The sequence below is a fragment of the Astatotilapia calliptera genome, chromosome 20 (assembly GCF_964374335.1).
Source record: "Astatotilapia calliptera chromosome 20, fAstCal68.1, whole genome shotgun sequence".
NCBI lineage: Eukaryota > Metazoa > Chordata > Actinopteri > Cichliformes > Cichlidae > Astatotilapia > Astatotilapia calliptera.
The window spans coordinates 5383074-5615877 of NC_137441.1; the positions used below are offsets into that span (position 1 = coordinate 5383074).

At 41.4% G+C, this 232804-nt stretch overlaps 7 protein-coding genes and 1 long non-coding RNA gene across 18 annotated transcripts; 5 read left to right on the forward strand and 3 right to left on the reverse strand.

Moving 5' to 3' along the window:
* Positions 1-5518: 5518 nt before the first annotated feature.
* fam120c (family with sequence similarity 120 member C) lies at positions 5519-41395 on the reverse strand. Its single transcript, XM_026153309.2, has 17 exons — positions 39823-41395; positions 32107-32353; positions 31861-31943; positions 28631-28759; positions 24705-24807; positions 24476-24549; positions 23849-24123; positions 20940-21102; positions 20770-20853; positions 18414-18585; positions 16426-16675; positions 13122-13236; positions 11573-11782; positions 9379-9616; positions 8729-8864; positions 6891-6954; positions 5519-6779 (listed from the first exon to the last, which is right to left on the reverse strand). Exons 1-17 carry the CDS (start codon positions 40336-40338, stop codon positions 6525-6527), a joined length of 3114 nt encoding a protein of 1037 aa, XP_026009094.1. The 5' UTR covers positions 40339-41395; the 3' UTR covers positions 5519-6524.
* A 2486-nt stretch (positions 41396-43881) lies between these two features.
* On the forward strand, positions 43882-50127 carry LOC113013747 (isocitrate dehydrogenase [NAD] subunit gamma, mitochondrial-like). 3 transcript variants are annotated; one of them, XM_080294752.1, is made up of 12 exons: positions 43882-44040; positions 45155-45202; positions 45312-45413; positions 45529-45626; positions 46625-46740; positions 47733-47793; positions 47891-48023; positions 48110-48243; positions 48319-48421; positions 48656-48802; positions 49533-49688; positions 49802-50127. In XM_080294752.1, the coding sequence occupies exons 1-12, from the start codon at positions 43972-43974 to the stop codon at positions 49901-49903; spliced, it is 1269 nt and encodes a 422-aa protein (XP_080150878.1). In that variant the 5' UTR covers positions 43882-43971; the 3' UTR covers positions 49904-50127. The 3 variants fall into 3 exon arrangements, with proteins under 3 accessions (XP_080150878.1, XP_026010677.2, XP_080150879.1); XM_080294753.1 differs by having other exon boundaries at positions 43993-44205; XM_026154892.2 differs by lacking the exon at positions 45312-45413 and having other exon boundaries at positions 43883-44040.
* Positions 50128-53642: 3515 nt separating this feature from the next.
* On the forward strand, positions 53643-65941 carry LOC113013253 (vasopressin V2 receptor-like). Of its 2 annotated transcripts, none has more exons than XM_026153993.2 (7): positions 53643-53772; positions 57866-58140; positions 59073-59318; positions 59699-59845; positions 59921-60143; positions 63006-63227; positions 63660-65941. In XM_026153993.2, the coding sequence occupies exons 2-7, from the start codon at positions 57871-57873 to the stop codon at positions 63839-63841; spliced, it is 1290 nt and encodes a 429-aa protein (XP_026009778.1). In that variant the 5' UTR covers positions 53643-53772; positions 57866-57870; the 3' UTR covers positions 63842-65941. The 2 variants fall into 2 exon arrangements, with proteins under 2 accessions (XP_026009778.1, XP_026009779.1); XM_026153994.2 differs by having other exon boundaries at positions 63011-63227; positions 63660-63800.
* On the reverse strand, positions 65358-95491 carry LOC113012855 (monocarboxylate transporter 1-like). Its single transcript, XM_026153249.2, has 5 exons — positions 95322-95491; positions 79063-79394; positions 69697-69840; positions 67875-68669; positions 65358-67736 (listed from the first exon to the last, which is right to left on the reverse strand). Exons 2-5 carry the CDS (start codon positions 79277-79279, stop codon positions 67459-67461), a joined length of 1434 nt encoding a protein of 477 aa, XP_026009034.1. The 5' UTR covers positions 79280-79394; positions 95322-95491; the 3' UTR covers positions 65358-67458.
* Positions 95492-110229: 14738 nt separating this feature from the next.
* lima1a (LIM domain and actin binding 1a) lies at positions 110230-138482 on the forward strand. 3 transcript variants are annotated; one of them, XM_026154178.2, is made up of 11 exons: positions 110230-110386; positions 117228-117414; positions 119593-119638; positions 123916-124335; positions 132124-132181; positions 134103-134197; positions 135190-135255; positions 135394-135445; positions 135654-135718; positions 135905-136038; positions 136400-138482. In XM_026154178.2, exons 2-11 carry the CDS (start codon positions 117290-117292, stop codon positions 137442-137444), a joined length of 2106 nt encoding a protein of 701 aa, XP_026009963.2. In that variant the 5' UTR covers positions 110230-110386; positions 117228-117289; the 3' UTR covers positions 137445-138482. The 3 variants fall into 3 exon arrangements, with proteins under 3 accessions (XP_026009963.2, XP_080150880.1, XP_026009964.2); XM_026154179.2 differs by lacking the exon at positions 110230-110386 and adding an exon at positions 114588-114838; XM_080294754.1 differs by lacking the exon at positions 117228-117414 and having other exon boundaries at positions 110367-110386.
* spryd3 (SPRY domain containing 3) lies at positions 134073-222169 on the reverse strand. Of its 6 annotated transcripts, none has more exons than XM_080294757.1 (11): positions 222046-222169; positions 216369-216496; positions 214908-214983; positions 210351-210475; positions 209490-209625; positions 209210-209398; positions 187880-188029; positions 174811-174868; positions 152201-152320; positions 150854-151002; positions 134073-139727 (listed from the first exon to the last, which is right to left on the reverse strand). In XM_080294757.1, the coding sequence occupies exons 2-11, from the start codon at positions 216494-216496 to the stop codon at positions 139602-139604; spliced, it is 1257 nt and encodes a 418-aa protein (XP_080150883.1). In that variant the 5' UTR covers positions 222046-222169; the 3' UTR covers positions 134073-139601. The 6 variants fall into 6 exon arrangements, with proteins under 6 accessions (XP_080150883.1, XP_026009150.2, XP_080150881.1 ...); XM_026153365.2 differs by lacking the exon at positions 134073-139727 and adding an exon at positions 140120-143366; XM_080294755.1 differs by lacking the exons at positions 134073-139727; positions 222046-222169 and adding exons at positions 140120-143366; positions 221817-221978.
* Positions 177112-177458, forward strand: LOC145422868 (uncharacterized). Its single transcript, XR_013904075.1, has 2 exons — positions 177112-177204; positions 177408-177458. It is a non-coding gene; the product is annotated as an uncharacterized LOC145422868 (long non-coding RNA).
* A 2402-nt stretch (positions 222170-224571) lies between the features above and the next one.
* On the forward strand, positions 224572-228830 carry igfbp6b (insulin-like growth factor binding protein 6b). The gene is made up of 4 exons (XM_026155195.2): positions 224572-225162; positions 226015-226049; positions 226797-226916; positions 227269-228830. The coding sequence occupies exons 1-4, from the start codon at positions 224826-224828 to the stop codon at positions 227380-227382; spliced, it is 606 nt and encodes a 201-aa protein (XP_026010980.1). The 5' UTR covers positions 224572-224825; the 3' UTR covers positions 227383-228830.
* The last annotated feature ends 3974 nt before the right edge of the window (positions 228831-232804 follow it).

The window sequence follows — 232804 nt, forward strand, 5'->3', positions numbered from 1 at the left end:
AGGAATTACATCTAGAAGTTTGTTTTCTTAAATATAAATATGGATAAAAAGGATAAGGTTGAACTTTTTTCTTTGACCAACCAAAACAATATGACAGGACCCTTTAAAGCAGGGGTGGGGAACTCCAGGCCTCAAAGGCTGGTGTCCTGCAGGTTTTAGATGTGTCAGTGATTCAACACAGCTGATTCAGATGGCTACATTACCCTACTCACCATATCTTGAAGTACTCCAGATGGCTGGTAATGAACTAATCATTTGATTCTGGTATGTTGACCCTGGATGATATCTAAAACTGCAGAACACCGGACCTTGAGGCCTGGAGTTCCCCACCCCTGCTTTACAGGTTATCCAAAGTGGACTTTTTGAAGTTTCCTCCAGTGAATCATCAGTGTTTTTTTTTTCTTTTTAAAATCCCTCTACATCACAGACATTACATTGGTGCAAATTTTGCTATTAAAATCCCTCAAAAATTCAATGAATGAAGACACAGGACACAGGAAATACTTTTTTTTACTAAAAGAATAAATTTTATTTCAGCACTGTAAGTCATTTCCCAACCAGTACAAACATGACTGCCATCTTTGTCTCTTTCTGAACCATTCCTCCCCTGCCTCTGTGAGATCAGACCACCAACAGCCAGACAAATTAAAAACAAAAGAACAAAAAAAACTTTCTCTCACCTTTCCACAAACCGTCTGGTGCTTCCATAATGCTAACAATGATGACAAATTATACCAACCATAATTATAACAGCAATAATGATGATGATAATATTTCTATAACAATAATATTATGGATAAATTTTAACCCTTTTTTCGCTGCACAGGTAGTTTTTGGGTGGTTCCGGGTACTGATGCGTTGACCGATGTGATGTGAAACGGCCCCCAACTTGACGGGGACTTGGCCACGAAGGGAGGGAGGTGGAAGGGGGGGACAGGTTATTCTGAACCTTCTGGGGGGCTGTTGAGGGGGGGAGAGTGGCAGTGTAGAGAGAGACAGAAATTAGGGACCCTTATTCAAACCGGACAAGAATGCTGTGAGATTTCCTGGACAGATACAACCCAACCGATGACTCCTTTCTGTATGACAGAAGATAATACTGTTTCATTTCTACAATAATACATGCACACACTCCTGTTCCGGGGCTTTTGCTTCTCTTCAGAGGATGCTCCCGTTTTCGTGGGCAGAGAGGTGGGGGTTACTTTTAACCAGCTTTATGACACAAATACTATCATTTCAGTCAGAGAGCAAGAATTTTCCTCACAGCGCTTCAGCTGAGACGGTTTAAACCTCCTGATTTAAATCAGAAACTGGAAATAAAATTTTATGATGATCAAAGCGAGATGTAAGCCATGGATTGGAATTTGTTAACTAGGACTGCAGCTAAGGCTTGCTTTATTGATTCCTTCAAAATAAAACCGCTTTTAGCAGAGAAAATGTCTTAAAATTGCTTCTTTTTATTTGAACAAAAGCCTCTAAACCAATAAATGCCCTAACTAAGATGGAAAATAATTTTTATTCACTATAAAAACAGGATGTTGACTATGGACTGGGATTAACTAACAAGTTCTGCAACTTGCAATGATTTTCACTACTGATGTCAAAAGTAACAGACAGCATCTTAAAATCTCTTATTTTTGTCAGACCAACTGTCTAAAATTTATATATTTAGCCTAAATCATATCCGATCATGAAGTCAATGATGCAGCTAACAATTCCTTTAAATATAACTTAATGATTGCACTAAAATGTGCCAGGAAGTAGCTGTATTTTCTGCAGCTCGATGAGACTAACGTCAATTAGCTTGTTATGGTTTAAACGTACAAATGTCAGAATAAAACACTAATTTCCACCAAGAGATCGGCCCTACATCTACCAAATATGCATTCTGATTTTTAGTAAGTGACAGAAAATTGCTCATCTTGCAGCAGCAAAACGGCATAATTAAAATCGCAAGTTCAAGTCCACAAAACTATGAGATTCTATCAAATTATTTTGTATGAGAAGCCCGAAAGCTCTGAAAGCAGATCCTCATGGCTAAAATGTTTATTTCCTTGATGTGAATAAATCTCCTGGATGGTCGATCAATCTCAGATTCGCACTGTGAGGAAAACTGTCTCTCTTTCCTCCGCCTCAGTGCCCACGTACAGCATGAAAAGACCCGCTCAGCTCAAGTCCTGGGAGCTAAAAGACAATGTTTTGAAGAAGAAGAAGAAGAAGAAAAAAAAAAGCAATAGAGGGTGCCAAGAAGCTCGGCGTGACAGAGAACATATTTGTCAGGTGTCGTTCCTTCTTCCCGTGTGTGTGGTTACTTGTAATAATTTGATGTGATAGGAGCAAGTGGAGCAGTTCACACCGCCTAAAACTTCACCATGAGGAGCGAGCGGGAGATTTTGATGAGACGCTCACTCGCCGCCCGGTCCGTCTGCATCTCCACGAAAACCACAGTATGAAAAACAACAAAAATAAAAATGAAACACCACACCGTTACCTCACAGATCTGTCGGATAAATCACACGTGCTGTAATGTCATTATACATATAATCATCAGAAACTTATTACTCAGGGTGGAGGGGCGGGGAGCTGTCAATGTTGGGCAGGGGGAGGGGCTATAGAGGAGCTTGTTTTTGGGGGGGCGGTGGGATAGACGGGGATACTAGGTGTACTTTGGTTCTCAGGTGTTCACAAGAGATATTTCGCTGCTTTGTGCAAGGGCGCAGAGTTGAGCTTTGATTAACGACGAAGAGCGAAAACTCGTTATCGGGGATAATATGAGAATCGAACATAGTGCAGACGACGATTTTCAATCCGAAAAAACGGGCAATATTTACTTACGTACAATAATAAAACGGTGAAGTGGTCTACAGATGCCATATAAAATACAGGTAAGGAAAATGGCGATCGTTACAGTTCAAATCTCTAGGTTGGCTAAGCGTATTTCAGTACTAACTGAAGCGATGGTAGAAGGATTAGATTAGAAGATGTAATAACATTAAAAATAGTAAGAAAAAACACATTTTGCACAATTGAATAAAACAGTTTTGATTTTTTTTTCAGATTTTTTTTAAATCCACTCTGGCTAGATACATACAGAAACTGATTATCAACGTTAATATAACCTTTACTGTTAGTTGGGTTGATTAAGGGGGCGGGGCAGCCCGAAGAGAAAAAGAGAAAAAATAAAAACGGCCAATAGAAACGGTCCTAAAGGGGCTAACGGAGCGGCAGAGAAGGAGGTGAAAGGAAACTGAGATACAGTGGGAGGAGGACAGGGGTGGGATTAACCTGTGTGGAGGATATCTGTGTGCGTGTCTGCAGTGGGCTTGATTTATGTGTGTATGTGTCTGTGTGTGTTTTCGTGGATGTAAGTACTCTACAAGGAGGCCGAGGAAAAATTTGAGGGTGGGAGAAAAGAATAAATGGATGAACAGCGAGAAGAAGTGTCATAGCAGGGGCGGGTTAGAGGATAACAAGCATAAAAATCACTGATCAAATACCTATCAAACTAAAACAGACGAGGACAAAAGAGGGACACTACATCATGTGTTGTGTTGACTTTTTTTTTCTTTTTTTTTTCCAAACTACCTACTGTGTAACTCAGGATTTAACATCTATATATCCGTGTGTTTATTATGTGCGTGTATTCTAAAAATGTGTCAGTGTGCGCGTGTTTCTCCAATCTGTGTCCATGCAGCAAAAACTTGAACGTGAATGTGGGATTTATTTATTTTTTCTTCCTCCTCGCGGTCAGTAGAAAGTGTTACCAAAAAAGATCTCCGATGAACTGACGACCACTCCACTGGGAACTGAAACTGCACGAAAAGAAATCACTTCAGCACGAAAGCAGAGAGAATGCCGCTGGTAACAAATCAACTGATTCCTCTGTGTGTGTGTTTATGTATTGTGAACGTGTGTGTGTGTGTGTGTGTGTGTGTAACTGTTATCTGGCGAGCGAATCGAGAGAGGGCATCAAATACCAGGTCACACTCTGGATCGCCGCAGAAAAGCCATCTTCTAACAATGTACTGCTGTAATACACGTATTTGTAGTAATGTCAAAAGTTGAAAGCAGTTAAGTATATGACTCCTAGTAATTCTAGACTTAGTATTTCGGCCAGTGGAGCTATATTCTCTAGCCTAGTCTTGATGTCTGTTTTACAGTCCTGTGTTAAGCCCCGACACTGTTTACCTACTCTCAACCTAAGAACACCTAAAGTGCTCGTAGATCCCTACCCATTAACGGCTAACTAGTCCGAACCTTTTTTTGATTTCATTTGGTGTTGGTGTAAGAGGCGGCGGCGTGGCCTCGGCGGGCCTACGCTCACGGCTGGGTCGACTGTCAGCGTGTCACTGTAAATGGCTGAGTTCATAACAGAGGGGATGTCTGACGCGACTACATTAACACTTATATATATTTATATATATAGTCAGGGTCTTCTGTTTCCTTCAAAAAACAAAAAAGAAACGAAAAAAGAAAGAAAAAAAAAGCATTTCATAGGAGCTTTTTTCTTCCGTGTTAAATTTTGTGGCACACGATGAAGCGCAAGTCATCAATGTAGTAAGAAAATAAGGTGCTTCTTTGCTGACTTGCCCTTTTTTCCATGTGACGAGTTTATTTCAGCCTCTCTACGTACGTTTTAGAGAGATTACAACGACCATGGCCAGCATCTCTCAGGCAGTATCTGTCGCTCTACTGCTTTGACGTTTGCAGTTGTGCTACAGCTAATCGTTAAGAAGGTACATGCTTGTATTTCCTTTGTCAGATGAGACGTTACTGTGTGTGTGTGGAGGTGGGGGACACATTTCATTCTCTACAAACATAAATGCTCTAATAAAACATTTCCTAGAAGTCTCAGATTGTGAGCGGCACGCTCGGGGGTCCGCCACGAGGCCTCCCTCTCCCCTGTCAAGTGACGATGCGGTCCAGCCCGTGAAGGCTCGCGCCACGCTCGGCTGAGGCGCTTCAGGGGCAGGGAAGTGCTTCCTGCTGGTCTAAAGTGACACACCGGAGCTTCGCCGAGCAGCGGCTCTCAGTGTCGGGCATTCGTAATGACAACAGCTGCTCAATCTTTTGAGGCTTTGCTGCCACGCCCCTTTTATATCACATGTGTCTTATGAAAATACACTTTGGAAATAGTTTTTAAGAAATCTGAAATGATTCCCAGGATCTCCTCGACGTGGACGATCAAGACTCCTTTTAGCTTCATAGCAAAGTGAATGTATGAGGGCAGTCTGAGGGGAACTCTGCCTGGCAGCAGTCGCCCAAAAACCTCACCGCTCATTTCCATCTTTTACTGGACAGTTTCCATTCCTACGTTTTTGGCCTTTAACTGAAGAAGGTGCCTCAGAGAGGTTGTCATTTCTATATCAACTGTTAGAGGACTGTCCAGTGTGGTTTAACATTTTTTAAAACAAAGTGCTTCTTTGTCTGAAACCACTCTGTTCACATTCTGACGTCTCTCAAATAGATCTCTACCTTTAAATGTAGATCTATGTGTCATAATGATTTAATCGGGCGCGGGGAACGCCCCTCACCGACTGTCAATTCAACTGTCTAGGGGCTTGTTGAAATCCATTATATTTAAATAGAACATTAAGTGCTTCTGCTGGGGTAGTACAATCAAAGCTTTGGGAGGAGGGGGCCGGGGTGAGGGGTGGGACAATAACATAATAATGCAATTTTTTTTCTTTTTTTGGAGGGTCGGGGGGAAATCTTGCATACTGTAGGGCTTAAGGTGCATAAATTCATAGGATCTCTTAGCACAGCTAAGTACTAGGCTATGCTACACTGGGCAAAGTAAGATATCACACTAATGCCGTGGTGGTGCAGAAGTGCTTCAGTGACTGATTAACCAATCAAATCAATCAATCAAAGAATAAAACGAAACAAAAAATAACGGGGTTTGATGCGAGTGCTACCGCTGCATGTTTAGCAGCGCTGCCCGCCGACCTGGTTGCAGAATGGAGTTTGGCAAGGGTCGCTGCACAGAAGAGTCAGACTCTGAACATCTCTGACCTCTCGTGAGTTGGCTATGGCAACAAACCACATCAACATACTACGACTGCCTGTCACCGTTGCTGCATGCTTAACGTTTGTGTGCAGAGTCGAACAACGGGACGACTGAAAAAACTAAATAATCAAACTGTACAAACAGCCCTAATAAACGGGGGCGGGATTGATTAAAGATGTGGCGGTGATGGGGCGGGGTTTTAAGCTTATTTCACTCTGAGTGCGGATAGGGGAGGATTTTTTTCTTTTGACAGGTGGGGCGCTTACGGACTCATGGAAAAACGTCTCTTTAGAAACAATGTAAAACCATATGAGAAAACTTATAGGGGGGAGGGGGGAACGGCTAACTGGTTTAGCTAATCACACGTCGCAGCAGAGGAGGCGAGGACGGGCCTCCCGTCGCCTCCTGCGCCGTGTGATGATGTGCACAGCTAGCAGACAGGGCTACAAAAACAGGGAAAGGCAGTCGAACACAGATAACTCTCTTAGAGCAGCACATCCTGATAAGGATGCCATCACTCCTCCTTCTGTAGTGCTCCGTCTGACGGGCAGTCGTCAAGGCAACAGGGGGCCTCCACTTCCACCCCCTCTGATTGGTTGTCTCTGCTGGCTAAGGCACACGGGGTTGGCTGGGCCAGGGGAGTCAGCTCCAAGGGCTGGCCGATGGCGGAGGCTGCTGAGCTGCCATTCAGCTGCTGAGAGGCAACCTCTGGCGTGGAGCCCACCTCCTCGGAGGGCTTTGGGGGACTGCTGGATGGGGGGGACGACGTCTGGGGAAGGAGAGACAGAAATGTTGGAGTGCAACAAAGTTGACGTCCACGCCTGATTTCAGTGTTCACCTGAGAGTACAGAGGCTTGTCTGGGTTTGTCTGCTGTCACACCTGTGTTCTGTTGGCAGTTGTCTTCTTCCCTCCCCTTAGTTTTGCTGGAGTCTCTTTACCCCTCCTGTGGTGCACAAAGAGAAAGGCTTTTTAAAAAAAGTCTCCACTGGGTTAACATTACAGTTCTTTTAGGTCGGCTCCAATGCATGAAGTGGCTAGTATAACCTTTAGGCCTTTGACTAGAGATGAACTAACTGGCTGGTGACCAGAGCAGCTGATCAGCCTCAAATATATCCAGTTCTGTAGCTTTATATTCAGTCTTTTTAGAATGATTTTACATAATGTAAACAGGAGGGAGGGAAAAATACTACACACTAGTTTAAAAGCAGGAAAACACAGGAAACGGTCAAAACACAACTCAATATTCAGGATTAAACTAAATTAGGGCTGCCACAAACGATTATTTTGATAGTCGACTAGTCACCGATTATTTTTGCGATTAGCCGACTAATCAGATCATCATCCATTGGACGTACAACTTATTGCACCAGCAGCATCTGCTCTTATATAACTATCATTAGCTTACAGCTTTAAGTGTTTAAGGTGCTAACTAAAAATAAAGACAAGATGATAGTTTATTACATTTTAATGAAATCTGCAGATTGTTTCGGTGAGGTTTAATAAACTCCTTGCTATCTAAAATATAACAGGACACCGGAGTAAATTCTCGAGCATCTCACACTTCTGATAATCAGCCGTCTGCTTGACGTTTATTCAGCTGTGTAAAAACTTTAATCTCAGCCAAACCGATTTACTCAGGAATAAATAAAATACAAAAAAAAAGCCAAACAATAACATTTTTAATTTATCTAAGTGACTCATATATTTAACATGAGCAGCGAAAGACAGTGGTGGGTTTGAAAACGATTTGCCGGGAGTCCGGTGTTCTCACGGCGCTAGTGACCTAGCCCCCGGCTAGCTATCGAGCTAGTGGGTAACAGACGCCTCCGAAAACGTCGGAGCGCTTTTGAAAATATGTGGTGTCCTGATAAACTGAGCAGATATTTGAGGTTTACACAGCTACATTCTCGCCTGAAAATATGCTAAACATTTATTTTGTGACCCAGAAAGAATAGTAAGAGTAATATTAAAACTAACTAGCTGCCGCCATTGTTGGAAACTGAGCAGGGCTGCGCTATGAATTCTGGGATACAGCTTCTTCTTCTTCGGGGTTTAACGGCAGCTGGCATCCTTGTACATGCAGTGCTGCCATCTTCTGTTTCAGTCCGTTATTACACTCTTAAATCCTACTACTCATTCCTGCGTCTTTTGGGATCTTACAAAGCTTCAAACGAGGCGTCGACTATTAAATCAGTCGTCGACGATTTTGATAGTCGACGTAATCGTGACTAGTCGACTAATCGTGGTAGCCCTAAACTAAATGCTGTTCTACTTATCATGTAGTTGAAAGAATAACCAACTCATATTGCGCATTTGGGATGGTGACTTCACGGCGGTCATCTTTTGTACAGGCTATGATCGACACAGGATTTGTTTCATTAAGTAGTGATCTCTTTTTTACAACTGTCTGTCCTTGAAGTCCGAACAGTAAGAGCTGACTTTACAAACTTGATCCAAGAAAGAGGCGGTCGATGGTTTTCAGAGGCTGAAGAAGACTCGTCACTATAAGAAAGATGAATTTTGAGAAGAATTTGTTTCCCTGTCAATGTAGATTTTTACTACTTTGATATATTAATTAGATACCAGAGCTGTTAATAAACGGAAAGAAGCCCAGAGACTATGGCTCAAACGACATCATGACTTTTTAAACTCAAGCCGCTTATTCAAACCCTGCAATGTGTTTATTTTACTTGAAAAAAAATTATAGCAGAACTCACCCTTTCCCGGCTCCCACTGACACCACCTGCATGTTCAAGCCCCCTCTCCCACGGACTGGTTTGTTGCCAGCCCACTGACCAACCACCATGCCAGCGATCTCCAGTTTCCCTCCCTGAGGGGGGATGGACTGAATGCCTGAAAGAAAAGATTGCAAAGTCACTACACACCAACTCCCTGTGTTCCTGTTTATATTCCATATTATCTTAATAGGACATAAACTGCGTATTTATCTATATTCTACCATGTTTTGTCACCTAGTAGATAACCAAGCACACAGTTTTATACCAACAAGAAACTGTACAACATTAGTCTGGAGTCAGAAACATTTTCTTGTATCAATTAAATGTAACTGCATTACATACAAGACAACTTTCTGTTCAATCTGTAAAAGGAAATCTATTCTGCTTCATACTGAGGTCAGTGTATATTCAACGACTACTTGAGTCGTACAAATCTCAGTTTTCAGACTGCTCCAAATGCTCAAGAAGTATTTTCCTGCTTTGTAACTCACAGAGTGGATATTTATAATATGGTCATCTCAGAGCTCAAATGTTTTGTTTGCAACAAACAATCAGAAAAAAGTTGCTTAAAAGAAGTTGGAAAGGAGCTCAAACTACTTGTTTCAAACAGTGGATGAACTGTGGCATACCTGGGAAGCCTCGGGGTCTGTGCTGGGCTGGGTGGTGTGGATGATGTGGGTGATGCGGGGGCATGCCGCCCATGGGACGGGGTGGGTAGAGAGGAGGCATGGGGTAGAAAGGGGGCATCATGGCAGGGGGAAGGAAGGCAGGAGGTGGAAGAGGTGGTGGTGGAGGAGGAGGGCGAGACAGGTTAATGCCCTCGAGGATCGCCTGGCGCATCTTCTCGACCTTGGACACCAGCTCTTCCTGCAGAGAAGAAAGAATTACGGCTGTTAATACGCGACAGATACAGAGTAGATCCCACTTTCTCTTTAACTGTCACTTTTATTATCCATAAAACTGGAGTGGGCATATTGATGTATGGAAAAATAATAATAAAAATAAGTGTTTCTCTCTGATGGCGACTCAGTGCTACGTTTTTCCTCCCACGCCAATAGTGTAACTCCATACATATAGATATCTATTAACTTATCTTCCTCCAATCTCTTATGTATGCACCTATGTGGGTCAGGACGTAGTTAGTTGTACTCTCACAGTTCTGGATGTAGCATGCACCACACTCATTAACCCCCCCAAATCTATCCTGCTTATTTTAACTTGTCCTGTTTCTGAGGCTGCATGTCTGCATTCTGTCTTATTGAAGTTCTATTTTTGCAAAAAGTTAAATATAAATATATTCTTGCCATACGGTAAGTCACTTTATTACAAAGGTTTAATAACATATGAAACACAGCACAAGCCCATTTTAGTCCATGTGACACCGTCACAATGATTTCAAACACAATTTTTATTCATTTTCAATCTGCTGTCATTTCAGCTGTGAGGATGAATAAAGCTTTTTTCTGAAGCTCTTTATCACAGGTCTGTGTGCTTCCTCCTGTACTCATTTTTCATTCTGTTCTTTTAATGTCTACTTTAAAATTTGGCCATGGGATAACAGCTGGAAACTTTGTTAACACACACATTCAGAGACATGGTGACTCATTTGCACTTCTCCTGATAAAGTGAACTGAGCAGCCAGCCTCCACCACGGTCACTGATTAGGGCTTCAACCAAAAAACACAAAACAAGTCTTTAATTCCTTCAATAATTCAGTTTTGTATTTGTGTTAATTCTTATAGTACTTTCTATTTTTTTTATTAATTTAGCTGTTTAGCATGATGAAACATCGCTGCCCTAGCAAGCTAGCAACAGAAATATAAAGTTAAACTGATCAGTGATATTCTATTAATGTAAATTTACAGTACCCTACAGGAACTAATGCGTTAATAAGGCAAGTTTTGTATCACGGCTGGGTAAGCTGATACTGTGTGTTTATTTTGGGGGTTTTAAAGGCTTCGTTTGACTGGAACAGCACAGGAACACTGGAATGGACCTGAGCTCAGAGCGCTGCGGTAAGCATCAGGCCCATGGGCTGCCAGATGAGCTCCTATATGAAGTACACCAAGGCTCTTAAATAAAGCCGATATTTGCACGACCACAGTCATTAAAATGGTCTCAATTTTGACTTGTCTCAATGTCTTATTTGTTTCTATCCCAATGAAGGTCGCCAAGAAAATTTGTGGTTTATATTTTTTTGAATGTTTTTTTGGTGCTTTTAGGTCAAAGGCAGTGTAGAGCAGATGGCCTGAGGGTGGAGTTGATCGACCATCCCAGTACATGCAGCGTGCTCCAATCATTTACAATTGTTACGTTTTTGTGTTATTGTTGGGGGGGGGAAAAGGACAATTACAATATGTAACAAATTTAAAAAAATATATTTAGAAGGCAGCTGACTTAATCTTTTTTTGACTCCTAGTTTTTCTTGTCCAACATCCCATTTTATTCACCTCTGCGCACTCCCATTTTCTATAGTTATTGGTTTGTGCCATGTATTTATTTCAAACAGCTGTTAGCTTGTGTTTTTATAAGCTGTATTGGTGTGTCCAACTTAAATGGGCAGAGTAACCGTAAATCATTTTGAATCAATATTACACTTCAAGTCTTAAAACAAAAGAAGATATGAACTTCCCCATCCTGCGCTTTAAAATAACCTTTACAAATTTCTTAAATTGTGGGGGAAGGTGGAAAAAGTCCATTTTAAAAGCCATTTACACACAGAGCTGTATGATGACTGGACTATAATTCACCCTCCGACAGGGATTTTGGGACATGAAAGACAAACGATGGTCACACTCAGCCCTGCGATGCTCTGCTTCGTACCTGCCCCTCACACATGTCCAGCAGGGCGGCTCGGTCGCGGGCGGCTCGGGCCAGTTTGCTCTGGAACAGTTTGCCGTCGAAGAAGCCCCAGGGGCAGCAGTGTTCCCACGGCAACGGCTGACCGCAGACATCATTGATAAACAGCGCCGTATCGACGCCGGCCATAAAGAGAGCAGCCAGCTGCACGCCGCGAGCATCCACCTTCTCCACCTGACAGCCAACACACAGATGAAAAATGACAGCATTTAAGAGGTGGGAACAGAAACGAGAGCAGAGAGGTGACGGCGCTGAAGAGCTGCGAGGTCTCTGCGACACGTGAGCGTGCACTCTTCTCAGAGACTTTAGCTTATCGGGGATTTTACTGACTCTACAGAGTTTCATAAAGGCGCCTACACACTGCGCTCTCTGGAGGTTCACTGCCACCCACATCACAGCTGATGCATGTATCATGATAATCAATACCTACTCAGGGCCAAGAAGCACATCGCCACTATTCATTTTCACGCTACTTCCTCCTTGGCTCGGTCGATGATACATCATTCAAACAAAGCTTCTGTTAAAACTGAACTAAATTTTCCTTCCACAGTTGAATCTTAACTTTTTTCGAGGTTTTTTTACCGCCACCTTTTCTGTTTGGGTTTATTTTGCTGTTTTCACATTTAATGGTGCATGATTGTGCATTTTGGCTTCTTGTGGATCTCCTGTTTTTTTATAACCTGCTTCACATAGTACAGCCAGGATTTCAAAAGAAAATTTGAAAAACGTGGAAATGACTTCACTGAGTGAGTTCTGATTTTTTTTGTAGTTTTCTGGAATTAACTTCTGGAGTTGTGACACATATCCTTAAGGAGAAACACGGAGCATGTCGAGGATGCATCAACCATGACCGTGGCATGAAAACCTACGCAAAAGCGGGAGTGTTTGCAGTCAGCTGGCAGTTTGGGTACGTCGCGTCCACCTGCAATGAGCTCCTTCGCCGATGGAAGCGGAGTATAAAGTATGTGATACAACCAGTCTGTGGGATACTCTTGATTCGTTGGTCTGAGCCAGCCGTGGAGAAAGGCGAAGTTATAACAAAAAGAGCGGAAGTGAAAACGAGTGTCCATTAGAGCCGCAGCCTGTTCTTTTCATGCTGTATTTTTCATTTTTGGTGGGATTTTTTTTTTTTTTTGCAGTTCACCTATTTCTAGTGAACTCTGCCGTCACTCCCTCCCTTATTTCAGTCCACTTGTCAACCGGTAAGCATTCAGCAAACGCATTCCCCATCCAATTCCAGCGACATGGAGTCGGCATCTGAGGTGTGTGAAAACCCATCTCCACTCACCATTCAAATGGAAACATATGAGAAGACAATAAATTACACTTTAACATGCCATTACATTCTTCCCTTATTAACCAAACTGCCTCAGAGGGAAAGGATGTTTTATTTTTCAGCACTTCAGTTTTCTCAAACAGCACCAAGACATATAATTTACACCACAAAGCAAGAAAAATAAGTGCAGGAACAACTCTTATTAATGATTATTCCCTGAAAGGAGGGGACTCTCACCTTCAGCTCCTGTAGCTGGTCAGGCTCATAGAGCTGGCTGGAAACAGCTTGGGCCAGGAAGGCATCGAGCTCATGTCTCTGGAGGATCCTTCCTCCAGGCCACTGCATCATATACCTGAAAGAACAATAATTAATTCAAACAGTGCCCTGGAAGTTTTCAGTTTTAATAAGCAACAACAGAAGCAGAAACTGTAGTTTTCTTTCATTCTTCAGGGAATATGACATAACAGTTCTCAGAGACACACACTTATATTTAAATCAAAAGGATGACTCGAGTGCAGATTTCGATGAAAAAAAGAACAATAAAAAAAGATTAACTTCAGCATCACTCTTACACTCTTCTTACATGACTGGAGTGGAAAATCTTTAAATCAGTTTTTATTGCTTATTGTATGAACGAAAATTATTTCTTGCAACACAAATTGTGACAAACAAAAGCAATTATATTTATTTTAGGGGATATCGAACAGTCGAACGCTGATGTGCTTTTTCAACATGTACGCAATGAGGAAGTGAAACTGGGAGTCTTGGGCTAACACACGCAGCATTAACCTGCATGTTTCTGAGGAAACCGGAGCTCCCAGGCAAAAGCCAGAACAAGCCCAGAGACATCCTGCACCATTACATAAATCAATCCTAGGCAAGGCATACATTCAGTGCCAGTAAGCTGTTCCAGTTCATGTCTGAAATGCAAAAGTGAATTTTCATCTCGTTATTTGTTAATTTCTCAAGTGTGCCTGTTGTAAATGTTCCTTCCTGCTGTCACTTTGTCTGCATCAACAAGGCTGAAGCTTCCCTTCATGTTTCACTCGTGAAAAACAAAGCAGCAACTATTACCTCTCTGATGAATTAAAACGTAGTTACATTTAACTGTAAAGCATATAAATACCCACACAAATCAAAAATAATCAGCACGTTGTTTAGTTTGTCTCCAGAAAAAGAAAGCAGGGCAATCTTGTGTAGGATTTATGCTGCAAAGGCTGAGTTACTGGCTCCATTGTATGAACAGACATGTCATTTTCTGTCAACCTACTGATGAGCCTTTTTCACAGAAGACATCCTGACATGTCACAGTAAGAAAAGCACTGCTATAAATAATAACGCGACTGTTGAACTGCAATTAGAGTCCTGGTGTTGGGAGTGCTGGCTCACTACAGCGCTGATGGGGTTTAATGGGAGAGCAGACAAAGTTTTTGTTAATGGTATTACACGTGTCTTTCCTGCTGTAGTTAGTGGAAATGTCGGTCTTTTTAATTTGTAACTATTTGTTATAATCTACTTTAATAACAAGCAGACAGGAGGATACTTCTAAGGCTGTAATCCATGTCTCCAGCTGGTTTATCAACAAGTGAAACCAGATTCAAGCAGTGTGTATTTATTTTATTCTTGTAACGCGTGACCCTGAGCAAAGGTTGCTCTGACCTGAGTTTTTGGGCAGAATTGCTCCGTAAATACAGCCACGAATGAGGACTGAGAGGAGACAGGAGATCGGCAATAAGAGAACATGACAAGAACAAGACACGTGCTGGAGCGCCACAGTTCACGGCCTTGTTTGCAGAAGACATTCTGGCTTTAACAGGTATAATTATGACATCGAACTGAGTGACATTTATCGTTGTGAGCTTCCTGTTCTGTGGTAGCCTGTATGCTGACTCACTGTTTGACAGGAGCAGAGCCATCGTTATCATAACGGACATCACGTGTGACAAAACTACTACAAACAGTAAGGTGTCAGTTTAAACTGAGTAAATTTAGCATTTGATGAACTGGATAAACATAAATACTACAAACAAATATAAATGGCATATACCTGCTACTGCTCAAGTCTAGGATATTACTGTTATTACTGAACAATGGCCAAAAAGAGTAAATCTTAAGGAAACCAGTAGGGGTTTTTAAGCTTCAAGAGAAAGGTTTTCTTAAGACAGGGCTCTAGACTAACTTTTTGCCATGGGCGCACCGGTGAGAATGAAACAGAAAAACATGAAGGAGATTTTTCTGGCCTGGCTTTTTATAGCAGATAACCTTAAAAATATTCTGCAATATTCTGCAGTTTTGCATAATTTTAAAAAGTTTAAATTTCTTCAGTATTGAACAGCAGAAATTTGGCTTTCTTGTCCGAGGTCATTTAAGTGAAAAAAAAAAAAAGAAAAGAAAAAGACAGCAGCCGACAGCGCTGTAAACAACGGTAGACTGGTGGGTAATAAGCGAATGAATAATGCAGAAAACAGATTTGAGACGGGAAACTGTTCTTGAAGTACAGAGAGAGAGAGAGAGAGAGAGAGCTAGCTGTGCATGAAGTGTGATTTTTATCGTGGTGGAAGCAAAACAGCAAAAGTCAGAGGGAATTCATGACGACATTTATCAAATGTGAAGCGCAGTTTGCTGCTTCTTTTGCTACTGGCTCGGTGAATTTTGGTTGGAGAGAGACAAAACCTGCAGCTCAGAATCAGCGCAAAAAGACGTAAACACAGAGCGGACCCGACGCATCAGATTCGCTGAGCTCCGACAGCGTTTCCATGTACGGACCATCGGGTGAGAAAGCCGAGAAAGACAAAGCTGATTCTGATGAGTCGGGTACGCTCTGTGTTTACGTCTTCGTGTGGAATCCGTGTACCTGCTCTCATTTGCTGTTTGGTGATTGTTAAATAGTTTTGTGAGCTTTAATCTGAGAATCAGTCCACACCTGGACTTTCAACTGGACCACAGCCAATCAGAGAGGTCCCGCCCCTGACCATCTCCGATTGGTTTAGTCCACAATTTTATTTTTATTTTTTTTAGTCGCACCACTGAAAAATTTGGTTCGCAAGAGTTAAGTCTTGCAAAATGTGTTTTATGTATCACCATTATCACTAAACAATAGTGCCTCTGGGAAAATTCAGGAGAAAAATGTAAATACTTTGAATTACCTATGACATCAGCCTAAAAAACTGTTTCATTGTAACAAAGGCAGAAGTAACATTGGATCAATTCTCAAGCAGGGAGAGGAAAAAATAAAAAATAAAGACACAAGGTCTGTTTTTCTTTTCTTTTTTTTAACTATTTGACCAGATTCCTTGACATGTTTTAAAGTAACTACCTACAGGAATTGTCAAGATGCCTGCTGAGTGCCAAAACTTGCTTCTGAAAGGATTGGCTGTTTGGTTATACCCAATTATGCACATATTTTGCTCTGTCACCTTTATACAGGGCAGTATTTGCAACAGAAAACATATTTGGATATCCCACCCTCCAAAAAACCCTATTTGCCAAATTTAGATTTGCACCCAGCAAAGCGTTTTAAAATCCCTATAACTGATGATACCTGAGCACGCAGCACATGAGCAGCAGATGCTGTGGGACCTGTGCTGGGTTGAGGAGGGCTGGGCAGTCAGAGCGTAGGCAGGCCAGGAAGGCCCTGGTTCTCCTGGAGCGGTCCTCGCTGGCACGACCTAACCAGAGCCGCCGGAGGTTGGGGCAGGTCCACTCACGGAAACACAAGGCGGGAACCAGCTCTGGTGTTAGGGCCGACTTGGCCTTACCGCTGCTCCACTCTTTGATAATCACTGGAGGAACTGCAACACAGAAACAAATGTTGGAATAATAAGATACATACGGTGGCGTTGCTTATGATGCAGATGCCTCAGTTTTGGAGATTTCCGAAGCTGCTAAAGATGAGAGCATGTAGAGGTTTGAGCTGTTTCACACATAGAGATTCTGCCAGTGCTGTGAAATTGGAATATTTAGTGAAGAGACCTTGAGCTGTAACGACCAGCTGGGTACACAACTTCTGCCTTTGTTTGCCACACATGACAGTCGAGTGAATCTTTTGTAAAACAAAAATTCGAGGATGTCCAACATGTCACTGCAGTCATCATTATTTAATGTTTACAAGCCTGAAGGCTCGTCTGACCTATAATGACAATAAACAACAACTTTAAGTCAGTTAATGTATCTCGAACATCTATGGCTGCCTGAGCCATACCGACTCAAATCAGGTAATGGCAGCATACGTACAAGCCTGATTGGCATACTGACCCAGGTAACAGCAATGTATGAGGAACAGGAGGTTTTAAGCCTGTATATTCCTTGACTTTAACAGTACATCTCCCTACAACACAGGTGTCGAACTCCAGGCCTCGAGGGCCGGTGTTCTGCAGGTTTTAGATGTGTCCTTGATCCAACACAGCTGATTTAAACGGCTAAATTTCCTCCTCAACATGTCTTGAAGTTCTCCAGAAGCCTGGTAATGAACAAATCATTTCATTCAGGTGTGTTGACCCACGGTGATATCTAAAACCTGCAGGACACCGGCCCTCGAGGCCTGGAGTTCGACACCCCTGCCCTACAATGTAATATTAAGTAGTTTCTCAATATGAAATCAAAATGACTTCTGGATGAAAAAGCCCAGGAGCAGATGAAAAACTTCAAATAAGCATCTAGCCAGCTTTCTGACAATTCAGCAAATATACAGCAAATATACCTTTTAGTCAAGAGAACAGAGAAAGGAGAGAAAGGGAAACAAGCACAACTATAGCTAGCAAGATTTTAAACGACAGGTGGCCTAGTAAGAGGCCAACATGAAAAATGTACCAAGTAAGAGTAAGGTTTGGGAGGCTACATGATACTGACTGAAAGTGTAATAAAAATTGAGTATCTGTAGTCTGTAAAGTCTGTAATCTGTCTCAGCTGATGCAAGCTTTAGATGAGAGGCCTATTTAAAGTGAACCAATGTGGCTTCAACACACTTTTTATTCTTGAACTCTAGTAGAGCAGCATGACTTTGTTCTAGCAGTATCCAGTTCACAGCATGCTTGAGCCTTGGTGGTTCACGGGTTCTTCCTGAGCATCCTAACCAACTTCCTCTCATCTGAGGGTGACTGTTCGAGACTTCCTCCAAACATTAGAAAAGTGGAAATACATTCAAGTAACTTCTACTTGCATAGAATTGTTTGAACTAATGATCTTGGAATCTGTAGTTATTTAGAAATGGCTCCAAGAGGCCGTCCCAGCTTGTATAAATCAATATGCACTTCTCCTCCTTAGACCTGCTTTTTAAAGTCATTAAAGATGCATGCCGTACAATCGTTCCAGCTTTGATAAAGAACAGTTCGAAGAAATCATTAAAAGCCCCAACTATGATGACATTCATGCCATAATTCATTCATTCAACTGTAGTTACACTGAGGTTAACTGGTCTCTCAAATGAAAATATTTCAAAGAAAATTGCAGTGTAAAGTGTTTATCCAATCACAATGCCTGTTATTCCATATTGCACTCAGGTATCTAAGTCCATCCCAGACCAAGACCTACCTTCCAGGGGAGCCCTCTTGCGGAGAGCGAGCCTCTCCAGGCGGCGGTGTGTTTCAGCCAGGCTGAAGAGGACGCCGTAGGCATACTGTCTGGCAGCACGGAACAGCAGCGAGGCAGGAGGCAGCTCAGAGTTACACTCATCCTCTATACACACTGGCATCTTCATCTCTCCCTGAGGGATGCAGGGGCATAAGGAATAGTTGAGGACAAAATGAATAAGAGAGCAGGATCGAGAGCTCTAAAGAGTCTCATACGCTCTCTCTTAACAAGACAATATCATTTAGACATGGACAAATGCATAGATACGGCTTTTGAATGAAAACAATAACTATTTAACAGTCTTCTGCAGAGTGGTGCCAGCCTAAGAAGGTGTTTTCAAATTTGTTTATGTTGAGTCTTTCAGTCAGCCTTGAATGTATTTCGTTAGTCCAGTTTAACCTGCAGGAGTATCTGAACACTTCCGTAATGCATTTTTCTATGATCAGCAACAGTTTAATAACCTGAAAAACATGTATGATAGATTAAAACTACACGCTTAGGTTTCATTGTTGCGGTACACCACATTTTACTACAAAACAATTCATTTAAAATTTCAGAAAACCCTTCTTGCTTTTTGGGGTTTTTTTTAAGGAAAATGACATGGGATCGTAGAATATAAATGGCTGGGATGAGGATTAGCACCTACAACATCGAGGCCATACTTCTCAGCCACAAAAGTGTAGCATGCCAGCTGGAAGTTGGAAATTAATTTCTTCGTCAAGTTGTAGCATTGCAGTAACACGGGGATACCGCGGATCGGGGGATAGACAGACGGATTGGTGCAGCATCTGCAGTGTTGCGGATGTTGTACCGGACTGTTGTGGTAAAAAGACAGAGTATAAAACTAAGGCTGTCGTTTCACTGCTCAACATACGTTTCTGCCCTCACCTGTGGACACAAAGTTTAGGTACTAACTGAAAGAATGAGCTCATGGATACAAGGGGCATAAATGAGACTCCTCCAAAGGGTTGTCTGTGCTGTCTGTGGGCTGAAGCTCCTTTTATCTGACAGGAATGCCTCCTGGCCGCCCTCTTGGTGAGGTGACCCTGGAGCAGACCTAAGACTTGGTGGAGAGATAACGTCTCTTGGCTGGCTTGGGAAAAACGCAGTGTTCTCTCAGAGAAGCTGATGGAGGTGGTTGGAAAGACGGCGGTCTCGGCATCTCTGCTGAGCCTACTTTCCTGCATGTATCCAGGGTTGGTACACATGGCTGAACTTTGATGGATAGATAGGTAGGTGTATGTAAGCATACGATGGCCATTTTTCAGCAACCATAACTTCAGTGTTCAAAAGACACACTGCGCACCTAAGACATACCTATGAGGTTAAAAGAACTTTTTTCCCTCATAACATTTTTCAAACTTATATTAGTACAAAAAAACTTTTCTGCTGATTAAAAATTTCGTTAGTTGAGTGTGTGGCTCATGAGTCTCTGTGGGTTTGATTACAATCTCTAAACTTCAAACTTTCAGAAACCTGAAAGTGTTTTTGTTCCAGGAAATGAAGGGTATTCATGTGACACAGTGTTTCATACAGGGGTGTGCACTACTCTCTTCACAAAATAACACCAAAAGGCTCCAACCAGAGAAAGAAGTCAGAAATCCCAGCACAAATCTGAGCAAAACACCAGTACACAAAGGGGGTTTTCCTGCATAGAAGCACTTTTTGACAACCCGCAGAGACTTTTTAAAGAATTGTAATAAAGTGCCAGAAATATAATGTTTATAAATAGATTTCTGCAACATAACACAGCAAAGGTATGGCGTTGTCTTTACTGTACATGGCTTGTTCATGTTTAGTAAATGGCCTGTATTTGTATAGCGCTTTACTAGTCCCTAAGGACCCCAAAGCGCTTTACACATCCAGTCATCCACCCATTCACGCACTGGTGATGGCAGCTACATTGTAGCCACAGCCACCCTGAGGCCCACTGACATATGCATAATCAACCAACAAAGGCTCATTGTAAGCCAGGAAAAACCTTAAGAAACAGGTGCCCTCACAGGTCCATTAATGGTAGTTTGTGTCAGGTTGTGAAGGCAGTAGTACACACAGCTGTAAAGTTTTTGGGCATTTGAAGACTAAAATCAAAACTACAAAGGACAGTCCTTCAGAAATCTAACCAACCCAATGATCTTCTCCAATGAGCAGATTTTCTGCTTTCTAGTTGTGCTGTTAACATTAAAACTCGTATTACATAACACAATGTCTGTGCTGGAGCAAAGGATTGATGGTCTCAGGTTCAAGTTTCCTCTCAAAAACAGATTTCGAAAAGGAAATTAAAACCTTAACGAACTGTTACTAAGAACTGTTTCACCTTGGTCAATATGTGGTAAATCTGGGGGTACATCAGCCCTCTTCTGTGTCTGTGTTCAGCTACACGAAGAACCTCAGCGCTGACCTAAAATTAAAAACAGAAACACGGTGACAGACTTTCCCCAGAAACACCCCACAACTGTGCTGTGAACTCTGGAGTTTGTGTCTGACCTGAGGCAGAGGGGGTGTGGTTATGTCCATGTGACTCCGCGTCGCCATAGATAACAGTGACGGAATGTTTGACCCGCTCCCGTTGCCTTGGGAACCGTCTCCAGAGCCGGAGCCCCCTCTTCCAGTGGGATCCTCCCACCGAGAGGACTTGTCTGTCAAATGGCTGAGGAGAGAGGGATTATGAGAATTTTAAAGTTATCCAGAAACTGGCATTCAGGGTCAACATGTGTGTATTGTGGCTAGTTGAGGTGTAACGATTAGATTGACAAGGACAAACCAATAGTTTAAAAGTTTAAAATAATGTTTAGAGTAATTTGACTAATAGCCACTTCTGACTATTGTCTCTGCATTTATCAGCACTGGATGTTACACCTGTCATCATTATGACATAGATGTTAAAATACAGAACAAACGGATGCTGTCTGCGACTTTTCAGTAGGTTTGCATGAACATTATTGGCCACCAAGAAAGCAGTGGAGGGTGAACCTGTATTAACAAGGTGTTAATAAGGTTTAAAAATATAACAGCACAACCATTAATATTCTAAAACTAATTATGGCTGTGTGGTTTTATTAAATAATTTCATTAATTTTTGTTATTTATTATATGACATTTTATATTCTACCTGCAACGGGTGTGTTAATGGTCGCTCATATCAAGGATCACCCCTGGTCACCGATCATTTTCACCAAGAAATCTCCCCACAGATGCATTAAATTATTAACAGACTCATAGTAAACTAAATCAGCCTCAATATAATATCATGTTGCATCTCCACATGTGAAAGAGACATTTCTGGATGTGCACTTTAACATTCATTGCTATGTGTGATCAATCAACCATCTTTAAAAGAGAAAACAGGAGGCCAATTCTGGCTGCTGGTTGAATTAATTTCACAGTGCACCTGATGAGACACTCATCTATCACGTTCTTCACTTAATTTTTCTCCCACCCCTTCCCGTGGCATGTGTGATTTTTGGTTTAAAAAACAAAACAAAAAACTCCACAGTGTGTGGAGGGCACAGGTGAGACACGCACACACAAGAACAAACTTCAGTTGTGTGTTTATTCATAAACTAACTAAATAAAAACAACAAAAACACACAGTTTTAGCAGTTCAAATATGTGTCCTCTCATGTTAACCGGCTACTTTAAAATTAGATCATTTGTAGTTGTGTGTCGACGTCTCCTCTAGAAGTGAGATATGGGCCCCACATTGCACATCATAGAGAAAGGGTGGATAGCACAACCATAATGTTTGCACATTCACCTCCTGTGCCAGCCTGCCATGGCTGCACTGGTATGAGTCATAGGTGATGTCACAGGGGAACAACCGGATGATGGAGCAAATCACCCAGCCCTACTACCTATTCCTAGTAGGAGTATGAATCACTGAAATCCTATATAAAAGCCTACTTATGAAAAAAAGGATTAGTAATTAAACATTAAATACTCCGACATCGTGTGAAACTGTAATTATTTTATATGTGGTGTCAGTGTCCACTACACGTCAGATTTATGAGCCATGGCTGCCTGGGCTTGCTCAGTCTTGTCTTGATGAACAAGTGCCCTAACAGGTTGGTATGACATGCATATGTCTTCATCCAGAAATGCAAAGCTCTTTGACTTTACTTTTCAGACACATGGTACCAGGGTTGTTTTATACTCCCGAGTAGGGCTGCCACAAACGATTATTTTGATAGTCGACTAGTCACCGATTAATTTTGCGATTAGTCGACTAATCAGATAATGCATCCATTGGACGTAAAACTTACAGCTTATTGCACCAGCATGCATCTGCTCTTATAGAACTATTATTAGCTTACAGCTTTAAGCATTTAAGGTATGTGCTAACTAAAAATAAAGACAAGATGATAGTTTATTAAATTTTAATGAAATTTGCAGATCCTTTCGGTGAAGTGTGATAAACTCAGCCATCTGATCCTTGCTATCTAAAATACAACAGGAGTAAATTCTCGAGCATCTCACACTTCTGATAATCAGTTGTGTCCTTGATGTTTATTCAGCTGTGTAAAAACTTTAATCTCAGCCAAACCGATTTACTCAGGAACAAATCAAACACTGAAAAAAGCCAAACAATAACATTTTTAAGTTATCTAAGTGACTTATATATCATGTTTAACCTGAGTAGCGAAAGACGGCGGTGGGTTTGAAAACGATTTGCCGGGAGTCCGGTGTTCTCACGGCTCTAGTGAGCCTAGCCCCCGGCTCGCTATCGAGCTGGTGGGTAACAGACGTCTCCGAAAACGTCGGAGCGCTTTTGAAAATATGTGGTGTCCTGATAAACTGAGCAGATATTTGAGGTTTACACAGCTACATTCTCGCCTGAAAATATGTTAAACGTTTATTTTGTGACCCAGAAAGAATAATATTAAAACTAACTAGCTGCCGCCATTGTTGGAAACTGAGCAGGGCTGCGCTATGAATTCTGGGATAGGTTGGACCACGAAGTATGCACCAGACCCATCCTTCAAATCTGAGGAAATGAAGGCCGCATTTGTCGGAGCCTTCGAATTTGGACAGTCTTTGTCGTGTCGCTGTAAACAGGAGGATGCGGTTCCTGAATTTGGACACAGCTACGATAGCGGACACTACGTCGTCTTCTTCGGGGTTTAACGGCAGCTGGCATCCTTGTACATGCAGTGCTGCCAACTTCTGTTTCAGTCCGTTATTACACTCTTAAATCCTACTACTTATTCTTGCATCTTTTTGGAACTTACAAAGCTTGAAACGGCGTGTCGACTATTAAATCAGTCGTCGACGATTTTGATAGTCGACGTAATCGTGACTAGTCGACTAATCGTGGCAGCTCTAGTCCCGTGTTAGGAACCCACAGAACCACTTCAAACTGTGCAAAAGGAACCTGACATGCTCGAAAAGTGTCTTACTTGGCGTTGCTGTCATTGGGTTCATCTCCATCCGACGATGAGGAAGGAGACGGAGAGGGGCCAGACAGAGGGCCGGTGTGATGATTGGGTAGTCGACTTCCCCCCTGAGTGGAATCATATGGAGCTGACCAGTCAGTGAAGCCCATCTTGCCCGTCAGTGAGTCATTGCAGTCTTGGGATGGTGGCTGTGGGGTCTGGAACAGAGGGGCGGAGCCAGGTCCATATGGAGCATTTTGATAGTGTGGCTTTAACCCCGGGACCTGGGGGGGAGGGAACTGGGAAAGGGGGGATAAAGAAGGAAAATTGGGTTGGTGGAGGAAGAAGCATGGGAAATTGAGTACAAAAGAGGAAGAGTAGGGAAGAGAAGACATCTCAGGGGTGGGAACTGATACTGTCCTATTTTATATCAGATCAAACTGGAAGCATATCATCAAGGCTGGTGGGAGGATACAAGACGGGAAGAAGTGCACCCTCCTCCATCAGTCACTAAACGAGCACATGCCTCAAAGGGATTTCAAAGAGCAAAGGGAAATAAAGCCTAATCCACTATTCTACATGTAGACTCATGTAGACAGAACACAATTACACATCAAAGAGACTTAAGGATTAGCGAGAAAAGGAATCTACCTGATTCTTTCCAGGCTGCATCGGTCCCATGTGACCAGGTGGTCCCCCAAATGGAGCAGGTCCAAACCCAGGTACTGTGCACAGCGAGAGAGAAAAAAAACAGGGATTAAAAACAAATAGACAAATGTGTTTTATTCACAGTGAATAAAAGTACATCGAGCAAGCCAAAAAGATTACATAACAGCAATCCTGTTTTCTGAACCTGCGTCCTGAGCAGCTTGCTACTCACAGATGAAAGAGGAGGGCCCCATGTTAGGTGAGCGGGGTTTGGAGGCAGCTGAGAAATACTCCACAGCTTTCTTGAATCGCTCCACCTTGTCCTCCATACGAGACTGCAAAGGGGGGGCAAAAGCATTATGAAGACTACTGAACCTGCTGGTATTACAGATGGCAGTGAGGATGTTCTAACTGAGGGATCTGCTGGAGAGATCTCCTGCATTACGCACCCAAGAAGGAAAAAACAAGAACAAAAAAACCTTTGGCCTGTTCTCTGTCCGTGGACCAGTGTTTGATGTTTTGGTTTTACAAAGGGGAGGTTGTCACAGCAACATAGCCATAAAGTCAAACCTACTTGGTCACTGGTTTATCCAGTGTAAACAAGATTAAATAACATGCCTAAGGCCTGATTTAGACCTCTGCGGGGACTCTTTGTAGAGCCTACAACCTATAACCTACAACCTATAACCTTTGCAAGTGGCCGATATCTTTGCCTGCATTCATGCTCATGTGTGGCACATATGCATTAATTACCGTTTTCCACTACTATGTCCCTGCTCTTTGTTTTGGTCAGTTCATTTTCCAGGGGCACATGGCTGTGTCCCTCATTTTTTTCGACTTTTTTGTACATCTCCCCACGTCCACTCTAACAGTTTCAAAAATCTTCCAGCAGGAATTTGACAACATTTGCCAGTTCTTATATTGATGCTATGATTATCATTCGTTATAGTGACACGATATCTCACTGAAAAATTTAAAAAATGTTCAAAAAAGTCATAACTACATGGGAGGAACTGACTGTGCTAAACATGCCTATCACAATGGTGGCGGGCTGTGTAGGTCTTTCTAAGGACCTGCACATCACGTTACGGCATATAGTTCCAAAAACCAGTTGCACCTCAGAGAAAGAAGTGGTTGCTTTAAGTATGACTGGTGCTGCAGAAAATTAGCTTTAAATAGAGTAATAAATTACATTTCACCTTTACTGTGAATTAACACAGCCCTCAAACAAAAACTTGTTAAGATTAATACTTCATCTTTTTTTCAGTATAAATGCATACTGTATTGCTTCTAGTTAAAGACCACAAGAGTATGTGATCATCTCATTAGATTGGATTAGCCAAGCTGGATTCAATTATCTTGTGGCTTTGAAAACAGAAGAAACTGGCTCAGGTTACCAGATTTATTTAAACTAGGATCTCTGAGCTAGGGCTGTGCGATATGACCAAAATCTTATATCGTCATCTGATATATATCGTTATATCGAACAGCCCTACTCTGAGCTGAACTTCCAACTTCCAGAAAAAAAAAAGCCCCTGGTCTCCCGACTCTCTTACTTCAACGAAGCATGGGTTAGAGGCAACTCAGCGTCAGAGCCGTAAAGGTTCACTGATTCTCAAATTCTGGATCAATTCCAAAGTTTAAAATAATGTGGCTGACAATACTTCACTGCATAGGTTTTGAGATACAATACTGACACAATACTCACTTGTGTCAGTATTGTGCCTCAAATGCCTAGACAGTTTCAAAGTCCTTCAGTCCTGCATTACACAAAAGGTTGGAATATTAATGACACAACAGATGAATGTGCCTAAACCTCCTAAGACCCGAACTCTTCCACAGCATGCATTTTTAATTTCTCTTTGATATTTGGGCTGATTGGGACCCGATGAATGTAAAAACAAAGAATCACCTTTTTTTTTTTTTTTAACCCGATTTTTGTTCCTAAGAAAAATGAGAGCCACGTATGAGGATATTCATTTTAAATTTTGATGAAACTTAGGCAGTAAAATGTCCTCGTGAGGGGATATCAGGCCCTTGTAGAGCAAAATTTAGTATTTTGGTCTAGACAACCCAAAATGTGATGTGCACATATGTGGACACCAGGTCCTAGGAGGTTAACATTTACTGATATGTTGACACGAGTCTATATGGCTGAAGTATTGGTCCTTTTCTGTGTCATTCATTACTACAGGAACAACTGGTTTGGTTTCTGACACCTGGTTAGATGTTTGCTGCTCTGGTTCCAGATCACTAAGTCCTTGTAGCTGGAAGAGAGTCGCCATGTTTACTATAAACTGACCCCATGCAAAGGTTTATCTTTCAATCTCCCCGTCCTCTCTGTGACACTTTGGTTATAACTGAAGACACAAATCTGCTTTTGAAGAAGAAGAAAAAAAGCCCCACATGTACTGTTTAATATCAAACAGGAGAATATACTGCATTTAGAAACCTATACTTTGGTGTGGATTAAACCACGTTAATGCTAGAGTGAGCACATGTATAGACTCAGAGTTTAATGTGAGATTCGTTCAAATTAAAGAGTGAGCAATAAGTTATACGTACATCGTTATCAGAATCTAGTTTGCTGCTGGATTCAGGAAAAAATACAAATAAAGTCGCTTCTTACTGAACTCTGTGATTATTCCAGCTCAAGAAAAATGTTCAGCTTTACATACTTTAACTGCAAAGATAAACTGAACATGTTATAACAAGGATGGCAAACTCTGTTTTACGAAAGGCTATGTGGTTTATTGATAAGTTGCTTAATATGAGATGGGATGGACGCGGTTTTTCCAATAACCCAGTTTGGGCCATGGTGTAATGGCAAGAATTTAGACATAAGCCACACAGTAAGTAACAGCAGCACACTGCTGTGGTCATGGCAGGTCAAAGTAACTTTTTTCTAAAGGTTTATAACATTTTTTTTTAACCTTTATTAATGGCTGAATCCAGCGTGTCGCTTTCCATCAAATGGCTGAATAATTACCATTTAACTTTGTATTATGGACACAGGAGAAGATAAGAACAATTACCTATACTTTTACATCTTCCTCCAGAAAATTACATGTAGTGTAACCCTCTGTTTACTTAAAGGAAATTTATACTTCCATGTTCCACTCTACAGTAAAATGGCTGTTGATTGGTTCCTAGTTACAGGGGGGACAACTGTCATCTCTACTCTACATAATTATCCCATAGATGCCATTTTATTTTTTTGGTCCCTCATCCTATATCCTTGTAGGTACTTTCCTGTCCCATTTAGTAATTACAACTGTAATAACAACTTTACTCAATCACAACATGTTTTTTCCAACGTATCAGTTTATTTGGCAGCCCTAAACCATTTTGACGTCACATTTCATCAAAGTCAGAAGCCTTAAGTACTTGAGTTTAGCATGCATCTTTGCTTCACAGATGGACAAAAACAACAAAGATGCACTGGTTTATTTTGGGTATTTTAGGTTTGCCTCAACTTTGTGCGAGTCGCTCACCCTCACAAAACCTGGAAGGCCTGTTTTGGGCCATGAAAACAAAGTACAGAATGGCTTCTTGTATGTGTTGTCAAGTAAATGCACCATCTTCACCGTTCAGCTTTTTTTTGCTGTGTGAAACAGTGGAAAAACACATGCACTCTAGCAGCGCAGCTCAACTGATCATCTAAACTAACCACAGTGGAAAAACCCTATTAGTCAAAGAGCCATATAGTTTATAAACATGTTCAGTAAACTACGACTTAACTCCTACCATAACTTTCCTTTTACAGAAGACATCAAACTCAACACGCCACCCAATTATAGATTTAAATGTTTATGTCCTTTAGACATGAACAACACAGCAGAAACCACTTCCCGAGGCGACACCGGGGACTAGCTAACCCCGTGCAGCACAGATTTATATCGGATAAGCAGAAGGCTACAGTTTAGCACTGATGTGTGAGGAAGTACAGTTGCTGACTCAGGCCTTGTGTCAACAGTAATAACCTATTTAACTGTCAGCAAAAATCTGATATGTAAAGTCAAACCTCGGCTAAAAGCATGTTCACATTGTTCTTTTCTTTTCATGTAAATCTTATTTAAAGACATTTTAATTCACCCGGCAGGATGTCGGTCTCCGAGCAGTCGGTAAAAAAACCCATCAGTGACACACATGACCTACCTGTGACTGTTTGAAGACATCTCTGGCAATGGCGTCGAGGTTTCCCAGGTCTTTGATGGAGGCGACGTACTCTGAGACGGCTTTGATCACCACCTCACAGGGCGGCAGCACCAACTGATGGGCTCGCACCTGACAGCAAGAGAACAAAGGCTCTCATGTACTTATATCGAGCTACGAGGACAGCGGCACTGTGAAACAGCCGCATGACAGACAGGTAGATTTTTTAAGAAGCATTGCACAGAAGCGGCATTCATATTGCTCACTTTTTTTTTATTAGATATTTATTATACACTTTTTTCTAAGCAACTTTGGTGATGGTTATATATATATATATATATATATATAGATATATAAAAAACACCAAATACTGCAATGCTCACCAATAAAAAAATGACACTTTTGACAAAAGAATGATTCCAATAACAGAACGATCGCGTTACAGATATGTGGCTTTTGGCATGTGCCCATAGGAGCGTTAAATTAATAACGCCTGTTCCTCGCTCTGAGGGAGAGGCTGGTTAGGTTTATCAGTTTGTTTGCAGGGTAACTAAAACTTTATGGAGAGCTTTGCATGAAATTTGTGCCACTGGTGGGGCTTGGCCACACTTGAAGAAGAAAGAAATGATTAACCAATAGCATTTCGTGGCAGGTAGTGAATATCAGAAACTCTAAACTATTGATCGACTCCTGGATAGGAATTTTCCACTTTAACTATCATCTGACCCATTTCAAAAGTAGTCATTTGTGTCCATGTACACGAAAGTGTATTTTCCTTTTTTTTTTTTAAAGAGTGAAAATGTCAACGTTCGAGTCTCATAGGTCACAGATTATTATCTACATTTTTTTTAACATGCTATTAATTTTATGATTAATTTGCATGGAAAACCACTTTGTTAGAGCCAGGCATTCAAAATGACTGAGATTTAGGTATAGAAAAACAACTTATGTTTAGTCATAAAGACTCACTGTCAAGTTTAGAAACTAAACTATGTGATTAGGGTCAGACATCATAAACAGGTTAGGTCTAGTCTTTAAAAGATCATGGATAGTGGGAAACAACGCAGTTGCCACTTTTTTCAAAGCTTCATTTCTTTGGTTAGCATACTGACAGATTCCACACGCAAGCCTTTGGACTGTGGGAAGAAGCCAGATTATCTGGATTGAAAGATCCAAAAACCTTCTTGCCACAGTGCTAATAACAGTCCCACCTGCTGAAACACTTTACTTACAAAGTCATGTTGACTGTCACAAAAAACCAAAAGAAAACAACAAAAAAAACATGACATTTCATGATCATGAGCACGATCTATGTTCACAAGTATTTCACAAGTTATTTACCTTGTGAAATACTTGTGAACACAGATATGTAGATTAACCTCTGAAGTCAATCTACATATGTGTACAAGAATTACCATTCCTGCCAAGGAATGTTAAGATAAGTAATCACTAATGGAAATCAATAAATGTTAAAAATGAAAAAACAAATTAAACTGGGAGATCTGCTTTCCAGTTCCAATATGATACCAGTGGTGTTGCTTCAGGTATTTGCTGATAACAAGTACTCATCCAATACCAGCGCTAAATTAATAAGCCTTATCCCTCAATGCTAGGAAAGGACTTGTAATCATCATTTTATGTGTCAGGAAACATACAATATGCAAAAGTAATGGACTGATATTTGCTGATAAATTAATGCATATCAAAGGAAAAAGCGTAAAAGAAAGATAACTGTATTTATGTAAGGGAACTAATTCATTAAAATTTGTTGTTTACCGGTCACACCGGCTTCTTCTTTCCCTGCTCTCAGTTTCAATGTGGGTACACCTCTTCATATACGAGAAACAAAACAGATGAGAGGAAGATGAAGTGAAGATAAGAAGCGAGTAGAAAACAACTTACGTCACCCTTAAAAAAGAAAATCTTCTGAACAAGTGTTAAACTTATTGGAACTATAGAAAGAGGGTGAAAAGTCAACAAGGATAGCATAGTCATCTGAGCCTTTCAATTATCGTCAGCAAAACTTGTTAGTGCAGGTATTCCATACCTGCTGCAAACTGCTAACCCTTTTGTTAGCACTATTTCTAGCAACTGGTGCACTGCTGCTGAGGCATGGCAAAGTAAACACAGACCAATGTAGAATTAAAATATTGACTGCTTGCCACCAGTACACAACTTCTTGAGTCACTGTCAGAATAACGTTTTTTAAGGTTCATCTGCCTCTGCATTTGTCTGGCTAGCAAAGATAAACACTACCTGTATTTTGGGGGTTTTCAGCCATAGCTGACTGTGTGCTTTAAAGGGATGGATGGAATTCACAGTATTCACATAATCATATCAAAAGAAGAAGAACATTTCATTTGGATGTTAACCTTTGACAATATCACTGAGGGGCAAGGCCTCTCTCGTTTAACGTTATCTGATCCCTGATCACTTATATCCACTGAAGCAGAACTGACTGTAAAATATTTATAAGAATCCAGGTTGTCTGCTTTTTACAGGATAATGGGAACTAGGCTATACTGTTATATCTTGGCACAAAGAGTCACTTTTGAAAGTAAAATTAAATTTTAATGCAGCCACCAGGAGCCCCGACCTTTGACAACACTTACCACACACTGTGTGATGGGAAATTATAAGCAAGCTAGATGGAAAGTAAGACAAGACTGGCAAGTGAACCAGCAGCGTACTGCATTACTTCAAGCTTGAAAACACAATATAAATGCCGTGTCAGCGTAAACCACATCAACCACATTGTGCAGAGTGTGGACGAAGGCTGCAAATGCTAGCAGTGCTACACACCACACTCGGCACTCTGTAAGCCATTAATTGTAATACAACGTCGGTCTGCCACTGTTGCGGGCACAACATCAAAGTTCAAAACAGCCAGTGGAGGAAACGTTGAAGGCATGTGACTTAAGCACTGCACCCGGACCACGGGACCAAAGGCCTTTCTTGGAAACAGGTTCCATCCGGTGATACACTTCAGGTGTATTTTAACAGTCAGCTTGTTGGAACACGTCAATACATTTATTTATTATCATTTGCTACAAACATTTCACAATAAAAGCCTTCTAAAGATCAACAGATGGATCTTGTTGTAAAAGGGGGAAAAACGTAGTGAGAAAAATAAGACACAAAAATGAGGTAAGGGTTCATGTGACATTACATACTGTTACAGCTAATATTTTCTTTTATTCGCAGAGAACTATGGACAAAGAAGCAATCGTTACCTTGAGGGAGGCTAGTGGGTGTTCTGGTCCCAGCAGACTCCAGTGGAAGGCAGCCAGGTCTTCATCAGGCAAAATATGATTTCCTGAAAGAAAGAAGTTCTTAACTTTTTGTTGCATCAGTGAACAAAAACAACAGACAAAGGCAGCTGTCAATTATAACCCACGTACAGGGGTGTGTCCTTCAAAAGTAAGAAGTGTAGTATATAGTTTGGATTTTGAGGTGTGTGCCATTGTATCGCTCCTCACCCAGCAGAGCAGCAAAGCAGGGCAGGTGCTGTGTCTTGAGCCCGAGCTGCCTGGCGGCCTCGGACAGCAGATACTGGTGTGTGGTCAGGTTCTTTCCGTTCCAGCTCAGTTTGAGCGCATGCGAGGAAAAGTAGGCGGGGACGTTGCAGAGGGCAAACTCTGAATCCTGAGCGATCAGGCCTGCAAATCCATAGTCCCTGTAGAGAGAGAGCACTTCCTGGTGGTGGTCCTCCAAAGTCTGTACAACCTGTAGATACAGAGAAGACAAATTTGTTAGCTCTATGAAATTTCGCACCACCTCTTTCATATTTAAAGTATAAATGGATTAAGAAAAAGTTATTTATTGCTTATCTGATCACTGTTTAAGTTGCTTTTTTTAAGAATAAGAGACAAGTTTTACTCAAACTTAGCTTCTCTAATTTGTGGCTTTTTGATATCAGCGTTTCCCCACACAGAGCCTGGAGGTTTATTTTATTAGCTTTCTATACAAGTTTACAAGTGGAGAGCCTGCACACTCTTATTTTGAAAGCTGAGCTGCTGCTAAAGTCTGTATACAAGTGACGGAGCTAGCCATTGGGATGTTCCGCCTCAACCTGAGACTTTTTGTTTGAATAGCTATCTGTCTGAGAAAACATGGAACGCTGCTCAACCATAGGCTAGCACAGCTGTCAATCACACAGCACACCTTACCCTGCTTTACCCCAAATGGTTTTTGTTGTTTTACACCAATGGGGACCATAATTTACAAAATAAACTTTCTGCTGCATTCATTAAAACTTGAAGCCAGTGGTTGAGACTATAAATGGTCTAATGAGATCACAGAGTAAGAGAGCTGAAGACTGTAGAATTTGGTCACCCACACCACTGTAGTACAAGACAGCTGGTTGGTGAATCACGATGGGCATTTTTCAGTACTCCCCAATGTTTTATAGACCAGATGACATTTCAGAGGAATTGAAATTATTATTTTTTTTTGAAGTGGACTGCCAATGGAGAAAATGACAGTCTCTCGTGCAAGCTGTCACTACAACATACTTCGTTTATGATGAATGTAGATGACAGACTAAAACTGGCAGTGACACATTTTATGCCAACACAATACTTCTGCTCCACGGTCCATGACAAGGTTTCATAAAACACTGTTTGCTCGCAAAATTACATCTGAGGCAAAACTGTGCTGTACAGGTTACTTTCAGTGTCCTGGTGATGCATCTTTCTCAACATATGGCCGCGTAATATTCTTCATAGTTTGTGGATGAGGGGCCATATTTTTGTCAGATAGAGGGAGAGCACTACGGCCTCGGGATTATGTGGAATCTTTTTAATCGATGTCAGCGTTGATCAATGTGAAAACTAAATAATTAGACAAAGCTTTGTTATTAAAATTCCATTTAATGAGCTTGTAATCAAATATCTTTTTTTCAAATGAATGCAATATGGGACAAAGATGGCAAGGATGATTGAGACTTGTTTAAACTAGAGATGGACCGATCCGATATTACGTATCGGTATCGGTCCGATACTGACCTAAATTACTGGATCGGATATCGGAGAAAAATAAAAAATGTAATCCGATCCATTAAATATCACGAAAGCACCTCACAAAACTTGCAACACGCCGTAACTCACCTCAGAACGTCGGAGCAGTATGCATCACGTGATAGAGCGGCTGTGGCATGCGGGACCTGTCGGTGGTCTGGATAGCATTTGGAGCTTCGCTAGCAACCTGGCATTTCATCTCCGACAAAGTTATCCCCGAGAGAAGTAAAGCAAGTGTGTAAGTCCATCTCTGAATGTTTGTAAAGCATTCCTGCGTTAAGCTTAACGAGCGACTGCCTCTCGCTCTCCGGCTGCTACTTCAATCGTGAAACTGCTAATGATCAGCTGATCGGCTTTTCTGTCGTGAGTCTCTCTTGTTTGTTTTTGGTCCACTTTGCGCCAGAAAGAGGAAACCAGCGGCTGAACAACAGCAGCACGTTTAAGCTTGATAAGCTGTTGTTACAATTTATTTAATATTACTTTCTACACCAGGATCTTTTTCTAAGTAGCTGACGCTGGTAACTGTGCAGGGGCGGATCTAGCAAAGTTTAGCCAGGGGGGCCGATAGGGCATTAACTGGGAAAAGGGGGCACAAAGACATACTTTTCTTTCTTATTCTCATTTAAAATGTCTAGCTTTTAATAAATAATTATCTGACACCCAAAGTTTTAATTTGATGTAAAATGAATAGAAGTCAATTACTGTATATAGTGACTATTAAGTCTAATATATATACCCTAGTAAGCTATAGTACTTTTTACTTTGGGAAGGTACCATCTGTGCAGTCTGCAATTTTGTTGAAGAAAGATGTTGAATCTATTTAATATTTCTTGAAAAATAATTGATTTCTGTGCATTTTTTTTCACACTGCATCAAATTAAGGTTGATTACGTTGATTAAGCATCATGAGGTGGCGCGTGAGGGGTGGTTCCCTATTTTTTATTTATTTATTTTTGTTGTTGCTGGGAGTTGGAACCCTATTAGTTAGGTTGCTTAATATTTACGCTAAGTACTCTTTAAAATACCAGAATAGGGAGGATGGTGTAGGTCTAAGTTTATTAGATTGATCAGTATTGCTGAACTATGAAATACTTTTTTTGTATACAGGTATAACAGAATAGCTTTAGTGTAGTTGTTGTTTTAAACTTGAGTATGAACTTGCAGACTTGCAAAATGCAGCAAGATATTTTAAAAAACAGTTTTGTTGATTAAAAAACACTATATCGGATTCATATCGGTATCGGCAGATATCCAAATTTATGATATCGGTATCGGTATCGGACATAAAACGTGGTATCGTGCCATCTCTAGTTTAAACTATTTCATCTCTCTGTATCACTAAAACCAAGCAAACATTAAGAATCAATCCATTTTAAGATCTTAAATAAAACTGAAGAATGAACAATGTCAAAACGATGCAAGACATTTATTATCATTGGGAAATACTAATTAGTTACTATTCAACAGTGCTAGAACCACTACAACACGATGATGCTTTTAAATCAACTAACAGTGAAGCAGACTTTAAAAGCCTAGCAGCGATATAACAATGACATTCAGCGACTGGTAGCAACAACAGTTAGCGACAGGGAGAGTGGGCGTGTACGAAGTGAAAATTCAAAATTTTGAGGTGGATAATTGAAGTGACTACCAATGGGAGCAAAGAAAACCACTGATTGATGTATAAAAAAAACTTTAGGGTGACAACTACCGTGTTAAAAAAAATGCTGTAAGCTCAATTATATAACGCAGTTTACTCAACATTAGTTTACTGAACTTAAAAAAAAATCTTTAAGTCTTTTTTTCCCCCCATCAACTACATATACTGTATACCTAATTCAACGCACAAATCAGTAGGTTAAAAACGTGAAAGTGGTGGAGCATGCAGATGCAAATATATTTGACTATAAAGCCCAGCGATTCTGAGAAAAAGGCTGCGCTAACTGTGATGATCCTTCCACCTTCGTTTGTTGGATCCTTTTATGACTTTTACTGTTTTGAGATAGCTTGTAAACCAAGGACACTCTTTAAGCCCACTCAAATCGAGCTGAACAAAATGATGATTGCGTTTGTGCTTCAAAGGAGAGGATGAATGCACGATGCTATGAATAAAAGGTCTGCAACCCAAGACAAAATGAGTGACATATTTATAAAGGCCTGTGGCTAAATCCAAAGTAAAATGTTAATTAAAATTTCAATAATCAAGCCACAACATGCAGTAAACACTAGAGACGTGCATAACTAGTTGGCCAGATATTTAAACGTTGCCACCCTCACTAGTCAGCATTAGAAACTAGTTGGTTACACATTGATGTGTAGCAGTTGGTTGTCAGATGTTATTATAGCCATGGCAATAGGCTGTATTTAGTCCCAAATATTTTTGTTTTTGGGGGGGGATTAGTCAGTCTTATTTTTTCCCCCTGCATATTTAAACATTCAATAAATTAGTTGCCAGGGACATCCTCAGTAAATACCTGACTATTACAAATATTCAAATTTATTTAATTTTATTAAGACTAAGAGTAGGTTATTAATTGTTTTGGTTGTATGGTCTTTGTTTTATTTAAGTTAACGTTTATAACAATGTTAAAACGTTAAACGATCGTGGCTCAAGAGTTGGGAGTTCGCCTTGTAATCGGAAGGTTCGAGCCCCGGCTCGGACAGTCTCGGTCGTTGTGTCCTTGGGCAAGACACGCAAGACACTTCACCCGTTGCCTACTGGTGGTGGTCAGAGGGCCCGGTGGCTCCAGTGTCCGGCAGCCTCGCCGGACACTGTCAGTCCGCCCCAGGGTGGCTGTGGCTACAATGTAGCTTGCCATCACCAGTGTGTGAATGTGTGTGTGAATGGGTGGATGACTGGATGTAGCGTAAAGCGCTTTGGGGTCCTTAGGGACTAAGTAAAGCGCTATACAAATGCAGGCCATTTACCATTTACCAATTTGTTTCTGACAGAAGAATGAATGCCCACTTAAATAGAAATTATACATCAATAATGGCATAATATACAATAAAACAGCTAGAATCTTAAAAAATATTGTGATGTGAATTTTTAGCCACACAGTCCAGTGCTAAAAGTAAACAATTAGTTTCAGCTTTAAGTCTGTATATCTAGAATTAATACCAGAGTTTAATGACCAGAAAAAGGCATGTGTAGCAACTCCAAAAACACTAAACTGGCATCCAGTACACATAGAAGTAAGCAGAGACCCAAAGCTGCACAGATAAGAACAACAGTAACTAAAGTGAAGGTGCAATGCAAGCAGAGGTGAAATACTTGGAGCTGCAGAAGCAACACAGTTTCTCAGAATACAGGTAGGGCAAAACAAGCGTGCACACATGGGAACTGTGAGTAACGATGCTGTACGAGCACATGAAGCATCAGAGTGTGTTGTGTTGTAATGTAGGTGGGATTTTTCTATTCTAACAAGTATCCTCTCAGGAAACAATATGGCACTGTGTTTTTGTTATACTAGCTATGGGAATGTAGATCAAAGGCAAAACATGACAGCAGGCTACATAAAGCTGACAAGAGGGGACTGCTAGAGGCACATTTATGGCTCTCTAGGATGCATTATATATTTCACATTACTGTATGATAACAGCAGAGTGGTTCAGTGCATTTATAAAGCACATTACTGATGTTTCAAAGGTCAGATGCACAAAAATATTTTATTTCTAGTATTCTGTATAGGGCTGTGCAATATGACCAAAATCTCATATCCCGATATAATAATTCTATCGTCTGACGACGATATAAATCACAAAAATGTAACATTTTCTGTAAATTCTGTGAATCTCGGGCATCTCGACTTGCGGGAAGCGTTTCCTGCATGAAACTATACATTTTTAGACATAAGTTGTAACGGCCGCCGTTTTCTTTGAGTATTTATTACACGGCGTGCTGCGGGGAAAAGCCTGTTCTAACGTTTGAGTCTAAGGTTTATTTTTTAGCACCTGGAGGCTCTTTTTTACTTCTCATCTGTAAATAATCTGCTCTTTCACGTGATTCAGTTTATTTTGAAAAGTCTCAACAGGGTCTTGAGCTTTATTGTGAAAGGCTTATGTGGAACATAAACAAGCGGACACGCGATGGTGTTACCGTCGTTGTTGCTAACCACAACGCATAAAAACAGGCGCTTGTCCGTCTGTAGTGTGGTTATATTAAATATAAGAGAAAGAGAGAACTTTAAGAAATTAATATAGCCACTACAGTGACCATCAAAACGATGACAAAATATTGCCTCAAACAGTTTATTTTGCGACACCACGAAACAAACAATAGCGTAAAATGAAAGATAGACGTTTTTATATCGTCATCCGATTTATATATCGTTATATCAAACAGCCCTATTCTGAAACACCAACTAACTCAAATATACAAATTAATTCAAAGTATACCACTGTAAGTCACCTGGGAACTATAAATAGTGCTCCCAACTCAGCAGCTGCTCAACAATGTATAAAAAAGTTCACCGAGTTCATGTTATGTAATATATAGGCTAGACAGGTCATGCCTTAAAGTACATGTTTCCAATCTCCACTTTGGAATGACAAATTCTTTTAGACCAAGCATTTATCACTATATCTGAATTTATCTTGGACAGACTTCACCTCCTTCCAGACCGTTACAAACACGGGGCACCAGCTGCAAGGACCAGCTAGAGATACCAATTGCTAAATTCTTTAAAATCATGACAGTTGTGTGAGACATATCAAATCTACAGAAATCTTGCTGAAACACATCTAAGCTATTAAAATCCAGGCATTTAGAAATCCCTTTTTGGACAGGTATTTTAGGCACCTCTGAGCAGGTGACTTCTTCAAACAAAAGACAATAAAGTAGCCTGTTATCAGGCAGAATTATCAGCCGTTTACACTGACTTTCATGTTTAAACACGAGGAAAAACAAAAAAGGACTGACAAGAACTGAATCACATCTATGGGAAGGGAAAATAAATGAGAATAATTATTTGAAAGTAATGCAGAATTCCCCAAGAGATTTGCTGAATTATACCCCAGATATTAATAGCATAAAGTGAAAGGTGAAAATTGGCCTAAAAATTCACCATGAATAAGTGCAACTAAATGCCCTGTGCTTAAGCCTGCATCCATGATTGACAAGTACTAGGGGCTCAAGGAACAACTGGAGCAGATGCGGAAGGTGAGGACGGTCCCAGCAGATTCCAAACGCATGTGAGTGCAAAGAAGAGCAGCTACACACAACAGCTAGAAGCAAATATGTAGCTCAACCGGGTAGAAAAAGCCTGTGCAAATTTTCATAAATATCATCACTGGTGTATATGGAAAGTGTAGAATTTCTTTTCTTAAATAGGCAGAAATCCTACATTAAAATTCAGGGACTTATAAATATATTTTTGGACAAGTAATGCAAAAGCAGGCTATATCACCCCCCCCCCCTCCAAAAAACAAAACAAAAAAAAATCAAAAAAAAAAAAAAAATCACAGAAGTAGCTCACTAGCTCACTTTCAGACAGAATTATCAAGTATTCACACTCTGATTCTCATGTTTGGTCCACAAGCACAAAAGAGACCAGAAATGAAATCATGAAAGCAATACAGAATGCATGAGTGAGACTATACACTACATCCCAGATATATGCAGCATAAAATGATGCAGAAAAGATGGGAGGGGGGAAAAAAATCACAAAGAGTGCACTAGAATAAGTGTCTGGCGCTCCAGATCTAGTGGGTTGGAAAAAAAAAACCTATGCTCAGGATTTTGGGACTACCAGTGGCCAAAAGAACAGGCGTGTCTGAAGCATTGGAGGCTGTAACCCCACAAAGCAAAGAGCAGCAGCCACATGCAACAGCTAGAAACTGACATCTGGCTTTGCTGGGTGGAAAGAGCTAGTCCAAAAAACACTGCTTTAACAGAAAGTGATTGCATTTGTGCAAAAAAAAAACAAAAAACAAAACAACGGAAAAAAAAAAACAACGAAAAAATAAGCATAATAATAAGACTCAGGTGTTCACTCGTTTCTGTGGTTAGAGCTGCTTCTTGCACTTGCCACAAACCAGGGAAGGCGTTAAAACGGTTGTGAATGATGCAAACAGCTAAATGGGCCTGCTGCACCTAACAAGTGTAAAATGAGCGGCACGCCGTATGACACGACCACAATAAAACAACTTTCACACAGCCATGATTGATCTGCTTACCCGCACTCGGAAGCGGAACATGGCGAGGCGGACACAGTGGCTGAGGCAGGCCGGGGGCAGGAACCATGCCCGGGGAGGCGGGGTGGCCTTGCTGCCGACGTGGTTGACTATCAGCTGCGCCGTCTGTCGCTGGCTCTGAGCTCGCCGCGCCCACTCGGGCCAGCGCTCCTTCCCCAGGGTGCCGTTGAAAACCACGACCAGCTCCAGGCCACCCTGGTACAAGCAGGCCTGCGACAGGGCGGCCAGGTATCCCAGCATGGCGTTCCACTCGCCTCCGCACACCCAGTCCGTCTGGTAGCCGCCGTACAGGCGCTGCAGGCCGGAATCAGCGTCGATTAGGATCCTGGCAGGCGGGGGCGGGGGAGGCATGGGCCCGGGGTGATGTGGGTGGTGGTGTGGGTGATGATGGTGAGGGGGCTGGCGGGCCGCGGTCCGGGCAAGCTTGAGGAGGTCCACGGGGACCGTGGCCCCGGGACACCGCTTCTCTAAATACTCCTGAAAGCCCTGCACTCCCATGACGGTGTTATTGAGCCGGTGCGTCTGACCGGGAGCGGGCTCTGAATACGTTCTGTACGCCGTGTTTGTAACGTGTTGTGGGGAGAGACTTGCAGCTAGCTGTGCACTCCGGGGCAAAGCTAACTGGTCTCCGATGTAGTGACAAAACTGTAGTTTAGTTAACCCAGCAAACCAACTTGGCTGTCACGCTGCCTAGCAAAACGAGTCACCATGCACCGCCGCACGACTGTTTCTGGTAGTTATCCCAAGATATCGAAATGCCAATTTGTTTGTTTTATTTCTTTACTTTAGTTTTGGTCGAGGGTGCTCAGTTTAGTGTCCATCCCTGTGGATTTTTGGTGAGATGCCAGAAAAGGCCAGTGTAGCTACCTACCTACCAGAAAAAGTTTAACACGTTTCCTGCTCCCATAATTTGGCTTTAACAAGACCAGCTTCCAAAATGCAGTCGGTAGCGAGTAACAAAAATGCAGCGAGATGGTGGACCGAGAAATGTCTGCAAAATAAAAAAAAATCCCGCTGTTTTGTGCACATGAAACAGATGCAATACTGCGCTTTTTTTAGTTAGCAAACCCACAGGCTGGATGGCCAGTTCGCGGACATGATGGTGAACCGAGCAGCTTGAAAACCGTTGTTTTTTTTTTAAACCTGACAGATGAAAATGTTCACATTTATTCGCCACTGGCTCTGGGAAATTTCAGCACGTGTGCTACACCAGCGTGCAGGATAACAGGTGTCAGAATATTAATTTAACACAAACTAATGAGCAGCGTGCCTGGCTGCACTAATATTTGCTAACTGTGGCTAAGCTGCTAGCTGCTGCTGGCAGGGTCCCCGGCGTGATTTGACGCGTCAACTCCCGAAGACAAGTCCGGGGCGGACACGACGCGGAATGAGATGGATGTTTGACGAAAGAAAAGAAAAGTAACTAAAAGAAAATAAAAATAAAAGCCCGATGGTGCCTCCCTCGCTTTCTTCCACGCTCACGGCTTCATGTTGCAGAGGGGAACGTTACTTCCAAGCGACGTCAGCCATCTTGCGACTTCCTCGCGGCCCAGTGGAGTGGGAGGGAAGGCGGAGGGAGGCGAGGAAGGAGGCGCGGCAGAGCGCGGGGAGCGACGGGAACAGTAGTCTGACTATGGCATAGCGTCCGTCCAGAACACGAGCGTCGGCAACGAGAAAAAACTACAACTGCCAGCGACGGTTTGTACGAGGATAAAAAAGCTGGAGAGCAGCAGTTCTCCAAGTGAACCCAGTAAATACGTGATTATTTGACAGTTCAACGTGCAGACCGTTATTTTTTCTTTAAAATAAAAGCATACAAGCAAGCAAAATGTATCGAAATATAGCTGGTGTTTTATATTTCTGATATTGACGCACCAATCTCTATCGTGTTGAGATGTTTTAAGCATTTTATTCAAGGAATCAAAGTAGTATAAAGTGGTCAACTACAAAATAGATATAAATTGGTGGTAGTTTAAAATGAATCAGTTACTTAAGCAGTGTAACAGGTAGAATGGCGCTGTCCCACCTGTGCCGAAAGTCTTTGAGTTTGTCGCCTCCTTGTGGCAGCATATATCAAATGTGCTGTTGAGAAAAATCAACGTACTGTATTAAAAAAATCATCTTAATAAGTCTTTATACAAGTTATATGAAAAGAAAGAGGAAATGAAGAATGAAATGAAACCAGGTGGCGTGGTCTGAGGGGAAATCAGAATAGCTCTGGACTCCACCTGTGGGAAGACTGTGCAAGGTTTTCAAGCTGATTTCTGGATATGACTAGAAGAGTAACTGAGCCTGTGGTGACTCAGGAGGGATGTATTAAATGAGAAATTCTGAAAGCCTAACATTGCTAACGTCTGCCCAGCAGAGACTCACCTGCTCTCTCACATTAATGGTTTATTTCACTTTAGACTCTGTACATTGAGCCACAGTAATTCTGTGAAAAAGGATATTTGAGACACTGTTATTTACTTCTACCATTCAGTAACATTAAGCATGTTTAGTATTGTATCCAGACTACTGAAGTTTTGCAAACATGTGACTGCTGGATGGAGGATTGTGTGAATAAGGCCCTGGTCAAGCTTAGAGACTGCTCTGGTCATCTGGCAACCACCATTTATGAAAGAAAAATGATTATTCCCTGACTGGTTGGAAGGTTGCTGGGAGAATGACTACCAAGGCCAGGAAGATCATGAAGGACCTCAGCCATCCCAACAACAGACTGTTCTCTCTGTTGAGGTCAGGAAAGCGATTCCGCTCCCTGAAGACCAACACAGAGAGACTGAGGAGGAGCTTCTTCCCGCAGGCGATACGGTCTCTCAATCACACCACCACACAGTACTGACCCACACATACAGTTCTTACACACACTGGACATTCTGGACATTGTTTTCAGTTCATCACTTAAATCACTTTAAGCATATTTGCACTGCACAAGACATAATGTGGATTGCACAACACTGGACATTATATTCTTCATTTCCAGTTAATACTTGTACAGCTGCTGTTATTGTGTATTTATTTATTTATATTTCTTCATACATTCTTATATAGTTCTATATTGTGTATTTTGTTGTACAGTTATTTTATTTTCAACTTTAATTTATATATTTTATCTTATTCTTTCCCAGTTAAATTTACCCTTCATTCTAATTTGTGTTGTACAGTTATTTCATTTTTAGCCTTAATTTATATTTTATTCCTTCCTAGTTAAATTTACCCTTTTTAATTTTTCATATTTATTTCCTATCTTATTCATAGCCTTTTCCTTTTTTGTTTTCTTTAGGTCACGAGCAGTTGTCCAAGCATTTCACTACATATCGTACTGTGTATGACTGTGTACGTGACAAATAAAATTTGAATTTGAATTTGAATTTACCAAAGCCCCAGTCATGTTGGCTAGAGATCAATCAGTAGGCCATATTTTTCCTTAGAGATCCACCTGTTGCCAAGGAAAAACCTTGTTGCATGTAATTTGCATGGAAGTGATTTTTCTCCTAACATTGCAGTTACGCACTTGAAATTGTGAAAAGTGTGATAGAAACCAGAAACAGGGACCATTCCCCTTTGAACTCAGTGTTACACCTTTTGAAACATGTTGGCGGCTCCGAGGCACAGCTTTTGCTTCAAAGGCGAACATTAAAGGCCCATCTATTCACATTTTACTACCATTGGAGTAGTTAGCGAGTGTTTGCAGAAAAAATAACAAACTAAAGGCGACTGTGTAAATCAAAGCAGTCACTGGCATGTTTTTGGTGCTACACTTTATTTACTGCTGATTTTAATACCAAGAAGTTATACGTGCGTTTCCGTAGCAACCGGTGATCATATTATTTCCAGCGTTACTGAGGAGGACTTCACGTTAAATTGTTACAACAAATTTTCGATATGTTTCAGGTGCTTTTGGTTGGTTTTTAATTCTCATTTCTGAGGTTGTTTGTTTTGTTTTTTTATTTCCCATGAGCCTCCGCCCTCCACACCCTGATTCTTGTAATCCCCGTGGCACCCCATTTAAAACTCCTGGAACCGCCCCTGGCTGTAGGGCTCAAATAAAACCTACGCCCATTACAGACAGATTAACGTGATCGCGCAGCTCGTCCCCGTGTCTTCCTGTCTTCAGAGGGAAGAGTAGACATGACGACCCGCTCTATGCGCGCTCTGTCCGGAACCCTGAAACCGCTCTTCAGCCCCCGGTCACCGCAGGTAGGAGCCGCCCGGTGCGGTTACCTGTTGAACACACCGCGTTTTGGATGGTGCAGCAGGTGGTTAGTTAGCTGCCGCTGTCCGTTCAGCACCACGGGTCAGCGTCCGGTTCGCGTCAGCGTTTTACGTAATTCTGCAGTTTGAGGATGTTTCCTGCTGCCATCTGTAAGCCTACACTCTTCCCTGCAAAGTCATGCATTATTCAGAGACTACACCTCTGCGCCGAGTAAAGACAGACAGGTTCACTTCTCCGGCGGAAAAGCTGTCTGTTGTCCACGAGTCCGTGTTTTGCTTGTGTTGTTACTCAGACGCAGTTTTAAGAAGTTTCGAGAAGGTATAACTACACAAATATGCGCCTCGCTGTTGTGTAGACATGCCAGTCTGCACAAAACAAACGCAACTAGCCTCATCAGGCTCGCTCTTATGTTTAAGCTGCCAATCCGGAAGGCATTTCCTGTTTTGTTTTTCATTGTATTTGAGCTCAAAGAAAAACCTCAGTTTTCCACGCTCGTCGACTCTGCTATGCTTACATGTTCATTAAAGTCTGCAGGTCACGGTGGAAATGCATGTTTTTATTTATTTATGATTCAAACAGCCTGTCGAGACCCATAATTACGTTTGTTTTCACTCCTGTGTGGTAATACTAGCATCACAACATAGAAAACATCGACTAATTATTACTTTATTGCACTTGTAATACTTCCACCAACCCTCCTAAAAATATCCAAACAACAGAAATGTTTCTTTTGTTTCATCTGCATGTGGATGAGTAGTGTCAAACATATGGGCCGGGTTCCAGAACAGGTCCATCAAACACGTCCAGATCAGCCGTCTTTATCTAAATAACAGCGTAACAGTGAAGCTGCTAGGAGTAGAGGCAGCCAGCCTCCAACGTGTCTGTGACCTGGTTTTATAGCTAAAAACAAATAAATAAAATGAAATAAATAATTTTTATAAAAGTCAAAAACTATATATATGTAGATATAGTTTTTTGGGGTTGTTTTTTTTTTTTTAGAACATTTTAAAATTAGAATACTATTTATTATGAAGGTAATTTGGTCATTTTAAGAGGACTTGTCTGCGTGTAACCTCTGTTTTTTCTCTGCATCTTTAGGGTTTTGTTGTGGCAGCCTGTCATCAGACTCACAAGTCAACTTACACTGTAAGTTGTGTTATATATGAGGATTTATTTTATAGCTTCTATAATTTCTGTAAGCTCGGTCTTTAGGAGACCTTCTGACTCCCCACCCCTCACCATGATTCACATTTAGAGTCGATTCTCCAAGAAAATGTGGTCTCAGCCTCTCCTTTGTCCTATTTTCTCTCCCCTGTTTGCTCTGAATCCTTCCTCCCTCCACCCACCCAAGACCATAGTGAGTATGGATGCTTATAAGTGCTTATAAGATTTAGTGTAACAGCTAAAAGAGTGACAGGTCTCTGTAGTTTGTTTAGGGTTGTATCTAAAATGTGTGTGTTTGTGCATTACAGGCTCCACCTGCTCGTTACGGAGGCAGACACACCGTGACTCTTATTCCTGGAGATGGCATCGGACCGGAGCTGGCCAAACACGTGTGTGAGCTATTCCGGTGAGAATTCCCTCATGCAGTCACGATTACTCTCTGCAGAATTTCACTGAAACATTCACCACCAGCGTGTTGAAAATTCAAAACTTTTTACAATTTTTAGCACTTCATAAATTTCGTCCAGAGGCTTTTTGCCTGGCTGCCATTGTAAAGGATGTCTGGATAAATAAAGGTTACCCTGACTTCTTGAACCATCCTCGGCTAATGTTTCCTTCTCACAGTGTGTGCACATTTTAGACAGAAAGCTGTTCATAGTAACAGCTTTTAAAGTATTTTTTAAAACACAGAAATGTATAAGCAATGAATTTAAGACTTCAGTAGAGTTTAGAGGATTAGATTTGCACCTCATGTCAACTGGGATACGCTCAAGCCTACATCCATCCATCCATGCATTCCCATGTCAGATGAGATGTATAACATCTCTGGTTGATTCTGTGTCTTCAAAGAGAGGAGCTCAGACAATTGAACCATGTCAACTAGCTCCTTTTGACGAGTAATACCAGCAACTCAACTCTGAGCTTCATCTGGATGTCTGACTTCCTCACTATATCTCTAAGGTTGACTCCAGCCAGCACACAGAGGAAACTGATGATGCCACACAAATCCAGTCGTCCTCACGCTCCCTCTTTCTTTCACTTCTCAGTAAGATTGTGAGGTCCTGCTCGGAGCAGCCACTCTCCCCAGTCCAGAGGGAGCAGTTTTAGAAAAAGAAGAAGCTTAAGTTGGATAAGCGGTTAAAAACAAATGGGTGACTGATTAGTTCCTTTTGGCTCTTGCTAAAAACATAAACTGATGCAGAAAGGGCACATACTGGTGCATTAACATTCAACAGAATGCCAGGATTTAAGTCGCTGATGCTCAGAATTTCCCGTGGGATGCCCTGAGACACACTCCATAATGTTGACTACACACACACACACAGATGCAGTGCTAATATTAGGCCACTAAATGGTTCAGCTCTCTCATTCATAAGTGCTCTCTTTGCCTGTGTTCACTATCAGATTCTGCTGTGTGCCTGTAGACTTCGAAGTCGTCAATGTGGACTCGACTAAGACCTCAGAAGATGATATCAATAACGCCATAATGGCTATCAGACGCAATGGAGTTGCACTGAAAGGTAACTGTGGAAAATATACCTTAAATGAAGTTATAAGGCAGGTAATATGCAAAAGAAACACAAAAATTGTAAAGTTTTTTATTTTTTGTGTCTCATAAACAGTAAACATCATGTTCCTAAAAAAGAAAAAAAAACACAAAAGAAGCAACTTTCATGACTAAATCATTTTTAGAGATGTAAGTGAGACAAACGGACATAAATCATTCCCAGAGGCGATAACACTGAACCAATCATATACAATAAACACAATTGAACTTCTTTTTCCTCTTCTGTTCCGATTTATTTTACTGAGTTTGATTCTTGTGCTCTACTTATAATCACTTCCCAACAAGTACAAGATGAATTTCAGATCAAAAGAGGCAGACAAATGAAGATCAACATGTGAATTACCTCTGATTAGTCTTTATACTTTTTTCATGGTAAGTATTTGAATGTAAATTTTTAAGTGGCCCAACAGTGAGGTGTGACTGGTACAAGAGATTTTTAATGTTCTTAGGAAGCTTTATTGATTCCTTTTTCGTATACATGTAAACATTTTATTTATGTTTACAATTCATAATAAAAATAAATAAACGGAAACTCTGAAATGAAATATTTGGATGTGCATGTTGAGAAAATCACATAGTCAGTGTTGTGCCTAATGATGTAGAGAGCACAGAGGAGGAGGAGAATCCAATCACAGGACATGAGAGGAAGAAATAAGAAGCTCAAAGCTGAAGTATTTTACTATCCAGGGTGAGGTCATACAGGAGTAGACAGTCAGTGAGGCAGACACCAAAGGTAACAGGTGTGCAAACATGTCATATCCACAAATAAAGAACCAATAATAAGAGAAACAAACTGAACTTTACACAGGAAAAACGTATGCAAGGAAATTAGTAGAAAACTTAACTAGTGCAGAAAAAATCTGTTGGAAAGATGGATTTTTTAATTTTGGATTGCAACAGTTCATTTTTTTTCTCTTTTAAACATAAATATGTTTGTTTATTTAGGAAATATTGAGACCAACCACAACCTGCCACCTTCCCATAAGTCCCGAAATAGCCTCCTCCGGTGAGTCGACAACTCTTTGGTTTTCAGCTCGGATTTTTTGCTGATGTAAAGTCACAGAATTTGAGCTCTCTGTTTGTGCTCATCTTCCTCGCTGCAGTACCACTCTGGATCTGTACGCCAGTGTGATGCACAGCCAGTCCCTGCCAGGAGTGAGGACGCACCACAGAAACATCGACATCATAACAATCAGGGAAAACACGGAGGGCGAGTACAGCAGCCTGGAGCATGAGGTGTGTCTCTGTGTGTGTGGATCCCATCTCTTTGAGTGCATCTCTAACTAATCAGTCTCTGTTTTATCTCCACTGCACCTCTGCAGAGTGTACCAGGCGTCGTCGAATGTCTGAAGATCATCACCAGGACCAAATCTTTACGCATCGCCGACTACGCCTTCAGGACAGCTCGAGAGAAAGGACGCAGACGAGTCACCGCCATCCACAAAGCTAACATCATGTCCGTTTCTGTTCCTGTGTTTTATCTCGTTTCTTAAATGTGTTCCACTCATTTTTCGTCTGTTTCTCGGAGCAGGAAGTTGGGCGACGGCCTCTTCCTGGAGTGCTGTAAAGAGGTGGCCAGTGGTTACCCTGAAATCACCTTCAACAGCATGATTGTGGATAACACAACCATGCAGGCATGTCCATGTGAGACCATTTCATTGTGTGGTGTCTGTGTCAGCATGTCCCTCACATTCTTACTGGGGTATTTAATCAGAAAATGTGAGCGTTTTCAAGCCAAGACTCTTGAGAGTCACAACAGAAGGCGGTTAGTCATTGAAACCTCCTTCTGTATTCAAAAAAACGTGTGTGTGCTGGCTTCTCCAGCTTGTAAACATGTCCTAAAATGAGCTTTTCTGTGTGTGTTTTAGCTGGTTTCCAGGCCTCAGCAGTTTGATGTGATGGTCATGCCTAACCTTTATGGCAACGTTGTGAGCAACGTGTGTGCCGGCCTGGTGGGTGGACCCGGCCTGGTGCCTGGAGCCAACTACGGAGAAAACTACGCTGTGTTTGAGACGGTGAGACAGGGTTAATGAGATCTCTACATGTCTTGTGGGTTCTTTGTTTTTCTCTCTGGGGTTAGCTGCAGTTTTTCTAGGGTCCACTTGAGGCTCTCTCCAAAAGCGAGTCATCTTTGTGGACTGCCCTGTTAAAATCCCACCGTTAAAGCATCAATAATCATGTTAACAGCCTCGTACAACAAAGGTTTTGGTCTCTATCAATATTTATAACTCACCAGCTAAAAGAAGAAGTTGGAGTTGGGTGTGTGTGGCCACTTTGACTGGCTAAGCTTCCTGTATCGTCAGTGATTTGTCTGCTAGCCTCGCCTCCACTAACTGGAATCACTGAACTGGTCCGGTTTTCAGACAAGTTTTTTTGTGGGTGTGTATGATGTTCATCATCTCCTAATGAACACATGTCCATGGCTGGGTGGTCTGAGTGCTCCTCACCTCACCCTCGGCAGCTGAATCCCAGTCCTGCTTCTGGTCGTCTGGTTCTTTCCTTCTTTTCTATTTCACCTCTTTCATGTGAACGTGCAGCGTTAACTTCCCTCTTTTGAATTTTTCCCTATTGTGTAATCTAAGCACTTTAATTTTTAACGAAACCATAATTGTTGTTTTTCCAATCAAGCTCTATACGCACATATGAGTGTACACTCACTCAAGCCTCCCCTGATGTAACATCTCATTTTTGTAAGGACGTATAAATGGATGTATCACTTTTCTAAATGTGCTCTTCTCTGTACAGGGCACCAGGAATACTGGGAAGAGCATCGCTAACAAGAACACGGCAAACCCCACGGCCATGCTGCTGGCCTCCTGCCTCCTGCTGGATCACCTTAAGCTCCACGGCTACGCCAGCATGATCCGCAAAGCCATCCTCTCTACAATCACCGATTCCCAGGTACGATTTGACCAATGCTACATGCAATTTGTTGGTGGTATTCAACTTTTATTGTTATGTCCTGCTTTGTATTTCGACATTACTCTAAATATGTTATCTCCTTTGTGTTCCAGCTGCACACTGCTGATCTGGGAGGTAAGGGCTCCACATCTGAAATGGTCCAGTCCATCATGGATGCAATCCAGAGCAGTGGACCTCGCACACAGAGACACTAGAAACCAGATGACTGTACGATTGCACCTTTCATTGTAAGACTGGACTGAAGCTGTAATGTATGGACAGCTTTTATTTCCTATGTGGGTTCAGTGGTTTAAAAAGCCCTCTGTGTAAAGCAGAAATATATAATAGTACTATGATAGATATTATATTCAAGATTTCCTAATTATTGTATGAATAATTTGTGAAACTGCAAAAAATAAAGCACCTGTTAGAGATCCAACTAATGCTTTCTATGTATCTTATTCTGGATCGATTTCTTATTATTATGGAAAACTGTTATAAACCGTGCACTAAAAATCAAAACATTAACCAAACTGTTGTCACCTACTGAAATATAGCTGTTCCAGCTTTGCATTTCACATCATATTGTGCAACCACAACATTTTGATGCATGGGTGGATGGATAGCTGAATGGATAAATTACTGTGCCTATTTGCACCCCCCATATTTGCATTCTTGGACACCTACAGAGCAGCTTTGCACAATTCAAAGATAGAAAAAGTAATCACGTAAAATAAGCTGGAGCCCTTCAGTTCCTCCACTGTCTCTTTAATCAGTGTTTAGAGCCTGAGCTTTGGGCTTACAGGGATTACTTGCACTTACACCTCAGTATTTGAAACTCTGGTCATTTTTATATGAACCACTGTGATAATAATTATATGGAAAATGTATCGCAGCCCTGCTTCAAATAACTAAATATAAATAAAGTAACTCAGATCACAGATCAAGTTGGTCAAGGGCAGTCTTTCCTTAGACTTCTAATGGAAGTATTTTTGCAACCAGAAGTCGCCCCCCGCTGGCCAGTAGAAAGAATGGAGGTTTAAGGCATCAGAGATACGGTTAACTAAAAACCTGTGGAGCATCCATCCATTTTTTACCTGCATGAATTTATTTTGGCTTGTTTTAAATGGGAGGGGCCAAGGCTACAGGTGTTGTAACATGGTGTTAATAACAGTAATTATGTAATGTGGCAGCCCTCTGGTCACATTTCCTTCCGTCTCGTCTGTGTTGTTGTGCAGTTTTCAGAGTGGGCGGGGTTAATTAGCGCTAATGGGCGCACCTGTTCAGTCTCCGCAGAGCATTTAAGAGCTGGCTGCGTCGTTCTCTCCCCGTCCACCCAGCATCACAGTGTTTGTTTGGGTCCCTTCAGCCTCATTATTTTGTGTTTTGCACTACACAACACCAGACGTTTCAATACTCCTCCAGCTGCTGATGCGCCGATAACACTAACAAACCCCATCAATTTAATTATCGTTTTGCTTCTTATAAATACAATTAAAGATCAATCCTATTCACAGAATTACACACCCACCATGGTGGTATTTCCATTGCCCTCCATTTAAAGGTAAAAATACAGCATCAAATGTAACACAATAAACATTCAAGTGATTGTGAAATATCCCTTTATAATCAGTGAAAATCAGTTAATTGAAGGCTTAACCAGAGTGTTTTTAACTTAGAGGTTTCTGTTTGTTCACAGTCTGATGGTTAGAAGGTAAAAGGCCCACCGTTTTAAAAGGGTGGAGTTACATAGACTCACACATGTGTCCTACAGATTGACATATGCTGGGTGTGTGCGGTAATTTATTAAGTTACTGTGAATTCTTTCGGCCTTGAGACAGTTTCTCCATCAACCATCACAACCAGCTACATGAAAGTATCTGTTGCAGTTTAACTACACTTCTGATGACTAGTTATGGAGAGTAAACAGGCAGAGAGTCTCACCCTGACGTAAATCCAGATTCAATTTAATTTGGTTCAACTTTATTTATATAGCACCAAATCACACCAACAGTCTTCTCGAAGCACTTTATATTTTAAGGTAAACACTCCACATTAATAGAGAGAAAACCTCAACAATCAGCACTTGGCAAGAGTAGGAAGGAAAAGTCCCTTTTAACAGGAAGAAACCTCCGGCAGATCCAGGATCAGAGAGGGGCACCTATCTTGCGACTGGATGGGGTGAGGGGAGGAAGAGAAGAAAAGGACATGCTGTGGAAGAGAGCCAGAGATTAATAAGAACTAATAATTACATGCAGAGAGGTGTATGAACACATAGTGAGTCATACATCATGAGCATCATGGGAATCCCCCAGCATAACGTATTGCAGCATAACTAAGGGAGGATTAAGGACCTCCTGATCCAGCTCCAACTATATGCTTTAGCAAAAAGGAAAGTTTTAAGCCTAACCTTAAAAGTAGAGACATCTTTTAAGTTCAAACTAGAAGCTGGTTCCACATAAAAGGGGCCAAAAGGCTGAAGGCTCTGCCTCCCATTCTACTTTTAAATCCTCTAGGAACAAAAAGTAAGCCTGCGGTCTGAGAGCGAAGTGCTCTAATGGGATAATATGGTACTATAAGGTAATGAAGATAAGATGGGGCCTGATTATTCAAGACCTTGTATGTGAGGAGCAGGGTTTTGAATTTGATTCTGGACTGAAGAGAAGCCAATAGTGAGAAATATGTTCTCTCTTTCTAGTCCCTGTCAGTACTCTCACGGCAGCATTTTGGATCGACGGAAGGCTTTCAGGGAGTTTTCAGGACAATTAAAATGGATCAGTAGCCATTTTTGGATAAAATCAACATTCAACTACCTGTGTGGCTTTTTTTTTTCTAGAACCAGGCCTCAATAATGGTTTCCAGTTAACTGGAAATAAAAGACAGGAAGCAAAATATCTCTCACCCGTAGCTGGAAGTTGCAGATCTATGAAAGGTTAGACTTTACAAACAAGTAAAAGGACTTTACAGTCTTTTCTAAAAGGCGCAGGAAGCCAGTACACTGACACAAGCTGCGAGACATCAGTATGCATGACCTGCCTTAAAAGGACAAGTTTCTTCAGTAGGAACAGAGCACAGCGGGTAATGAAGGGATTTGCTGACCAAAACAAAAGTCTTTTTTTTGACTGCCGTGCAGCTAAAAAAACCAACAATTCACACGTAAACTAAAACTAATTGAAGCCTGGTGTTCATGCTTAATACTTAACAGACATAAGAAAGTTGTTTATACACAAATGGCGGAGCAGCAATGAGCCTCGCGCTCGACTGTTTCTGTGTGTATGTTTAAGGTTGCTCTGCGGGCCCCTCGATAATTAGAGGCCTCTCCAAATGAGGGAGCAATCGAGGGGAAGCAAGCAGATTACCGCCCCGTCAGAGGGAGAAGGAATGAGAGCGGGAGAGGAAACTGGAATGCAGGACAGCGAGATGCAGAAGAAGGGAAAACAGTGGAGCAGGGGTGAGAGGGAAAAAGGTTGCTGAGAAAGACAAGTCTCCTTCTGTTGCTGCTGCCTTCTCATTTCTCTCCAAAAACCTGAGCTCCCATCTGTCACAACATCTGACACTCTCTCTGCCCGCCTGTTCACACCCCTCTCGACCACCCGCTGATGCAAACTCACACGTACGCATATTAGTTTGCGCGTATGAAGGGTCTTTGATCATTTCTGGAAGCCTAATAGAGAAAATCTCATTTCATCTGCTGGTGTATGTTCCCCATGATCTGCTCTGAAGGGTGGATCAAAAGCAGGGCCAACAGCCACATGTTTAATATCAATAATCAACAGGAAATCACATTAATTCGCAAACACTGCCCGGGCACTGCGTCCTTTCATCACCCTCTCTCTCACTCCTCCTCTTCTTCTTCCACGTTCATAAAATCCAGAAAGGCGAGAGAGAGAGAGAGAGGGATGTGCTAAAGAGGAGAGAGAGGAGAAACAGCAGAGCGAGTTGGCAGAGGTCACCATCAGTGTAATAAGCACACAAACGCACACAGACACATGCAGCAGACACAGCATGGATGCAGCTAGTGTGTGCAACAGCAGATCAGGTTGTCCTGGCTCCTACAGATGCTTCACGGGACGCTGAGGAGGAGGTGAGTCGGCTCCGTCTCCTCGTATTTCTCTATGATTTTCCTGTTTTTCATGAAAATGGGAAATTAAAATCTGTACAGATAGATGTTAATTTTAGTCACGCACTTTAAACCTCCTGTTTCATGCTCTTTAGGGTTGTTTTTTTTTTAATCAAAAGCGGTAGAGGATTGCAAAAAACGAGTAAACTGAATTGATTTTTAGCTTTACGGCTTCTGCAAAGCAAATTATGTGTAAAGCAGCAGGTGTCCAGCTTTCTAATAGGATTAAAGGAGCTGAAAGGTGTCAACAAACTCAGCTCCGTGGGCTGGAGGGAATTCTCTGTTCATCTCTAGTGCTTCCAACCTGACACCTCCGGCTGACTGGAAAATATTTTCTCCTCTTCCGACTGAAATTCATGATGTTCAAACTGAAGCTTAAAAAGAAAACAGAAAAGACTAAAGAAAACTGATGATTTTAGCTTTAGCTTTGCCATTTTTGCAAAGCAATAGGCAAATAACCTTCAATATAAAGCAGGCGTCTAGCCTTCGTCATCAGTCTCGGCTGTTCAGTTTATTTAAACAGATACTGGAGTGACTCCTGTATTTAGCTCGTGCGCAGACACCTCTGGCTGAATGAAAAATACTTTCTCACCTGCAGACTCTAACATTTACATCCTAAAGTGTTTCTTTCTGTCAGACTTGGCAATAATTTCAACAAAAACATAGAAAAAGAGGAAACACAAAAGAGATCTGATGACTTTTCTTTAGTTTTGACATTTAATTAGCATTTCGTGAATGAGTTTTAACTGCTGCAGTTTTTTATTATATAACTACTGGAGGATGAAGTTAAAAAATCTGTTAAAGTATATATCATATAATAAATTATTAATATTACTGTATCCATGCAAGGTTTTACTGTTGGAGTTCATTTAAATCATTTTCTGTCTGCTAATGATTGTTTTTTTTTTAAATCAATAATTTATCTGCTGATTCTTTTATTGTAAAAATTGGGATTAAATCAGAAACTCGGCCATGATTACCTCAAATGATTTTTAAAGCAGCTGCCAGTTCAGATGATTCACTGGCAAATCCCTTTAGCTGTTTTTGTACAAACTGAATTTAAAAAAGATGATGTTTAAAATGTAAACAAAACGGACTGCAATGATGTGCTAATGTCACAAACCCGCATTTTATTCACAATAGAGCACAGAAAACATATCAAATGTTTAATCTGAGAAATCTGACAGCATTTAAAAAAAAATCCTTTTTAAATTTGGTGACATTAACACATCTCAAAAATGTTGAGGCAGGTGTTTAAAAGGCTGGAAAAGTGGTACTTTTAACAACTGGAGAATCACTTTTCAAGTAATTAGATAAAATGGCAACAACTAACATTGACTGTTTGATGTGAAAATAGCATCTTGGAGAGACAGAGTGGATCTATTTCTGAATAATGTTCATCAATGTAATATTGTGAAAACTCTGAATACTCATCATCTACAGTATGTGATATCATCAAAAAAATCGGAGAATCTCGAGAAATCTCTGTGCACAAAGGACGAGGTTGGCAGGTATGCCTGTGATGGACGGGTCCTCCGACAGCACTGCATTAAAAACAGACGTTATCACTGCATGGACTCTTCCAGGAATCATTGTGAACAGTTCACGGTGCCATCGACAAACGCAGTTATAAGCTCTAGCATGCAAATGACAATGAAGGTTTGACTGGATTTATATTTGATGACAGCTTGATTAAAGGCATTTAAAACGTGTGACATCCTCCTGCGACGAGCTGCTTTTTAGTAAGCAATCAGAAGCATGTTGCATTGTTATCCGCATACCAAAGTGTTTGACTCCAAACGTGGATGAACTTAGAACAACCTCATTAGGAGCTCAGATCATCAAAGTATGCGAGCAGTTTGCTGCGTTTAATCCAAATCCTGACCTAATTCAGTTTTGCCAACACAAGCAAACGCATCAGTTGACGAGCTCTGTGTAGACCAGGGGTTTCAAACTCCGGTCCTCGAGGGCCAGTGTCCTGCAACTTTTCCATGTGTCCCTGTTGCAACATACCTGAATACAATTAGTAGGCCATTAGCAAGACTATAGAACCTGACTGCATGCTGAGGTGAACATTCAGCCATTTGATTCATGTTACAGCAGCTCATGTGTGAATGAACATGATGCAATAGAAATACTTTGAGAAGTATATCTTTCCAAACACATTTACTTAAATTTACTTGAGTAGGGTTAGGGGTTGCCACTTCAGCATGCAGTCAAGTTCTATACTCTTGCTAATGACCTACTAATTTTATTCAGATGACACATGGAAAAGTTGCAGGACACTGGCCCTCGAGGACTGGAGTTTGAGCCCCTGGTGTACGGTGCGAACGTCCTTGGATGTTCCAGCATCAGTGTGCACTTCACGGGCAGTTTGGTGCCTCCTCAAACTTGGACTTGGATCTGATTTCATGACCAAGCAGGACATCTGTCTGATTTTGAATGCCATGTGTGGAGTTGCACCGGGAACTGAATTAGGACCTATAGACTTTCAAAAATGGATTAACAGTTCAAGATAAAACAGAACACTGGAGGCATATGGATGACATGACTCATGACCCAGGTGTGAGGTCATCATTATCCATGATGATCTACCCACTTCCAGCGAGTCAGTGGGTAGACCATGCTATAACCTCAACCAAGACGAAGCTTTCTTTTTCTACTGCCCAAAGAAATTTGTTGTCTGAGACTAAGAAGTGTTTTTATGTCTGCAAATGCTGCATGCATCTACTGATGTCTGTCACACTCACCTGACTACAGAAGCACTTAAAACAATGAAAACTATGCAGAAATGGGCCTGTAAAATCAGACTTGGCCAGAGGTTCTTAGGACACTTGAACAGCTCTTTGCACACTTGGATTTTGTAGGTCCAACTTTGCTTTGGGTTTGCTGGGAAGCTGCTTAGGTCTACCTTTACCAGCCACTTCCATGTAGGGTTTAGCAATAGTTCAGGAGAGGGGATTTATTCACATACAGAATAAATTAGACTGCCCCGGTGCTCAGAATCTACATGATATGTGCTGGTGGTGATGAAGATGGCAAAGGAGGATTGGATAAGGAGGAAGCAAGTCAGAAAGGCAAATAACAGAAGAGCCCGGAGCTTTAAACCGCAAAGAAGAGAGGCTGATTGGGTAAAAGGAGGAAAAGAGAATGATTGGCCTACAGTAATGATGTTGATACTGAGTTTGATGGGAAAGAGGAAGTGATGTAAAGAATAGAGTAGCAGCCTGAACGCCAAGGAAAATCAAACAGATTAGCTCTTTATTGAATAAATGCATAAACTTCATAAATGATTAAAAAAAAAACCTGTTTTGGACGTTATTTAGATTAGTGATTATTTCAAATAAATACTCAAAGAATTTGGGGAAAATGGGTGTAATGAGTACAATAACTGAAAGAATGGAAAAGAAGAAAAAAGAAAAAAGAAACAGTGCATCTGACAGAAAAAGAAAGGGAACATTTTCAAATGTTTTTATAGGATCTTATACAACAGTGCCATTTGTCTGGCCCATTTGGGATCAAATTGGTCTTTTTGTGTCCCGTGAACTAAAAAGAGATCAACACTTCTTCCCTAAACAAACAAATAAAGGGGTGGAGGGCTTCAAGAATCACAAACAAAGACACTCGGCAGTTTTTACAGTTCAGTGCACGCACGCAGACACAATCATAGAGCCCACAGGGCTCATCAGACCAAATGTGAAGGCAGTAATGAAGTCCTGTTGTTTGGCCAGTCTCCAGTGAACATCATTACAAACTTACGGGCAGTTAGGGATTTCCCCAAAACTGCACCTGATTCTAAGAATTTAACAATAAACTTTTTATAGTGACTGAAAATACATCAAATTAAGAAAAAATTGAATAAATAAATAGATTTTAAATTAACTTGAGTGCTGTACTTCAACCCCCTTTTGAGGTGCTTGTATTAAACTTTCTAAAACGTAATAATAATCACCTGTATACAAAAGATGGACCAGGAAAGATTAACGTTTGTTTCACAGTTTTCCTTCATAACGATGTCATCGTCTTGTCTTTCTGTGGTGTTCCTCTCCTGTCCCAGCCAGCATGTCCGTTTCTGTGATAACAGACACGTATACGTCCATCGACCGGCCGGCGGTCTCTGAGACCCCCACCGGTGCTAATGCTACAGAGCGGGAACGAGACGCCCTGCTGGCCGTGGCCGAGGTGGTGGTGCTGGCGGTCATCTTAGTGATGGCGTTACTTGGCAACGGGCTGGTCCTGGTGGTGTTGCTAAGACGAAGGCGACACCACAACCCCCTGCACCAGTTCATGCTGAACCTTTGTGTGGCTGACCTGGTGGTGGCGCTGTTCCAGGTAGCAAACACTCATTCACGTTGTGGGTTATATGTGTGTTATACAGGTGTGTAATTGTAGTATTATCTGAAAATATGTGCAGATACAATAATCTGGAAATGTGATCTTTTTTTTACAGTTTGTAAACAAATACATAAATCTGGAAAAAGACAAACACACTGAAGTCAGCAAATGTCTTCACAGGTTTCCAAATATGCACACCTACATGTAAATGTGAACTAAACTGGGGTAAAAGTGCACATGAATCTATTATGTGGGGCGACCGTGGCTCAGGGGGTTGGGAAGCGTATCTGTAACTGGAAGGTCGCCGGTTTGATCCCCGGGCTCTCTGTCCTGGTGGTTGTGTCCTTGGGCAAGACACTTTACCCTACCGCCTACTGGTGTTGGCCAGAGGGGCCGATGGCGCGATATGGCAGCCTCGCCTCTGTCAGTCTACCCCAGGGCAGCTGTGGCTACAACCGTAGCTTGCCTCCACCAGTGTGTGAATGCGAGAGTGAATGAATAGTGTAAAGCGCTTTGGGTGCCTTGAAAAGCGCTATATAAATCCAATCCATTATCATTATTATGTGCACAAATACTTGTAATTTTTCATTGATTTTTTTTTTTTTTTTGGTGTTTTTTGTATTTTGTACACAAATTTGAGATTTTAAATGTACATGCAAATTCAGAAAAGTGCACAGAAGTCTTTCAGTTTTTGCATTAATCTGTAAATTTGAAGTGGAATATGTAAATGTGCTCTGGGATTTATGAATGAGCACACTAATCTGTACCTCGAGATTTTTAATATGCACAAATGTCTGTGTGTGTTTGTGTGCATGTGTGTGTGCATAAAATTTGTGCATCATATACCACAACTCTCCACAGAGAAAATATATTGCGACATGTTACTTCAAAAGCATATATCCTTCCTCCCTCTCCTCTTCCTCTCTGAGGTGTTGCCCCAGCTCGTGTGGGACGCTAAGGGACGCTTTCCTGGTCCTGACTTCTTATGTCGCCTGGTGAAGTACCTTCAGGTTCTTGGAATGTTTGCCTCCTCCTACATCATCGTGGCCATGACAGTGGATCGCCACTATGCTATCTGCTGCCCCCTGCAGGCACATCGCAGCGGGGCCACGAAGCGCTGGAACAGCTTCATCGTGCTGGCCTGGGTACTGTCGCTGCTGCTCAGCCTGCCACAGGTATGCCAAAGAGGCTGGCCACAGATCTGCTCCTGAGATGCATAACTTAGGTTCTGATTACCGTTAGGCTCTTAAAATTAACATTAAAAAGAGAAGAAAACAAGGTGATAGTCAAAGAAAGGACAGGGGCATCATTCTGGTCTTAAGCTGTTACTTTAAAGGCCTATCATCAAATTCACATATGTTTGCCTTTAACTTTGAAGATAAACAGAGGTAGTGTCCCATTTTGTCACATTTCCAACCAACACTTTTATCACGTTAAAACACGAAGTCGTAAATAAGCACCGTGCCAATTAAAATCTTATAGAAGAGAGCACAAACACAAAATCAGACTGTTTGCTGTTTCCATCATCTCCACTCATCTCTTTGCTGGTTTGCAGGTCTTTATCTTTTCCCGTTCTGAGTTGGCTCCAGGTGTGTATGAATGTTGGGGCAATTTTGCCGAGTCCTGGGGCCTCAAAGCCTACGTGACGTGGATGACGCTAGCCATCTTCATCCTCCCCGTTCTGATCATCACCATCTGCCAGGTAGAACAGAGAGAACCAGAAGACAAGATGCTTCTGGAAACAAAAATTTACCCTCTCTCGTCTTTCTTCCTTTAGGTGCGAATCTTCAAGGAGATTCATAACAATCTGTACCTGAAATCAGACTGCCGCCTGTCCCCCGCTGCTCTCCCTCAATTAAGAAAAGAAACCCAGAGAGGAAAAAGAGGAGGAGGAGAAGGAAAGTCTAATGTCCCCTTCTATGTTTCCCCCCTCGTGTACAACAACCCTGGAAATGACTGCAGTTTGGACCCTGTGTCCACCTATCAGCACCTCCCGATGGGTGATCATTCTTGGACTCTACAGTAGCTTTGCATGATTCAATAATGATAATAATGCTTATTTATCCTACACTGAGCCTTGAGATGGACGTATCTATAAGCCTTAAACCTGCAATAGTTTATAATGGCCAGCAGGGGTCGACTGCTGTAGTTGGTAAAGGACAACAGTCTGTAAAGAAGCTTATGGAGAAACAACCCTCATGCTAACTCATGTTTCCTGATTAGTTTAGGCGCTCAGTCACAGCTCTGCAGTCCTGTTGAAATCAACATGATGTTCATTTGGTAAATTATGGTCCTCACTGGTCTGCAGACAGTTAATTATGTATATGAATTACGGAGTGTTTTACCACATGACTGGCACGTCACCACCTAAGAATGTGCACTGTTCTTCAGTTTCTCAGTCAGCAGTTATGAATAGAATAGAATAGAATAGCCTTTATTGTCATTGTACAGAGTACAACGAAATTGGAGTGCCACTCCCTTGGTGCAAGTTTCAATAATAAATATAAATGTAAAATATAAAAAGTACAAAAAAAACAATCGTAAGTACTCAAACAATAGTATGTACAATATATACAGGATAGCAGCATTAATATAATGACAGTATGAATAGCAGCATAATATAATGACAGTGACGGTATGGAATAGGTTCAATTGTTTTAGTGCTTATTTACTACGGTGATAGCTCTGGGAAAGAAGCTATCCCTGAATCTTTTTGTCCTGGTTTTATGTGACCTGTACCGTCGGCCTGACGGTAATAGTTCAAACAGTTGGTTGCTGGGGTGAGAGTGGTCCTTGATGATATTGCCAGCTCTGCTGAGGTACCGAGAGTTTGCAGTGACCTCCAGGCTGGGCAGAGAGCAGCCAGTGATCTTCTGGGCTGTGTTGATGACCCTCTGCAGTACTTTCCTGTCTGCAGCTGAGCACCCTGCATACCATGTTGTTATGCCGTACGTTAGGATGCTCTCTATGGTGGCTCTGTAAAATGTCACCAGCAGCCTCTCCTCCAGGTTGTTCCTCCTGAGCACTCTCAGAAAGTGGAGACGCTGCTGGGCCTTTTTAACCACCGCCGTAGTATTTGCAGTCCAGGAGAGGTCATCAGATATCTGCACGCCCAGAAACCTCATGGAGCGTACCCTCTCCACACAGCTCCCGTGAATGTAAAGTGGGGCCGGGTCTGCTCTGCCCTTCCTGAAGTCCAAGATAAGTTCTTTAGTTTTCGTGGTGTTCAGTTGGAGGTTGTTAACTGAACACCACTCAGTCAGTCTGTTGACCTCATCTCTGTAGTCCGACTCATCCCCCCTTGAGATGAGTCCAACCACTGTGGTGTCATCTGCGAACTTTATGATGGTGTTTGAGAGATGGGTAGGGGAGCAGTCGGATGTGTAGAGCGTAAACAGGAGGGGACTCAAAACACATCCTTGTGGAGACCCGGTGCTGAGTGTGATGGTGCTGGACCGGTGGGGGCCGAGTCTGACAGACTGTGGTCTATTTGTCAGGAAGTCCTTGATCCAGAGGCAGATGGGGGTGGAGAGTCCCAGGTGAGACAGTTTCTGGACCAGGATCTCCGGGATGATATGATTGAATGCTGAGCTGAAGTCCAGAAAGAGCATTCTCACATAGCTTCCTCGGTGCTCCAGGTGACTCAGCGCAGTGTGGAGTGCTATGGTGATAGCGTCCTCGGTGGAACGATTTGTCCTGTAGGCAAATTGGTGGGGGTCCAGAGTGGGAGGCAGATCGGCCCTGATGTGCTGACAGACCAGTCTCTCAAAGCATTTCATCACTACAGGCGTAAGTGCAACAGGCCTGTAGTCATTTGGGCTGGCCACAGCTGTCTTCTTGGCGATGGGGATGATGGTGGAGGTTTTGAGGCAGGGCGGGACGGTGTTTGATGACAAGGAAAGGTTGAAGATTTTAGTGAAGACTCCGGTCAGTTCGTCAGCACATGCTCTGAGAACCTTTCCATGTATTCCATCAGGACCTGCCGCCTTCCTGGGATTCACTGACCTTAGAACACACCTCACTTGATGCTCCCTAAGTGTTAGTGTGCCAGTGCTGGGGGCGGGTGGAAGTGGTGTGGCAGCTGAGGGCCTGGTCGTCTCAAATCGGGCGAAGAAACGGTTTAGATCCTCAGCCAGTGAGGCATCAGTCCTAGATGTTGCCTGGTTATTGCTTCTGTAGTTGGTAATGTGATTGATCCCCTGCCACATTTTTCTGGGGTCGTTGTCAGCAAAGTGATCTTCAATCCTCCTCCTATAGGCGGCCTTAGCTTTCCTGATGCCTCTACTCAGGTCTGCCCTGGCCGCCCTATACGCAGCCCTGTCCCCTGACTTGAAGGCAGTGTTGCGGCTTTTTAGGAGGGATTGCACTTCGCTATTCATCCAGGGTTTTTGATTTGGAAACACCCTGACCTTTTTGTTGACGGTGACATTGTCAACACAGTTCCTGATGTACGAGAGTACAGTGTCCGTGTACTCCTGGAGGTTGTGGCTGGAGAATAAATCCCATACAGTTGTTGAGAAGCAGTCCTGCAGTTGAGAAAGGGCATGGTTGACATGTTGGTGCTGCTCAGGTAAACTAAACTTTCCATAAAAACTCTTCACCCATTTCTGATCATGCTTCAGGCACTTGACTTATTGCAGTCTTACTCCTAAAGCAATGTGGTGGTAGAAGGTGACTAAGATCTGGAGTATGCTCCTCATCTCATGCCTGAAATTAGCTAATATGTGCTTTTACTACAATCAAAAAGTTATATATAAAAAATTAATAAATAAAAATGTAACCATATTTATGGTCTTAACTCATGAAATGAGGAAATTCAGGGAGAGTGAGCGTCACAGGAATGTTTTTGTCCTCCTCGTCAGCTCAGCTGCAAGCCGGCGTCCCACCAGATCCAACAACGCCCTCTGCTGCCTGCTCACCACACCCCACCAAACTGCCTCCTGTCAGAGGTGGAGAGGTAACAGCAGCCATGTCAAAAACGGTGAGGATGACGCTGGTCATTGTGCTTGTGTACTCGCTCTGCTGGGCCCCGTTCTTCAGCGTCCAGCTCTGGGCCGCCTGGGACCCTGACCCACCTCAGAACGGTACACACACACACACACACACACACACACACACACACACACACACACACACACACACACAGTCCTGCCAGACCAACTTGATGTAATTTTAAGGATTTTTTTGTTCTCTACATCCCTAAAAAAAAATTAAATAACTTTACATAAATACCTTTAACCCAATTTAAATGGAGCAGTAATCTGTCAGGGTGTTTCTCCGCCTCTCATCCTGTGACAGCTGGTGCAGGGTCCAAACTGTACAACACAAAGATGCCTTAGACATGAAGTCATTGTGTTAACTTTAAAACTCTCTAATAAACTTTTATATACAAGACTACAATAAGTACCTCTGGGCTACCAAAGATACCACCCTGAAGCAGAGTTTGACTTGATGGCCTGATCTGCAGTCCCCTGTGCCATTTACGGACCTCCTCCTCCTCCTGTGTGTGTACACAGGTGTAGCGTTTACCCTGCTGATGCTGTTGGCCAGTCTAAACTCCTGCACCAACCCCTGGATCTACTCCGCCTTCTCCAGCAGCGTCTCCCCGGAGCTTCGTCTGCTGCTTCACTGTCGGCCGCACACTCGGCGCCGAGCTTCCGAAACAAACGACTCCACCATCACGCACACCTCCAACTGAACACTGGACACGATGAAGGGCAACTCCCTCTCAGTGGCACAGCTGAGTCGGCTGATGTTTAAGGAAATATTAGTTGAACTTTTAAAATGAGACCCGAGTGAACCTATGTGAAGGGGCGCTGAAAATGAACAGGGGTGAGTGGAGCGAGGATTTTTATTACAATAGAAATATGTGGAAAAAAATTCTAAAACAAAAATGTAACTGTGTGTATTGCCTTAGCCATGAAAAACACAATAACTACATTATTGGGCTTCGGCACTGCAGAGCTCCATCACTCACACACCCTCCATGACACCATGGAAACCACGAGTCTCTCCAAAGACTACAAAAATCCATCTTCCAGCACCTGTGAGGCTCATTTCTGGGTCGTGTTTGTTAAATCTGAATGTTAGAGCTATGCACTCATTCCATTTCATTAGGTACACCAGTGCAAATTCTTAAATCAGCCAATCAAATAACTTTGTCTGCACGACTGAAAGCACCATGTTGAGACAACCAGCTGAAGTTCAAACCGAGAATCACAACAAGTAATTTAAGTGATTTTGGAAAAGGTGTGATTGTTGGTGCCAGACAGGCTGGTCTTTCAGAAACTGTTGATCTGCTGGGATTTCCACACACACACAACCATCTCTGGAGTTTACAGAGCTGTTAAGAAAGAGAACATATCCAGTGAGCAGTGATTCTCTGGGTGGAAAAAAGCAAAACTATACAATAACTCATAACGCCTGGCTATAACCAAAGTATGTAAAAGTAAAAGAGGCAAAAGAGCATCTTTAAATGCACAACATGTTAAGCCTTACAGCAGATGGGCTGCAGCAGCAGATAAGCACGCTGGGTGCCCCTCCTCTCAGCTAAGAACAGGAAACTGAGACTCTAATTTACACATGCTCTCCAAAATTGGATAATGGAAAATTAGAAAAACATTCACATGGTAGGGGTCAGAATTTGGAGTGAACGAGCACGAATCCATCCCACCTTACACCAGCAGGCCGAGCTGCTGGTGTGGAGGATATATTCTGGCATGCCTTTTGCCACGTGGCACCAAATGAGCGTGGTTTAAACACCGCAGCATACACACAGATTGGTGCTGTCCGACCCTTCTATGTCTGATGGTTGCATCCAGCAGGATAACACATCATAGAACTCAAATCATCTGAAACTGGTTTCTTGGATTTGTATGTCCCCCTTGATCTCAAGCCAACAGATAACAGATGTGCCATGAAGAATCAAGGAAGTCTAACCCTGTACTAGCAAGGTGTACCTAATGAAATGTCCAGCGAGTGTGAATTTGTCATCGAGTTTCACGTTTCTCTCTCGTCAAGCTTCTGTAAGTATTTGCTTGCTGTGGTAGCTTCAGGTATATAGAGATGCCTCCTTTTCAGGATTTGAGTGCAAGAATTTAAGTTTTATATAAAAATGTTAGACATGTGTAATGACTGTAAATGTACAGTTTTTCTGCTAATTTTGAAAAAAAAAAAAAAGCTTTATTTTTAAGTTACAGAATCAATACAACAGGTTTCATTTTAAAAACTGTTTATTCTCAACACTCAAAATAATAAGAACACACATAAAAAAATTCACAGCAACTAAAAGAAAAAATATTACAGAAACTAAAGTTTTGTCCGCTTTATAAAAACACTAAAAAAGGCGACTATTATAATACCGTTTTAAAACCCAGTTTAAATGAAACAGTATCGCCTCCTTTCAGTGTGTCACTTCACAAAACGCTCATCCTGAAAGTAGAACTTTAAATTTGAAATGACCATAATTCAGAAAATAAAACCTAGAATAACAGTTTATCGATTACCAACAAGTTCATGAAGGTCAGTTTTTTGTTTTTATTTATTTTTTAACGGAGAAAAATAATCAGGGTTTGGAGCAGTCGAATGTGGCCGTACCGATGCAGCAGATGCTCTTTCCCCTGAAATATGAACCTGTTGAACAGGTGGATACTTCAGCGAGGAGAGAGACCAGTTTCCCCATTGGTACCAGTAGTACCTTTACAAAAATACACATGAAGAAACAAATTCACACTTTGTAATTAATCACTTTGAATACTAACATTTGGTCATATTTAGTCACCAAAATACATAATAACATAATAAGTATCCATTCCTACTGAAAGGGAAACGTAAAATCTGTCGCCCAATCGGAAGCTTTCCTCTGTGAGGAAGGAAATGCTCGGGCGACCGTGGAAACGTCTCATGTGGGCAGGGACTTTATCCGATTCTAAAGCTGGTCATGTGCAATATTTCTGTTACTCTCAACGTGATGAAAACAAAGATGATAACCGTGTTAGTCCCTCTCCCAACAGGGTTCTTTAAACGTTCTCAGCTTTCAGCCCCGTTAATTCACCCGGTTAAATCTGTCCTCCTGATATGAGTAATTCTGTACACTTCACAAACTGACTGAACTTACAATGAATGAAATGACAAAATCCCCCCAAACTTTAAACCTACCTGCTGGAACACAAACACACCTCACTCACTCACGTCGCCACTGATCCAAATACATTAAACTCTATAAAAAGGACCTCGTTAGATTGTCGTTTCCTGAAAGCTAAAATATTTTACTTTTTTTGTAGGGATTTGTAGAAACTGAACTAAACCGTTTTCACTATTCAAATACCACAAATGTGCTGTTCTGCGCCCCAAAAATTACATTAAAAAAAAACATTTTTGTAACAATGTTCAGAGCACACAGAAGCCACCCAACCATCCATCTACTCCGCACAGCTTCACCCCCTCACACGCACCAACGTGTGGTGCCGTTTATTACCCAACCCAGCCTGCAGCTCACGTGGTGGATGCATCAGCAGGGTTGGAGCCCGTCTGTGTGACCTGTTCCGATGATGTTCATAATCTTCATCAGTTCAATAAAAGATCAGAGCTGCTCTGAAATTCCACATTTCTGCCTCCATACCTGCATCCTGACCTAGTTTCATACCGCTCAGAAGATTCCTACATTACACCTTCCTGATTTTCCACAAACAGGAAAACTGATATTTGTTATTCTACATTCCTAAAATGTTAAAAAGAAGAACCTTAACTTTTCCCTGTGTTGTAGTGAACTACTTTTTACCCCATATTTTTTTAATTAATTAAAAAAAAATCCTAACTAATATTATGATTAACAATGTGGATGCGAGCGCTTACATCCAGCCCTTGAGCAGTGAAGTGATTGTGCAGAACACGAGGGAGAAATTTCTGTATTGTAACATGTATGGTGACTTATTAAAAAAAAAAAACGTTAAAAAGTGTGCGCACGAGGCCCTGAACCTTTGTGACAGCTTGAGACCCTGAGACAAAGTCCTCGTTACTTTCCGGGATGGTTACAGTCACTCCGTCTGCTGTGCGTCTATCTGGTGTTTATGCAAGCAGCACCACCTGGAACGCTCTCAGTTCACCAAAAAGGCACGTCAAAGACCAAAAACCGGAGGTCTGAATGAGGCCGAGCGCAGATTCACATCAGCGTCACCGCAGCAGGCCTCTGGTTTTAATCATGGAGCGGTTTCTATGGCTTCAGGGTGGTGTAAAAAGGGATTATTCTCTATAAAGATGCTGTGTGGTTGTAACTGCAGCTCTCGTGCGTGTTCATTTCTTCCCAAGTTTGTCCGTTTACACTGTGTCCTCATCCATCCTGGAGACTTCGTCCATTGTGACAGCTGCTGGTACGCCATCCTCGCTCGATTTTGCCGGAGAAGAAGGCGGCAGCATGGCAGCACGCTCCTCTTTGGGCCCCTCCCTCTCTTTTTGCTCCTCCGCTTTCTTTTCTCGGTCTAACATGTGGTAGTTGATGCCCATTCCCACAAAGAGGAAGATGCTTCCTATAATGAGGACGATGCCGCAGGTGATGTAGGTGAAGTCATAGTGTTGGTAGTAGTTATAGAAGCTGCCTGGAGGTGGGCAAAAGAAAGGAGATTCAGATTTTATGATCTGCGTCAACATTTTAACAATTATTACACCGATAATCTTTGACATCAAGTTTTATAACAGCCCAAATCTCCACCCTCCCTCTCCCTGGGATGTCTTACCTGTCAGTGGTGGGCCCAACAGCACCGGCCCACACTCCACGATGGTGACCAAACCCACAGCTGAAGAAAACCTCTGAGCCCCCACCAGGTCCATCAGCGTCTCAAACAGCACAGAACTCAGCCAGCCAAAACCAAAGCCAAAGAAGATAGCGTAGATCACAAATCCCGAGTAGTCTTTTGAAATCGGCGCCAGCACGTGACACACACCGTTGTACAGGACGGATGCAGCAAAGTAGTACTGGATCCTGGGCCGGACCCATTTGGTGTTCGCCAGAAAGCCCATTGAGGGCCGAGCAAACATGTCGATGAACGCCAGCACTGACAGAAGGAAGGCCGCCTTTTCTTTGCTGATGTCCTTACTCTTGGCGTAATTGGAGAGGAAGACGAGCGGAGAAAAGAGACCAAAGAACATGACGAAGTTGCCCAGCAGGTAGAGCAGGAAGCCGCGGTGCTTGAAGAGCGTCAAGTCGATGAAGGAGTTGATTTTCTGCAGCACCGTCCTCTTGGGCTGAGGCTGCCCTGCTTCCACCGCCTCCACTTTGGGCGGCTGAGGTTTGGGGCCGATGGGACGCATTAGCGAGCCGGCCACGCAGCAATTGAGCAGGAGTCCACCGAGGATGAGGAAGCTGCCTCTCCACCCAAACTCATCGTACAGCCAGGAGTTGAAGGGAGCCAAGGTTGACAGAAACACGGGGCTGCCCGCCATGGCGAGGCCGTTGGCGATGGGCCGGCGCTTGTAGAAGTATTTACCGATCATAGTGAGCGCCGGATTCAAGTTGAAGGCCAGACCCAAACCTGGAAACGAGGGCACAGAAACAACATTAACCCTTTAAGACCTACCATAGAACCAAGTTCGCCAGAGCTTATATTATATTTTTACATGCTGTGGAGCCATTTTTGGGAGCATTTCAAGTTGCTATACATCAATACAACCATTATAGCCCAAACTTTAATAATATGTCTGCATTAGGTGCATAGTAATTACATAAATTGCAAAAAAGTGCAATAAACTACAAAAAAATTGAAAATCGTTTTTGTTTTTTTAACATATATTTCTAGTTAGAGAAATTTAAGAGGCTTATCCCTCAAAACTGTAAATACAAAAAAGTTACACAAACTAGTTTCCCACCACAGGAAATTTATTTTGAGTGTCTTCATAGTTTTATTTTTGAAATACACCAATTTTTATATACTGCAGGAAAAACGAAAATAAATATTATAGTGCAAATTTGCAAAATAACAGCATATGCATCAAAATAAACTATTTCCAGCAGTGCAATATGAGTCTTAAGCATCCCAGAAACGACACAGAAAGTCATAAACTCAAACATAACTTTTTAAAACACATAACAAGTAAAACACAAGCTCATAAGGCCCCGATCGTAAAAAACTACATTTCCGCAAAATGACGTCACTTCCGGTTTCGGGCAGGTCATGCGGTCATGTGATAGTTCGCGCTGATGGACGTAGGAAGTGTTACAAACAGCTGATGGATCGGCGAAGCGTGTTTCTGGAATATCATGTTTTTGTTGCTGCAAGTGATTTTTATGCAGTTTTTGCAAAGCTATATGTGGAAGGAAACTGTGACCTAGGACAAGCTGATGGCATAAGATGTAAGTACAACTCCTCCAGTTTCATATGCAAAAAAAATTATTGTGCTAGCTTAAGTGGTTGCAGAGCTACCGGGATTTAAAAATAGTTATGCAAAACAGAGCGTGCCCGCTCCGATCGGCTGTAAAGGGTTAACAAGAAAACAAAACTCAGCCATCAAAAGAAAGTGTCATTTTGAGGATTTACTCAAGAAAACCGATGAAAAACAAACCTCCAATTACTCCAATGAAGAAGTACAGCTGCTGCACCGTGTTGCAAAAAGAAGCTGCAACCAGACCAGACCCTGACAGACAACCGCCGAGGATGATGATCGGTCGGCTGCCGAATTTATTCACGAGGATGCTGCTGATTGGACCTGGAGAGGAACAAGAGAACGGTAAGAAAGAGAACCATCACCAAGTAGAGTGATAGAAGAACAGAGTTAAATATTTAAAGTACATCTGTGGCCAATATTTTGCAGCCAGCACAGCAGGTAGGACTAACAAGCTGGTTCAGCAATTTCCCATTTTTCACCAAAGAAGAAGAATATACACTTTTTGATCCGTGCCAGTTTAATTCCACCCAGTTTTTGAGCTTAAGTACAAATTTTCTTTTCTTCTACCATGTCAGAACTAACTACGGTATTTTCCTTCTTTTATTTATTTATACATACATGAGATTTAATCTTTGGTTTAAATAAAATGAGGTACTTAAGATGTCTCCTTGAGTTGCTATTAGGAATTCCACCTTTTTATGCCGCACTGAAAACAACTTGAAACCATTTCATGATAAAAACCAGCAGGAAACTGAAAATCTGTTTACTGATATTTTAACTCGTGTTTAATACGATTAAATCCCCTTTAAATCAATTAGAATGACCAGAAGCCAGATAATTGGCAGAAGTTAATCTAATTTATATTTGTTGAGCTCCTGACATGAAATACTACTTTTAATAACTGCGTGACGGACTGCCTCTGGTAACACCACCCACTCAAACATGTGTCTCAAGTTTATGCCACATCTACACCATCAAAGAGTAAATACTCAAAAAAAATGTGTAAATTAAATTTAGGGCATCTTACAGACATGGATTCAATGCTTTTAAGACCTTAAGAATTACAGACAGACTGGAGAGCAGATTCACCAACAGGTGGTGCTATGACAGCACAAATGAAAAACTGGGACAATACTTGCATAACAGCAAGAGTTATAAGATGTTCACTAGAGAAAGAGGGGAGGAAGGAGTGAGACGAGAAAGAAATGGGTGAGGAGGAGGAGAAGGGAGCCAGGCAGAGGAGGCCCACGTGTCTCCGCCTGCCTGCCAGGCTCGCTATGAATGGGCCTTCACATGGATCCAGGCTGACAGTGAACACTGGCTCTGCTGGATACGAATACAAACTGAAGGCCTGCACATGAGCCTACAGTTACTGCTCGTACAGCATTTTGTTTTCTATAATGTAAACCAAATATCTTTGGGGTTTACACCAGTCAGGAGAAAGATAAGATTAATGGTGACCAATTACAAATTAGAAACATTTCCAAGTTTCCACTCACATCTGGTCTGACTCCCAGTGAAGACTAAAGTGCAGTTTCGCCACTTGTGCGTTTTCCCTTGGGTTCATTTCATTATTAAAGGTGTGAGAGGTGCATTTAAGTCGACCCTTATGTACCAACCATGACTCAGTCGTTTCCCCTCACACTTCAGGTACAGCATTAGTTAACTTAATTCTGGTATTAGCTCCCTGAAGTTAAGATAAGACATTTCTGAAAGCTGCACGGTCAAAGTGGTGCATCTTGGTTTCAAAACCAGCACATCCTTTACATCTGTGAGGCTGACTAACACAAGGACAGTGAGCTTTTTCAACCCCAAAGGAGCTGGTTGGCTCCTCCTTCCTAAGGAGGGACGGACACTGAAAGACAGCTGTCACGGCTGATTAGGGATAAACATCAGGATAGTCATTGCTCATCAATAGGGAACCTAAGGTGACTCCACAGCTTCCCAACCAGACATTTATCACAACGTGTTCCACAGCAATATTTTTGAAATCCTGCAGTCATCAATAAATAATTTGTAATCATGTCCAACAATAAGCTCCAAGAGGACAGAGAGAGGAGGACAAAAATAGAGTCTTTAAATATTCATGATTTTAGAAGACTCAAAGACTCAAGTGCACTTAGCCAGCAGCCATTTCCATTTCACTCGGCCTGGGTCCTTCACGTAGACCACGGTGGCTTTGCCCTTCAAACTGGGCAGAAGGCCACAAAGACCGAGGGCGCTCTGGCTGCACGAGCACTTACTCATGCACCGTCTAAATACCTCTGTCTCGGACAGCTCGCTTCTGTGTTGTGTCTGTCCCCGACTGAGGGTCTGACCGGCTGGCACAAAGCCCAAGCTGGGCAGGCTGCCATGTTCAGGGTGGTGGGTTTCCACGTTCGAGTCAAACGGGTAAAGTCGTGCTGTGCTTAAAACAAAGACTTGTGCCTGCTGTCAGAGCTTGTTGGAGCTTCACGGTAAACTGAAGTGAAACTGCACAAAGACAGGAATAAGTACAAACCCTCAGCACACAGGCTGCACATAAACAACTCCTGACAGTGTTTGCTGGCAAAGCACAGAGAGCAGTGTTCTCAGATATTATATAAATGATCCCTTCTCCCCCTCCTTCATTTGCTCCCTTTCTCCCTGTGACACCACAAAGACTTGTCCTCATCTCCACTCTGACACAGCATCCACAAGCAGAGAGCAGTCAGGTGTGCAAGCATCTAATTTTAGCACCGACCCTTCTGCTTCAGTCCAGGACTAGATTTATTTAAATAAAAGCATCCCAATAACAGAGCGCTAGCATGTCTTAATTTCATTTGTTTCATTAAACAACGACTGATCAGACTCCGTGGCAAAAAGAAAACTGCAGAAGAAACAGCTGATTGGATTTGCCAGTTCTACTGCATCACATTTCTCCACCAGCCACATTACTCACAGATCAACGTCCCTCCATCTGGCCTGCATTAAATGAATCCTTTTTTTTTAAAAATAAATAAATTGTTTTAAAGCTCAGTATGACCATCACATTCAAAACATCTACAACAACTTGATTCAGGCAGAAGAAGAACTGAGGAGTTGCTCCAAAGCTCACTATAAGCTAAATCGGTTTTATTTATGACACTGACTCATGCAAAACTACTCTAGGCCAAAGCTAAAAATATACAGACAATCTGGCAATGAAACTGCAGTTTCAGTGCATATTTTATCACTCTTTGTTCAATGCTCATCCGAAGCCACAGCACAGCAGGGTTTGTAACAGAAAAACACTCATTTTCTAACACTGGAAGCCAATATGAATGAATGCAAGAGAAAAACAAAACAAATTGCCAGCAGTGTCAACAGGAATAAAAATGGACAATAAAACATTGTTTGTGTTTGGTGACCAAAAGTGAACTTCAAACTCTTTTTGCTCTAAAACATCAAGACACTAAAGAGCCTCTGCTCTTAGTGCAGCACAATAAGCACCAATTCCCACTCATCCCTTCTTCAGACACAGGCTCTTTTTCCTCCTACTGACTCAGAAAAGTCCTTAGATCACAAGATAAGTCAGAAAGAGACGTCCTGTATCCGTGCGCCTACTCATCATGAGGTTTGTGACCGGAATTACACACGGGCCACATAAAAAGCCCCCTTTCCCCACTCCGCAACGTAAAATCCTGGAATTCCTGACGACAAAGTTAGCGAACGTGTTTTTGTTTGCAGCTCCGCTACACGTCTAAAGCTGTAAGGATTACAAAAATCAGGATCAATAATCCTCTTGCCTGGGTTTCCCAAACTGCTTCTGCCAAACAATTGTATGCAAACTTTTCCTGTATTAATATATGCATTTGTTGTTTTTATAAAAATCAGATGGCTTTCTTTAAAGGGACCCAATTCTACAGCTCTACAAAGAGCACTTCTTCATAGAAACAGATGCTTCTGCGTGAACCTCACGGTATTCTTTTATGAGAGAATACTGATACACAGAATGAGAACACAAAAACTAAGGCTCTGTAAGCATCGTGTTTGATTTCCCTTCATCCTCTCAAATTTTCATTTTGTGCAGAGTTTTATCTGAAGCCTTTCATATCGTTTAATACATGAGGTCTGTAACCTCAGTAACAGTTCCAGTTGAAAAACAACTTTACAACAAGAACTCATCGTGCACATCGCCACTTATAACAGTTCCTCCCAGAAAGACAACTTTTCTGCTTTCTTAACTAGCCTTTAATTCCATGCTCTACTTTCTTTAAAGCAGCAGGCAAAAGAAATCATGTATGAGAAAGTACAAACCTTGGGAAAGATGTGGGTTGAACTTTTAAGCATTTAACAAAAGAACAGGATCCCATTTAGACTGAGTCAATCAGATATAAAGAGCTGGTGTACACAGGGCTATTGACATTGCTCAAACAGCCAAATCTCCCAAAGCTACTGCTAAATCAATGCAAATCTGTTTACTGCATTTACAAAGAGGGTATTTCGTGTGGTTTCTGGGAAGAAAAAACCCCAAAACAAACCCCACACACACATTAGTGGGGTTCAATGTCAGGAAAGATTATTTCACAGCTATGATTAAAGATGTTTTGACTAAGTCTATCTGACCTTCACACTAAAAATGCCCTCAAAGCATCACATAGCGAGTGTGAACACCAGGAAGAGCGGGGGTTATTAGCAATGTTTTCATGAGTAAAACTAATCATGGCTCTCTGAAATCTTTATTCCTGACAAGGGAAATATGGAAAGTTTTACAAAAGATTTAAAAACAAAAAACAAAAAAAAAAAAACCTCTTCACTCACGACCGCGAAAGTCACATTCATCTCGTCTGGGACCTTCGATCACGTTTTCCTTTCAGCTGAAGGAACAAAACTGAGTTTGGGTAAAAACTGACCCTTTTAAAACAAACCGAGATGGACCAGATTTCAGTGTGAGCAGGGTGCCAAGTTCAACCCACTTATTTTACATGCTCTTATTTATATAACTGCTAGAGACAAGTTTCAATAAAAATTATATCCCAATAAGAGGTTTAATGAAAAACCTATAGCGTCATTCACTGAGAGAGGACAGTCCAGCTCAAGCTTCCAGCTCAGTGACCACATGACCTCTCCTAACCTAAGTACACTACAGTGTTTGGGTGTGGTCTATGGCCAAAAACAGCTCTACTGGTGTAACATACAAACTAGTGAGGAGTCAGTGGTTAAATGGCAGTTTCTGGGTCAAATAATGATCTTTGTGAGAAGATTCTCAAAGATATGAAGTCATTTGTACTACTTTGTTGTTGGTATGTTTAAAATGCACCAATAGTACATCAAGTAAACCCAAAGATGTTTAACCAGAGCTGAAGAATGACCTGTAATTGCATTCAGAGTTTCCCGTCTCTGGATTAATTGCCCCTTGTTGTACATGGACTGACTGTTTTTTGCATGTGTAAATCTAAGCCTGGAAAAAAAAAAACATTACATCAGACAGTTTAATACAAAACAAACCCGTTTTAACCAATGCCTGGCCTTTTGCCATCATTCTGTCAGCAGCTGTGACCTTTTTATGCACCACATGGTGTGACTTTGAAAGCAGTAGGGCAGAATGCAAGTGAAACTCACCTGCATTTTGCCTAATGCTTTAATACAGCTGCTCCTTTTACACCATGTTAAACCGATCTGCTGCTGGAACACAGCAAAAAATGACTATTCTTTTGTTTTAATGCATCTGATCCTGAGTTATACACTTGCTGGTACACAACATTACATTACATACACTAATTCTTCATTTTTCGTAAACACTAAGTCTTGGATCCTGTTCCCTGTTAAACACAAATATTCCAACAATTTTGGCTAAACTTGCGGCCGGCTGCTGAAATATTACTTTCTACTGCCAAATGACAACTTTGAGGGAATCACTTAGAATATGTTGGTGGTTTTAATTTCAGTACGTGATGCTTGACTCGTCTTTGGTTTCTGGTTAAAAGGGAAGTTTGCGGGTGTTAAATAGTCTCCCTTTATGATTGTCTCACTCTTACCTACGTACAAAACATCCTGCGCATTTATTTGTTCACACTGTTACTCAGCTTTCAGTGACGTTGTGCATGACTCGTGTGTGGTGTGTTTTTTTTCCCCCTCCTTTTGTGGAAGCCGGTGTGTGTACGTGCCTTGCCTCATGTGTAAACCAGTCGGTGAGTAAAATGGTTGCGGTAACCTAAACCTACAGTCTTTCAGCTCCTCTCATTTAGTACAACGACTCCAGGAACTGGTGATCTGTGAATTGTGAAGCAAGAAAGGAGGAACATTTCAATATTTGGGGGAATACATTTCACCAGCTGGCTCCTGTTGTGCAATTTCACTCCTCCCATCATTTCCTCCCTCGGTAGTTTTATAAAAGTCTTAACCTGCAGAAAGAGAGTGCAGACTGGCACACAGCTCAGCAATATGAAGTACTAACGAACACAGACTGTGTGTGTGTGTGTGTGTGTGTGTGTGTGTGTGTGTGTGTGTGTGTGTGTGTGTGTGTGTGTGTGTGTGTGTGTGTGTGTGTGTGTGTGTGTGTGAGTGAATACACTTAGGTCCTTCTTTATCTGTCTCTCCGACTTTGTCTTTAGAAGAAAAGCAAAGAAATTCGATCTGAAAATCCCGCCCAACCTGAAAATCCACTTCTGTCTTTTTGTAAATATGTCTCAACAATCTCATGTATATGTAATTAAGCCCAAGGGGAGGCTGCTTTCCAGTGAGCAGACTCATAGTTTAGTCGTGTTTGTACAAGGACTTTTTTCACAGGATAGCAGGAAACAGCCCATTAAAGATGCATTTACTGGAAATACTCTGAGTGCTTTAAATGATGAAGATGCCTGGACAGAACATGCAGCAGGACTTGCTAGTAGTAAACCTGGACCTAGTATGTTAAAGATCAGACAATCTGATCACATCTGACAATCGTGTTCTTACATGCGTGACAGTCGAGGAAGTCCTAGAAAGCAGCTCTGCAGATTTCCCTTTCTGCCAGGCCCGATGGGACATTGTTCTTACCCTACCCTCTAGTCCTGACAACTTCAGGATACCTAAATTTAAAGCTCTATTCCCAGCAGTGACAGAGGTGCCTAACTAGAAGAGACAGAAGACACTACCAGAAATAACACTGCTGTAACGTCCATCTTTTCAGATTTACAAAGACTTGTGAAGTTCAAGGTGATTCCTCTGCAGCCAAAAACAAATCTCGAACTGCTCAGCAGTATGGGTGGCACATTCATTTCAAACACACATGTATCTAAACATGCAATTAGCAAAATCTCTCCAAGCAGCACTGAGCTATAAGAATACACAGCTTAGAGGCAGCTTGAGATGACTATTCTGATGACCAGATTTGTTCCCTGATTATTCAACAAGCACAAACTTGATTTTTGTACAAAGTGTTGAGTTTAGCAAGCAACGAGCCACCAAGACATCTAGCCAGTGTCGATACTCAGTGCATGTTCATGTTAACGTCAAGTAAAGCTGCGTTTCTGGGTTTATTTTAGAAATTAGTTCTTTTCAACTAAAGTAGTGAGTTTGTGCAGATGAGCCTCATACATGCCAACTGAACCTTTGTCAGCTTTAGGAAATGCAGCTGAAGAGTTAAACGTACTTTTCATATCACTAGTTAGCGTCACTGATGGCCTTAAGACATCTCAGCCAGAATTAGACCCCAAATAAGATAAACAAACACCACATTAACATCTGGGCAATCCAGTGGAGAGCGCCAACTCCAGCCATTGTCATCAACACATACTTATAACCCAAATGAGGTCACGTGATGCATGGGGTACTTCCGTGTGCATGTTACTGCTTTTTCCAGCTTAAGTGGAAGTTTCACCAATACACAGCCCACAGAAGATTTTTATAAGCCAGAATTTGGAAAATCCTGGCTTTATGTTGGAGTCAAGTGTTAAAATCGATGGTATTATCCTGATTTTTAAAAAGCTATACGAGTGTCACCTTTGAAACTCCCATTTCAAAAGTGCACTTTCACAGCCTCATGAAAGAGTCAGTTAAAACTTTGCAATGAAAAATTTCAGATATGTTGAAATACACGTAGATTTCTTTTGTATTATGAGCTGTTCAGTTCATTTTATTTACACTAAGCTTATGTATCGCCCATTGTAATCCCTACGTTTACCCAGTAAACCACAGCATGAACCCTTATGAGAGAGGTGAATTCAGTCATTAATACAATGTGTTCTTTTTCCATTAGGTTTTGAATGGGTTACAGTAGAACAAACATCTGCTTGATTTCCTTTTTCTTTTAAATGCAAAGGCACCCATTGAGTGCTCAGTGAGGGCTATTCAAGCTGTGAATGACTCAGAGTTTGAGTGGTAACGGATGGAGAGCATGTTTACTTTGGGCGAAAGACAGAGGCAGAACCAAGAAAGCGCCAATAAATGTTTAAACCAACAATGACAGATTAAATAAAAATAAAGTGCTCCAATAATTCTGTTTCACTGCCAGCATCCCTTGCTCTGCCTCAAAGCCAGGACACTACAGGGTCATCCAGATGAAGCCCCATTAGAGCCAAGTTATATAGGTCTATCTTAATAAACTATGTAATTAAATGTTGACTGCAAATTGTAGTCAACTTGACATATTGGTTTGACTATCTCAGTCTGCCTGCCATCAGATATGAAGTCTTTCAGGAAACTAAAACCTCAGCTGCAGTTTTGTTCTTCTGTCAGGTAGTGACAGACTTTTCCTGGTAGCTGAAATGAGTGACTTGTTCCAACGGTGGAATGGCATAAAAAGGGGGAAAGGGGAAGCCCCGTTTTTGAGGCCGTGCTGCATGCATATTAGGTTAATGGCTCATAATTAAAGGATAATAGGAAGTACATCAAATGTTTAAAATGATAAACTCTAAACTAGAATGAAAGATTTAACTGAGCTCCAGGACATGAGTTCAAATCATATCTGATTAGCACCATTTCTGCTGTTTACACAAAAACATAACATTTGCACCTGATACAAGGACGTGTTTCTATAAACACAAAGCAATCCAGTCTTTGCAACACCAGGTGTGGAGGTGTGTTGTATATTAGTGTAGCATCCTCGAGTAACACTTCAGGAAGCTACAGCTGAACATAACTAAAGCATACAGGAAGACTTTTTCTTGCAGCAGGTTATTAAAAGTAAGCTCTCAGTGTTTCGGAAGCTGTGCAGTAAGTTTGGCTGACTGGGTTTATCACAGAAGTCATTCCTCTAACGTCTTTGACCATGACCATTATATTATGAGTGGTTCTGTAAGGAAGAATGGAAGGAATGTCCAAAATGTGGATTTAATGCTCATGACTATCAATTAAGGTGATAATTGATTGAACAAAAATCAATTTAGTAGTTTTTGATTCTAAAATTAAAATTACAACCTTAGTTTCAGCTTCTTATCTTAAAGCGTTAACAACACTTTTCTGCTTAATTCTGGTTTAGTGGCCACAATAAAAAGGTCTAAAAACAAACATCTTTGTGCATTTGTATAACACCTGACAACAAACCAATTTAAAAATAAATAAATAAAATTCTTAAGGACACGTCAAGGTTTTAGTTGTTGATGTTGACGGCTGGTCACTCACCTCCTGCATACATGACAGCCAGCATGATGGAGGAGATCCAGGACACTTGACTTGGTGTGGCATCAAAGATGACCTCAATGTCTTTGAAGAACACAGTGATGGATTTGGGGAAGGCGTAGGAGAAGCCAATGGAGATGAAGGCCCCCAACACCACCACCCAACCCCAGCCACCCTCAGGAGGGGTGTACCCTACTGGCCCGCCCACTGCTGCAGGCATATCTGCTCACGACAACTGGGATGACGATGGAAATTGTGTTTAAGGCTGTTCCTGGAGGACGGCGGAGCGTCACAGGATTAGAGGATGCAGCACAAACTGGAAGTAGAAGCTGTACCTGTGAAGGAAGCGAAGAGCAGGGAGTGTGTTAAAATCCAGAAAGATTGTGCAACAAGGTGATTGCGATACAGAAAATTCCTCAGAATTTATCTAAATTACTCCCACTTACAAGGCACCAAATCAAAGTACAGTCTTCATAATACTAGACCTGTCATACTAATACAAAGACATTTACTATTTTTAAAACTTTTAATATTCTGACAAATCTCAGGTGATCTGGTCTTCCTCAAAAGGAATTAAAAGTCACCAAGGATACTGCAACCACACGTGTATGCAGGGTCGTCCCCCAAAGGTGGATTTCTCAGCCAGGAAAAACCCTGTTCGTCATAGCAGGAAGAGTGCTGGTGTGACTAACAACACATCTTAGCTGAGTTGTGCCAGTAAGACACAAAAGTGCCGCAGGGGTGTATAATGCTAGAAACCTGCAACTGAAGCTTCAGAATGAAAATTAATACTCTAAGGCCAAGGGACTCGCAAGCCAGTCGACTGACAGCCTAATGGACAGATGGATAGATCAGGGGACATCATGCCAAAGCCACCACCCTTTTGAAGCCCCAATATATGACATTCTCAATTCCCAAAGAACACCTGCCAACGTTTTATTCTTTCTCAGCCATCGTTTTAATTGGGTACAAAGGTAAACGCCAAATGTCTTCATACATGTTGCCATTTGGTGACCTGGTGAATTACTTTATCGATATAAAATTCCACAGCATTATAAACGTTGGCACCATTGGGTCTGATGAAACGCCAACAGCTCAGCTGGCAATCATTAGTCATGTCGAAATTCAAGACCTGAAGGACCATTGATCAACTGGTGAAAACCAAGTTTTAAAAAAACAATGAACAAGGCCAGGGTGTGGCGTACTCCGTTTTATTGTTATCTAAGATAAGATGGCGTAAGTAGTTAGCTTTGGCCTGTTCTTTGTTGGTCTCCCTACAGTCAGAGTTTATGTTTTGCACAGAAATTAAGAAGAGAGGTTCAATCTACTCCCTGCTCCATGATGTAAATTAGCCTTTCTAGGTGAAGTGCTTAATGTCCACTTGCACAGACAGCAAGCAGGAATCATGAAGCTCTTATCTTATTTCTCTTCTGATGAAACTCAATTGCCCGGTAACTGTGCCATTTAAAACATTCCTGTTCGTGTTCAGTTCTTGAGAAACACTCCTCCCTTTGAAATGGAAGAAATCGGAAACGTAACAACCTTTATTTAAAAATTTTTTAAAAAAAAAAGTTGTTGCATCAGACTCATTTCATGGCAGAGAAAGCCAAACACAGAAGCTATTTAGTGAACTGAGTGTAAAAAATAAATAAAAAAAATAACCAGCAGCCCCAAAAGAATTACTGTTCGCTTCAATCACATCTCAAAACCTGCTCGTCCAAAGCAGCTTGCAACCCAGATAGCTGTCATGTTTCCTGTTAAACTCACTGTAAGGTTTTCATTAAGTGTTTGGCACATTTACAGCTGGAAATTCCTGATCTGCTTCTATGAATGCAACCATCTAAATGTCCCCTTTCCAATTTAGGTCACACACAGACAACTGAGCTATTTATAGCTGGCTCTGACATCATCTCTGCTACTGTTTGGTTTTGCTTTACCTTAAATGGACTTTAGAACACACCTTTATTAACCAAAAATAGACTGAAGGGACACTATAGCTCTATACTGATGCTATTTAAAGCAGAGTCATAGAGAAGCTCCCACTCAAATCACTTAAACCAATTTTTAGTGCACTGAATAAGAGGACTGTGTTCTGGGAAACTTCAAGAGCATCCAGCCAGTCTTTCAGTAAGAAATGAACAGCCAGGAGTGAAGTTCTCCAACACAGCATTTAGCCTTGATCATGTTGTAAACAACCATGCTCCACCAATCATTACAGATGTAGAGTGACTGGTTAACCCAGCCCCATGCTCACAGCACATCCCCACAGCTCTCACTGTTCACTCTTCTCTCAAATGCTGAAACTTGTGCAGCCATTACCTCTGCCTGTGTTGGACAGAAGGGAACTAAGTTACTAGGCTAAAGACTGCATCAGCCAAATTTAAAGCGCAGACTCGTGTCATTTGAACTTTGAACACATGTTCACCACAACACATACATACACACGAACATGACTGCTTGCAGCTCTGATTGTTAATCAAATCTAAGACCACAGACTGAAGTATTAAAGCCCTGAATCTGGTTGTTTTGCATTTTTTTTTTGCTTATTTGGCTTTTATAATGAGCTTTCAGTTTCTCCAAGGTCCATCAGTCAAACAATGCTGTTTGGTCTGGGTCTAAACAGAGCGCGTTGTGTGTGACGTCTTCTTTTGCGCATGCGGCCGCTTTGAGGGTTCACACTAGAGCGCGTTTGCTGTTGCATTTTATTTGTAGAGTGAACAAGCAGACAAAAAAAAGAAAAAAAAAAAAGAACGAATCAGATTTGATCAAAAAATTGGAATTGAGCATTAAGACCTGCAGTATGAACGTAGCCTAAATCTTGTCCTAAAGTTCATGCCTCTTGTATTGGTAGTCTAAGGCTCCATAAGCTCAGAGTTCAGACCCTATGAAGGACTGATTAAGGCATATTGAATCACTCCTAACTGTTACTTTCACTGCAATTTATTCCTAGATTTTAACTTGTATTTTTTATAAAAGTCGGGTTTTGTCATTTTGGAGCTTATGAGCCAGATCATTTCCATAAAATCGGGCTGGGATTCACAAAAGGCCCTGGGTACAGATTACCAATTTATGGGTAAACCTACTCACTTCAGTGTTCATGTTGCCATTACTTTCCTCTAACCCAGGGGTAGGCAACTCCAGGCCTCGAGTGCCAGTGTCCTGGAGGTTTTAGATTTGTCCATGATCCATCACAGCTGATTTAAAGGGCTAAGTGACGCCTCAGCATTTCTTGAAGCTCTCCAGAGGCCTGGTAATGAACTAATCATTTGATTCAGGTGTGTTAACCCAGGGTGCAATCTAAAACCTGCAGGACACCGGCACTCGAGGCCTGGAGTTGCCTACCCCTGCTCTAACCTAATTACAATGTACCAAGAGCTGCTGCTGTCATATGGGAAAGTGGCAGCTAGTGGCAATTCACCCTCACTACTCCAACTAGTACAACCTGTGGTTGAGGGAGTTGATAAAATTGAAAGGAGCAGACGTACGACAATTCCCATCAAGAGAGAAAGCCGGTGAGAACCTTGTTCACATTCAGCACACAGAGTGAATAAAAGCCAATTATCAGCCTGCATCATAGTAATGTGACTCAGTCTTTGTTCTTCAAAATTCAACTGCTTTAGAGCCACTTTAACGACTGACAACATTTAACAGCAATAGGCTAGTAATTAGCCAACTACGCAAATGTAACAGAGCTCTGCAGTAGGGCTGCCACAAACGATTATTTTGATAGTCGACTAGTCACCGATTATTTTTGCGATTAGTTGACTACCGTAATTGTCGGGCTATAAGCCGCTACTTTTTGCACAAGCTTTGAACCCTGCGGCTTTTAGTCAGGTGCGGCTTTTCTATAGATTGTCCATGATTTTTGTCATATCGTAAGACGATTTGTTTTGTTTGTTCCGCTGTTGTACGGCACTACGTTGCCTGGCGGAAGGATCGGGGTTCAAGAGTGGTATGTTGGTCACATGTCCATCCGCCAGGCAACATAGTGCCGTACAAGTAGCGCGAAAAACAAACTTCAAAGTAGCGCTACGCGTTCAGCGGGAGTCGTGGATGACGAGCGGCGATAAACTTGCGAAAAGCAAGTTGTGCTCAACTCCACCGGTGGAACCTGACAGCGTGGAAAAGTGTGAAAACATCCACGATCACCAACGGATTTCGAAGGGCTGGACTGCTGCATGATGAAGAGGAGGACACCGCCACGGCCCTTCAGAGGGTGTTCGACTCCGACACTGACAATGACAATGAGGATTTCTTTGGTTTTGAAAGTGACAACGAAGGAAAGAAGCTGAGAGTGGATGACGAAGCCATCCTGATCCTGTTCGTATCCGACACTGGAGAAGAGGACTTTGGTGGTTTTAGAGCGCAGGAAGATGGTGGTGAATGACTGACTTTTCTTCTTGTTGAAGCCGTGTCACTGCACCTGAGCCTAAAAGGTAGTCCGAATCTATTTTTCTGGTGTGCTGTAGGTTATTGTTATGTAATACATTTGTTACTCATTTATGAAGCACAGCACATGTGCAAATATGTACCCATAACTTGTTTTTCAAAATATTAATAAAAGGGGTGTGTCTCCAAACAGCCATCTCTTTCCTGACAATTCCCTTTGTGCATATTCTCTTACATATGATGAGTCAACATTGAAACACCTGCGGCTTTTGGTCAGGTGCGGCTAATGTATGTACAAAACAGGATTTTCCCCTGATTTTAGCTTGTGCGGCTAATATTCAGGTGCGCTTTGTAGTCCGGGAAATACGGTAATCAGATCATGCATCCATTGGACGTACAACTTATTGCACCAGCAGCATCTGCTCTTATATAACTATCATTAGCTTACAGCTTTAAGTGTTTAAGGTGCTAACTAAAAATAAAGACAAGATGATAGTTTATTACATTTTAATGAAATCTGCAGATTGTTTCGGTGAGGTTTAATAAACTCCTTGCTATCTAAAATATAACAGGACACCGGAGTAAACTCTCGAGCATCTCACACTTCTGATAATCAGCCGTCTGCTTGACATTTATTCAGCTGTGTAAAAACTTTAATCTCAGCCAAACCGATTTACTCAGGAACAAATAAAATACTAAAAAAAAGCCGAACAATAACATTTTTAAGTTCTCTAAGTGACTCATATATCATGTTTAACCTGAGTAGCGAAAGACGGCGGTGGGTTTGAAAACAATTTGCCGGGAGTCCGGTGTTCTCACGGCTCTAGTGAGCCTTGCCCCCGGCTAGCCATCGAGCTAGTGGGTAACAGACGTCTCCGAAAACGTCGGAGCGCTTTTGAAAATATGTGGTGTCTTGATAAACTGAGCAGATATTTGAGGTTTACACAGCTACATTCTCGCCTGAAAATATGTTAAACGTTTATTTTGTGACCCAGAAAGAGTAATAAGAGTAATATTAAAACTAACTAGCTGCCGCCATTGTTGGAAACTGAGCTGGGCTGCGCTATGAATTCTGGGACACTGCTTCTTCTTCTTCGGGGTTTAACGGCAGCTGGCATCCTTGTACATGCAGTGCTGCCATCTTCAGTTTCAGTCCGTTATTACACTCTTAAATCCTACTACTCATTCCTGCGTCTTTTGGGATCTTACAAAGCTTCAAACGAGGCGTCGACTATTAAATCAGTCGTCGACGATTTTGATAGTCGACGTAATCGTGACTAGTCGACTAATCGTGGCAGCCCTACTCTGCAGTACAAGATTTCTTCCTGTTTTAAAAAAAAAAAAAGTTTTTCCTTCCCACTGTCACCAAGTGCTGGCTCAAAACACGTTTAATTGTTTGGCTTTTCTCTGTATTATTGTAAGGTCCATCTTACAATATAAATCACCTTGAATCAGAATACTTCATTAATTCCTAAGGAAATTAGGAAGAGACTGCTATTGTGTAAATAAAGTTGAATTTTGTTTTGCTACCTATGAAGTGCACTTATGACAGATAATTGGGCCCACTGCCTTTGAAATACAGCAGGCCTTCTATGCAAAGTCATTGCTTATAGGAAAAGATTTTGCTGCAGGTATTCAAGTTCCAGCTGGGCTTCAAGTCCACTGGCGAGAACCCTGCGCTTATGAATAAACACGCGAGCTGGTTGCCGATACACGTGTATAGCAAGTATGCTTCAGCACCATTTCAAGTATTCAAGCACCCAGGAGGAAGACCAGCAGGTAGGTTGAGAGAGCTTACCACATCCCAGTTGGTCTGCACTTTGCAGAGTGCCAACACGCGGTGTATTTCATCATATGGGTTTAACAGACCTATTATGTTACTACTCATACTAAAAGTGGTCTGTGCAATGAGCATGTGTCACCATTCCTGAAAAGGAAGGGATGACACTGAGGTCATCTCCATCCAGTTTTACCTGCATAAAAATAATGTGACCTTTTGAGATATTATATGGCTAGACATGACCTCCACGTGCGCCATTATGCAGACACATGGGAGTTTCTGAAACTCAGCGGGACTCTAGACTGAGTCATGATGTACCAAGACAGTTCAGTTCTCTCAATATTTAGGCCACAAGGGTTGAAGCAATGTTGCAAAAACATCAGTGGATTTACAGCTAATTATGGGAAGTTTCTGACAATTTTAAAAGCAATTACTGAGACAGGCTTGTTAAACGGTGAAGAGCAAACAAGGCAGTTCTACTTCCTCTTTACATGCCTGTTCTGACGGTTTCAGACTCCTCACATTAACAACTACAGAGCTGCCAAACACACACAGCTGAGACCTCAACATGAACCCTAATGGCCATTAAATAACATTTACTCCAAGCTGGCTGGTCTACACTGCATGCCTGGTCGGATCTTCTGTCGTAGACTTTGGTTCACTCACACACACACACACACACACACACACACACACACACACACACACACACACACACACACACACACACACATACACACACACACACACACACGAATAATTTCAGAGTATCTCCGTGTACTTGTATTTATTCATTAGAAAACATTCCTCTCCGTCGTCACGTCACCACGTCACTCACTCAGCACTCAGCCCAGTGGCTTAATGTTACCTAACAAACGATCTTACCACTGGTGCAATTTTGAAGGAGGTCCAGATTAGGCCAACTAAATGTCAGTAGCTCAGATACTTTGGCTCTGGCCTTTAATGTATCATGACCTTCAAGAAAGCCAACTGTAAGTCATCCAGGGGCCACAAAGTAAGCCTGGCAACAGCAGTCAGGTCTTCATGTTGCTCAAGGAGTTGTTACCCAAGTCCACTTTCAGTGACCTCACCATGCAGAGTTCTCACATGCTTGTGCAAACACTTGCACTGTACCTCAAGTCAAAGTCAACCTTTGATGTGCTGCACTTAAGTGCAATTTCATAAGGGAAAAAAGCCTAAATGTAATGTTCCAATCACCATAACAAAAAACAAAAAGACAAAAAGAAAAAAAGAAAAAAAGGGGGGCATAAAAGTCCCATCAATTGTTACTGAGTCAGCGATAAGCTAAGCAGTGGGGTCCTGACATGAGTTGCACCACTGCCTTCCTGTGCTGAGGAGGAATGTGATGACACTGCACCCAATCTTCCTTTATTACTGACAAATCAAACTGCACTGTGTGCATTTTAAGTGTCCCCCACCACCCAGAGTTTCCTCTTCACTCCAACTTGTGGATGTTTCTATTTGAGGCTGATGAAATAGTCCCATCAGGCTCATTTATGATCCTCATCATTTACAGGAAAATGTGACACTAACTGCTAGACCGAGAGCAAACATCGCAAAGAAAGCTAGTTTGATGGATGTTTGAAATGGACTTAACCACCAACTGTGGTCAAGATGACATCTGATGAAAAGCTCCACAGACGCCGCGCTTCCTTTCTGCCGCTCACTCACCATGTTCCTTTTCACTTGTTGGGAAGGTTTTACTACACTTAAACATAATGAGTTCTTGGAAGACTAGCCTCTTTTTAAGTACATATTTCCTTCCCTCTCGCTTATGAATTAAAATCCAGTAGAGTTCATTTAACGCTGAAATGTCATTAAAACACTGACAGATGCCAAAAGTCAGGGTCTTAAAACTGATCGGGATCTGTGAATCTTTATTATACCTATGAGTAAATCAATACTTACACAATGTGTTGATTTTTCTATTCATGGAAACAAAGTGAAATAGTTGCACAGCTGCAATTTGATAACTGGAAAAACAGATCAAAACACAGGATGTTACAATAAGCCATGTTCCCTTTTTTAATGCCTTCAAGCATGAATGAAAGATGTCGCAGATCAGGAGAGCAATATCTGCAATTCAGTCTTTGGTAACTGAAGCTAATAAAAAGAAGCTTTTTAAAGCAAGTTAATCTGTATTTTGTTCTTTGTACTGTACATAGCCTTGCGTGACCGTGGGTTACCTTATGTACTTGGGACAGAAAGGTCATCAGAGGCCAGATCTGGCTTGAACACGCCAGCTTCTCAATTACACTTGGAAAGGGAACAGCTTATAACAACATATAATGTTTCTTTCTGCATACTGGATCCCATTTTAGCACCATACTAACCATACCAAGACTAAGACACATTACTTTCAATTTCTCCAGGAAATGTGACATTTTCTGAACAGTGATGCTCTGTAGACCAACAGCAAGCTAAGCAAACTTTGAATAATTTGGTCCATGCAAAACAGTTGCCCCATTACAAACTTTGTTCGTATCATATACAAATAGCCTTGACTGTTACTAGCCTTAATTGTAGTAATCAACCTCATTACTGCTCTGTGTCTTCAGAGTGTTTGATATGGGTGTAAACTTCCTGACAGGAAACTAAAAAGAACGTGTTTTTTAAACTACCCCTTTTTCATTAGTAGTATAGTATAGTAGGGCTGCGCGGTTTGCATAAAATGAGAATCACGATTTTTTGGCTTAGAATTGAGATCACGATTCTCTCACGATTTTCCTTTCCAGTATAAATATTTATTGCACTTATTAACTGCACATCAACTTCGTAACAGTTGAGACTGAACATAAAAACAATAAATAAACATAAAAACAACAAATGTCTCACGTTTTGTTGTTGCCGTAAAATGTTGTACTGCTTGAAATTCCGTCTCCACCGTTGCTCGACACTGCGTGTATAGAGCAGGTAGTGCAACAATAGTTGCGGGGCGGCACTGTGTAGCGTTTGTCTAGGGTGTTGATCATTCTCCTAAATCCCTCGTTTTGCACAGTGTTGATGGGAGCCATATCTTTGGTCAGGTGATAAGTGATAGCCTCCGTAATTTCTTTGTGCCTGCGGGAGTTCGACGTGTATAGGGAAGCGCTGTATAAGGTTCCCGTTATTGATGTTTGGGTGGTTGACCGGGACGGATTTTCTCCTGTCACTTTCTCGTCATCCCTGACGTGCTCTCCGTTGTTTTTTCCCTGCTAATTTTAGCATCACACGGCACAGCTTCTGTATCACGTGGTATAAGGCTCCGCCCTTGTCATTTGTTGAGCAGGAAGAGTGAGCGCTTGATTTCATGCAGATTACGTCCCGGATCAAAATGCGGTACAATCGCCGTCGTCTTTTTTTTTCTTTTTTTATAATCGTTGTCATTTGGAAATGAGATCGCACATAAGTATGAATCGAGATCGCGATTTTCTAACGATTAATCGTGCAGCCCTATAGTATAATAATAATAACAACAGATTGGATTTATATAGCGCTTTTCAAGGCACCCAAAGCGCTTTACAATGCCACTATTCATTCACTCTCGCATTCACACACTGGTGGAGGCAAGCTACGGTTGTAGCCACAGCTGCCCTGGGGCAGACTGATAGAAGCGAGGCTGCCATATCGGCCCCCAGTAGGCAGTAGGGTAAAGTGTCTTGCCCAAGGACACAACAACCAGGACAGAGAGCCCGGGGATCGAACCGGCGACCTTCCAGTTACAGATGCGCTTCCCATACATGAATCAAAAAAAGCTGCTCGAGGTGAATCTTGCATGCTCTTACCGAAAGATTCCCAGAAAACAAGTACACTGTACCGTGGGATGTTCTGTCAACCAAAAAGGACTACACACAAAAATCAGTTAGAAAAAAGAAAAAGCTACTACTACTGAGTAAAAAATAAAGACCTAAAGCTGCCTGGAGAAGTTACTGTGAGAGCTACCCATCTTATGATGGCTCCAAGTTTGTTTAAGGGTACCTGGAAACCAAAAATCCCTTCAGAAAGAAGAGATTTCTCTTTTTTTCCAGTTTTATCCACTTCAAAAGATTCCTGGACCTGAATTGGAGGACACAAGATTGTTTGTTGGATTGTGTAGAATTATCTGACAATGACATGGATGAAGGTTATGCCAGTGGATCTTATTCCTAAGCAAAACTGGGTTTTTTTTGTTTATTTGTTTTTGTAGGCATTCCAGACGTGTTTCTGCAGATATGAATACAGGTGGGCATTGAAACGTTTGGTTTGCACTTCTGTGTACCTCTGCTGCCCTACAGCACAAGTGCAAATGTGCAGTGTGCGAATAAGAGGCTTGCTACAAAAACAAATTCTCACTTCATGTATTGCAAAAACCCAACTACATGTGCATCACTGGTTAGAAACGTTCGTTTTATACGTCACAGACCAAACCAGCATCAGATATCATGTCACCCAGACAGAAAGAAGTGAGATGTGAAGTTTACGGACTGCTGTTAATGTGAAACAGGCTTCACCAGTGGGAACGGAATAATGCTACCTTTTCCCCTGAGGTCCTACTGAGCTGTGCTGAAGCCCAGTTAGGTGTTTGTGTGCGCCAGTAAAGCAGGACAGGTCCTGAAGGAACCATCAATGAGGCCATTCATCCCCACTAACAACGCTTCTCTCAGAGTGTAGAGGGGATGGGGTTACCTGAAATCCAACAGACTGAGAATAAATAAGTGGGTACAGCAAGTGAAAGGTTACAAAAGTCTGACAATAAATCAAACTGAGGCTGGATTTATACAATGTGCCCTTGTACTGAGATTAATGACCAACCTTTAGAGGGTTCGACTGCAGGACAAACACTATCAGCACTGAGATTAAAAATACCAGGCCTACTTAATTTCCCAAATGAAAGACAAGATACTGCAGCCACTCACTGAAAACTGGTGACAGGAAGCAAGGGAAGGAAGAGAGAGAAGAGGGTTAACCAGGGAGGAGTGAGTGTGCAATTTTACAGCATCATGATGACTCAGGACTTCCTTAACCCCATGACTGAACATAAGACAACGTAAGTTTTGAACTCTCACTTTCGATTGGATTTTAATATCTTGGAACAGCAGAAAAATTACTTTAGATGACACAAGATGATCTTTTCAGTTAAGACTTGTTTTTATATAAACCAACTGAACCCATTTTTCTGATCATTACACCAAACAATATTACTAGTCAAAATAACTGCAGTGTGATGTTTACCAGCTTGCAGTGATTAGCACTTAAACCCCACTGCTGTTAATGTGGCCCCATTGTGCATTTCAGAAACTCACGTACACATAAATCCTTATACTCTTGCATGCACGTAGGCCTGATCGAGGACAATCAGCTGCCACACGCAAATGTTCTAGCCTGGAGTCCAGCGATGCTCACGTAAAGCTCGTGCAGGTGTAAATGCACGTACTCAAACCATGACCAGTGTCAAATACTACTATAGCATTCAGATACTCGCATTACAGGATTCCTCTTTGTTGTGGAGTATCTGCTTAACTGACCCGTTTATTGGAGAAAATAAAATATGGATTTTTTCTAAGGCCAAGTTTTAAATATTTAAACAGGACTTTTTATTTATTCAAACAAGCTGAAAGGCCAAAATTACAGATTTGGATTATTAGATGGAGGGAAAATGTTTTCCCTCCCATCTGATCACTTAATCGCTTATCATTAATTGGGGTGAATTAATAATTCATCCATTTGGATAAGGGAATTACAGGTGTGGCTGCTGTGACTGACAGGTTACCTGACACACCTGACCTGCAGTCACTAAACTGGACCTTTCCACTGCATTTATGTAGTCACTGTGACACCTTTTTAAAATATTATCCCACTTGCTTTACATAAGTCATTTGCACGCATGAACTATGTCCATGTCAGGAGAATCACTTGAGGACATTGTCAAACTTGTGGTTTCTAACATGTGGAGAACTTGTCACGTGCAGGCAGGCAGACTTGCCTTTCACCACATGAAAACAGTTTGTCCCCTCCATCATGTGGTGCTGCTTGGGTTAAGGGAACAGGAAGACGATCCGGTGTGAATTCCCTATACAATTACCTGCTCAACTTTCATATGGACTAATTACACAGACTCTGTATCTCATTGTACAACTGTATAGTGACAATAAAGGCATTCTATTCTATTCTATGGGGGAGATGACATGGTCAAGACTATTTAAAGTCCAACCTGACAAATTAAGAGATTTCTGTTCTCACGTCCTGCTGCTCTGGTTAATGTCTATAAGGTTGAGAGCTGTGGTGCCAGTGTAAAATAGCTCAAAGCTATAAATGAGAGTACCACACTACATTTACTATCTATTGCTCCAAAAGATCCGCCTAAACCAACCCAGGTTGATTCAGGTGATAGATACTGGGTGTCTTCTCCAACCAAAACAATGCAGTCTGTAACCAACGACTTCTGGTATTAACACACTGGATACCTGCCAACAATCACAAAGACAAAGATGCACTTGAGTGTTGCAGTTTTTGAAATTTGGCTGTCATATCCTCAGAATTGATCAGTCCTAACAATAAAGATTACCTGCAACAAAGATTTAATAATGAAGTACTGCTGACTACGTGCTCACCTTACCGGCAATACCTGAGTGCTAGAACATGTCTGTAACACAAAAACCACACTGGGAAGACCTGGAAATCTTCCAATAAATGCTATGTGTGTTTTTAAACAGGAATACAACCAAGAAAGAAAGTGAACAAGTGAACTTGTTTTAATAAGGTGTTCAGTGGGAAGATATATTTGAGCTCCGGGTCCACAAAGTCAAATTTAGTATCATTTTTGGCCCCCCACAGATAAGAGAACTCACAGCTGGAGCAAAGTGTTAGTTTAATATTTAGTGCAAATGATTAACTTTGGGCTTATGAAATGTCCGGTTAAAGCTGTGGGCTTGCGTACATAGTTGAAGAGGGGAATCTGTGACACCCATGGTGCATTTTGGCAACGAACTTTTAACCACATTAATTTGATTTCAAATGTACCTACTGGGCTCATTTCCAGTTGCACAAGGAGAACAGTATGTCACTATTATTAAGTCTAATCAGGAAACAAGTTTAAGCAGGACCTGTTCTGCTGGTTTCAAGCTCCATATTTTATTCTTGTGCCTCTATTAAAAATAACTGCACAATTCAAAGTAATCCTTATTTATCTTAAACTGTGCCTTGGTGCAGCCACTCAGTCTGAAACTAGCCATTTTAGCTCGTAGGCTTTGTATAAATGGTAATATGGTTAGTGAACTCCTGTTGTGAAACCTCAAGCTGAGGCCCTTCACAATGGGATGTTAACACCTTGGTGTTTTGAAACTGGAAGTAACAAAAGTGCACAATTGTAGAGTAACAACTTTGCTAGCCCCGCCCTAAAGCGTACCCATGTTCTTGATTTCCATTGAAATAGGGACTGTTGTTTACAAAATAAACCTGGAATGTACATCCATTTACAGACCTTCTTAAGGCCACTCTCCCTGTCAGCTGAAACAAAACATACGAACAGCAGGTAGGTACCTGGTAAATGTGCTTAAAAAAAAATAAAATAAAATAAAAAAATAAAAAATAAAAAAGCTGAAAAGTCTATGTAGTATCTACACTTTCTCCTCCAATGGTGGATATATTTCTGTGAGAAATTTTAATCTAGTACTGTGACAATTATTCACAGTAAATAATCATTCTGACTAGTGTGGATAGTACTTACAGGAAGTTTAAATGTTAAATATGAGCAGACACTCAGATTTCAACTTTAAGACATCTTCCTTTCAAAATATAGAAGGGACTTAAAAAAACCAAAAAAAAAAAACCTGTTTCAATAACTTCTGTCAGCTACAAATTGTGTTTTCCTGAAACCCAGGGGGAGATGTTCAGCTGTTTAACTGTCAGTCCACTAGGGAGGCCAGAGTTCAGAGGACAGCCACCAGCACTCAGTAGCTACAAAGAAACATAAATCCAGTGCAGTGTTTATCCTTGTAGGGGTCACCTTGTCACCGCAAGTGGAAAATGACACAGCAATCACTCATTTTATGCACCACAGCTTGAGAACATGCCCTGGTTACACACCTATTAATAAACAGTTCTGGCTGTTTGGGGACAATAAGGGTTGCATGGGATCCCTTTGCGTGTGGCTGTCATGCGATCTTTCCATTCACCCGTGACCCTGAGAGGGTCAGCATGTGAAACTCATTGAGTGAGATAACACGTTCGCCTGCAGTCAGATGCAACATACTGGAAATCACACCTAAGATGCAATTTCTATGTTGCCATTAGAGCTTTTTAAACAACAGGGATGATTTGATTCTTTTTCTCCCCTCTGCTCACATATTTTCAAGCTGTTGCATCATTGCTTTCTGTGTAATCTGAGAACTGGACTGAGCTTTTTGAAATGCAGAAACAAACTAACACGACACCAAAAACAGAGACTTTATCATATTTGGATGCTTGGAAATAGTGTTATCAGCCAGTAATATCAAATCTAGTAACTAATAATCCAATTCTTATTACACTGGGCCAGATGAAGCCATTGACCACAAAAGCTCGACGTAGCTTTCGGTTGAAAATGTGAAGAAAATAGGGCAATTTCTCAAACCTGACTTCTGTTTAATTGCTAGCATGGAGCAACACTTGTGACTGCTAAAAGACTATTGTTATGCATAAGAACTTTTATGAGCCCTTTTAATCTGACTTCTGAACTCTTTACTGGTCATTTTATGGACTCAGTCGCAAGTTTCAGGTCATACAGAATAAAACATTAAGACATTAAGAGTTAGAAACTAGGATTATCCAGACTATGTTCACTGGTTTAGATTTGTCCATCACTGGCTGTTAGCCAACAAATGTACTGTTCCCAGACAGACTCTCTTGCTCATCACATCCAGTTTCAAAACACTAAGATGTGGATGGCGGAAAAAAAAAGCAAAAAAAAAAAAAAGCTTGGGTCCATGCTATATAACATGACTTCAGAAACCATTTTTGTGATGGCACATCATCTGTATCCAGGTTTTACACCACCTACGAGCACTACACAGAAAATTTAAGAGTAGTTTTCCATGGGGAAACGACCACAGTGGTCAGGATATGCAGGCTGAATCTGGGAATCACTTCTGAATTTCTTGCAGCGGTGACTTTTAATAGTCACTGACATGGGTGGGACAATGGTGCTGATATTTTCGAATAAGAGGCAGTGGAAGAAGTTTCAGCCTTGGCACTGGCATGGCGTCTCTGGAAATTGTGGCATCTCCCCCCCAAACAGACAATAGTCAAGAGATTTTGTTCACTTTCTGAGCTCTTCACTCACTTTCCAAAGTAATAAAATACATTTTGCTTATCAAATGACTGGCATGATAACAAAAACTCATTTCCTTAAAACAATACAGACTAATCATGCCTAGTCAAGCTTTCAAGAGCTCCATTTTAAGCCAGGAAAAACACTTTGTGGGGACGTGCCAACCGAATTAAGTGAACTGGACCTGTGGGTGGATGGGGGCACGCTAGGGACCCAAAGGTCCCAGGGGGAAGGGGTGAAATCACTAGAAGAGTGAAACGTCCGTGGAAAACCACAATAGGAAACGAGGGAGAGGACTCTCAGTCAACACAATGAGATGGAAAATGACAAAATTGACATCACACTGACTTTCTGTTTGACTGTTCTAGTAAAGTCACAGAAACCACTAAAATTCCTTTTTTATGCGGCTTCGACAAACCTCTCCAGCAGATGAGATGTGAGGCCCTTCACGTGTTTGTGCCACAAAACTTTTTTTTTTTTAAACATCCACATTGCCTTCACATGTGGATGTAAAAATAGCGGCAAGTCAGCATCACGCCACGGTAAATGAAACCACGTCGCTTCAGAGCGTCCTATAAGGCCACTTAGCTTCAATCATGTGCGCCTTGTCGTAGTAAACGGACTAAACAACGACAGCGGAACTAGGTGGGATGAAAGTGGCTCACACATGAGGCGGCTAACCGAGAAGCAGAGCAAGCTAATTTAATGCAGCTTTAGCCGTTGAGCCCAAATTGTGATTTAAAACTATAAAAAGCGGATCTTTTGCCTCAACGCGCCACGTTGGGATTCTCGGTCCCGCTCACTCACCGCGGAAGGTTCTTCGGCTGCGTCCGCTGGAAGCTCGGTTGAGCTCGAGTGGCCCCCGGTGTCCCTTTTGTTGTGGAGTACAGCGACACGTTGCTACGGTACCACCTCCGGGTACCACAGACCTCAGACTGAGAGGAGTTACGGGATGGTGATGGCGTTATAACCGTAGCGCATGCGCATGTGAAAGAATCTCATAGTCGCAGTAAGGGGAAGCTGAAAACGTGCACGTGCGACTATGAGGCGGGGCCTAGCGGGAACCATATGTGACTTCAACGGAGAACGGACGTTGCTTTGTAAAGATGAAGTCTAACACGTCACACTACGTGCTTTATGCGCCTAATTTTACAGAAGAAATGAATGGAAACCAAATGGAGTCACTCTACTGAGCCTCTATTTACTTACAGTTTTATTTGGTTTAGGTTTGAAATATTGAGAGATGCTTGAGATCTTTGTCTCGAGTAGCAGCCTAAATACTTTTTATATCCATCACCTCATATCCTAAAACCATATTGATTAGCAGAAACACTGCAATATCCAGCAGGCTGTCTCTAACAGTACAATTTATATTACTCAGACATGCCAGTATCTACCTATGCTTCAACCCCAAGTCAAAATTAAATCTAGCTTAAATTCAATAGAGCATGAATGTCAAACTGACTTTACGTAATGGGCCACACTTTGATCTTAACTGGACTGGACTGGTGAAACTTGTCGTTTGTGTCAGTGTAAAGAAGTGTAACTGCGCATTTAACCCTCATAATTAGAAAAAGTGGTGCAATTAAATGATAAAAAGTAAAATTACTGAAAAGCTTCTAGCAGCTCATTGCCCAGACTGTCCTGTAATCATACAGCAGAATTCACAGAAAATGTGTTTAATTTACTGTTTACATTGTAAATAAATAAATACATTTCTGTTCTAGACAGTAAAAAACTGAAAAAAACTGAGACTTTTCTCCAGTTTAATTGTTTTTCAGTTACTACATTGCTTTAGTGTAGTGTGAATGTCTGTGGTGAAAGTCTATCAGTAGGACAAGCTGTAAAATTTATGAAAATCCAGTTAAAAGCCCTAAATGTAAGTACTCCTCATTTATCGAGAAGGGCTGGATTGGAGTCTTTGCTAGGCTGGTTCTTGTACTTATTTTTGCAATAGAGAGTCTTTAGGGACTTTAATCCAGTAAAAGACAGTAAATTATCATTTTTCAGGAAACATAAACCAAAGACAAAGGAAGAGAGGAAAGGGGGAAGACATGTTAGGAGGTCTGAGAGAGAAGGGAAAAGAAAGGACCACAGAAAAGATTAGTGGATGTATTAATGGAGGACATACAAAGGGTTGGTGTGACAGAAGAGGATGCTAGTAATAGGATGAGATGGAGGCAGATGAGCGGCTACTGTGAATCTTAAAGCAAGAAGCCAAAAAAAGAAGATATGTAATGAGACTCTTTGGTATGTTCTGTAGTGGTCTCAAATAACTGAGTTTAGATTTCACTCAAAGTCCTTCTAGAAGCCAATCCAATCTGATTGTAAAAATTCAAGGAGCGTTTGCTGACTCTTTGCTCATACATGACTGTATTTACTTAATAGATGCTATTAATCTTAGGCTCTCTTCCACAGTGTGTTTTTGTCCTGTCTTCCTCCCCTCACTCCAACTGGTCTCGGCAGATGTCTGTGCCGAAGGTTTCTTCTTATTAAAAGGGAGTTTTTCCTTCTTACTGTTGCCAAAGCGGTTGCTCATAGAGGGTCATATGTGTTTTTGGGTTTTCTCTGTGTTATTCTATTCTATTCTATTCTATTCTATTCTATTCTATTCTATTCTATTCTATTCTATTCTATTCTATTCTATTCTATTCTATTCCACAGCATGTGTTTATCAGCAAGTCAGTAGCATGAAGCATGTATGAATGAACAGGTGGCACCAAAGAGCATGCTGTTCACTCCAGGCTCAGGTAGCTCGCACGGCCTCTGATCAGGTCAAAACAGGCCACAATACAACAGAGGCACGTAGGACACCCTGAATTACTGATCTGAAATACATACTCAGCACTTAGTGTTAAAAGCTTGCCATATATGCTTCAGCTGCTACACACACAGATGCACACACAGTCATTAGCTGTTTATCATTAATATATATTTGAACATTTTTATGATTTAGAATAAAATAAATGAGAGGTAAAGCCACAGGTAAAAATGACAGAATTACATAATATTATAATGCATGTATTGCATTACCTTATTATATTACAGATGCTGAAATAAAATATCTATTTCTCTTTGCTGAAAAAAAGAAGAGTTTGCGTAAACCTGTTGGTATGAGCCGTCTCTCTAGAACCAAATAGTAGAGGCGCATTTTAGCGTTTCAGGAGGTACTAACAAATATACAGTATATACATATTCATAGTACTTCTCTGTGTTTGGATAAAATGTCATTATATACAATGACACACATGCAGCCTCAAAAAATGCTGACTGAGCACTCCTCTGGCACTGACCGCTTCTTGGAAAATTTCATATTTCAAAAGACGTGTGTGTGTGTGTGTGTGTGTGTGTGTGTGTGTGTGTGTGTGTGTGTGTGTGTGTGTGTGTGTGTGTGTGTGCGCGTGCGGGTGCGTGTGTTTCATTTGACATTTTATTCTAATGCATTATACAATATCATATTTTTACTGCATACACACAATTAAAATATCATGTGTTGCAATCATGCTCCCTCCCATTCTTCTCCACTCAGACGATTGTTGCCCAAACTGAGAACCCCTGAAATGACCTGAGGACATGACGGGTGTGTTGTTCAAAGACACAGCGCTTAGTAATCAAATCAGATTTGAAGGTATTACAGCTGCAGTAAGATAAGCAGGAGGCAAACTCCTTTGCAATATGTACTCTGTTCCTTTTCTGTATTATTACTGATAGATATTAATGTAATCACAAGAAGATCAAAGGCACAAAGGATGTAATGTTTGATAGTGATACGCTCAGTACTGCAATCCAGGAATTTCTAAATAGGAAGTTTCTGTCGCATTTCTTTAAGTGCTCATTTATTTATCGAACCTGTACCTTTCCTCTGCAGCTCCTGCTTTACATTCCCACAGTGAAGCTAATGTACAGTTCATCGGATTAACATTCCTTCCTCATCCTCCACTGAAAAAAGAGATCACATGCCCACTGACCCTGCAACAGTGAATGCAACTGTATGTACCCCTACTACACTCTGTTCTCCAGCGCTCTCATGAAAGCACTGCGCTGGGGAAGAGATGAGATTGTCACTCATGTACAATGGGCATTTGTTTAGTTACCGCGGCCATCACCGTCCTCTGTCAAATGCTTCCAGCTGACTGCATGTGAGGATGCTTTTGGCACCGTAATATGACAGCCCTTAATTGGAATATTCATCATATTCATTCAGCTTCTGCTAATGAGGAAGAGAAAGAGTCCGACTGTGGCAAAGCTGAGTTTGGAAGCGTGAGAGATGGAGAAGAGGAAGGAGTTTAAAGTAAAGTATTTATCAGGTCCAGTCCAGTACAATGAATATGGCTATGACTGCTTGCCTAGCTGCCTGTGATCCAAATCCTTAATCCGAAGCTTAAGTCATAAACGTGGAGGCAGTCGTATAGGTGAACAAACCAGTGAGGAGGAGCCTGGTCCAGCAAAGGATCACACAAGGTTAGAACTAAACTAAAAACAAGCAACACAAATGAACTGAGAGAAAAAATCATGAACTAAGAAAATACACAATGAAAACGTTAAATAAAAGAAAAAAGAAAAATACACTGCAAGCAAATAAACATAAATATGTACTTGGGGAAAGACTTGTGTTAAATAACAAGCTCATACTGCAAGTGGGAGGTGGACTGATTGGCTGATTGAACCCACTTATGATACAAAAAAAGGAAAAGAAAAAAAGGCATTGGCAATAACGAATAGCTACAAAAGCTTACAAAAATAATCATCCTTCCAAAAAAAAAAAATCCAATTCAGGGTCACCAGCAGGGCGTTGGAACCAGCTGACACGTGAGAAGCAAGGTACATGTAAACTACACGTCCTAGCACAGTGGGAGGATACCAGAATATCTCCAGGCATGGATAGAACATGTAAATGCCACACAAATGCCTTCTTGCTGTGAGGCACCAGTGCTAACCACTCCACCACTGTGTCAGTCCAAAGGAAACAACTTCAGCAATGAACACAACACAAATGCCCAAATACTAAAAGATCTTACTAAGGTCATGTCTATCCACTCATTCGTCGTCTAAAAAGCCCAATACTCTGATGTTTTTCAATCCATAAAATCAAAAATCAGTTTTAGATTGAAAACTCCGGGAGCGTTTTTAGTTTGGACAGATAGAAACGTCTGCAAATTATGACACAGGCTCAGACTGAGAACTGCAGAATGACTCCTGTCCAAACTCATAAACAAATGTTTTTGGGTTACATACCTCCAGCATCTCCCCATTAAGAGCAAGGTGTCCTTTGGTGCCAGTTTTCCGACTGATGGCCACAACCAGCAGAGAGGTAAGAGGCTTACAAAAACCACATTAGAAGTTTAGAGGACAGATTTCTCTAAACTTCAGTTTCAAGTTTGCCAAACTGGTTTGCATCCCATGGGATCTTTGTGTTTCTGAACTTTGGCTGTTTTTGGTAACTCGATGTTTAGGTTTAGGTAAAGATTGTGGTAAAATGGGTTACTACACAATAGCCCCGAACTTGCAGCCTGAATCAACATGGTATCACAAAACAGTGATTTTCTAATAAGCAGGACACTGTATCTGTAGCTACAGGATAAACACCAGATTTCTAATGAGGTGAAAAAGCTGGTGATGTGCATTCATTCACTACCCTGCTAATTTCTAGTTTCTGTTTCTTTGCAGCAGCTTAGTTAAATACCATTTACTTCTTATTCATTCCATCAGCATTCATGGAGTGGTTATGATGGTAATTCAAATTGTTGTGGAAATCTTTCTTGGTAAAGGAATATCTGAAATAAGAACCTGTAATGTACCATGTTGAATCAGGGGTTAACTAAACAACAGGAAAGCGGCAAAGCTTGTGACAAAAGTCCACAATAACAGTTTAAATTAACTGTGTGGGGTCACAGAGATAAAGAGCCCCATAGCTAACAAGGTGACAAAGGGGGGCAGACGAGAGTCCAAACAGTCCAAAATCCACAGGGATTTGATAAAAAGCAGTAGGACACGGGCAGTAGGTCAGCCAAAAAAGATTCAAAGTATCAGCAGGAAACTGTTGGTACAAAAAGGATCACGGCTGTTTACTAGGTGAGTAATAATGTTCTGTTCCAGAAGTCAGAATTTCCCAGTCAAAATTTTCAACTTCCTTAAGTTCAACTTCTGCTCTGTAAAGTGAAGTCAGCTCCACCAACCCTAACTTTGCAATCCAAGATGGAGGTGGCAGATGTTTGACCAGGTTCTATCCATGAACGTGCTGCAGCAATGTTTCAAAGAGCAGAAAAACAAGCATCGTGCTGTATTTCTGGCAATGCATGAATTGGTCTAGCTTGTCAAGGAGAGAAACATAACCTGTTTTTCCTTTCTTTTCCAACTTTACCACTGAAATGTGCCCAAGTGTTGTCACCTCCAGCTCTGATGTCATGTGAGGTAAATGTAATTGATGTGACAAAGTTGTTGGTGGGAAACAGCAACAAAGGCAGGAAGAACAACCAAGAATAAAGCGACTCATTTAAAATGTAAGAGAAGAGGAAATAATTATTTGGAGACAGTCTGGGTCTGTCCCACCGCTAACATAGACTCGACTGATTCATCATTCCCGAACTCTTGACTGTTTTCTGGAACAAAGCAAAGGCCTTCATCCTTGTGCAAGCATGGATAATGAAGGACAGGTACTGCAGGACATCTAAGGCTAAAATGTGCAGGAGTTAAACAACCGATTGCACAGGAGTGGTAAGCAGTGACAAAGCCTTCTGAATGTGTGCTAAACTGCTCATCTGAAGAACTCATTCGTACAGATGCAGCCAAACACAATAGCCAGTTCAAGGAAGACACATGCTACTGTGTAAACACTAACCGAGATGAGGGGGAAGAGAGTAAAACAAAGACATGGGGGCAGGCAGTAAAAACAAAAACCGTAACAGTGAGGGGGATGGTATCTGTGAAAAAAAAATAGACTGAAGGAGAAATAGTTTTTGTCCTTTGAACAGTTCAGTTTCGGATGTTAGGAATTCATGCTGCAATAACAGTTTGTGCGCACGAGGATTTCCTTCTGTTTACATAAGTATTTCTGCTCATGTGAGCCAACAATTTCTTCATAATTCATCATTCTCCAGCAGACAAACCTTGAATCTGTGAAAGCGGTCAAAGTACAGAGCTCACTACTTCTGTTAAAGTAAGCCGCTGATAAAATTCTTCTGTTGAGCATGTCTTTATCTGTGCCCAGATCTTCGTCTGAGTTCTGATGTCTTCATACTTTTATTGTATCCATTATCTAATTTACAACCTTTACAGGTACAGTGTAATTATTTACTTAGGTGAGATCATTTTTTGTCTCATGCTTTTGCATCAAATCACAATAACAGTGGGTTCAAGGGGGTAAATCCCCTGCCATAATACAGAGGAACCCCCAACAATCAGAGAACCCCCTATGAGCAAAAATTCCCTTTTAATGGAAAGAAACTTCCAGCAGAATCAAGCTCAGCTAGTCAGCTATCCTCTGTGACTGGTTGGGGGTGAGGGGAAGAAACACTATGCATCATGGGAACCCTCCAGCAACTTATGCCTCTTGCACCGTCACTCATGTGTGAATTATGTTTCTGCTGGAAATCTACTTTATAAGAAATGTAACTACAAGTTAGGTTGACCCACTGCACAATGAGAAAATGAGTTTCTGGTTATGATGTAAGTTAGGATTAAGATGTCCCGCAGTAATCTAAATCAAGCTTCAGAGAGGATTCACGGTCGCCTGATCCAGCCTTAGCTATATGCTTTATCAAAAAGTGAAGTTTTGAACATGCTCTTAAAAGCAGAGAGGGTGTCTGTCACCTGAACCCAAACTTGAAGTTTATTCCATAACAGAGGGGCCTGAAAGGGGCCTGAAAGCTACCGATAGTGAAGTACTCTATTCAGGTGATATGGTACTGTAACATCTTTAAGATAAGATGGGGCCTGATTATTCAGGACGTTGTTGTCATGGTCCTGGGTCGTGTGACCCAGTGTGTTATGCTTAACCTATTTTGATGTTTATTGTTTGCTTAGGTTCTTTAAGGTAGTCCAGCCCTTTTTGTAATTATGTTACCCTTGCATTACGTCTCCCTTGCCCTTCGTGTGTTTATGTCTGTGTGTCTTGTACTGTCAAGTTCATGCTGTCAGTTATGTCACCTCCCCCTGTACTACGTCTCCCCGGTTCATGTCTCATGTTTCCTGTTTTACTTTGAAGGCTTGCATTCACTGTCTGTGTATTCAGCTCACTCCTCCTGTCCTGTCGTTAAGTTCATGTGTGTCAGCTGCGTTCCCATGTGTGGCCACTTCCCCTGATCATCCCTCATGTGTATTTAGTCTCTGTGTTTCTTACAGTCTGTGTCGCGTCGTCTGTGTTATCTCCCCTACCCCTTGTCATAGTTTCCCAGCCTTAACTAGTCCTAGTTTGTACTTTGTTTAGCCATAGTTTTCCCAGTCTATGTTCAGGTTTTCCCTCAGTTGCTTTGCTGCCTTGTTCCTTAAGTTTTCGGCCCTAAATAAAGGCTCGCCTTCTGTTAAGTCCGGTTTTTGTGTCCTCACCTCTGTTTGCTCTTGGGTCCTCCACTCACTCCACATGGTCTGCCCCGGTGGCCCGTGACAGTTGTAAAATTCTGGATATAAGAGGAGAGTTCGCCAGTTTGCGAAAAATACACACTTTCTCTTAGTCCCTGTCAGTGATGTTGCTGCAGCATTTAGGATCAACTGAAGGCTTTTCAAGGAGTTTTTAGGACAGCTTGAATTCTTCTAGTCCAGCCTAGAAGTAATAAATGAATGAACTAGTTTTTCAGCATCACTCTGAGGCAGGATGTTTCTAATTTAGAGATATTGCACAAATGCAAGAAAGCAGTCCTACATATGTGTTTAATATGCAAAACTCCAACATTCCAACATTCGTGTTACTGGAGAACAAGGTGATGCCAGCCATCTGGTTAGATATCCTGTTTTATGGATCCTAACATTTGTGAGTATGGCACATTTAACCCGAGCAGCACAACCTGTTGTCAAGGGCAACAAGACAGCATATAAAAGGTATTAAAACAAACAAACAAAAGTTACATTTCACTTCAAGCTACGGTATAAGCTAAATCTGCCACCATGTTTTCACTCACAGCTCGTCACATACTGACACGTGGTCAGGAGCCCCATTTTAAGACAAAGTGTAGCCACTTAAGCATCAGCTTTCCCCCACTTATTTGTTAATCCACCCCTTCTGTTGCTGGTTGTTTAGATCAGCCATTAAATTAGGTGTTGAATGCTGAGAGTTGTTGATGGGATAGGAGGTGAGGAGCTGAGAGTGAGAATGGGTTGGATCTGTGTGACATTTGGACAGACATCACCTTGAAACTTTAAACCGACCTCAAAACGTGGACATCTTAGCCTGAGCATACACAAAATGTGATCGATCGGGTGTTTATGCTTGATTTGATTTCATCATTTCTCTTACAAACAGTACACCAAGTGCGTCATTGTCAATAAAAACTATGTGTTCTGTTCTGTTTGTGTCTGTGTCTCAAATCAAGCATGCGTTGAACCAACAAGTAGTGACGTTTCTGTGTTTTTAGATTATTTAACCCCTTCTGCCCCAGAGGCCTCTGTCCTGGGTTCAGGCTATGTGCCATGACGACAGACTTAAATGGATAAATCATGTTGTGTTTCACTTATGTTTCATTAAAGATCTTGCAGGTGCAGTAACATCAACGTCCATTCACTCAGAGTTGTAAAGAGGATAGATGTAAAACTGTCAATATCTGCTTTTCAGATTCTACCCTGGACTGGTGAACAGGATTACACGTCTCTGCTCCAGATGTGAGAAAGTTTCTTTGGTGGGAACGTCAAAACAATAGCCTTGGACTTTAAGAGTTAAACTGGAGTTTGGGTCTGTCATCTCACCCACGCTAGTGCTGGACTCCCTCACCTTTGTCCCATAGATAGTGTTAATTTTTAAAGACCCTCTTACCTTTGTCCCATTAACCTTCATCCCACTTTTGCCTCCCACAGTTTTATCTTCTTTTTTTTGGCTATAGGGAAAAAAAACCCTGTGATGGATTGGTGACCTGTTCAGGGTGCACTTCACCTCTCACCCAGTGGGATGGGCTCCAGCTCTGTTTAACAATTATTGGTAAGGGCACAGGCAGAGCAGCTGATTTTACAAAGAAATAAAAAACTATACTGAAGGAGAATATGAAGATGTTAGGTGAACAATACAGAGTAAAAAGCGACACTGGAAGCAACACAGCTGCACAGGTGAAACTAATGAACATGAGAAAACCATCAGGAAATCACAGTAGTGAGAAGACAAAGGCAGAAACTCAAAAAAAGGAAGATGGACAAAGAGAAGCAAAACCCAAAATAAAACTGTCAGAATTAATACTTCATTTGGACACATTGCAAAAGAAGATATACAGTAAAACAAGAGATTCTGCTGAGGCAGGTAAACCAAAGCTAAACTCTTTAATCAATAACTGGAGATTAGAGTGTCATTGTGCAAATGTTGGGTCATCTGCAGAGATTTCTGGGGAAGACTTCAAGGAGTGGATATCTGCATCCAATAGCAACTACAATATTTGTTTTATCTTTACCATGATTTAAATCTTAAATTCCAAGGACATTTATTAGAAAACATCATTTTAAGATTTCATTCTAGCTAGCTTGCAGGCTATGAAGTTCACAAGAGAAACAGAGTGTGGAAAAAAACACAACTAAAGAAAACAGTGGATGTGATCCTGTCTGCTTTTATCACAGAAGTTTAGTTGATTATCTGGCGAGGACTGAATGGCCAGGCGTGGTGTGGTGCAGATGGTGTACTAAATGATGACCCAGAGGTTTGCAAGTGTGCTGAAACTGGAGAGGGTCATGTCTTTGGGGATCTACACACAAACAAAGGCAAGTAAACACAGAGAGGGAGCTGGGTAAAAAGACTCACAAAGCACAGCTGGGCCACAGTGTAGGCATGCATGAGGCAGATAAGGAAACAATAAGAAGCGTCATTATCTCAAAAACTATCCCAGCTCTTTATAAATACCTTAAAAGCTGCTGTTATCAGTATGGATCCCCAATAAACCTTAGCCCTGTGTACTCATAATGCCTCCAATATTAAGCGTAACTCCTTGTGATAGAATTCTAAAGCGTTCCCAGAAATATGATGTTTTCTAGGAATTTCCCCATAATGTTACGACTAGATCTTGGCAAAGATGTTATTTACGAAAGTCCTTTAGCCTTAAAAGATATCCTAAGGAAAAAAACAATGTTGGGAGCACAGAGGACTTTTATGAGGTACTGAAACTCACCAGTATGATGCTCTGCCACATTTTCTCTCCAAATGAGGAAATAGAAAATACATATTCTGCATAATTCAGTTAATTCTTCTTGTTTAATGAGACAATGAAAGTGCATCACCATGAAAAAAGTCTGTCAGTTGCCTTTATATAGCACAGTGAGTCTGTTTAACTATTTTCTTCTAAAGTCTGTGGCTGATAAACTCGTGTAAAGTGGACTTACTGACCTATTATTTGATCGTGTGGTTTAGAGGCGGCCGATTGATACAAATATTGAACAGCATTGGTATTCGTATCGGACCAATACTAGTGCGATATGATAGATACTTTATTTCTATCCTCTAACTTCAGTGCACAGCCCGCTGAATTGTGTTGAATAAATTACTATTTTTAGAAATGAGAAAATAAAACGGTTAAGGTTCAAAATTTTGCTTTGGTGACTATTACTACCATCTTTTTATCCAAATTAATTGTGCACAGGAAACCGTCTGGTAATAATCATTTAAAGACATTTAACGATATGGAGCAATTTGATATAATTTTCTAGAAGCCTCAAATTGCGGAAGCTTTTACCAAACCACAAAGAACAACTAACAAAGGCAAAACGAAAATTAGGAGGAAATGGTAAATATTTAAAAACAGAGGAGGGTTGTGAAGTTGGAGAGTCTCTGTGCGCTCTGCTGGACCTCAGCCCTGAAATCAAAGGCTGTTTGACAAACTAGCAAAATGACATTTCTCCGGAATGGCGCTGCATCCATCCTTGGATGAGGCGCTCAGAGATTTACTTCCATAACGTGTTTAATCTTAATCAGGACGACCGTCGCTTTTCTGTTCAAGGTCACTGCTAAGCTCCTTTTTACAGCGCCCCCTGCTGTGTGGATGCCAGTGTCAACAATTCATTTACATCAGCTGTATTTACGTCACGGATAGCGCGCGCGCGCGCACACACACACACACACACACACACACACACACACACACACACACACACACACACACACACACACCGCCAAATGTCAAGCAGCAGGTCCAAATGTAACTTTCTTATTCGCTTCAGAAATGTTTTCACCAAAATGACGTTTTTGTGTTTGTTTTTATTACTTTGAGTGAAATCCTGCTGAACAGAGCTTCATCCACAGATGATATTCCTTCATGTTTTGTTTTGTTTAATTTGTGTGCCTCATTATTGTTATTATTATTATTGCCTGCATGCTATAACACTACCCTATACGTGTAAGAATGGTACATTTGACGCTCTCACATCCGCGTCCTTCCACATTCCCAAACATTTTTCCTCTTGTCTATTTGCAGCTATATCCCAGCTGCAACTAGAACATAGCTTTGTCTGTTAGATTCGCTGCTCAGAGAACCTCAGTTATTTTAAATTAGAGACAAGATTCAAGAGATGAAGAAGAGATTTGAGAACATGAGGACTTTTGTCCTTACTGGACCATGCAGACAGGAAGAGATGATGTGGAGCAAACTCAGACTGAGGCTACTGCAATCTTCAGTATGCGGCCTAACAACAGCAGTTCAGAGGCTACAGTGAATTTGAAGGCGAGGATAAGACTTGCCATTAGTCAGCTTCAAAGACACATCAGCAGCCAGCAATGGGACAAATATGGATGTCAACAAATGGTGAAACTGAACAGTCATCTGGAAAATCCCTGGAGATGTTCCTGGATCTAAATTCTACCTTAAATCCAGTCAGAAGAAGAAAAGAAAGAGATGAACTATACACTAAGGATGAAGAAGTAAGGATCAGTAGTGATCAGAAACTTAGCTTCCTTGTTTTAGTGTTTTTATGACTTTTTTTCTTCTTTTTTTCTTATTTTATGAGAAAAAAAACGAAACAAAAAATGCTTTTGTTCATAAATAGGCTGTAATACCAGTAAATGTCAAATATGAACCATATATGGCGTCAGTAGTTCTTGGAATTGGGATAAACATCTGCTAAAGATTTCCAAATACATTTTTTGGCTTCATTGATTAAAAAAAACAAAAAACACCAGACACTCGACACTGGCTGACACCCAAATATGAACACCACATGGGTGTTACACATTCACATGCAACAGCTGGTAACTCTAAGTGCTCTGCAGCTAAAGAGGTAGCTGAAGCAACAGAGGCTTTTAAACCTTATCTTACAATATCTGATGTTTACAAGAGGAGTTGTGATTCATTAAATAAATAATAAGATATAAAACTAAGCTAAACAACTAAAAATGGGTTCAGAAAGAGGTCAAAACACACAAGGTGAGCCACGTGTCTGCCACATACAGTGTCCAGACTAATGGGGAGGCTAAAGGTAAACGTTTAACAAGAAGAAAGTATCTAACAAGGGCAAGTGTGTGGTCATTTCATCTCAACAAATGAGCGAAAAACAAATAAAACCTAATCCAAACCCAATGTCGAGACGCTGCCAAGGACACTTTGTGCAGCACAGCCCACAGTCAGGAATCCATCGCAGGCTGCTGTGAATCAAATCATGCAACACACTGACTTTCTGTACATGCTAGCCACAGCCTCTGCACCCTGGAACAAAGGCGAACACCAAAACTTTAAATTAAAGCCATATGTAGATTCCACCCATGATTCCCTCCAATCACAGCCAAGGTGGAGCTACAACCCAACCCCCGCCGACGAGGTCATCAGCGACAAATGACTCAGCTTTCTTTTCTTCCTCATTCACATGTTGATGGGGGCTGGATGTCTGTCCTTCGTTTCTTGTGATGGAAACACTGTTCTGTACTTGAATGTTTAATAAAATGAGACATCCTTGTTTCAGAGATGTCATTTTAAAGCGATATCAGCTAAAGATGAAGTGTGACACAGCAACATCACCTATCCATTGTTTGCTGCTCATTTTCTGTGGACCTCTGCCTCTCCTCCTTCACTACATCCATAAATCTTCTCTGTGGTTTTCCTCTTTTCCTCCTGCCTGGCAGCTCCATATTAAACATCCTTTGTCTAATATGTCCACTCTGAAGGGGTTTGTTTACCCGTACTCATTAACATTGTGACTGGGATGTATTTACCCAGTGTTTTTGTCACATCATAGATTCATCATCCTGCTGTCCTCATTCCTACCAGGGTGCCAGACAGGGAAAGGTGAGCCACACCGTACTGACTATGGCATTTAAACGGGTAGGGAGGAAGGGAGGGGGATGATGAAAATAAAGGGATGATGGGATCAAAGGATCAGGCACAACAGGTGGTAGGACACCGCCTCTAGAAATTACTTCGTTAGCAAAAGCACACATTGATTCAAGCCTTCTGAGAAACGGCTCCAGGAGTTGTACTCAGGCTTCAGATGTGGTTTAAGTGCCAAAGTAGCTACAGGAAGTCTATTCTTTATCAAAGAATAGCAAGTCTACATTAGCATTCCTGATCAGTTTTTCACATGAAGAAAGGCCAAGGTGTTGCTGACACCATTCAAAGTGGCCAAGTGAGAGCCATGAGCTGAAGTAGGGCTCTTCAGGCACAAACTCAACCTCTTTAGCGTTAGAGAGAAAGATCCTTATATCCAACTTAGTTTATTTTAAGTTTTTTTGACATAGTGTTGTTTGTTTGTTGACATCCTCTCACAGTTCACTGAGAACCCCACACGTCTCCTTCCAACACAAATAGAACACAAAGAGTCCCTAAAAGACCCATTTGATCTGGTTCTTAACTTATTTGCAGCTAATTGTGCTGATTGTTTTTATTGCATCGTGTGGAGATTAGTAGTAAAACTTTCTGATTAAAAATAGTTGGCTTTCCATTTATAATTGGCCAGAAACTGTTGGACGGTCTGCTTGTCTGTTCATTTGAAAGTGTTCCTGCATACCTGTGTCACTGTGAATGCTCAATGTGTGAATGTACCAGAACAAACAGACTAAAAATAGCCGCGGACAGTAGAGCTTCTGAAGTCACACTTATATAAGTATGTAGGTAGGTTGCCAGGTATGTGGAATGACACAGCCATGCAGGCCATTCATGGTCTAAGGTGGAAATAGCTCGAAGTGTGTAATAGTGGTTTTCGTGTGCCATCTAGTGGCGAAGTAGGAACATTGCATAAATAATTAACATTACTGCCACCTGCTGGGCTAAACTATAAGTTTCGTGTTGTGATGATTAAAAAGAGAACTTTATTTTGAAAAGAATCACACAAACGACACTTCAGGTAGTGAACAAGGTAAACAAAGAAAGAAAAAGAAAAAGAAGAAGGCGCCTTTGTTCAAGTCTGCTGCTCATTTGAGGTATTAACAAGTTATGTTAATATTGTCTTTACATTAAGAGAGGTGTTGTGACTTAATTTAATCTTCTAAAAGTATTACAGCTACTGACTGTGTTCTTATTTTTCTTGCTATATTGTATATTTATTTATTTATCTTTCTGGTAATAACTTGTATTATTATTATTATTATTATAACCTCAGAACAGTTTGATCCAGATATCAGTCCGCTGTCTGGCGGAACGATACTATTCAGCCAATTAGCGCGGATGAAAACTGGGTTAATTGAAGCTTTGTTGCGCCTTTTGTGAAATGTGAGCGGTCCCTGAGGCTCAGGTGAGAGTGAGTTCCTGAAAAGAGTTCCCGTAGAATCTCAGGTGAGTGTGAGAAATTACAAAGAGAAAAAAAAAATAGTGCAGACGAAGCAAATGAGTCAGCAGGAAACGTGCGTAAACAGGACTGAAACACCGAGCTGCTTCATGTCCAGACAGACCTGTGAGTCAGTTTTCACCTGAGCTGTACCTGTTTCAAGGTCCTGGGAAGACAACCTGTCTTACCTAAGCTAACCAGCTGGTGTTGTGGGAAATGTTAGGTCGGGTCGACCAGGAGATTGGCTTATGTGGTTCTGCTGGATGTGAACCATATCCATAGCTCCTCGTGACACCAGGACACGTGACAGTGGAATTTAAAAATATTCTAGCTTCTGTATTCTTAATGATAACTATCAGTTAATGATGATAATGAGATAAAAACACACATTCAGGATTTTTAAAATTGTGTGTCCTCCTTTTCATGTCAAATTGTCTTAAATCAGCTTCACCTGTCCAGTTAAAAATTAATAAACTCAAAAGAGCGATAGCAACACAAAACATTATTTCAGAGGTGATAAAATAAACTCAGAATAAACAAATCTATGGAAACAGATTTGTATCATATGAAATTGATATTAACATAAGATTTTGTGACAATCTGATTGCACCCAAACAGGGTTTTGTAAAGATGTTTCCTAATGTTTGGACTATAAAACAATGATCAATGTGATAAAGAACACAGTTTTTTTTTTTGGAATAATAAACTGAAGCGAACATGTGGAAAATATTTCAGTTAGCTCGAATGTGGCGCAATTACAAAGCGCTGTCAGTTTGGTTTGATTTCTCGGCATAAATTGCATAAAAGGATATTTTCAGTCTCTACAAAGTTCCTCCAGAGCCAGTGAAACATCAGGCTGCTGTTTATGGTTTTTCTCATGTCATGAAAAAGGTTGTTTTAATGTGTAACATCTACTCGACTGTGGGGAGGGCTGCACCAGCAACCTTTTGTAAAGAAATAAAATCAACACTGAGCAGAATTGAGTTCAGGGTACTGGTGCAGACTTCACAGCAGTCCCAGTTTCTCATGTGACCCTGTGGGGAAAAATTGCCCTGCTAAGTCCTATTGAGGCTGTAGATATTATAACATGATGGGAAGGGGAGGTTTCTTCCTCCCTGAATGCAGCAATCTGAATAAAGCAGTAGTGACAGGAGGCTCATCGATGATCAGATCATCAGGATAAATGACAAACTGAAGCTGGATCAGACAGGATCCTCATCTGGGAGGACGTCTGTGTCTTGTGACGCGTTTAAACTGGTTTCTGATTAATAAAAGACGGCAGTCATCTTTTCTCTTTCCTAATGACACGCTGAGTCACAACACAGACGCTGATCTGTGCGATGGTTTCATATCTGAAGAGGAGTGTGTGTCTGCTGACACTGTGACATTTCTGTGATTGCGTCTGTGCTCAGTGAGGTAAAGGTATCGAGCGTTACTGAGCACAGACAGACTTAAATCTGCTCTGTGGGTCTGCTGTTGATAATTAGAGAGGCATTTTATCAGAAATGGCAATACGGTCCATGATGTTGTCTTTGGATCTCTTGTCTTGTCTGGCAAATGATTCAGAGTTTTAAGAACAATGTCTTTACGTAATTTTGTGTCGCATTAGTCTTACAAAATCTTTTATTGTGGAAAAACTTGTCAAAATTTTCTGGTATTAGCCAGGAGAAACAGTGCAGTTTCACTACAACGATTTGTGTTTGGGCATGAATTTTTCACTTTTTTTTTTTTCCTCACCTGGACGAGATATTTCTTCTGTCTGCTCCCATATGTACTGCATCATACCCATGTACACAAAGTTCATAATTTTCACTGTTAAATGATGAAAAAGTCTACATTTAGAGGTTGGAGAGATATGTTGTGATGCAAAAAGTGCAATGTTTTTTCATGACTCTTCAATGTTTTGCATTGACGCTGGGATGGAAGAAAACATCAGTTTACGATGAGGTGTGTGGTTTTTGTGGTAAGATCCCAAAGACTGTCACTCTTTGTTTGCATGACCCTTCCAAGTTTACAACATCGAGTGGGAGTGACTTAACAAAGTCTGCAATGATTCAGGCTTAGTAACCTCACTGCAGGTGAGCCACGTGTTCTTTCCCGTATGGACGTTTTGGAAGTTTTTAAAAAGTGCTTTGATGTAATTTTATTTTTGTTGTTTAAATTATTACACCTTTCTTCTTAGCTCAGCTTCAGCTACTTCTGTCTAAAGCTTTCATCTCCCGGCCTTTCCCACATTTTCTTTGCTGACCTCTTTCTTTGAATAAGTACCTGCGCTTCCTCATTCTACCGCCAGGTCTTCTAGTCCTTTCGTCTTTCCAGTTTCTTGTCCGTATAATGTGATGTAAAGAAGTATCTAGGCAACTTGATAACCGAATACAGCATTGCAGGGAAGCCATAAAAATGGGTTAATTTTTAATTACCAGTTTGCCAGCAGCACAAACACCAGTTGCATGGGCATGTGTTAGTAATAATAAAGACTAAATGCTTTTCTTTTTAGCCCACATTTACCAAGAGCAGGGCTCCTCAACGTTTTGAGGACAGAGTAGCAATTTAAATACCCAACTTATGCATCATTTCTGTGTTGTGGTTGCTTTGCAGTTGTGATTTTGTGTGTGTGTGTGTGTGTGTGCATGTTTACAGTCTTATACCATTAGTGAGGTTTCATTTCTTCACAGCAGCTGTGTTTGTCAGTGTTGGGAAAGTTTAGTGAGTTACTGTAAGTAGAACAAGCTGGAGAGAAATGGATCTGTGGCTCTGCTCTGAGCTTCCTGGTGACGAAAATTAAAAGTGGTAAATGATTGAATACACTCGAGGGCCTTCATTCGCCTGCAGGCTGGAGTTTATTTAGAGGTAAAATAGGAAAACTGACAGCGATCAATTGTTCTAAACGGATTTTGTTGAAGTGAGACTTCCCTGAAATAACTTCCTTATCTTCTTGTTTCATTGTTAGTGCTGTGAATTGAAAATGAAAGTTTGCGTGCATGTTAAAGTCATTATTATTCTATTGTTTTCTGTCTCAGCAGGTGAAAATCAAAGTAGCTTTGTAACCTTTTGAATTTCTCTAGAATCGTACATGCAGGAGTTGTTGGGAATTTCTAAGGTAAGACAAAGTCAGACCCACATCCGTCATGTGTTTGGGATTAGCCCCACTGTTAGGAAGTGACACTGATGGAGCTGGAAGTCTTTAGGGACACCACGAGGATGAAGTTTAATCATCCCAGAGGGCCTCTGTGTAATGTTCTACTCCCTAATAGGTCTCCTAATCACGTTTTTCAAACAAAGCTGGAAAACATTAGTTTAAAGGATGTCATGAATTCAGTGGAAATGTAAAGTAACGTGACAATCTTTGTTTATTGATCAATGCTCAGACAAAAATAAGTCTCGATGAACTTTTTGTTGTAAACTTTAGAGAAGAAACAGATTATAAATTGGTTTACAATTGCAGATTAATCCATAATGAAAATGGTCGTCCAGTAATGGTTCCAATATACACCAAGTGTGTCAAAAAATTAACCCCTGCTGCAAAAAAAGCAGTTGCAATCACCAATGGCAACAGTCTCCCTTAGTATTACCAAAACCCTAAAATATTAAAAAAACCATGTAGAGGAAGATGAAGAGCCCAAAGTCTTCACTCATTCAGGCTCCCTGAATCTAAAGTTCTTTAAACCATCCTCTAGACCCGAAATTGCAGTTCCTCAAACGGCCACCAGAGGCTGGCTGCAGAAGTGAGTCAGCTTCCACAGACTGCTGTGTTAAAACCTCCAGATCTACAGAAGGAAGATTAAAGGCGTCTTCTGCCTTTTCCAGCCTCACTGCTGCTCTGTGCACAGCTCCTGTTTGTGTTCAAGCTTTAGTTATTTGTTATTGGTGTTGCTGCTTGGACTGACAGCTGGATGCAGACGCAGATCGTTTTCTTCCCAAACAACATTTCTACTCATGTTAGTTTGTTTTTCTTTCTCCTTTTCGTTTTATTATTTTGATGCATCTCTTCCTTTTTTTCATTCCATACTCCTTTTCCTCCTCGGTGAAGTCAGCGAGTAATGTGAATGAGTCACATCCTCTAATGTCTTGACCTTGTGAGAAAGTGGGCAGCCAGGAGTCACTCAGATTCCAGGAATCCAGTGTGGGAATCCCCCCCCTCCTCCTCCCCCTCCTCCCTCTAGCTTGTCTGCCTTGTCGTTCGACCCACAGCCTTGCTGGTTTCACATACCTTCAGTTTGCTTTATACTGCCATTGACACAGTGCTGTTGATCAGCAGGGGAGGGGAAGCTCATACCTGCCAGGTGGAAGTGAATCTTGCTTCTTATTGGCTGAGAGGAGTTAAATAGGAGTGGTTAGTCTCCTCCTACTTCCCTTTCTTTTCAAAAGCACGAATGAAAGCAGCTGGGAAGTGAAAAGAGAAGGAAATTTTCAAGCAGTGGGCTTCTGAAACAGCTGAGTCAAAACGCAGACAGTCACAGGTTGGTGGTTTTATTTTAAAACTTTTTTTGTTCTGAAGTTTTCTACAATTTCAGTGATTAGGAAGGAAAATGGCAGATTAAACTGCGTCAACTTTCTGTATCAAATTTAAAGGCGAGCATCACTGTGGTCTTTGTACTTGTGAAGTTTAAGGTCAGACATCTGGCCCCCCTCTTATTTTCACCTCAGTTTAACTCTGTTCTTTTTTTTGTTCTCAACTGTTTTTATTGCTAAAGTTCAGCTTTGCATGGGCCGCCTCTGTTTTACAAGCTGCTTTGTTTGTCATCTGGCAGCAGCAGTGGTGACCTGAAACGCTCTGGAGTCGCTATCGCCCCTCATTTGTATTTTAGCAGGGAGCGCCGTGATCACATGACGTGACTGCAGCATCAGGCTAGACTAAATCCAGTGGTTTAACATTTGACTGTTATCACCTCAGTAGGGTGACGGGATGCTGCTTTTGGACTGTTTTGTTGGGTGTCTTTGAGTTTTCGAGTCACTGCTGGGCGAAACATGACATTTAAAGACATCATAATAAGGTCGACCCTGTTATTGTTGGGTCTACATTACAGTATAAAGCACCTTGAGGTGACTGTTGTTGTGATTTAGTGCTGTATAAATAAAATTGAATTAAATCAGGTTGATAGTCGCCCTCACTTTTCTGACTTTTTAATGTAGTGCTGTGGAATTGTTTCAGTGTATTCATTCAGAAGTCTAAATCGCCTCACACCAGACTGTGTCAAGGTTAGATCAGAGAATTATAATCAAAGTTACTGGAAATTCACTTAATCATCAATATTTTTTTTTCTTTTGTCAGTTTAATAAAGCTCTTTTTTTTTTTTTTTTTTTTTTTTTTTTTCATTACTGTTATTTTAATATTGACCAAAATCAATGTGATTGGTGGGTTTTTGCCATATTTAAGCTGCCCTACATTTATTCATTTCATTTCTGTGACATTTTTTTTTTATTTTGGTTTAATTATTAATCTAATTATTTGTTAATATTAGCATAAGATCTGAATCATTGAATCATTAAATGTAGGAAAGTTCTTAGTTTATAATGACTGGGGAAATGAAACAAGTGATTCTAAATAAGAAGCAACAGGTGACTCATGTTTTGGTAATGATGTCACAAGTTTGATGGTTTGAACCTGAATGGGTTTTTGGATGATTGGAAACGATGCACGCTGTATCAGTATTATGGGATGGGCCAGGCATGACCCAAGCAGTCACTGCTGAATTCCGACAGGTTTTTAAGTCTAAGCTGATTTGGGAATGAAAATAATAATTACCCACATCCCATTGTTGCATCTTGGAGCACCTGCACCAGTTGTAGCAGCAGGAGGACAGTGATGGAGTCGCACTAACTCCTGTCTTCACTTATATAAATGCGTCTACAACTGAAAAGGGCCTTCAGTTTTCTTTCACTTGGAACTTGTAAAACAAATTTGGTATGAACATCTCGTGAATTTATGTATTTATACTGGTTCATAATGTGGTTTCAGGCAGGTTGTTTGTGTCTGTCTGTAAAGGTGGTACCATTTACCTCTAATTTCTTTTATAGTGAGTTGAGCCTAGTGTCCCTTAGTGTTTATATACAAATCCCAGGTTTCTTTGGGTGTTGCTTAACAGTTCCAGTTACACTCAACAGTGTTGCAGTAATGCACAAACCTTTCCTAATGTGGCAACATCCCACTATAGTCCACCTGTTGAGTGATGTAGAGACCCCCAAGGGGGCTGCGTCACCAGTCTCATTCTTTCATTCATCCAGAGCATGGATAGCTCTCTCGGATGACTGTTATTAGCGGTGAGGTGCTGTTACGGCTGCATGCAGTCACATGCCCACGGCCTTCAGGCTGTGATGTTGCAGAAGAGGCAAGCAGGTATAGACGTGTGTGTCTGTGTTTCCTGTGAAAGGGAGAGTGTGTACAAGAGGGTTTTTTTTTTTTTTTTTTTTTTTTTTTTTTTTTTTTTTTTGTCTGCTGGTAGTCGCCCCTGGCGTTCAGTCAGAGCAGGGAACAGATGGTCAATGGCTGTGTGACGCGGTCTATTGACTTTCTGACTCAGATGCAGAGGCCGCTCCGTGCTGCAGTGGTAACATGGACCAGCTGTGCAGTGTGACAAAATGTATTGATTCTGTGTGAAGTTTTACACATGAACAAACTGCTTCCCTTGATATAAAAGCCTGTATTTAAATGCTCAGACCCAGACTGTTTTTAGCACCATGAGATGAGTGTCATACCTGTCATTTGAATGCACAGGAAGGGTGTTCCTCTGAGCTTGATTTAGAGTGGCGAAAGGAAGCAAAGCTGGCACCAGACGACGCGCTCGTTTGCCTTAGCTCAGTGTTTAATTGGCTGAAGGTGCTCCTTCTATTTGTGTCCCCTCCTCTCAGAGGTACGACTTGTGTTCCTGGAAAGCTGACAGGCAGACCGATCACTCAGACCTACAGCAAACATGGCCTCCGTTGCACCGTTCAGCCGCAGGCAGTGGGCATCCCAGTCGCTCAGGGTCACCGCCAAAGAGCTGTCAATCGTCTCTGCCCGGGGTAAAAACACCGCCATCGCAGAGCGCTTCTCCAAGTAAGTCCAACCTTAAGTTTAATAATTTACCAGCAGCCACTCAGCAGATCTGTCTTGACTTTTTACACTTCAGAGTTTTCTGCTCTCGTCATGAGCACAAATTAGGTCATAGGTTTCCTCTCAACGTTTTCTTGCCATTCAGCTTTTCTCAGTTTCCCGTTTTCTTGAAAGATGTGACTATCACATTGTCGACCTTTTACGAATTGCTCCAGTTTCACTCATCCTGTCTGGTTTTCAGACTTTACAGAGTAAAACAGGATCAGATCCTTTATGGAGGCCCCTCACCATTCGGGGCATCCCCCTTTACCGCATATCAAGTGACTAACTTGGAAAATGAGACAATGCACGGTAGTTGATCAACTTGACCACTAGGTGATAGTAGTAGTCTGTCAGTTGGTGGGGAATATGCAGGTTTTTGTGTTTTTCTTCCTGATTAACATTAATTGTGTATTTAACACTTATCCTTACTATGCACAAAAACAAACTTTTAAGCCATTGAACTCTGCAGCCCTCTCACATCTAAAGACAGGAGACCTTGCAGGGTCACTCTTTACGACAACCTCCTGAGATGGTTTTCCATCATGCTGCTGGTGTAAATTTACATGAAGAAAACTGCTGATCAGCTGAAATGGGAGAAGCTTTTGGTTAGAGCTGCCCTTTGTGTGTGCAGTGGGTCAAAAGAAAAAGAAGACACTGTAGACACAGATCAGATAAGGAAGTGAGTGCATTTACCAGTTGTTGACAATCTTCATGCGAATGAACTTCACTATTTGCAAGAGCCATGACGACAAAAATGAACATAATCAGGGGTTGGCAGGTAAATGAAACCTGAAATCTGCTCTGCAGCAGGCGGAGGAGACCCACTTGGGAATAAGTCCGACCACCTGCCTCGATTTGAAAGCAAAAGTTCATATTACATGAGCTATCATATTATCTTGGCAGCTGGAAATGAAGAATGTCATCCAAATTAAGTCTATGGTGGCATTATCATTTCTCCATAAATGTTTGCAGTGTCTCATTTTTTTTTCCTTACCAAGTAGGAGTGGAAAAAACAAACAAACCCACATAACCAGCAATGTAAAATCTAGTATTTAGGTTCTGTTAGCAAAACTTAAATATTCAGTGCAAGACTCAAGAGTCGGTCTTTAAAGCTGGCTGTTGTCCTCATTGATTAGATACAATGTCTCTTTTTGCTGTTGGCTCTGTGCAGAAACAGCCACATCTGGCTTATTAGTGTTAATGTTTCCTCAGCACAGCTGAGAGGCTTTGAGCCAAACTTAATTTGGACTCACTGTCCCAAACATGATTTTTGTCTCCGGGTAGAAACACCTGTGAAGGACAGCAGTGGTTCAGCTACGAACTGGCCGTGTTTGTTGTCAGTTTGGGGCTAAAATGTGTGGTGCAGCCAGTCTGAGGCTGAAGATCTGAAGCGTTGAACAATAAAAAGTGTCGACTGTGGAGAATTTTGTATTTTTCATACCACAGTTATTCATATTTGATGTTTTATTTGAACTTCAGCGAAATCCGCTGCCACTGTTTTCCCTGTTCTTGCCTGCTTGTCAACAAATCAACTTTCTCCTGACACACACAAGAAATGAGAAATTAAGCAGAACGAGTCACTTGTTAAAACTTGTAAACCTCTCAGCAGCAGACACATTAATATAAGACAGATTAAGGACCATAATTCCCTTTGTTTAACAGGGCAAATGATGAGAAGATGAAAATGATTAGTTTCACTAATTGTGTGATGATGTTTGCTCTGTTGAAAGGATTAGTTGTGGGTTATTAATTGATGGCTTATATTAATGTATACAAGTCACATACTTTTTGCTGCCATCCAGACTTGTAAATTCCTGCTGGTTATCTCAGAAACAAAACAGGAAATGAATCTTCAATCAATTAAAATACTTTATCTTAAATAAAACCTGGCCAATAAAATCTGTTTCACTCTGAAACAATGAATCCACTCCCTCTGTGTACTTTTTGCAAGACGACACGTGATGATGTTTTTCCAAACAGTTTTACTTTAACACATTAACTAATTTATTGTTTTTGGAGAGAAGCGGGAACATTTATTTATTTTTCTAACGAATTTCCTGGGAAGCGGTTCTGCTTCTTCCTCACTGGGCCTCATCGTCTCAGTTATTGTTTATCTGAAGCAGTTTTTGTCCTCCACAGGTACCAGATGGCAGCAGAAGAGGGCAGCATAGAGAAGAAGAAAACGGTGCGTACATTCAAATTCACTCCTGTATGTCTGTGACGATTCGTTGCTTCCCAGCGGTGGAAGAAGTGTTTTCTATCATGGCCTCAATACTTGGCCTCAAGTTAAATTTCAGAATTAAAAACAAAGTGCTTCACCCTCTCCACCCTAGTAGTCCCTGCACCAGAACCACCAGTATCTATCATTAAAACACAGCCTGCTGCCATGTTTAGACCTGCTAATTAATGCTGCTGCTGCCGTTAACACAGACGCACAGAAGTCGAACTCCATTCAGTGAGTCCTGTATCCCAAACGTGCCACATTTTTTAATCTGAAAAGCTTCAACACTTTCTATTTTTAATTCACAGAGGGGAAAACTTCACCCATCAGCAGCATCTCATTCCCTATATTCATACGAGTATAAACTACTGCGTAGACCCACATGCTCTGCTGCATCATTTCTTAACATTTTCCCAAAAACTATGTGGACATGCACAGACCAAACTCTCGTTCTCTCTCAGAATTTGGAGTTCAGTGACCTCACTTGCTCTTTGTTTACTCCGTTTCTGTGTGGAAATCTCGACTGTAGTAATGTGACTCATTCTGAAAGCTGATTAAAAGCCTTATTAAGGGAACTCCAGCTGTCAGCTAATAACAGAGCAGTTGAAAGGATAATATTTGGCCTTTCAAATGCAGTGTTAAAATATAAACCCTAAACTGCTCTCAGTCTGGCGGAGACTCAAATAACTGCTTGGAGACGATAATCTTGGAAACATCTCCAGCATGCAGCAAGCTCCAGCAGTGAAATTATTCTGTTATCGCTTTGGGCATCAGCTGTTCTGCTGCACTGATAACAAGGAGCCTCCGTCACACCTGGTCAGCGTGGTGACTCGGGCCCTTTCCACACACGGGAAGCCTTTTCTACACTTTTGACCCCTTTGTTTCTTTTAAGTCATTGAAAATGAAGTAAAAAGTAAAAACCTTCTAAGTAACTCTGACATTTTTTGTTCTTGCAGCATCAGAGGTGTATGTCTCTTTAGTGTAAGGGCATTTTCTGTAGTGGTGGATGTGAACCAAATATTGTTTCTGTTAATCTTATTATCTGCAGTTTGTACATGCTTTCTCACAAACGCACACGTGTTGTTGTTGTTGTAGTAGTAGCACCACACTGCCTGTCCAAACATCACTCACTTCTTCCCCTCTCAGCTGTCTTAGTTGGCCTGATAATATTTTCTTGCTCAGCTTTGATGCTGCTGTCGTCATGATTTGTCACTATGTAAAGAAAATAGAATTAAACTAGGCTTCTGATTGGCCAACATTTCTGTAGAGTTGGTTAAATCATCACCTGTTGCTTTGTAATTTTTGTTTAGATGTGGATGGAGCTATTTTTCACAATGTATCCTTGTAGGTGGGATGTTTTTTTAGAAAGTAAAGTGGAAAACACAGATGTAACTGTGGACGTAGCTTCAGGTTAAACGGGCGGCTTTATACGCCGGTCACTCTTTGCTTTGAGTTTACTTCTTAACCAAATTAAAGGCTCATTAAATATCAAATCAGAGCCACTTTTTACAGCAGGTCTCAGTTACTGTGTATATCATGTGGGTTAGTTCTGCAAGACTTTGGTTTGAGCTACCTGGTCTTTTTTTTTTTCTGTTTTTGTTTTAAAGTTCTTGTAAACAGTATCAGAAAAGTGGATCCAACTACATGGTCACTATGTTAGGGCCACGACTGTGAAACTGCTTTATAACTACGTGCAACCAGAGGATTTATATAAGCAAAGTTTTCTTGTTGATCCTCATCAATACAAAGAAAACTCTGCTGCCTCTAAAACCTTAGACCCTCCTGTGCGATGAGGTCCAGAGAAGTGATCAGTCCGTAGGTGGTGGGTTTTGCTGATCTCCTCTCTCACACCTTCCTAACCCTGAAAACTTGAGCTTAAACCTGAAGTTGCCTTGTAAAGCCCAAACCCCGCCCCCTCTCCCTGGTATTTTCTACCAGGTTGCAAAACATCTCATCATTAAAGACAATCTTGCATTCCTTCCCCACGTCAAACTTCTCAGGGTGTCAAATCTGTTGTTGTTGTTCGTGTAAATGCTGAATGGCAGTTCTGTCGAATTTCTCTGGCAATCCCTCATTTCCTGAGAGGAAGACTGGAGCTAAAGGTGTTCCTATCAAATCCAATCTCTAAACTAAACATCAGATGTAGATACCAGCCCGGGAGGCTTATCAGGAGATTGGTATTTATCCAGGTTCAGGCTCTGTGCAGTTCTTTGTGAGAGTTTTTATTTTTTAAGGTTTCCACCTCCCTCCCCTTTACCTTTTTCACATTTCCTGTCTTTATTTTCCCTCCTTTCCCTCATCGACTGTCTGTTTCTGATTTTCTCTCCCTCCTTCCTTACCTCCCCGCCCCCTCACCCTTCGCCCCCTTCACTCCCTCTCCTTCCTTCCCTCCTTCCTTTCCTCTGTGTCATAGAAAGGGGGGGGTGGGCTAGTTGCTTCATTCTGCTTCATTCTGATCACTTCTCAAGCCTCTCACATCTGGGACAGCCTGTAGCACTTCCAGCCGGTCAGCAGACACCAGCACACACACACTTTCACAGCATTTTCAACCGGACAGCCAGGTCGTCTGCCTCACACTCAGGTTTTTGACACACACACACACACAAAAGGAAAAAAGTTTTTCTAGCTTTCTTTTCAGCTCCAGGTTTATAGATGCGCATGCAGAGCAACTCACGGCTCTTTTGTCTTTCATACAGGACTTCCTGTTTCCTTTTCATGTCTTTTCCTTTTGTTACCTAGCTCAGACTGTGCACACTCTGCTTGCAAGAACGCGAACATGTAGTTTAATGTCAGTGCAGATGCTGTTTGATTTAGTTTAAATGTTTTTAGCGTCATTCAGAAATCGGAGAGTCAAAGTGGCGTGTGTCCAGCATTGATGGAATTTATTGACTAAACTAAAAACAGACTGAGAGCAGCTAGCATCCCTCAGTGGGAGTCTCCTCTGCCAGAGCCTCAGAAATTGTGAGTCATCATAGTTTGTTGTGTGATTGTTTGTGTGGTTGGCAGTAAAAATGAGGGTTATCTTCTCTGTGGTCTCTGCTGTGTTTGAATTCTTCACCCAGCAACCTTTTCATCTCATTGCATCTGCACGATACACAAAACTAGAGCTGGTTAACTCTCAAAGTTAACCAGCAAGGCATGGATGGGAGGTTTTGTGAAATGTATGCATGCAGACTTTAATTAGATTGCATTGTAATGTTTTGCAGTGAACCATGGAGTATTAAGATTTCCTGCTGCAGAAGCCTGAAGGCAGATACTTGGTGCCCAAAGTGACGATAAAAACATCTGAAATGACAGATAAGAGCTGGACTAACTCGTGTTTAGAACAACCGTCATAGATAAACGAGGCATCTGAGTCATAAATGACCAAAACAACAGAAAGTCCAGCAGAGTGTGTGCAGGACATGTTTTACAGTTCTCCGGGTCAGTCCCAGGTTCTTGTAGTTCTTGTATCTCTTCATTCTCGTGCATTAAAGTCCAGCTCATTGGGTGATTTATTTACTGAGTGGAAACATTTTTACTGCTAATTCATTTTTAAGCAGACACTCAACAGGTTTTCTGATTCAAGATTCTTAACATATAGAGTCTATATTTGTTTTTGTGACATTTTTCAGTAAATAATATAAATTAATAGACTTTTTATGCTTAAATCAGTTTTTTAGGCTCTTGTGACCTGGAGGCTTAAAGCCAAACTCGTCAGGTGATTTAACAGTTGATTAATTTGCACAAACATCAGACGTATTCTAGCGTGTACTCCCTCTAAAAATGTGATGCTACACTTGTTTTGAATGGTTATCTGGACAAAAATTACACTTGAAGCTTACCATCAGATGACTTTTTTTTCCCCAGGACTTTCTTACAATAACAGAAAACTGCACTTGCACTGCAGCGCATTACAGACTTGTGCATCTGACCCACATCGAGTTGTCTTTTCAGATATGAATCTTTTCTTGTTTCCTGACACACAAACAAAATATGACAGCAGAAAGGTTTTGGATGTATAATCAGAAATGCTCTGTATTGTTTGGAAATATGTTTCAGTCTTTGCATATCCAATATTTTTATGTCCATATCTTGTTTTGTTTTTTGAGGATGGGAGGAAAATGAACCTAGATGGTGTTAATTAAATTGACATTGCGATAAAGAGTCTTAAGATTTATTGAAACTAACAGTTATAAAACTGTTTCACCTTTGATGCTACAGAGGTAAAAAATTTAACCGAGTGACTGTTTCCTGTTCAGGTTGTGGAAGCTCTACCCTCGACACTGTGTGGCGGGAACCTGAGTGCTTTAAAGAAACGCTGGGAGCAGCAGCAACAGCAGGAACCGCCGTCCATCCAGAGATCCCAATCTCAGGCCCCTCTGACTCCAGTCAGCACGTTACCAGGCTCCAGATCGGCACCTTCATCCCAAATCAAGCTTCAGCAAGACTCCCTAAAAACTACAGTACTCTCACAGGACCAGGATACAGAGATCCAGGTTCACAGAGTAACCAGAGAGACCAGCCAGGACATGACGGACATGGAGGCGAAGCCCAGCAGAGATTCAGAGGAGCAGGAGGGAGCGGCGGCATCGGCAGCTGAAGTGCCCGAGTGCGAGAAGCCCAGCATCCCCCTCAACAGCCTCAAGATGATGTTCGAGAAAGGAGAAAGCCCAGAAAAGGCAAGTACTGCTTCTCTGTGAGTTTGTCCTCATTTCAACTTTTAGGCGTTTCTGTTTCAGTGAAATATATTTTTATTTTCAGTCTTAATATAGAAACTTTGTAAGTAGAGTAAGCTGTGGAATAAAATCTTCATGAGTACCTAGTTCAGCTTCGTGTGCCTTCCTCTGATGAAGCATCATACATTAAAATGAATCAGAAATTGAGAAGATAAGTTAGTAGTCTGGGCTTCCTAAAACTGTCCACTTGTTCTCAAAGAAGTCAGATCCCCCCCAGTGCCGTCATGCTGATAGTCACATGGTGTAGCCCCACTTCACATCCTCCTCCTTTAAAAGAAACACACACTCTCAGCTGACTCGCACATTTCTCTCTGCAAAGATCCCTGAGAGATCTCTGCTTCGTGCTCCCCGAGGCAGCTAATTGTTGTTTGTGGAGCATAAAAGTCGAGGAATTTGACGTCCAGTCATGCATCAGCTCAAGGCGTGTAAAATGAAAAGTGCTCGTACTCCAAAGTGTGGCACATTAACAAGATCCACGCTGTTTCCTCAATAGAGAGCGACCATTTTATGACGAGCCACTGTGAGGCTTTCAGAGGTGGACTGATGAGTCCGAACTCGATGTGCTTTACAAATTTAAATTTGGGGTTTAGCCTTTAACTACCGTGACCTCCCAGTTATGTAAATGTAAAAATACTGAAATAAACATGACCACTTATAAATACACCAGCAATAATAAAAGTAATAGTTAGAAATTCTAAAATACAAATACTAAAAAAGACAAAAAACGGTTAAAATAATAAAAATACTAATATAACAAAAACACTTCTAGTTAAAGGGCTCATTACAAACTGGAACAGTAATTAAAAATGTGGTGATTAGACACTAAATATGGAAAAAAAACTTCATATGTGTGAGCTAATGAGTGCTTTAATAGTGGTGAGTTAAATATTTAAGACATGACCACATAATATTTATTAATAAAGATGTGGAAATGAAAGCATGTATGACCTTCTCAAGAACGCCACTAGAAAGGGAGGAAAAAATTCATTTAGACACTGTATGATTAAACGGCTTACTTGGAAATAAAAGCTGTGTCCAGCTCCCGGGGGGGCAAATACACCAGGACATAGGAAATTTTGAGACATCTGGCTCTAAATATCAGAGAGATGAGATAAGATTTGATTTAGATTACTGGGAAAATAAGTGAGTCATCAGCATAACAATAAAATGGGTGTTAATAATGGGACCCAGTGAAAGACGTGTGCTCTGCAGTTCTTCTCAGTCCTACAAAATCAACAACTCCACTTACTGTTGATTCACTTTCACTCAGTTTTGACAGAGGTTCAATTTTTCTATTATTAAATTTGATTGTTTGATGTTTGTGGTGCTCAGTGGGAAGAAGACCTCAGTATTTAAAAATGTTACAAATGTATAAATTGTCATTAGGCCAGAAAGGATAAACTGTTGACAAAAAGGTGAAAATGGTGAATTTGTTGGCTTTCTTTGGTTTATTTCTTGTCATCTTGGTTACCCCAAGAGGCTTGGTTCTTCCCGAGGTTTCTTCCAGTTTTTCCTTCCCTTTATCTCCATGTGTTTGCTCTTTTTTTTTTTTTTTTTCTCTCAAGTTTCAGCTTTCGTGTTCATGCTGCTCCCAATGTTTGGAGGAGCGGGTGGACGGCTCAGTTTTCAGCTGATGCTAACATGCTTTAAAGCAGCGGTCCCCAAACTGCTTATGTCCGACAATATTTTCACAGACTGGTCTTTAAGGTGTCGCGGATAAATACAACAAATTAAAACCAGTACCGGTACCAAAAAAACGAAGATTTATTTCAAACACACGGGAAAAGATCCAGGGAAACAGAGTTGACGATAAAAACGATAAAAAAAAAAAGATTAAAAACCATAAATTTCATACCCGAGCCTCAACTCTCGCGGCCTGGTACCTAACGATTCATGCACTGGTACCAGTCCGAGGCCCGGTGTTAGGGACCGCTGCTTTAAGGTGCTTCCATATACTGATTCTAATTCTGTTGTGAAATTGGACATTTTATAATGTAGGTCAGTGGGGATGAACTCCACCTTCAAGTGGCAATTTGAGGAAGTGCAGCTTTGGTTTTCAGTCCAGGAAGAGACTGAAAATACATTAATACAAATTAATGGCACCTGGATATTAAGGTCTTAATGTGGCACAGAGGAGGAAGATGCACAGATAATGCTGAGCAGGATTGACTCTCTCAGTTTTGGCTTAAGAGTCTGATTCTTCATGGAAACTTTTTTTTTTTTTTTTTTTTTTGTTAACAAAGGACAAAGAAGGGGTTGTAAGGAAACATGGGATGAAGAAACGTGCAGTAAAACGTGGCGTTTAAACAAAGACATCCGCCACTCTCCTCTCCACACCCGCCTCCTATGTGGGCTTTTAAAAAGTGAGATGAAGGAGCACTCTGGGGAGCTGGAGGGAAGGAGTCTTTTTATTGCTCGCTGCATAGTTGTCCTTCCAAAGGAGGGCTTGTTTGGGGAAATCCTCGAGCTGAAATACAGGATCTATACAGTTCTGTAGACACAGTGTCCGGGGCTTGTACAATAGGCTCCACTGTAGGGCCGAGGCGGGCTCTCTGCTTCTTTGTTGAGCTCCCCTTCACGGGGCAGATGATGTCATGGTGCAGCAGGCTGGCAGACTCATGACTGCAGACAGCTGATCTGCACTCTGAGCCTCGTCAGACAGTCTCCCCCCAAGGCCGTCAAAGCTCTCCGCCTCCCCTCTCCACCTCATCAATCACCCTTGTGCTCCACTCTCTGCTCCTCAGCTCCACCTCGCCCCTGTTTTCTCTCTTAACCCTCACTGCCACCCATCAAAGACCTCCACCCTTCTTTTCTTTGAAGTCATGTTATCTCGGATGGCAATTCCTTTGAGGTGAATGGTCTAATACCCCTAATGTCCCCTGGCTTTTTCTCGCACTGTCATGAGCATTTTCATAACAACTACTGAATATATTTGGTATGAAATCATGGACTGATATCAGCAATCACTAAAGCTTTGACCAAAATGTGTTCTCCGGACACCAAAATGTCAGTTTTGCACTTAAGCATTCAAGTCCAGGTCAAAATCATCATAATCTCTCCTTTTACAGTCTTAAAAGTGTTACTTTTATTTTTATTTTTTTAAGTACATATATTATAAATTTCCACTGTGTGCTGACTGGCGCTGACATAGGAAAAGTGTAAAAGCAACAAAAACTTGGCTGTTCAGCCAAGCATGACGTGTGGTGTATTTTCCACAGAAAGTGTTTCAAACAAGCAGCAAAATGAGTAATCCCAATGCTCCTGGACTCGGAAAGTCCCCAAGTGATAAGACGGCTTATATTGGCAAGTTTGGATTCATACCGGATAAATCTCAGATCATTATGGAGATGCTAAGCGCTCTTTATCTTGGACCTAACTTTCCTTTGGTTTGTTTTTAGTACTGCTATACTATTAGCTGAAATTTGATGTTGTGATGTTTGCACATGAGGTGGTCCTCAGCGAAAATTAGTATTTAGTACTTTTTCTGCGTAAATTGATGCACGATAAGTTTGTTTTTGCAAATATGGTATTGTCTGCCAATCAATCGACTCCTTCATTCTGCATGCTGAAGTTTTCTTGGAGTTGCCCCTTATGAATCGGTGTGAGTGGATGTTTGAACACATGGGCGTAGATAAAACCGTGTGCTTTAAGTGCTTAACTCTATAAGTACCACTCCATTTACCAGTAAATGAGTCTGAATTTAATTAAAACCTGATGCATGTCCTAGCATTCTGCTAATGCAGGCTGATTTTTGTAGAAATTGTCTGCTGCTGCTTGCTTTATGCCTCATATCAAAGGGGTGGGGATGCCTAATAATAAAATGGAAAAAACCTCTGCATTTGTCCAACTGTGGACACACATTAGCAAAAAATATCACCATCGTGTGAATTACTGGGAGTCCTAGATGGTGTGACAGACAGACGTAGCTTTGGGATCTGACAAATGAAGCCAGTGTGGAATTGCTTTCATTATTTTTATTTAACCCCCGTAAATATTTTCCTGATGATTTTATGGGCTCGGTCACTAGTTTTGAGTCTGAGATTTAATTAGCCAATATGTGACATCACGGTGTTTCCGCCTATTTTTTTTTATACCATCTTTAGTAACAGAATCGATATTCACTACCTATAATTTGGGGGATATTTAGGAAGATTTACTCAAACAAAATCTACTTTCTCCAGCCTCATCGTCGTCTGTGTGACGCACGTTAGCATCATCACTGTGAGCATGCTCACATTGGCCTCTCTGAGCTAAAAGCTAAACGCACTAACAGATCGGTAAAGAGTTTGTCTGCGTTTATTCCTCCAGCTCTTATCTAAACACCCCCCTCTACATCCACTCCCCTCTCTGGGCCGACTCGATGCACTCTGAAATTAATTGACCCTCACCCCTCCTCCCTCCCACACAGCCCAGCTCAGCCCCAGCCTCCCTATCCTCCCTGAGTCACCTCCCTGAGTCACCCCCCCTTGCTGCACCAGCTGCTGCTTCTCCGCCTCCCTCCTGCCCCACATTGCTCCTCTCTGTAGGCCCAAAGCTTTATTCTGATGCTGGGGGGCCGTGAAACACTTAAACAAGAAAAAAAAGAAAAGAAAGAAAGACCATCTGTAAAACCACGGCACACTCCCGTCATCATCCCCACCTTCATCCGACCACACCCCTCTTTGAGCAGCACCCCCTAGGAACACCTGCTCCTTGTCGCCTCGAATATTCCCACCCACCCTGCCCTTCATCCTCCTCCCCCTCCCCTAAAGCCATCTCCAGAGGGTCCTACCCCACATCTCCCCTGTGATAAGCCACAGTCTGTGCCTCCCCGCTCTGGAGCTGCAGGTCTTGCCGGTGCTGGATTCAAACACACGATCAAACTCCGTGAGAACCGCCTTCCCCTCGGTCTCGCCGCCGACTCCTCATCCTCTGTGGCTTTTTTTGTCCTCCCTCTTCATTTGTCTTCGCGAGAGGTAGCTATGACATATGGTGTTTGTGGCTTTCTTTGTTTGGCTCTGAGACAGTCTCCACTTTTACTTTCCCTGCTTGTTATTTTATTGACTTCTGTGTTGGACGAGGATGTTTGCGCAGCAGCTGAAAGGGGCCTTTTAAGGCTTCTCAGAGTCCACTTTATGGACTTTATCAGTAGCTCCTTTCAACTGTGTCAGCTCACTTTAAAAACAGTGTTATTGTGTGGCTTGAACTGGGTATATTAACACCTTTTAAAGGGTGTTAACTGATGCCGCAGGTGCCTTCCTGCTCTTTGTTTGGGTAAGTCTTAGTGTAAGAAGAAGTCGTTGTCTCTGGTAGACTCTGGTGTGTGTGAGGTGGGGTCATGAGGGGAACTGAAGCTCGCTCGGTCTGTCTGTTTAGGAGCTTTAATAGTATCAGGATTAGCATCAGATTCTTTGTCTGGCCCACTGATCCAGCCTTTCGAGACACAACCTGGCCTCGTATGCTTGTTTACATGCCACTCAACCCCTCATGCACACACATGCATGCAAACCAGTCTCGGACCCCCCTCCTCCTCATCCTCCCCTTCATCCACAAAGCTGCACCTCCGGTCTGTGGAAGCTAATCCACCCGGGGGAATAGATCCATTCTTATGAAGATGACTGTTTCCTTTGTTGTGATTCGTTTCTGTTCTTAACGCCCCGCTTAGGGCCTGAGTGTTGGTGTGTTTTCCTGTTCACAGCAGATGATTCAGTTCTTTCTTAACCATAATGTGCATTATTAATTATTGAACTCACTCCTGACTCAGACTCTCAGATTTGCCCCTTACCCGCCCTCAGATTACATCATCTGTGATGATCTGGTTGTCACTGCTCAGTTTTTAAAGGGGTAGAGGTTAAGCCTAGAGGTGCGAGCTTTGGAAATCCTGCTTCTTTAAGCTGTTATAATCTTTTTTTTTTTTTTTATTAGAGTCATGTGAGTTATTCAATGTGAAGAGAATTATCTGATTTTGCAGTTTCTCTCATTTTGCTGGAGGATTTAACACCTTTCCTATCACCTTTTGCTGAACTCTCACCACTTTTTTGTAATTGTGACATTCTCTGGCACCATTTAGTGAGCAGCAGTTGAACATTGTGAAGGTTTTCCCACAAAGAGGGAACACGAAAGTTTAAAGGATGAGGCTGGACTTTCCCAGTGCAACACTTTTTTTTTTTTTTTTTTTTTCCTCTCTCTCAAAAGTAGTGAGTTTGTGGACGCTGTCTCCACTTTCATTTACTTTAGACAGGGTGGACATTTGCACTGAGTTGACCTCAAAAATGAAATTTTCTTATGTGTTTAATGTAAACATCCATCTGGGTCCACGTCACAGGGCCGTAGTCTGAGCAGAGATGCTCAGGCTTCCCGCAGGTAGCACAGTAAGGTATTCCCAAGCCAACTAAAAGACTAAGTTTCTCAAGCATGTTATGTGTGCGCTCCGGGGTTTCATCCAAGGTGTGCATGCCAGAGATGCCTCACCTGGAAGTTGTCCAGGAGACATCCTAATGAGAATGAGAATCACCTGAGCCTCATTTCAGTGTGGAGGAGTAGCAGCGTTACTAAGCCTTCCTGAACGACTGAGCTCTTCACCTTATCTCTAAGACTGAACCCAGACGACCTTCAAAGAAAGATCATTTCCACCACTTGTCAGCGATCTTTCCTTCTACACCCAGTTCGAGGCCATAGATGGTGGGAAAGAAATCGACTGGTAACTCGAAGCGTCACTTCCACGTTCAGCTCTCTTCACCAAAACGGATCACTGCAGACGCTGCACCAACATATAAAAAGTCTTTGAAGACCAAAAACTCTCCAGTGTGTAGTTTAAGGAACGCATCTGTCATATCAGGCGTTTAGCACTTTGTTCTAAAACATCTTTACACAAACACAGGTTCACGGTCAGTCTAACTGAAAACTTGTTCTTGTCTTTTCAAAATACGTACAGTTCCCACTCACTGACTCTGTGGCACATAACAGATAAGATGTACAGATAATGCTCGTTGGAGGTTTGAACGCTTGTTAAATAAATTCTTCTTTCACCTTCATGCATTTATTTTTTTAGAGAAGATAAAGTGGAAATGCATAATGTGTTACACAAATGAGGTTTAACTTGTCTCAAACATACTTTCATCCAGTTTTTTCCATGATGTAAGGCCACTCTGCCTCAGCTTTATGTTGTGAAATGTTCCTGAGCTCGACTTGCCGAAGCCTGCAGAGCTCCGAGCCTGTCAGGACTCGGGCCGAAGCCAAAATCCTCCCCGTGGCCCCTGCAGCCTAAAGGCTAAATGTGCTGTGCCGCTGTTTGTCCCGTTGCGTAAGCCGTACCTTAAATGGCATGAGACGGATGATTTTGTGCCCTGAAGTTTGGGGGAGATGTCCGACTGGGGAATTCCCCACGTTCTGGGCAGATGCTCCTTTGTTATAAAGCAGCAGGTGTTCTTTTCTGCCCTGCAGCAGAGAGGTGATCGGTTTGTTTTCTGGCTGGTGGCTGAGGACAGACGGGGTGTCTTGTCTCAGACACTGAGCTCATAAGGGGATTAAAGTGGTTTGGACTGCACAAACACTGTGCCGCTCTTGACCTCTGTGATTCTCTTACCTTTGCATTTCCTCGGTCTCTCTTTGATCTTTCTGATGGCCGGGCTTTAGCTTGCAGCCTGTTGGCTCTACCAGGTGAAACATGTGAGCATCAAAGGACTGCATGTGTTTTCATCTCTTTGCCTTATGTCGGTTTGTTTTCTTCATCTGTCTGTTTTTGCGTTGCAGGCATCCAGAGAGCAGACAGGCCGAGGAAACACTGGCAGCATGGACCAACTACTAGGAGGTACATGCTTCTCTTTAATGTGCTTTCAGGGTTTTTAGGGGGCAGTTTGTTTGAGAGGTGATCGACAACACACACCAAATGACCTAGACGGCAACGGCTGATGTGAAATTAGTGTTGCATGTTTCTTATTATGTGCTTTATTCTATCTATGAGCGAGCCTCGCATTTCTTTTTAGATGTGGACAAAATTTTAATGTCATCAAATACCAAAAAAGTAAGCGACAGTTTTATTATTGGCAGAATGGAAACCTTCTGTAATACACATCTCAGCTGAATGTAAGTCGGTGAATGGCTTCATCTTCAAAAACTGCTGTCGGTGGATAAAAAGACAGCTGTGCGCTACTTCGCACCTCTGCCGAATCTTAAAATATCCTCCACACCACATGCGACTCAGTCATTTCATTGGCTAATGGTTCATGGTGGTTTTAATTTAAAGAGGAAGTGAAACTCTTTGACATGTAAGAGGCAGGTCATCCTTTTTTCTTTTCTTTTTTTTTCTTTTTTAAATGACTGAGGAGAAACCTGAGAAAACGAGCCCCTGCATGTGACCTTAAAGGGCTCATTTTTAGTAAACCCAGAATCCGTGACATAACCTCCTCAGTAGAGCGAAAGCTGCTGACTCTGCGGTCCACTTCAGCTTTATAGAAGCGTGTTGTTGCTGCTCTTCTCATTGTTTAGGTTCATGATTAGCTGTCTTATCAATCTTGTATACGGCTACGGTAGAAATAAATAAATAAATAAATAAATAAATAAATGCACAGATGATTAATTTCCCAGAATTCAGGTATAAACCAGAAGTGTGGCTCTCTGCTAACAAATTGGTCAACTCTGAGACGATCGTGATAGTTTTGATATTTACTTGTAGCTGAGTAACATAAGCACCAAATAAAGTAGATGCTTAAGTGACCTGATGAAGCAACAGCCAATACTTGGATATTTGCTCCCAGGCTTTTTGTTTTGCACATTGTTTTGCTGAGCTTAAAGCTTTATTATTGTCAATAGCTGTTAGGTATCTGGCGCATTTTGGCAAATGCCCTCCCTCTATTTTAATCTCTTTACCTGCATATAATGCAAGCCTGCTCAAATGTACTTTCTAGGCAGAGCAGTTTTGACCAAACAGAATCAAGTAGATCCCTTTGAGTTCTGTTTACAGAGATTATTTTTATTCTTGAGCATCATGCTGTCTGGCTTAAAAAGAGGCTGACTTTAAACAGCTTGTATCAGGAAAATGATGAAGTGAAGGTCTGCAGTAAGAGCAGTCAGTTGGTGAATAATACTTCGGTTTTAATGTTTGGAGTCACATTTGAGTCCCCTGATGTGATATAAATGCAGAGTTCGGCCTCTTTTAGCTCAGTTTTGGTCTCAGCAGCTGTCTGACTTTTGTGATGACAGCCAAAAAAGGCACCTCGTGTGCGTATGCAGTCATTTTAACCACATACAGTAAAAACATGAGCGATGGAAAAACAAACGGAAAGACATCTGCTATGTCAAAGGTAAACTGGAGCTCTTCGTTAACGGTGTCAGATTTACAAAGTCTTTGGGATTTTTCTTTACAAAGAGTCTCTTCCTGCTATCTTCCTGGATGGATTACATCCTTCCCCGAAATGAAAAAGCTCAGAAGTGACGACACGGGCTGCTGTGTAAGCGCTGTGATCAGCCCACTGCCTAAGAGAGCACAGGAAGAGACAAACCCACAGTTTCCCTCCACGCTGCACGCAGCTCCTGACCCCGTGTTCCCGTCATCAGCCTGCATTCACAGCAATTAATGAACTGTAACAAAAAAAGTGGCGTCTGCAGGTTACAGCAAGCACAGAAAACACTGTTCAGACATGATGTGCCCACAAAGATGAGTTAAAATAGCTGAAGTGTTTGTTAGGCAATAACTTCTAGTGTTGTGTGTTTTTTTTTTTTTTTTTTTGCAGATGGAAGCCTCGCCGAGTCCACGCCTCTCCGTGATCGGATGGCCCTCTATCAAGCAGCCATCTCCAAACAGGAAGTCCCTCCCGCTTCAGTCAATGTGAGCTTTTTGTGCCTTACTGGAAACTTTCATTTCTGGTTTATAAATTTCTAATAAAAGTGAGATTGGTGGAGTATTCATGGTTAGTGAATTTGAAATAATCCTATTTAATTGTCTTGGAGCTGAATATGAAATAACACAAATCAACCAGAGAATTTAAAAAATGTGCCCTTAAAAGATCTGCATACCTTCACATTATAAAATAATTGGGTTAAGTTACAGAGGATGGACATTCAGTGGCCTGAGCGAGCCCTGCTGTGAAAAACATGCTTCAGCTGTTATCTTTTCCTCGACGTGAAACAGGAAATGAATCATGCATGACCTTTGGGTGCATGACGCTTGTAACACGAGCCTATTTATTATTTAGACAGCGCAGTTAAGATTGCAGAATCACACTGCCCGCTGACAAAAAGCTAAAGTATTTCCAAACAAACAGTGTAAATCGGTCTCTGTGGAGCCGAGCTGGGTTGTGAACTCTGTGCCATCACCACCACACCGATGTTCCTGAATTATTCCAGGCCTGAATGGACACCCGTGGGGCAGAGCACTGGGGAATTTTGTATTTTCTAGGATGATTTTTGGAGACAAACTAGCTAATGGAAGCAAGTTGAAACAAAATGACTCCTTACATGTGATCCCAGCAAAGATATTTGCATGATTAAGATGCACATGTAGTAATTGTGTTTTTGTGGACCTACTTTTTCCTGGAGTTGTTGTTGCTGTTGACCAGCTGCATTATTGGTCAACAGGCAGTGACTGCTCTCTCTGATATAGGTTTAAACATCTGTTTTGTATACTTAAAAAATTACTTGGAGCCAAATGGCACATATACCTAAGACACTGCAGTCCCACACAGTGTGCAGCATTGTGGATGCTCTGTTAACAATAACCCTACAGGTGATACCCAGTAGGTTTATCTCCTATGAAGCAGGTGATGCCGATGGCTTATATTCCGTTGTTAACTTTCCACTCGTCCTTCTTGTTTTGCTCAGGATGATCAGCTGGATGGTTTCAGTGGGAAGCAGAAGGAGAACGTCCCCCCGTGCACTCTGGACATGGTGAGAGTTTATAGCCTGAAGGTGTTTTTGTTCCAGTGCATCAGTTTCGGCTCATCTCGACACGCATTTATCTAAACGTGTGTCAGTGTGTGATGTTTTTTTTGTTTTGTTTCTTTCACATCTCTTCTCCCGTTTCAGAGTCCAGAGTCTGAACCGAACACCAGGAGAATTTTCACCTCAGAGACCAACGGTAAGTTCTGCAGATAATTCGTGATGAAAAGTTGAAGTGAGGTTCTCACGTCTCGGTATGAACTGTCCGTCCTTGGCTTTAGTTTGTAATCCTGTAAGTGGAAGGGCTTTATCAAATATGCAGATGGCTCCCTCTAGTGTTGGTTCTGCATTACTGCCTTTCTTTCTTTTTTTTTTTTTTAATTTTTTTTCTTATTTTGCTCTCTCAGGCTCAGGACCCGGCACTCCTGCGTCCTCCAATCAGAAAGAATCGTCCCAGTCAAAGACTCCCAGGGTGAGCCCTCACAACAAACATTTACACCTCACACACACCTGTGCACCCTACACTAATCTCCACCTCCTTATTTTTATTCTTAGACTTTAACAGAGTAGCTTTGGGGAGGGTTGATGGGCTCAGCAGTCATTGTTGGTGCCCATATGTGACAAAAAATGGGGGGAAATCATGTTTATGCGTGTGCAGAACTTCCGTCTGCCGGTGAGGGAGACCTGTGCATCGTGCCTGAAGACTGTCTATCCTCTGGAGAGGCTCGTGGCCAACCAGAACGTTTACCACAGCTCCTGCTTCCGCTGTTCACACTGCAACACCAAACTCAGGTGAGGCCACAGCAGATCGGGTCAGACAATACACCCAGGCAAACATTTACAAAGGATTTTACTGCATTTAAAGCTTTTCTGCAGGGTTACTTGGAGAAAAAAACCCCTCTAAATTAAACTTTATCTCGAGGTCCTGTGTTCCCAGTAATCTAAAGAATTTAAAGATATGTTCTGCTGTTTATTTTGATTCCATTTATTCCATCAAAAATATCCAATAACCTTCTCAAAACTACTCAAAAGTACCATTTTAACCTGTTATGAACCCACGTTAACAATCTCTTTCAAACCATTCCTGATCAAGACTTTGACTTCTTTTTAGAAGAGGTCTGTTTTCTCTAAACTGTCCTCTGTTTTGGTCTAGTTTGGCAAATTATGCCTCCCTGCACAACAGCGTCTACTGCAAGCCGCACTTCTCCCAGCTCTTCAAGGCCAAAGGAAACTACGACGAGGGCTTCGGCCACCGGCCGCACAAGGAACTTTGGGAGGGCAAAAACGAGAGCGCTGAGGCCTCGCCGACATCTGTAACCAAGCCAACAGCCCAGAGCCCGGCCACACCCTCAGACCAGGAAAGCCCCAGTGTGGAGGACTCACCCTTGGCTAAAGTCAACGTCCTGACGGCCACCATGGAGGCTCTGGGACAAGGTTCCTCAGAGAAGGCTGACAAACCCACAGAGACCCGCAGGCTGAAGATCTCCTGGCCACCAAAGACTGAGCCTGAGGACACGCCCAGCCGCGGTGGAGCTGCCGCCAACACGGAGGTAGTCTCCACGGGTAAACCAATCAGAGCCAAGTGGCCTCCAGAGGAAGACTCCCCATCCACACCACCAGAGGAAGCCAGGGGCTCGCCTGTTCTGCGTCGAAACACCCCCCTGAAGGAGCGCAGCATGCCCTTCACCGCGGCAGCTCAACCTGACAGCCCTCCTGCTCCTGAGCCCAAAAAGCAGAGCGCACCGGTAGAGCGGCAGCCGAGTCCTGAACCCGCCAGCATGGACCTCCAGCACGGCGGCCAGTCGTCAGACAGCCAAACCCCCACCGAGGACAGCTGTGTAGATGTGCACACCAGCTCCGGAGAGGAAGAACAGGAAGAGGAGATGAAGAGCGAAGACGCTACAGACCATCATCTCCCCACAGAGGAGGATCTCGATGACGCTGCAGGAGGACAAGGTGAAGAGGAGGAGCAGATGGAGGAGGAAGACGGAGGCGTGCTGGAGGAAGACATGCCAGATGCTAAACTTCAGGAGACTGCAGTCTCCTCTCCGGAGGCAGAGGTGGAGGCCAGCCGGTCGTCTCAGGACGTGGGCTTCTGGGACAGCGAGGAAGAGCATGAGGAGCTGACGGTGGAGGAGCTGATTAAACGTAACCGACACTACGAGGAGGAAGAAGAGGAGGAAGAAGGGGACGTATAAAGCGAATTTTCTGCTCTCGGCCAAAACGACGACATCCACGGACGCTTAACTGATCTTCTGCCATTCCTCCTTTTTCAGACAGTTTCTTCTTCTCTTCGTGATATAAAGTTGCAGCCGTGTCCAGAGTGAATTTTATTCGTGCCTCTTTCACGACATTTAGAATAATCAAATTTTTTTTAAAAGATATTTAAAATGATTCCCCTTTAAATAAATATTTTTAACCCAAATGTTATGAGTCACAGAATAGATGTTTTTTTTTTGTGTACGCGACTTTTGTAATTTTGTATTTTCATCGGATGCTTCATTATCAAACTGCTGTCATGAGAAACCGACTGCACGGTCTTATTAGACTGCAGCTCAGCTGTGACTGAAAAGTTTCTGAATTAAGACAAAGTAGAAAATAATAAGTTTGGTTTCTTTTCTCAGAAGAAACCAGCTGTGACTTTTGAGTTCTTGATCCCACAGATGGATGACAGTTAAAGGAAAAACCTACAGCTTTAATGCACCTTGGCATTGACTCAGGTAGCTTAATGGTGAGCGAGTTGAGAGCACGGTCTAAAACGCTTGTTCAGAATCTCCCATAGGCGTTCATTTGGCTTGAGATGTGTTGATTGTGAAAGCCGCAGCCTATGAGTAACTTTATTTTCACCCTCAAACCACTGTGAGCCCTCGTGTCCAGGTGGAGGCACTGTCACCCAGAAGAAGACTTCCACCAGGATGGAAATGTTACAGGTGGACCCAGACTAGCACACAGCCACCTCTCACTGCGTGGGTTAGGTTTTTGTTTTTTCCTTTTAATTTGTCACATATGTAACCATGAACGCATTGAACTGTAAGAGACTAATGATCATTTGTTTCCACTTCTGACAAGTTAAAACTGGACAAAATTATTGTAACATTTTAAGCCAGGGGACCAAACAGCCTGACCCGCTACTGTATAAATAAACTCTGAGTATCTTTTGACATACTGCTTAAGATTGTTTTCAAAAACTGTGATGTACTTTTGTAATTTCGCATTAAAGTTTGGCTGATGTTTTATTTGGTTTCATATTATTCAGACATATCACAGAAATCCTAGTTAGCCTTGTAATGGCATCTATAAGCGGGAAAGACAAAGCAGTGTCAGAGGCAGATGGGAATGGCTAGAGAAACTCCCCTCCTACAGTCTTCTGCATCGGTACCCCAGACCAAAAGCTAAGATCCTAATCATGCAAGAATGACTTCACTAGCCTGAATTAGGAGTTCATTGTCCAGGAAAACTATCACTGAAACACAATAAAAGAAATATATACATACACAAATAAAAAGGGACCACTGTTTAAAAACTGTGGTATTATTTTCATGTTTATGTGCACCTCACACACATTAAGTTCTCATGGGGTCTTTTATTTTGAAATCTGACCAGACTCTCCTTGGACCCTCCTCATCTGTTCTTTGCAGCTTGACCTGGCGTCAGTTGGGGGGGAAAATAAACAAGACCTGGCACCGTTTAAAGTGGTGCAGTGTGAATTGCCACTTCTGGGAAGTGTCTGAAACTCACTGCGGTGGGTCTGGTGGGACTACAAGCGATCTGCTTTAGAGCCATAACGCAGTGCAGCTGCTCCAGGTGCATCCCTGAGGTTATGTGAAAAAGCAGCACGCTACAAGAACTTTTGACAAGTGGTCAAACAAGGAATTTAGACTCTTAAATGAAAGTTTTAATCTAAACTAAAGCAGCAGCCTTATTGCACAAAGGTTCTCATTATACAGGATCATATGCAGTTATGAGGAAAGTACATCTTACTGCTCCCATTAAGAGTGTAAGTAGCAGTCAGATACTAATCAGTCACTTGACCAAACAATCTGAAGTGCATCATCTTATGCTGAGAAACAAGTGAAAAACATTCAAGACTGCTGTCAATCTTCCCAGGAGCAGAAAACTGAAAAAGCAAAAGCTACAAGTGTGGCTGCCAGGAGGAAAAAAAGAACACGGCAGCACGGCTTAGTGGAGACTTCTGGAACAATGCCTCTTTAGAGACCAAAGTGGAGATGTTTGGCCATAATGCTCAGTGCCCATTTGGCAAAAACCAAACATGGCATATCAGCACAAACTCATACCAGCTGTCAGCGTGGCGGTTTGGGCTTGGTTTGCAGCCACGGGACCTGGGCACCTCGCAGTCATCGAGTCGACCATGAACTCCTCTGTGTACCAAAACATTCTAGAGTCGAATGTGAGGAGATCAGTCCAACAGCTAAAGCTGGGCCAAAACGGGGCCGACAGAGATCCCGAGCACAGCAGCAGGTCTGCAAACGAACGATAAAAAGAAAACGTCCTCCACAAGATTCACGTGAGAGATTCTTTAACAGGACTAAACATTATATTACTGGAGTAATAATTACTGATTCATGTATATAACGTGTATATCACTGTAATAATGGAGCTGCAGCTAAAATACTACAACATAATGTTTTAGATTTATATTTCAAATAAGTAATTAAAGCTTTGCAATACAAAACATTTGCAGGAAGCATGATATAAAACTACTTAAAAATAAAGTAAAATTACTTGCAGGACAGGACATTTCCCTTCATTGTAACACTAACATTTTAACCCTTGTTCATTAAACACTGACTTACCTGAGAGTGACACCAAATCCACTTACGGACCACCACCACGGAGAAATCAAAACAATCACTTTGTTACATTACTGAAACTTTTATTGACGTTTAAACATGTTTGAACAAGGCCATTATAGTGCAATTCAACAAGGCAAAGAATTTTTTATTTTTTAAACTGGTACATAAATTCGTGGTGAACACGTTTGGAGACGCTACAAAAACTCTCACTGCATTTAGCTCTAATTTGGTTGAACCGCATAACTTTTTTTGTAAACTGATGAACTGAGTAAACGTCAGTATAAGCGACTTCAAAACCCTGGACAGAGATGTGGCTAACATCGCCCACATCGGTGTCTCATTTGTATCTTTGCGCTGTCTAGCTTTACAGTTTTTAGTTATAAGTTTCTATCCAGCCCTGCATGTGAAGGAAAAAACAAATATCTGATTACATTTTTATATCATTGGCTCTAAAACAAACAAACACGTGACGACTAAATACAAACACGCACTCTCCAGCAGATGTGATTTAATAGGTAACCCTGTGTATTAGTTTTACATCACATTAGATTTCTAGCATCACCGTCTGCAGTGACCTGTGGATGATTTTGTGTACATGCTAAAGAAACCTGCTGCTTGCACCTTTTATGAAGGCGCAGAGGAATGTCTATTTTACAGGGATGCAGATGTTGTAATAGGAAGATGCAGAGGAATTCAGTTTGATTTGGCTGATACAGAATAACAATGATGACTTTTCTCCCTTTAACCATAAATTAGAAATGTGTGGAAACCAGCTCCGACAAACTCGACAGATTGCTTCAGCTCCGGAGTCTGTGTCCCAAAGTGCAACTTAACCTGGGTCTCGTTCTCTTTGGATAGCCAGCGCTTACTAATCCAGTCAAACATAAGGTCCGGGGGCCAGATTCGGCCTGGCAAAAACTCCAATCTGGCCGTCTGTACTTCTTTGGAAGAAGTGGAGGATAAAAGTTTTGGACTATATATCCTTTTTTTCTTTTTTGTTTTCAGACTTTTACGACTGATAAAGACCTCCCTCACAGCCATTCATACTACATCAAAGTAATTAACTGATAGATAAACAATTAAGTTACATAAAACTTCTTTTGTTTTGTTTTTTAATTACAGGACATTCTTTTCTGTAATTTTACACATTTCTTTCTTACAATTTAACCTCAAAGGGTTGTGCTGACTGATTTCTTTCAATTCCTACTGTAGGATTTCGTTATCAAGTAGATAAACTGAGACAAACCGTTGACATCACCCTTCTTTTCTTATGATGTCTGAGAGATTCAGTGTGTGGATAAACAAACACTTTTAAAGCTTCGAGGCAAAAACTGATTGCAAAAGTGAATTCTCCTGGATTTGCACCAAGCCGTCAAGAAAGAAATGCCAGGAGTGATCTTTCACTCAGATTTTAACTTTAGTGCTCTGTCGGGTCTGCCACCACATCTGCCTTCTATCACTTGAAAAATATTGCTGAAGTGCGACCTTTTTTCCCTCTGAGCAACTGATGCAAGCTGCTGCTTCGGGTTTTTTTTACTAGCAGGATAGAAATTAAATTACATTTAATAGCAATTTAAGTCAATTACATTGCTAGACGGTGACTGGAAGGGGAAAAAAACAATTTGGATGCACAAAATTAGAAAAAGTGATCGAATCAAACTTTGTGACACAGACTCCCGGTGCTGCTTCTGCTCTCTGCACAGTCACACAAACACAATGTTAAAGTGCTGGTGGCCACAAACACAAAGACAAAACATTTTTCTTCTGACATGTCGCACAAACGGCAAATAAACATCAATATAGTTAATATTACATCACAAAGGGAGAGAAACTAGCAGATTGTTTCGAAAGATATCACTCAAAACTTTGAGGGAAAGAAAATGAAGATGCTGAATAATTCTTCATGTAGTGGGCAAACATGCAGGAGGAGTACAAAAATATTACATTACAGTACAGTGTGATGCAATCGAATCCAACAGCCCTGCGCCTGATGCTTGTGTGTGAGGTTTGCAGAGTTGGCTTTTCCTTTCAGAGGTGTTTTATTTGTGGTTATTGTTAGGTTTGCGGTTATTGTTATGGCTGTAGTGTGTTGTGTCGCATCAGGCAGCATTTCACTGTTTATTTCTGTTATTTTGTCCACCCGCTATGTGCATGTGTTCCCTTAACAGCTTCCCTTTCACATAAGTGCAACAAATCGCATTCCCTGAACTTCTGACATAGAAGATAAACTGAAAAGTATATTTCACAGATTCCTCATAGAAAATATACCTGACATGTTTTTTTATATATATTTTCATTTGTAATCTCACTACAAAACACTCAAAAAGCTCTTCGTCCGCTCTGAGGAAACGTCTGTGCTGCTCAGTGGCAGCGTCTTATGTTTGGTTGTGTTTACCGTACTTGCAATAATCCAGATTCAAAAAAACAAAAAGCAAAAAAATGAATGTTAATGCACGTCTGAGACAGATCCACTGCTGACTTGCAGCCAGCTCTGGGAGAGCAGCGAGCGAGGTGGGGCAACAGCAGGTCTCCGATCGCTCAGAGGAGGGCACCTTCACCCAGAGAGAGGATGAGGAGAGGTTGGGAAAGAGAGTGAGAGACACAAAGAAAAGGAGAGTGGCAAGGAGAGAGGAGGTGAAGAGGAGGGGGGGTGTCTATTCCCTGACACATAAACTGCGAACGAGCTCTGACTCGGCACAACTGTTGGCCTTGCTCTGCTTTGCTTGGGGTTGTGACAAATGAAATAAACTAAGTGTGCCAGACCTCATGAGAGGGATTTAACAGCTCAGTATTACAGACACACACTGCATGCAGGAGGAGGTTAGAGGAGAGGACGACAGCAGTGCAGATTGCATAGAATTAACAGTTAAATGTCTCTCTGGAGTTTCTCGCTTTGAGGTGCAGCCGTGTATTCCTGCAGCAAGTACTCTGTAACCTACACAGCCCACGTAGGACCTGTCACTGCTTCTTTACAGCCACGAGGCTGGCCGTCTGCCGTGACGGCTGTGAAATGTACAAGTCTTATAAATAAAAGTCGGGGAAGGAAGACGACAGCGATGTGCATGAGTGCAGCTGAAGTGAGTGCGTTCTGAGTGTTAGTAGCATGCTAGGCTACCGTTTGTGAGCTCTACAGCGCAGTCGGCTGTTTGCAAGGCGTCACGAGTCCCAGGCTCATCCGCTGAGGGGATGCAGGTCCACCTTCACCTTCTCGCCGCTGCTCAGCATCCCCACGGTGGGGTACAGGCCCCCAGGAGGGACGACCATCTCCCTCCGGCCCATGAGCTTCCCATTCCTCGTGAAAAACACCTGCAGGGAATCAAACAGTTAAAACACACACACACGTGAGCCTTTTGCTGATGGAGCGCTCGAATAATTGGTCGTGAAACGAAAGTCTTCACATAATCGCCGATACTAAAATTTGACAGCACGCAGCGTGCCAGTTGTAAACAGGAATTATGTCCAGTTAGGAAATATCGTTAAACAAATGGGTGACAGGGTAATGTCTGGATTCTCAATTGGGGGGGGGGGGGGGGGGGGGGGTCAGTGTTTACAGTACATGTCTGTACTAAATCAGCAAGTGATCAAACATTATCCAGCTGCTCTCAAAAGAACATCAACAAGCTTTTCAATCCTAATACCGAGGGCTTCTTTCCAAGTCTGAGAGCAAATACCGAAACACTAAACCAACAAGCAAAGTACTGGCGAGTTTGCGTCTTCTAAAAATCAGACTGAGTCACATATCAAACATTTACTGTACCACCCACTCGAAAAAGAACGGCTTAGCCTATTTAATTAGAGATGAAGGCTGAGGGAAACATACTTCGTTAGCCTGAACAACAGCGGCGTGGCGGTGCAGTGTAACGTTAAGGAGCGGTGCACTGAGACTTAAACGTGTCCTGCTGAGTAAACACTGACAGATCCATGGATTACGCCGTTCTATTCTCACCCACTTGCGTTTTCCGTGCTCACACCCGCTCGGTGACCTCTCGGCCTCCGCTTGCACAACGGTGCAGGCGAGCGAGCCGAGCAGCTACGAGTCAAGACAGAGTAAAGAACTGCAGTAATTAAAACAATAAAAAAAAACAACAGTTGGAACATGAAGTGGTTAGATGGTTAGAGTGTACAGAGAGCTGCTGGGTGCACATTACAGTGAGGCGTGGTGAGACGGCGCACGCGTGTGGGTTGCAATATGCAGGCCGCGGCGATGGCTCCCACAGGAGCCGTGTTACACACGAATATGAAAGTAATCATTGTGAGGCAAGTCGCTGCGGTTTCTGCTGTTGTAAGTAATATAAAATAATGACCGAGATCCCGCTGCGAAGTGCGCTCCGTGAAGAGCTGCCAGAAAATAAATAGGTTAAAGGTACCTCGAGGAGTTTTTTGAACGCTGAGGAGAGATATTTTTCTCCTCAGGAATGTTTTCTAACGGTTCTCTCTTGGTTCACACTGCTCGACTGATCAACAGGTGGCGCTAATGCAGCAAGGAAAGCATCAATGTGCCATCATTTCTCTATAATCTCATCCTGAAGGATGTCTTAATTCCTTAGATGCACTCAGAGGGGAGAGGAACCAAAACAGAACACGACCATCATCGAGATGGTGTACTGAGATGGAGTCGCAGGTTAGAGGTTGAGCAGCCAGATTCATACAACACAAATGAGGGACAAAGAGGACGTTTTGGTGGGACAACGTGAGACGTGCTGTTACGGTTCCAGGGCTTTTTGCAGGAGTTTCTTGTGTGATGGTGGAGACTACAGGAAATGAGGAACACCTGGCAAGTGCTCGGGGCTCAAATCACACCCCGTCTCCGCTCCTGTGACGGTGTCTGTGCCGTCTACTGCCGCAGCACCACTGTTTTCTTGATTTGGTTTTGCACATACATCTCCTCCATGCACCGCCTTACACCGCTGACCAGATGTTTACACATCATGATTGTTGCTAGGTTTAATAAACCTTTGGTAATCCTTATTAAAAAAGACAACGAGTCTAACAAAAAAAATAAAAATTCTTTGGATACAGGGAAAACGTAAACGTTTGTACCCAGAAACAAAAACTGACATATTAGATGCTTTAACTATTTAACAGACTTGCATTTATGCCATAGTGATGCTCCTCCTTGAAGTGAGCATCATTTATCTTGATGAAAAAGCCTTGTTGTTGCCAGATGTGAGAGGGGAATTAACAAACTCCTTTGAGCTCATAAGATAGCAACAGCAACTTTAAATAACCACTTGTTAGTACCATTTCTAATCGTGCAACATACTGATCCTTAAGCTGTTTTGCTACAGCAGCAGAAGACCACGCAGGGTGTACTCCTGTCAACTGAGAACAGGAATCTAAGGCAACAGTTCACACAGGCTCACAAAAAGTAGACAACAGAAACATCACCTGGTCTGATGAGCCTTGATTTCTGCATTTGGATGGATGGGTCAGAATTTGGCAAAAGCAACATGAAATCAATCCTGCCTCTTATCAGCGGTTCAGGCTGATGCTGTAATGGTGGAGACACCACAGCCGACCTGAACGTTGTTGCATTCCATCATGACCACAGCGTACCCATCGTCTGCGTCTACTTCCTGCAGGATGATGTATTACAAAGCTCGGGACAATGAGTTCACTGTACTCAGATGGCCTCCGCAGTCACCAGTTCTCAATCCAATACAGCACATTTGAGATGTGGTAGAATGGGAGATTCGCATCATGGATGTGCAACCAAACAAAACTGCAGCATCTGCGTGACGTTATCATGTCTGTATGGACCAACATCTCCCAGGAATGCATGAAGAATTGGGGCAGCTTTGAAAGGACAACCTGACGAGATTTACGCAACAAAGTGGCAGATGAGTGTATTTCTGGGTCTTTTCTGTCTCTTAGTCGTCTTTGCGCCACCCATTTCTAGTAAAATGTGTTCAAACTTTTAAAAATAGAACCAATCAAAATGTGGGACATTTTTTCTGTATCAATCCCACATAAAATGGGACATTGAGTCACGAACAGGAGAGTGAAGGGCAGAGGAGACGAGGAGGATTACATTCGAGAAGAAAATACAGGACATATGCTTTAACTCTTATAATATGTAAACCTGCTCTGCATTTTTTAAGCTTCACGGATATACACGCTGAAGTCCTCGGGGTAGGTTTTAACAAAATATGCACAGAAATTTCTGTTTATAAGAGTTCACCAACAATCAACAATCCAAAACACTACACATGATTTGTGCCTCGGTTACTTAAAGAAAATTCTCCAAAGCTGTATTCAATTATTATACAGAGACAAGAATAGCCTGAGGGTCTGAAAAGTGCACCTAATGTATATTTAAATAAACTTGCATTCTTTCCAGTGGCCAGCAGGTGGTGACTCTTCTAGTGGCAAAAAGAAGTTTGTGTAGTCTTAATTCTCATTTGCTTTATGGGTTTGTTAAACACTTTGCTGAAATTTTTGTGGTCTCAATCACTAGTTCACTTCCCCCACCGCTCCACGTATTTATTCCCCTTGTTTCACCTCCTTTTTTTCCATCTCATTGTCCGCTACCCAAAAACTGAGAGCCACTGATTTATGCTAAATTAGAGTGATTCCCAGATGGCAAGCAGGGCCGCCAGGGCTGATAGCAAAATGTAAAGAAGTCGCACACACACAATAAAAAGCAATCTATATGTTATTTTCATGGACTTGAATACTCATTTTTTGTGACTCTGGATATATTTCAATTGGAAGCATATTTTGTGTCTGTAGCACATATGATGTTCAGACTATTCACCAGGGAAAAGTCAGCTAAGCAAGGAAGCAGCTCTTTAAAGAAGTGGCAGCTGCCATTTTTACCTTTTTTTTAAAAAAAACCTAACTGATACGGCTCGAGCAGGGGCTGCTGTGATTTTGCCTTTGTGGGTGTGTCTTCAACTCTTCCCAGCCTTAGGTGCCACCTTTCTGTGTAGCTGATTCTCCTCAGCAATTAGGCCAGAGTACTCAAGGCCAGGGAGGGGAGCGCTCCGGTGCCAAGGACACAGGAAGGGAATAGCACTTATGTGGGTTCCAGCACATGTGTGGATTCCGGGCAACGAGAGGTCGAACAAACTGGTAAAAGTCACGATCAAAAAAGCTCACACAGAATTAAATATTAAATTATCCATAAGGACAAAGATGGAGAGTGTCAACTTAACTGGGACAGCAGTACAACAGGGAGGAATTTATACTCAGTGCAAAATAAAATTTTTGTAATATCAAGAAACATAGTGATCAATAGAAGAGTCAAACTCGTAATTAGCAGACTCTGGACTGGACATAGAGACTACTTTATTCATGATAAGAAAACATCAGTAAAGCATTTTTTCATTATGAAGCAAATTCATTAAAGAAAAGAAAGAAATGTTATGGAAAGAGAGATTAGGTCAAAAACACAATGTAGAAAGTCTACTGAAGTGGACGGCAGAGTTATTATAGTTTTGTATTTTGTAGTTTTGTATATTGAAGAAAACCAGTGAAGATCTGTCTTATAGACATCCAAAGCCTCAATCACAAGATCCATCAATCCCCAATTAGTTTGTAATAACAAAAATCAGAAATCCCAGAACATTTCCTCTATAATTTTAGTTTTTTTTATTTGTATTTTCAAGTTCACAAAACTGTTTCAGTTTTTTTTTTTTCAACGGTCTAGTTTAGTAGTTTAGTTTAACCATAATAACTTTGGCAGGGCGGCAGTGGTTCAGGAGGAGCTGTAATACTGAGCAACCTCAAAATAGCAGAGAAGTGGAGAATCCTTCATTTTTGGTGACAACCACCAAAGAAGAGGAGGCAGCAATGCACCAAAAGAAGACAAAGAAGGTCGTGGCGAGGAAGGTGGCAATAAAGAAAAGGCTGGGGAAGAAGAAGGCGGCGAAGAATAAGGGAACCCCACAGGAGGCAGATCAATCACTCGCCTCAGAGTTGAGAAAAGCTTTCATTTTACTGACCTTTCATGGTTTTTGGAGAACAAGAGCCAATTTACTTTAAAGGAATTGCACTACCCACACCCATCCACACTTATTAGGGGCCCGGGTCAAAGGGGGAGCAGCCTGAGCACAGAAGCCCAGCTAATCTTTCAAGCGTGCCCTTGGTCTAACCCGGGCCTTCTCCAGGTAGGACATGCCCAAACGACCTCAACTGAGTCCTTTTGATGTTTAGGAGTAGCGGTTCTATTCTTAGCCTCTCTCTGCTTGCATGTCTAAACTCCTTACCCCATCTCTAAGAGATAGGCCAACCAACCTAAGAAGAAAGCCTATTTCCTCAACTTGTATCCACCATCTCATTCTTTCGGTCACTACCTAGCCTTTTCCTCAGCCGGAAAAAGGATGAAGTGCCCGGGTCGTGGACGAGTTGCTTTCCGACTGGAGGATTTTAAGTACCTCGGTTACTTGTAAATAGAAAAAAGAAAATCAATATTTGCAGTGGCCACCATCTAATTTATAATCAGTTATCTTCAATATAGACGAGCATTTTTCAGTGTATAAGAGGGTAGGTTGTTTGTTCCTCTAGCATCTTGGAGAGTTTGTCACAACTCTTCTGAAGTTTTAGTTTGTCTCAGCATTTTCTGCGTCTTCATGTAATCCATTTGGAGCCAAACTATCTGCTGCAGCTCTCTCTGCCTCTCGTGATGCTGCCAAAAGATCGATTTTTATGACTCGGGATCTGCACTTACATAAGGAATTTGGGACAGGAAGTCCTGCCACAAGTCTAGCTAGTGAGAGGTCATGCGTTATCTCAAAGATGGTCACCACCTCAGTGTTCACATTTACACATTCAGTTGGTTTCCCATAGTGGCTGGTTGACATGTGAAATCAGACGCAAACAAGTATATACCGCCTTCTTAATTCCCAGAATCAACATTAATTTAGATCTTACTGCAACAATGCTGACTTTGGATACTTGTTCAGACTTCTATGGTTCTTGCTGGCAAGTGGAAAACATCATAGCTGTGATAAATCATGTATAGCAGCATGAATGCTCAGGCAATCACAGGCACAATACCAAGCTTTTGCAGCAGAGCTCATGATCTAAAAACTCCTCCCAGCACCCACGGTCATCTTCCATTACTGTACTTAAGGATGTCTGCAGGTATAAACAAGTTCAATTTAACACTTTAGGGCATTTAAGAGCAAACTTGAGAAGAAAATACAGAAGTGGAAAAAGAAAGTGGAAAATATACTCTGTACAAGTACACGCATGGATGTGAGATAAAAGTAAAAAGGGTAAATTACAATATTTGTAAGAACGTAATATGAAATGTTTATTGATTGTTTATTAAAGTGAAGCGAAAAACTGTAAAAGCCCTAAATGAGCCTGTTGTTCCATTGAATTGCAGGCTCAAATCAAGCTAGTTAATGTCTATGTGCAAAGGTCTTGACCTGTACTTCATTTATTATTTGTTTAACCAGGAAGTGAAACTCTTTGGATTAATAATCTCTTTTGCAAGAATTTAATGGGCTGATAGAGGCAGCTTTAACCTAACATGTTAGTCAATAGTCGGAGAAACCAGAGCACGAGAAGTGCTCCTCAAAGATCCCAAAAACTTGATTCTGTTCATCTGGACGTAGGAGAAACATTTCGTCACTCATCCAAGTGACTTCTTCAGTGTCAGCTGACTGCAGGTTTCCCCAACCTTATAAACAGTACATTCGCTCAATGACTGAAACTAGCACCACTGACGAACAACGGGCTGTGAGGTCAGTTTTGATATGCAAATTGTCATGACCACTGATCAACAACCACAGATCAATGGCATATGAAATACTCCTGAAATATGTGTCAGGAGTATCGACGGAGACACATTTTCTCTAAAAATTGTCTCTGTGGCTTTTAAACCCCAAAACACACTGTACCAAAAATTGGTCCACCCCAAGGATTGGGTCCCCCGACACAAACAGCGTAGCATAGAGTACGCTGTTAAGTGCCAGGAGAATTGCCGTGATTTATACATCGAGGAAACCAAACAGCCAATGGCTAAGCGGATGGCACTACACAGAAGAGCTACCTCGTCAGGCCAGGACTCTGCAGTCTATTTACACCTACAGGACAGTGGACACTCTGAGCGCACACATCATGGACAGGGAGGAACGCTGGTTTGAGCGGAGAGTCAAGGAAAAGGGAAAGACCATCTCTGAATCGAGGAGTGGGCCTAAGGGTACATCTTTCGCCATCTTACAATGCTGTGATTGCAGCCATTCCCCAACTCATGGCCATTGGTCAATTGTCATTGATCAGTGGCTGTTGATCAAAGGTCATGACAATTTGCATATTAATGATCAAGAAACTGACCTCACAGCCCATTCTTCGTCAGTGGTGCTAGTTTCAGTCATTGAGCAAATGTACTGTTTATAAGGTTGGGGAAACCTGCAGTCAGCTCAGACTGAATGAGTGATAAAACATTTCTCCCACTGCAAACGCTACTTCCAGATGAACAGAATCAATTTTTGGGATTCCCTTACCTGGATGATTGAGCATGCATCAAGACTCCTCAAAGAAGAGCTCTAAAAACACTTCAATCACCAAAACCTCGGTACAATCCTCGGGGATGTTACTACTTAAACTGCTCCAAAAGGTACCGGAAAAAAACGCGAAAGCTTTTTGTTGCACCTGCATCAGCACAGAGCTCTGCTATTCTATCTGTTCTTCACAAGAAGTATCACTGGGGTTCATTAACCAAGGGCAGCACTGAATATCCCCCCCGCCCCAGGCCAAAAACCCTGAACACACATACCTCACCTTACATATATACAGCAAAAATTAAACAAGGTTGTGTTGTGTTTAAAACTGTTCCTCACCGTGACCTTCCTGCCCTCCTGTTCCTGTTCTCCCGCCTCCTCTCCATCCTCCCCCTCCTCCTCCTCCGCCTCGTCATTCAGGTACAGAACATTCTGGACGCTGGCGTGACCTGGGCGGATGTCCAGTCGATCCCAGTCATCTGTGTCCCCTGACGACAAAGCACACACTGTGGGGTTAAGAAGAGGCTGCAGCTTGCTGTACTTCACAGTCATTCCCTAATAAAACCTAAGGTCAGGTAACACAGTGTGATGAGACAGATATGGTTAGATGACATAAGCTGCTGTCTGAGGCCACTTGTAAGTTTGAACATTATTTCTTTCACGTGCAACACATTCCTTAATAGCAGTAAATACAAAAATCCTGGGAAACTGAACAAAATGTAAATAAAAATTAAATGCAAAGTTTAGAAAAAAGAATAATTTGATATTTTTTACATGAAAATGGTACAGTAAGAAGAACTGAGAATATAACAAAATATAGAAGTTGTAAAACTAATAACAGCAGAAATCTTATAATGTTTGAAATTAAATTGCAAAAGATCAACAGTGTGATAGGGTGCAAAAACAGACACAAAGAGGGGTTCACCATTCAAACCTGTGTGGGAAAATAATCTAATATGGGATTTCATCAGCAGCAGTTCATAATATCATTAAAAGATTCAGTCAACATGAATCTCTGTCTGCCAAACAGTTACACTAACTGGCTGAGATCCTGAGCCCCTTAAAGCAGCGGTCCCCAACCCCCGGGCCGCGGACCAGTACCGGTCCGTGAGTCGTTTGGTACCGGGCCACGAGAGTAGAGGCTCAGGTGTGAAATGTATGGTTTTCAGGGTTTTTATCAGTTTTCAGCGTTATTTTGTTATCGTTTTTATCGTTAACGCGGTTTTCCTGGGTCTTTTCACGTGTGTTATGAATAAATCTTCTTTTTTTCGGTACCGGTACTAGTTTTATTTTGTTGTATTTATCCGCGATACCTTAAAGGCCGGTCTGTGAAAATATTGTCGGGCATAAACCGGTCAGTGGCGCAAAAAAGGTTGGAGACCGCTGCCTTAAAACATCAAAAACAGATCTGATTCTGTAGTGGCAATAAGTGCATTTGTTCGTGCATTCTGTTACCTAAAAAATGCACGAAATTGGAATGTTTAAGACTGGAACAGGTACACGACTGTGAACCAGTCGCCTTCTGCACGCCTGATTCTTGCCCTTAAGAAATACTGTCAAGCAATTGTTTCACTAGTTTATTTAAATAACCAGCTTAGATGACGGCATCGATACAATCACGGAGGTGTGTTCAGGACAAACAAACCTCTTTAATGAGTCACAGTGTAATTGCAGCTTTCCTCTCACCTTCCCCGTCCAGGATGTAGTCTCGTGGGAACATGATGCCGCAGCCCATGATGTCACCTTTGAAGCAGCGAGGACCAAAAGCATCTCCGACTCCGCTGCCGTGAAAGATCTTTCCATCATCTATGAGAGAGTGAGAGAAATAAACTGTAAGCTATCCATTTAACCAGTTTATTAAGAATTTGTTCCTCTGTTTATTTGTGCTCAGGATTTCTGCAGGATTAATTACACTGAACTTTTTTTTCAAACCACAATCATTATGACAAATTATGAAAGCATGACGTGAAACCAGCACCAACAATACAGCCTATAATTATTTCTTACATAATATTCTAGCAGTTTCCTGCAGTATCCAGCACTTTCTAAACATTTAAATAAATTAACGTGACTCGAACCGTGACGGGTAACTCATTAAAAAGCAATAAATACTGCACAATCACTTAAATCTAAGCAAAAAACTGACACTAGTAGCAGCAGGAGTAATAGTAGCAAAGGAACTTTTAGCGTCTCTGGCTTTGTTACGCCAACCCTTAAACATGCAAGCTGCAGCTTGTAACATGATTTTAGCTTCCTTCACACACCAGACAAGTTTAAGTAACCCAAAGAAACAACCACTAATGAGCATACATGAGCACTTGCTCTCAAATGTATCTCCAACTTTCACTTGTGGACACCGCCACAGTTTGCAATCCCTTGTAAATAACTTTTGTGTGACGCATCCTGACAGGGCTGACTGCAGCAGTTCATTGGTGAAATGCTTTTAATTTGTAGGTGTTTAATGAAGAAGTATTTGTAACATAGGCAACAAAGTTTCAAGCTGTAAGGCTGAACTTGAGTGAACTGGACCGCAGTGTTTCTTTTAATGTGTTTACCACAGAGGCCAACGTGTGTACATCCAGCGTAGCGCTAACATACAGGACATCCTGACATTCCAGCAGGATGATGACGTGTAAAGGCGGAAAAAAAACCAGCCACTACTAAAAACACTTTTCTCAAAAGAAGGGGGAAAAAAGGCATCAACAACATCTAAAGGAAATCACCAAAACAACACACACTACAGTTTCGAGCGACAATGGAAAAACGGGGCAAAAGAAAAACATTGCAGAGGTAGCCTGCAGACAAGCTTTCCTCAAGTGAAGCGGCGTGGCTGCTGCTGGTAAATATTTATGGAGTTGTCATGGGACCCGTCCCCGGCTCAGGATACTGTTTAAACAATCTCTATCTGAGCACCGGGAGGCAGACAGAGACACTGTATCATTACGGCTCCCATGCGGGCCCTTGTCACAACACCACACACTAGGCAAACAGTGGAGCCACGCCGGCATGAGGCGCAGCACAGCTAAAAATAGACGAGCAGGGCTTTGGAGAGCGACAAGGACTGGCGCTAGAGGTGAGCTCGGGTGTGCAAGTCCAGGTTTGGGGCCCACGGTTGGAGCTAGCTGACTGGGAGAGGAAAGGTAGGAAGAGCCTGGCAGAGCATCAAGGGCTGTGGCTGGAGGGATGTTTCCTACAGCAAATTATATATTCTTGCTCACAGTTTGCTGGCAGTTAGTAGATTTGCTATTGCACATCCACAAGAAACATAAAAAAATAATGGAACTGCAGCAGACGCCAAGATATCATAATCTGGATACTTGTGAACTTTATGTGGATGTGTTGTAAGGACAAACATGTTGAAATAAAACAATGAACTCGGCTGGGCGCCATTTGGAAAAATTCTGACTTTCAAAGTCATCGGATCCCAGTGTAACTGCAGCCATTTAAGTTCAAAAATCTACCCAGTGAATTTAAGCATCTCCTCATAATTATCATGAAGGTTTAACAAAAGCAGCCCCATAAATCAACACTCACACCTTTCTCATATCCTCAGTCCAGTTCTTCTCCATAGAGTCTTACACCTGTGTAACAATCGTTGACCTGTGACACACCTTAAGGTCAAGGTCACTGAGACTCATACCCGTGTGGTATGAATTTGAAACTCCTACGTCATCTCATTCTCAAGTTATTGCATTCATAAACTTGGATGTCCACGCTGCCTGGCCACCCGCCCGCCCAGCAGAGTGATGGCAAAACCCCATGAGGCTTTTACGGCTGTAGTGTAAAAACCATAATCAACATGACCATCACTCTTACTATATTTTCCACATATTTGCCCCCCAAAAAGCTCTGCTGCAAAAAATACAGGTGCTCAAAAGTACTGCAATCAGAATTAGTTACTGTGAGCAAATTTAAAGGCTCTGGTTGTTCAGGTAACCATTAAACGCATTTACTGTCCCCTCATTTGCCAACCAGCTGCACCCATTGGTAGTTCATCAAACTCTTGGAATGAAAAGTTGAACCTACTTTGCGTCATCAGCAGTTATGTCACATGACCTTGGTTGAAGCCGCTCAATGTCACTGAGTTTGTTTGCACCTTACTTTCGCTGCATGGAGTAAACCACTATTTATTTTACTGGCCATAACAAACGTCTTTTTCCGTGGTCTGTGGTCGCTTGTACTGTGTGTCATTGTATTTGTGTGACTGTTTACGTTTGTCATTGTTAAAAGATCTTTTCATCAGGTCACTCTTGAAAAAGTGACTTTTACACAGATAAAAATAATAAAAATAATAGACATATAACTATTACCTATATTTGCCCATATTAGTGTTCAGTTTTTCAGGTATCTGATATTTCTTATTGACCTCTGAAGTGACTGTTGATGTTTTTTGTTTTTCCTTTCTTCAGCTATGAGGTTCAATTTCCTGCGGGATCTGCACACGGGCAACTCTATTGATGGCCTGATGAATGATAAAATGCTTTTTGGTTTCACTAAAACTAACGATGCTCACATCCCTTTTATTGGCCTTTAATATATTTGCTTTTAACCAGTTCAAAGCTAATTTATGGTGGGTGTAAGTGGAAGTTAATGACCCTTAAAGGGGACCTCATCTGCTCATTTCCAGTTCCATGTTTTTATTCCTGGATTCTTAAAGAGTAGCTTTGGATGATTCACGGTTCAAAATGATTATTTATTTTATAGCGGGCCTTTCACTGCATCTGCTGTGTTTTAGTGCAAAAGAGGATGAAAACTGCTATACTGGAAAGGGGAAAAAAGGGCTGGAAAATAGGCAGTTTAAAATTAGCATAGAGGTGTTGACCAAGGAAGCTAAACGAAGCAGCAGATTGGTGATGCTGTTAAACTGGAAGTCTTGATAATAGATTTAGACTGTCAGTAGCTGTCATCACCACCAGGTGTTATATCTACAGCAAGAGCAACAAGAGGGTGAAAAATGGATCTGGGCTCAGGGTTTGGCGCTGGGCCCTCAGAAGGAGAGCTCAGGCTCTGTGGCTCCTGAGCGACTAAGAGCGCCTGGCTGACGACCGAGACCAGCTGGGAAGAGAAAAACTTTCTGGTAACACTAGAGTTTGCCCGGAAAAGAGCGGGCTTCCCTGCCCAGGGAACAATGACTTCACTGATTCCAAAAACATGAAAAATTAAACCTAAATATTTATGTTCTTTCGTGATCCCACACATGCATGTGCACATGCTGCTAAAAATGTACTTCAAATTCCATTTGCAGATGCCGTGTGGGTTTATCACAAACAAAATGCGATAAGCCCACATGGCATCTGCCGTGTGTTAAAACCGCATGGCAGATGCCGTGTGATGATGATATATGATATGACATACATCCTGGGTTCATTTTCCAGTGAGGCCCCAGTTGATGCATATGTGAACAATATACTTCCTTGGTTAGAGAAACTGCACAATTAAGCAATACAGGCAGGGCTGCAGAGTCTCTGCACCAGTGAAGCTATGGTATACCTTGGTGGTTGATGGCAAATGTTCTCAAAGAAATAAGACTTAAAGTAAAGTTTCCATCAGGTAACTCCCCTGTTACGGTCTGGTCCAGATCTGAGGCAGAGGAAGCCTCAGAGGGATGTACAGCTCAGCTGATGGTTTGGTGAGCTGTTGGATTACCTGGATCCAAACTGAGCACCCATGGCAACCTACCAAATCACACTTTTTAATCATGCTGCCAGGAATTTATAAGATAGTGACAGGCTCTAGGATGGTCTTGCCACTTCCTGCTGTGTTTCAAACAGGTGCCTGCAAGTCAGTAGCTTTCAAAGCTTTCGATTTGGTCATTCACAGGTGTCAATATGTGGACCACAGAGTGTTATACTGCATATGCTATAACACAATAACAACAGCATATCAGCTTTTCAACTATTAATACTGTAGTGAAAGAACTGTAGCTCAAGGTTTTTATAACCAACCAAAACTAAACCAAAAATTAAAAAACGAACCTGTTAGGCTCTATCCACACATTTTCCATCCACTTAAATACAGGGAGTGCAGAATTATTAGGCAAGTTGTGTTTTTGAGGAATAATTTTATTATTGAACAACAACCATGTTCTCAATGAACCCAAAAAACTCATTAATATCAAAGCTGAATGTTTTTGGAAGTAGTTTTTAGTTTGTTTTTAGTTTTAGCTATTTTAGGGGGATATCTGTGTGTGCAGGTGACTATTACTGTGCATAATTATTAGGCAACTTAACAAAAAACAAATATATACCCATTTCAATTATTTATTTTTACCAGTGAAACCAATATAACATCTCCACATTCACAAATATACATTTCTGACATTCAAAAACAAAACAAAAACAAATCAGTGACCAATATAGCCACCTTTCTTTGCAAGGACACTCAAAAGCCTGCCATCCATGGATTCTGTCAGTGTTTTGATCTGTTCACCATCAACATTGCGTGCAGCAGCAACCACAGCCTCCCAGACACTGTTCAGAGAGGTGTACTGTTTTCCCTCCTTGTAAATCTCACATTTGATGATGGACCACAGGTTCTCAATGGGGTTCAGATCAGGTGAACAAGGAGGCCATGTCATTAGTTTTTCTTCTTTTATACCCTTTCTTGCCAGCCACGCTGTGGAGTACTTGGACGCGTGTGATGGAGCATTGTCCTGCATGAAAATCATGTTTTTCTTGAAGGATGCAGACTTCTTCCTGTACCACTGCTTGAAGAAGGTGTCTTCCAGAAACTGGCAGTAGGACTGGGAGTTGAGCTTGACTCCATCCTCAACCCGAAAAGGCCCCACAAGCTCATCTTTGATGATACCAGCCCAAACCAGTACTCCACCTCCACCTTGCTGGCGTCTGAGTCGGACTGGAGCTCTCTGCCCTTTACCAATCCAGCCACGGGCCCATCCATCTGGCCCATCAAGACTCACTCTCATTTCATCAGTCCATAAAACCTTAGAAAAACCAGTCGTGAGATATTTCTTGGCCCAGTCTTGACGTTTCAGCTTGTGTGTCTTGTTCAGTGGTGGTCGTCTTTCAGCCTTTCTTACCTTGGCCATGTCTCTGAGTATTGCACACCTTGTGCTTTTGGGCACTCCAGTGATGTTGCAGCTCTGAAATATGGCCAAACTGGTGGCAAGTGGCATCTTGGCAGCTGCACGCTTGACTTTTCTCAGTTCATGGGCAGTTATTTTGTGCCTTGGTTTTTCCACACGCTTCTTGTGACCCTGTTGACTATTTTGAATGAAACGCTTGATTGTTCGATGATCACGCTTCAGAAGCTTTGCAATTTTGAGACTGCTGCATCCCTCTGCAAGATATCTCACTATTTTTGACTTTTCTGAGCCTGTCAAGTCCTTCTTTTGACCCATTTTGCCAAAAGAAAGGACGTTGCCTAATAATTATGCACACCTGATATAGGGTGTTGATGTCATTAGACCACGACCCTTCTCATTACAGAGATGCACATCACCTAATATGCTTAATTGGTAGTAGGCTTTCGAGCCTATACAGCTTGTAGTAAGACAACATGCATGAAGAGGATGATGTGGACAAAATATTCATTTGCCTAATAATTCTGCACTCCCTGTAGTTAATCATAAGGAGAAAGGTGGGGCACAGTTTGGACCAGTCTATTACAGGGCTAAAATATGATGGTAGCCCAGATTCTTTGACAAGAAGTGTGATTAATGAGCAAAAGAACCATTTTTTGAGTATGAAAAGTACAAGATATATGTCATAGCCCCATTTCTATGCCCTACTGTACACCTTAATGTACAGCAAAGTCCAATAACAACAGTCAGTTGATGATCTGATGTTCTCGTTTTCCTTGTGAATATAACAGTGTGAGTTGTGGATGTGGATTCTTATCATGAAGGTATTTTCTAGATCTTTCCTTCACTGCATAGCTGCTATTGCATAACTGTTATGTACTTCATGTACACTTATTATCAGATCAGTTTAGGCAGTTGTGGCTCAGGAAGTAGAGCACGTTGCTGTCTTACCATAAGGCTGGTGGCTCAATCTCCAGTTCCACAAGCCTGAGTCCTCTTTGGGTAGGATACCCAACTCCAAATGAGTCCTCAAAGGTATAAAATAAAGAGCCGTATACAAGATACAAAGTAAGTACCCACCTACTGTACACAACAATCATCTATTAAACCATTAATAACCAATGTACAGTTAACAGGAGATATTATTTGGTGGTGAGAGTCTCAACTCCACATGTTGCATCATCTCTAAAGCACCCCCAACATGGGACATGCTCTCATGGCTACAACTGCGAGTGTCACCGGTGGCTGGAGGCTCTCCCAGTTGGCATTTGGTGAGAAACTAATAAAAACTAAAAATCTCACAGAAACTACAGCTAATGATGTAAAGTGACAAAGTCCACATAAAGACAAAGCTGTGTGTGAAGGGATCAAACATGGGACTTTTACCAATGAGTCTGGGTTTTGTGTCCCATGTGAATCTAAAAGTGAGCGTGGAGTTTTTATTTTTAGACTTACTGGACTTATTATTTTAAAAAAATCTGTTGCCAAATGAGTATGGTTAGGTTTAGGTAAAAAAAAAAACTGCTTGGTTAGGCTTAAGCACGAATACTACTTGGATTTGTTTAGGAAAAGTTCATGGGTTTGCATTAAAATAGACTCTTTCACAATCTTACCCATGTATTAAAAAGCCTTTCTGGCTTGGCTTTCAGGCAGAAAGCCCTGAAGGCAAAATTCTCCCACGTGTGGTGTTTCTTCCCAATCGGCAAAGCTATGACATTGCAAAACGTGATCAGTCAGTTCCAGTGACGATGCTGTAGCAACGCTGTTGTTGACACCGTTGTAGGGACAACATCATCAACACCAGCACATCTTCAGGTGTTTCTACGATATATAGTGGTACTAATGTGATGTTTAATATTTTGGTGGTTTTTAAGCTGATTAATGGATCAAGATTTAAACAAATATTTTCATTTTTTAGGTTACCTTTTCAAATACTATGTGGCTAAATCTTTTCCAGTTTGACTCTCTCTGGGTTTTGGTTGGAAAAAGAAAGAATTTGGAAAATTTTCAATATTTATGACATTTTACACACGAAGTAAAACAACATCTGAAAAAAGTGGATGATATGTGGTGGGTTAAAATTAGTCATGGCCGCATGAACATAATGCAGATACTGTACATGCGCAAACATGCTGGAAGGTTGACTGAGGAATATAATCCCCTTACAGCCAAAAACCATGAGTCAGTCAATTAATTAGTTCAAGCACTTTGAGAGAAAGATGGCAACAACTTTAATAATCCCCTGACTGAGCAAATGACTATTCTGCTTTACCTAATTTTCTTTAAAATGTATAATGTTACAATGGTAGATGGTAATACTAAGAATAACAACTCTTTAAGGCTCAGTTTTCAGGTAATATTCTGGTCTTGGATCTCTATGATCTCACAGATGGGTTCTCCCTAATATTTAATGGGGTCATTCCATCTCAAATCATCAAAGTTTTTAGAGTATTATCTGTTCAACCATCTCTGATGAGCCTAAAAATGTTATTGTCCTACGTTTAAACACATACATTTTTTTTGTAAAATTGTCTTTGTCTTATTTTTCTTTTCTTTATTTATCTCACAAACAGCTTCTGTCCCTGGGCCATTCAGAATGCCATTAAACACTCTCCCCCAACACCCCACCCCTGCTCACCTACCTCACCAATCCGAGCCATGGTATGAGTAACCCCCATCACTTTGGCCAATCACACACAGACTCTATGTAGACCAAGTCTTTTCTTTGCACTACTTCCAAGCACTAAGAACTATTTTGTTCTCTATTGTGTCCCATTCTCTTATGTTTTCTGATATATTTCAGGCCTGGTAATTGAACAAAATGACTCAGTCTGGTTAGTGAGGGTTGTCTCGATCTATGCAGCTACCTTTGGAAAAGCCTGGAAACTATCCTAGTTGTCGTGAAAACCATGTCTTTATCAATATATGCTGAGGATAAAACCTTGTCATTATGGGTGCAAGGGAGGTCATAAAATGTTGTCTTTATGGGGGAAAGAGTTAAAGGAGCATGAGCTAAAACAGCTTCTTTCAAATAGGAGGAATTCAGTCAACCTCTAAATGTACATTATTCAGGCTTTAGTGCTCTCACTTCTCAGTCAGTGTGAATGGAGTGATGTCATACACTATGCTTGCACTGCTCACACTAAAAAGTTCAGCCAATCACATCACATTATGAAACTATCATGGGAGAGCGGTGGGCTTTTTTGTGTAGCTCAGCATCAAAATCTAAGAGGCATTGATCTTTGCTTTAGTAATAAGCCTGCTCTATATGAACAAAGTTAGTAAGAGGGAGCTAACTAGTCCAACCTATGTATTGAATTTTGATGATCACTGGGTTTTTATTTGTTTGGTTGTTATGGGAGTCACGTGGGTGCTAGCGGTGACATAAATGGGCATTGTCAGTCTGTCATTCACTGGTTTTGATTTTGACAGAGACGAGGGCTGGGTAGCCGTAGTTTTTGTTGACCGCTGCACTACATGTTCGCTTCGTTATATTAGAGCCTGTGATGTTGTAAGAGTTTGAATCAGGAGCCGATGATACTACTCTGTAAAAATCGCAAAGCACTTTAATAAACAAGCAAACAATTCCACCTCTCGCATTATTGCGTAAAGTTGACAGCGCGTCAGGCAAATAGGCAGGCTTCATCCCCGGCCTCTAGCGACTGTGGAAGTCGCTACATCTTTAGTCAACAAAAAACGGCATTCTGGAAAAGCCAGCCGCAAGCAGGATCAAAGAAATCAGATCAAGGAACCTGAAAGACGCCAAGTAAGTGCAGCGCATCTGAATGAGTGAGCCCAGCAGCACCGACACACCTGACGCAATTCTGAGGAGCGCAGGTAAGAATACCTGTGCATGTCTGGTTGTGGAAAAGGAAGCCACATTGCATTAGTGCTGAGATGTTCAAGAGGAGACACTGAATGGAATGAATGTTGGTTAAATGTGCAACGTTTTTGGCTGCGCTCTTGGAATGATGTCTGCGCTGCGTCTTATTAATTATGCTGCTTGGATGACGTTCAAATGGACAATTAAAGTGCCGTTACGTTGAAAGGATTTTTTGGTCAAAGTCTATTGTGGCTTCCAGTGGATATATGTTTTAATGGATGATCACTGAAGATTAAAAATAAATAAATAAAAAAATCGAACAAACAAACGGGAAAATCACGAGTCAAACAGCTGGTGATGATTGTTCCTCTAATCATTTGAGGGGAAAGAGAGAAAGAAAAATGACTGGAAAGACATTGTTGAATAAAATCGAAAAATTACAAAATGAATGCAAAATTTATGTCAATAAAATGAAAGGACTAATACAAAAAATGAAAGCGCTCATGCAACACAATGAAAATCTTTCTCAAATTAAGCAGTATTTGGTGGATTTAAAGGCACTGTGTGAAAAGGCTTCAAGTTTACATGTTGAGGTGTTGTCTTTGGTGCCAGAGGAAGAAGTAATAAAACAAGAGGAATGGTTTTCAAGCATCATGAAATACACCAATGTGTTTTTAAATGAAATTCAAAACTGGATAAATCAAAGAGAACAAAATCCTGCTGTTCATCCAAAGCAAATCAATTTATTGGAAAACAATGTTGCATCAAATACTGAGACAGAAGTGGAGGATGATATCAAGCCAAGTGATAGTGTTTCAAATGTTGAAAGCCACAAAACTTCTTCATCAAGATCTTCAACTTCATCTGTTCGTATGAAAGCTGAGGCAGAGTTGGCAGCTTTAATGATAAAGCAGAAATCATTGGATGAGAAACATGTACTGGAAGAAGAGGAGGAACGTCTTCGTAAAAGAAAGGAAAGGCTAAAATTGGACACTGAAATTGCTGAAAAAATGGCTACAATAAATGTCCTTAAAGCTCAAAGTATAACAAGCAAAAAAGGATCTTTAAAAGTTTCAGATGGAATGAATTCATACATTTCCCATGAAAGATCTAAACAAACCCTTAATGTTGATGCATTGGAATTTATACCTCACATTTCTGCAAAACAAAATTCATTGACTAATGCTGAAACTCAAAACAGGAGAAAAGATAAAACCCAGGAATGTGTCGTGCAACAAGCCGTGCTGACTGAATCCTCTCAAAATAAGCATCCTCGACAATATTCAGTTATTCCTTCAAACCCATCTGATGCAAATGGACAAAATGACTGTCATACAAATGGTATGGTGGAACTGGAACCACAAAATGATGTTATTGGAATAATGACTAAACAAAATGAAATAACAACACTCTTAATCCAACAACAAAGCCTCTTTTCTTTACCAAAGAGAGAAATACCTCATTTTGATGGAGATCCACTTCAATATTATTCATTTATTAAAGCATTTGAGAATGCAGTTGAGTGCAATACGAAGAATAACAGTGATCGTTTATATTTTTTGGAACAGTACACAAGAGGCCATGCAAAGGAATTGGTGAGAAGCTGTCAACAAATGAACTCAGATCGTGGTTATCGCAAGGCAAAATCACTGTTAAAGGAGCACTATGGCGATGAACAGAAGGTCGCAGCTGCATATCTGGACAAGGCACTTTCATGGCCATCAATTAAAACAGAGGAAGTAAAAGCTCTTCAGAACTACAGTTTGTTCCTCAGGGGATGCTGTAATGCAATGGAGGAGGTGCAGCATCTGAGTGATTTGGACATGCCTTCTAATATGGTGAACATTATTAAAAAATTGCCGTATAAATTTAGGGACAAATGGAGAAGCCATGTTTGTGACCTGCAAGAAAGGCATAAAAGAAGAGCCAAATTTATGGATATTGCAGACTTTTTGGAGAAGCAAATAAGAATATTAACTGATCCTGTATTCGGTAATATTCAAGATTCTCCGCTTTCTTTACCAACAAAAGGAATGAGTAAAGCCAAGTATCAAGGCAGACCTGGAAATAAAGGAACAAGCTTTGCCACCACTATGCAAGTTGTGGAGAGTACCCCTAAGCCTGCGGAAATGGAAATGAAAAATAATCAGGTTGGAAGGAACGTCTGTATTTGTTGTGGAGGAAGACACATGTTGGACGTCTGTGCACAGTTGGGAAAAATGGCTCATGAGAAGAAGATAACCTTCTTAAAGGAAAATGGCATCTGTTTTGGCTGCTTGTGTATAGGACACATCAGTAAAGATTGCCGTAAGAGGATTTCCTGTTCCAAATGCAGCCGGAAACATCCCACCATCCTGCACAAAGAAAGTTCACCTTCTGAAAAGACCGACAGGAACATGCAGCCGCATGTGAGCACACTGGTGTCGAGTGGTCTTACAGGGGCTGGAGACCAGGACTGTAAACTGCCCATTGTGCCTGTCCAAGTAAAGTCAAAGAAAGGAAGCAACATTATTACAACATATGCTTTTTTGGACCAAGGGAGCACAGCAGTTTTCTGCACTGAGAGTCTGATGCGCAGACTTCACCTTGAGGGAAGGAAAGGAAACATCCTCCTCAGAACCATGGGCCAGGAAAGAGTTGTGAGCAGCAACACTTTATCAGGACTGGAGGTTGCCGCTCTTTGTGGTGACGAATTTCTGGAACTGCCAAAAGTGTACACACAGGAGTCCATGCCTGTACATAAAGGAAATATTACAACGCCAGGAGATATTGAAGGATGGGCACATTTAAAACACATAACCCTGCCTCAAATAAATGCAGGAATCGAACTTCTGATTGGAACAAACATTCCCAAAGCCTTGGAACCTCTGGAAGTGGTGTGTAGTGTTGATGGAGGACCGTATGCCGTAAGGACAAGGCTTGGCTGGACCATCAATGGACCACTTTCAGGAAACTGTGAAGCTACAAGTGATCAGAAGCATCCACAAGTTACAGTCAACAGAATTTCTGTTGTCACGCTGGAGGAGCTTTGGCAGCAACAGTTCAAGAATGACTTTCCTGAGAGCAAAGCTGATGAGCAGGTTGGATTGTCAAGAGAGGATCAGAGATTTCTGGAAATAGTGACTAACTCTGCCAAATATGTGGGTGGTCATATCCAGATAGCATTACCTTTTCGGAATGCCAGTATCAGTATGCCAAACAATAAGAAAGTTGTTCAACAACGTCTGCGCTTTCTACAAAAGAGATTTGAGAGAGACACAGTGTTTCATACTGAGTACAAAGTGTTCATGAATGAGCTTCTGGCTAAAGGATATGCTGAAAAGGTCCCGGAAGAGGAGATCAATCGCAATGATGGCAAGCTGTGGTATATACCACACCATGGTGTTTACCATCCGACCAAGAAGAAACTCAGAGTTGTGTTTGACTGTGGAGTGAGTTATCATGGAACATCTTTAAACTCCCAACTCTTACAAGGACCTGATCTTACAAGCTCTTTAATAGGAGTGATCACAAGATTCAGGAAGGAGCCAGTTGTAATTATGGGAGATATTGAATCCATGTTCCATCAAGTCATGGTTCCAGCTGAAGATAAAGATCTATTGAGATTTCTCTGGTGGCCTAAAGGTGATCTGGAACAACCAACATCTGAATACAGGATGAATGTACATCTCTTCGGGGCAACTTCGTCACCAAGTTGTGCCAACTTTGCACTCAGAAAGTGTGCGGATGACTTTGGACATCTCTACAGTGAGGAAGCTGTGAAGAAGTTGTTGCACTGTTTTTATGTGGACGATTGTCTTGTGTCCGTTGAAACTGATGAGGAAGCAGTGTTAATGTACCACGAGTTGGTTTCTTTGTGTGCCAAAGGAGGATTTTTGCTCAAAAAGTGGATCACCAACAAGCCTGGAGTGCTGGAATCAATTCCTGAAAGTCACAGAGCCACAGGAATGAAAGAGTTGAACATGGAATTGGATTCCTCAATGATCGAGCGAGTTTTGGGCGTGGAGTGGTGCATAAAATCAGACTCTTTTAAGTTCAAGATTGTGCTCAAGGACAGACCGCTCACCAGAAGAGGAATCCTTTCAATTGTCAGTTCTATCTACGATCCTCTTGGAATGCTAAGTCCTGTGGTCTTAACTGCTAAGAAAATCCTAAGAGATCTATGCCAGGAAGGAATCGGCTGGGACGATAACGTACCAGAGCTGTTTTCCAAAAGATGGTTAACATGGCTCCAGCAGCTCCAGCTATTGAGCAAGTTTGAAGTGAGTCGTTGTCTGAAACCTGATGGATTTGGAGAAATCACGAGTGCTCAGTTGCACCAATTCTGTGATGCCAGTGAGGATGGGTATGGAACAGTGACCTACCTGCTGATTGAAAACATTTGTTCAGAACGACACTGTGCGTTTGTTATGGGAAAAGCTCGTGTCGCTCCTCTTAAATCCTTTACCATCCCGAGAATGGAGCTCATTGCAGCAACCATGGCCAGTCGATTGGATGTACTCTGGAGGAAAGAGCTGCAGATGGAACTTCTGGATTCTGTGTTTTGGACAGACAGTGCTTCTGTTCTTAAATACATCAGGAGTGAGACTTCAAGATTCAAGGTTTTTGTGACCAACAGAGTTTCACAAATCTTAAGAGTTTCATCTTCCTCGCAATGGAGATATGTGGACACTGCCAGTAATCCAGCAGATATGGCCTCAAGAGGAGTGAAAGTCGATGTTTTTATGAAGAATACAAAATGGTTGTTTGGGCCTCAGTATCTTCTACAATCTAGGAGTGAATGGCCTGTCTACCCAGATGACATCAGTCTGCTTGCATCTGATGATCCTGAGGTAAAAACAGTTGCCACAGTGAGTGTTGAGCAAGCTGGAGAAATTCTGTTACTCGCTTGTTTAAACATTTTTCCACCTGGACACGTCTTAAGAAGTCAGTGGCATGGCTGTTAAAATTTAAGGACTTGCTTCTGTCCTTTGTGAAGAAAAGGAGAGAATTGTGTTCAAGCTTACCACAGCCAGTGGTCACCAAAGAGCAACAGAAATCATTTGTGGAAGAAAAGCTGAGGAACTTTAAGAGGACATCTGTGATTAAGGATCTTACAGTGGAAGATCTGGACAAAGCTGAGGTTGTCATTATCAAGTTCTGTCAGAGGAGGAGATTTTCCTTGGAGCTTGTGAATCTGGAGAAGGGACAACCCATTATAAAATCAAGTCCTCTAAGAAGACTCTGCCCACAGCTGCAAGATGGAATTCTCAGAGTGGGTGGGAGACTCAGTAGATCATTGATGCCAGTTGAGGTGAAACATCCCATAATACTAGCAAAGGATCAACACATTTCCGAGCTCTTGCTTAGACACATACATCAGGAAGTTGGACATGGTGGTTGTAACCACATGCTGTCTAAGCTAAGAGAAAAGTACTGGTTGATTGGAGCTAGTACAGCAATAAGAAAAGTGTTATCTAAATGTGTCATCTGTCGACGTCTTAATGCTCCACCAGTGAATCAACAGATGGCGGATTTGCCCAATGAAAGAATCATTCCAGATGAACCTCCATTCACGCGGGTGGGAGTGGATTACTTCGGACCCTTCAGTGTAAAAAGTAGGAGGAGCGTGGTGAAGAGATACGGTGTTATATTCACCTGCCTTGCTATCCGTGCTGTTCACATTGAGGTTGCTCCATCACTGGATACTGACTCTTTCATTAATGCGTTCAGACGTTTCAATGCAAGAAGAGGTCAGGTTCGAGAACTGCGTTCTGACAACGGAACCAATTTTGTAGGTGCTGAACGTGAACTTAGAACTGCCATTGAACATTGGAACCAGGTAAAAATCAATGACGTCTTTCTGCAAAAGGGAGTTAAATGGACCTTTAATCCACCTGGAGGTTCACATCACGGAGGAACCTGGGAGCGACTGATAAGACTGGTTCGCAAAGTACTTAATTCCATAATGAAAGTACAAAACCTGGATGAAGAAGGTCTTCATACTGTACTTTGTGAGGTTGAAGCCATCATTAACAGCCGCCCAATTACCAAAGCCTCAATGGATCCTAACGACCTGGAAGCTTTGACCCCTAATCATCTTCTTCTGTTAAAGACCTCACCGATATTACCACCAGGAGTATTCCATTCCACTGATATGTACACACACAGAAGATGGAAACAAGTCCAATACATGTCTGACTTGTTTTGGAAAAGATGGGTGAAGGAATACCTACTACAGCAACAGGAACGTCAGCGATGGATTGGAGTAAAAAGGAACCTCATCGTGGGAGATCTGGTTCTCATCATGGACAGTTCGGCACCTCGAAACTCTTGGCCAATGGGACGTGTGATAAAGACTTTTCCTGACCGAAGAGGATTCGTTCGTCAAGTTCGGATTAAAACTCAGACTAGTTGCCTGGATCGACCTATTACCAAACTGTGTCTACTGCTGGAGGCAGATCACAGTTAAAGACTTCTGGGTCCAATTATCAGACTTTGATTGTATTTGGACATAAAATGTCTCTCATTTTTCTTTTAAGATAGACTTTAAGATTACCTATAGGATTCCTGTGGGTAATATTGAAATACAGTAAATGCTTGACTTTTCTCTGCATGTTTTATGTCTCCTACTTGGTTAATTATGGGTAATTATTAGAAGGGATCCTAATAATTAGGGGCTGGTGTGTAGGAGCCATAATTGAATGTATTGAATTTTGATGATCACTGGGTTTTTATTTGTTTGGTTGTTATGGGAGTCACGTGGGTGCTAGCGGTGACATAAATGGGTGTTGTCAGTCTGTCATTCACTGGTTTTGATTTTGACAGAGACGAGGGCTGGGTAGCCGTAGTTTTTGTTGACCGCTGCACAACATGTTCGCTTCGTTATATTAGAGCCTGTGATGTTGTAAGAGTTTGAATCAGGAGCCGATGATACTACTCTGTAAAAATCGCAAAGCACTTTAATAAACAAGCAAACAATTCCACCTCTCGCATTATTGCGTAAAGTTGACAGCGCGTCAGGCAAATAGGCAGGCTTCATCCCCGGCCTCTAGCGACTGTGGAAGTCGCTACACCCGCTGTAGTTGAAGCATCGACATGCGGGTTCTGCCTGACGGGCTGCTCCGAGGTCGAGGATAAGGATTATTTTGAAAAGTGATTCATTACTTTACTACTCTAAGAGAGTCCAAGAATAAAATTATGAAGCTGGAATGAGCAGAATCAGAGACTGTTATTATTATTACGCCCCCCCCCCCCTTGTTTTGCTTTGTATTGGTTGGTTGTTTGTAGTCAATGCCGCTATTATTTTTCAGTTCGCTGAGGTTTTTCTTTAAAAAAAACTTTTCCGACTCCATTCTTCCCCAGTGAGACTCTCTTTTGTTTTTACCCCCTCTGAACTCTAGCAGATTCGGGTCGTAACATTATAAATATGTCAGATAAATTATTGCAAATGAATTCCACTGTGTGGTATAGTATTTTCTCTGTATTATTGTATGGCGTTTACCTTACAATGTAAAGCGCCTGGAGGCAACAGTTGTTGTGATTTGGCAATTTGGCACAATATAAATTGAAATTAACTGAAATGAATTATAGCCACAAAGCCTAGATTCAGACAGTATTTACCAGCCTCTCTTTGTGCCCCTAAGTGGTACAGACAATGCCATCCAAAACTAATCTGTCCCAAGGTAAGAGGGTGATATTATCTCCCTTACGTAACAAGTTGCTATTGAATAATTGTTTTTGCAGAACTTGAGCTTGAATCAGATTAAACCCTGTCACTGAAGTTAGACTGAGTCCTATTATCTTGGTCGGCGTGGTTGAGCGGGATGGATGGTGGTTGTGGTGGTCGGGCACAACCTTCAGCTGCGGGTGTTGAGTCATAGCACGTGTGAGTCACTGATGGAGGGGTGTTTGGAAGAGGGGTGTGTGTGTGTGTGTGTGTGTGTGTGTTTGGGGCGGGGGGTTGATTGGGTTAATGAGGCTTGCTGAGGAGCACTCACTGGTTGGATGGCTGGTTACTCCTGACAGGGCCCACAGGGACCAACAGCATAGGGACCTCATGGCCCATTAATGTGTGGAGCAAGCACGAAGGATGGAGGTCCACACTGGGCAAAATTCCAATGCAAACACTCGTTGTAACACCAGCGTCGGGCAAAGATCTCTCAGACTATACAAGCTGTACAAAGAAGCAGTGATATTGTTGGAAATACAGTTTGTGTAAATACCTGGAACTTATCAGGACTAAAATAACAGCCTCAAAAGTCAATAATACGCATCAAATGTGATGCAGCTCAGCACTGATTGCGTGTCCGCTGCTATGTACCATAAATCAGGCCAAAAGAAACAGAGCTCTGGTGACAAATTGTTTATAAAAGTTTATACAAAAAGGACAAATGTCACCCTGCGTGATGCAATTTGCCATTTTTCCTGTAAATCACACAATCTACTGCGTTACCTTCTTCTTAATAGCTAATGATAAACTCCTGTACTGCCAATGCAGAGAAAAACAGCACTGATCAAAGTATAGATATCAGCTTTAAGTGTTTATTTGGAGCCAAGACCTGCCAAGAATAACTTGGCAGATATTTGCTGGTTCAGGTACTGAGGGCTAATACAAAAACACAACCATAAAATAACAGACACACCTCTGTGCAGAAACATGCCCTTCTGTGGAACTGAGCAGACCCTATTTTGTTAGACCTTCATCCTTCTTTCCCGCTACAAACTTAAATTCAATATCAAACCAAGAGATCTACAAAAATTTATCTCAGAACAATGCTCCAGCAGTCCAATGGTAATAAAGAAACGTGAAGATGAAAACAACCCTCGATTAAAAGTAAAGACACGTGTGACAAGTAACTAGACAATTAAAACGTTACTAGGCCTTAAACTAATTATTGTTTCTTTTTTTGTAATGTACACCACAAGTTAACAGTTGTTTCTCTGTTGTTTTATGTTATGTTACAATGAAACATGCAACTACAGCAACCCCTGCCTTCTTTCTGTGAGAAGACGTTTTTACCCTTTAAAGCCGGTCGGAGCGGGCACGCTCCGTTTTGCGTAACTATTTTTAAATCCCGGTAGCACTGCAACCACATAAGCTAGCGCAATAATTTTTTTTGCATATGAAACCAGAGGAGTTGTACTTACATCTCATGTCATCAGCTTGTCCTAGGTCATGGTTTCCTTCCACATATGGCTTTGCAAAAATTGCATAAAAAGCACTTGCAGCAACAAAAACATAATATTCCAGAAACACACTTTGCTGATCCGATCAGCTGTTCGTAACTCTTCCTACGTTGGAACAGACGTCAGCGCGAACTATCGCATGTCCGCCATGACCTGCCCGAAACTGGAAGTGACGTCATGACACGGAAATGTGGTTGTTTACCTTCAGGGCCTATACAAGCATACTGGTGTCTTTAAAGGTTATGTTTGACTTTATGACTTATGCTTAGGACTCAAATTGCACTGCTGGAAATAGTTTATTTTGATGCACATGCTGTTTTTTTGCAAATTTGATTATAATATTTATTTTCATTTTTCTTGCAGTATATAAAAATTGGTGTATTTCAATAATAAAACTATGAAGACACTCAAAATAAATTTCCTGTGGTGGGAAATTATTTTGTGCAACTTTTTTGTATTTACAGTTTTGAGGGATAAGCCTCTTAAATTTCTCTAACTAGGAATGTATGTTAAAAAAAACAAAAACAATTTTCAATTTTTTTTGTAGTTTATTGCACTTTTTTGCAATTTATGTAATTACTATGCACTTAATGCATACATATTATTAAAATTTGGGCTATAATGGTTGTATTTATGTATAGCAACTTGAAATGCTCCCAAAAATGGCACTACAGCATGTAAAAATATAATACAAGCTCTGGCGGACTTGGTTCTATGGTAGGTCTTAAAGGGTTAAATAAGCAAGGTGGAAAGAAAGCAGATGATAGCTGTGCAAACCAGTGTTGTTCTGCAGCACTTTGATGTAGATAAGTGTGTCGGCTTTGTCAGAGTAAACTGATACAGTATATATCCACTCAGCTGTAGCCATGTTCTGTACGTTCTGATAGACTGTTCATACTAATCTAACACTGCACGAGTGCAAAGCTATGCAAAGCATTTAAAAAGTGATTCCATTAAAGGAAAATGTAATTAAAATGTAATGCTATATTTATATGGATAATGTTTAAAATCATGCATTAAGTAGCCCTCGTAAATAGTTCTCCAGTCTTGGAGGACATTCAAAGCTCCTTTTTGGATGCTGGCTGCCTTTTGTTCTGTCCTCTGTCCAGATGATCTCACACTGCTTTAATAATGTTGAGGTCCGGGCTCTGGAGAGGCGAATCCATGACTGATGATGTTACATTGTGTGTTTTTCTACACAGTTATGCTTTTACTGCACTGGCAGTAAACAATAATTTCTAGATGGCACTGAATGGTGGATCAAAATCTGACAGTACTTTTCTACATTCACAACTATTGTTCTGACAAGGCCCCTAACATCACTGAGAAATGCAGCCCCAAACCATGACAAAGCCTCCATCACCACTGATTTTCAGGGCAATTCTTGTGTAATTTGGCATACCTCAGCCAGTTTCCCTTCGTTGAGAAAAGCTTCTTTACAGTCACCATTTCACTGAGACCATTTCTGATGAGGTTTCAGTAAAAAGTTCAATTCAATTCAATTTTATTTATACAGCGCCAAATAACAACAAAAGTGGCCTCAAGGCGCTTCATAGGCACAGAGAAAAACCCAACAATCATATGACCCCCTATGAGCAAGCAAAGCAGGGAACAACTGATGTATACCTGGTCCTATGTCAGATATTTGCTGGATTGTTTTCCTATTTCATGACTTTCAGATACTGATAATCTGCTGTAGATAGGTTTTTTTTTTAGGTCTTCCACTTCTCCGGTTTCTTTAATTTGCACACATTCTGAGATATGCCAAGTTTCCAGCTAACAGCCATTTGGAAATCACCTTGTTGTTGCAAAAATACTATTTTATGCCCATAAAACTTTGGTTATCTTTGGCATTTTTCATAGATTCAACAAAAGAAATTGGAGCAAATTCTGTTTTTTGTGACAGGCTGTTAGTAGCAAAGTGCCAAAAGATACAATTTAAAATTTGCTCTTTCCTAAGTTGTCGAGCTGTTATGTGAATACACAATACGGGTGACTCCACAAAGCTAGATGCATTTTTATGTTTAATATTTTGTTTTTTATGTATGATTCATAGTTCAGTGTTAAGTTGCTTAAGAAAGGGGGAAAAACTCCTCTGAAAATGGTCAGGGCTGAACTGAAATGAGTGGACAAGCAGCCAATGTCCAATGAAAAACTGCAATGTATGCAACTGGCCCTGCATTGGCCACCAGCACTCCGATGTTGGAAAAGGACAACAGGAAACCAAAAATCTCTTTACATGATCACTTGATCTGAAACTGAGACAAAACTATGAGTTTAATAAGTTGATCGTAGTATGGCATATGCTGAAGCAGTGGTGACACACTCACTGAAGGTTCATGCTAGGCCAAGTCAGGCTGTTGTAACGTGTCATCTGACAGTTAAAGGAAGAACTGTTCACGTATGAATACAGGTGTACCCTGAACTTTAAGGTGGAACTTATTATCGAGGATAGGTTAGATAAAGCACAGGATGCTTTCAGAAGGCTCAGCTCCATTTGGAAATCTAGACAGCTTACACAGAACACAAATCTAAGCCTCTACAACAGCGATGTGAAGTTCTACCAACCAATCAAGGTCTTCTGCAATGGGTGTCTTCACTGAATATGCAACATCTTCAGACCAAGAGTGTGCCCTGAGATGGACACAATCAGGAAGAGGAAGAAAGGCAGACCACAAACAACTAGAGCGGATGATGAAGGTCAAACATTTGCAGCTTTATGTCCCACATTTAGCAAAGAATGCTAGTAAGAGTAGTTTGGTATCCCTAAGAAACAAAATGTTCAAAAAACCGTCAACGTACTCTAAAAAATATTGCTTTTTTACTTTTGTCACCCTGCCAAAGCGCATCCATGTACAATTCTTGAGACTGACGAGCCTTTCAGTGAAAATCTTGGATGCGTGGAGACATGAAGAAAAGGCTCTGACTGTTGATTTTGAATTGCTGGATCAGAGTCTACACATTAACCGAAGCATGGAAAGCAAACCTCATATGCACAGCGTGGAAAACCACATACATCATTTTAGTCTGTAACAAATAAGATTAATGCGAGCTCTACTGGGGCGTGCACATTGCTGTGGTGTTCAATGCACAGCAGCCAAACCAGGCAGACCGCAGCGCAAGACCTCTGGGACTGGCACAGTGAGCCTCTGTGAAAGACAGGCCTCGTCTGTCACTCAGCAATGAGGCATCATCCACAGACCCCGGCAGGATGCATAGCATCAACTGTTATTATTATTAATAAATCCTAAGTATAAATGGAATCTGCAAAGGGATATGGGGATTTAAGATTATAAACATTAACTCAAAACATAAATGGAATGTGCGGACTGAACAAGAAAATGTGTTTTGATAGCTTATTTGGAGGTCAAATGGAATAAAGTATATAAACATTCCTCTAAAAATAAAATCCTACCCTTTTTGTGGTGGAAAAACATGAACGGAAAGTGACATTTATAGTGTGTTATGGTGAATCATTCAGAATAAGAGCAGCAGAAACCCCCCTTTGAGAAAGAATAACAATGGGATGCTTCAGAACAAAATAAAGCAGATAAAAGCCAGCTAGCTCGTAACTGCTTTGGTCAGATAAGGACTAACAAGATCTGAATTGTGACACTGGATTTTCAGATAAAGAGCTGGCTACCCACAGTAGCTTCACCAAGCAATAACAACCACCTACCTAGCTGCTTCTATTCCCATATCATGGCACAAGCGTTTGATAGCTAATCTCTTAGCGCTGTTAGTGAGGCCTGGAATGGGAACTGTGGGGGTTTGTGCAGATGCCTGGATAGATAATGTTCACAGGCTTGTTGTCACAAACAATCAAGACTGAACGTGTGTGTGTGGAAGCAAAGGGAGATAAAGATAACTTTAACTAAACTCGGGTTTTGGTTCATCACTTACAAAGTTGACCGAACTCCCACAGAAAAGCAGATAAAGAGAAACAGAGATTTGGTCCGTTTTATCTCTCTGATGCTGTCACCGTATGTTTTATCAGCCTTTGTGTCTACAATCCTCCTTGATCTCTGTTTGTGTTAGGCACCTTAAACATTAAGCCGAGTTGTCCCTCTGTGATGTTGGCATCTAAAGGCAGCAAAAGATGCTTCAGAGGAAGTAAATCCAATTTATGTATTCTACGGGGGTAATTCCACACCGAGAGGAAAAAAACAAGACAAACAATCAACACATGACTTTCTTTCTGTGAAACCCAACCCTCTAAGGGGAAATAAGAAAAAAAGAGGAAACTGAGTTAAAATCTCTCACCTGCATGGTAGGCCACTGATCCTCGGCTCCACCCCGGATGTCTGTTCTTGGGGTAGTCCTGCACAAACACAGACACAATAGATATCTGCACCAGGTAGCTTCAGTGACTAACAGATAACAGATTAACAGACGAGCTAATGAACGGCACAAACAGCTTCACATCGACATAAACATATGTTTTTTTTTGACAGTTGGAGTTTCAAGCGGTCAGAAAAACACATAGATACACAGACTTCAAAGTAATAAAGGTAAAACAGACTCATGGGCTGAGTCTGTTAAACGAAGTCCTGCTGGCCTCATCACCTGCGGGCTAGGATAAGAATTTGCATCTCAGAACTTAAGAGCTACGGTTCTCATTTACAACAGAATGAAGTGCTCAAGGTTGGGAATAAATTGAGGCATTTGGGAGGAACTGACTGATGAACTGCACTGTCTGCAGTCATGACAAAGCTGTTGCAGTAAAGAGAGAGCTGGGCGTTAATTTAATGCTCCATCTATGTCCTTATCGCCAGTTGCAGCCACAAGCTCTGTGTAGCGACCAAAAAAATAAGATCACTGATACAAAAAGCGGAAATGAGCTTCCTCCAAAGGGTGTGCTCAGCCGGAGAGATTTGATGAGCAGATAGGTCATTCGGGAAGAGCTCAGAGTAGCGCAGCAATCACTCAACAGTGAAAGGAGCCAGTTGATATTGTTAAGAATCTGACAAGGACGCCTCTTGGGTGCCTGCTAGGTTAGGTGTGTGGGTATTTCCAACCAGAAGGAGACCCTGGGGCAGACCTGGGACATGCTGGAAAGATCACATGTCTGGGCTGTCTTGGGAAGGCCTCGGTGCTGTGACACTCTGGTGATGTTTATTAAATGTTTACATTTAATGAACTTTTACTCTGTGTCAGCTCCAAACTAACAGACCACTTTTCATGTATTTGCACAGCTCAAATACTTGAAAGACTTTTGCTTAAGCTTTGACTACGAACTCTAGACTGTATAAGGTATGATTACCTCCCTTGTAAACGTGACTCTAAAGTGGATCAGTTTTAAAGTCAAAATTTAAAATGGTTTATTTTTTAATATCCTAAAATTTCCAAACGTTTACATTACCAAGCAAAAAACAGATTTAATCTATCCATCTGGTAATTATCTATGAATTCTTAACTTGAAAATGTCAAACTGTCTCCGTTCTTTGAATTATTGCAGCTCACTTAACTCAAACAATGAAACTTCTGAGGGGGAAAAAACACCACTTGGTTTATAAGCAGCCGCCTATCAGTCACCACCTAGATACTGCTATCGCCACGGGCCAATGACAGAAATGCCTCCAGTGTCACTTATCCCCTCAGAGCTGAGAGGTTTGTTCAATAAGGGTTTGAGGTAAAACAGTGCGTACTTTATTTGCCATTTATGCTCCAGAAACTGCTCGACAAAACCCATTTTTGGTCATACTTTTTCAGACAGCAGAGACAATGAAAAACATTGGAAATATTGAAGAGTCCGGTTGTTCTCGACTGCATGAATGCTCTGCTATTTTTGTGCGTAGCTGGGGCTGTTAGTCTGCGTCTTTGTCCGGCTTTTTTCATGCCTCATTACATTTAAAAACACTAAACATCATGTTGTTTTAAGTAAGACTTCAAAGTAACAAATGAGACTATAATTCAACAGGAAAGTGTGTGCAGAGGCCAAAGAGGAGCAGAACCAAGGATTGTTTTCCCAATTCTACCCAACTGGACTTCTTTTTCAAGCTAGAAGAGTCGCCTCCTGCTGGTCATTAGAAAGAAGGCGTGCTTAAGGACGGCGTCGTAAATGCAGAGTTTCCACTCGTCTATTTTTATATATCATCTATGGCATGAGCACATCAGAACTGGTATATGTTTCTCAAATAGGAGTTTTTAAATGGCATTCAGCCACAGCTTCACCGGCTCCATCCTGTGTCGAAACAGCAGCTCCACTCAGACTGAGCTGGATGTGAAGCTTCGTCTCTCACCAAGACAGAAAAAAAAAGATTTCACTTTATAATAACAAGGTTAAAATGATTTAATAGGCTGCAAATCCTAGTTTTTTATGTCCGTTTATAATTCATTTATGCTAAACAGGCTGGCAGGTAGCGTGCACGTCACACACAGTGGCAGATTTAGATCTAGGCAGCTCTGCAAAGCCAGCCTTCAGATTTCCAGAGGAGTTTGAAATGGGTTCTTTATCCATGTTAACATGCTAATGGGTGTGAGGATCATCTGTTTTGGATACCTGTCAGCGTCTGCTGAGGGTGTGTTGTGTTCTCTCTCTCTCTCTCTTTCCATCTGTCTGCATGTACAGTGTGTGCGCCTTTCTCCAGGTTTCACCATGCCAACGGTAATAACTATCAGGCCAACTTTTGGATAAGATCACAGAATGACTCAGAGGTAATTACTAAAGATTTTTATCTGTTTTCTAGGCTGCACATCCATTACTGTAGAAACACACTACTGAGCAAGAGAGAAAAGAGCCACAATGACATTATGGTTTTCTTTTATCTCTCAGTGGGCAACATCTTCTAAATGCTTACTTGTACATCCTCTCTTTTTCCCTAAAGTAAATTCTTCCCACTGCACTTCTTTTCATATAGTATTAGCACACAAAAGGCAACCTGAAGACCTTTCATTTTCATCTTGTCAAAGAAATCCAAATATGACGAGGATGACGTCCAGAAAAGAAAAACAAATCAGCCTTTAGCAAGACGCTGTGAAGGGAGCTGTGCTTTTATTCAAACAGGCTCTGACTGATGACTGATGCAGACTGAATAGGTAATACATTACCCAAAGCAATATAAGCCAGATGAAATTATTACTATTAGCACCTGTGTGGGATGAGAGGTGAACAACGGGGACAGTGCAGACAGACAGCTTGGCCAGGACAGGCATTCGGAGGCCACGACATCAGGGAAACATCAACGATCCCATCTGACAACCCCATTGGGGCTGGAGGAACAGGAAATGGAGATGGATGGAGGGGGGGAAAGCGAGAGAAGACGAGAGTGAGACATCAGCAGAAGAAGAGAGAGACATGGAGGAATGCAGCTACCGCTCCAAGCCTGAAACCCCTTGATCCGCCAAGTCTGCTCCTCTTCCCCCTCGTCTCAACCACAAGCCTGAGGATTCCTCCAGCTGACTGGCATGTGGGTTCCCCGAGAAGGAAAGGAACGTCTGAGTGTTTTCTCCCTGATTGATGAGCCTGATCAGTGATTTCTAAAATAAGGCCCTATTAGGAACAGCTAAGCAAATAAGGGGAAGATTTGGAGTTTCTAATGTAAACCACAGACATGTGTCTGATAACTGGATCAACCATTAAATGCTTGTTCTCATAGATGTCTTTGTGGTAATTGTTGTGTCCATCATTTCTAATTCAAAACATGTCCTCAGTGTATTCCATCCATCAAAATAAATATGGTGTCCCTTCCACAACCTACTGATTTAACTAACTCTGATTTAATAATGCCTATTGGCTAGACTACCACACATTTTATTCATCGATGAAAATTATCCGCACGGGATAAAAAAATTATACTTTTTAGAGTAAAAGGTCTCAACAGCTGTTGGATGGATTATCAGGGAATTCAATAAAGACATTTGTCATCTTTGTGAACTCAGGTGGCTCGACTGATCATAATTTGTTAGGTCAAAGATTTAATTAATCCAACACTTTGGTTTATAATCAAAAACCTTTGACATGTGGAAAAGTTTGCACATACACGTGCACAGAAAAAGCAACCTCAACTGATGTCATCCACATAGACTGCATATGAAAAATAGATGTAGCCACTGTGACATCATCCACTGGTTTCTGGACTTTGCATTGAAAGAGTGAAAGGTAAAGTTTACAAGATGCTAGTGAGGCTCACTGTGGTGTAAGGTTTGGAGACAGTGACACTGGCGGTGCTAGGATGGACTGGATTAGAAATGAGCATATCAGTGTGGAGTGAAAGGTCTGCGGTGCCGCTGCAGGGGAGGCGGACGCACCTGAGCGGCATCTGCAATCACGCCTCGCCGGCTTAAAGTCTGAACTGGGTTCTGTCTGTCATTTAGGGGGGGATTAGCTGGGGGATTCCCATGATGCATTGAGTATTTCCTTTTGTGTAAGAGGAAATACTCAACATGTGTTAACAGACCTCTCGCATTGAATCATACTTGTTATTAATCTCTGGCTCTATTCCACAGCATGTCTTTATCCTGTCTTCCGTCTCTCACCGCAACCGGTCGCACCAGATGGCCCCGCCCCTCCCTGAGCCTGGTTCATTATTGTAGGGTCTACCTTACAATATTCGGTCTTTAAGTGATGACATGATGAATCCTGCTTCCGGGCCCAAACTACTCTGTGTTTAATAAGGCTTTTGTGTTTTTTACATGTTTTAATGCTTTGTATCTTGTTCTATTGAAAGCCCCTAAAAACAGTCAGTGATCACTGTCGGCCTCTCTCAGTTTTTATTACCGCTAATCATTTTAAAGCAGTATATTGATAACTAACCTTGTATTGTGGATGGATTTTCTCAGTTGTTGTCCTGACTGAATTTCAGCCCGTTTACAGCATCCTGCAATGCGATTGCAATTGTACCGAACCTTCGGGAACCCTCACGTTAACTTTTATTGAGTGGAAAAAAGTTAGCGTTCATCCTCCAGCTTCACTGTTTATATTATGCTAACATAGCTAGGGCGATCGTGGCTCAAGAGTTGGCAGCTCGTCTTGTGATCGGAAGGATCACGTAGCACATCACTATATACCAGCTAGCCAAACTTCAGTAACCCTACAAACGTCACTGCTGTTTAGTTTCCTATCTTCATTTATGTTGGAAATGATAGCAGGGCTGTACGTCTTAATTTGGTTCAGAACTCTCTCAGTCAGAACATGGTATATTATATTTATAGCGAGCTAACTTCCTGCTAACTTCTAACGCCGTTAAACTTCATAAATTCGTTTTTTGTGGATGCCTGGATGTTAAACTTAATTGTTATGCCTGGTAAAGCAGCAACGCTGATCATTTTATTACAGATGAAAGGAAAGAGACAGTTTTTAACTCTCAGTGATGCTGCAGTGATCGTTGGACTTAGGGACCTGCAGCAGAGTTTGGGCCCAGGCACGGCTAATGACGTCAGACTTAAAGACTGACGTCAGCGCCTTGAGGCGACTGTTGTTGTGATTTGGCGCTATATAAATAAACTCAATTGAATTTAATTGAAAGTTGTTGGTGTGTGTTCGTTTGGCGGCTGAAAAGCTGCAGCCATGTCTGTAAGACACAGCAACCAGGAATAAAGAAAGTATGCTGAAAAGCATTAAAATATGGTCGGGTCTACCGTGGATTCATTATAATCAGATGGGCAGCTCAGACCAAGCGCTTTAGAGGCAAAGTTATCAAGGCTGAGGTGGTTTGGACGTGCTGAGGAGGGAAAGTGGGTATAAAGCGGACAAAGGATGTTGAATAGGGAGCTTCCAGGCAAGAAGAAAAGAGTAAGAACATAGAGAGACTTCAAGGATGTCGTGAAGGAGGACTTGCAGAGGGTTGGTGTGACAGACGAGGATACTAGGAACAGAGTGAGATGGAGGCAGATGATTCGCTGTGGTGACCCCTAAAGAAAATTATTGTTTTAGTGCAATTGTTTTAGCTCGAAGTGACCATATTTGGGACGAGTGATCAACTAATGCTTGGAAGATTAGTTAGTAAACTGTAGCCATCAACTGAATGGATGAATTCAACAATAAAAACTGTATTAGAGACTGATTGGGAAGTCTCTATCAAATCATATTAGTCAGATAAAAACTTATTTTGGTTGCTCCCTCTAGATAATCTATTAGAAGGTACCAACAGCACAAATACTTTTAAAGACTCAAACTAGACCACATTAAGGTGTATGAGTTATAAAATTATGTAACGAAAAGCGTTTTAATATTGGAGTCATTATGGATTGATTTGTTTTTGAAGTCAGCCTCAACCAACCAGTTTTTGGCATCTCCCCAATCATTTTTTTTAGCCCTGAAGGTTGATGTTTGGTTATCCAGAAACAGTGTTAAGCTGGCCAAACACTCCATATTCTGGCAGCCTTTTACATGCAATGTAATGTTTTAAAAAATAATCACAAATTTATGATAATAGGAATATTTTTATTTCCTTTAGAAGGGTGCTGAATTTTTGTTTGGTCATGCAACTTTAGCCTGGATCTCTTAGCGTGACAGTGGGCTGTATTCGCCCCATTTCCTGCTTCACATTTATTTCTTGGATTGCACCTTGGTGTCACATTTAACCTGTGCCAAGAAAACAATCTGAGCAGAGCCTGATAGTGTTTAGTTCCCCTTCATTTTGGCGATGAGTGATAAATGAATGATTTTAGTCACAGTCTTTGTATAATTCAAACTTAGCCAAGAGATAAGCATTATTCTCTTGAGGATGCCCCACTTCTCCAAGTTTCATTAAAACCATCCTATAGTTCTTGTGTAATCCCGTTTACAGTCAGACACATATGAATACATGAAAATGCTCTAAACATATAACAACAGGGAGTCCTGGAGTAGCTGGTTTGGCCTCACGCTGAGCCTTGATATCAACATCAGAGCCAGTCTAGAATACGACATACAGATATATTTAAAAGTTGTTTACTGCACTTTTTAGTGTAAATTAATAAACTATTTAACTTCCTGTGTTAATATTCTCCTACAGCGTTTGCATTCTTACATGTTTTTATCCCCAGTTAGAAACCATCCATAGATATGTACTCTCTCTGCAGTGCTGCAATTTTGGTATTCAATAAGTGATAGTGCCAGTAATCACATGTACACTCCTCTATTGATGACTGGATTAATTAACCAGGTGGTTTACTCTCACAAAACCCAAACTTTTGAAACATGGTCACTACCCCTGTTTGCCTAGAGCAATGCAAAGAACTGTAAGCTCCTGGAAAGAATAATAAACGGTAGACTTGAATCCACAGCATGGAAGAGCAAAAGCCTTCGATATCAGATCCACAGCTGCTATCAGAGCAGCCTGCATTTCCACACTGTGGCAGAGTAAACAAGTCTGAAAAAGTATGACTGGGAAGGTGCGGGCAGAAAGGAAAACCATGTGGAAGCAGATACCCATCACCTACTGCTGCTATCGCACTGACATATCACAGCACTGTCTAAAAATATAACTCAAGCCATGAAGTGCCGCAGATGTGCATGTACGAGTGTTTGCGTGCATACGTGTGTGAAGAAGTCACAGTTTGCGGGAAGGGAAAGTACTGTTTCTGTTTGTACGTGCCTCACCTATAGGGGTTGGACACAGGCTGTGTAGGGAACTAATGCAGGTCTGTTTGTTTAACCCCATGTCATCAGGCTAAAACCTCCAGCTGCCCACATAACAGCAACTGTCTGTCATTAGCCATTGATGTGACTCGAGAGAAGAGAACAACAGCCTATCTGTGTGTATTTGTTTGGGCATGTCCATCACTTTTTATGGATGCAAGTTCAAATGCAAGATGAAATCAGATAAATTGCTAAATTAGCTCTGTTATTGAACGAGTGCCAGAGAGAGTGCATAGCTGATGTTTAGCGTGGCAGCGTATTTTTCATTTAAGACAGGAGTGTGTCGCAAAATTTATAGCTATTTTCCAAAGAAATACCAAATAGTACAATACACTAAAGCCTCTGACTGAGGCAGAGGTAAAAGTCTATTTACAAATACTACTGGAAACTACTGCAAATGGTGCCAAGGAGGCACCAGGAAACCAAAACATCTCCTCTGAGAGAATAGAAAACCAGATATAAGTCAGAGGCAGCAGACCTGTTGGTTTGTGTGAAAGCAGCTGATAAGGGGACAGAATTATATGTTAGTGGAGCTTATTGCAAAGCAAATAAATTACAGATATCGTACTTAAAAGCACCTTTATTTGTCAATACAATCAGAGCTCCCGCTATGCCACTACACAGATAACAGAGGAAATGTTCTGCAGGAATGCATTCAGACTTGCCTTCTGGTGTACCTTGGGGACAAAGTTTGAAAACCTATGTTTTAGACTACTGCATTAAAAGTTTGGGGTCACTTAGAGCAGTTATTGTCTTATTATCAGAAATGTTCATAAGTTAGTTAGTGATTTTTAGTGGAGTATCTACATAGGCCCACTTTCAGGAGCCATCACTTCTGTACTACCTAATGCAGTTTCATGCGTTCAAAGTCAAACTGCTCATGTTGGTACAGCTTGCAATCACTGTGCTGTTATAAGAAGATTTAAAAAAAAAAAAGCTTTCATACAGCGGTTTTCATAAACAAGTTCCAGTTTGGGTTTTATGTGTACCATTTGTTGGGTTTACAACCTGCTTCTCAACTTGTATTTATGCTTGTCTTCATGTCCAGTTCTGCTCTGACGTCTTCCACTTCTCTTTCTGCTTTAGTTATCCAACTTACACTGCTCATCAATCAGCTGACTCCCAGCCTAAGAGCTTCCTGTTTCTGTCCAGTGGCCAAGAAACTATTCCACATGCCAATGTACAAAAGAAAAGGACAGACTGAAAGAATATGATGTTCTTCATCTTTAAATCTATCCATTTTAAATAATACCTTTTCATAGTTCAAGTTAACATCTTCAGACATCATTTACATCTTTTTCCATCTAGGCACCGTCCAAAACCCAAAAGATACACAGTTTAATCCACATTCATGAAGGAGCTGCTGCCCAGTATGTCTGAGACTTGTTTACGAGAAAGGGGAAAGTAGAGCAGGAGGCTGAAGATGGATTGTCATCTGTGTTGACGTGGACGCTGTACTGATCTGCTGTTGTAAAGAGAGAGCTGAGAGTGAAAGTGAAGCTTTCAATTTACACTTCAACCCTCAACTAAAGCCAAACACTGCGGGTAGTGACCGAAAGAATGAGATCTTGGATAAAAGTAGTGGAAATGAGATTCCTCCCAAGGCTGTCTAGGCTCAGCCTTAGAGATAGGGTGAGGAACCTGTTCATTGAGGAGGGACTCAGAGTCGAGCTGCCGGGGATGCATCCTGTGCAACTCTTTGTTGAGATGTTTTGGGCATGCTGAACTTGGAGGAGACCCCACAACAAACCCAGAAGATGCTGTGAGATGACGGAGCTTGGCTGGCTTAGCAATGCCTTGTTGTCCCATCGGAAAAGCTGGGTGGCCACAGCTTAGACCCAGATAAGTAGTAGATTTATGAAAGCATAAAATAGTCAAGTTTTAGAAAGTGGAAGTAGTGATTGTTTTAGCATTGTTGCATTATAAACGAATGATTCTTTAAAGCGGAATTTATACTAAGTAGCATCCCTGACACTGTTGTTGCACTGGTTGTGATCAGAGGCCTTGGCACAGTAACTGATCCTTTGTTTTATCCTAAGTTGACCCTGCTAGAAAGAGATTCTTGGAGCAGCACAAAAAACCCGTTAGAAGGACTGCTGCATCACAAGAGGAAAAGGAAGAGCGCTGTTCCCAGGACCTGTTCCCGGGGCACACCAGGACAGAGGAAACCGTTTTATTTCTTGTTTGTGTGTACGAGCGTGTAGGCTTTGCTGTGTGTGTGTAGCTTTATGACTGGGCTGCTGTACATTACCAGAGACTCAATACAAGAGGGTCAAGGGTGAACTGAGAAAACCATCTGTCTTTTTTAAACACTGATGGCTACTCAATCAAATACTTTCCGTTCACTCCTCTGTCATATCCATTTTTCTCTCCCAGCTGCATCTATACTCCCACAGGGTTACCGTCATTTTTTGTAGGATTTTAAGCAGATGGCGGTTGTTTGTTTTTTAAAACATGAGGGCTTTCCTGCTTCGTTTTTTTTCACCTGTGTTTTTCCCTTTCCCTTGATTTTTCTAGCTCTTGACGTTTTACCTAGCTTCCCCACCTTGCCATCTACTCTCTACACTCTTCCACCCCATAATTAATCCTAGATCTCTTTGTCCCACAGCCTAGCAACCGCTGTGTGTACCGGATGAAAAACAACTGTGCTACCAAGCGTATGCATGCTGTACATTCATAAAGACCCTTATCTTCCGTCTTCAGAGGAATGAGAGAGAAAGCAAGGGGGTCATGACAGGTCTAGGAATGGCAGCGGGGTCAAAACAGATCTTAGATTATGAAACACGCTAAACAACAGCATTTACTTTACACACAAAGAACTCAGACTTATCACATAGCCCAAATTCTTCAGACTTTCCCTTTTGCAGGAAACTGGCAATAGTGGCTTAGGGGATTGAAAAATTAACTCCACCCCCGCCTCCTTTTTCGTCTTTTCTTTTGATTTGTTAAGTGTTTTTTTAAAGCTTAAAAAAATTCCCTAAACTTAACGCTTAATAAGGTTTAAAAAAGCGAGAAATGCCAGGCTATAAACATGTTTTTATCTTCTGTTAAATTTTGGCAATGTTAACATATGAGTCAACGGAGACTGGTTCACTTTTGGAGCCATCCTTCAGTGGCCACTGGAGGAACTGCAGTTTTTGGCACTTCCATGCTGGCTTCATTTTTGAGCCAACGTGTGCTTGTTTAGCACATTTGCATGCTAACTTTCACTAATTTGCATTTAACACAGAGTGCAACGCAGGCTAATAGGAATGTTATTAGCTTCAGGGGTATTCTGAAAATCTGCTCGGATAGTGATGCTCAAGTAAAAGTCATAATAATGGATAATACAGGATTCTTGGGGCTGCTGTTGATACCGTAACGTGTATTAAAAAGGGAAAAGCTGCTTTGGCATCGCTCCTGAACTTAGGCTTAAAGCTTTTATACCAAAAACCCTGATTAAACCCAACAAATAAAAGTAATGCAGCCATTTTAAAAAAGGTGAGGGAACCTGAAAGCAAGCAAACTGACTTAAGTAATCGCCGCTCAACCGCTTCCTCACCCAGCACTGTCTGTATGTGTTTACTTACATGTGTGAAACCCGACATTTGTCTGGTTTTATCTTTTTCTGCATATAAAATAATTCTGAAAATATAACAATAATGTCAACTAACATTTTTGACATGTGTATTTGTTGCAAAATCAGTGTTGGCTGAAACAAAAAAAGAGTTCTTATCATCATTTGTGGATTCTGAAATGCTACTAAAATGAAAATTATAATTACTTATTTTGTTACTCCTTGGATCAAAACATTAGTTACTTTCACTGAGTATTGTAGAAACTGTTACAGAACTACTTATTGCACTGATTGTGAAACGAATGAATGAAAGCAATAAACTGTGATACTCCACGCTCTTACCTTTCCAGTCACAAGGCAGGCCCGACCTAACACATACCCTGCTTTATCCCTCTTTTACACTCTACTGGAGATCATAATTTACAAAATGAGCATCATGTTCAGTAACTATAAACCCATCAGAAAAGTGTTTAAAGAGGTCATGGAGAAAAGTAGCATCATTTTCCCATATCATTTTTATGATCTTCCCCCTGCTGGAGATTACAAAGAATGTAGATTTAAGGCATTTTACCCATTGTCTTACACTGCATACCTGATGCCTTTGGTTGAAATATCATTAGGGAAAGGCACTGGATAAACAACTGAGTCATGAAGTCAACTTTTTAACTTCTTTCGAGTTGTCCTATGCCTTTCTTTTGTGAGTAAACAACAGCTTAACAGTAACAGTAGGCCATAAGACAGGCCAACTAAACAAATAGTTGCAGCTTGTGTCTAAAAAATATCTTTAACTTATAAAATTCCCCAATGCTTTCACCTGACAGGCTGATAGGCTTGCAGTACATGTGCAGAAACTCTGCTAATATCACAACGTAGTCCATTTAAACAATTTTATTAATTTGCCAATTTTAAAGAATTCCATAGCTACGAAGGAAACGTGTAAGTGGAGCACGCATATGCTGTCCAAGTCTATTTTTTCCACTCACCTTCTCCTATACATCTGTATAGCTCTATATCTTCCCGTCATCCAGTAAGGTGACCTATGCATCCCCTCGTTTCTCTTCTATATAAATTCCCTGTGAAACCTTGAAAGATGTTATAGAAGTTTCATCTTTTGTTTTTGTTATTAAAAGGAGCCGAGTTTTGACCCTGGGAGAGACAGTGCTGGCAGCTCTCTGTAGGCCTTGGCTTTGGCACTTACTAATATTTCACATCCATAACACTCAAGGCTACACTTAAAGGGTGGGGAAAAAACTCACAAATCATTAACCCACATAGATGAAGAAATAGTTCCAGAGTCATCGGAGTTTAATCTTGTCTTTCATGAGGAGGGTTAAAACAGCTCTCTTGAACCTATTACTCCTTTTATTTTAAATCTCTGCAGGTGTGTATTGAAAGGTCTTGACATATTGATCGTAGATTTATTCAATTTCAGCATCTCTTGTCTATCAGTTTCACTATATTCTGCCTGTTTCGTTCTTTAAAGCCGGCCAGCACTCGAAGTGGCGGTGCTAATGCTGAAATTGGAACCGCATGTGCATACTTTGGAAAAAGAAATAGGGGTTCAAACGAGAGTGTTAAAATTTCGTTAATTGTATTTTCCTCTTAAAGGTGTTTCATCTCCCCAAAGTAGGCCATTAAAGAATGGGTAAACTGCTGGATAATGGGAATAAAAATCAATTATAAAGGCACAGTACCAATACATTTACTACTGAACTATGCTCCAAAATCTAAAAACAGTTTTACCAGCTTAGCAACTCATCCTATTTTCTCAATTCACTGGGATCTGCATGTATGTGAAAGAACTTATAAAAGGACAAGAGTGCCGCTGCTCTTCCATCAGGCCAACATTACAACATTCCCAAGACAGGGCCTGAGGAACATTTTGTACATGGTAATTATCTGCCTAGTTCCCAATTCAGGCTTTTGTCAAAGTTTTCCATCATTAGCATGTTTTTACCTCGACCACTTGTCGAACTATGGGGAACGGAAAGGGCGCGTATGAGTGAGTAGAATCCAAGAATAAGTCAGTGGGAGACGTGTTCATGCAGTCCACATGCTCTGAAACCATTAAGCTATGCTTTTTAATATATTACAATGTGGAAAAATAGGCATGGTGGCTAAATGCTGAACACCCCCTCCCCCAAAGAAAAAAGAAAAAAAAGTGAATGTAGGTGTAAAAATGTCAAAAGCTGTTCTTTTCTTAGAAAGCTCACCCTTCTTGCCAAGCCCAGGGCAATGTAGCATTTCTCCCCAGCATCGACTATCTCCACTTCATAGTAATGACAGCGGGTGGTGAGTGGCTGTCGGGCCTGGGCCAAACCCACATCCATAATACTCTTTCCTTTGCCAACATACTCCAAAAGCTGAGAAAGAAAAAAAAACATGCAGAGAAGAAGAAGAATGGGGGTTAATATGCTGAGAAATAAACAACAGACTCACATTACCAACAAAAGACTGCAGGGTTTCAGACTCCGCGTGATTGGCTCCGTTCTGCAACTAACTGTATTTATGACACAAGTATTAGCCCCTGAATCGTTGTAGCGGTGCAACTAGGGGGAAAAATATAAAGAAATATGCAGCTGAGGTCTACCATTACTTTTGTAATGGTTGTCAAAGGTACAGCTGCAGGCAAGCAGGGAACTGTGGTAATGTTTTCAAAGCACATACATGTAATCTCCATGAAAACGGGCACCCGTTGTTTGTTCAGCTCAGCCACTGCTGTCATTGTGTTTCTCTTACTTTCTCAACTCTTTAAGAGTTTGTATTAATGACCAAGTCCTTGCAGAGGACCACTTCAGCCTCTTTGAATTTATACAGACTTTTAGCTTCAATCGTTTACGTTTCTTAAACTACACCACTGGGTCATTTTTTGGACAAAACACTAACTTGTTCTTAATGAACATTGACCAAAAGGCACAAGATTTTAGACACCTATTCGGCATGAGTCACAGGCATCATATATAGTTTAGTGTAACCAATGCTCTTTTGTGGTTTTCAAATTTCACCATATTTGGTGAACGTGCAATATAATGTCCACCCTGGATGTATTTCAAATAATGTTTGGGTAAGCATTCATGGCCACTGTATAATGAAGTGTTTGGTCATCTTCTGAGGTTTTCTCTGGCAGTACAAAGAGGTTATCAAGGTTTGTTTTTTTTTTTAAATATCGCAGCAATTATTGGTGACTGCCATGAAATTTGGTACTGAATATCCATCGTGTCAAACTGGCAACATATTTGATCCCATAACTTGCTATTGGCACTATAATTGTCTGCTTCATCCTAAATATCATCTATATACATGCATTGAAATATGGTACAAATATTCTTGATTCCACACCAATGAATCCCTTTGATATTAAATATCCAGATTTTACAAAGAGGACACCAGTTTACTCCAGGTTTTGGGTGTTAGGTGAATTTCTGTTAAGGTCCCTCCTGTCCAGTCTTTAGTGTTGTTAGAGAATTGTTTTCTTTGTTTTCACCTGTGCCACTGTTCCTGGACGGTTCATTGTTAGATGGTTTTGGTGAGTCCTTCAGATCTTACGAGAGTTTTCTTCTCCTCACTGATCTTCAAATAAACCTTTGCGTTCTTCAGTGGTCTAGTGCAGCAGTCCCCAACCTTTTTTGCACCACAGACCGGTTTATGTCCGACAATAATTTCACTCACCGGCCTATGAGGTGTCGCGGATAAATACAACAAAATAAAACCAGTACCGGTACCAAAAAAAATACAATTTATTCATAACACACGGGGGAAAAAACCATGGAAATCGAGTTAACAATAAAAACGATTAACAAAATAACGCAAAAAACTGATAAAACCCTGAAAACTATGAATTTCACACTCTCGCGGCCCGGTACCAAACGACTCACAGACCGGTACCGGTGGCCCAGGGGTTGGGGACCACTGGTCTAGTGAACTTCATCGTTCATTGCGAAAGAATCACCGTAAGATGCCCAAGATCGTGTAGTAACATCCCGTTTCCGCTGTGAAAGTTTCATTGGAAGTTCTGCTGAAAGATTTTGCAGGTGCGGAAAGGGCAGATGATCAAGACCCGTGGGAGTTTCATTTTGCACTTCACTGGAAATGTCTCTGCAATCTGAATCTGAATGTCCATATAATCCTCAACTGTACCAGCTCTTGTTGTTTGTGCAGCTTTCGGCTTCTAAATGAATTAACTTTAAAATGGATAAGCATGAAATCCCAACAGGTATTCATCTTTCCCTCAAGATAAATAAAAACTCTACTTATCCCCTAGACTTTCCACTGGTAGGGCTGACAAACAAAACCATGAATGCCTTAGAGGAGACACCGTTCAAAAATGTCTCACCTGTTTCTGTGAAGGCAGGGTGGATAGGAAACACAGCTGATCAAGCTTGGGCAGGACCCAGTGTTGTTATAGAGGCCAGGGACTTAATTAACCACGCAACTAGCTGTTACAAGTGTATCCTAAGTGAGTGGGCATTATGATAGATTGACACTTCCAAACCCAGTCAAACCCTCACTGAATCGCCCACAGGGACTATCCTACAAGTACGAACAGCCGCTCCAGACTGAAGATCCATTACTTGATGGTAATACAATTACTTTCAATTCTATTTTGGTCTTAAGCATCTAAACAGGTGAAGATGGGTGGGAACAGGTGAGTAGGTGGACAAAGCCTTTAGTCTGAGCGGAGTTTCCATGTCATGTGAGTGAATGTGTGAGCATGTGCGCAATGAAGAATACACCCCCAGGCTGAAAGGCTAGGATGACAGACGAGGTGGGGGTGGACAAAATTACTTCTGCATTAAGCCTCTGTGATTCTGAGCGTGCAACACCACCTGGGTGTGCTACGATTCAGTAGCCAGCCACTTAAAACGACACACCTGGTGGGAAAAGCTATTCAACATGTATGTCAAAAAAGTCAAGTGTCTCAATTAAGTTATTACAATTTTTTTTCTCTGTGTTATTTGCTGTTGCTTAGCGATCTGTCAAACTGAAAATGATTCAGAAATGGAGCAGAGGCAATCGAAGGCGATTAAACTGGTTGAATAGGACTGTACTTGTGTAGTTCATGTAGTTACACGCATTTTATTAACAGACATAAAAACCAAGAGTTATTGCAGCATTCCAAGTATGCAGAGACTAAGGAAACCACACAACCAATATCAGATTGTTATATGAGATAACCAATGTAATAGATTGCAGGATATTGATTTCAAGATCTTTTTATAGTGCTAACAATCACTACCTAGGACTTACTTTTCTTATGGGACATACAGTCGACTCTCTGCCAGAAAAACTAAGTACACCTCATGATTCGACCAGTCAGTGGACACATCGATCACTGGTTGAGGACTGTGATATCAGCATAGTGCCATGAACATTTACACTTCATTCGCTGCAGTCTTTTCCTGGCTGCTCAGAAAAAGTTATAGAAATCACAGATTCAATGATGGGAGAGGAATCGAACAAGCAGAAACAGGACAAAAAAATATCAGTAGTGAAGATTTTTCCACAGTTTTATGCAGAACCCATGTTTTCCAACTGCTGCAGCAATTTCCCCCTGTGCCATCTGGGAATCCCAGCACTCGCTCTCTTTGATGTAGGATGTAAAAATGCCAGTGGAGACCAACCTGCTCACAGACCTGTGCCTGAAGCCCAGCCACAAGCTGAAATAAATTTTTGGTCCCCACTGCCATACACAAGGACAGCCACAGCAAGCATTCAGTTTTGGGGGCTACCTGGGGATAAATACCCACTGCAGAAGTCCTGCACACAAGGTTTTTCCTATATATTGGATAAATGTGCTGCCCACCAAAGACGTTTTGGCCGTCCCCCAAAGGAAAATTACCAGGACTGTGATTTTAAACAAGTTAAACAACTGGGGATGAATTTGCCCTAAGTGAGCTAATACAGACAATCTTTGGGCCAATCGCCCCTACGTGCTTAGTCAATCCGCCAAAGGCCTATTTTGAGTCAGGAAAAACCCTGACATACCTTCCATGAGTTTTTCTGTATGCAGAAAATCTGAAGTGATTTAATAGCCAGCCAGCAGTTGGTAATGTAACATCCCATCATCTTCTTGTCTTTTATTTCTTGCAGTCTTCTCCATATTGCTTTGCTGTGTGATAGATGCCTAGTAGTGGCAACAAATATTTCCTCTTTTGTTCTGCAGAATCAGCATCAAGTGATATTTGCTTGGTTTTATGCCAATTTTTTAAAGTTACTATATTACATACATGGAAATGTTAACTAGTATTTAGACTTTAAGGCTATTTTTTGTTGTTTCATTGATAGGGTCACCATCCCAGTCCTAGTATTTCCAACTTGTGTTTGTTGTTGTTTTTGTTGTCCAAGTTCCTCTTGTGCTGAAAGATAAAGCCAACACCAAAATCTGCAGTTCCTTTAAAAGCCACCAGAGGCTAGCTCCAAAAAACGACTCCAATTTGAAAATGTCCAACTTTGCATCACTAAAATTTACGCTAACAGTCTGGTACGATTAATGGTTTTGGCTCTCTGTTGATGGTCTCTATCGTCATAAAAATCTCTTTATTAATTTTGTTATTTCCTTTTTTTTGTTTCATGTAAATATGGTCACTTCTAGGTCCAAAAAAAAAACTAACAAGGCAGGAGCCAAGATGCTCACGCTGAAGCTTCAAAATGTAGAGTCCACAAACCAAATGGGTGACAGTGACCATTTTTATATAAAGTCTATGTCCAGACACAAAAATGAGGGTAACAACAACAACAGTTATCACAACTGAAAATTTCTCATCTCTAACCTTCCAGGTACATTTACTTTGTTTCTTTCATTAATGCACTGTTGTGTACTATTAAGAAAAATAAATAAATTATTCACTCTAACGCATGTTCCACAGCAATCAAAACGCCACCAGCACTAGATCTGAATTTTACCATCTCTACTAGTGTTTTTAAATTTGATTAGATTTTTAAATGCAGAGTCTGACACTTGGTGCAATTTTCGACATCACCAATTAAAGTATATATGTTCTGTCTTCACTAAAAAAAAATTAAAAAAAAAAAAATCTGCTTTTAAGTGATCAACAAACAGGATTTCTGACATCACAAATACAGTGGATACCAATTATGGTCAAACATCATCTTTTGTGCCCAGCAATTACCTTTTTATGTTATTCTTATATTCTGGAAATATTGTTGCACAAAAAACATATTTTTGTATGCTTTAATACTCATTATTAACTAATGTCTGCTTATAGTTTGACAATACTGTTAAACGCTAACTGTAACTGTCTGCAGAAATGTGTGTGTAATGTGTGTTTGTCAACATTTTAACAGCACAGTATGTGCCTGAGTAGCAGAAAATATTAAGATTAAACGCAAACTTAATCTGTAGTGCTACTTTTTCTGCTTAACATCTATAAGTTTTTATACTTTTGAGTGATTTGCAATCAACAGAGAAGCAGTAACTGCAGATTGTTCGCCGTATTAAAGGCTGAATAGTTTCTTCTCCCTTTCACAAAGGAAATCTCCACAGTAACCGGTGCCAAAGCCTCATTTGTTTAGTCTTTGTAATACCGTGTTGATTAATTGTTCATGGATAGCTTTCAACATTAGCCTCCACCTTAACCTGCTGCAGTTCATGCCTGGACAGCTGCTTCTCCTTTGGGAGAGGAGGAAAGAGTTTCGGTGTGATGAGCACTCAGTCACACCTCTTTTTGCTTCTTGCTGCTGAGTAATGGAAGGAGGAGAGAGACAAGCGGGCAGAAAAAGAGAGATGTAGCCTTGAGCAAAGCATGCCTCACTGAGACAGCTGACAGCCTCCCTCTCCCTTTCTTTTTTCTTGCTATCTCACTCCTATAATTCTAAGCGGTGAGAATGGTAATGTTGGTGTGCAAGGCCATGTTTTGTTGAGTTGCTGCCTGGGAAACAGATGTAACACCCAGACATTGGTCTTGCCAGCTTCCTGTCACAGCTAACAGGGAAACTTAAGTAGAAGGTGAAAATGAAATTAGGAGACTGCTTCTTTATCATGTGAATCAAATCTGAAGACCAAATTTTAACCCGATTAAAAACACAACACCTGTGTGATCTCAGTATCCGTCAAAATAGAAAGCAAAGCAGATGACAGACCGACAAACCAGCACACTTCTGCCATGTTTTTACTTTACTTAGTGGTTTTATGTAGGCTGTCAGAGCAAAACAGAAATACACAGTCAACAAAAGCGATTCACGACTCCCTGAGTTTGAGAACAGAAGTCTGCAGATGAGAGGATTGGTAAGCCTAACAATACTGCAATATTCCACATATGTCAGTGATATTTAAAGTAAGATTTGATTTTTCGCTTCAAACTGCTCACTCATCCAAGTGACTTCTTTTTCTCCCACTGAAAACGCTACGTCCAGATGAACAGAATCAACTCTTTGGGATTTCCTTACCTTAATGATTGAGCATGCATCAAGACTCTTCAAAGAAGAGCTCTGTTGGGTAAAACACTTTAATCACCAAAGCAATGCTCTGTGATGTTGTTAACTGCTACAAAAAGTTAAAACAGCCCTGATACTGTCAACACAGTTTGATCACCTGCTGAAACATCCTTACTACTTCTTTGGGTTTTCACTGCATTTATGTATTTTATTCTTTTCATTCTGAACATGTTTGTCCTGGATTTGTTTGCTTTTCTTTTTATTGCATATGCGCTAACTTATGGACATCACGATGGTGCAGTGTTTAGTACTGTCACCTATATGAATGTAGGGTGACCAGATGATCGGGTCTTCCCAGAAAGTGACATGTAACTCCCATTGCACCCTCTTGGACTGCAGGTAGCAATGGAAGTTCTGCAGCATGCTAACCGAAGCGTGCTACAGGCAGAGAACCCATTCATGTGCCACTACACCGAGGCTGGAAAGTCCTGCTTGCATTACTTCAATAAATTTAGTTGGAAACAGTGTAATATGATAAAAGGCTAAAAGCTTAGGTTAGTTCCATTTTTATTTATAATGAAGATTTAATTACGGTGGCACATATACAAGGGGCAATTACAATAAATACATATAAATCATTTGGAATCAGCTAAATTGTTATTTTAAAACATTATCAATATCTGAGCATCTCCATTTCTCATTGTTTCACCTTCTTTTTTGTGCCCTCTTACTCTCTTCTTCTGTTCATGATCCTTCTTAAAATAAATCCTCGCCATTTGTGTGCTTAAAAACTAAAAAAATATGGACATAGAAAGTTGACTGATCCAGGCCAAAAGTGGCACCCTGGTTTGGAAAATATATGAGCTGGCCTTGTCCTTGGAACAGAGGCTGTGATTCCCTGCTCTAATTCATCTCTCACTTGGGTTGGATGGCCTCCAGTAGCTAAATCTGACTTGTCCATCAGTCACTTTTTTAATGCATGAGGTATCCCAGATGAAAACTACTGCCATTATGCTGCAGCTGGTCACAGCCACTCTGTCATTGCTGCTTTTTAATGGGCTTCCAGCCAACAGATTATGAGTACTGAATGCAGCCACTGATACGGAACACAGTTAAAAGATACTCTGTCTTCTTCATGTCATGACTCTGTTTACATTACAAGCACAACGCACCACTTTACCTAGGAATAAATTACCTGAACAAAATTACTACAACGTACTACAACCTACTCATTAGAAAGCACTGCAAACATGCCCAAACAACGCTTAGAGCAGGTTTCCCGCTCAATCTGAAAAAATATCTTGTTTGCATTTTTGCAGAAAAACATCTCATGAACGTTCCTTTAGGACAAACTTTTTTCTTTTTTTTCAAACCGCCTTCAGAAGTTCACTTGGCACCAACTATATGCAAAATCTAAACGCAACCTATAATTACCACAAAACTGACAACAAGCGAGGTGAAGAAATGTGAACATTTACCGTCAGAAGACAAGATGATATTTGCCTGGGTGCATGCAGAATGCCTAAAGGCAACATGCCCACCTGCAGTAACACCCAAGACAGTGAGAGAGTACGCATGAAACCTGAACACAAACCACAAGTTATTTCATGAAACAAGACAGGAAAACAATAGGCACACGCAGTGATTTGACGGTTCAATCAATCAGTCATCCCTGAGAATATTCAGCTGAAACCTTTGCGAGCAAAGACCCACATTGTTGCCCTTCACTGACACCTCATTGCTCACTGGCCACGCGGAGCTTTTCGTCACCTTTTAATACACTCCATTTATTATCACCATTACCACTGCTGAGAAGATGTTGCCCAAATTAACTCGGGGCTCCAGTGCCAGCAGGTATTGCCACCAGTGCTGATTTATTTGGACAAAGTCGTAAAAAGTTAACAGTTTCACAGGATGCTTGCCACTGCCAGAACCCCCCCCCCCCCCAAAAAAAAAACCCTCAACATTACTCTTGGGTAAGGAATAAATAGCGCCCGAGAGAGGATGCCATGAAAAGATGGCAACACATATAGGTTTAGAATAATGAATTCTTAGTGCTAACACTTCATGCTGCCAGACTGCTGCTGTATGTTTGAAACAAGAGCACAATTCAGAGCAATGAGGAAGGTGTTTTATAACAGGATGAGGATCCAAGTCAACACTATTGTCCAAAGACTACACCTTTTCAAGGTCTAAGCCAAACTGTATTCCCCAAGAATATTTCAAGAGAAATAGATTTACTAACATAAATGCATATGTAGGAAACATTTCCACTTGAAATCTGCAAATGCGTTAGGCTGCCCTCTAGGTACATTTCATATTTTTAGGTTATCAGTAAGTACAGAAGCATTACTGCAAAGCAATACTTGCAAATGCAAACATTCAAACACATTTTCTCGCTTATGAGTTTAGTTCAGCTAAACTTCATTACTTTCAGATGAGTGAGAAATTTAAAGAAAAACCAACGTAAATTGCCCAGGCCATGTGACAAGGCACAAGACACCTCCACAATCTTTAGTGGAATTTGGCACGTCTCTGGAGCTCAACTACCGGGATTAACACCACTTGTCCAAAAGATATCTCCTGATCTGGTGCGTTGATGATGTGATGGAAAGCACTGTTTAAAACATCAGTGCAGAACAAAGCACAGGTGTTTAAGTGGGTTTAAGATGTGATGACTACAAAAGCCACCGCAGGATGGAAATATCCCCATCTAAAGGACACAAGGGGTCATTGAATGGTTTGATTGATGTGAAAATGACGTGAATTGTACAGCATTTAGATCAAGCGAGATATGCTATGTATGTTTTGTTACATCTTTTCATTAAATAAACTATTGATTTTAAAATCCTTCTCCTCATGCGTAATGTTCTGAATTATCCTCAAGACGTTACAGTATTATATTGCCCCGATAGAGCACTTGACTCTCAGACTGCAGGCTTACACGTGGTTCCTAACATATCCAAAACTACAACAGCAGGCAGACCCTTCAAGCTGTCGCATCAGCTCCTACTTTGGATTCAGGAGACAGAGACTACCTCTAATTTTAAGGTAAAGCTCTAAACTTTACATTTTGATAAAGGTCTCTCATTAGAACATGAACCATTCCTTAGTTATGCTGCTATAGGCTCAAGCTACTGGAGAATTTCCCATGATGCACCTTCTGTATATATCTTGTTTCATCTCATATGTTTATATACCACATGCTATCAGATTTGATCAGAGTTTTGTTCTTCTCTCTCTGTTCTCTCCCTTTGTCTTCGCTTTCCCTTACCATCCAACCAGCTGCAGCATATGGCTGTGCCTTCCTGAAAATGGATCTGCTGGTGGTGTTTTCCTGTTACAACAAAATCCTCTTTCCCATTGTTGGCAATTTTTTTGCTCACAGTGAATTGTTTGGTTGTTGGAGTTTTCTCTGTAGCACTACAGTGTTCTTACCTTACATTATAAAGCGCTTTGAGACGACCGTTGTGAATATGGTGATGACTGGCCAGCCACAACATTAAAATAACCTGCCTAATAATGCGCACATCCCTCTTTGTGCCAAAAACAGACTCTTCAGGACACTGATGTGGGATTTCTGCAGTGTTCTGTAAGGTCTGGAACCAGGACTTTAAGGTATGGTGGGGTGGGATACTGATCTGGCTTTGTGGCACTTCCGGCAGGTTCATGATCAGATAAAGATTTCAAGAGTTTTCGAGGCCAGGTCAAAACATTGGGTTCAGGGATGTAGCACTGCCTTGTAAAACAGATGAAGAACGACCTTTTGAAAGAAGGATCCCATCCCGCTAGAAGAGTTTCATAGATTCAGAAAATCAGTGCCGCACTGAAGCTGTTCTGGCAACATTTGACGGACCAACGCCTTACTAAGACATCTTTTGTTGGCTTTTCCTTCCATTTGACACCCATCTCTAACTCATAATCATCTACAACATCCTGTGGGTCAGCTATAAATCCAGCTGGGTTATCTTGTGTGAAGAGGCTTCACTCTGCCCAGCCTGGATTAAGTTATTCATAGTTTCCTCTTTTCTCACGCTGATCAGTTCAAAGAATGGGAGGCGATCATGATGGTGCCATCATCAGGTTGCAACTACAACAACTTGATGGGAAAGTTGTGAACTTTCATCCAGGAGCAGTGTCATGGTGGTGATTCATGACTATTGTTCCCAGAGGAAGGAAGGAAGGAAGCAGGCAACCTTTGAGGGGCGTTGGTATTACAGCTGGCTCTGGCAAGTGGAAAAGGTAAAACAAGGAATGGAGCAGCGATGGAGGACAGTGGTTCACATTCACATACACTTTGCTGCGTGGCAGACGAGGAGATGCTCCTGTGAGGATACTGCAGTTTGTCGACAAGTTTGTTTGCTTTTGAAAAACTTCTGTGCACTAATACAGCGCAAAAAAATGCCGGCCTGAATATTTTTCCAATTTCTACATGTCGGGGAGTGGTGGAGGGAGATATGGGCTGTGAGGGGGTGACGGTACACTTGGGAAAACCGATAACTGTAGACTCAGGTGCTGTCCACTTACTTGTCGGCCCGCTCATCCACAGCTGAGGGGATTAAGCTGGTGGGCACAGTGACTGCTGTGACAACAGGAGGCAGGGGATTGGAGGCTCATGTTCGCATTGAGCCGCACGTACGCAGTGGAAAGCCAGCCAAATGCCTCCTCTCAAGAAAAAACAGCAGAGCAGAAGCATGGTGGCGAGCGAAAAAACATCATTCATGTAGAGTATTAAACATGTTGTGTTTGCCTAAGACACCAGCTGCTGACAGTCAAGAGAAAGGTGGAAAAAAATAAATCTCCCGATGTATGTGTGAGAACTTGAGATCACTTTCAAAGGTACATTAAATTTACCAGTGTAAAACAGGAACCCTGAAGCTAAACAATCAATCAAGCCTTTTCTCAACAGCGGTAAGGGCCCGAGCCGGTGCTTGAAACAGCTGTTTTCATTTGTTAATGTCAGGTAATCCAATCACTTTCACACCTCCATTAACCCACAGGGAAAAGAAACTAAAAGGTTTATGCTGAATGTTTGTCTCATAATACGATTTAGTCGTGACAGAAGACCATCATTAAACAAAGTTATGAGAATTAAGAATGAATCAAGTAAATATTATATTATTTGAGAGAAGAAGAGAAAATGTAGAGACTCACTACCTTTCACAGTAAATCAGAAATCTGACATGTATAAAAAATATTATTATTTTATTAATATTAATTATCTGGCACTGGAGGCAACACTTTTCTATTTCATTGTTCCCATATTAACTTTTACTTGAACAGGTTGAACAGATATATTTGGCTTTTTTTTTTTTTTCAATTTTATTTCTCATCTTGCTAAAAGAAAAATACCCTCTGCAATCAGTTTACTAGCAACCTTTGCTTTTATTTTAAAAGCTCCCTGATAACCAGCTAGTTCTGTGGGTTAGAGATGACCAATATTATTCACGTCACCTGCTAGTGGTTTAAAATATAGGTTTAAATAGGGAGTACTTTCAGTCAAGGCATTAAAGGAAAACTGTAAACTCTACAAGTTTTCATTACATTATTTATCAAAAGGGTTGCACTGTATATGTTGCACCCTGCATGTACAGTATAAACATCAGATATGTGCTTACTGATAAAGACAAATGCCATGAAAACATCTTTAGTCAAACAGTAAAGCAGACAAATTCCCCAAACAACAGTGAATGAAATGTGTTACATTTAAAAGTACGTGTAACCATGTAAAGCCAAAAACTTATCACGTGTTTGAGTCATAGTTTTACCAGTACATGCTGCAGTTTTTGTTTTGTCTTTGCATTTTATTGAAAGCCTAGATATCTTTTGTATGAAAGCTAAAGCTATCCATCAGGCAAATGATCCTTAAAGATGTACATAACCTCAACTGAAAAGGCAACATCTGCTGAACTAAGGCACATCATTTGCTTCCCAAAGAAGAACTGAAGGTTTTTTGACATAAGAAAGATAATGAACGAAAAAGCCGAGGACAGGTGGTAACATTGTCGGCCATTCTAGTCCTTGAGATACCGGTTAATATCGCCTCGTTTGTAAGTGCGCTGCACGCCCCATCGCAAAAATACAGAAAGAGGGTTGTCACAACATCAGCACACCTGAGTGACTGGCATTTTCACACATCTGTTCTTGTTTATTAGAACACGTTTCTAAGTTGCAGCTTTGTTAGTGAAAGCTCTGTCAGTTTAAGACAGTTGTCATCATAGTAAGGACAAGGCTCACTTGCAAAAAACCCTTTGTGGGTTGCAACGTCCATATTCAATAAAATAACTGTCAATGACACATTTCTCTTTTTTCAGATGTTAGAATGTACGTCGTGCCACTGGTATGTTTTAATTCCCAGAAACTGATAAGATTATAAATGTCATGATTTGTACTCTTTCTGTAATTTGAAACAATCTAAATAATAACTGAACTTGATTGCCAATACGTAACTATTAAAACCAACTGTTGATTTAAATTCTCCTTAGATTTTGTTTTTTGTACTTTTTCAATACTTTTTCTCAGGGTACAAATAAAACAGATTCTAAGAAACCAATCATGTCAACATTTTCAAATCTGGTGTTGTTTTGCCCTTGAGCATCGTGATTTATACTATAGTTAAATAGCTCACATACCAAGAATATGATTGTATTGTTTTTAATTGTTAGAGTGAGTGAGTCAGGAGGGTTTTTAAGCTTTGTAAGCATATTTACTATGTACTTACTCAACTTGTACCTTCTGTATTGCACATGCTATTTTATAGCTTATTTAATCTTGCACATACCTTTCCAGAGTCTACAGATGTAAACTGGTTGCTAAATCAAGTGCATGAAATCTTTTCTATTTTGAGATCAATGTTTTTGTAACCAACTAAAAAGCTGAAGTCTGCCTCCTTAAGCACCTCTGTCCCACTTCCAAAGTTGTTATTTTTAGAAGGTTCCATAATCTGTAAACTCCCCGTTCTTAACAGAAACACGTGCTCATTGGCGATATCACCATTGATTTCAAAGTTTTGGCACTGGGGATCATCACTGGTAATTAGAGCTTGGTCCCTGGCTACAACTTCAATCTACAGCGGTTTGCAGTTCCAATGTTGAAGGAGGTACCATACATCTCAAAACCAATAACCCACTGGACTCTAAAGTTTCAGGTCTGGCTCAAGTTGAGTCAGTGCGGTCCCATCACAGGCACTGTCTGCAAGGCCTCACTTCCACTAACAGGAGTCACTGGACTGGATTTCTGGACTATTTTTGTGATGTTGGTGCTTTCTGGAGCATTTTTAATGGCATTATCTGACTAATATTATGGCTTATCGTGTGGTACAAACCACCTGGCTACCTGCTACCAACCAAATCAATAGCAAAGTTTTATACCTCTCTGCGGTTACCAAGCGGTCCTCGAATGTTATCCAAGTATGGGTTTCACAGAGACTGGCAGCGATCTTCAGCAACTAACCACAATTTTCCCTTGCAGCTACTGGCTCCCAAAGGGTTTCCAACTGGTCTCTGGGCCTGTGTGACTGAAGCTTTAGCATCTATTCGCAGGTTTGAGTGCTACACCCATAGTTTATAGACATAGCTAGCAAATGTTAGCTAATAAATTAGCACTACGCCTTCTAGTTCAAACATGGTAACTTACAGGTACCAAAAAAAAGTGTCAGTGTCTATGATCTCCTGTGATACCACAATGGATTTGTCTGTGTTTTACACATTCTGTGGTTTTGATCCTAAAAGGCTTAAAAAAAAGAAACGTTTTTCATTCCTTGTAAGCAGAATTTTATGATCACACTGTGCATAAAAAGGCTTGTAGCAAAGAGAGGTCTTTGTTATATTTCCTAAACTGAAACAATTGCATCTGTTGAAAACATTCCAAGTTTACATTTTGCTTAATGACAAAGCTATTTTCGCCACATGAAGCTTTCACTGAAACTCCTTAAAGCTAAATTCATGCCCACAAGGACACAGCCATTAAACTATAAGTCACTTGATTTACTTCATTTTTTCCATTAAAAGAGAAGCATGAGTTGAGAGCATTTATTACCCTCAACAAATGGCCTTCAGATGAGTGATAAAAAGTTTGAAAGGAACAAAGATTGCATCAAAATAAAGATTATTCAAAACAGAAAGAAAGAGGCCAGAGCCAAAGCAGTAATATCTTTTATACCAGCTACGTCAGAGCCATTTCAAGGACATGCAAGATGAATTATGCAAGTGTAATATTTGGTGAAAAGACATAAAATGGAAAGAGTTATAAAAGAGAGATAGAGAGAGACAGCGAGAAACACGTGACTGCATCAAAGAGAGCAAGAGGTCTACATATTTGGCAAGGTAGGTATGAAGAGTGCTCTAGGATGAGAAACCCACCTATTTAAACAGGAGTGGCCATCCCCCTACTGTAAAATAAACAGTTCACAAAGGCAAAGACTTAGCTGCAGACAAGTCACTACCATCGCCATTGTGTTCTGTGCATTCTGCGGCTTTGCACTTCTCATCAAAAGCATACCAGCCAGATAACTCATTTATCTTGCAGCAGTCTTTTCCATCATCCTGCCCCGCCACCCATCCACCCACCAAGGATGACCATCCTCCAGAACAGTGATTATCCATACTTGCTAAATAGTTAACATGTAAAAACTATTCCACCGTTTTGACTAAATGTTGGTGAGGTGTTGATGCCTAATTCATCTATGGCAACGTAACGGTAGATCCGCAAGTCTTCAGAAACCACAGACACTGGAAATGTCTGTTGCATAGCCACATGTACAAAAAAGAAAAGAAAAAATCCCATGACCTTTAAAATTTACCTCACAGCTTTAGGCTGCACTTAAAATCTACATGACTATAATAAAAATGGAATAAACAGGAAGAGGAGAAACAAAGCAGGCAAGAGTAGAGGAGAGATGGGAGAAGTAAAGGAGACTAGGATGAGAAACTACGAGAAGAAAGGAGGACATGGAACAAGGAAAGAGGACACACAGGGCAGTAAAGAGGAGATAAAAGTAAAGGCAAGGACAGGAGACAAGGATAGAGGGGGGTATGCGGTACAGTAGGTGAAAAATGAGTGAATAGGGAGAGGACAGGAGACATGTATGGAGGAGATAAGAGAAGGAACAACAAGGAGACAGGAAAGGAGTTGATGGTAGAGGAGAAAAATGAGGGCAGATGACAGGAGGAGAGATAAAAAGGAAAGTGGAAAAAACATGAAAAGAGGAAATGGACAAGAGTAAAAGCAGACTGACTACAGCAGAATAAAGAAGAAGGGTAGAGAAGAGAAAAGCAGGTCCAAAGACAGCTGGAAAAGTTGAGGCACACTGAGACTGGTTAAAACCGCACAATGAAGTGAATTAAAAGTCAAAACCAACAAAGAGATTAAATGAGACCACCTTGTGGCTGACATAATTTTGAAGCATAATCCTGTTACGCAAAGAGTTCCAATGATCAAGACAAAACTCTGCACTTCTCCGACGAGCTTTTCATTTCCTCTGTCACACTTTCCCTTTCTCTCTCTTGCTTGCTTCCCCCTTAAACCAAAATTTTCACTGTCTTCACTGTGTACACAAAATCCTTGTATATGTCAGAACCTGACAGCGTTATCAGTCTGAGTATTAGCACTCACTTAAACCCTCACAACGGTGATCACATAATGGATTTTAAAGGTACAGCTCATCCCAAAAATTAGACCATTCCAGTTAAAAATAATTCGCAAATTGCTGTGACCACCTTCACGTAGGAGCTAGTTTCCTTTCTGTGCGTCATAGAAAAAAGATCCCGGGTTTGAATCCACCAGCTGGGGCCTTTATGTGTAGAGCTTCCACATTGTTTGTGTGCCTGTATGTGTCGTCTGTGGGCCCTCCGGCTTACTCCCACAGTTCAAAGACTTTCATGTTTGGGTTACTGGTGACTCTAATGGTTATCTGTCTCTCTGTGTTAGCCATGCAGCAGACTGGCCAGACCAGAGTGTATCCGACGTCTAACTCATGGCAGCTGGAATAGGCTAAAACCCTCCTGCAACCTTGAATTGGATAAGAAGAAGAAGGTGGCTGGCTGGATGGAGAGATACAACCAAAAGAAGAATACAGCTAGCTAATATTACAGAGACCTGCCACAGTAAGGCAAGTCTTCATGGATGAAAGGGCTCTTTCTTTTCGGGAAGCCATATTTAAGATCCTGTGTTTGTGTCCTTTGTATAATTCTTGTGTTAGGGAGAGAGAAAGGAGAAGAATTATGGATATTCTAAATCTTGAGCAGACAGGAAACAACAATGATGAAGAAGGAAAAAAAGCACACAATGGAAACAATAGCTGGAGGCGACACTTTCAGTTGTTTTACCATTCCATTCCACTTTACTACAAATACGTTTTTTTATTATTACGATGACAGTCTTTTTTTTTCCTTGGCCCAAGCTAAACTGAAGGACCAACAACCCAACATCAATATGGATACCAGAAGTTACTTATCCAGGTCTACTCAGACCTCCCTGGCCCAACCTGCAGCTCTGTCAGACCAGAGACATAATCTCCCCAGCATGTCTTGAGTGTTCCAAGAATCTGTTCCCAGGATATATCCAAAAAACCTCAACTAACTCCTTTCGCTGTACAGAAGTGGCTGCTCAACTCTGAGCTTCTCACCAGGACATTTCTGCTTCTTGTATCTGTGATCCTTTGCCTTCACACTTGGCTTTCTCTTTACCACAAAAAAAACGATAAAGAGACTGCAGGGACACAAATATAGTCCTGAAAAAAAAATCCTAAACATGGTCATACTTTTAAGTGCCTACTGTCACCAAGTAGGGGTACAGTCAGCTGCCTAGGGAAAGCAGTAGGCAATGGAGCGACAGCCACTTCACATACTGTGACACTGCCCTTTGTGGCAGTAGACTGTGAAAATGTATAAACATGCAATTCTTTGCTTTGACTTTATAGATTACACAAAACTGTGTCACAGTTGGTGGACACAGCTCAGTAGAGATAAAATAACTGCTGCTTAAAATTACTCCAGTTGTGATTTAAAGAGCTCTTTGAACACCATCAGTCAAGTGCAATTAAGTTGCAGTATAATCAATAAAAGGTAAAAATCAATGCAGCTCATATCTCCAAAACCGGGCAAGACACGCCAAAAATAATGTAAAGGGAAAAACAGCACTCCATACTCCAGGAATCTACATACATCTGACTTTTGGGTGAACTGTCCCTTTAAGGCTAATGTCTGTTTCTTCATGAAAGAGACTAAGAAAGGGAGGAAGAATAAAGAAAAAAAATTATTGCCGGACTGCCGAGCAGCCCACACTGCCAGGCCAGGCCAGCCCAGCTGTGAAAACCTCCAACCACATGAGAAAAAGTAAAAGATTCCTTAGAGTCCCATTCCTGCACTTATTGAATTTTTACAACCTGGTGTGCTGCCAGGCACTTGGCTCCAAAAACACTTTTTGTGCCACTGCCACTCTGCGGTCCAGAAAAACAGAAAAGAGAGACAATGAGCAAGACGGCTGGCTGAATCATCCTCCTCACCCACACACTGGCCTTCATCTCCCCTGTGCCAATGACAGACCTACCTGTAGCCCTGTGGCTACTTGCTGAAGGAGAACAAAGGTGTTATAGACCTCCACTGTAAACAGGTGGGAATAAAGATCTGTGATACCTCTGATGACACAGTTGAGCCAACAATGAGTTCCATTCAAGCCGCCACCACGAACTGTTGAATCATAATCAGATTGTATATAAGAGGTAGCCACATTAACGTCACCCTCTTTGCAGCCAGAAGTTACCGTATCTGAGAGGGTGTGGAGTACCAAGTTATCAGATAACATTAGCACGGTTGGTTATAAAGATGCATCACAAACTTTATGGCTGAAACACAGACATACACGTACCTGGCTAAGAAAATAAAACAATTTCACTTTACCAATCTGAGGCACTAACTACCCTACCTCACCTTATCTTAAAGCAGCCAATAATCTAATTTAAGCCCAACAGGATCCAGACTAATAAGTTAGCTGCCACATATCAGACTGTCAACATGCTTTGTAATGCTTTAAACATATTCTTTTTAACAATTAAGTCTTCATCGTGTAGTACTCAGTTTTGTTTGTTTGTCTGTCTGTTTGTTAGCAGTTTAACGTTCAGAGTCGTCAAGATATAATTTTCAATCACTTCTGTATGATGGTTGGTAGGGCTGTGCGATATGACCAAAATCTCATATCCAGATATAAGACAACAATATAAATCACAAAAGTTTAACATTTTTCTGTAAATTCTGTGAATCTCGGGCAGCTCGACTTGCGTTTAGTGTTTCCAGCTGGGCGTCGTTTAACTATACATTTTTAGACATAAGTTGTAACAGCCGCCGTTTTCTTTGTATTTATTACACGGCATGCTGTGGGGAAAAGGCTGTTCATTTATTTTTTAGCACCTGACAGCTCTTTTTTGCTTCTCATTCGCAAACACTCGGCATACTCATTCACATGATTTTAGTTTATTTTGAAAAGCCTCAACATGATCTTTTCAAAATAAGAGCTTTATTGTGAAATGTTTACGTGGAAAATAAACAAGCGGACAGCGGAGACAGGCAATGGTTTTACCATCATTTTTGCTAACGACAACACGTAAAAACAGGCGCTTGTCCGTCCGTAGTGTGGTTATATTAAATATAAGAGAAAGAGAGAACTTTAAGAAATTAATATAGCCACTACAGTGACCATCAAAATTATGAAAAAATATTGCTGTAAACAGTTTATTTTGCAACACCACGAAACAAACGATAGCGTGATAGGAAACGATAGATGTTTTTATATCGTCATCCGATATATATCGTTATATATATGATTTAATCTTGTGAAAATCAGTCATATCAAATATTATTGTTAACCAAATATCATTACCTGCAATTTTTTATGGATTACCTTCAAACAATATACTAGGCCTCGGGGGACATGAGTATGTAGGTTGGCTAAGCATTTGACCTTCACCTTCACTGTTAGCGCCCGAGGTCAAAGTTGACCTTGAAAAAAATGTAAAGAAACCATATCGAGTAATCCATGGAGAGAGCTGTAAACCCCCTTTTTAATTTTTCAATACCTCGCCCTATGATGTCACAGTGTGACGCCATAACAGGCTGATGTCAGTAATAAAAAAACAAACATCATAAAACATCAAAGTTTTAGAATAGCCCTCACGTTTTTGTTTTGTTTTTTAAGCTTTAACGTCTAAAAGGCATAAAACCTAAAACTGATTATATCAGACAGCGAATAACTGGCCGATCTGCAGCGAGGCCCAGGGTAAGATAAAGTAGGACTTTGGAATAATAAATGATGCAAAGCTAGAATAAAAACACAGAGCTAAAAATTAGCATAATAGATCAACTTCAGGCAGCAATAGATGGCTTGTTTCAGATGGTGGATGAATTGAGTAGCCGTGTGTAAGATAAATAAGGGCTACTTTTAAACGGTAAGTCATTCAAAGCTGGGGTGGTTGAATCCAAGAATTAAAAAGAAGTCTGAACTTTAAGCAGCCTTAATTTTTTTTTTTTTGTGACTGTAAACCTGAGTGAAAATGTGAACACCAAATGTTTTGTGAGTGTTGTATGAGTGGGTTTTGTTTTTTTTATTTCGTTAGACCGCTAACACAGTACTATTATGTCTGCTTATTATGATGGCAGTTAAATGATTACCATGTGGAAAGCGTTCTGCCACATCCAGCAACCTAATGGAAGTTTGGTAGATCCTGTTCAGATTCATGTGCAGATAAAAAGTTGGTATACGGCCCTGCTTGCATGCTTAAGCTCTGAGGGTACAAATGGCAAACTGTTGCATCACCCCAGACTCTGATACAGCAGAAAGGCAGAGAAAGCACAGCAGACACGACTCCTTTACTGTAAGTCGGCTGTTTATCTTGTTAATGAAAGTGATGTGTGCAGGACTCAAAGGAAAATTCCTGAGCGGATGTCATGAAGCAATCTGCAAAACCCCTCCAAAGGTGACCCAAATCCCGTCACGGCAAGATGATACAATGGCTGAGACAAAATAATTCAAACTGAAGTGGTTGTGTCTGGAGCTTTCCCCGAACTTTAGAGAGCATTAAGCACAGCTGTCAACAAAGAGGGATTTGGTAAAGAACAGGCAGTTGAAGGATCTTGTAAGAGTACAGAACAAACATGGTGGAATGTCAACAACTGCACAGAAGAGCAAGCTGCAGAAAAGCCACACTATAATCTGTCCCATTCAAAAGACAGGTAAGCTAACAATAGCCAGAGTTGGACAGGCACCAAACCTGGGACTACTAACACAAACTTGGTGTCTCTGTGATTTGGTTGTAAGTTGCTCTTAATTTGAAGAAACATCCAAGAAAGATGTTGATACAAAGAAACATCCCTTTGTATCAACATAAAAAGTTCCAGGTCTATTTTCTGTCAATAGAATCTGCATCAAGCCACATTGCAGGCATCCACAGCACAGAGAATCAGGTAAAGTTTCATGATTTTAAGTCACATGCTGACCTATATGCTCTACTCCTCCTGTCATTTGAGGGTCAAAACACAACCGAAAAAACGTGACACCACAGGCACACTGAAGTCTTCTGAGGTAATAGGACAAATGCATTTAACATATGCTTTAACATAAGCTATCCTATTATTATAAAGGATTATAAAGGGGATTTCATAATTATCGTCCTTATAAAATTAAAGAACCACTGAACTGAACAAATATTTTACTAAATATTTTCAACTAATTGATTTTAGGTCTGGTGGTTAACATTTCTTCTTCACTACGTCTACAAACACAAAAAAATGCAGGGCAGCCATCCCATAATGGACTCTTCTGACACTGTTCATCCCATAATTAATGGCTTTGCTCTTCAACTGTGATATAACAACAAAAATTACACAGAAATTAAGTAAAAAAAAAAGAGGTTTTACAAAATCTTCACTAACATTAAACATCAGAGCTGAGAGAGTCGGAGAAGCAGCACACGAGTTCCTTCACCTTCTCGATGTGGCTTGAGTGACTGATCAGTAATGTTTAGGAGGCAGCCCAAGCAAATTAATTAACACCTACGATAACCTTTTTCCACTAATATATAACCAAAAGCACTGAACTTCCAATGTTTCCAAACATCCCTTATAATCAAGCAAAGAAGGAAAAAAAGAACCTGCTCTTACCGTGCCGTTCACCCTGACGTCATAAAGTCGTCCCCAGTCGTCCTCGTGGCTGTCAACCATCATCATACTATCATCCTCCTCCAGGAACCACTCAGCTTGCAGGTCGACCTTCACCTCCTCCCCCATAGAGTGCATCCCCACAGCGGGGAACAGCCCCTCTGCCGACACAGGAACCTCTACTGAACCCACCTGGAGAGAAAGCGGATGTAAAAATCCTGAATAAACAACCCTGCATGCCCATTTGAAATGAGCGTGTTATTATTAAAACAAAAATACCTACCTCTTTCCCGTTTTTGGTGAAAAAGACTGTTGTGATACCTGCTTCTATATTTTCTGAGTGTATTCCACAGCCCATGCGGTCACCACGAGCACATTTCGGGCCAAACTGCTTCCCTATCCCTGTGCCATTATACAACCTAAATGGAAAGAGGAGATAAAAATCCTTTTAAGAAAAGTCCAAGCTTCTTTGAACTACAACCGCATACTTTGTAATCTTGTACAGCTTTCACTACGTAAACCTTGTGTTGCCACAGCTGTCGCACTCTACCACAAAACAAGTAAAAGAATGCAAAAATTATTTCAAATATTCAGTAAACGCAGCCAGACAAGACGAAACGTTCCATTATCTCACTTAACATGAAAGGAAATTAAAAATATGTAAACACAATTACTTTGAAGCGCATAATTACAGCTCACTTTGGCTTGATAATTGGCCACACATCTGTCTGGTGCTGAAATTTGGTATCATCAAGTGAAATTAGATGCTGACATATGAATCAGTTCCTGAGGCAGAATGTATTGCTTTGAAAAGTAAGTCACGTGTATAAATCCAACACACAGTATTCATAGGATGAAGCAAGCAAAACTGGAAGGTAAAATATTTAACTGTTGATGAACTGGTTATTTACTTGTTCATCAAACAAAAAGAAAAAAATACTCTGAAAAAGTAACCTTAAACTACTTCTGTTAAATTTCCTTTTTGCTACTATTAAAATAGTCACACAAAACAAAATATCAACAAACCAAGAAATGAGGAAATGAGCAAGTTAACACTACCGAACCAATATATAAATGCAGCAGCCAAACCATGCAAGAAACCACCACTGCCCTGTAGCGTATAGGCAACTCCAGTTTGACTTACTTGCCGTTGTCAGCGTGATAAGCTACAGAGTATGGCAGCCAGCCCGGCTGGTGGTCCAGCCTGTAGAACTTAGGCACCAGGCCCACACCAATGGTCCCTCTCACTCCTGTGTCCACTATGGTCACCTACACAAAGACACACACATTATATTGAAAACACACTACAGTGGCATCAGTTACAGTTCATTTAAGCCACAGTGCCAATAATGCCTAAAACATCGATAAAAGTCAGTGTCTAATGCCAGAAGCAAGGGTAAGGGTATAATATTCAGATATGAAATCCACAGCCTGAACTAACTGTATCCAGGTCATTTACAATCACATTAAATTAATTCAGTGCCACCACGTCTCTTGGTGGTCTGCAGTGTCTGCTGGCAGAGGTAGTTGGCTATGCAGAGCAAAGAACTGTTAGTACGAAACCAATGGAGATGGTGTTTGCACGCTGTCCTCCAAAAAATAATTTCCCCCAGGGATCAATAAAGTATTCTGATTCTGATTCTGATATACAAGTAACTTGCTGTGTTGCATTGGGATATTATATTCCATATACTCTCAAAAAATACAAAGGTACTTTCATATGCTCCCTATTTTCCCAAGGGGTCAGCACCGTGGATGGACCACATGTTTGATTTGGCACAGATTTTACACCGGATGCCCTTTCTGACGCAACCCTCCCATTTAGCCAGCCTTGGGACTGGCACTAGGGACCAGCTACGTTTGTGTCTCGAACCGGGGATTTAGCAAGAATAACTAGCTTGAAGTAATTGTTTCCTGTATGACTTTATCAGTCTCTCACATCTTTGTTAAGGAATTTTGTCCTACACTTCTTTAAAATGTCACTTCAGTTCATTGAGGTTTGTGGGCATCCATTTATGCAGAGCTATCTTAAGGTCCCACCACAGCATTTCAATCGTGTTGAGGTCTGGAGTTGGAGCCATTGCAAAAGCTTGGCTCTTCATTTTTCAGTTTATCACATTCACCCCACATCACCCATCACCCAATCATGACCCAACTTTGCAAATGTAAACCATGCTGCCATGACCTTTTTAGATAGAAGAGGCTTTCTCCTTGCAATCTTTCCAAACAAACCATACTTGTTCAGTCTTTTTCAGTCACAAGCTTCAACACTTAACGTTGTTTACACCATAACAGCCATAGCCAGCTGCTCTTCGTTTCCCCCACAATGGCCGTTGACATTTTCTACTGTTACTGTTTGTGTACAAAACACTTCTGTACACACTATACCTCAACACTTCTGAATATCAACACTTCACAAAAATTCAGGTTAATTGCAATATTTTATTGTTTGTTTGTTTGTTTGTTTGTTTGTTTGTTTTACACCCAATTCACCTCAAATGCTCTGGCTGGCATTCATCAGTAACAAATGCTACTTTACCTGAACTTTTCTCTCGGTAAACATTTTTGTGTTTTTGCCAATGTTAGCCACTGTTAACTGGTGTTACTGAAGCTTTCTTTGAATTCTTTAGATCTAACATTGTCAGGCTCAAGCATAGCAAATAAGCTCTATTTCGAAATGAGAATGTAATGAAGCTGTTTATCAAAACAGTGTGATGTTTAAACACTCGAGCCTAACATTAGCTAGCATAATGTTAGCCAGCTATAACAACAACAGCTATCCAGAGACGAGAGAGTTGCATGTCTGTTCTGCTGATGGTATTAGTAATTACATAAGCATATTTATGTGCAGTTTTTTGCATTAGATCCCTGCCTTGAGCTCAGAAGATGAGGCTTGTGATAAAAGAGGAAGAGGATAGGTGAAGATGAGGGAAGAGATAACAGGAGGAGGAAAAACTGATGAAAATATAAATGTACAAATCTTAAATGGTTATGTATAGTTTTTAAAAAACTGATATAACTGATAACTGATACATTCTGTTTTTGTTCAGGAATCTGGAACATTAGAATACATTTGTATTTGGGTATAAAGGGATAACACGCTAACTGGGGTCAGCAGAATCAGCTTTTGGGGTTTTTGCACGTTCTCTGAGCATTGCACAGTCTGCTGTTGGAGAGAATTTGCTGGGACTTTTAATCCTGGGAAGACTGTGGTTTTGTTTAACACACACCTGAATGTTCAAACCTGCAAAATGCAAAAAAACCTGCTTTTTTCCAACTGGTGTTGAAACAGTAAAGGTATACTTAGTTTTTCACAGAACTCGATGCAGTCTTGTAAAAAAAAATCATTAATAAAAGTTTCTTTTCATATGACTACAACGATTTGCTGATATTGCCCAGCACTAGTCAGAGGTTATGCAATCCTAATCCTGTACAGGAAAATGGCCCCATCCGGTTTAAATCTGTATCAGCTCCGTTATGTTATTGGCGAACACTCCAAGTTATTTCTCACCTCTCTAGGTTTCCTTCATCCCACCTGTCTCTCTAAGTATATCAACATGTGAAACCAAACTTCTTGGGTTTCCCTTACTAAAGATTTCTGGTCTGATTCCATTCCAATCTGGCATTTGAGAGATTATAGTGTAGATCACTGGTTTGTAAAAAAGTACATTCTTGGCCGAGGCACAATACCACTTCTGTGCTGTTGAAATATCATTTGTGTCTGTATGATATAAATAAAAGTTACAAAAACATGTGTGACAACTAAGATTAGGAAAGAGCAGGAATGCACGCATGATGTTCCGTTAAGTTATGATAGTTTTGACTTTTTCAAATAAATCTATTAAAACAAGTGGAATGTTGCAGATGTTCAGTCTGGGCTGAAAGAAGCGATGAGGAGGAGAAGTGGAGAGCGAGCAGCGGTACTGACAACGGAGCTGAAATGGATTCTTTGTGAAAGCTGAAAGATGGGGAAACACGAGGATAGCGGTGACGCAGACGCGCACAGAACCCCGACCTTTATCAGAATAAATTCTTCCGAATTTTGAGATATCCTGGGAACTGACAGCATGTGCGTCACAGAGTGGAGAATAATGTAGCGCAAACCTCTGGGTAATGACCAACGTAAAATCCACTAAATGTCAAAGAAATCCATCCTCCAAATGTGATTCTTGTTTCAGTATAAACATTATTATTGTGAAGATTTTCCTTGCAGGGGAGAGAAGAGAGGTCATATGTGAGTTTGACATCAGATTTAAGAGAAATGTCAACTCTGGCACATATCAGGGACACCTCACAGCTATAAGAAATAATGTCAAAGCATGCTGCCAGCCTGCATAGAGTCTCAGTAGAGGAATATTTTAACATATATCTGAAATGATGCTTCTCATGTCAAGAAGAAAAGATGTGAAAAGAAAACTAGAAGAAGTGAATCATTTGAAGAAGTATGGTATTGCTGGAGGGTCCTGTCTTAGTATATTTGCAGCCCAGCAGAAAGAGACTGGTTCAGTAGATATCAAGCCCCGTTCAAAACGATTTGCTCGTAATGCATCGCTTTGTGGCTGATGTTTGGTTGCTAGTGGACATTCCAGGCTCCCCATTGCGTCAGTAACCCTGTAACATATGTACCACCCCCCTCACATGCCAATCATCGGTATCCTACTAGTGAATCGGTCGCTGCATCAATGCCTCATCTAAAAGCTGATTTTAAGGTTCACTCGGGGCTTGTAAATCCAGTTTTTTCACCTCACTACAGGCCATTGAGATTCTTTGACATTTCATGGTCTCTGGTTACCACATGTATTCAAACAGGACCAGTAACTTCAGACCAGCAAATTCTTGGAACGGCCTCAAGGTGACTACCAGCTCAGTAGTTCCCTGAAGAACTACAGTCCCTCAAGGGTGCTTTTTTTGTCTAACTTACCCATGTGGATGCTGGATTTAGGAGTATAGATACGTGTGAGTATTAATGTTAAATCTAATCTACTAATAAAATATGTTTTATTATTAAAGATTAAGATTCCCAGTATATATATGTAGTGATGAAAATTTGCTTTTTGTGGGTTGGTAGGGGAAAACATTGGACACTGCCTAACTGGCTACAACAGTGCTGTGTGCGGTAGTGAGAAGGATGTTCAGACTATAATCTGTGGTGACTGTGTCCACCCCAGGCTACCCCTTGGCTCCGCCCGTGTCCGTAAGGATAACAACTATCAGAAGGAACTGACGCATCAGCTTTGCTATATAAATGTATAATAACCTCTCCTGCTGCTAGTCTGAATGCCTTCCTGTCTGCTGAAAAACACTGGTGTGGTAGACTAATCTCTGCGCTTACAGATAACCACCTAACCGACACCCCATCCCTCATTCCAAAGCAGCTGGGACATTTTTGAGGTAGTGGTTTTGCACTGGTGAACTGAGGCTGTAGGGGGGCACCGAGAATTTAATATGAAGTTGAGAAAATTGTCAGCAACTGGATTCCAGGGGATAAAATGGCTGGATGGAAAAGCAATCGCGGGCACAACCAAGGATGGTGGTATGTGGGCTATCATATAATGAATAACGATCCACTGATTTCATATTGTTCATCCACTTCTGCTGGACTTAAACATTACAAAGAGGAAGCAAGAGAACAAATAAATCCTGGTACTTGGAATACAATAAAACAATGCTGACATGCAGCATCACTATCGATGTGCCTTACCTCAAAGTAGCAATTTCCCTTTGATAAAGGCCGGCCAGCCACATAGCATCCCACTTCTTCAGAGTTCCCTTGGTAACTAAAGAGGAGAAATTACAGGTTAACAATGGGTGATTTCTAGTAATTGCTGTATGCACAGTCAGAAAGAATACATCTCATCTCACACAAAGTCCTCTTGATTTTGATCAATAGGCACACACCGACACAGCAACAGATGTGAGAAATAAGATGGACATTAAAATGCTAATAATAACAAAAGCAGATTTATATAATTCAAATAAACCACACACGTGTAATGATTGCAATTGTTTCTGCCCTTTGTGGACTTTCTTTTGAGACTGTTGTCTGCTGCGTGTTTGATCGGGGGAGCAGATCACTGCTGCTTTATTTCCTTTGCCATTCAATTTTGAAAATTAATAAATAAATATATCCATGATGAAATGTCTCTGCAGACAGCTATACATTTGTGCAGACTCAAATCAATTCTCTTTGGAAATAAGAAGAATTTGTTGAGAACAAAAATGTTAAGCTATGCAAATAAATTAGACATGTCGCTATTCCTGGCTCAAATAGCACACATAAGCACAATGGGGCCACATATACAGTAGTTAAGGCAAGGAGTGAGCTTCCAGACATGGTGCATTATCCTGCTGGAAGCCGCCATAAGATGATAGATGGGTACGCAGTGGTCAGAAAGGGATGTACATGGTGAGCAACAATACTCAGATAGGCTGTGACTTTGAAATTATGCTCAATTAGTGCTAAGGGGGAAAAAAGTGTGCCAGGAAAATATCCTCCACACCATTACAGCACCACCACCAGCCTCAACTGTTAATACAAGGCAGGATGGATCCATGCTTTCCTTGTTGCTTACCCAAAATTCTGATCCTATTATCCAAATGCTTCAGCAGAAATGGAGACTCATCAGACCAGGCAACGTTTTTTCCAATCTTCAACTGTCCAATTTTGGTGAGCTCGTGGCAGTAGTGGCCTCTGTATCTACTGAAGTGTCTGGTGACTTTATTTTGTATAGAAAAACCCTGTGTTTAGAGATTTCAACCAGAAAACCTCTTGTACATCTTTAGTGTGTGAACTTCCAAGCCTGTTAAACCTTCATGTCAGGAAATTTCTACCATCACCAGTGTTGCTTTGATGATGGTTGTACTGGCCCATATTCTTCCCTACTTATCCATCTTAGAGTCACACGGGAGATGGAACCTTTCCCAGGATTATGTTCTACATAAATAAACTGACAAAAAAATAAATTGCCAAACTGACTGTTACTGGAAATGAAAATATTTATCATGGCACTGATAACTGTTCCTAATGTGCATCAGTAATTACAAGAGGCTCCAAAGGTCTAAGCAATACAAAACAAAACAGTCCTCTCTTCACCCTGTTCAACAAAGCCAAATGATCTCTTCAAGTGAATCCTCAAACAGTGGCATTTAAGAACAGGCTGACCTGAGTGTGTCTCCATCCTTCTGCAGCCTCATATATCGCTCCTGTGCTGGTCGACCATCACCGATGTCTCTGACACGACGCCTCAGATTCAGGAGGCATCTGTGGTGTAGTACGTTGATGTCATCCATCTGAGTAAAGAAAATGGAACTGTTAAAACAAAATAAGCACTTTATGATCATGTACAGCAGGCTCTGTAATCTTTACTATCAAATCACACAGGCCAATCTGTTGTCTAATCTCTCTTCTTTTCTTTTTTTTTTTTTTTTGGGGGGGGGGGGCATGTCCGGTTTCCGGTTAATGATGAATTGACTTCATTCTGAGACATGTAATTCTTTATGTTCTCCACAAATTATTCCAAACTCTTTGTTCTTCATAGCCACAACCTGGAGTGATGTTTACATGTGCCTGGTCAAACAAATCTAAGAGTGAGGACAATTTATGTCTCACCCTTCTGCACTTGACCTAAGCACTGCTCAATAGGCTACGTTCACACTGCAGGTCTTAATGCTCAATTCCGATTTTTTGATCAAATCCAATTTTTTTGTCTGCTCGTTCACACTACAAATAAAATGCGACAGCAAACGCTCTCTAGTGTGAACCCTCAAAGCGGCCCGCATGCGCAAAAGAAGACGTCATACACAACGCGCTCTGTTTAGACCCAGAACAAACTGTTGTTGTTTGACTGATGGCCTTAATATAAAGACTTCGGACTTCATGTTTCCCGATTTTTGCTTTAAGTTATTTTGTTATTTACATAATAATGTAGATAACCTAATCAGAATCAGAATCAGAATACTTTATTGATCCCTGGGGGAAATTATTTTTTGTTACAGTGCTCCATTTTAAACCAACATTAAGACAAGACAGACAATACGCTAACTAAGAATAGTACAATATATACATATATATACATACATACATACATAAGTCACTTATAAATAAATATTTGGAAAAGAAACATGTGTAGTTGTAGCAGCAAACAGTGTGTTAAGTGGATGCGTTGTACAGAGAGATGGCCACAGGCAGGAATGATTTCCTGTGTCGTTCAGTGGTGCTTTTCGGTAATCTCAGTCTCTCACTGAACGAGCTCCTGTGACTGACCAACATGTCATGGAGTGGGTGGGAGGTGTTATCCAACATTGTCTTTATCTTGGACAGCATCCGCCTCTCCGACACCACCTTGAGGGAGTCCAGCTCCATCCCCACAACATTGCTGGCCTTACGGATCAGTTTATTAAGTCTGTTGGCATCTGCGACCCTCAGCCTGCTCCCCCAGGCTGAGGGTCGCAGATAATGACCCTTATTGCTGTTTTAGAGGAGCGGTGCTTCAAAGGATAGTTGCAGATTTCTGTCAGAACCTGCAGGTTATGCAGTACAAATAAAATGTTAACGTTTCTCCAACGTTGTCTTCCCAGCAGTTTCACCGGATGGCCAGGAAGCGTTCACGATGTCTTCTCTGGCGCTGATAATTGGCGTCTGTCTTGTGTCAGTGACGTAAAAGACGGATTTAATGCGACATGACCGTTCAAACAGCAGTCGCTTTCTGAAACATCGGATATGTATCGGATTCAGTACCACATACGAAAGTGACCCAGATCGGATTTGAAAATATCGGATTTGTGCCATTCACACTTTCATACCATGATCGGATATGGGTCGCATAGGGTCAAAAAAATTGGATTTGATGCGCTTTCGCCTGCAGTGTGAACGTAGCCTTAGTTGCTACTAGGGCTGGGCCATATTATACCGTTCACGGTAATACCGGTATAATGTTAGGCTACGATAGGAAAATGAAATATCGCGATAGAATATGAGTAAAACGCGCATGCGCAGTGCCTTTGTTTTCATACGCACATGGCCGATTGTTGAGTGAAACAGATGAACCAGAATTGGTTTGTAAAAATGGTGCAACTTCAGTGATGTGGAACTGGTTTGGTGTTTGTCCGTCAGATACACGACAAAGCACATTTTTTTGCAGAACATGCAAGCGGCCGTCGGACTAAGATGCCCTTAAATCTGGGAGTAATCTGGGTCCTAAACTCCGTAAACTTCAGGTCAAACGAACACTGCAGCATCACTAAGAGTTAAAAACTGTCTAAATTCTTTCATCTTTAATAAAACGATCAGCATTGCTGCTTTACCAGGTGTAACTATGAAGTTTAACTTCCAGGCATCCATGAAAACAAAAGTTATTACATTTAACGGAGTTAGAAGCTAGCAGGAAGCTAGCGGAAGTTAGCTCGCTAGTTTCGCTAGTTACCTAAGCATGATATTGCATGTTCTGACTGAGAGATTTCTGAAAAAAATCAAACGTACAGCTCTGCTATCACTTCCAACATAAATGAAGACAGGAAACTAAACAGCAGTGACGTTTGTAGGGTTACTGAAGTTGGGCTAGCTGGTATATAATTATGTGCTACGTGATCGCTAGCGACACAGCTATGTTAGCATAACATAAACAGTGAAGCTGGAGGACAAACACTAACACTTTTCCACTTATAAAAGTTAACGTTAAGGTTCCTCATGGTTAGAGACAAATGCAATCGCATGGCAGGATGCTGTAAACGGACCAAACTTCAGTCAGGAGAACAATTGAGATAATCCATCCACAATACGAGGTTAGTCATTAATATACTGCAACAACATGGGAATAGAGCAGCTGCCAGAGAATTCAACATTAATGAATCAATGGTACAGAAGTGGAGGAAGCAAGAAGAATGAGTTTAATAAAGTTTGATTTATCTGACTGCTTTGTTTCGCTTAATGTGCCTTATAATCCCGTGCACCTTATGGTCCGAAAAATACGTACTGCACACTGCAGTTTAATGTTGCAAAGCACCTCTTTTTAACTTCAGTGGATATTATACATGGTTATGCTCAGGATATGTCAGCCCATTTCTACTGGAAATGCCTTTTGGTTAAACTTTCAGCAAGGAATTTGCATTTGCACTGTTACATTTTTATAAAGCTTTAATGTACATAAAAACCAGCTTCTTGTTTAAGTGAAAATAAATGATAGGTTGTCTTTTTGCGCTAGTAATGTTGTGGAGTTGTATTTTGTCTCGCATCAATTATATCATCAGTTATATCGTTATCGCAAATTTTCAAATATATATCGTGATAAATATTTTTGGCCATATCGCCCTGCTCTAGTTGCTACCTTATTCATAAGGGGTTTCCACAGCTCTGCATATTTGATTTAGCAGATTTTTACACTACATCCTCCTCCTGACACAACCCGAAAGGTATTTAATAATAATAATAATAATGGATACTTTATTGATCCCCATGGGGAAATTACTTGTTTTTCTCTGCATTTGACCCATTCACTCAGTGAAGCAGTGGGCAGCCCACTAAGCAGGCGCCCGGGGAGCAGTGTGTAGGGACGGTACCTTGCTCAGGGGTACCTCAGGGTAGCCGTTAAGTGGATTCGAACCGCTGACCTTCTGATCATGGGGCGACCACTTTACCTACTGAGCTATCCCTGCCCTGCCCTGTCTCCTCCCAGGATTGAACCAGGGATCTTTCGCTGGTTAGGCAAATATGTAAACCACTACACTACAGAGCTAACAGACATCAGCTTGAAGGCTTATTTGATCAACTCTAGCCTCCCATTTTCAGTTAAGCCCCTTCTCACACTGACGAATGCAACAGTTTGACTGTTTATCTTATTTATTCCTTGGAGTAACTGGAAAGAAAATAGCTGAGAAACAGTCTAAGAGAAGTCGAGGAAGTCAGACAGACCTCTCAAATTATATAAATCCTCTTCCAGAGGCTCCCAGAACTCTGGGAGAGGATTCTGAGGGGTCTGTCCAACAATTTAGTAGTTAATAGAGATGGACCGATCCGATATTACGTATCGGTCCGATACTGACGTAAATTCCTGGATCAGATATCGGAGAGAAATAAAAAATGTAATCCGATCCATTAAATATCAAAAAAGCACCTCACAAAACTTGCGACACGGCGTAACTCGGTTCATAACCGTAGCACGTCGGAGCAGTATGTGTCACGTGATAGAGCGGCTGTGTGTATTTGTAGCCTCGCTACCAAACCAGCATTTTATCTCCGAGGAAGTGATCCCAGAGAGAAGTAAAGCAAGTGTGTAAGTTCATCTCTGAATGTTTGTAAAGCATTCACACGTTAAGCTTAACGACCGTTATATGGAGTGACTGCCTCTTCTCTCTTCCTCCCTCTCCTGCTGCTACTTAAAACGTGAAACTGATCAATGATCAGCTGATTGGCTTTTCTGTCGCAAGTCCGTCTCTCTTCTTTGTTTATCGCCCACTTCGCGCCAGAAAGAGGAAACCAGCGGCTGAACAACAGCAGCACGTTTAAGCTTGATAATCTTTTGTTAGAATTTATTTAATATTACTTTCTAGACCAGGATCCTTTTCTACATAGCTGACAGCTGGTAACTGGTTAAGAGTAGTTTTCACCTTGGTACACTCCCATAGATGACATGCAGTCTCTTTCTTATTTTTGAATCATGAACACTGAATCTTAACTGAGGCCTTCAGTTCTGTAGATGTTGTTCTGTGTTCTTTTGTGATCTCCTGCATGAGTCGTAGATGCGCTCTTGGAGTAATTTTGGAAGGCCGGACACTCCTGGGAAAGAGCACTACTGCTCCAAATTTTCTCTATTTGCAGATAATGGCTCTCACCGTGGTTCACTGCAGTCCCAAACCCTCAAGAATGCCTCTCTAATCCTTTCCATGACTTTGTTTCTCATCTGTTCTTTCTTTCGATTGTGGCATGATGTGTTGCTTTTATCCTGTTTCACTTCATCAGACAGATTCTATTTAACAGAATTCTTGAGACAAAAAGTCTGGCAGCAATCAGTAATATGGCAAATATAGTGAACTTCAGTTGAAAATGAATGTGATTAATTGCAGTTCATTCGTGATTTAACGAGGGGGAATTTATTTTTCACACAGGGCCAGGTAGGTTTAAATAGCCTTTCTGCTTTTTCAGAGAACTGTATACACTTAATAACATGTATAAACCGCCAGTCAATCATACAGATGAGTTCCTAAATAAATCTCAGTCTTAATCGTCACCTACTTTCTATAACCATTTTATGAACTATTAAACATGTATCAGCACGAAGAAACAGGTGGCACACACACTGAAGCTAGCCAGAATAAATCATAGTTATGATAGTTATTGACATTTATTAAAGTTTTAAATTCTATAAAATTCTTGCTTCCAATGACCCCAAGGCATAAGAGAAACGGTACACTAGAAATACAAACGTAAAGCTTTCGCCGTCACAGTCGCAAGAAGGGGGCGTGCCGATGTTTACATCTGTCATCCAGCTGCCGTGCTAACGAAGATGCTAGTTTTAAGTTCAGGTGATGGTCAAACAGGTAACTTGTGTATTGTTAGCTGAAGGTTACAGTTAAGGGATGATTAAACGAGCCTCCAAAATTACAAACATCAGCTCACCAGACGAAGAGGGGGAGAAAGCGGTTGAATTTGGCCAGGGAGCTAAACGCAGGTTAGCGTCATTAGCGGCTAATGCGATAGCCTCTTTATGCTTCAGCGCAAAGCAAAGAGAACAACGAGAGACTGTTCCCTAAAGCCGGAGAGCCGAGTTTTGCGTCAGTGTAGCCGTCATTTCCGATAACTCACTCGCTAACCTGCTATCTAGGCAGTAAATGAGGCAGAAACTCACTTTCGTCCATCAGCTATCCATCCATCAGCGGTACACTTGTGTAAACTTTGGGAACGGCGCTTCCCAGTGACGTCACGCCCCATTCCGCTGAACGGGCCAATTGCAGCGAGGTTTGAGAAGTGGTGAGAAGCCACTTGGCCAATCCCGCTTCTGCGATGTATATATCAGCCATGTATTTGGCACCATTCATTATGTTCATGAATCCCTCACCACACACTTTACACTCTGTAAACCTCGCCTTCTGTTCACAGGTTCTGTTTCATTATCCCAAACTGAAACATTACTATAAATATGAATTAGGCAGTTGGCTACCTCAGTAGGGGTCCAGAGGGGATTTGACCCACTCCCCACCACAGGGTTTGTGTAGAAGAAGAAGTGGCAGCAGAGAGAGAAACTTTCTGAGCCAGTTGGGACAGATCTGAACTTTTATGGAGGAATCAAGAGAAGGAAGAAATTGTATTTAGCCTGCCCGAAGGAGGAAAAATGAATAATCCAGGGCACTGTGGAAAACAGAGCCCCCGTCGGTCTGGCAAGTGTCTTGGAACATTCTCCTAATATGTGGAAAAGGACTAGAAGTGCTGCGGCTTGCAAGCTGATGGGAACACAAGACGGCAGGTGATTTCTGCCCTTCTTGCCAAGATTAATCAGAACAGCAGGCGGCTGATGGCAAGGCCGAAATTGGCCTCATGTAGCCCTGAATTCCAGCCAGTACAGGCCGGTGGGTATGTCTGTATGCTCTGCAGAGTCTGAGCTGCTACTGCGGGAGCCAGGCACACGTTTTAACAACTAAATGTCTTAAGGTCAGGCACTGTATTAAAAAAAAAAAGCTAGTGAGAAATGTCATTACCACTCAGCGTTGTTGGCTTAATATAAATATTTATGCCCTGTTTGTTTGCTTTTACATCTGTATGCGGACCAGTGAAAGGCAAGGTAAAGTTATAACCTTGATTATTATCATGCATAAGCACTGTTTGAGAAACAGCACTCCCTGACGGCTGCAGACTCCCCCAGCAGGACAAAGCTCCTACCAGACTACAAAACCTGAAAGGAACACAATAAAGGGCCTAAGGTGTTGAGTTTTGGCCTCCCCCAGTCTGATCAAACATCCCAATGATGTGCCAGAACAAGCCAAAACCACAGAGGTCCCACCCCTGTAACTCACAGCACCCAAAGGATCAGCTGAATGGACATCCAGAGAGTTCCCGTGTCCATGCCCTGATGGATAAGAGCTGTTTTGGCAGACTCAATCAATATTAGGCCAACCTCTACCAGTGATGTTGTAATCCTGTGATATGTTGCAGGGATAGTTGGGCATAAGTGACAAGAGTGGCAAAAAAAAAAAAAACAGAAAGAACTGCTCCCAAAACATAAATGCTTTTTCTAACTAAATGACTATACACAAAAGTGCAGCTTTGACTAAGAATGAGAGGTCTGATCTAACCACTTCACTCTCTCAACTGCAGTAGTTGCAAAGTTACTTTTTGCATATGCCTGTAAGAAAACAAGACTTGTGCCTTTTACAGTTTTGTGCGCTGTAAAAACATCATTTAGATACACTGAATAATCTGAATCACATGAGAATATTTAACATAACTGGGCTGAGGTGTCCATTTTATTATGCCACGGTCAAGTGTTGTACATTGAGAAGAAGCGCAGAGGAATCAGTAGCTGAAGAAAATCCTCACTGAGTGGAGCATAATTCAGTTTGGTCTTGTGCATTTGTCCCTCTCCTCCTCCCTCTAATTATCCAGATGATTACTCTTCCAAGTCAAACACCTGGCAAGCAAAAGCTCCAACTGCCATTTAATATCTGATAGCTACTGAAATATAATCTAGAGGTTTAACAGCTTATGAAAGACTGGATTAGATGTAATGCAATATCCGACATGGCAGTGATTAGGCTGATGCACGCAGTTGGTGCGTGGAGTAAACTTACATCAGTGTATGAGCACGCTGGATTTCTTGGTGTATTTCTTCTGAATCCAGCTCATTCTGTGAACTTTGACACGTGTGACAGAAAGACGAAGTATTACAGGTGTGTAGCTCAGTTTTAGGATTACATGTTTGCTCAGGAAACATTCTGTCATAACCTCAAACCGAACTCGAGCAGGAGCGAACACACAGCTGTGCATTTGTAGTGGCGAATGACAATGCAGTGGCAGCGCCGCCGATGGAAGCTCATACTATACATTTGTGTTTGTTACCATGGCAAATGTTCTTCCAGAAAGGTCTCTGACATTGGAAAAAGTGCAAATGGCTGAACGTGACTTCTACTGTTTATGCATGGGTGATGTTGAACATAAGTGGAAGAAGAAGGACTAGATGAATGTGTTCGTATATACCAGGAAAGGGTGGGGAGATTTTGATAATTTCTGAAAGGAACATAATCCACCCCCCACTTGCTCTGTCTCCCTCCCTGCCACCTCCCTCTCTCTCTCTCTTTCTCCCTCTCTCTCTCTGAGTCCCAGCCCCTGAAGGTGTCATAACTGTGCTCTCTCTCTCTCACTCTCTCTCTCTATCACCGCCTTTCAGATCTTTAAAAGCTGGTGCTTTGCCGTGTCTCTCACGATCTCCATTTGTCTCATCTGGCACTGCAGGGGACTCTCGACCGGCAAAGCACCAAGGAGAGCTACTGTATAGAAGCGGGAGGAAGACTGAGGAAAGAGGAGAGAAAGGGAAAGAGAGTAAGAGTGAGAGAGAAATATACATCCAGAAATAGCATCAGCTACATTTAACTGACAGAGAGTGACAGTGTGGAGAACCTGAGACCTGGACAGAAAATGCCTATCCTTTCTAACTTAACAACCGTTGTATTGTTGCTCATTGCTCACTGCGGATCATGGACCGGGGCGAACCGCTTGGGTCCCTTCAAGGTCTGCCCTTCCTGCAAGGATCCACTGGGGGCAGGTCGGCCCCCCAGGGACCATAATGCTGCTGGCAGCACGTCAGTGCTGGCCCAAGGAGAGCCCTGTGGTGTGTACACCCTGACCTGTGCCAAGGGGCTCCGTTGTGTTCCCCCACCAAGGGAGCACAGCCCCCTCCAGGCTCTGTTGCAGGGAAGGGGCATTTGCGCCAAGTACAGCAAGACTAGTCCCACCGAGAGGCCCCACCCCACAGGTAAGATACTGTATTTACACACACACGTGCATGAAATCACATAGGCACGCACCTACAGATGCAAACAGGGGCTTGCACGGCAACTGCATATAGGCTTGATTTGAAGGGGATATATGGCGACAGCCACACATTAGTGTATATACAGTGTGCCTCCCCCAGTATTGCTATAAATTGCATGTGATGCTGTGTCACTTACCAGCACAAGAAGGGACAATTAGTATGTGGCATTTAAGCCTGGTTGCATTTTGTGCACCACTAATGAATTTGCAGACCTCTGGCATCTGTTCCGCAGCACCTCTGGCTTCGCTGTTGATGAAAATGTCAGTTCCTTTTATGGTGGAAAATCACCACAATCACATTAACAAAGAGAAAACTACACCTTGTGTGAGCTTTCTTCAATTTTGGGGGATCTGTAAGTGAAGATATGCACCCATGAAGTGTTATTGTTACCATCCATTTCAGTGACAGGGTGCATGACAATGATCTGTCCAACAAGCCGGCTTCTCTGTAGAGAATTTAGAATGAATGTGAAAACTGTAACAGTGTCACCTACATTCTGATCAAGCTGCTTTTTATTGCAGTGATCTCCATCTACTGTTCAAACTGAGATACTGCGATTAACTATCTGAAAAGGAGCCGTACTGACAGAAATTAGGTCTCTCATTAAATGGCCAGCACACATGCATGTCCTCTTACTGAAGGTTCATTAATGTACTACGCTAAAAGAAGCAAAGCTATATCACAAAGTGTGAGTGCATTATTTTAAGTATATAGTGTATGATCTGACAATGGGTGCTGTTTTACCGGTATCATGCTTCAATGTTCTCATGTCGGCGTGTCATTTCCTCTCAGGTCCACATCCTTCACACAGTGGTGACATTGAAAAAGTAAGTTCATCCTCTTATTGTGAGATAAGCTACTCCATCTTCACCTAAATCATTAAAAATCTGACATTTCTAACCCTGTTATGGCTGTATGTTGAGCTGCATCTACACAGTTCTTCCCATAGATCCTCTGTCGTTTGGGGTGTTGCAGTGGCATGTACACACACACACACACGCACACACTGCTCTGAAGCCATGCATTATGGTGCATGATGTGTGTGCTGCTATGCGGCAGAACTAATTGAGCATGATGTGAATCAGGAAAGTTTCGAGCCGGCCGCTGCCGCTACAGATTTCTCAGTTAGTGAGCTGGTTTGCTGTGCAGTGTCTGAGCCAGTATGGATGCTATAAGTAGAATGCGATAGCCACCTAAATGGTCATATTTAGGTGGCTATTGCACAGTTCAATTTCTCAAAGTGACACAAAAACGCAGAGTCACTTCAAACCATTCAGTGACCTGAAAATCAAAAGCATTGTATAACAATATGGTTATATAATGATATACAATATGTGACATCTGATCTATATATATAGAAATGTGCATTTTCTCTGCTTCTGGCTGGAATGCTGCATCACCGTAGCTAATCCTTAGTGATTCACATCGACATGTGTTCTGCAAAGAGGATTTCTGCCAACACAATCACCTGAGGGGGGATAGCAGCTTGCCACTGCCACTCTTCATATTAAGGCAGGTTCTCTCTGTTTGCCTCTGGCGGTGTTTGAAGTCACACTCTGCGTTGCTGTTTTCAGGCACCCTGTCGCAAGCTGCTCAATAGCGTCCTGAGGGGTCTTGAGCTGACAATCTTCCAGTCTGACCGCGACATCTATATACCCAACTGTGACACTCGTGGCTTCTACAGGAAAAAGCAGGTAGAGCATTATCAGTAGAGCTATCGTGAGGCATGACAGTGGAACTTTGTTGAGCTTATGTGATGGGAAAATGTCTCGTTGCTGCACTGACTTGGTGTTACTGTACATGTGTCAGAGCTGCACTCCACTGCAGCTTTCTGTTCAGTGCATCCACAGATTAGTGTGTGACCACAGGGGCTGAGAATAACTGACACCTCTCTCTGAGCCTCTCAGCTGTGGGCTCAGAGAATCACTACTGCGCTATGATGACATATCATTTTCTCTCTCTGCCTCCCTCACCACCTTTCCTACCCTCTATCTCGGCGCTCTTTCCCTATAAAAATCTCCCTCTCTTTCCTTTAATTTCACACAGTGCCGCTCCTCCAAGGGCATGCAGCGTGGCCACTGCTGGTGCGTAGACGAGCTCGGCACGCCCGTGCCTTCACGTGCCAGCGAAGATGGTACCATACCATGCGATGGCGAGTGAGGGACAAGTCCGCCTGGTTGCTCTCAGCCTGGAGGAGGTGGAGAAGGAGGAGGGCGAGGAGGAGGTGGAGGAGCAGGAGCATGGGGAGAGGGGGTGGCTTTAGCTTGTGCTAGACACTGCCTGGACAGGAGGGAGCAGGGATAAACCACTTCCTATGGAAAATACACACCAGTTAATGTCCTCTCTATAAGCAAGACAAACACACTCTCACAGTCCAGCAGTAGCAACAGTAACATCTGCCTGAATGTTCAACAGTTGCAGCAATGTCCTCTGCGTCGTGTGGTGGCGCGCTGCATGCTCACATTATTGCTCCGTGAACTGCCTCAGTGATCCAAGCTGTATCTCTCCGAATGATCTCTATATTCCCTGGCTCTTGTCCTGGCTTTCTGGTAGATTTTTATTTTCCCTTTTCACTTTAGGATAGCTGACACTGCCTGTGTTTGTTCTGATCTCAGTGGGCTGAAATACTGTTACGCAGGTGATGTGACACAAACGTTCGAAAAAAAAGTGTCTCCCTCACCGTCCTCTCTCCCTCTCTCCAAAGATACACTGACATCAACATACTTATAATTGACAGAATATTTCTTTTCTATTAATTTATTTTTTTTGAGTATTTCCATCAAGTACTGCTTGAATCTCACAGTATCTTATATATATATGTCAAGTCAGAGAGAAAAAAAAAGTCATACTAATATGATCCTGGAAGCTTCTGTTCACTTTCTTTGTCAAAATAGCGTTCTGACTGCTTATTGGTTGATTGTTTGTACATATGTTGGATTTTTGTGGTCGACTGTGTGTTCTGAAGTGGCAGACAAAAAGCTTACGGCTGTTACCCTTTTCAAAAAGTTGTAAGGCATATTTTTATACACGTCAATATAATATTTTATATATGAATTGTTGGTTTATTTAATGAACTACAGTACAATGCCATGTATTTTTATATTGTCAGCAGTTTCTTATTTAAAGACAGAGATTATTTTATTTCATGTTAGGGGAAGTGTTGTGCTTTAGAGGCACTTTTATGGCAAAACTCATCACATTCATCAGAGCTCTATTCAACTGCTGTACATCTTATGGTTAGATCTCATGTTTTTAATTTTCCTTTTTGTTTATTTATGCTTTGTTCATTTGAGAATTTAAGAATGTCCATGTTACTATTATGTTTTCTTTTGGCACATCCTACTTTTAAAATTATGATTTCAGTACAGAAAAAAAAGATCAAATTTGTTATTGTTATAGTATGTCTTTCCCGAGTCCTTGCAAAAGTCATGAAATTGTGTGCTATTAAAGTGTGATTAGAATTTATCTATTTCTGACCAATCTTGTTGTGCCAATGTGTGTGCCGTGATGAAAGGTCCATGCACAAAGGACCTGTAAGATTTGCAAATATGAAAATAAAACATAATGATAATAAAAAATAGAGAAGAATAAAACATATATTAATATAACAACTGGTGTTGTGTGTGTTTCTTTTGTGAAATATGTCATTTGAGAGCAATTTTAATCACCCAGGGAGTGACCAAGAGAAGAAAACAGCTGTAAAGATCATTTCTTTAGGCTCAAATTTTCACAACAAGAACAAGCAATTATGTAATTAAAAAGGACGTAGCTACACTGATTAAAACACTTTACAGTAGACTGAAGTTAAGTCTCAAGCTATAAGAAATAATAATACACTATGTGTACTATAAATTATACATAGATGTATGACTGCATAATGCCAGTGTTTGTAGCATTTAAATGCAAAACTAAGACTAATTAGCGCTAAAGCCAAATGTGTGTTTGGACCAACATTTGTTTACTGATAACAGCTAGAGCCAGTGCTGTGTATATCAAGACTTAATTAGGTACACTTGTTCAACTACTTATCAATGGAAATATCAAATCAGCCAATCACATTGCACAAACATCTTAGGTTTATTATCCAAATTGAACATCAAAATTGAGCAGAAAGATGATTTAAGTGTCTTTGAACATGGGATGGTTGTTGGTGTTAGTGTTTCAGAAGCTGCTGACCAACTGGGATTTTCCTACACAGCCATCTCTGGGGTTTACAGAAGGTGGTCTGAAGAAGAGAAAATTTCTAGTGAGCAGCAGATCTCTGGGTAAAAATACGTTGTTGATGACTGAAGTCAGAAGGGAGTAAATAGACTGCTTCAAGTTGGTTGGAAGGCTGCAGTAATTCAAATAACCCCTCGTTGCAACAAAGATATGCAGAAGAATATCTCTGAAACTACAATGTCAAACCTTAATGTAGATGGACTATAGTAGCAGAGACCACACCAGGTCCCACTCTTGTCAGCTAAGAACAGACTTTGGCATATACAACATGCATGCTTCCAGCATTTCACAAAACTCTAATCATCTTAAAATGATTTCTTGAACATAAAGTAAGAGGTGTAACGTGAGAGTATTTAGAAGACTTGGTCAGAAGCTTTGCGGCAGCGTTCTGAACAACTTGCGGACGATCCACAGAGCCTTCACACAACACGTGAACAAAGAATTACAATAATCCAAACGAGATGAGACAAATGCATGGATGACCATTTCTAGTTCTGAGCGTGATACAATGGGACTCAGCTTAGCAATATTTTTTAAATGATAAAAACAGGAGTGAACCAGTAAGTTAGCATGAGTGTCTAAAGTCAGAGCTGAGTCAAAATTTACACCAAGGGTCCTGATAGAAGGTTTGGCAAATGTAGCGAGAGGGCCCAAGTTTTCCATAACCATAGGTACCAATTTTTTGAGTTCACTGTACTCTAATGGCCCCAACAGTTCACAAGAAGCAAACAAATGCATCAACACTGTGATGCTACCATGTCAATATGGAGTAAAATCTCAGAGGAATGTTTCCAGCAGTTGAATCTGTTGAATCTATGCCATGAAGAACTAAGGCAGTTCTGAAGAAAAAAGTGTTAGAAAGGTGTATGTAATAAAGTACTCAGTGAGTATACACACTGAGGACTAAAACTAACTGAAAATGGAAAAGGAATGGGACATCTTATCTTAATGACCCTGTAGTACCATATCACCCCATTAGAGCACTTCGCTCTCGCTCTGCAGGCCTACTTGTTGTTCCTAGAGTATTTAAAAGTAGAATGGGAGGGAGAGCCTTCAGTTTTCAGGCCCCTCTTCTGTGGAACCAGATTCCAGATTGGATTCGGGAGACAGACACTATCTCTACTTTTAACATTAGGCTTAAAACTTTCCTCTTTACTAAAGCATATAGTTAGGGCTGGATCAGGGGACCCTGAATCCTCCCTTAGTTATGCTGCAATAGGTGTAGGGTACTGGGGAATTCCCATAATGCATTGAGTGTTTCTTCTTTGGTCACGTTACTCACTATCTGTTAATAGACCTCTCTACATTAGATCATTACTTGCTATTAACCTCTGTCTCTCTTCCACAGCATGTCTTTTATCCTGTCTTCCTTCTCTCACCCCAACCGATCGCAGCAGGTGGCCCCGCCCCTCCCTGGGCCTGGTTCTGCCAGAGGTTTCTTCCTGTTAAAAGGGAGTTTTCCCTTCCCCATTTCACCAAAGTGCTTGCTTATAGGGGGGCATATGATCGATGGGTTTTTCTATGTATCTATTATTGTAGGGTCTACCTTACAATATAAAGCGCCTTGAGGCAACTGTTGTTGTGATTTGGCGCTGCATAAATAAAATTTAATTGACAGGTAAAAAGAATCAGGAAACGTGGAAGTAAAAATAGCAGTGGATATGAAAGATACCTAAAACATGAAGTAATGAAAGGAAAATACTATTCACAAAGACAAGATCCACACTAAACATAAAATCAGACACCAGGAAACATTAGAGAATAAATCTGTGAAGGTTCTCAGTCATCCAGGTCATCGTAGTCAAAGGAGCTTCCAAGGAAAAGCGTCTGGACTTCTTTAAGTTGCTTGAAGACGTTTCACCTCTCATCTGAGAAGCTTCTTCAGTTCTAAGGTCAAATGGCGGTGAGTCCCAGATTTAAACCTAGTGGGAGTGACCCCCCACAGAGGGACAAAAGGACCCCCTGATGATCCTCTAATCACATGAGCCAAGGTGTGAAAGCGGGTGTGGGTCCCAATCAGCCAGGGTTTCGGGAGAGCTCATTGTGAAACCTGGCCCCATGTTATCATGCGATTTCCTGAGGTCAGATGGCCCAGGATGTGAGTGGGCGTTAAGGCGTCTGGGAAGGGATCTCAAAACTGGATTATAGATGGCAGAGAGTTGGTGTCGTAAACCACCGCCTCTGTTCAAAGATGGTCGCTCACAGTGGACATAGATGGCTTCTTTCACTCCTCTTTCAAACCATCTGTCCTCTCTGTCCAAAATGTGAACATTGGCATCCTCGAAAGAGTGACCTTTGTCCTTTAGATGCAGATGGACTGCTGAGTCTTGTCCTGTGGAGGTGGCTCTTCTATGTTGTGCCATGCGCTTGTGAAGTGGCTGTTTGGTTTCTCCAATGTAGAGGTCTGGGCATTCCTCGCTGCACTGTACAGCGTACACCACATTGTTAAGTCTGTGTTTTGGAGTTTTGTCTTTCGGGTGAACCAGTTTTTGTCTGAGCGTGTTGCTGGGTCTGAAATGCACCGGGATGTCGTGCTTGGAGAAAACGCTCCTGAGTTTCCTCCATGTAAAGGTTGGCTACAATAGGTGACACGGGGGAGCCCATGGCACAGCCATGTTTTTGTCTGTAGAAGCCTTTATTGTATTTGAAGTATGTTGTGGTAAGGCAGAAGTCTAACAGTGTGCAGATCTGATCGGGTGTGAAGTTGGTTCTGTCTTCCAAGGAGCTGTCTTCTTGTAGTCGTCCACTGCCTCCGTGGTGGGTATGCAAGTGAAGAGGGAGACTACATCAAAGGACACCATGGTTTCATCTGTATCCAGGGTAAGTTTCTGGACCTTGTCAGTGAAGTCGGTGGAGTTCTTGATGTGGTGTGGGGTGTTCCCCACGAGAGGTGCAAGGATGGTAGCAAGGTGTTTTGCAATGTTGTAAGTGCCATTTCACCTTAGAACTGAAGAAGCTTCTCGGATGAGAGGTGAAACGTCTTCAAGCAACTTAAAGAAGTCCAGACGCTTTTCTTTGCAAGCTCCTTTGATTAGAGAATAAACACAGAAAGACAAGACGAACAGGAAAAAAGACAGACAGGAAAACACTCAAGGGAGTAAATATGAGAAATAACAAAGTCAGAATGGGAACTAGATTTAAATGAAAAATAGGAGTTCAAAACTAATCACCCTGAAATGCATCCAAAAATCAACAAATACTAATCAGAAAACAGGCTCAGTGTTATGAGAATGATGAAGCATGAAAATCTGAATCCAAAACTGAATGCATAAAAGATGACACCCTGCTTTGTAGACTCAAAAGAATGGACCACTCTGAAGTAAAACAAAAAGAAAAAGAAAAAAAGACGAATGGCTGAACA

Bases quoted from the DNA above. Each gene is read 5' to 3' on its own strand.
- fam120c (XM_026153309.2), bottom strand. From the start codon at position 40,338: ATGGGAGTGCAGGGCTTTCAGGAGTATTTAGAGAAGCGGTGTCCCGGG. The intron at 18,586-20,769 runs GTGAAACAGTTC...TGCATCCCTCAG, and splicing joins TTTACCACATATTGACCAAG to GGAGAGATGAAGATGCCAGT. The intron at 6,780-6,890 runs GTGTGACAGCAG...CTCCTTCCCCAG, and splicing joins CAACTGCCAACAGAACACAG to ACGTCGTCCCCCCCATCCAG.
- LOC113013747 (XM_080294752.1), top strand. From the start codon at position 43,972: ATGACGACCCGCTCTATGCGCGCTCTGTCCGGAACCCTGAAACCGCTC. The intron at 45,414-45,528 runs GTGAGTATGGAT...TGTGCATTACAG, and splicing joins TCCACCCACCCAAGACCATA to GCTCCACCTGCTCGTTACGG. The intron at 48,244-48,318 runs GTCCGTTTCTGT...TTCTCGGAGCAG, and splicing joins ATCCACAAAGCTAACATCAT to GAAGTTGGGCGACGGCCTCT.
- LOC113013253 (XM_026153993.2), top strand. From the start codon at position 57,871: ATGTCCGTTTCTGTGATAACAGACACGTATACGTCCATCGACCGGCCG. The intron at 59,846-59,920 runs GTAGAACAGAGA...TTCTTCCTTTAG, and splicing joins TGATCATCACCATCTGCCAG to GTGCGAATCTTCAAGGAGAT. The intron at 63,228-63,659 runs GTACACACACAC...GTGTGTACACAG, and splicing joins CCCTGACCCACCTCAGAACG to GTGTAGCGTTTACCCTGCTG.
- LOC113012855 (XM_026153249.2), bottom strand. From the start codon at position 79,279: ATGCCTGCAGCAGTGGGCGGGCCAGTAGGGTACACCCCTCCTGAGGGT. The intron at 69,841-79,062 runs GTGAGTGACCAG...GTTCCTCTCCAG, and splicing joins GGCTGTCATGTATGCAGGAG to GTCCAATCAGCAGCATCCTC. The intron at 67,737-67,874 runs GTAAGACATCCC...GCCCACCTCCAG, and splicing joins GTTGGGCCCACCACTGACAG to GCAGCTTCTATAACTACTAC.
- lima1a (XM_026154178.2), top strand. From the start codon at position 117,290: ATGGCCTCCGTTGCACCGTTCAGCCGCAGGCAGTGGGCATCCCAGTCG. The intron at 124,336-132,123 runs GCAAGTACTGCT...TTTGCGTTGCAG, and splicing joins AAGGAGAAAGCCCAGAAAAG to GCATCCAGAGAGCAGACAGG. The intron at 135,256-135,393 runs GTGAGAGTTTAT...CTCCCGTTTCAG, and splicing joins CCCCGTGCACTCTGGACATG to AGTCCAGAGTCTGAACCGAA.
- spryd3 (XM_026153365.2), bottom strand. From the start codon at position 216,496: ATGGATGACATCAACGTACTACACCACAGATGCCTCCTGAATCTGAGG. The intron at 209,399-209,489 runs GTAGGTATTTTT...CTTTCTCTCCAG, and splicing joins TCACCAAAAACGGGAAAGAG to GTGGGTTCAGTAGAGGTTCC. The intron at 188,030-209,209 runs GTAAGAGCAGGT...TTTCTTTCTCAG, and splicing joins ACGTCAGGGTGAACGGCACG to CTTTTGGAGTATGTTGGCAA.
- igfbp6b (XM_026155195.2), top strand. From the start codon at position 224,826: ATGCCTATCCTTTCTAACTTAACAACCGTTGTATTGTTGCTCATTGCT. The intron at 225,163-226,014 runs GTAAGATACTGT...ATTTCCTCTCAG, and splicing joins CGAGAGGCCCCACCCCACAG to GTCCACATCCTTCACACAGT. The intron at 226,917-227,268 runs GTAGAGCATTAT...AATTTCACACAG, and splicing joins GCTTCTACAGGAAAAAGCAG to TGCCGCTCCTCCAAGGGCAT.